Below are 246,110 nucleotides of genomic sequence, written 5' to 3' on the forward strand. Positions count from 1 at the left end.
GTGGCCTGGCAACAAACACCAAACCAAGGGAGGGAGCTCGAGGCATCCCTGGTTCGGAGCCACCCAAAGCGAGGATAACAGTCCTGCCCACTGGCTCTGACAAGCAAGGTTCCCCACCGCCTCCTAGCTTCCGGCTTCGGCCGCACGGGGGCGTAGTGCGCAGGCGCGTTCCCGCGGGCTGCCATGTGGCTCCGGGCCGCCAGGGGCCGCTGTGGTGCGAGCGGGAGCCGCCGGGGGAGCGCCGCGCAGCGCCGAACCTTCTTGACTACGGCCTCGCCGGTTTGGCGGGGTGAAAGGTTGCGAAGATGGCGACGGCCTTGAGCGAGGAGGAGCTGGACAATGAAGACTACTACTCGCTGCTGAACGTGCGCAGGGAGGTGAGGCCCGCGGCGCGGCGTCGGCGGGGCTGACGCCCGGCCCAGTGGTTCTGGAGGGTCGGACGGGCGGCTCTGGCCCCGCAGCCGCCCCGGGGCGGCCGCGGCCCGGTTCAGAGGCCGCGTGACCCCGCTGCCGTGTGCGCCCGCCAGCCGTCGAGCTGCCCGCACCGTCGCGACCCTCGCGTCCTGGCGCAGGTGCAGCGTCTGCCCGGCCCTCCGCGGCCCTTGCGTGGCGTGCACCGTGTCCCGGCCGAGCCCGAGCCCACGCACTCGCCGGAGTGGGGACAAGGGCCCCGGGGAAGCCGCTACATTGGGGTTCCCAGGTCCTCGCCACCCGGCCCCGCGACTCCCCTACACACACCTGCCTGAGACGAGGGGTTAGGGTCAGCGGCCTGAGCCAGCAAGCGGGCAGACTGAGTCCTGGGACACCAAGGTCAAAGCCACCTGGGAGCCTCCCTGGAACTCGGTCGAACCCTTACATCTCCGGTGCCGCTGGAGTTGGATCTGCCTCAGACACTAGCGTTTCGTGCCCTCCTTCGTCCCCGAGCCACCGCCCAGAAACTAGAAAGCGGGACCTCCCCAGCTTCGACTCAAGGGGCCGAGGGCGAGCAAGAAGTGCTAGGCCAGAGGCGCCACGGCGCTCAGACTGGGACTTCAGCGCCCAGGTCAAGTGTGTTCACGCTGTCACCTCGACAATAAAAAGTAACCCGAGAGGCCCGCAGTGTCTGTCACATGTACACGTCTCGTAGGTTCTCATTCGAAATGGCTGGTGGGCAGTTGAGATATGTCGGAGAAGGGTTTCCGAAAAGGCTTCCAAGGTCAGGTCATAGGGTCCGTTAGAAATGTCTATGCTGCTGGGTCCAGCCCTGCCAGACAGTCCTATCTTTCAAATTTTCAGAGTTCGGTAGTGATCAAAGTGACCGAACAGGACTATCCTCAGCAAAGCTGGTCTGCGTGCTAATAACCAGTGTCTTTTGTGCGCTGCCACCTGCTGAAAGAACTCTAAATGAGGTTGGTGCCTCACCAAATTGTCATAGCTATCCTCATAACAATCCATTATTTTATTCATTTATTTACTTTTTCGGGGGAGAGGGGGGATAGGGTTTCTCTGTAGCCCTGGCTGTCCTGGAACTTGATCTAGACCGGGCTGGCCTTGAACTCACAGGAATCCACCTGCCTCTGCCTCCCGAGTGCTGGGACCAAAGGTGTATGTGGCAACAATTCATTATGTCTGTTGGAGGGAACAGACAGACGTCATTCATCCCTGGGCATTCCAACTCCAGAAATCCAGTTCTTGAAACTGTGCTGCTGCCTCAGTTTACCAGTTCACATACTGCAAAGCTCTTTGTTCTGATACAGTGCTCTTGGACGCCCTGAGTATGCATTTCTCAGCTCTATCAACCACTGCTTACTGTAGAAACACTCCATGAAATGTCTGTGGGACTTTCAGGTTAAACTGCAGCGAGGCACCTGGATTTATAGCTGAACAACCCTCAGACTTTGAACAAATTGTTCCTTTAACTCTTAGTCACTTAGCAGTTGAATGAAGCTATAAATTTTACCCTGGGTTGTTATGTTTTGTTTTTACAGGGTCTCACTGTGTAGCCCTGGCTGGCCTAGAACTCATTGTGTAGAGCAGGCTGCCCTTGAATTCACAGAGATCACCTGCCTCTGCCTCCCAGGTGCTAGGATTAAAGGCTCAAGAGCCACGGTGCATGGCCATATCCAGGTTCTTGAGGAAGCAAAGTGGTAAAAGAAGGTAGTTTTTCTGGAATCCAGTTGTTTTTTGTTTGTTTGTTTTAAACCCCTCACACTCCTAACTGGACTGAGCGGTTAGTAGTTGAACAGCCGTTTACCTGTGTGCCAGATCTACTGAACCTAGGTAGCTGTAGGTGTTCAGAAGGACATTTGAACCCCCTGGGATTTTAGGGCCTTTCATTGCTATTAGACTGGGATAGGAGCCAAATAAACACTTCTTTTAAAGGAATGCTTTACCTCTGCCGGTGAGTGCGGCACTCCCTTCGTTTATAGATGAAGTCCTCCCCAAGCAAGCCTGCCTGGTGCTGTTTTTGTCAACAGTGTTGAGTGCCTGACTGTGGCTCAGGCTTCTACTGGGAAGAAGGCTTTAAAGATGAGGACACTGGTGTTTACTACCAGTTTTTGTTTGTTTTTTCAAACTCTAAGTTAAAATAACATGCTTTATCTGGAGAACAAAACAGAAGGAATATTAATTCTGTGTGTGTGTGTGTGTGTGTGTGTGTGTTAGAAGAGTGTCTAAGCGGCTGCTCTGTCTTCTGTCAGTTCTGACCCTAGTTAAGTGTACCGTAGGAGGGCACTCCTCTTCCCACCAGCACTTGGAAGCACCTTCAAAGGGCATCATAGAATGCTCAGTGTTCCATCCACTTCAGCCTTTCCTTAGAAGTCGCAAGTGGAGGCATCTCTGCAGAAGAGGACGTTCTGTCGGCGCTTAGAAGCACCGCGCCGGGGTGGAGTTCAGTTGGTAGAGTTTGTCTAACGTGCGTGGACCTGTGCTCTGTGCCAGGTACTTCGTTCACTGCACAGGCAGCATGGTGGTACTTGGGAGTAGAAGCAGAAAGTTTGGATGCTCAAAGTCATCCTCAGCTACACAGTAAGTTTGAGGCCAGCCTGGGCTACATGAGACCTTGTCTCAAAAAAGTGAAGTAAAAATTAGATGAATAGAGAATTAAACAACTAAAATAATGAAGAAATGCCAAAAAAATCTCCTAAGAATCTCCCTTCTCAGGTTTTAAACTGTACGCTGTGTCTCTGAATTTCTGATCCAGGAGGTAGCTGGCTAGCCAGGACCACCAGATCCTGCTGTAAACAAAACCCATGGCCCCAGTGAGGCCCCTTTCTTTAGTGTCGAGTGGTGCCCTTATCGGTGGTGATTTACCAGTCACTAAGCTCGCCAAAACTAGGTTGGCTTTGTGGTTTTGTGTTGTTAGATGCATGATCAGGACTAAAATTGAACTCATCTGCTGTCTGGGACGATTTTTCCAAACTATTTGGAGAATGAATTCCTTGACAGCAAATTAGCTTTGATTTATTGATCCTTAAGCTTTTTGTGGAAATTTTTTTTTAGATTTGTGTGGGTGTTATGCATGAGTGTATATCTATGTTCAGCACTTGCACTCCTGTGGATAGTTGAGCTACCGTGAGGTGCTGGGAACTGAACCTGGTCTTGTGCAGGAACAGTAAATGCACTTAACCATTGAGCTATTTCTGTGGCTGATTTTTATAGAATTCTTAACTGATATGGTTTAAATCTAGTTTTTTTCCTAAATAGTGTAGTCTGATTCTTTCCTTATCACTGTCTTATTATACTTTAAAGAATTTCATTTTAGCCAAGCAGTAAGATTATCATGAGTTCAAATCCAGCCAGGGCTACATACATAACAAGACCCTGTCTATCTAATACAAACCCTCACTGGTCTTAATCACTGTAGATCAGCCAACCTCTTTTTCAAGGCTGTCTGGAGGTTTTAGTCGGAGAGGGGGGTTGTTTTGGGTTGTTTTGTTTTGTTTGTAACGTTTATTTATTGTCTATGTGTGCTTTGGTGTTTGTGTGAAGGTCAGAGGACAACTTGCTGGAGTTGGTTCTCTCCTTCTGTCATATGGGTTTCTCCTCTTCATGAGGTAAGTAAAGAGTCTGGGGTTGACTCTTGAGTGTCTCGTGTACATTATGTTCAAAGTGTAACATTCATAGTAGTGATTGTGAGTAAGTACTTACATTGGGCACATAGGGTCAGGCCTGGCTGTCCACAACCAGAATTCTTTGTCAGCCTGTAAGCCAAGAGGCTGAGGACCAGGAGTGACAGCCGCCGCTCACCTGCAAGTGCTTGGCCTTGGAGATAACAGTGCTGTACCTGAGCCTTTGAAGCCAGAGGAACCTGGGAAGTGTGGCTTTTGGAGTGGCTACCCTGTGTTCCCCTGCTGTTTTTGTTGGGAGTTCTGTTGCTCTGCTTAACCTTTCTGCCATTTTATTTTTATTTTTAATTACATGTATTGGTTATTGTATGTATACATGTGTGTTGTGGAGTACATGTGGAGGTCTGAGGACAACTTCTGTGTGTCAGTTCTATCTTTTCATCAGGTGAGAACACAGGTCCTTAGACTTGACATCAAGTTCCTTTACCTGCTGAGCTATCTTACATGCCACTCTTGGGGGTTTTTTTTTTTTTTTTTTTTTTTTTTGTTTTCATTTTTTTAGTTTTTTGAGACAGAGTTTCCCTGTGTAGCTTTGGTGCCTGTCCTGGATCTTGCTCTGTAGACCAGGCTGGCCTCCAACTCACAGAGATCAGCCTGGCTCTGCCTCCTGAATGTTGGATTAAAGGTGTGCGCCACCACTGCCTGGCTGCCACTTTTTTTTTTTTTTTTTGGTCACAAAGATGTAGCTTAACAGGCTGGGCCTAGTGGCACATGCCTTTAACTCCAGCACTCCAGAGGCAGAAACATACTAGCCTGTCCTACATAGGACAGCCAAGGCTACAGAGTGAGACCCTGTCTCAAATAAATAGAGTAGCTAACAGATGATACTAACATGTATCAAACACTTTCTGTAAACTAGCACTGTGTGGTGCACATTGTGGTGTGGGTAGTTTGTGTAAGGTGCTTGACATAAATAGATATCCAGTTAGATTTCTCACCTTTTGATGGGGCGAGGGTCTGCTAATTGTGAAGACATACACATGGCATGGTGAAGCACACCTCTGATCTCAGCATTTGGAGGTCAGGAGTTCAAGGTCCATGTTGTCTCTATAGTGAGGTTGAGGAGACTCTGGGCCACGTGAGACCTTGTTTCAAAAGACCAAAAAAAAAAAAAAAAAAAAAAAAAAAAAAAAGTGTGCACATAGACAGCCTTAGTGTGCCTTATGCTAAGTTGTTCATCTGCTGTACCACCAAAAATCAGTGCTGGGGACGTGCTCCGTGGTAGAGGGAGTACCCGCCCTGTGTGCACTAGGACTGGGCTCTGTCTCCAATGCCACAGCAAGAGAGAGGTTGTGCCTGAGTGTATACCAGGCATTAGGTTCTGAGTGCCCAGAGCTTTCTGTACTGTTCAAGATGCTGAGTTTATTCTTTTTAAACAGCATTGCTGTCCTCCTGAATGGTGATTCCTGCAGAGTTGACTTGGGGTGGGTGGTTCTGCTGGAAGTTGAGCATGAGCACAAAATGTACCACAGAGAGCAAACTAGAAATTGGAGTCTGGGATAGAAATAGAGAGGGACCCAAAAGATGCTCTGAAGAGATGGGCAAGATGAGAGGAAGTGAGGAGCATGGGGGTGGCTAGGAGAGGCTGTGCCTGTGGAGTTGGGAGAGAACCATGGAGGATGCTTGGCCAGGTTCAATGTCATCTTGGTGTAATTAGCCAACAATACAAAGTTAAATTTACTTGGTTAAATGAACCATATGCCAGTTAACACCCTCCTGCTTTGAGCACTTTGGTAATAGGTTCTTGAAATGTTTTACTCTTGGTTTTGTATTATGCAGCTAAACACTTTCCTTTTCTCTCAGAGAGATTTTGAGAGAGAGAGAGAGAGATTTTGAGAGAGAGAGAGAGAGAGAGAGAGATTTTGAGAGAGAGAGAGAGAGATTTTGAGAGAGGGGGGGTTAGTTGTAAACTTGCTAATAAAACAATAGAAAATAAGATATGGACTTGTGGGCAGCATGCCTTGCTTAGCTGTGGAGTTTGGTGTTTACTTCGGTTAAGTGTCTGTTTTAATTTTACTTATTTATGCCTCTTCTGTTTAAATAAGGATTTAAAACAACAAACAGATTAATACATTGTACCCGTTTTGAAGAGGAGCAGGCGCACATTGCTAAAGGAGGCTGCCATTGGGAATGTTGCTGCTGTAAGGGCCATACTGATTCCGCTCTGAAAGGAGCAGCCACCTTAAGGCTCTTGAACTGTAGGGACTACTCCTGTGCATCAGGAGTGTAGTGTGTCTCCCCGGGAGTAGAAACCAGAGAATTCACCAAAGGAAATGCCAGGCTAAAACAGATGAACCGTGGGAGCGTGCCTGGGTGGCGGGGTGGAGCAGGAGTGAACCGGGCAGATAAATTCCTAGGGGAAATAGGATCTGAACCATCAGTTTTGCTGGAACCCAGGAGTTCCATGGAGATCTGCAGCATGTCTCAAAAGACCGTGCCCTGTTTGTAGCGGTGTCTCAAGAGTAACATGGAGTTATGACCAAGAGGAATAATGAAATCCAAGTTGGTTCACAGTAGAGAGGGTTTCCTTTGTCCTGGGAATGGCCTAAGGTGGTTTCTGCCCCTTGGTCCGTTTGCTCTGAGCAGAAGTCTGCTGGAGGACAGGATTCCCCTCTGTCCATGAACTTTAAAGGTCACATGTGTCCTGCCTTTAAAAACAATTTTTTTAATATCTTTTTTTTTTTTTTAAGATTTATTTATTATGTATACAGTGTGCCGCCTGCAGGCCATAAGAGGGCACCAGATCTCATTACAGATGGTTGGGAGCCACCATATGGTGCTGGGAATTGAACTCAGGACCTCTGGAAGAACAGCCAGTGCTCTTAACAGCTGAGCCATCTCTACAGCCCTAAAAACAATTTTTTTTAAGCCAACTTTTTCCACTTCTGGGCATTGAACCCAGTGTGTCTCTACCACTGAACTACCCCTAAGCCTTGTCCTCTTTTTAGTTTAGATAGAGTCTTAGCAAGCTGTCCAGCTGTGCTTAATCCTCCTGCCTCAGCTTCCAAAGTAGCTGGGACTTCAGGCTTGTGTTACTGGGCCCAGAGAATTTTATTTTTTATCTAGAATTTTGTCGTTACTGATGACCTGGTCATGTTTTGAGAGTTTGTGTTGCCGTCTTGAGGGTGTTGTGTCTCAGGAGTTCAGTGGGTTCCTCTAACTGTTAAGTAGGACCCAGAGCCACACAGTTTATTTGTCAGGCAGAGGTTTGTATGTCTGGTCAATCTGTTTAGCTACCTTGGTCATTTTCTCATTCAGGGTTTGACTGTTTCTCTCCCTAGCTCTTAAGTTTCCTGATCCAAGTCTTGATATGGCTGGAGGAGGCAGACTTCCAAAGACATGTGACATGTGGTTATGTCCACTAGACCCCTGGCCTTGGCCATGATGAGCTCAGACACAGAAAAATGTGTCTGATGGTGTAGCCCAGCACTTGGCAGGTTGATTTCCTCTGTGCACTTGTTGGTGATGTCTTGAAGTGGCTACAGATTGATCCTCAAAGGGTGTGCGGGCAAACTGGCTTTAATGAAGACAGTCTGCGGCATGGGGTCAAGTGTGATGTAAGGCATCCTCAGCTGGGGAGACGACTTGCTCTGTCTAAACCTCTTTCTTTCTTCATCCTTAAGGTCAGGCAGTTTTACAGTCTGCAAAGGCAAAGAAGTGTAGTGCCTATCCTACACTTCCTGTGGAGATGGGCATCTGGCTCTTCATAAGCCAGTCTGCCTGCCTTGTAGAGTTGGGTGTGGTGTCACACCTCAGAATTCCAGCACAGGGGAGTCAGAGTCAGCCTGAGCTGTGCAGAGAGGTGGCTAGGTGTGGTAGTGTATACCTGTCATCCCAATACTTGAGTCAGATTGAGGATTGCTGTGAGGGTAAGGCCAGATGGCATGCATGCACACGTGTGTGTGTGTGTGTGTGTGTGTGTGTGTGTGTGTGTGTGTGTAAAAAGAGGAAAGAACGCACGCCTTTAATCCCAGCAAGTCCCCACTATTGAGCCATCTCACTGGCCTCTGGAATTTTTAAAAGTGTTTTATAAGCCATGTTTTATGTGACATTTTACCTCTTTCACTGCAAGGAAACTGTGGTCAGTGACTGCTTCTGTCTGTCACCATGGTACACGCAGTAGGATACAGTCCAGAAGACGCCACTAGCCGTCTGAGCTTGTCAGAATATGCTTTGATGTTTGGGTGCTGATGCAGTTGCCATAGTGCATTTCCCCAACACATCCCTGTTGTTGAACGGTGCAGGACCAATCATAACAAATGTTTGCTAAAGAATGAGCAGATGGACAGATGTCCAGATGAACTGCATGCCCACTTCCTCCCCCCTCTTCCCGCTGTGCCCAGCATTCTGTCTTGCCATTCGTCCCCACCAGCACTTGCTTCCTAGTGGCTTGCGTCCTCTGGCCTTTTTCCTGGTGGTGCACCTCAGCCTCTCAAGGACCTGATGTGAGTTAAAGTCAGATTGTGTTCCATTTAGATCTCTTTTCCTTGCCTTCTGACCACCCTGACTTCTGTGCCCCTCACATTAGCAGTTCTCTCCTGTGCCTAGTTAAGTCCATATGTGTGGGGGTCTTTTTTTTTTTTTTCTTTGAAGATGTATTTTTTTTAAATATGTGGGGTTGGCTCCTCCTAGAACTGGAGTCACACGTGTTTGTGAGCTGCCGGGTGTGGGTGCTGCGACCAGCCCTGGTCCTCTGTAAGAGCGGTGCATGCAAGCTTTCAACTGCTGAACCAGCTCTTCGGCCCTTGCTCATGGGTCTTAAAAGTGAGAGCACATCTAGTTTGTTGTCTCCTGAGGGTAGGGACTGTGTGTGTTTCTTTTGTCTTGGGTGGTACCTAGAACCTAGCTGACAACAGTCATCCCCAGCAGTGTGCATCCGTTGGCCCCTGCTTGGAATTTTGTTTTCTTTTGCATGTGGATGTGGATGTGTTGTTGCCTGTGGTTGGTGTTGGTCCTTACGCCCTGAGCTTGCTGAGCTGGGTGTTTAGATAGCCACCTTGCCCTGGGAGTCCTGTCTCTGTCTCCTGAGGGCTGGGATTTCAAGCAGACTGCCACACCCTCCTACAGGCTTATGTAGCGTGAGAATCTGAGCTCTGATTCTCACACATGTGCAGCAAGGCCTGCATCCACTACGCCATCTCTAGTTCTTGAGATATGAGTTGCAGGTTCGGCCTTCTCAGCCTTCCTGATGCTTCGACCCTTTAGTACAGTTCCTCAGGTTGTGTTGACCCCCAGCCATAAATGCTGCTTCATAACTGTAATTTTGCTACAGTTATGAATCATACTGTAAATATCTGGAATGTAACCCCTATGAAAGGGCCAAGACCCACAGGTTGAGAACCACTGCTCTAGGGAACTGGGTGCCAGCAGGGATCTCTTCATCTTGGTTGTGGTAAACCTGTGCTCTCACGTATAGCACTTGTCTGAAGTCAGAGGGAAGGGCTGGCTCACACAATGATGCTCCGGCCCCAGGACAGCATCCTGCTGCAGGCCTGTGAAGGGTGCCTGGAGGAGGAGACACCGCTCTTCCCTACTGCGTTTGGCCTTTCCATCTGGCACATATTGATTGTCTCCCTCCCTGGTTCTTTATTGCGGTGAGAAAGGTGCCCGCTTGTCCTCTTTGCACCAGTACCAGTAGTAATGATGTCTGTAAAAAAACAAGTTGGCGCCATGTGGGGGCTTTTGCCCACTTTTTCTTGTCGGCACAGCTGCATTCCGCAGTGCACAGAGGCTAGTCCCTTGCCGTCCATCTTTTCCTACTCGACAGGCCCTTCACAGACCCGAGGCAGCAGGTCTGGGCTGTCTGGCTGTACGTAGGATGTTCCCTGTTGCCAGGTCAGGATGTTACTGGTTGTGGATAAGTCCCTCCCCTGAGAACCAGTCAGGGGAGTAGAATCTCACCAAGGCAGAAAGAGGCAGCTCTCTGAGTTCTAGCCAGGGCTAGTGGAAGGAAGGGAGGGAGGGAGGAAAAGAGAAGAGGAGGCTGTGTTGAGGTGGCACGTGGTGTCGGCATGTGGTGAGGTTGTGTATGAGAAGGGTCTGTGTAAAGGGTCAGGCTGTAGAGTATGTTTTACAGAAGGAGTAGAGAATGTGCCATGTCCAGCTACAGGGTTCTTCCCAGTCCTGACACAGTCAGGATCTGCTAGTGATGGTCAGATGTGGCCTCTTTCTTGATGTAGCAGCTCCTCTCTGGCATGGTGTTCATTAGCTCCAAGTCAGCTGCTTCTTCCCTTTAGGATTGTTTTCCAGTGTACAGGCTTTTACTAGCTGGTGTGTGCAGGTGTGTGTTTGGTTTTAGTTTTTTACTTTTTGCTCTTTCCCCGTCAGAGTCTCGTGGAGCATACAGGCAGTGATGTGTCTTCAGTTGTGGGGATTAGGTAAACTGTGCCTATTTAGTAGGGATACTGGTGTTTGATTTTGCTCTTTTGGGGGGGGCACCATCCAGCTCCTAAATTAATCACACACATAGGCTTATTCTTAATTTTAAATTGTCAGGGACAAGGACAGAATCTCTAGTTAGTGGAAAAATACTGACCCCCAATAAGACGGGGAACTAGATCATCTTACAGTCAGGTTGCCTAGCAACAGGACATTGAGTCAGAGCCCTTGACCCTCTCACCCTGTAAACATCCTATACAAACATCCTGTTAGCTTGCCCTACCTTATGCAGATGACAGCTTCTTGCTCCCCCCCACCAGGTGGAGCTATATAAACCTTTGTGGAAGAGAAATAAAGTGCACCTTGATCAGAATCCAGACTTGGTGTCTTTCCTTTGTATCTCCTGTCCCTACCCGTTGAAGCCCTGCAGGCGGGGCAATAAATGTCCAGCCTTAGCTTGGCTTATTTCTTATCAGATTTCCTTAACCTAAATTATCCTGTCTATCTTTTGCCTCTGGGCTTTTCCTTTTCTATTCCTGTATACCTTTCTTTGTTTCTTACTCCGTGGCTTGCTGGGTAGCTGGGTTGCTTATTCCTGGAGTCATCTTCCTCTCTGGCTCCTTCTTTCTCTCCTCCGAGATTTCTCCTAAAGTGTTGTATGATTGAAGAGTGACTGACCATGCTCAGCATGCTCTGTTCAGTCTTGGCAGGATTGAATCAAGAGCATAAGTATGGCCATCATAAGCACCTTGCACCAGATATTTTTGGCTCTTTGTCTGGCACTTATAGAACACACTTCCTGGTGCCTATTTGCTGTATGGAGACCATGTCACTAGTTCTAGGCCGTCATGAGTAGAGTGACATGTTACATACAGCATCAGATGTTCAAGTATCTCAGAGAGAGAGAGAGAGAGAGAGAGAGAGAGAGAGAGAGAGAGAGAGAGAGAAAGAAAGAAAGAAGTAAAGATGGAAAACCATCTTGGTGCTGCTGAGATGGCCCAGTGAGAAAAGCTCTTGGTACCAAGCCTGACAACCTAAGTTTGATCCCCCCGACACACACACACACACACACACACATTGTGAGAAGAGAGAACGAACTCCAAACAGTGGCTCTTGGCTCATGGGCGTGCTCCGTGGCATGTGATCCTGCATGCACAGATACAGAAGAGGAGAAGCCATTGAGGTTTGAGGCCAGCCTGGACTATACAGTGTGACTCGGTCTCAAAGTGTTGTTTTGTGTTGAAAGGGCATGTGCTGCATCTGTATTTGCTTGTGTTAATGGCTGATGTCCTCTGACCCTTACTATGGTATCTTTCTGTGTCATGATTTCCTCTTTCAGGTTTCCTTTTTCATCAGTGAAAATGCAAGTGGTTTCTGTGGGTTGGTTTTGTGTATCCTGTTACTGTACTAAATTTGTGTTCTAGTTGTAATGGGTTGTGTGTCTGTTTAATTGGGGGAATAGTCCATTTGTAGGGACATGTCATCCCAAAGTCAGGTGAGCTTTCTTTCTAATTGAGTGTCTGTATTCCTGTATTTTGCCTGGCTAGCACCTCCAATCCTTTGACCATGCCTTGGTCCAGATCATAGAGGTGTGGTGTGTGTATTTGGTGTCCTGTGTATGTCCCTCTCACAGGCACATGTGGAGGTCAGAGGATAACCCTTCAGACATCAAGTGCTGCGTCTCAGCTTATACAGCAAGCACCTTCACCACGGAGCTACCTCTGGGTTCTGTCCTTTCTCATTTAGTGTCTTTGTGCTGGATGCTGATGAGTGCCTCAGCCCACCCAGCTTTCTTTGGAGAAGGCTTTGGCATGGAGTATCACCTTACAGAATGTTTAAGTGTTCTTTCCTTTGAGTTTTTAAAAATGTTGAGAAGAAATTGTGTGGAAGAGTTAACCTGTGACGTCAGGGCTCTTCTTTGTTGTGTGGTTTTTGTTCATTTGTTTGAGGGATTCTGTTTGGTCTTTTGAGATAGGGTTTCACTTTGTAGCCCAGGCTGTCCCAAAATTCATAGAAGGCCTCCTGCCTGGCTGTTAAGAGGCCTTGGTTTCTAGCCAGTGATGGTAGCACATGCCTTTAATCCCAGCACTCAGAAGGCAGAGACAGGAAGGTCTCTGTGAGTTCAAGACCAGCCTGGTCTACAGCTTGATCCAGGACAGCCAGGAAACCCTGTCTCAAGAAACCAAAAAGGGGGAGGGGGGCGCGATTTTGATTCTGGTTCTAGCTCCTTTCTAATATCTAGTTGTGAGCCTGTTCCAATTTTCAGTTTGTGATTTCATTTAAAAATTTTTTTTTTCTTTATTTAGTTTTTGTGTTAGTCTATTTTCTGCTGCTGTAGGTTGGGGACTTTATAAAGAACAAAAAGTTGCTATAGCTCGATGTTTGGGAAGATGGAAAGGCATAACATTTGCTTTCTCTCGTCTCTGGTAAAGGCCTCATGGCGAATGGCATTGAAACATGTGGAGCATGTGAGGGTGATCGCAGGGAGCTAGAGCAGCCAGATCCTCATCTTTTCCAAGGCATGCCACAGTGACCTCATGACCTCCAACAGGCTAGTCTCTTAACATCAGATCTGGGGACCAAGCTTCTAACACATCAGCCTTTGGAGACACACTTACACCTTAGCCAACCCATGGCATTAAATGGTAAACTCAGATACTGATTGAACATGGTTTGCTGTTTGATTTCTTTGGGTAGCCCTGGCTGTCCTGGATCTCGCTCTAGACCAGGCTGGCCTAGAACTCAGAGATCCACCTGCCTCTGCCTCCTAAATACTGGGATTAAAGGCGTGCGCCACCACTGCCTGGCCTGTAATCTCATGCTGTGTGACAGGAATGATTCTTTGTGTAGTGTCCAGCTCTGAAGATCTGTGGGGAGCCTGGACAGCGGGCTCAGCAGTTAAGAATGCTTGCTGCTCTCTAGAGGTCCGGGTTTAGTTCCCAGCACCCATTGTGGCAACTCACTGCCACCCGTAGCTCTCTGCTGGCCTCTGGGCTCTGTACACCTCTGTCTCTGTCTCTCTGTCTCTCTCATACACACACACACACACACACACACACACACACACACACACACACACACACTATAGAAATCTTATAAAAGGATCTCTTGAGATTTAATTTGTGGCCTAGCATTCTTTTCGGATGACTGACTGGGCAATAAAACTTTTAGATTTTAAACTTGGGACATGTGGATTTTATTGTAGAAGTTTTGAGATAAATGTGTAGTTTAAGTGTCCTTCTTAATGAGATCTCATTACCTTCTGAATAGTGTCAGAAGCTGAATGGTAGTGGGAAAGGTTATCATTTATGAAATATCGAACCAATGACCTTAGCTATTCAGTTGTGATGAAAGGCCCAATCTAACCTTTATTGAATGTGATATTTATTAAAAATGAAACTTCTCATTTCCATCATTTAATCAATAGTACTCTAAGCCGTTTGTTAATATGATTAAAGGTGGCATTGCAGACTAGATTTCTGCCCCGCCCCCACCCCCCAGACCCTTGGCTTAATTTTAGTAAGCAGGAAGTGTCTTCTAACTTAGATCACTCAAACTCATTTAATCCTGTACTAGTAACTTTTATAAGACACAAAAAAGAACAATGAAAGTTTTCAGGAAGAAGGCCAGACCTAGTTCCGCACACCTAGAATCCCAGCACTGAGGGAGCTAACATAAGCCAATGCATATGAGGGTCATATTGAGGCCAGCCTCGGATGCACAGGAAGACCCTGATGTCATCTGCCTCGCAAGCCTGACAACCTGAGTCTGATCTCTAGAATGCATGTCAGGATTACCCTCTGACCCCTCCATGTGCACTGTGGTACCCACATACCATACATAGAAACACACTGTACACGATAATACCATTTTTCCCCCAAATAAATACAGGGCCCACAGTGATGCTCGGTAGAAGTAAAAAAATTTATAGGAAAAAGCTAATGTGTAACTGCTACTTAGGAAACAACAGCTCCTTTTAAATCAAAGCATCGAGCTATGTGAAGGGTGTATGTTTTATTTTCTATTGTCGGCTGTTGTAATTCAGTGCCAGGGTTTCGTGCAGGTGATGTTTAGTGCAGCAAGAAATGTGTTGCCTGACATTGTCAGCAGGGAAAAAGGCTGAGGCAGGAAGAAGGAGAGAAGGCTCGGCGATGGGACCACTGAGGTCTAAGCACAGTTGGTGGGTGTGGTGCAGGTCCACTTTGCCAGTGAGTGCCCCCTCTGACCATCCCAGTGCTGGCAGAGGGATCTGGAAGTGGAGCTGGCGTGTGCCCACCAGAGCTAAGGGACAGTCTTGTCCAGGTTTCACAGGGAGGAGATGGGTTCTGAAGAGCAACCCTTTGTAAGTTTGTGTTGTGTGTCGGGCACTGTGTGGAAGCCCTGAGCAGCGTCTCACTGCAGTTTTACACCAAACCTGAGAGGAAAAGCTAATGATCAGAAAGCTCCCTGCCCAGGATCCCAGGGCTTGGAAGCGGCATCTCCTGGGTCCAGACACAGGCCATTGGACTCCTAAGCCTGCCTTCTCAGCCACTGGAATGGAAGGTCAGCATAGAGCCGCCCAGTAAATTAGAGATAACCAGCCGGAGACGGAGGAGAGGCAGCAGTCGGCTAAGACCTGCTGGCTAGCACATTCTCAAGGCTGCCCCAGGGAGAAGGTAGAGTCTGGGACAGCAGGGCAGACGTCTGCCTGGTTCTTGGGGGCAGGCGGGTGTTCAGTCTTGAGATCCCTGACCCTCTGATGGAGCAGCTGGGAACCTTGGGCAGCTCCTGGTTCAGAGTGGCAGTGGTACAGCCGAGTCTGTCCAGCAGACAGCTGGCTCTGTGGCTAGCCTAAAGGACAAGCTGCGGGCTCCAGCCTTGCTGCTGCTCTTCTGAGTAACAGCTACATCCGGCTTTGGGGAGGTCAGCCCTGGGCCAGCCAGCCCTGAGCCCACTGCACACCTTCCCAGCACCTTGTCTCCTGGGAGTGCCTCAGGATCTGGTTTTCAGCACCTGTCTGGTGGTGCTGATGGGAAATGGGTAAAATCATACTAGAGATTATTACTAACACACAAATCAGTTTCACATCTTTGTGGGTAGGAGGAAAAAAAAAAAAGGGAAGGCTTAGTTCTGGAATGGAAAGTTTTTGATAGCTCATAGAGAAATGTCATGTGACTTTATTACTACCCCTGAGCTCACTGTGTCCTGTGACCTCTTCTTGAAGACCTGCATCCCAGTACCTGACGCTAGAGCATGGTCATCCTTGGTGACCCATTTCCACCTAGATGGCTGATCTCTCGGGTCCTTCTTGCATATTGTCGGTGACCCCACAGGATGGTTCCCTTGTCGAATGGGGGAGAGGTACTCCTTCAGTGTCACCTTTGATAGACCACATTGGTCTTGGATGCCGATTCTAGGTCTTCCCAGAGACAGACCAACAACCAGCTAAGCCAGACAGTGTTCCCAGAGCCCTGGAGGACCCTGAAGGGGCTTTTGGTGGCTGTTAGCCAAGGATAAAGTGTTTATGCTGGCCCCGTTCCTGCAGCCAAGCCCGTGTCTCCACAGATCTGTCAGGAAGGACCTTCTGTATACAGCATTTCCTCTATAACCTCCTGGTTGCTCCAAGCTAATAGAGCATTTTCCACATTCACATTTAGAGGCCAGGTTAGGAGTGTGTTACTTTTACAGCCTTGTCTTTGGCTTTCAAGAATTAGTCTTTGTTAAGCCCTCTCTGTCAAAGATGGATTCTGTGGACATCACTTGTGCCTGTGGCCCTAGCTCTCCTGCCTCCTGCTTGCTGTTTGGTGGGGGTGACTTAGTTGACTTGGGTTCAGGGGTAAGTGGGGGTCTGGTGTTTGAGCATGGTGAGCCAGGGTGAAGACAGCCATTCGAATTCCCTCAGATAGCAGTGTCCACAGCAAACCCAGTTGCTATCGGTGTACATAATTGATCACTTTATTAACTGTGGAAACGAAGCCTTATTGGAGAATAAAGCATAACTTGATTATGTCCTGTGCAGAGGGCAGATACAGTGGAATATGGCTGGCGGGTCCCCATTTCGAGGCTGATTGTGATAATGATAGTGTTTAAGTACCATTGATTGTCTTCTAATTGGATTTCTCTTTCTGTAGGCCTCTTCTGAAGAGCTGAAGGCTGCCTACCGGAGGCTGTGCATGCTTTACCATCCGGACAAGCACAGGGACCCGGAGCTCAAATCACAAGCAGAGCGGCTGTTTAACCTTGTTCACCAGGCTTATGAAGGTCGGTGGGGGTCTTGGCTTCGTGTGCGCAGACATTCGATTTGTAAGCGACTTGATTTGTAGAAGTAGAGAGATGGAGTCCTTAGAGGTATATAAAAGAGGTGCTTGGTTTGGTGCTTTGTACTGACAGAGCCCTCTGAAAGAGTCGTATTTTGCTTTGGAAATCAATATATGTCCAGTAAGAAGAAAATGAGAGTCCAAATGAAGAAATGGGCCAGGTCTGAACGGAGGGTTACTGAAGCTCCAGCTGGTCCCAGTGTCTTCTGGGGGTGGGGGTGCAGTGGGGTAGGGCTGATACTTACAAAGCCGCTTTCTTTGTTCCCTCTTTTGTGAGAAGCTACAAAGACTTTTTTTTACCCTTAGTGGTTGTATTGGTTTTGTATCAGTTGTTGAAAGGAAGGACTTACAGAAGCTGGTGTGAGAGCTTGGTGGGAGTGCAGTCGAGTCATTCAGGAGCTTGGATTTATGGCTTGCATGTAATAAATGAAAAAACATAGGATGTTTGTCTCTGGGAAGGTGGAAGGCTCTGGAAAGAGTGAAGGTGAGCTTCATGCTGCCAAGTTGGACATTTTAAAGTGATTGGAATGGTAAAATGTTTTGTCATGATTTAAAAAATAAAAGCAAAAAAAAAAAAAAAGCAAAAACGTTAAATCACTCTTAGATTTATAGATTAGGAAAAATCAGTTACTCATTCCAGATCCCTGTGATCTGCTCCTTAACTCGAGGCCAAAAGTTAGATGATGTCCCTTTCTATGAAATAACAGGCCTCTTCGCTGCAGACAGAATAGCAGGTGGCGTATTTTACCTTGAGTTTTCCCAAGAAGTTATATTTTAATGACCAGTACAAAGCGGCACATGATAGACAGGAGTCTGTGCTGTGTCACCCAGCGTGACTCACGGGCTGCATGGGTGCTGGTGGTCACCAAAGTCCATTGTGTCCTGTGGTTGGACTGCCTCCCTGTCAAAGTGCTACAGCAGCAGACCTGGCTGCACTCTGTTCAGCAAGTGCTGGCTTCTCTTATTAAATCAGTTTTGCTCAACAAGTTTGGCTCCGTGTTTTCCAGTGGTCAGCATTTCTTTCTTCTCCATTAGATTTGAATATGGATAGACTCATTTGCATTGCTTTTTAATTAGGCTTAAAAATATATGGGAACCTCAGAGGAGAAAGTATGCAAAAAAAAAAGATCCCCAACAGAACTCAGAGTGGAGCAGGGGCAACTCTCAGTCTCGTTCACAGTCTATTTTGGGCCTTGGAATAATTCTCTCCCTTGTTGAGGAATCTTCTCATTAGGTGATGTGGCCAACAGTATTGTTAATGATACTCATGTATTTTTAAACAGATTCAAAGCTGGGTGTTGTAGCTCACACCTGTGATCCCAGGACTCGGGAGATAGAGGCAGGAGAATTGGGATGAGCCTGGGTCATATAAAAAAAAAATTTACAGAGGTCTTGGGGTTGGTTAGTAGTGCTCAAGTAAGTCAGTGTACACTACAGAGCAGAGCTTTAGAGAAGGCTGTTCTTGGCGGGGAGGCATGGTTCTCTGCCCCTAGCATCCCCCCACATAGCAGATGGAAGCATTAGAACCAGAAGTTGATGGACACCCCTAGCTACATAGCAAACTCAAGGCCAGCCACATCTACAAGAAAACTAAAACCTAAAGCCAAATAAAAACCAGTCTTTTGGAGCTGCCAGAGCAGGCTGGACCCTGGAGAAGCTCAGGTTTTCCCGTCTGTGGCCTCTAAACGCCCTCCGGTGGAAGGAAAAGCCTTAGGAAGATGCAGCGAAAGAAAGCCAGTCTCCATGAAGACTGGCTAGGAAGGAAAGGCTGAGGAGGACGTACCTCATGGCCTTGACACTGGGTTGTCAGGACTGAAGGGGAGTTTGTGCTGAGTGAACATGTTTGATTTTTTTTTTCCTTGCAGTGCTTAGCGATCCCCAGACAAGGGCCATCTATGACATCTATGGGAAAAGAGGGCTGGAGATGGAAGGATGGGAGGTAAGAGAAGCAGAGTCACGTGAGGACGCACACACCGTGGCTGGCCTCCTGGGGCCTGGGATGGGCCTTCTAGCTGTAATGCACTGTGGCATCAGCACGTTCCGCTCTGCCCTGCCTGGGAGCAGAAGCGTGGCAAGCCGTTCACTTCTTTGTGCTTCCATGTTACCTGAAAAATGAAGTTGTGTAGAAAAATGAGCGTGAAAATTAATTGTAAGACCCCAAACTGCTACACAGTACGTAGGTGTTGTTACTCAGTGTTATTGGGAGACCGGTGTGCTAGTGCCATGGGATCCCATCAGACATTACTGAGAGATGTGCAGCGGATCCAGTCTCCTGCCTTCGTCCTGCGGAACTCCCCTGGAAGTTCTTGTAGCATTTGACCTCATGCTGTCTGTCCCTTCTGTCCCCAACATGAAGCCCATCAAAGGCTTGAGGTGTGGTGGGAAGAAAGCAGAACTGACCAGTGCCGGTGAGGGCTCGTGGACCACCTTCCACCTGTAGCCATGCTTTGATGGACACATCACGGTGAACTGTAGCCGCTGGGATTTGAAGCCTAGGAGGTCTTGTGTGAACATCCAGCAGCTGTCATCTGAAGCACCAGATTAGCAGCACTGGACCTGAGTCCCCCGTGAGGTAGCTGCCAGCTCTGAGGAAGCCCTGCCCTTTGAACTAGGCTGTGTTCACACTTGGTCCCATCCCCTCCACTCCATACTGTCATCGGGCCCTTGGCGCAGCAGGTTCTGCGTGTCCTGCCTGGCTCGCAGGGTGTCTGATTTAGGGCCTCTAGCTTACTGGAAATCTCAGTGTTTCATTGTCACTTTGCATTGCTTACCCAGATGGAAAAACAAGGTCAGTTGTGTGTCCAGACTGTTCTCAGACTTTGTATACCACTTAGATTAGTCACCAGAGTTGAGCGCTGCAGTCAGGGCCACTGGCTAGGTGACCCGCATCACAGACGGGGGTTTTGGTTTCTGGCGTTGTTTCAGCCCTCTTGGAGTGGTGGGATCCTCTGGCAAAATATTACATGATTACCTCTCACCAAAACAGGATATATCTCTCACTAGCATGAAGCAAAGCCAGGCTCAGCTGCAATTGTACAGGATGTAGCCAGTCACAAGTGGTGATTGGATAAACTTCATGTGCATAGTTTTAGGAAATATTTTAAGGAAATAAAATTCTCAGTAAGTCTGCAGGTAAACAGCCAGGTATGATGGCTCACAGGAGTAATCCCAGCTCTTGGTAGGCAGAAACAGGAATGGCATTAATTAGAGGCCAGCCTAGGATGTGTAGTGAGTTCCAAGCCAGCTTTGGCTCCATAGAGCAGCAGTTCTCAACCTGTAGGTCTTGATCCCTGTAACAAACTTCTATCTCCAAAAAATATTTACATTACAATGCATAACAGTAGCAAAATTACAGTTGTGAAGTAGCAACAAAAGTAATTTTGTGATCAGGAGTCACCACAGCATGAGGAACTGTATTAAAGAGTCGAAGGATTAGGAAGATTGAGAACCACTGCCCCAGAGGATCTTGAAAAAGCAAAACAGACAAACCAGAAATTAAAGCATCCTCAGGTGTTAACAGTGCCAGACATGCAGCAGGATGCCAGCTCCTTAATGCACATGGAATGTCTGAACTCTTCCTATGATCCTTCGAGGAATGGCTGCAGTCAGTCAGAGTGTTGCCATGGGCTCTTTCTCCACAGAGGTGGCTTTGGCCATGAAGGACACGGTATTCACTGTGCTCTTGTCATCATGTTACTAATGTTTACAGAATACCAGTCTTTGGTGGCTGACGGTTACTGTCACAGCCTGTTCCTTGAGTAAACATCTGGGTAGTTTGGTAAAGGATGAAGGTAATTGTGGATACAGAGTATATGACAGACCTTCAAAGCACCTGGGTCTCAGCTGTAATGCCACTTCCCTTTAATAGAGGATGTTAGGAATGAAATTGGGCCTTTTTCCCCCTAAGACAGGGTCCCACTATGATGCTCTAGAAGGCCTGGAACTTGCTGTGTAGACCAACAGAGCACCCCCAGCTTGTGATCCCAGTCCTGTGAGTGCCTGGAGCTGGCAGTGTTGATGCCAGTGCCCGTGTTGAAAATGAAGTTTCTCTTTTCTTTAGAATTGAGAAAGTCAAACTGAACTCTTAACAGTCTCCGCACTCACTCCTGGCTGTCAGGTAGAGTGGGAAGCTCACCATTCAGCGTGCCTGCAGACTGCGCTCACGGGCACAGCCTTGGCTGAGTCAGCTGCAGGCTGTGGCCTTGTGCAGAGACTGTCTGAGAAAGTCCGCCTCTGTGGGGAGCATTGATGCAGCCAGTGTCATGAGAGGGGATCCAGACTGCCGCAGAGCAGAGGCAAGTGTGAGAAAGAATGTCAGTGGGAAGCTCACAAAATCTGAAAAGTCTGCATCTGGCCAATAGAAGTGTGCGGTGCTGATCGCCTTGACGGATGATCCATGGCCACCTGAGATGCTGCCATTGAGGCTGGAGAGATGGCTAAGCCATTAAGAGCACTGTCTTCCAGAGGACCCAAGTTCAAATCCCAGCACTTACATGGTGGCTCACTAGTGTCTGTGACTCCAATTCCAGAGGACTTGATGCCCTCCTCTGACCTCCACAGGCTTCAGGCACACAAGTGGTATGGATATGCATTTATGCATAACACAAAATTTTAAAAGTTAAAAAGAATATTTTTTTTTAAAAAGATACTAATTATAAACCAGGGATAGTGGTGCATGGTAGCACTCTGTGGGAGGCAGAGGCAGGCAGATCTCTCTGAGTTTGAGGCCAACCTGGTCTACACAGTAAGATCCAGGACAGCCAGGGCTACAGAGAGACCTTGTTTCAGAATGTTCAAAAAAAAAAAAGTTGACTTAGGACCCTAGACTTTTCAGACCCATCAACACCCAGGACTCTAACGGTGGACATTCTTCCTGGAGGTGAGCTGCCCGTCCCCCACCTGACCCATCCTTCCCTGTAGTTGGGACTCTTTCTGTCCTGCCAGCCAGCTCCCAAGTAACCACACAGAGACTTCTTATTAATTATGAAAGCTCAGCCTTAGCTTAGGAGTGTTCCTTCCTGGCTCTTATAACCTAACCCCTATTTTATTAATCTATGTTTTACCGCGTGGCTTTTACCTCTCTACCATTTTGTATATCCGACTCACTCTGCGTGCTCTGGCTTCTCTGCCCTCCTTCCCAGCAACCTCTCCACCACAACAATTCTGCCTCACTATCAGCAGCTTAGCTTTTTATTAAACCAGTCCGAGTGACAAATCTTCACACTGTACAAAAAGATTATTCCACGACACTTCTCTTCATGAGGTCAGTCTTCCTGACTAGCCCAGGATGGGTGACTGGTGATTGGTCCAGAGGAACCAGGTTTCTGTGGGTCACAGGCTGTGCGGTGCGCTCTAGGGGTGCGGAGCAGGGGTTACCAGCACGTAGCTAACGTAGACTCCCACACCCAGGCTGCCCTCACCATGGACCACCCCAGCTTCCGTACTTGATTAGTGCCAGGTGAAGCCCTGAGGGCAGAGGCTTATGGCTGCCCAGTAAGTGTCATCGGCATTCTGGAAGGAAGGACCAGTAGCACGGATTTTAATCAGTCTTAATAGTAAACCAGGAGTCAATATCAGGGTGAAAGCTGAAAGATCAGAGAGGCAGAGCAGCAGCCCCTAGGAAAGACTCTTTCTTCCTTTTTTTTTTTTTTTTTGTTTGTGTTTGTTTTTTTTGTTTTTTCAAGACAGGGTTTCTCAGTGTAACAGTCCCGGCTGCCATGGAGCTCTCTGTGTAGACCAGGCTGGCCTCGAACTCACAGAGATCCGCCTGCCTCTGCCTCCCGAGTGCTGGGATTAAAGGCGTGTGCCACTACCTTGGGCTAAGACTTCTTACCTCCAGGAACCCTCAGACCAAAGTGGGCCAAGCTCCTCCATCCCGCCTTATCACTTCCTGTTTCTTCCTCCCAAGTGCTGAGATTAAAGGTATATGCCATTACTGCCTGGCCTCTAGTGGCTAGCTCTGCCCTCTGACCTCCAAGCCAGCTTTTATTTGTTAGAGCACAAACAGTCACCACAGGGACCTGCCGTGTTCATTTGGCAGTTGGCTCTGATTGTAATCAGCTGTGTGCAGAACTTGTATAAAGCGTGAGCAGAAGCAGAAGGACCCAGCAGCTCTCGATATTTTCACTGTAGCACATTACAGGCTGAACCTTAGCACCATGCTCCATCGTGCCCCAGGCTCTGCACTTCTCATGGCTCAGGATTGCACTTGGAAGTGGGGTCCTTAGAAGTCATGTGGTACAGTGTCCTCAGAGGTGAGGTACCTGATGTCCACAGTGGCCTTGCCCTTGCCATGAAGCTGCACCTCTGATGTCAACTGTATTGCCTTCCTGTCCTGTACACTAAGACTATGAAAGACCGTGCTAGAGTGCCCTGGTTTGTCACAGACTTGATCTCATGGTGTACCTATGACTTTCGTGTCATCTGCTGTTTGATCCTCCAGTGTTGTTGGCCCTCAGACTCTGCAGCATCACTGGCAGCTCAGTGGCATAAGAGGACAGGCCCATGATTCTTAGGCACCTACCTGTCCCTCACATGACTAGAGATCCCGAGTTTTTGTTTGTTAATAATTTACTTTTATTTTATGTACATTGATGTTTTGCCTGCATGTAGGTCTGTGTGAGGGTGTCAGATCTTAGAGTTACAGACAGTTGTTAGCTGCCATGTGGGTGCTGGGAATTGAACCCCAGTCCTCTGAAAAGAGTATTCAGTGCTCCTAACCGCTGAGTCATCTCTCTAGCCCCAGATCCCAAGTTTTATAACCCCATGGTGTACCTCATTGACTGTTGATTTCTCATTAGAAAATTTGGACTGTAGGGTTATCTTTGTGAGGTTCCTGCAGCCTGTGAGAGGTTACTAAAATAAAGGTCAGTTTTTGGAGAGCCCAGAGGCCAGCAGAGCCTTGCTTTCCTCGCAGGGTTAGAGGAACCTCTTTGCCCCAGGGGGTTGCCCAACTGGCCCCTGGCTATTGTGTGCATGTCAAACTAGAGTCCAGCTCTCTAGGTGTCCTGGGTCCTCATCTGTCTCTCTCAATTCTGCTCACAGGTGGTGGAAAGAAAGAGAACTCCAGCTGAGATCAGAGAAGAGTTTGAGAGGCTCCAGAGAGAGCGGGAGGAACGGAGACTGCAGCAGAGAACCAACCCCAAGGTAGGAAGCCAGGGTGAAAATAATCCAGTGTTTTTCAGAAGGCAGCATAAAATTGGGTGGGGCAGAACTTCGCTGTTACCTCTGAGCAGTGTTTTTCTGGAGGGTGAGACCTCCTGCTCAGCAGAACCCTGGCCAGAGACAAGCGTTCAAACCCTGTGCAGGGAAGAGTAGAGGATGCCTTGGGTTTGCACAGCCCTGGCTCATAGTTTTCCAAGACCTTCCCTCTTGCACTTCCTGAGCCCTTGGCAGTCAGGGTCAGTGAGAAAGGGCACCTAGCTAACGGCTTCAGCACTGAGGCAGTGGTCGGTCCCCTGTGCAGTTAGACTGTGGAGGGCACATCCAGATGGCACCATGGGGGCTCTGCCTTCATCGCCCCAGTAAGTCCTTGTACAGTATCTTTCCTGCTATTCGTTCTGAGTTGTGCCCTGGCCAGGAGGCAAAGGGGTATCTCCTGAAGTTTGAGGTGCCCGTTGTACTGAATGCCTTGGTCCTGTCCAGCAGTGACTGGGTGCGGTTTGCTGTTCAGGGTGGGTATGTCTAGATGGCCCTGCTACAGCCTGTCCCAGTCATGATAAGAAGCTGGTGGCCTTCCCATCCCCTTTTGAGGTGCCTGCCTCCTCTCGGCCGTGTGGGTGGAAGGAAGCCGTGCTGGTGGTGATCGAGGCACTGTTGTTTTCTTAAATCTTCGTAGTCGAACACTGTGAGCTGAGGCTGGGAAACAGAGTCCAGTGACCCTCGGATCACATTCCCTCTAGCATTTGCTTTTAAAGACATTCAGGTATGAAGAGGACTTTATCTCCAGTGTGAAATGGGAGGTTTTCCTGGAGATCCATCCCGTGGAGTTGTGTCTGGATCTCTTGGTCCCCAGTTCTCACTGCCTCTTACCCTCCTTCAGTTTGCCCTTTTCAGATAAAACCTTGTGTCTGTAACTTCCCACTGAGAAAGCTAAAACTTGGTGCTGGGGTCATGTGTCCCTGAGCCCCTTCATAATGAGCCAGAGTAGAAGAGGGGGCTGTGGCTAGCAGGCCTAGAGGTCACTCACATGGACTAGTGGCACTGCCTTCCGACGGCCGCTCTGCCCCCTCCTGGTGGGAGTCTCTGGCTTGTATAATCCACCACACTGGCTGGAGAGACGGAGTCTGGAGTAGAGTTGCTGTACTCCTGCCGGGTGAGCTGGTTTGGTTCTTGTCTGTGCCATGTGGATTGCAGCCCTGTCAGCTCCTGCTGCCTCTTCCACAAGCTGTGTGGGCCCCTGGTGCCTGCAGAGCTTGACTCTCTTCATGGGCTGAGGCGGCTATCTTCTTAACCCTGGTTGTGTAGATTGTTACATAGAGTATTCAATCACTTCCTAGTCCACTCGCTTCTCTCCATATACACAGGTTGATACAAGCTAGCATAGCATCCTTTCTTAGTTAGAAAGGCTCCATCGTCTTCACACACATAATGGCTTAGAAACATAATTCAGCTTTATCAGAAAATATTTGAATAGTGATTATATAGAGGGATATATATATACCCATATACTTTTAGATCCCAGAATGCTTTCCTAAGGGCATGAATACGTTGTTCACTTTTTTTTTTTTTCCCCTGTTTGACACAGAGTTTCTCTGTGTAGCCCTGGCTATCCTGGAACTCACTCTGTAGACCAGGCTGGCCTTGAACTCACAGAGATCTGCCTGGCACTGCCTCCCTAGTGCTGGGATTAAAGGCGTGTGCCACCACCACCTGGCCTGCTCACTTATTTTTTAAAGATTTTTCAGGAAATTGTTTAATAGGGCGAAAGCAATGACTCAGGAGTAAATGTGCTAGCTGCCAATCCTGACAACTTTAGTTTGATCCCCAGGGCCATGTGATAGAGGTGATTCACAAAAGCTGTCTTCTGACTCCCAAGAACACACGCACACTAAATACGGAGAAAGTTTAAGGTGAATGTTTAGGTTTCCGTCAGAGTGAGCCTTTGTGCCTCCGGTCTGCTCTGTGGAAGTGGTCTAGTCATAAAGCTGACCTTCCTCGGCTACAGGATAGGACAGGAGGGCACCCATCAGAACCCATGTGTTTGTTGTGCTCACTGGCAGAGGGCCAGAGAGGCTCCGCAGAAGTAGGCTGCAACTGAAAATGGACCGTGCTAGAGAAGGACAGAAGCCTGGTTGATCACCCCGTCTAGGAAGCCGTCAGATGAAGGACTGAGCTGTGGAGAAGCCGTGCTGCTCCTAGGCCACCTGTCTGATGCAGGGCGCTGTGTGCAGCATCATTGTCAGCAAGACTTGAATTCGAGGCTGCAGCAGGCTGAGAGTCTTCAGATGCTCCCCACAGAATTGTAACGTCTGTGTCCTGGTTCTCACATAAATGAAATGATTCTGTGGCTGCTCTCATCACCACAGGAGCTGTCCTGAGGCCAGTGCAGAAAAGACAAGGGTCCCATCACCCTCAGCTGCCTGCGCCGCCTGCTCTCTGTTGCCGTTACACAGACCGTGAAGACCAGGGTGCCTCAGAGAAACAGGGCTTGTTTAGGTCTGTGGTTTTAGAGGCGTGAGAGTCCACGGAGGACGGAGGTGTTGGCTGCAGGGCTTGGGCGTGGCTGGAGTAGGAAGCTAGGAGAGCAGACTGGAGTCTTGTGAGGCTTTAGATTCTTCCCACCAGGCCGCACCACCTCGTCCTCCTCCAAGAGTGCAGCCAGCTGGGGGCGAGTGTTCAGTTGCCCCAGCCGAGTGTTCAGTTGCCCCAGCCGGGTGTTCAGCTGCCCCAGCCGGGTGTTCAGTTGCCCCAGCCGGGTGTTCAGTTGCCCCAGCCGGGGCAGGCGTTTTCATTCAGACCTCCACATTGCCTTGGGGGAGACACTCAGTTAAAAAGAGTCATTGTTGAAATTCTCAGGCTCTGCCTCACAAAGGAATAAAAGGGGGGATTTTTTATCCCTAACCATTAATGAGAAAAAGGGGACCATTACACGTCTGTGAACTGTGTCTTCTTGTGGACAGTGGTGCCTGTGGGGGAAGGAAGCAGGGCCATGAGGCTGTGAAAGAAGACCTCTCCGGCTGCTGTGCTCATCTGTTCTCTGACTGGTTTGACTTAATAAACAGGAAACTAGGTGAAGTCCTGTAGACTAGTTGTCACCAGCAGAAAGGGGGGACCTAAGTGTCCTTACATACACACCCAAAGTCCTGGAGGTCTGAGTCGGGGATCTGTAGCTGCCCACCGCACAGCAGGTCAGTTTCCAGTAGCCCCCTCCTGCTGTGGGACAACCATGTCATGGTTCCTCCAGTGGCCCTCTTTAGACACTGATGGCAGAGTTCAGGGCTCTACAGCATGTCAGCAAGCTGCAGCCCATTAAACTGTGAGCCCAAGAGTAAGAACGACGCTTTCGTGTGGAGTTGTGTAAAACTCAGAGAAGAATATTCTGTAACACATGAAAGTCAGGTTACAAATGAGTGAAGGATTGCCAGAGCTCAGGCTGCATCATCTGTGTCAGGGTTTGGTTATAACCCAGAGCTGAGTGCTCAGTCCCACCAGTGAGTGCCTAGATTGACTCTCTGCTCTTTACAAAGAGTGTGACATCTTCGTTCTGGGAAAGCGTGAGACGCAGGTGGAAGCTTGGTAGTCAGAAGGACAGAATGCAAGGTTATGGCTTGCCTTGTAGAGACTGAAGGAGCTCCACAGATTCAAGGCCAGCCTACATTAATCCTGCCTTCCAGGTCAGTTAGGGCTGCATTCAAACAAACAAAATTACCAAAATTGGGGAAGAGGAGGTAGGCAGATCTCTGAGTTCGAAGACAGCCAGAGCTGTAGAGAACCAAGCCTGTGATCTAGAGTTGGTGGGGGAGGTTAAAGGGTAAATGCTTTTTTACTCTATGTGAGTGTGTGTTGGGGCATTTAATAGAGAGAACCTGCACACACTCGTCAGAAGCTTCAGCTAACCTCTGAGCCATGAGGTGTGTGCAGCGACCAATACTTTGCATTAGCTCTGTGTGTTGGAGTCTCTGTCAGCACTCAGGACATCTTTGGAAGGAAACATATGGTGTTGAAGGTGAATAATTCTTGTTAAACTGTAGGCCAGCTTTTGGGCACATAGGGAAGAAATCCTACTCTGGTGCTGTAGCAGGCCATCTGCAAATGGTTATTTCCCAAAGTGAGAGAAGAGCAGAAGGTGGCACTGGACCCTCCCGGAAATGAAGAAATGCCCTTGTCAACTCGGGGTGACCTGACCAGCCATTTTCAGGACAGTTAATTTCATCAAGCGAGTTGTTGCCGGAGCCCAGCATTCTCCTCGGCCCACTGTCACCATCCGGTTTAGCTGTTTTTCATAGATTTGGTCAACCAAAGGCTGTTGAGTCTAAAGTCACTGGCTCGTTGGAGTTTTCAGTTAGTGTGGCCTTGTTTAAAAAACAGTGGGGTGGCTGAAAAGTGATGACCAGACCATCGTTTCAGACCGGCAGTGGTCACTTGTCATCTGCTGGGGCAGTCACTTGCTTGTCCGTGTGGGGTTGGTGTCATTGCTTTGTTGGTTTATGACAGGTCTTGCTTGTAAGTGTGGGATGGTTTGGAACTTGTGATCCTCCTGTCCCAGCGTCCCTTGCTGAATATTTACTATTACAAAACTTTGAGATCCAGATATGGTGCTGGATTAAAGTTTTGTCCCCACCCTTGGCCTACACTTGTTTCTGTTGTAGAATTGTTGAGGAAGGAACCAGGGCTTGAATATCCAGGATCTGTCAGTGAGCTACATCCTCAGCCTGAAACACTTTGAATTATTCTCGTGATTTCTGAGGTTGACTAGACTCTGCTGCCTGGTTCTAGACTGACAACCTACCCTCAGGTATAGTCCGATGGCAGCTGGGTCTGAACATTCAGAAGTTTACTGGGCCAGGTATTGAAGAAAGCTTGCTTGGTTGGTTGATTGGGTTTGTTTGTTTTTGAGCAGGGGTTTTCCTAGGTAGCTCAGGTTGGCCTTGAACTCAGTATGTAACTCAGGCTAGTCTGGAATTTAGAACAATCCCCCTGCCTCAGCTTCCCAAGTGATAGTATTTCAGCATTCGAACCATGGACAGTAGCTTCTGCAAACAAGTAAGTTCCTCTTCAGCTGGGGTAGCTGGCAGAATGCCCTGGCCTGACAGCTTTTCCATGAATCTGTTAGCCAGCTTGGAATTCCTCCCAACAGATATGGCCCTGAGTAGTTGCTTTGATTTGCATAGCTGGTCTTCCCCAAATGGATGGTCCAGAGACCCAGATGAATCAGTTTCTCAGACTTGATCTTGAAGTCAGCACCATCACCCATGCCCTCCTTCCCACCCTCCCTCCTTTCTCTTCCTGGTTTTTAAATTGTCGTTATGGATATGTTACTCTGGAGAGGTGGGGTATATGTGTGTCACTCATGGTGGTGCCCACTTGTAATTCCACACTTGAACGGTAAGGCAAGAGAATTAGGAGTTCAAAGCCAGCCTCAGCCACGTCTATACCAAATTCAAAGCCATTATGGGTGACATGAAACTGTCTAAAAAAAAATTTTTTTTTCCATTTAAAATTTCTTCATATTATAGTCTGGAGGTGTTGCTTGTGCTCATTTTCTTTTTGCCTCCATTCAGAACAATCTTTGATATTTTTGTTTTGTTTTGTTTTTTAAGGCGGGGTTTCTCTGAGTAGCCCTGGCTGTCCTGGAACTCTCCCTGTGTACACCAGGCTGGCCTTGAACTCAGAGATCCACCTACCTCTGCCTCTGGAGTGCTGGGATTAAAGGTGTGTGCCACCACCACCCTGCTGTCTTTGATGATTTTAAACAAATTGTATTTATGATCTTTTGAATGTGTCATCAAGTATAGACACTAAACCTGGGGCCTCTCCATTCCACAGAATGGAGTGTGAGTTTAGTTGAAAATGCCAGTTCCACCTTCCAAAGTTGACCTGCCAGAAGGCCATCCGTAGATGTGGAGACATCTCTCAGACCATTGGAGAACATATTTGGTTCAGGTTTTCCCTCATGAGCAGATGCATCTGGGGATGTCTGTGGTATTGTATTCCCCCAAATATTGTGCACCCTAATAAACTTATCTGAGGTCAGAGACAGAACAGCCACAATATTAAACATAAAGGATAGGCAGTGGTAGCACACGCCTTTAATCCTATCATTCCAGAGGCAGAAATCCATGTATTCAAGGATACTTGAACACATGGTGACTCATCACGCCTTTAATCCCAGAAAGCGAGCCTTTAATCCCAGGGAGTGGTGGTAGAAAGCAGAAGGTGTATAAGGCGTGAGGATCAGAAACTAGAAGCATTTGGCTGGTTAAGCATTCAGGCTTTTGAGCAGCAGTTCAGCTGAGACCCATTCTGGATGAGGACTCAGAGGCCTCCAGTCTGAGGAGACAAGACCAGCTGAGGATCCGGCGAGGTGAGGTAGCTGTGGCTTGTTCTGATTCTCTGATCTTCCAATGTTCACCCCAATACCTGGCTCACAGGTTTGATTTTATTAATAAGACTCTCTAAGATTCTTGCTACAGATATCCCTTTGTTTTCAGTGACTACAATCCTTTTGGTGTTTCAAGGCTGGTGAGCTCTTTGGGCTGAGTGAGTGGTGTACACACACCATTGATCTCAAAGGCCAAAGTTGTTTGACCAGGAACTCTAGGCCAGCCTGAGCAAGACAGTGAGAGCCCCACCTCAACAGTAATAATGGTGGGGTTGGGACATGCACCTCGAATTTCAGTACTTGGAAAGAAGAAACAGGAGGCTCTATGTGAGTTTGAGACCTTCCTGGCTTACATGTGTAGCAAGACCCTATTTCAAAAGAAGAAAACATTTAAAAAAATAGAAATAATAATAAAAGTAATAAATGACAATCTAAAAAATTAGTCTGAGCCAGACTTGGCAGCTTGGGAGTGTAGTCCTCAGTGCTCAGGGACCAAAAGTTCAAGGCCAGTCTGAACAACTTACCTTACCTCGTCTTGAAAAATGTCTCAAAGTATTGAGGTATAGCTGAGGGGTGGAGAACTTGCCTTGAATGTACTAGAAAAGAAAGAAGGAAGAGAGAGGCCTTATAAGTACATCTTTCTGAGAAACTGAAAATGTGATGCTTAGTTTTTCTTCTTAATGAAACACAGTTTAATTATTACATCATTGTCTGAAGAACGTGTCATGTCAGGACATCAAGCATTACCAAACAGCAAAAGCCTGTATGTTTCTCAGGAACTGACAAAACACAGTTAGTGACTTTTATTTATTTTTGATGGCATATGAGGTAAGAAACTGTCAGAAAAATATCCCCCCCCCCCCCCCCGCAAAAAAAAAGACTGCTGCTTAGTGACATATAAGAATTATGTACAGTGGCGGTTGCAAGGTCATGGACAGAATTTTCTTGGAGCAGAGCCACAGGCAGTTACTTGCTGTTATCTGCTGCTCTCACAACACAGCAGAATGGAACACTGAGGACAGCAGCCATGTAGCCTAAACCACAGAAATACTATGTACTCCAGCCCTTCACTGGAAATGCCAGTCCTGATGACATCAGCAGCAGATGACAGATAGACTGTGGTAGATCCAACTACAGAGCAAGCCCACCCTCATTTCCCACCTGTCACAGTTAACCATCACTGTCCTATGATTGTGGCTGACAATAGCTTGACAACTTCCTACATCGTACAGGCTAACGCACTGGCCACCTGCCACCCAGAGGCACATCTGAGACCACCCACCACCATTGAGCCTGAAAGGAGTTAGCTGTACGGAGCAATTTTTGTCAGTAAGCACCACATAGGCCATCTGAGGCAAGAACATGCTGTTTCATTTCTTCTTGAAATAGATGGGAGGAGAGAACCTGAAGAGATGGCTGTGGGAGTCTGTCAGAGTCCAGCTCCGACCTGTCAAAGGATTCTTGAGGGGAGGAAAGGGGAATGAGGAAATACTAGGTAGAAAGATAGAAAGAGATGATAAGAAAAACAGATGCAGGATAGCTTTGGGAGGGCCTGGGTCAATACCAGCTGTGCCAAGCTTTATTCAAAAGGCCTTTTTATAATATGCCAAGAGGAGAGGCAAAAGACCTCTCCCTATTCAGATCAAAGCACAATGTATAGCCAAGTGTAGACCTTTTAAAACACTTGGTACCTACGCCCGTGGCCAAATCATCCCATTATGCAGCCCTGATGGATAAAGCAAGCTCAGATTCTCTGACCTTGAGTAAGGTTTCACTAGGAAGCCTCTATGGGTCACCACAGATGGCTGGGGTTAAGAGCACTGCTTCAAAATCATACTGGATTCCAGATCTCAGCACCCACATAACAAGCTGGGTATTCTGAACATGCCTATAACCCCAACTCCAAGGAGGACAGCAACGGGAGGGTCACTGAGCTTTACTGGCCTCCAACCCAGCCAAGAAAATGCCAGTCCTGGGCTTAGGGAAAGACCCTGCCTCAGAGGAGTAGGTGGAAAGAAATAGAGGCGGGCACCTGATGCCCTCTTCTGGCTTCTTCATGTGCAGAGACCAGGTGCATGCATATGCGTGGGCACACGGATGAATAAATAAATACCTTTTTAAAGCCAAGAGACAGTGTGGATAGGAGAAGAGCGAGGTCCTTGCTGGGCATTTCGCCGCCCCACGTGTTAGATGGGAGAGACCTTGTCCACGAATGCAGAGGTGAGGGTGACCGTCAGAGCCACTCTGCTGTCTTTTTCCTTGTAAATTCCAGCTTCATTTAGAGAGGATGTGGTGCCTGGTGTGAAAATCAGCGTGATTCGCCCCAGTCGGTTCTTTCCTCTGTCCTGTGGATTCCTCAGATGGAACTCAGGTAGTTGGGCTTGGCGGCCAGTACGCGTGACCCTGTAGGCCATTTTGCCAGCCCCCACTCTGGAATCTTGATTCAACGCAACTGTTACTGCTGGTGATACTTTGCGGGAAATCTTGGCTAATAGCTAAGCCAACAAAAACAAGGTGAAGGTGGTATGGCCCTAGACAGACTTCACATGGCATTACCCTCTGAGACTGCCTGGCTGCCTTTCCAGTAATAGGCCAGCCAGGGCTGCATAGCAAGCAAAGCCCTGTCTCAGAAAGAAAGAAAGAGAACAATCTGTCCAGAGTTGATTGTGGAAGCTGCTTTGGGGGCCTGTAGCAGCACATCCTGGCAGCTGTGTGGAGCAGACCTTCACCTTTTAGCCAAGAAGAGAGAGAGAGGAGTTAGGTCACATTAGGCCCCACTTTGAAAGCACAAAGCTAGGGACAGACACTTTTTTCAGGGGCTGGTGCCCACTGTGTTACCTTCTGGGCTCAAAGGATACTCCTGCCTTAGCCTCCCAGCGTCAGGCTGTCGTGCTCCAGCTCCAAACAATAGCTCTCTTCAGGCCCTACTGGCCTTTGTCTGGCTCCTCCATTAGGTACCCCTGTCTGTCATAAGTCTGTGCTTGCATATCTCCCCTTCTTGGGGACACTGAATTACTTTTTTTTTTTTTTTGTTGTTGTTGTTTTAAGATTTATTTATTTATTATGTATACAGTGTTCTGTCTGCACACACCCCTGCAGGCCAGAAGAGGGCACCAGATCTCACTACAGATGGTTGTGAGCCACCATGTGGTTGCTGGGAATTGAACTCAGGACCTGTGGAAGAACAAGCAGTGCTCTTAACCTCTGAGCCATCTCTCCAGCCCTGTTGTTTTGTTTTTGTTTTTTGAGACAGGGTTTCTCTGTGTAGTTTTGGAGCCTGTCCTGGATCTCACTCTGTAGACCAGGCTGGCCTCGGACTTGTGATCCTCTTGTCTCTGCCTCCTTCAGCAAATCCTACCGGCATGTGCCACCACAACCGGCTGAATTACTTCTTGATACATTGTTTAAGGAATAATATTCATCTGTCCACCATTGGTCATGTAGGGTGGTAGCATACCCATAATCGTAGCCCCTAGAAGTGGACGCAGGAGGATCAGGAGTTCAAGGTCATCCCTTGACTGCATAATGAGTTTGAACCAGACTAAGCTGCATGAAACTCTAAGCACCCTGCAGGAAGGGATTTGCACAACCGAGAGGAAAGACTGTTACCTCACTTCTTTGGTCACATTAGGCAAGCTTTCTTTTCTGTCAGATGGCTGTCTTCCTAAAGTGGCCTTTGAGAAAAAAGCATCGAACCCAGGGAAAGGGGAAGCTTATATAGCCCAAAAAAACTGCAGGACTGAGTAGGGCCGGGGGGTGGTTCCAGAGGAATTTTGATTTTATATATATATAGGAATTTGGCTGGCCGTTTCAGAATTATTTGGCAGAGTATCTTACTTCATTAGGGTGGAGGTCAAGGAACATGTCAAATTCCAGAAAGTGTGTCAAGACACAGTCAAACCCAACTTTTATAGAAAACCGGAATGAACTTATTTTGACCTTGTAACAAGATAGCTTTTAATCTTAAGATGGAGTCAGGCTGATCCATCGATGTACTCCTGTAATCCTAGCACCTGAGAAACAGAGTCAGGAGTGCTGCTTCAAATTCAATGCCAGTGTGGATGGTAAATTTTAGGTCAACCTGGGCCACAAAGTGAGTCTCTATTTTGAAAAATAATAAATGGGCTGAAGAGAAATTAATAAAAATGTGCATGGTTTTGTGTGTGTGTACATACATTCGGTTAAGATATGTAACCATGAGAAAAGTCTTAGAACTTTGAAAGAAAATGATACACGTTGTTTTTCTGTGGCGGATTTTATCAACGTGCTGCCTGATTTTATGTTAACTTGACAGGCGGGAGTCATCTGAGAGGAGGGAGCCCCAGTTAAGAAAACACCTCCATGAGATCGGGCTGTAGGCAGGCCTGATGAGTGACTAATGGGGGAGGATGAGACCCATTGCGGGCAGTGCCATCCCTGGGCTGCTGGTCCTGGGTTCTACAAGAGAGCAGGCTGAGCAAGCCATGGGGAGCAAGCCAGTAGTAAGCAGTGCCCCTCCGTGACCTCTGCATCAGCTCCTGCCTCCAGGCTCCCACCCTGTTTGAGTTCCTGTCCTGGCTTTCTTCAGTGATGGACTATGATATGGAAGTGTGAGCCAGACAAACCCTTTCCTCCCCACCTTGCTTTTGGTCATGGTGTTTCATCACAGCTCTAGTAACCCTGACTAAGATAGCAAAATTTTAGCTTAGTGAATCTCGTGAACATGCTGCCTTCTGTTGCTCAACGTAGTTTTCAAAGGCAGAACAGATTGTGAACATCCCATGTGTGCATCTCACGTACCTGCTTCCTGCTCTGGAGGGCACTCTTGGGTCTTGTGGAATGAAGAGGTGGTTTTGAAGTAAAGGTGCTTAGTCCATTTGGCTGGTGTCTAGGCGATGTAGCCAGGGTCCTGTGTGGTCCCTGCATGGTCATGTGCTTCTCTCTCCCGTGTCTTCTCTGGTGCATGCTCGCTCTGCAGGTGTGGACAGGCTGGCTCTTCCCATAGAGCTGGTGTTTTCTGGCTCTAACAGTCCCAGGCATGCCGAAGCTTTTTATTTGAACTATAACATCCATGCTTTGTGGGCTTCATGGAGCACTGTCCTTCCATGAAGTGAGATGCCTGAGCATTCTGCTTCAGTGTTTTCACTCCACAAAACACCAGCACTTGGTGCTGACTGCCTGTTTTTCTGCCCCAGGGAACCATCAGCGTTGGAGTCGACGCTACTGACCTTTTTGATCGCTATGATGAGGAATATGAAGATGTGTCCGGAAGTGGCTTTCCGCAGATTGAGATTAATAAAATGCACATATCCCAGTCCATTGAGGTAAAGCACAGACACCTCTCCAAGTACAGCCTGGGCCTGAGTTAATGAGGCACAGTGCCGGAGCAGCTGGATGGGAGTTGGGGGGGGGGGGATGATTTCTCCTCATCTTTATTTATGAAAGGTTGCAATTAGCCACTGAGGGGGGGGGGAGGATGAGAGAACATGCGAGCATGCTCCATTTGGCCTTGTCTGTTACTGCTTTGCCCCTACACACAATGTGGCTGAATGCTGGCACTCAACTCCCAAGGTCCCAGGTCTTGCCAATTAGGTGTGCTAATGGTGTAAGTATAGACGCCCAAGGTCATAGTGATTTTAGAAAGAAAGCCCTGGCTGGCAGACAGTTCTCAGTTCTAAGTACTTGACTATGGAAGACAGTAGCAGTTCTGGTCCTGAGCCAGGGATTCGAACACCACCCTCCCGTCCCTGGTGCAGTGGGGCAGGCTGTTCTATTTAGGACACCCCGGCGTCTTCATTTGTTACCAAGTGCATGAGCCTGCCCCATGGAGTTAATGCCGAGAAACTTGCTGTCCTTGACGAGCCCTTTAGGACAGCCAGATCCCTGGTGGCAGGCTGGGAGTAGAGAGCTAGAACAGCACATGGTGGGGTCTCCATGGAGCTCCTGCCACAGCACACTGGAGGAGCTTTGGGTTTTGGAGATTTTCTCCTTGAAACTTGAGGCCCAAGAGGTAACTCATGGGTAGAGCATCTGTCTGATCATCGCAGGCCATGGGCTTGATCTCCAGTACCATATACACACATAAATGCATGGCTGGGGATGATGGCACATGCCGGCACTCGGGAGTCAGAGGCAGGAACATCATCCCACAAGGAGGCTAGCCTCCTCTGTGTAGCCCCATAGCCAGAGCGACATAGTGAGACCCTCTCAGAAAAACTTCTGTAAAATAAGCTGCTTTCGTGGCCACATGCCATTGCTGTAATGGGAGAGGAGGCCGCCTGCCTCTGTGTCCCCATTGCCTCTGTTCACTTGCTACCAGTGGCTGTCTTCTCTTAGGCACCCTTGACAGCTACAGACACAGCCATCCTCTCCGGAAGTCTCTCCACCCAGAATGGCAATGGTGGTGGTTCTGTTAACTTCGCACTCCGACGAGTTACTTCTGCAAAGGGATGGGGAGAGGTAAGACCAGCTGGATTCTCGTGTCCGTCCATGGTCCCGTTATTGAATAGTCGTACGGCAAACTAACCTTCACTGCCTGAGGGGAATGCTGCTTGAAAGTCCCCCAGGTTAGTAATAAAGGAGGCAGCCAGACCACTTCCTGTCAGGGTCAGCAGTACAGAGCAGTGTGGAGTTGCTCTGCTGAACGGACCATGCAGCAGGCGGCACTACAGTGGGAGCAGCGTGGACTGCCAGTCTCCTTCCTCTCCTGACGGGGCCGAGGGAGATCAGGACGCAGGGCTGACGTTTTCTTTGGAGGAACCCCTGTCTACAGTCTGGGCTCCTGTGAATCTGGGCAGTGGTGATGCTGAGACGCTAGGAATCTGCCAGCTCTCTGTTGAGACCTGGGTTGCTGCTGTAGAAAGAATGCCAGTAATGCTTTCTGTGTTTGTTTTTCCAAACAGTTGGAGTTTGGAGCTGGAGACCTCCAGGGCCCTTTATTTGGTCTCAAGCTGTTCCGTAATCTCACACCAAGATGGTAAATATATGAGATAGCGCCTTTTTGGTGATCTTTGCTAACTTACATTAGAGCCTGTGAATTCTTGTGATTGTGGACATTTGAAGTGGCTTGTGCTGTGTGGGCACAGGAGGGCAAGTGCTGTGGGAAGCCTGCAAGCTGGACAGAGCTCTGCATTGGGAAGCAGGGCCCAGCCCCACCAGACTTGATTCTATACTGAGAAACTTTCCAACTTGAGGCCATTTGTGGATATGTTGGTGTCTCTCCCGAGCCTTGGTACTACCTGGTGATTGGGTGGACTTGGCCACACCAGAGTTTTACCGCCTCTGTAGCTGCAGTGAGGACACACCCTCCAGCTTTCGGTCCTGATTTCTTCCCCAGTTAGTAACACAGCATACCCTGCTTAAAGCAACTTAGATGAAACAGTTCCAGAGAATAGTCCATTGTAGTGGGGAGTCACAGCAGCTGGACCTTGAGGGAACTGGTCACATCACAAAGATAATCAGGACAGAGAGGCCAGGTGTGGTGGTGCACACCTTTAACCCCAGCATTTAGGAGGTAGAGGCAGATGGGTCTCTGTTTGAGACCAGCCTGGTTACATACTGAGTTCCAGGCCAGCCAGAGATAATCTGTCCTCATTGGTGCACAGCATCCAAATTAGCCATGTCTTTCTACTCCAGGGCCAATCAAAGCTCAGCCTAAAGTTGCTGTATAGAACCAGGTATGTGGTGGGGCAGAGGTAGGTGGAGGCCGGGAGATCAGAAGTTGAGGGTCATCCTCAGCTACTTGTGGAGAAGTTGAGATCCTTCTGGGATACAGAAGACTGTTGTCTCAGAACAAACAAAATTGCTGGTAAAGCCAGGCTTAGTGGTGTGTGCCTCTGATCCCACTACTCTGCAGGCTGGTGCAGAAGGATTACAAATCTGAGACTAGTGTGGACAATATAGTAAGACCCTGTCTCAAAACCAAAATAGGACAGGCAAGCATGGTTGTAAACACCTGTAATCATCATTTGAGGGGGTAGAAGCAGAAGGATCAGGAGTTCAAAGCCAGCCTGTACTGCATAGCACATCAGAGGCCAACCTCTGGCCTACATGAGACCCTGGCCCCCAAAGCAGACGGCCCTATGGAATGGTCTCCATCTCTCTGTCCAGTGTCTGCCTTGCTTATTTGCACTGTTTCCCTCCCTTTGGGACAGAACTTGGGATCTCATTCTTGTCCTCTTTCAGCTTCTCTGAGCTTTCTCTTGGAACTTGACTGACGACATTCTCCCTGCTGGCTCCCCTAGCTCATGTAGGTGAAGCAGGAAAATGTAGCCTTTCTCTACATGGCTGAGTTTCAGACAAACGAGAGACATTGGGCTGGGTCTTGTAGGAACTAAGGAACTGGCTCGTACTCGTTTGGCTGAGGGGAGCTGCTGGAAGGGAGTATAAAGTAATACTGATTAAAAGTTAGTGTGTTGCTGATTGTTTTTTGCTCTTTTAGGGGGCCCACCACCCAGCTCCCAAATAAAGACACAGAGGCTTTTTCTTACTTACAAATGCCCAGCCTTAGCTTGGCTTGTTTCTAGCCAACTTTCCTTAACTTTAAATTATCCCATCTGTCTTTTGTCTCTGGGCTTTTCCTTATCTATTCCTGTACACCTTTCTTTGTTTCTCCATTGCTGGTCGTGTGACTGGGTAGCTGGCCCCTGATGTCCTCTTCCTTCTCTACCTCCTTTTTTTCTTCCCAGATTTCTCCTTCTATATATTCTTTCTGCCTGCCAGCCCCGCCTGTCCTTTCTCCTGCCTTGCTATTGGCCATTCAGCTCTTTATTAGATCATCAGGTGTTTTACACAGGCACAGTAACACAGCGTCACAGAATTAAACAAATGCAACATAAACAAAAGTAACACACCTTAAAATAATATTCTACCACATATCTCTCTTTTTGTCTAAATAAAAAGAAAGGTTTTAACTTTAACATAGTATAACTACATACAACAAAAACAGTTATCAAGTAAGAATTAATTTCCAGGGCTGGAGAGATGGCTCAGAGGTTGAGAACAACCTCTGGCTATTCTTCCAGAGGTCCTGAGTTCAATTCCCAGCAACCACATGGTGACTCACAACCATCTACAATGAGATATGGCGCCCTCTTCTGGCTTGCAGGCTGAACACTCACTGTATACATGATAAATAAATAAAAATCTTTTAAAAAAATTAATTTCTAATGTTCAGAGAAAGCACTCCACTATCCATTCATCTTAGTAACTCCAAAGTTTTATACATAATTTACTTTCTATCATAACTAAGGAAAACTGCAACTATAACTATCTAGTCTTCAACTCCATCAAAGGCCCCAGAAGAATATAATATTATTAAGTGCATTGTGAAAAGTGCACTGCAAACAACTTGCAAAAACTCTAGAAATGACAGAGCCATCTGACTGCCTGGACAGTCACCCAGAGTTCCTCTGCCACGTTGTGGCATCCATCTTCAGCCTAAAGGCCTAGAGTATCTGGCAAACTTCTCAGTGAAGCAGGAAATTCAAAGGACCGTTCTGCCTTGTTTTGTCAAAGGTCAGCAGTCACTTTCCTGTATGTCCTGCAGAATATCTGGCAGACTCTTCTGTGAGGCAGGAATTTTGAAGGACTCTCCTGCCTTGTTTTGACAAAGTTCAACAGTCTTTACCTGTGTGTCCTGCGTGTCTAGTCTGCACAGCACATTGTCAGCAGTCAAAGACAAGAGCAGTTTCTTTGCCGATTGGATAATCTTGCCACAATGAAAGCAAACTCCATAAGGAGTTTCTTCAATGCCCATCATCTTCTCTGAAGTAAATTGGTGCTACCAGCCATATATGTGCCTCATTGTCACGAAAAGCCTGTGTTAACAAAACATTTTAAATGCCATATTCTGTAGGTCTTTGAAAGGTTTGAAGACCATCTATCTATTTATAATATATCTCTGTATGATCTGGAAAGCATACCTAACATACCTATAATTTTGATTGTTATAATTGACTAACGACTAACCTATGTTTTCTGATTATCCTATATAGTTTATAAGAATAGCTTTCAAAAACTAGAACTTCACCTTACATTTCCAATGAACTGCATAGGCACAATATCTCAAACAAAAATAGAAACATACATACAATATGTTGTAACAAAAATAACCTTACATTTTTATCAATATACAAAAATTCTTTAAACGAGAGTAGACAAATATACAGTGTAACAAAAATAACTTTAAATTTGTATCAATATTATATATTCCCCTAAAGGATAACAAACATCTATAACCCACCAAATAACCAAAAACCTCCCCACCCCCTTGGGAATGTGGACATCTCCAAACTGCTTCCTGCTCTCTGTGGACAAAGTATCTTTAAGATTCCAGAGAGGAAATTTTGAGATAATGACCAAGTCCTGGGAAGACCAACTGATAAATATCACCTGTCAAGTTTCAGGAGGTCTTGCCTAATCAAACCTGATCCATATTAACCTTGAAGGAATCCACAGCCTCTCATCTCCTGTGGGAAGAAAACTCCAAAGCATTTTTGATCTCCATTTGACAAATACATTTTTTTAAATCTTTTTAAAAGTTAAAGGATTCCTAATGTATATAGGCTGGTTTATTCTCTTTCAACCCCATGTCTCTTAGTAGCTGTTGTTTGCTTATTAACAATCAAAATTCAATATCAATACTATACAGGATCCAAACTCCCTCTGTGTTTCCCATCTCATGTGACTTTTTTCTTTTATATTACTTTTACTCTCTCTTTAAAGACTATTTTTAAACTAGTTCTTTCTACGACTGTCTATACCCATATTCTTTGTTAAGCCTACGCACATTGTAAAACACACTGGAACCTATTCAGGGGTTTTTCCTATCTGAACTTCTTTTAGTGCATATTTTTTAGCCTTTTTGGACTATGTAAGCAAACCTTTAAACTTATAACCTACACTTGGATCCTCTGCGTGCAGCTCTCAGCTGCCTCTGCCGACTTCTCAGGTCATGAAAGCCAGGCCCAAAGCTCATAGTTGTTCAGAGGTTCCTGACTGAACTGCATTCAACCTTCCTAGAGCTCTAGAATGCCTACCTAGGCTTGCGCAATGACAGGTGTTTTTACTTAGGTTTGTTTTTTGGTTTCTTTTTTTTTTTTTTTTTTTTTTTTTTTTGGTTTTTTTTTTTTTTTTTTGGTTTTTCGAGACAGGGTTTCTCTGCATAGCTTAGCGCCTTTCCTGGAACTCACTTGGTAGCCCAGGCTGGCCTCAAACTCACAGAGATCCGCCTGGCTCTGCCTCCCGAGTGCTGGGATTAAAGGCGTGCGCCACCACCGCCCGGCTTGGTTTTTGGTTTCTTGAGACAGGCTTTTTCTATGTGGTTTTCTTGCCTATCCTGGAGCTTGCTCTGTAGCCCAGGCTGGCCTTGAACTCACAAAGATCCACCTGGCTCTGCCTCCCAAGTGCTGGGATTACAGGCATGCACCACCAACAGCATAGTGGGTTTTTTTGTTTGTTTGTTTTGTTTTTTTTTTTTTTTTTTTTGTTTTGTTTTGTTTTTTTTTGTTCATACTTAATGTGCTTGCTGTTCAAGGGCTTGCCAGCAGGCAGAAACATTTAAAGGAGCCATATCCACCACCACCCTTTAAAAAAAAAAAAAAAAAAAAGGTTTCTCCAGCACTATAGAAATTGGAGCAACAAGTTGGTATGCCAAAATGTTAGATGTTTTTGCTCTTTGGTGGAGCACGCCACCCAGCTCCCGAACACACACAGAGGCTTATTCTTAATTCTAAACGTCTGGCCTTTGCTTGGCTTGTTTTTAGCCAGCTTTTCTTAACTTTAAATTATCCCATCTATCTTTTGCCTCTGGGCTTTTTCTTTTCTGTTCCTGTACACCTTTCTTTGTTTCTCTGTGGCTAGGTAGGCTGGCCCCTGATGTCCTCCTCTCCTTTTCTCACTCCTTCCTTTCTTCCCAGATTTCTCCTTCTGTATATTCTCTCTGCCTGCCAGCCCCGCCTATTTCTCTCTCCTGCCTCACCATTGGCTGTTCATCTCTTTATTAGACCATCAGGTGTTTTAGACAGGCGCAGTAACACAGCATGCAAATGTAACATGAACAAGAGTAACACACCTTAAAATAATATTCTACAACATCAGTGTGTTAGCTGGGCATGATGACACATGCCTTTAAGAATCTCTTGAGTTCAAGGCCAGCTTGGTCCTCAGACTGAGTTCCAGGACAGCCAGGGCTACACAGAGAAACCCTGTCTCGGTTTAAAAAAAAAAAAAAAAAAGTGTCATGGTTACCTTAATGGCGTTAAGTGTTATCTCCAGAGCTTAGAAAATTGAGAAAGAAATGACTAGACAACACAGTGAATGTTGGGCTGTCTACTGGGTACCAGTTATTTGCCATCCTCCTTCTGGTGGTACTGGTGAAGTGCTCTCTCTAACCAGAAGGTGGGGCTGCTCTTCCTTGGATGCTGACTTCAGAGCCCTTCTTGGAAAGCTGATTTTCAACAGCAGGATGAACATAGGATCTCTTGGCACTTTTTAAAAATTAATAAAGGCTAGAGAGATGGCCTGACATTTAGAAGCACTTGTTGCTCTTGTGGAGGACCTGGGCTTGATTCCTAACACCTACACATCAGCCCACAACCATCTGGAACCCCAGTTTCAGAGGATTGGACAGGCGCACACGTGGCACACATACCTGAATGTAGACAAAATATTCATACAAGAAAATAAAATGGTGTGTGTGTGTGTGTGTGTGTGTGTGTGTGTGTGTTTGTTTGTTTTCTGACCTGCCTGGTATGTGCTTGAAGTGGGCGGCTCTACTCTGGGTTTCGAGTTGATGTCACTTGGAGGCTGCCCATGTTCCAAGCCCATGCTGAAGAAACCGGAATGCTTGAAATAGGAGAAGCTGTCAGTGGCTGCAGATCAGCCAGGTGACTTCAGCATTCAGCAGGGTTTGAGGACACCGTCCTGAGGTACTGTATTTGAAAGTGTCACCAAGATTGCCTTCCGTTGGCTCAGCACACAGCACTTAGGCACTCCAGGAGAGTGGATGGCAGGGAGTGGGAGTCACCAGAGAGGATCCTAGACAGACAGACTGTCCTCTCGCCCCTTGCCCTGCTCCTTTCCTTGCTGAGAGCTGGCCCAGAGATTTTGGAGTGACTCAGCCTGGCAAGAGGACACAGTAGAGCCGCTCAGAGCCTGTGTCAGCTGGACCCTTTCTGTCTGTCCCCCAGCTTTGTGACGACAAACTGTGCTCTGCAGTTTTCATCCCGTGGAATCCGGCCTGGCCTTACCACTGTCCTAGCTCGGAACCTGGACAAGAACACCGTGGGCTACCTGCAGTGGCGGTGGGGCATCCAGTCAGCCATGAACACCAGCATCGTCCGGGACACTAAGACTTGCCACTTCACTGTGGCCTTGCAGGTGAGGAAAGGAGCTGCAGGCTCCTGGAGGTGCATCTCGAGGCAGCTGTCTCGTAACCTCCACCCTGCGGGGCAGCTCTGGGCACACCAGCAGTGACTTTGGCTCTAGTGTGGAAGGAGGATGTTCTCGAGCACCCAGGTGGCTGTGTTCCGGTCATCTGAAAGGAAAGTAACATTTTCAAGTCCTTATATCAGAATGGTGCTCTTGGGTACCGTGGCCAGGCAGAGAGAGAGAAGCTGGTGGGAAGCAGGTCTCTTGAGAGTGACTGTTCCTGAGCACCTTGTCCTAGTTCAGTGTTGCCAGAGGCTTCTGTTTCTCATGAGAGGCTAGTAAACTGCATTTTCATTAGAAACTTCAGTTTTTTTATAGTCATGTGCTTCATAATGTTCCTATTAATGGTGGATTTCATAGTAAGACATGTCACATTTCATAGTAAGACATGTCACCCTGTGGTTCTCTGGAACTGTATTTTGTATGGGAGTCACACAGTTGCAGATCACTATCGTCTCCCAGCATGCCATTACACAATCCAGGCTTCACCAGCTGCTGGTACATGTTCACACACTCGCCCTGATGAAGCTTCCTGCAGACATCTTCCAGAACGGTGAGGCTGACCCTGCACCCTCTCCCTCCTCAGCTGGGGATCCCCCACTCCTTTGCACTGATCAGCTATCAGCACAAGTTCCAGGATGATGACCAGACACGTGTGAAAGGATCGCTCAAGTAAGTCTCGGCTTTGCTCAGCAGAGACGAGCTAGATCTGCGGAGGGCCCTCGGGGTGGAGCTGTGATGGCCACTGTGCTGCTGTCACTCCTGGGATGCTGCCTGACTGCCCCTTGCTTTGTAGCCAGCCTTGAGAGGCTCTGCTGTTAAAGAACCTCCAAGATGTCCCAGAGCTGCTGATACCCACGGAAGCATCATGGCATCTGCTCCCGTGGATAATGGGCGGGGAAGGGGGAGGCATGGGGACTTGGCTCTCTTTTCAAGGAGCTCCCGTGTGTGGCCTAGTGGCCTGGAGGTTAACATGTGCCAGCAGCTGTGCTCTGCCCCCACAGGGCAGGCTTCTTTGGGACGATAGTGGAGTATGGAGCTGAGAGGAAGATCTCCCGACACAGTGTCTTGGGTGCTGCTGTGAGCATTGGCGTCCCACAGGGTGTGTCTCTCAAAGTCAAGTAAGTTGAGCCTGACTCTTGCTAACCAGGGGCTGAGGTTGAATTCCTGAGGGTGCCATTGCTTCTGAGCTGCAGGAGCAGAGGTCAAGGAGAACATAAACCTAGCTGTAAGGTGGTGAGGCCTAGGCTCTGCCCCACCTTCCCTGGGAATATATTGATCATTGGGTCCCTCACACCTCAGCAGCTCTGTCCCCACCCAGTGCCACCACAGGCATCCACAGCATCAGATTCCTTCTTGTCTAATAGCATGTCAACGTGCACTCTTTCTCTACACTGCCTAGGCATTCAGAAGTGCTGTCTGAGTGCTTGGGCTTTGGGTGTTTTATTTCAGATATGGTCTCATGTAGCCAAGGCTGTCCTGGGACTCAAACTTGAGATCCTCCTGTTTCAGTTACCTCGATATTGAGATCTCAGACATGGACACATCTGGCTTATAGGTTTGCTTACTTCTCTGTTGTATTGCTGCAGTTGGGCCTCTTCCTTCTCGGCAGAGGGCAGCTGTCCATCCTCTTCTGACGTGGAGTCGATAGCTTCTGCCTCTCCATCCCACCCTACGCTTCTCTGTGCTGGGATTCTTGGACAGCCCGCTGGAGCTCTGCTTTTATTCCTGGCTATCTCTGTCTGCCTTGCAAACAGAAGCAGCTCTGTGGGGCACAATCCTGTCTGTGCAGATTCTTCCGCAGCGGCCCAGTCTGGCCCTGCTTTTTAGTACCATCATCTACAGGTTTTGGTATTTGGATGAAGTCCTAGAACCTGTGCTCCATGACTCCCAAGGAATGGCTGTACTGTATTTCCAATGTCCTTGCCTTGAGGGCTCATCCTGGCCACTTCCTAAGTCTCTAGTTTATATGCAGTTGTCCGCTCTCTATCCATGGATATCACATGCGTGGATTTAAGCCACCCTGAATCAGAAATCATGGGGGAAAGTTGCACAGGCACAGACCGCGCAGTAAGGAGGCAGCTGTGTTATACAGCATCCATGTCAGACACGATAGGAAGCTGGTATTTAAGTCTGTGGGCGCGGCAGTCAGGTCTGTAGTCCTAGCATCAGGGAGGCCTGGGCCTAGATGACTCAGGAAAGTGTTTGCAAGGAAGTCTTGGTTTGACCCCAGAGCCCATGTGAAAAATCCAGTGTGGCAGCAGATGCTTGGTGCCAGGGCTGAGAAGTCAGTGACAGACCGATTCCTGGGATTTGTTGGTGGGCCCATCCTAGCCTGCTAGCCAACTCCCAGGCCAATAAAAGATCTTGTCTAAGGAAACAAAAGTGTGAACAACTCTATAAACTGAGGTGCAGTTTTTCTGTACTGACTGCCCTGTTCCAAATAAACACACGGAAGCTTATAGTAATTACAAAATGCTTGGCCGATGGCTCAGGCTTATTACTAACTAGCTCTTACAACTTAACCTATTTCTATTAATCCATGTACTACACTGGGGCCCTCTATCTCATTTTGTATGTCTGACTTATTCTCCATCTGGCTCGAAACTCCTCTGACTCCGTCCTTCCACGTGCCTTTATTCTCAGTTTGGCTCTCCCACCTAACTTTATCCTGTTCAGCTATTGGCCAGTCTGCTTATTTACTAAACCAATCATAGCAGCATATAGTCACACAGTGTACAGAAGGATTATTTCACAACACAGATCCTTCGGAATGACACTTGGTTGTTCTGACCTCCATGTGCACATGTATCCACCAAAAAGTTTGAGAACTAAATTCTCTAATATATCAGGTGTCCCCCTCTGGCCTCTGCAGGTGCTGTGTGCATATGATACAGTCACAATAATTTTTTAAAATCTAGTACTGGTGAGATTGCATAGCATTCTGCAGACACTACCATTTTGCACCTCTGAGCTGCGATCCCTGGACACCGGTGGTTATATGCACTCTAACCCTCTTTATCTGAATTGAGAGCACTAGTGAGACTGAGGCCCCATGCTCTGCTAGATTCTGTCTGAGCGTGTGATGGTGACTTACTTTGAATTAGCTTCTCAGGGACGGCATGTCACCTGTCACCCTGTGTTTTCTGTGACCGTACTAAGCTGCCCAAACTAAACTTTTTAAAGATTTGTTGCTTTTACTATTGTGTGGGGTTCTGTCCACATGAGTGTGAGTGTTGTGAGGGGCCTGAGGTATCACATCCCCTGGAGCAGCTGCAGGCCTCCAGATGTGGGTGCTGGGAAATGAACTCGTGTCCTCCATATGGTCTTAACTACTACGCTGCCTCTCTGGCTCCTTCAAACTAAATTTTTATACTGGTTGGATGTCCCTTACCCTTGACATAAATGTTAGAGTTCATATTTTCAAATATTTGTATATAAAGAGGAGTCTTGGGGTTGGACCCAAATCTAAATGAATTCGGTTTCTTTCACAAACACAGAGCTTCAGGAATTTTCTGTCTCACCTCTGTCAGCTTGGCCATTTTGTGTTGAAGGAGTGTGTCTCTGTCTCTAAGGGTGAAGCTTCTTAGCATTGGTGTGGTTTGTTCCTCTTACCCGCCTGTCCTCTGTGGTCACCCTATTGGCAAGGTACATCCTTTCCACCCTTCTTTTTTTTTTTTTTTTTTTTTTAAGACAGGGCCTTACTAGATAGTGCCAACCTCAAACTCAAAAAGATCTGAGTGCCTCTGCATCCCCACTGCTGGGCTTAAAGGAGTGCCTCACCATACCACACTTGAGTCCTTTCTACTAAGAAGATTTTACAACAATGAAGCCCTTTACAGTCTACTTCATCTTATACATTTGATGTTGTATTTTCACTATCTAGTTCAAGCTGTTTTCTAGTTTCACTAGGAGTGTGTTGCTTAATTGTGCACGGTGCTATCGCGTGCTTCTGCTTTTGCTTTTGCTTTTGCTTATGTGTGCATGCTTTTAATCCCATCCTTAGGAGGCAGAGGCAGGTACCTATCAAGTTCCAGCAGGCCAGCCACGAATACACAATAAGCCCAGAAGATGGAGGGAGGGAAGAAAGGAAAGATGACTGCTACTTGAGCCAAGTGTGTGTCATGCCTATAATCCCAGCTGAGGCAGGAGTATTTAAGGCTAGCCTGGGCTACATAGTGCCAGGCCAGCATGAGCTGAATAGGGAAACCTTGTCTTAAACAAATGCATTCATGCATACATATCTGAATGAGGTGGGTAGCTGAATGGGATGGCATGTGCTTAGCACACACAAGGCCCTGGGTTCTGCTGAAGTACCCAGGAGTACAATGGGAACATGCCAGTCCCTTGTGCTCATGCTCACCTGTCCTGCTGTTGGTCAGTACTTCAGAGTCTTTGTTGTAGTGAATCTTTCTCTGTTCCATTAGCTCACAAAAAATGACTCCAAGACATTAATTATAAATGCTTGGCCGATAGCTTAGGCTTGATACTAACTAGCTCTTACAACTTAACCCATATCTTTTACATGACTCAGTTACCTTTACTCTGTACTGCCCATGCTGCTGCTGCTTCATCTCCAGGCTTCCCTGCCTTCTTCCCAGTGCCCTCTCTGCCCAGAAATCCTGCCTAGTTATTGGCCTTTCAGCTTTTTATTAAACCAATCAGAGTGACACGTCTTTACAGTGTACAAAAAGATTATTCCACAACACTTTGTTTTAAAATAAACACTAATAATCTGAGGCCCAGCATGGTGGTACTGACTGAGGTAGACTAAAGCAGGAAGGTCACTTGAGTGTAGTAGTTCAAGGACAGTCTGAGCAACATAGTGAGACAAACCTCCTCCCTGTCCCTCATCTCAGAACATGAGTCAAGCCCTGTTACTGTATTTTTAAGATTTTTATGTCTTATGTGTGAATGTCTGTTTATATGTAGATATACATGCAGGTGCCCTTGGAGGTCAACAGAGGGCCTCAGGTCCCCAGAAACCGGAGTTCCAGGCAGCTGTGAGCTGCCCAGTGGGGGTTCTGGGAACTAAAGTGGGTCCTCTCCAGCCCCAGTCCTAGCTCTCACGTGTGGTCACTAATCAGGAACCCCTCGGCCTCTCAAGTCTCCGGGGTTGTTTAGAACACCTCTTTACCGAGACAGGCTGTCTCCAGGGCTGCTTTCCTCTCCTGGAGCAAAGCACAGCCATAGGGACATTGACTCCAGCTACGCGTTCACTCTCCCTTTGCCCTTGAGATCAGCTTCGGAGCTGGTGTGAAGTGGCTCCCGGTGGCTGAGACCCCACTCCTCCTCCGTGTCAGGAAGACCTGACACACCCTCTGTGTTTTGTTCTTGCTTCCCACAGGCTGAACAGGGCCAGTCAGACCTACTTCTTCCCTATTCACTTGACGGATCAGCTGCTCCCTAGTGCCGTGTTCTATGCCACTGTGGGGCCACTGGTGATCTACTTGGCGATGCACCGTTTAATCATCAAACCATACCTCAGGGCTCAGAAGGAGAAGTGAGTTTTGCACTAAGAACCTCTACCTTGGTCTCCTAAACTGGAAAGATGACTGGGTCTACCCTGCAAAAAGAAGACAAGTTAATGCTGGGAAAGTGCTAAGCATGGCGTCCAGGTCCTGACAGGTCCTAGTCACTGTTAGCCAGCTGCAGCAGCAGGGAACTTTATTCCTTCCCTTCTGGGACGGTCAGTCCCACCCCCCAGAAATGACTCAATTTGCTTTATAAAATCGGCTTCAAACAGGACCAGCACAAATACCGCCTCCCTCCCTCTCTTCCTTCGTAGACATCTCACCCTGCCACTGAACTCGAAGTGGAATGGGTCTGTTCTGTGATGCACACTAACTGTAGTCATGGAAACCACAGAACAGACCTAGCTTTGAAGTTTCTTGTAGAGAGCCCCTCAGCCAAAACTGAGTCCAAGCATCCCTCACACAGCCAAGGGATGGAGAGGCCCTTTGTTAGCCTCGGAGCTGCCTGTGACCTCTGTTATTACTGCAGTGTAGGGACCCAGTTCCCATGGATGTTTAAGTCCTGGAGCAAAGAATGTGCTCCATCTGACAGCTCTGTGTGGGCTGACCCTGAGTCCCTCCCTTGGCTGTGGGAGTGGGTATTTCTGCATCCTAAGTAGTCTGAGCTGTCTGCCTGAACTGCTGGAGTCTTCTCCCAAGGAAACAGCAGTTCAGGAAGTTCCATGTAGGAGGTGGATAGGGAAGGGAATCCCAAACTAAAGGAAGCTGTGCAGGCGGGCCTGGGGTTGTTTTTGGAAGTTACCATCTCAGACTGCATACTGGGCTCAGTCCAGCAGGGGGCGCAGTGCGTTCAGCGTAAGTCACTTGTACCGTTTCTCTCTGAAAGGGAACTGGAGAAGCAAAGGGAGAGCACAGCCAGTGACATCTTGCAGAAGAAGCAAGAGGCGGAAGCTGCTGTGAGTGCCCACTGCCGCGTGCAGGCAGAGCCCAGAGCAGCCTCCTCCCCACCCTTCTCTATCCCGTCTACTGAAACTGGGACTGTGGAGGAAACTCCTTTGCCGTCCAGTGCTGATCCCAGAGCCCAAGGGCTTCTCTTTCCAACAACCTCATTTACCTCACAGCCTTTCTGTGACCTGTGGGGCACATTCTGGAGCCTGGTCTGTGCCTTGAGATGAACACAGCCCTCCAAAGGCCTAACGAGGTTTAGTAATGCAGCAGGCATGTCTTCTCCCTCCCTGTCCTGCCTGTTAGGGAGCAGAATGCCACAGCTGAACAGCGGGGTGCCGTGGGGTTCTTGTGACCCGAGGAAAGGCTACAAAGGCACAGGGCTGAGAGACTCCGTGAGGCCACGCATGTTCCCAGGCAAACGTGTTCATTTAGGGGGCAGCACATGGCCCTCCCCACAAAGAACACAGGTCCTTCTTAGGGACTCCAGCTGCTCACTTGAAGTGTCTGTTTTAAGGCAAGATCCCACTATGGGTTAGAGATGATCTCATATTTGTTATGTAGCCCAGGTTAGCCTTGAAATTCATCACTATGTATCTCTGTTCTTAAATACTGACCATGTGTTCAGTAATTTCTCATCTATCACCTGCATGTGCAGAATCACTGAGAAGGGAGAAAGGTGCTGTCCCTTCCTCTGGGGTCATCATGTGGTGGTCTTCGAATCTTAGATGGTCTTTTAATAAAAACCCTAGAGCCAGATATCAGGGTGAATGTGAAAGATCAGAGAATCAGAACAGCCAACCACTAGTTCTTACCTCTACGACATCCTCAGCCTAAAGAGAATGAGTTCCTGTCTCCTCACCCTTATCTACCTTTCTCTGTCCAGACATCACTTCCTGGGATTAAAGGTGTGTGTGCTCCCCAAGCAAAGGCATGAGATCTCAAGTGCTGGGATTAAGGGTGTATGCCACCACTGCCTGACCTCTGTGTCTAATCTAGTGGCTGGCTCTGTCCTCTGATCCTCAGGCAAGTTTATTAGGGTACACAATACATCACCACAGTGTGGGGTGTGCCTTGTCAGGTGACTCTCCAACACTACCTCAAGTAGGGCTGAGGGCTTCAAACTTCGTGATGGGTGAGCTGAGCTCAAGGTGTGTGCTCCTTTCCCTGCAGTCCAAGAGCAGGCATATTGACATGGACACAAACTGGATGTTTGTCATTCTCTGACCAAAACAAGTCCAGGGTCCCCGACATGTTCGTCTTCTCTCCAAGGTTCGGCTGATGCAGGAATCTGTCCGAAGAATAATCGAAGCAGAGGAGTCCAGAATGGGTGAGGATGCGCACCTCTCTGGGCTGGGCTGGGTGCTGGGGTCTCCAGTCTCCAAAGCGAAGTGGCGGGACGAGCCATGTCAGCCCTTGCTGCTCTGTCTGCAGGGCTTATCATCGTGAACGCCTGGTATGGGAAGTTTGTCAATGACAAGAGCAGGAGGAACGAGAAGGTGAAGGTGATCGACGTGACTGTGCCGCTGCAGTGCCTGGTGAAGGACTCAAAACTCATCCTCACCGAGGCCTCCAAGGTACAGACGGGATCTACAACAGAAGGCAGGCTGGGCTCCAGCTCCATGTGCCCGGGACAGTCAGGCCTGCAGTGGACCCTGAAATCCACCTGGAAAGTGTCCACTGAGCTGCCAGACGCCACCCAGCAGCAGTGCCTCTCCTCCTGGCACTTGCATGTCATTTGTCTGCACGTTCCAGAAAGAGGGTGTGGACTCACCTGGACACGAGAAAGGGGGCTTGAGGGCCAGTCTAGCACTACCTGAGGAAACAAGTCTAAATTCTCCTTCCTTCGTCCAGCTCCAGAGTGTGTCTCCTCCTCCCTGCTGTGCCTGGGTGTTGGCAGAGGGAGCAGAGCGGGCCTTGAGGGCTGACCCTCTGTTTGTTGCAGGCCGGGCTGCCAGGCTTCTACGACCCGTGTGTTGGGGAGGAGAAGAGCCTCCGAGTGCTCTACCAGTTCCGAGGTGTGCTGCATCAGGTGATGGTGCCCGACAGTGAGGCCCTGAGGATACCAAAGCAGTGTAAGTAGCTGCCCCTTGGTGTCAGCTTCCCTCTCCAGGTTCATCAGTGACAGCTGAGTTTGTGAGGTGATTGTATTGTCCTTGTCACAGATGGAGTTAGAGCTCACCATTGGCCAGAAAGTCAAACTGGGCTACGTAGTGAGTGAGGCTCATCTCAAAAAAAAAGTCTAGCCGGCAGTGGTGGCACACGCCTTTAATCCCAGCACCTGAGAGGCAGAGGCAAGCAGATCTCTGTGAGTTCAAGGCCAGCCTGGTCTACAGAGCAAGTTCCAGAACAGTCAGAACTGTTTCACTGAGAAACCCTGTCTCGAAGAACAAAAAGTCTAGAGAGATGGCTCAGCAGTTCAGAGCACCTGGTATTCTTGCAGAGGACCCAGATTCAGTTCCCAGCATCCACACAGTGGCTCACAGCCATCTGTGACTCCAGTTATAGGGGACCTGATTCCCTCTTCTGACCATTGGGCACCAAGGCATGCATGTGGTGCACATCCATACATACAGGCTAAACACTCGTACACAGAAGTTGTAAACGGGGTGGAGGACCATTCTTGCCACAGCTATGAGAGGCTGTGTGGAAGTGACACCTTCTTCCTGGGTGCAGAAGCAGGTGCTTCAAGTTGAGTGTAGTGGGAGGCAGCAGGCAGGATAGGCGGACTCTGAGCTCCAGGCCAGCCAGGGCTACACAGAAAAACCCTGCTCCACACCTAGGAAACGCAGCAGCAGTGCACCTAGCCCGGCCTCGGTGCAGGAGGTGAGGAGGAAGCTCACTTGGCTTTGCGCTGTCCTGACATGTGCTTTTCTTCTAGCTCACAGGATTGATACCGACGGATAAACTACTTGAGAACCTGAGCAAAAAGGCTACAGAACTACTTTCCTGGGAGTCTACGAATTTGGAAGCAGGGAAAACCCAGACATGAGATGTTTTTAGTTTATTCCTCAAGAAGGTGGCACTGTATCAATTATGTGAAGGGACATGCAGACAGCCTAGCTTCGTGGGTACTGTGGGTAAGGACTGAGGAGCCCCACCCTGGCCAGACCACAGCACGGCCATATCTTTCCCCAAGGATCATGTTCCTGGAGGGCAGGGCCCAAGCTGGCTCTTCAGGTCACCCAGTCCTGGTCCTCACCATGGGTGGCCATGCACAGCAGCTCTCTGGAGGTATTTGGAACATTCTCTCCTCACACTTGAGACTGTCCTTCCTGAAGTCCACGCTGCACATGGGGAACATGGAAAGGAGGGAAGGTGTGTCACATGCTGCTCCGTAGACTTCCCACAAACCACCTTTCTCTTCTGGAACATTACAGAGTGGACTGGAGAGGACTGTGGGTTTATAAAACTTCTTTTTATCTGAGAACAACGGCTTTGGAAACTAGTCTCTTTCTTCCCACTTCAGAGCTACTCAAATCATTCCTCCAGGCCTTGGCTTGGGACAGAAGGGGAGACCCTAGGTCCCAGGGTGCACTGTCCAGGCACACTGCCCACACTGCTAAGAAAAGAGACCCTGCCACCGCCGCCGCCGATGGCCCCTTCACCCCACACCACGAGACAGACACCTGTCTTGCCTTGCCTACAACCACTCCTCTAGAAGACGGTGTTGGCAGGAGGGGGCTTTGCAAGTTTGCCAAATCCTGGTAAGGACCCAAGGCCGGCCCAGGTGCCTGCACCTCTAGTGAGTGCCCAGCAGGTGGCGCTGTTGCTCGCTGGGCCAGGCCCTCTCAGGGTCCCTTCTAAGGAGTCTCGGTTCCCAGACCGCTTCTGTCGCACACTTGCTGGATGTCACTGAGGGCTCTACCCCTCTGAGCAGGTGTGACACCAGCAGTGGCTCTGAACCTGGCCCCGCAGCAGGAACTGCTGAAGGCAGGCATGTCCTCGCCGTTCTCATAACCCGACAGTTGTAAGCGGTTCAGTTCTGTAGTATTTATCTCCTTTTTTAGAGGATGTTTCATTGCCCCACAGACTGGTGTGCGGTTTGCACCGTTGCATGAGCCAGACTCAGTGCTGTGGCTCCCTGGGCACTGCCGCCCTCTGTGTGACGCTGACTGGCAGCCCTGCCCAACAATAAACCTGACCTGAAAGCTGAGGCCGCTTTGGTGTGTGTGTGTTTAGGAAGGGACAGTAGAGGGCCGCAGTGCCCCAGGCCTTTTCCCACCCTGCTGCTTCAGTTAGACCACTGGCTGCAGCTTGAAGCTAGGGTTCCTTCCAGTCTGTGCTAAATGTTCACCCGAGATACAGAACCTCAAAATAAGGAGGCTAGATGGAAGGTTGCTTTTTTTTTTTTTTTTTGGTTTTTCGAGACAGGGTTTCTCTGTGTAGCTTTGCGCCTTACCTGGAGCTCACTTGGTAGCCCAGGCTGGCCTCGAACTCACAGAGATCCGCCTGGCTCTGCCTCCCGAGTGCTGGGATTAAAGGCGTGCGCCACCAATGCCCGGCTTGTGTTTGCTTTTTAATCACGGTCTGGCTGTGTGATCCAGGATGGCCTAGAACTCATGATTCTCCTGCCTCAGCCTCCTGAGTGCTGGAGTTACCTCTCAGGTAGATTTTTATTGTTTTCACTTTTTAACACATTCTTCATGTGTATGGGTATTTTGCCCGCATGTGTGCACCATATCTTTACATGGTGCCTTAAGAGATCAGAATAGGGCAGAAAAATCCTCTAGAACTGGAGTTAGAGATGGTGATAAGCCATCATTACATATGATGATATGGGTTCTGGGAACTGAACCTGGATCCTCTGAAAGAGCAGCAAGTACTCTTAACCATTAAGATGTTTCTGGGCCAGGCGGTGGTGGCACACACTTTTAATCCCAGCACTTGGGAGGCAGAGGCAGGCAGATCTCTGAGTTTGAGGCCAGCCTGGTCTACAGAGCGAGATCCAGGAGAGGCACCAAAACTACACAGAGAAACCCTGTCTCGAAAGACCAAAAAAAAGTGTTTCTGCAGCCCACACCCCATGTTTATTTAAGTCAGTTCTGTAGTAGCGATAGTCACACCCTGTCTGTCCTGTATCAGGGAAAGAGTGTAAGCAGTACACCTAAACCTAGAGTTCAGATAATTTATTCCATGTTTACACAAACCAGGCCAGAAAGAGTCACTCAGAAATACAGGCTAATGTGGGGGACCTCTGGGGAGGTGAGGAAGACCCCACAGGCTAAACATGTTCCTGGAGGTGGGCTGCAAGAACGGCCGCCTCTCCCTTGGAGTTATCTCTGGCAGGACTGTGACAACTCCTAACATTTGGCCCCACAGCCGCCATCCTCAGCCTAGCAGACCTGAGGCTGTGCCTCCCGTTCCCCAGCGCTGGCCCCTCCCCTGATGACTGCCTGTCATGGCATCCCGTCCCACCAGTCTCAAGGCACCTTGCAGCATCAGCAGTGAGTGGGAATGTGCACAGCACAGCTGGAAAACGCTTCCTGCCAGAGTGCTGCCACCATCCGCACATCCAGAGCCAGCCTGGGCTCAGTCCCGCTGTGCTGGCCGTCTGGCCCGTGGTCCCCGCTGTCCCTCTCTGTAGGCTCGCAGGCGGCTACACGTCCTCTGAAGCAGCAGCCTCTGGGCCCTCAGGCGCTTCCGGAGTCTCTTGTTTTCCTTCAGCGTGAGGAAGAGTTTTTTTTTCAAGGTATCCAAGTCCAAAAGGGCATAGCTGTGATCAGAGGGCTGTCCCAGAGGGGCTCTCAACCCTGGGGGGCTGGCGGGCAGTCCAGGAGCCTCCATTGCCTCTGGTCTCTCTGGCAAGACCTGAGGACAGAGGTCAGTGAGTGCCAAGGAAAAGCTATCCAGGTGGCCCTGTGTCCCCAGCAAGAAGGCATCTGAGCTGGGGTCACAAATGCCCCTTACCCTTCGGGTTGAGCCCCAGCCCTCTTTCCCTGGTGAAATCCTGGTGGTGCTTAACTGCCGTCTTGGTGGTCTTAGAGAAGCTCTGAAGTCCACCACCTATCCCTCTGCTCCTGTCCTGTGGGGTCCTCTGGGGGCACTTCTGAGACCAGCTTGTACCCCGGGTCTTACCTGTTTCACAGGGCCTTCAGTGTCTGGAGGCTGAAACTCTTCCAGTGTGCAGTCCCCAGCAGCCCCCACCTCAGGACAGACCTGGGAACAGCAGGCGGAGTCAAGATGGCTGAGCTGGCAGACACCGGATCCTCATACAGCTGCCACTGTCCATCCCTGAGTAATCCCTGCATGGGGGCTGCCAAGTCCTGTGCATCCGCAGTAAGAGTCCTGTCTCATTCTCCCACCTACTCCAGGACTCCAGCCTGTGACCCACTGAGGTCTGATGCCAGAGGACAGGGAAGCCCGAGGCCACAGCTTTCCTCTGAGGAAGAAAGCATTCTGAACTCAAACCTAACACTCTCTCTTCAGATGCTCTAACTCGAGTTCACCAAACTCAAGCTTGTGAGTGCACTGCCTGACTGGGAGCTGCCCTCCACAGCAACCCTGGGATGTGTGGAGAGCTGGTGCGCTCAGCATCTCCTCCCTCACCAGCCGCAAGACAGCTCTGGTTCAGGCAGGACACAGTGGGACCTAACAGTGGGCCACACAGGGGCCTGGGACACCCCAGTCCCTTTGCGCAGCCCGAAGTGGGGCACACCTAACAGTACCGACTGGATCCAGCTGTGCCCACTCCTGCTTTCACTAGATAGGTCCCAAATCCTGACCAGGTCCCCATGGCTCCAAGGACCTGAATCATTTGCATCACCCTGGAGACTGGCAACCATCCTCAGTGAACACTGGCCCTACAGCACCATGTAATCAGAAGGTTATGCAGATCTGAAGTCTCTGTTAGCTGCTGGCTGTGCCCACAGTGGCCATCTGCAGCTTCTTAATGCCACTTTAGCCTGGGGCCCTGAGGACTGTGAAGTGAAGCCCTGCACCTCCTAAACCCGCTCAGGTCTCTTCCAGCCTCTGTCCACTGTCACGATAAGCACGGCCTAGAATGCACTGAACGTACTTGAGGCTGAGATGGTGGCAGTCCTGCCTCTGCCTTCTGAGTGCGAGATTACAGGCGTGTACCACCACACCTGGCCTTTTGGTTTGTTCTGAGACAGGCTCTCATGTACCTCAGACTGGCCTCAAACCCCAAGCATGACTGACCTGATCTTCCTGCCTCCACCTCTGGAATGGCAGGATTGCACACATGCACAGCCCAGGTCTTGTTGGGGATCCCACTCTGGGCTTTGTGCATGCCAGACACCTCTGCCAAGGAACAAGAACCCCAGGCCCAGCACACGTGCTTGAGTGTTACAGGAGCTTTACGTCACTTCTTTTGGGGGGTGGGAGGGGTCTCACGTACCCCATGCCGGCCTCACCCTCCTGCCTCTGGCTCCACATTACAGTACCACCTTAGTTTACAGAGTGCGAGGGCTCGAACCCACGGCTGCTTCCATCCTGGGCCAGTACTCTCACCAACTGAGCGACCCCTTCAGCCCAGCTCCAGCTTCTTTTTAAGCTCCTCACTCAGCACATCCACACAGTCCCACTGGCTGCACCATACCTGCGTGGGCTTCCGGAACGCGAACACGGTGGGCACAGCGTTGTGTTTCAGGTTCTTGCGGTTCCCAAAGGCACTGAAGCACTCGGGTCTGAAGTGCTCGGAACAGATGACTGTGTGCTGCTTGGGTTTGAAGTTGGCCCGGCCGATGTTGAGCACCCACTCCTTCAGCAGCTCTGGGCGGCTGAATGGGAACCTACAGGCACAGCATTCGAATCATGGCACAGCTTTGTAAACTCAGTAATCCACTTCGTTAGTCATACCTAACATCCAGACACTCACCATGGCTGTTACCAGCATATATATATATATATATATATATATATATATATATAATATATATATATATATATATGAAGCCCAAGATCATGAACATGGTAAAAGAACCCATGAGAGCTATCCTTCCAAAGCACATGCCAGGAGCTCACTCCTTCCTGTCACTCACCACTTCCCAGGCCCTGGTTTCCTTCCAAAACATGGCATTGGACAGGACCGAGTCCCTGCCCTTCAGGAGCCTACATCCTAAACAGCAGCAAACCAAGCTGAGATGGGCTGTGAGGGCTGAAGCAGGAGGAAGCCCTGTGGTAGTTAGAGCCGGCCAAGGTAACATTTGAACAGACCCTGCAGCAAGTGGAAGACAAACCCTGTGGCCTTTACAGAGGATGGGTACGGGTGAGGGACCTGGAGGAAGGAGGACTGGCCACAGGACGCCGAGCTTTATCTAGACAGATGAGGTCTCTGTAGGTTCTGGATGAGGGAAGGAGAGGGGGCCTGTGTCCACCCAGGCTGCAGTGAGAACTAGGACTGAGCAGGAGAAAGTGCTGACTCTGCAATCCCAGCACTTGGAAGGCTGAGGCAGGAGGACAGCTTTGAGTTCAAGGGCAATCTGGTGTACCACAGTGAGACTTTGTGTCAAAACCAAAAACAACAAAAGGCCAGGTGTGATGGCAAACATCTTGAACTGCAGCATTCAGGAGGCAGAGAGAGGTGGATCCAAACCTCATCTACATAGCAAGTTCCAGGCCAGCCAAGGACTTGTCTTCCCCCCAACACCCCAAAAAAAGAGAAAAGAAAGAAAAAGTCAGGTATCAAGGTTTGCCTGTGGATCATGAAACAATGAAAAGAAAGGAGCTTCGTGTTTGCCGTAGAGAAGGGGAGGTTTGGGCGGAGAGAAGTTTAAAATGTTAGGTGTCAAGTTCAAGGTGCTTTTCAGATTACCGAGTACAGGAGTGGGAGATGGGCACACGTGCCTGGGGACATCCTGCAGAACCTGCCAGCCTGGGAGACTTCAGCACTCCGGATACGCTCTGGATGGCTCCATCTTGAACATGTCAGCGCATGTGTGGGAAGTGGGGAGGACTCGGCAAAGGAGAAGGACAGGGAGTCTGACAGAGGTCAAGATGTGCCCTAGGACATGGGGAAAAGACCAGTCCGGTCAGAAGCTACTGAGCAGTCAGGTAAGGCAAAGGCAGATGACATGACCGTACAAGGGAGAACTGGACATGGTAGTGCATGCCTAAGATTCCAGCAGGAGGGTCCAGTTCAAAGCCAGCCTGGGCTACACAAAAAAGTAGGAGCAACGCTGCCTGGGAGAAGGGACATGGGTGAGCAGGCAAGGCACAGAATGCACACTCGAAAAATGTCCTTAGGAAGCCAAGCAGTATGTGCAGTAACCACATGTCAATACACACATGAGGGTCAGCAAGATGGTTCAGCTGGAAAAGGCACTTGCTGCCAAGCCTTATGACCTGAATTCGATCCCCAGAATTTATATGGTGGGAAGATAAAACCAACTCCTGTAAGTTGTCCTGTGACCTCCACTCATGCACTGTGGCATCTGTGCCCACACACAAATAAATAAACAGTTAAAGACAAAAAGCAAGAGTGAATAGAGGTGACTATCCCAGGGTATATGGAAACATGACCAGAAGACACAGGTCCTTGGTAACTGCCCATGCAGCCACCAAGAGGTCCTTCATTTGCAGGACATGAATTCTGACCCGTGTTCAATGGACTACTATACAGAAAAGAACTCGATTGTGCGTGTGGGGCAAGGGTGACTCTGAAGACAGTGCCCCGAAGGAAGAAAAGCACACGCTGCGATTCCATGACTTAAGGCTAAAACCTGGCCACAGCTATCCCTGCGGGCGGGTGAGAAGAGACTGTAAGTGGAGAGTCTTCTGTGGACTGCCAAATGATGTGTGCATTTTTCTATGGTTGCTACTCTTGAGTAGAAGCACTGAAACAGCGTTCTGGGGCCCGAGGAGGGGGCGGGTGGGGAGGGGAACACCATGTGCGAGCAGGCTGCCAGGCCTGAAGGCACAGACATCACTGGAAGCCTTGACGGATGCTTCTTTGGAAAGGGCTACGCACTAGTGCTGGGAAAAGGAGTCCAGGAACTACAAGGCCTGGGTATCCACCACCTTCGCAAGATCAAAGTCCCTGCCACGCGGCCTGGCCATCCTGGAGGGCGCTCATTCCTCCAGACCATGTACCTCTGCCTGGGCCTCCCTCGAAGTGACGCAGGCAGCAAGGGGCCAGAGCAGGGACACGACCAGACGCCACCCACTCTCCGCCTGTTCACACTGGGCACCTAATGCTTCCAGGCGAGATGGGCTAGCCCAAGCCTGCACCAAGAGGGTCCGACGGGGCTCAGGCTTTGAGGCTGCGGGAGCACCGCTGACGCCCTGGACGTCCCCTCCCTGCAGTCCGGTCCACCTCGCCCGCACACCCTGGGCCTCCCGGAGCTCCCACACGGTGCACTGGGGCCTGTAAGAGCTCCCTAGTGTCGGGTCCCGGCCTCCCGTCCCTCACCGGTGGAAGGTGAGCTGCTTCCTGCGGCTGCTGTAGCGGTTGCAGCATTGCTTGGCCGCACACGACTTCGGCATCTCGGAGATGGGCCCGCTGCCCCTAACAAAGATGGCGGAATGCAGCCTCGGGGGGCGGAGCCTGAGGGGCGGGGTCTACAAGGTTCCCGGCGCTTGGACCTGGCTTGCTCCGCTCCGTGAAGAAGTTGGAGCCTAGGGATGCCGCCAAGAGTTTAAACCCAAAGAACCTTGGAAACCTAGAAAAGGTGTCAACCCCCACCTAGGCTAGTAGTTTAAAGCTCCCCGAGGGGTAGGCGGGGGGGGGGGGGGGGGTTGGGTTGGGTCAAAGGCAGGTACCGAGCCTGGCTAGCCTGAACTCCTGAGATTCCTCCATCAGCCTCCCAGCTAAGGCACCCACTTGACCACCAGTTGGCTCGGTGGACAGAGGATTCCTAGCACTGGGAACTCGCCTCGAACTCACCTCTGCCTGCCTCTGCTGGGATTAAAGGCCTGTCACCATGCCCGGGCCAAGGAAAGTCCCAACCCCAAACTTGCAGAGCTAAAGGCTGCGGCTTTGAGAGTACAGACCATTCAGGCAGGGGTGGGCACACCACCTGAGCAGAGCCAGTGCGACTGAGGAACAGGGGAGCCTTTCAAGTAAGTGCACACTGGGTCTAGGAGTTAACCAGACAAGCGGGCCACGGGTCATGATCCTTTTCATTGTGCCAAATGCCAAAACCGAATCAGCTTTGCCAGAGCCACTACCTGGGCTGGTGAATGGAGAAAGCCAGTGTCCTTCAGCACAGGACACCTTAGGAGACACCAACCTCAAAGTAGCAATATCTTTATTTACAAAATATACAGTTTCACAGAAACAGCTTGCTTTATACACATAAACTTTATAATTACACAGAACCATGTAAACGATGTTGTCTGGCCTGGCCAAAGCCGATGGGAGAGGTCTACTTTGGGGGTGACACCTTTCCCTCCCCACATCACCAGCCATCAACCAGGAGCCCCTAGAAGGGCCACGCCATTTGCATAAAGAAGCTGATTCCAGCTGCCCAGCTCAGTCCACCCCCAAGCCAAGGTGTCTGCCTTCCCACACCACGCACAGGGAAAGCGCCCCCTAAAAACACAAAGCAAGCAAACAGACTGAGATGTGAGGGTCGATGTATCCCAGAGGCATCGATCTCTGAGCACACATAACAATGGCCAGCTACACCGGTCCACAACAAAACCACTTATTTTTAAATGCACTTAAAAAAAAATAAAACTACTGGAACTTTGGTTATTGTTGGGGTGAAAACACTGGACAAGTACTGTCACGGGGCGGGTCTTTGGCAAATTCCTCTAACTTGTCCTAGGTATTTACTCCTCTCAGAGTCAGACAATAGCCTGGGGACAGGACTTTCTGGAACAGCTCCTTCTCTATGGCAAAGTTCTCCCTTGAGATCTGCGGGACCAACTGAGCTTCAGCAATGAGTATTTTTCTGTACTTTAATATGAGCAACAGGATTTTAAAAACAAACAAACAAACAAACAAAAAACTAAGACAGTTACTTAAACTGGACAAGTGTAAAGATACTGAGACCCCCCCTCCCCCCTCCAGGCTCTGATTAGCAGTCACAGTCTGAGCTCCTTTGGTCTTAAGATACTTCGGGAGAGCGCCTGATGACCCCGCACAGGTGCTACGCAGGAAAGAAATGGGACCCACTTGGACACTCCCTGCCTCAGGCCTAACAGAAAATAGTCCTTAGGAGATGGACCCACTGCTTTGTCAAACCCTCCCGAGAACATGCACTGGAGGGCTGAAGGAGGCCACTGCAGAGCCAGGGCCTCCCTCTTCAACACCAGTGTCCTGGGAGCTGAGGCAGCCCTCCACCAGGCTAGAGCTCTCATTCTCACCTTGGAAACTGCAGACTGCTGCAAGGTACAGCCTCACCTTGCCCCAGGAACCCAGCAGGCCAGCCTGTGTGGAGTGGCGGATTCTTTTGAACCATTATCTAAATGAACAGCACATAGGTCCTGAGGACAGCTTCATCTGTGGGCTGCTACTGGAGCAGCTCAAGAACAGAGAACCAAGGGCTTCCAGAGGAGAGCGCTGGGCACCCTGGGGCATGGACCAACGGCAGAGAAAGGGCATCTTAGGAAGACACTGGCCAATACTTCGGGCTGTATCGTGCGGAAAAAATGGTTTGCTTTTTTACATCGTGCAAAACAAGAAACTGAGTTATGAACACAGGACACCTCCACCCTCAACCCCCCGCTCTGTGGAGAAGTGGCTACACACTGTCCCTTCAAACAAACAGTGAAAAACCAAAGAATCACCGCTCACCCACCACCAAGGGCTCCTCTTGGGGACACCAGACCACTAAGAAAGCAGCTCCTTAGCCCAGTTAAGTACGAGGCAGGGGCAGTAAGATCACAAAGGGGCAGGCAACTTGGACGGCTGCTGTATAGACACTTGTGATAGAAGACCAACACTGGAGAATAAACACAGCCAGGGAAACAGAACCACTCCCGACACAGGAGACACGGGACTGACAGCCAGCAGCAGCTCCCAATGCCGGGAACTGGCTAACAATGACTCTGCCCGCACTCTCAGGGGAAGCAGACCTGGTGCTCAGTCTGCCTCCAACACAGAGAACACAGCCGGAGCAGCAGCTTTGACCACCATTTTATCTGCTCACTGGCTATGTACAGTTTTATCTGGACAGCTAGTCCTTTGCTTAGGCACCTGAGTGGCAGGGTCTGCCCGCACCAGAGCCAGGAGGTCTGTGCTCAACTAGGGAGGCCACAGAGCCCAGGCCCTTCCAGTCCCGCCTCTCCTTGCCAGCTCCAAATCAGTCCAGAAACAGCTTCCGGGAGCCCATTCGGGAACGATTGGAACGACGGATATCAAACTTGGAGTCCCGGCACTTTTGGCAGACAAACACTTCCGGAACATTGGACTTGCGGATCTTCGCACAGGACAGGTGAATCCAGGTGTGGCACTCATTACACTCTATCATAGGGCGACCAGCAAAGGGCTTCATGCAGAAACAGGTGACAAGATCCCAGGAATCATCATCTGGAAGGAAACAACAGTTCAGATGTGGGGACCTCCTGAGGCCTTCCTACCTGGAGCTGCACATAATGGTCTGAGTGTGGCCAAACTGTCACTCCAGCTTAACTTGTTCAGCCAGTGTTTCTCTCTGAAGGCAGTGACTGCATCCCCAATGATGCTGAGATCCATGTGGGGGGGCTACATCACTTCTGCACTCAGAGAGAAGTCTTGGGCTGTATTCAGGAGCTAACAACTCTTTTAAGAGCATCTACCTGAGCAGAGGTGGTGCATGTCTATAATCCCAGCACTCAGGAGGCAGAGGCGGGTGGATCTCTTGAGTTTGAGGCCAGCCTGATCTACAGAGTGAGTTCCAGGACAGTCAGAGCTACAGAGAAACCTGGTATTCAAAAAATCACCTATCTACCCTTCCACACCCTCTCCTTTGAAAGATCCTAAGCACCCTGAACCGACCCCCAGGGCCTAGTCCTCTGCTTGAACCACTCACCTGAGTCCACCATGATGTCCTCATCATTGCCGGTGCTGTCTTCATCTCGGAAGACCACTTGCTTTCCCTGCCGGACAATAGTCCGTTTTCCTTCAGTCTTTATTTCTTTAACCTGATCAGGGGACACAGTAGCACAAGAGCCACTGGAGGGAGTGTCAGAGTCCCAGCCTGAGCAGGGGTCAGCAGAGGCCTGGGGAATATCCTGGATGGTGGGACTTGTGGGGGTCTCCACATACGGATCTGCAGCCTCCAGCTTCAGCAAGCCCCCCCTGTACCCCTCCTTCCCAGGCATATCACTGTCCCTTCGCTTCCTCTTCTTCTTCTTCTTCAGCTTGTCAGTTTTCTTCCTGTCCAGCAGGAAGTTACTGGGCTTCGCTCGCTGCAGGAGGGAAGGCTGCAGGTGGCTGAAGCAGCGGTCCGATACTGGCAAGGGCACCGAGGACGTAATGTCAGAGAATCCAGTGTCCCAGCCGTCACTGTCGATGGTGCCAGCAGTGCTGTTGGCGGGGCTGGGGCTGCTCCTCAAGGGGAGCTCCTGAAACAGAGCAACAGGGGCATGGTGGTCATTTCACCAGGCTCCAGGGCTGGCTCCCCTCCCCCAGCAGGTCAGTCCTTCTGCACTGATCAAGTACAACTGGACCCGGGGCTCTAACCACCATCAAACTGGTGCAACCTCATGAGCATTAAAGTGCCAGGAGACCAGGAGGACACACCTTCCCTCACTGAGTGTTTCCTGCAGTCAGGACAAAGCTCACAGTTAAAAGGCTGAGGAGCAACTGGGAACTGGAGTGGCAGAGTGCTTTGCCTAGCATGCAAGGAGCCGGGAGTTGACTCCCACCTTCCAAGAGCCTACAAAAAGTGCTACCAACACCCACTCAGGGTTAGTCTTCCCTGAAGACTAACAAAGTACTCCTGCATTTATTCTCCCAACAGATTTCTTTTTTGGTTTTTCTGAGACAGGCTTTCTCTGTGTAGCCTTGGCTGTCCTAGAACTCCCTCTGTAGACCAGGCTGGCCTTGAACACAAGAGATCCATCTGCCTCTGCCTCCTGAGTGCTGGGATTAAAGGTGTGTGCTGCTATGTCTGGCTCCCAACAGGTATTTTTATAATTAAATGAATTTAAGTTAGTTTCAAATTTTTGACCTTCTTTAAAAACAAAACAAAAAACAGCTGGGCATAATGACACATGCCTTTAAGAGAGGCAAGCAGATCTCTAAGTTCAAGGCCAGCTTGGTCTACAGACTGAGTTCCAGGACAGCCAGGGCTACAAAGAAACTGTCTGGAAAAAAAAAAAAAAAGAAAAAAAACAAAACAAAAAAAAAACAAACAAACAAAAAACCCCGGAGACATCCCAAAATATTGCAAAATCTAAGTAGATAATTAGTGCCCCCAAATAGCAAACTAAATGCTGCAGTTCGTACCATTCAATTATTTGCCAAGACTGGCAGCATTCTATGTGGTACAAAGTATGCATTGTACAGCAGTAAGAATAAATCCATGCCATGATTTTATTTCCTCAATTACCAGATTCTGTTTGTAGCTTAGTATGATATACACAGGATCCCAGCAGTCTGAATCCCACAGAGGCTGACATTCCCACTCCCCCTCTGCCTTTCCTTGGCCAGGAAAAAAATCCTCCGTGTACACAGAATATGGGGCATGGGTAATAAACCCTCAAGACCCAGTTGTCTGGTATTCCCAGCAACTAGGCAAGATGTGAATCCTAGGGCAAGAGATTGTCCCCTCTGTGGCCTGGGTGTCCTCATCTTCAAGGCAGAGGGGAGAAAGAAAGGCACTTAGTTCACACTCTTCCTAAAGACAGTTGGCCTGGCCACTCAAGTACCGGCGCTTCTCAAAACAAGAACAAAAAAACACAGGCACACAACCAACTACAGCTTTTACAAATACTTCTTGGTTGTTGCCGTTATTACTTGAAACAGAGTCTCTTAAGTCAAGCTGGTCCGGAATTCACTATGTGGCCCAGGCTGGCCCCAAACTTTTAAACAAACCTCCCATGCCTCATCCTTCTCAGTGTGGGGAGTACTAGAGTGAACATAAATCAATGTTTTAAGTTTGTTAAATCGCTAGACAGTGATGGCACACGTCTTTAATCCCAGCACTCAAGAGGCAAAGGCAGGCGATCTCTGAGTTCTAGGCCAGCCTGGTCTACAGTGAGTTCCAGGACAGCCAGAGAACTGTTATACAGAGAAACCCTGTCTTGAAAAATTAAAAAATAAATAAATAAATAAAACAAACAAACAAAAAAACCCAGGTGTGGTAGCAAACACCTTTAGTCCCAGCATTTGGGAGCCAGAGGCCAGCCTGGTCTACAGAGCAAGTTCCAGCACAGCCAGGACAACAAAAAGAAACCCTGTCTTGAAAAATCAAGATAGATAGATAAATTAGTAAATAAATAAATAAATAAAATAAAATCTATTTGTTAAATCATTTCTAGACAAGCTTACTAAAGCTTTGGAATCACTTCCCTGTCTGAGCTCATTTAGGCCCCCAAAAAACTGATTGAAGCCAGGCTACCTCCCCAACCTGGCACCAAGCGCTTCCAGACCCACTACTGGTGAAGCACCTGTAGCAGGAAACCAAGGTGCTAGGGTCTGATGCTCCAAAATCTAGAGTAATTACCTCCTTCGGGTAGGGGATGTAGCCAGCATAGGCCAAGACGAAGGTGCAGAATTTGTTGAAGTCTTCAACAGTGCGGCGCCTCTTACAACTGGGGGAGTACTCCTGTTGAGGGGAACAAAGGGTATGTGAGGGAGACTCCAGGAGGGGAAGCTGACCAAAACAAAGCAAGCTGCAACTTTTATTGCCAACTCACACAACCCTGCAGAATTTACAGTCTAGAAACAAGATAAGGTGAGTTGGGGTCAAGAAACAACAAAGTGTTCTTAAGGTAGAAAGAGGAGTTTTAAGATTCTGTGCCAAGAACACTGGGAAACTAGCTAGAAGATAAAAAGCTTGTCTCTAGTCCACCTTTTGGCACCCGCCTTATCTGTTTGTCCCTGCAGGCCTATCAGGAGCTCCAATATCTACATTTTTGCTACAGATTTTCCACTTTGAAAACAAACTGCAGCTGTGGCTCTAAACAAAAATTAAGTGATTTCAAAAACCAGCTGCTTAATCTCTCCTTGCTCTCCAAACCTGACTCCCATGAGGCCAAGGCAGGGAGGGGGCATCCTCCTCTCCTGGTAGGGGCGGGATGGCGGACACCCAAGTGTCCCTTGCACTGAGTCGGAATGGAGAGCGTACTGCTCCGTTTAGGTGCGCACTTCAGACGAAAGCCCAATCAGCCTGCTCAGGGGCCATTCTCAACGGCCACAGAGCACCCACCACAAAAAGGGATTTCTCCCGAGAAGGCGGAGCATCGAAGGCTCCGGGAACATTCCCTGCGGTTGCTCGCGCAACTTGTCACCACCCCCCACCCGTGCTCAGGTGCTCGGCCACCTAGAAGCGGGGCCCGGGGCCGACCTCCGAAAGCCTCCCGCAAAGGGGCGCGCAACGCAGCACTTTTAAACACGGTTCCAACTTGCTCCGAAAGGCCGCTCGCTCCCGCCCCTCGGCCAGCCCCGCGGGCGACCGAGCGGGCCGCGCGCTCCCGGCACTCGGGCAGCCACAAGGCCGCGCAACCGGGCCCCAAACTCCGGGAGAACTTTAATTTCGCCCCGAGGGACATCGCAGTCCGGGAGGAGGGGGGGGGCGGTTAGGGCCGCGGACGCGAGTGCGGGGCGGTGCCGCGGAGGCCACGGACCCGCCCTCCCTCCCGGAGCAGATGGCGCGCGCCGCCCGCCCGCGCAGGCCCCGGAAGGTGCGGGGCCCACCCGTGGGGTGCGGGACGCCCGCGGGGCCGGGGTGGGTGTCCCGGCGCCGCGCAGGCCCCAACGCCTCCCGCCCGCAGCGGCGACACCGCGGACCCTCCGCGCCGCGCCCCGCCCCGCCGCGCACCCCGCACACCGACCCCGGCCCGGAGGCGCGGCGCGGGGGCCGCTCCCCGGAAGGGGGAGGGGCGGGCGGGCGCGGGAGACCGGCTCCCGAGTGCGGACCCCCCGGGGGCGGGAGCCGTGGGGGCGGGGCGCGGCCTGGCCGCCGGAGGGGGCGGCGGGACCGCGCGCGTAGCCGTTCCGAGGGGGCCGGGCCGCCCCGGGGAGGTGGGGGGGAAGACCCCGCGAGCCCGAGCCGGGGCGGCCGAGGGCCATGTCCTCGGGGCGGAGGGTGGGCGCGGCGCCCGGGGAGGACCGGCGGGGAGCACAAGCGCGGGCCCGAGCTGGGGGCGCCGGGCGAACGTGGGGGAGGGCGGCCGGGCTCGAGACGGCCTCCCGGGGTCCCGCTCGGCTCGGAGCGCAGCGAAGGCCGGGGAAGGGGCGGCGAGGCGAAGCTCGCACTCACCTCGGGGTGGAAAGCGGCGGCGCAGGAGTCGGAGTCCATGTTCCGGGTGGGGGGCGGCGGCGGTGGGAGTGCCGAGGCCGGAGTGCGAGAGCGGGCCCGCGGGGCGCTCAGGGCCAGGGGGCTCCGGCACCGCGGAGGGCGAGGGCGGACCCGTCCGGGGAGGGGTCGCCCGGGCTGGAGGTGACGGGGGTGTCGGGGTGTCGCGTCGCAGGCTCGCTGACCCCGGACCGGAGTCTCCAAGGCGAACTGAGTGGAGGATGCAGCTCCCACGACCGATGCTGTGGAGAGGCGGGAGAGACACTGAGGGGGGCGGCGGCGGCGACAGCGAGCGGGAACCCGACCGGCTCCCCGACCTGACGCCCAGTTCGGCTCGTGTCTCGGGAGGGAGGGCGGGAGCGCTGCGAGGGTCGTCGGGAACTGTAGTCCGGGATGGCTGGACTTCGTCAATGTGGGGGTGTGGCGCGCGCGGCGCGCGGCATTGTGGGAATCGTAGTCCCTAGAGCGGCGCTACGGTGCGTAGAGGCTGTCTCAGAACTCCAACTCCCAAGAGGCTCTGCGGCAGCGGCCGAGTGCGGGGCGGCGCTGACAGGACTCCCGAGGCCCCAGGAGCGGGGGAGGTGCGGGGGCTCCCACCTCCCGGCTGGTGGGGGAGGGGCGGCAGGCCGCGGGCTGCGCGGGGGCGGGGTCGAGCGGCGGCCTGGGTCTCGGAGGGCGGTGGCCCGAGCTCCGCTTTCTCCCGTGGGGCCTGGGCTTGGGCCTTTGTGGGGCGGGGGTGTCCCGGCGGCTCAGGCGGGATGGGGGCGGGCCGCTGACGTCTGCGGGGGCGGAGCGCACTTGTTTTCGTGGCCGCGGGCGTTCAGCTGGAGGTTCCGGGCGACCGCGGCGTCAGGCCTGGAGGGGTCACTTGTGGGCACCCGGTGCGAGCCGCTTAAGATGGACCCGAACTCCGGGCCGGCGCCGCGTCGCGCCGCCACGCGCGCGCCGGGTTTTTGTTTTCCTCCTCGCTGTCCTCAGGGCTGCGGCGACGGGAAAGGCTTCGCCTCCGGAGTTAGACGCTTTTCCTGGGATCCGAGAGGCGGCGGGGGCGGTGTAAACGCGTGAGTGCGTGGTGCCCACGGGGACTCCGGGGGCCGTGCTGCTGGGTGAGTGGGCAGGGCACGGAGACCGGGCAGGGTCTCCCGTGGGTGTGGAAGACGGACCCGGAACGCTGAGTGGAGTGCCTGGGCGACATCGCCGTAAGGCTGTTACTGTCAGTTTAACGTTAGTGGTCACTTAGAAGGGAAAACGTACACATGCAAAATACACGTTGTTCAGTCAAGTACTCGGTAGCTTTAAAAGCTGTCAAAAGAGCGACGGAAAATTTTAAATTCGAATGAGAAAGACGGGATTGAGAGCCTGTGAGCAGCTCTATCAGCGATGATTGCTGTTTCCGAGGTTAAGCCAATTTTTATGTAAACAGTGACTAAGAGAATAGGTTGAGCCAGGTGTGGTAACCCATTATCCCAGCAGGCAGGAGCCCGCGGGACTTGAGGCCAGCCTGGTCTACACAGTGAATTGCTGGCCAGTCAGGGCTGCGGACTGAGACTTTGTGAGTAAGGGAGGGAGGAGGGGGAAGGAAGGAAGGAAAGGAGTTACTACATAACTCAGGGAGGCCACCCTGAGCAGCATGAGACCCTAACAAAAACGGAGTTCATCTCAGAAACCAGCCTCGTTCTCTAAACCTAAATAAACTACCACAGTGACTCACTCAATAAAGGTAGTTTACTGTTGTTGTTTGGTGATTTCTGCGATATTGAAGCCCTCTTGAGGGCTCCCCAGAAGTGATACATTGAAGTAAGGCACAGAAGAAATTACTACAGTGAAAATGTGGCCTTAGCCTGTAGGACCTCATTAATAACTTCCTTCAGAGTGGTCAAAAGCAAGTAGATAAAGAATTAAGATGTTACATAATCTGTGTCCAGAGAAATGTCTGGAGATTGACTAGTTTTGTCCATGGTCAGACTCACCTGATGTGACTTAGTTTTTCCTGTACAGTGTCTGCAGTTCCACACTCGGGAGGCTGAGGCAGGATTGCTTAAAGTTCCAACCCCTCGTAGGTTACAGAGAGATCCTAAGGTTGACCTGAACAGTTTAGGGAAACCCTGTCTCGAGACAACCACCTGTAACTCCAATTCCAATAGGTCCTGTGTACTCTTTTGACCTCTCTGGACACCAGACATGAACATGATGCACAAATAGACGTGCAAGCAAAATACTCCTATACATACAATAACATAAAGGTTAAGAAAAAAATTAGTGAAGGCCAGTCGTGGTTGCTCATGGCTATAATCCCAGCATTAGGGAAGCTGAGCCGGGAGAATGGAGACAAGTCAGGAGTTCTGAGACAGCTTGGACTACATACATACTGAGGCTGTCTTAATACCCTCCCTCAAGGAAAACAAACAGGAAGTTGTCTATTCCATGGCAGTTCTAGCATGCAGAAAGCCCTGGATTATTCCCTAACATTGCTTAAAAATAAGTGGATAAATGATTCTCAGCCTGTCATAGTGGCTCACCCAAGTACTAGCACTGAGAAGTCTGAGGCAGGAGAATTTCCCTAGTTCCAGGGCAACCTGAATTACAGAGCAAAATGCTGTCTCAAAACCCTGGTCTCTAGCTCGGGATATAGGTCCTTGGTACTTTCCCAATATTCGTGAAATAAAATCCTATGTTCATGCCTAAAAACTGCTTAAATTTTTTCAAAGCCGTACATACATCCTAGGGGCTGGAAGAAGGGCTGAGTGGTCAAGAGTAAGGACCTGAGGCAGGAAGCTTACAACTCTGACGTCCACAACCATGAATATCTACATACATGTGTACACACACACACACACACACACACACACAAGACTAAACTCTTTAGGAGGCTGAAGAGATGGCTCCGTGATTAGGTGGGCTTCATGCTGTCCCCAGCACCCCATCAAGTGGCTCACAATTGTGCCTCCCCCTCTGGAGAAGTTCAGAGCCTCTGGCCTTCCCTGGTATTTGCATTCAATGTACTTAGCCACACACACCCAGGTACATACATGTAACTGAAGATATTTTAAATCTTTTAAATTTACTTTTATAGGTGTTTTCCTGCTTACATGGACATCTGCACCATATGCGTGCAGTGCCTTTGGAGGTCAGGAGAGGGTGCGGTTGCTGGGAACCTAACCCTGGTCCTCTGTCTGCCAAGCAAGGGCTCTCAGCTGCTGAGCTGCATCTCGGTTCCCTAAATTTTAAGTGTTCTGACCCAAACTGCCCCTGTGGCAGAGGCTAATTCTCTCTGGAAACAGTCTGCTTTCTGCCATGCCTGCCTGTTTTCAGGTAAACTGTACTACCACTCGTGGCTCCCATGGGCGAGAGGACCTAGAGCTCCTTGAGTAGCAATGTTAGTCATGTATCCAGATCCATGAGTCACCGTTCTTGTTTTCCACTGTGGGGCGCATGTCGGCTTGCTGAATGCTAATTCTCAGACAATTGTAAGTGCTCAGGAAAGGGGGGAAGAGACCCAACACTAGCCCAGGCTGTGACAAGTTCAAATACTAGGAATACCCGGGTTTCCCAGTCATTTGAGGATGTGGTTATTTTAATTTTGTTTCCAAGTATAGCCTCACCTACCTAGATCTCACTGCTCCAATACCTTCGCTTGGGGGAACACTCTCTGCTCCGTTTTACTGTGCGATTGGAGTGTGGGTGTAAATTTTACCAGAGGCTTGTTCTGCCCATAGTGGTTCTCTGATGGCACTGCACTTGCTCCAGCTAAAGTATATTTTTAGGAATCCTCCTGCCCATCCTGCTCAGGAGAGAAAGAGTGTGTGTAGATGTAGGTGTAGACTCATCAGATCACACTTTCTTTAGCTTGTAGTACCTGGGTTATAGGAGGAGAATGTCTGAATAATTTACAGTCAGTACTTTGCACACGGCCTCATCAGCTGGTGCACAGGCATAGAGAAATCAAGTCAGTTCCTTACGTTAGGCTGGTACTGGCAGACTACAGAGATAAGAAAAGTTGGAGAGGTGACCGGCACCTGTAATTCCAGCTCCGGGGACTCTGCCATTCTCTTCTGGCCTCCTCGAACCCACACCAGTATGCACATGTAGGAAAACAAAATTAACTTTATGTGTATTCACAAGAATTGTGTCTCTGTTTCTGTGCGCCACGTGTGCTTGGTGCTCCTGGATCCCCAGAAACTGGAGTAACGAAAGGTTGTGAGCTGCCGTGTGGGTGCTGGGAGACAAACCTGGTTTCTGAGAGAGGAGCCAGTGCTCTTAACCACTTAGCAGTCTCTCCAGCCCTTTAAAAAAAAAAAAAAAGAGCTGGGCGGTAGTGGCGCACACCTTTAATCCCAGCACTCAGGAGGCAGAGGCAAGTGGATCTCTGTGAGTTTGAGGCCAGCCTGGTCTACCTCCAAACCAAGCAGGACTGAATAAGGAGACCCTCTTTCTTTTCTTTCTTTCTTTTTCTTTTTTGGTTTTCAAGACAGAGTTTCTCTGTGTAGCCTCGATTGTCGTGGAACTCACTCTGTAAACCAGGCTGGCCTCAACTCACAGAGGTCCGCCTTCCTCTGCCTACTGAGTGCTGGGATTAAAGGCGTGTGCCACACCGCCCAGCTAAGACCCTTTTTCAAAAAATAAACATTTGAGACAAAAAAGATAACAGTTTTCACAATGACCCAGGTTACTTCTTGCCTATCTAAAATTAGAATTCAAACACCAAAATGGAGTGGTTTGTTTTTCTTTTAACCAGGGATTGCCAGGCAAGCAGGTTGCCCTGAACGGAGAGTTTGGAATATGTGAATGGGTGAGTGATTGGGGAGGGGTGAGGGGGGCACTTTTGCTATAGAACCCAACCTGCCTCAAACTCAGAATCTTCTTGATTTAGACTCCCGAATGCCAGTTACAGGCTGTGCCACCACAGCCTGTGCAAGTAGTTTTTAAGTTTGATTGTACTTTGTACTTCTTAGTGTAGGTGGGCTTGAGGGTCATGGTAGGGGTGGGGACAGAGGACTTGGAGGGTTGATTCTCTCCTTCCACAGTGTCTCTTCCAAGGATTAAACTCAGGTCATCAGGCTTGGGAACAAATATCTTTACACTGAGCTACCTCACAGGCCCAGTGTTTGGCTGGCTGGCTGGCTGGCTGGCTAGGTTCTTTGTTTTATTTTGTTTTGGTTTTCTTTAGATAGCACCGCTGTTAAATCACATCTCATCCACTACCTTATCACAGCCAAGTTACTTGGGCCGGTCGTTGTGACACAGGCCTTCAATCTCAGCATTTGAGAGGCAGAGGCAGGCAAGATCTCTATGAATTCAAAAGCCAGCCTGTTCTACATAGCAAGTTCTAGGTGGCCAGGGCCACATAGACCATGTCTTAAAAAAAATAAAAGAAAGAGAGAAAAAGAAAAAGGCAGCAGCAGTCTGGACAGACTGTTTTTATAATTTCCCCTAGTACTAGGAATTGAACCCAGGGCCCATGCATGCCAAACCGTTCCAACCACTGAACTATATATAGTCTCAACCCTGTATTTTTTAATTTTATTATCTTTTATTTTATTCTAGATGAACTAGAATTTTCATGATTTTAAAATGTCTAAACTCCTGCTTATGTGATAGTTAACACCTTTCTCTCCAAACAGGAGCCTGCAACACACCAGGTGCTGGATGACTAGGGGGTCTAAGTCACCTTAGTACAACCCAGCACTTCCTCAGATTCAATCTCACTGTGTGATGCCATTGTTGTGCTGCACAGAGTGAATGTCCCACCTTGCCATGTTGAACCTTTGAGACTCCCAAGAAGGAGGAGGAACGAGCTAGCATGCCTGGGTCAGTGAGCCATTCAGAATTGCATACACAGCTGATAGGTCTACATTTGGGCCTTCTAGTCTCACTGCATCCCTACACTGACTTGGATGGTCTCAAATGACTGCCTGTAGAGTTGAGGGTGTCATAATTTTTTTTATTTTAAAAATTTTAGATTTATTTAGTATTTGGTATGTATCACTTTTTTGTTTTGTTTGTTTGGTTTGGTTTTTCTGTGTAGCTTTGGAGCCTGTCCTGGAACTCATTCTGTAGCCCAGGCTGGCCTCGAACTCAGATATCCTCCTGGCTCTGCCTCCCGAGTGCTGGGATTAAAGGCATGCGCCACCACCGCCCGGCATGTATGACTGTTTTGCTTGCATGTATGTATTTATATGTACCGTGCGTTTGCCTATACCCTCAAAGGTCTGAAAAGGACATCAGATCCCCTAGGATTGGAGTTACAGGCAGTTGGGAACCATCATGTGGGTCCTCTGAAGAACCTGTGCTCTTATCTCCAGAGCCATCTCTCCAGCCCCTAAACTGTTAATAATTTTAAAAACAGATCTAAGCCAGGCAGTGGTGGAGCACCGTGAGGTCAGCTTGGTCTACAAAGCTAATTCCAGGACAGCCAGGCTTGTTACACAGAAAAGGCCTATCTCAAAAACAAAAACAAAAAAAAACAAAGCCAGGTGGTGGTGACGCCTTTAATCCCAACACTCGGGAGGCAGAGGCAGGTGAATCTCTGTGAGTTCAAGGCCAGCCTGGTCTACAGAGTGAGATCCAGGACAGGCACCAAAGCTACACAGAGAAACCCTGTCTCGAAAAACCAAAACAAAAAACAAAAAAACAGCAGACCTAAAAATCTTGAGAAGAATGTTAGCTTCAGCCAGTAGTAATGGCTGATGCCTATAATATCAACTACTTGACCATCAAAAATTGGAAGTATACAAGTTCTAGGCCAACCTGAGCAACTTAGTGACTTTCCTTCCTGCCAGAAAAGGAAAGGGCTGTGGGTGGAGCTCAGTTAGGATGCTGTCCAGCTAAATGTAAGGCCTGGAGGCCAGTGAAGACAAGTCACAAGGGTTTGTGTTGTTTTTGAGACAAGGTCTCACTATGTAGCCCAGGCTGGACTCAGAACTCAGGTGTGGGTGGAGAGCTGGCTGGGCAGTTAGGAGCATGCCTGTTCTTTCAAAGGACCCAGGTTCAGTTCCCAGCACCACCCACAGGGTGGCTCACAGCCATCTGTAACTCTGGTTCTAGGATCTCACATTCTCATCTGAGCACCTCAGGCACCAAGCAAGTCCATGGTGCACAGACAGACGTGGTGAAGGCAAAACATGTCAAATGAGTAAGTTTGATAAAAATGTAAACAAAAATGAAAAGGTCCTGTATAGTTAACACAATTGTACATATCTAATAACAATTTTTTTTTTAAGGTTTTTCGAGACAGGGTTTCTCTGTAGCTTTGGAGCCTGTCCTGGACTAGCTCTGTAGACCAGGATGGTCTTGAACTCACAGAGATCCACCTGCCTCTGCCTCCCGAGTGCTGGGATTACAGGCGTGCACCACCACTGCCCAGTTTAATAACAAAATTTTAAGAAATTACCATTTTAGGGCTGGAGAGATGGCTCAGAGGTTAAGAGCACTGCTTACTCTTCCAAAGGTCCTGAGTTCAATTCTCAGCAACGACATGGTGGCTCACAACCACCTGCAATGAGATCTGGTGCCCTCTTCTGGCCTGCAGGAATATGTGCAGGTAGAACACTGTATACATAATAAATAAATAAACCTTAAAAAAAAAAAAAGAAATGACCATTTTAATTATTATTATTATTATTAATTATTTATTTATTTTTGTTTTGGTTTTTCGAGACAGGGTTTCTCTTGTGTAGCTTTGCTCCGTTCCTGGAACTCACTTGGTAGTCCAGGCTGGCCTCGAACTCACAGAGATCCGCCTGCCTCTGCCTCCCGAGTGCTGGGATTAAAGGCGTGCGCCACCACCGCCCGGCTCTTTATACACTGTTAATGAAAGTATAATTATATTACTTCTCCCTTTCCCTTTCCTCCCTCCAGATCCTCCCATGTTCCCCTCTAACTCCCTCTGTGTCTCCCCCTTACTCTCAAATTGATAGTCTCTTCTTCCTTGGTTATTATTGGTGTGTGGGTGTGTGCACCTGCATACAAAAATATATGAATATAACCTGCTGAGTTTCCTTTTGTTGATTGTGTGTATATGGTTTCAGGATTGAACACTTTTTTTTTTTTAATGATTTATTTATTTATTAAGTATACAGTGTTCTGTCTGCATGTATCTCTGCAGGCCAGAAGAGGGCACCAGATCTCATTATAGATGGTTGTGAGCCACCGTGTGGTTGCTGGGAATTGAACTCAGGACCTTTGGAAGAGCAAGCAGTGCTCTTAACCTCTGAGCTACCTCTCCATCCCTGGGAAGAACTAATTCTTTTTTTTTTTTTTTTTTTTTTTTAATTTTTCTGAGTTTCCATGTGTAGCCTTGGCTGTCCTGGAACTCAAGCTCTGCAGATCAGGCTGATCTCAGACTCAGAGATCTGCCTGCCTCTGCCTCCAGAATGCTGGGATTAAAGGCATGTGCCACCATGGCACTGCTGGGAAGGACTAATTCTAAGCCACCATCAATTCCTGTATTGTCTAGGGGTAAGACCCCATGAAATTTCCCCTTTCCATATTAGCATGTCCACGGATGTTGCCATTGATCCAGGCCTGTTGATGTAGCTGTTCCTAGGAGACACTGTTTGACAGCTGACTTCCTGGTGTGCTGGCTCATAAAATCTTTCTGCCCCTTCTTCTAGGATGCTCCCCAGCTGTGATGTAGATGTACCATTGGGCTGGCTGATCTTTGTGTTGTGTCCAGTTGTGGTTTTCTGTGATACTCTCCATTTTCTGTAAAGGGAAACTTCTGACAGGGGTGATACTGCACTTACCCATAACAGACAGCGACTCAAGAACCAGGAGCAAGGCTTGTGGGCAAAGAAATTAGTAATGGGATGTAATTAATTTTTTTGTGACAAGGTCTCATTGTAACCTTACCTGTTGTGGAACTAGCTATATAGATTGTTGTGGAATAGAATATTTGTTTAACTAAATAAAGATGTGTTATATTCATTTGTTGCAGAATAATTGTTTAACTATGTAAATATGTGTTACTCTTTCACCTTGCCTGCCTAAGGCATCTGATTGGTCTAATAAAAAGCAGTGGTGTGGTGGTGCAAGCCTTTAATCCCAACACTCTGGAGGAAGAGGCAGGCAGATCTCTGAGTTCAAGGCCAGCTAATTCCAGGACGGCCAGGGCTACAGCAGAGAAACTCTGTCTTGATAAAAGAAGAAGAAGAAAAAAAAAAAAAAAGCTGAATGCCCAGTAGCTAGGCAGAAGAGGGACAGGTGGGACTGAAGGGCAGAGAGAAAAGGGGAGCCAGACAGGGGCCAGACAGACATGGAGGAAGCAGGAAAGAGGATGGACAGTACATAGATGTCTCGGGGCAGCATGTAGATGAATAAAAATGGGTTAATTTAAGTTTAAAAAAAAAAAAAGCTAGCTAGAGACAAGCCTAAGGTAAGGTGGAACATTCATAATTGATGATGGGTCTCCGTATCATGATTTTGGGGCTGGTGGTCCAGGATGGCCTGGACCAGATTGACCTGAAACTCACAGAGATCTACCTGCTTCTGCCTCCTGGGTGTTGGGATTAAAGGCCTGATGCAGGCCGGGTGGTGGTGGCACTCAGGAGGCAGAGCCAGGTGGATCTCTGTGAGTTTGAGGCCAGCCTGCACTACTGATCGAGATCTAGGACAAGCACCAAAACTACACAGAGAAACCCTGTCTCGAAAAAAGCAAACAAACAAGAAAAGGGCATGGCCTAGCTTAATTATTATTATCACTTATTTATTTTTGTTTGTGTGGTACCAAGAGTTAAACCTAGAGCCTCAAATACGCTAAGTGACTGCTCTGCCACTGAGCTATATCCCCTACCCAGGTCTTGTGTTTGCTTGCCTGCATTTCCTTTCTCTAACAAAAATAACCTACATCTTAAAGAATACAGAATGGGCCTGGTGACACATGTCTACAATCACAGCTCTGGGAAAGCCAAGGCAGATCACCAGTTCTAGGCCAACCTGGACTGCATAGTGAGTTCCAGCCTAGACTACACGTCTCAAAATCCCTAAAAACAGAACAGAGAAGGTGGCTCAGTAGGTAAAAGTGATTGTCCAGTAAGAATGGGGACCTAAGGTTAAATTATCAGAATCCACGTAAAAGCTGATTAGTAGAAGCCACTGTAACCACAGCCCGCTTACCTGGGGGTGAGAGGTGGAGGCAGGAGAATCCTGGCAGGTTTAGAGCCCACCTATCTGGTTTCTATGGTGAAAAAATAACAGACCCTGTCTTTAGCAAGGTGGGAGGCCAGCAGTGGTGGCACACACCTTCATTCCAGGCACTCAGGAGGCAGAGGTGGATCTCTGAGTTCTAAGCCAGCCAGATTACATCATGAGACCCTGACTCAAAGAAAAGGTAAAGTCAAGGGTCAGCACCTGAGGCCAGTGTCCTCTGATGTACACAAGCACTGTGGCACATGAATGAACACACATCCAACACACACAAAAGTTCAAAATGGAACTGAAATCTAGGGTTGCTAATATAGCTATATAATAAATTAAGCCCAAACCTGAGAAACTCCAAGAACAGAGAAGCCTCAGTTTGTATAATTAGATCCCACTATGTGTGATCTGACTGGACAGAACTAGCATGCACACTTGCACATCTTCCCATGTCAGTACAGGATCATTCTTCAAGGGTACATAAGCAGGCTAGCCCTTTGATATTAGGAGTGTGGGGAGCAGAGGAGGAGATCTCCGATGATAAAGTGCCTTCCTTGAGTGTCTGAGAGCCTGGGTTCCATCTCTGACAGAAAATCCACGCTCAGTCCTGAACTATAGCATGTGCCGACTCCAAGGGGTTGCAGTACTTCCCTCTGCCAGCATCCCACTTCCTGGCTCCTCAGACTGTCGGAAGGCCTGTGTTTGTAAGCTATTGGCTAGGCTCCTGGGCGCAGGAATGCTGCACTGCCTTTAATAGCTGTGTGAACAGTCCTTCTATGGGCAACAGGCGGTTGCCTGGGTACCTGCATGTTTTCGTCCTTAGAATCTGTTTACCATGCTGACCTTGAAATTTAGAGCAGATGCATTCTCGGAGGAAAAGGAGGTGAGGTTCCTGAGTGGAAGAGGAAGCCTGAAAGGTTTTAGAAATGGAATAAAACAAAATGTCCCCTGCCAAGGCTGTCAACCTAGCAGCTCAAGGATCACAAAGGACTGACTTCAGGGTGCTTGGCCTCCCCTAGGGCGCCATGGGCAGGGCCTGAGGCTGGAATGCTTTCAGAAAGGAGGTAGGGGACAGTTAGCTAGCAAACCCCTGATGTTTCTTTCACCACACTTCCCTGAAACCAAGCAAAGCAAACCTCCCATGTCTCCAAGTGTAGGCTCCCTTTCCCAGAGTGGCGTTTCCATCTATCCATCCTACCCCCATTGCATCACCATTCGAACTGCGACTGCCAAAGGCCTCCTTCGCCAGCTTTTTAAGGCACTCCCCTGACAGACCGTGAGCCATTGGGCCACCCGGAGGGCTGAGAGCCTGGGCGCTCCTAGCAGACCTGCTCCTACACCTTGTGGGTAGCCTGAAGGAGTCTGACTCGGAAAGTAAAACTACTTCTAAGCTGACTAAACTTGACTGCTGATGCGCTTTGAACTCCGGCATGAACACAGTGGAGCGCCTTCTTGGAATCTGGCCTGGTTTCTCTTAAACGCGCCAAAAAAAAAAAAAAAAAAAACAGGAAACCCTTAGACTTGTTCTGCTTTGGTGCTGGATTGTGCGAAATACTACTTTTGAAATCTGACGGGATTAAGGAGCTTCCCCTGGAGCCAAAGAAACTAAAACAGGGTCATCGTACCCAGATGTCCTGAGGTTCCCAGGGGCACAATACGGAATCTGGAACCAAAGGAGTGACTGCGGATTCGGGCGCCGAGCTCGACTCTCCAGGCCTCGCTCTGCAAACCACTGGGCTGGAGGGTGGTTAGCACACCTAGGAGGCCGCACTTGTCACCCGCTGTTCCCAGCTGAGCGTCAGCGGAGGTGGTTAGAAACCCCGGAAGGGCGGAGAGGGAGCTGGCGTAGGCCGGTGGGTGACTCAGCCTGCAGCCCTGGGGACAAATGGGTTAAGTGGGCGTGGCATGTGCCGCTCCGCCCCGACAGGCCCCGCCTACGGAGGCCGCGGCTGGCCTGCGTATTTATAGAGGCGGTGCCGGGAGCGCCGGGGCGTCCCTGTGCCCGCAGTCCCGCGTCATGGAGCGGCCGGCGCCTTTGGCGGTGCTGCCCTTCTCCGATCCCGCGCACGCCCTGAGCCTGTTGCGCGGCTTGAGTCAGCTGCGCGCCGAGCGCAAGTTTCTGGACGTGACCCTGGAGGCAGCGGGTGGCCGCGACTTCCCCGCGCACCGTGCCGTGTTAGCGGCCGCTAGTCCCTACTTCCGCGCCATGTTCGCGGGCCAGCTGCGCGAGAGCCGCGCCGAGCGCGTGCGCTTGCACGGGGTGCCGCCCGACATGCTGCAGCTGCTCCTGGACTTCAGCTACACCGGCCGAGTGGCCGTGAGCGGCGACAACGCCGAGCCGCTGCTGCGCGCCGCGGACCTGCTGCAGTTCCCCGCCGTGAAGGAGGCGTGCGGCGCCTTTCTGCAGCAGCAGCTCGACCTGGCCAACTGCCTGGACATGCAGGACTTTGCCGAGGCCTTCAGCTGCTCGGGGCTGGCTAGCGCGGCGCAGCGCTTCATCCTGCGCCACGTGGGCGAGCTGGGCGCCGAGCAGCTGGAGAGGCTGCCGCTGGCCCGCCTGCTGCGCTACCTGCGCGACGACGGGCTGTGCGTGCCCAAGGAGGAGGCGGCCTACCAGCTGGCGCTGCGCTGGGTCCGCGCGGACCCGCCGCGCCGCGCCGCGCACTGGCCGCAGCTGCTGGAGGCCGTGCGCCTTCCCTTCGTGCGCCGCTTCTACCTGCTGGCACACGTGGAGGCCGAGCCGCTGGTGGCGCGCTGCCCGCCTTGTCTGCGCCTGCTGCGCGAGGCCCGCGACTTCCAGGCGGCACGCTACGACCGGCACGACCGCGGGCCCTGCCCCCGTATGCGTCCGCGCCCGTCCACCGGCCTAGCCGAGATCCTGGTGCTGGTGGGAGGTTGCGACCAGGACTGCGACGAGTTGGTCACCGTCGACTGCTACAATCCGCAGACGGGCCAGTGGCGCTACCTGGCCGAGTTCCCCGACCACTTAGGTGGGGGCTACAGTATCGTGGCTCTGGGTAACGACATCTACGTGACGGGTGAGTGTGCTGGGGGGCTTTCCAAAAGACACACTCAAGACCTGGAATCCTGGGGCCAGACCTAGCCCTTAGCGGGGACTTCGTTAGTTTTTCCATTTGCTTTCAAGCCAGAAGAGCCCCCTGTGCGGGCAGAGACATAGCTGCTTTGTGGATCTCTGTGCCCTACGTGGTACAGCCTGCCTTCCTTAGCCAACTCCTTGCCCCGGAGGTGCCTCCCCCTTTTGGGTTGGAAGAGACCGGGCATTGACCTGGCACAATGGGTGCTTTCTTTTAATCCCCAAGGAATGCGGGGACAGGCTGCAGGCTGGCGCCTGGTGAGACATCTCTCCCTCCCCAAAGCAGGGGCATTTCTCCCTCCCTGCTAAGCCACAGGGGCCTCCTGACTCACTGGCTTTGTGACCAGTGACAAGGTTTCTTAGAGCCTGCACCTAGGCGGTGCACTGTGGATCACATGGTGTTTAGGCTGCACTAGTCTACGACTGTAAACATGGTCACATGTTGAGAGATTTTCTTCCAGTTACTTGGCTGAAACCCCAAAACACTGCCGAGTCACCGTAGGCGGGCCCCAGCCTGCCTCAGTGCAGGGCTTCTCCCACGTTTTTCACTAAGGATGAATCCTGGTCACACTGAGGCTGCCTCCTTCTTCAGGCCAACGGAATGGCCTCTGGAACTGCTATATAAAGACAGACCACTGGGGCCTCTGCCCCTTATCATTATCAGGCCGGCAGGCATGAGGCTGGGCCGTCACAGGGCTGTGTTCCACATTCCACACAAAGCCCACTCTGATCTTCCTGTGGGTCTCTGAGCAGATGGGACAAATCCTGTCTCAGGGACAGCCTCAGCTCTGGCCTCAGAATCAACCCTCTGCCAGCCCCCGCTGGAATCTAACCCTCTAACAGCCTGAGGCTGACTCTGTGTTGTTTAGGGCTCCGCCCTTGCCACCCTGCCCCCATCTCCTCTGAAGTCTGGCTGGTGACTCTGAGCAGAGAGGCCTTCCCAGACTCGCCAGACTCGCCCTTGGATAAGTGTCACAGCTGAACAGCTGACAGGGTGGAGGCAGGTGGCTCCGCCATTCCCTTCAGCTGCTGGTGGGGGGTTTTCCTGAGGAGTCAGGAAGCTGCTTCAGCTGCTTTACGACGTCCCTGTAAAAGGTGCCTCAGACTCTTCCCCCAAAAAGCTTTGGGCTGAGAGACAGACAGACTGTCTCTGCCCTGTTTAGGGCACCAGGCAGGAAAGCCAAGGGCACAGCCCCCAGGATTCCTGGAGTCTTGTGACACCATGAGGGTTTCATGATCTTAGACCTACTTGACACTATTACTTTTTTTTTTTAAAGACTTGTTGACACACAGAAAATCAGTGTCCTACACTGTGTAGCTTGCTAAGTGTTTCAAGTGAAACATTCCCCTGTGCCCGCCACTAAGGTCAACTAGAACCCCAGAGGTGTATGACAGGGTGGCCTGCTGTGTTAGGTCTCTTGGGTGACAGTGTGGGTTTCTTCTCATCTTGTTCTGGCACAATCTAGGTTTGAAAGTGTCCAGGAAGTCTGGAATTTGGTGGCCAAATCTCATGTTTAGTATCTATCTACTCAGAAGAGCTGCCCAGACCTGAGACTGGATGGTCTGAGTTAGTTGTGATGAATTTGGGTGAGAAAAAAAACTAAGGCTGTGTGTGTGGTGGTGTTTTTTTTTTTGGGGGGGGGTGTCTTTTTTTCTGGATTTTTGAGACAGGGTTTCTCTGTATAGCTTTGGTGCCTGTCCTGGAACTCGCTCTGTAGACCAGGCTGGTATCAAACTCACAGAGATCCACCTGCTTCTGCCTCCAGAGTGCTGGGATTAAGGGCGTGCGCCACCACTGCCTGGCTTTATTTTTTTTTTTATTATTTTATTTTTGGTTTTTCGAGACAGGGTTTCTCTGTCTATCCCTGGCCATCCTGGACCAGACTGGCCTGGACCTCAGAGATTTGCCTGCCTCTGCCTCCTGAGTGCTTGGATTGAAGGTGTACAGTGCCACCGCCCAGGTTTTGTTTTTTTGGTTTTTGTTGGGGGAGGGGGGGAGGGCAGGTGGTTTCGTTTTGTTTTGTTTTGTTTTTTCTTAGAGACAGGGTTTCTCTCTATGGTTTTGGTGCCTGTCCTGGATCTCGCTCTGTAGACCAGGCTGGCCTCAAACTCACAGAGAATCTGCCTGGCTCTGCCTCCCGAGTACTGAGGTTAAAGGCGTGCGCTGCTGCCGCCACCGCCACCGCCACCGCCACCATCCGGTTCACTGCCCAGTTTTGTTTTGTTTTTTAGTGTATGAGTGTTTTGCCTGAATGTAGTCTGCACCATGTTTATACCTGGTGCCAAGGCATCAGATGCCCTAGGATTGAAGTCATGGATGGCTGTGAGCTGCCACGTGGGTGCTGGGAATTGAACCCAGGTCCTCTGAAAGAGCAGCCAGTGCTGTCTACCCTTTTGTTTCTTGAGACGGGGTCTCATAGCCCAGAGCAACTCGAACCGCTGAGTGCTGGGATTACGGGTGTGTTGCTCTCTGGAGAGCAAGCCCAAGGTCCCTGCATGCTACGGTAAGCGCTCAGCCAGCTTAGCTGTGTCCCCAGTCTAGACTGTTGGGATCAGCATCCTTTGACCTTGATGGCAGCGATTAGTGGGCCTGTGCACTGCCTCAGTGACAGTGACAGCGTGACGAGGCCAGCAGAAGACAGATGTGTTTTGGGTGACGGGAGGGAGGCTAATTCCTCTGCAGGGAGAGGCCTATCCGGAAGCCCAAGGTCCAGGCGGGTGAGGCACTGCACGTGGGCTGACCATCTGTCCTCTGTGTGCCCTGACAGGCGGCTCTGATGGCTCCAGGCTGTATGACTGCGTGTGGAGATACAACTCAAGTGTGAACGAGTGGACAGAGGTGGCGCCCATGCTCAAGGCCCGAGAGTACCACAGTTCCTCTGTCCTGGACGGACTACTGTATGTGGTGGCAGCTGACAGCACAGAGCGCTATGACCATGCCACCGACTCCTGGGAGGCTCTACAGCCCATGACCTACCCCATGGACAACTGCTCTACCACTGCCTGCCGAGGCCGGCTCTACGCCATTGGCTCCCTGGCAGGCAAGGAAACCATGGTGATCCAATGCTATGACCCGGACACTGACCTGTGGTCACTGGTGGACTGTGGCCAGCTCCCACCCTGGTCCTTTGCACCCAAGACCGTGACTCTGAATGGACTCATGTACTTCGTCAGGTGAGCCCCTGGGTACACTGTTTGTGACTCAGCATCCCTGTACTGCTCATTTCATAGATGAGGAAAGCTACCTTAATTAATCAAGCTACCTCAACGGTAGTGGAGTCTTGGCAGTGCCTAGCTAGTCAGCCAGTGGGTTCCCGTGCATCTACCAGCCACATGTATAGCATGCATGTGTCTGAGTGAGACAGAGATAGATGTCTCAGCTCTACACTAGCCGCATCCACTGGTTTTGATGACCTGTGTGGTCATAGCCAAATTTTGTGCCTTGGCTGACTAGCTACTAAACATTTGGGCGGGTAAATGGATTCCCTGTTGTGTGTGTGTGTGTGTGTGTGTGTGTGTGTGTGTGTGTGTGTGTATGCATGTGCATGCATATTCCCTGCTCCCGCCTCCCCGGTCTGGAATCTGCTTGAAGCTCTGGGGCTGAGAGGAAATGAATGAATGAATGAGTGAATGAATGAATGACAGTCTCCTTTTGGTCCTGGACTTTGATCTGGGAGCCCAAAGGTGTGTGTGTGCCCTGGGCCTGCATTTTCTCTGGCTGAGCAGCACTGTGACCTTTGCCAGCCCTGCCCCCAAAATAGGAGGTCTCCGCTCTTCAGGGTGAGCTCTGAGGAGTCTAAAGGCCTAAAGGGAACCCAAGTGTTATTGTGTGTCATCTAAGTGGCTGAGGGGCCTGGTAATCTTTAAATGCCAGGACCTGAAGGTCTGCTTTGAGAACACCCTGGAACCTTCCTCAGCCTGGGTCCTGTTATAAAACTGCCTGGCCCGTCCCTAGTTCTCCCTGGTGCCTTCAAGAAGGGGGAGGGGCTGGCTATAAATACAGCTTTGAAGCGTGCCAGGTCCTTGCTTCAGCCCCTCTGTAGTGGCTGCTGGCCCAGCATCTTTGAGAACACCGTTCCTGTCCTAGGGCAGGATCCTGACACCTACTGGCTCTCCTGGACAGTGGTCAGTTTGGATTGCTCGCCCTCCAACTGGAAGTGGGAGGGGTTTGTCCAGCCTGTGGTTCCCTTCTGTGCCATCCACACAGGAGGCCACTTCAGCCCCACTTAAGGCCTGGATACCAGTGACCGGTTAAAGGAGCTGCTGCCCTGGGCCCCACTGTGCAAACGCTCCCCGGTTCTGGAAAAGGCAGAGGTATTGACTCTGCCTGGGAGGTAGCAGCCTTGAAGAGAGGAGGTAGGGAGCCCTGTCCAGCCCAGCCCCTTCCAGGTGTGGCTCTTTGGTCTCTGCTGGCAAAAAAGAAAGAAGGCCAAGAGTGCAGGGATAACCTGGTGAGTTCAAAGCCAGTCTGGAAGCCGGGCGGTGGTGGTGCACGCCTTTAATCCCAGCACTCGGGAGGCAGAGGCAGAAGGATCTCTGAATTCGAGGCCAGCCTACCAGTGCGAGATCCAGGAAAGGTGCAAAGCTACACAGAGAAACCCTGTCTCAAAAAACTTAAAAAAAAGCCAGTCTGGGCCACCAGACTTGTATGTCTCAAAAATGACATACAAGTCCCAGGAAGAGTCGGCAGCTTTGAGGACTTGCTAGCCCTTCACACCCGAGGTTCTGCTGCTTTGGTCTGACTGGCTATCTTTCCCTCCATTCCTTGCACAGGGACGACTCGGCCGAGGTGGATGTATACAACCCCACAAAGAATGAATGGGACAAGATCCCATCTATGAATCAGGTAAATTTGCGGGCGTGGCAGCGATTGTGCGTTCAGGCTGGTCCTGCTTTTGCAGGTGAACTGTCATTAAGGTAGAGTGTCTGGGAGACAGTCATGGTGGGTGGGGCCTGTAGTTAGTCCTCGCCATGTGTTCTCAGTTAATGGAAGCTCATCCATTTGAAACTTGCCAGGTCCAGATGGTAAGAAGGATCTCAAGATCAGGCTTGTGGTCACTGCACCCTTACCTAAGCCATTGAGCAGAAGGAGGTGAGGAATTGACAAGTTGTTATCTACAGAGAGTGAGCCAGTGCAGAGGCCCCAGAGCTGGTGTGTTTATGTGAACACCAGCCGCCATTGTGGCTACAGGGAGTAGGTTCAGACAGGCCCCTGGGAACTACCTACCCCAGCTACTTCCTGAGGAATTGACCTTGGGAATACATTTATTGGACACGTGCTGTGTGCCATGAACAGGGGCATTGCTGCTGGTGTTGTCTGGGCAGGATCTCCTATCTCTGCTTGCTGATGGTGTGATGGCTTGGAAGGCCAGGTTCAGTTCCCAGCTGTCACTGATAGTTGTCCCAGCATACTTTCTGCTATCTGTAAGATGGAAAGAACAGATGAGCCTGCCCTAATGAACCGATGCGGGATGCTGGGTGTGGCCCACACCTGGAGACCATGCTGACCACATAGGAAGCCCCATTTTCCTGTTGAGGAACAGGAAGGTTTTGGCTTAGCCCATTTATACTCCCTAGAAAGCTGGCTGAGGGTGGTTCTCAGTGCTGTGGTTACGATCTGCTGGGCTGCTCCCTGGAAGTTACTAGAGCAATCAGAGAGGGAGGTCTGCCTTGCCACAGTTGCCTGCCTCTCACTCCTCTGCCTTGACCTGCAGGTACATGTCGGGGGCAGCCTGGCTGTCCTGGGAGGCAAGCTCTATGTCTCTGGGGGATATGACAATACATTTGAACTCTCGGACGTGGTGGAGGCATATGACCCGGAGACCCGGGCATGGAGTGTGGTGGGGCGGCTTCCAGAGCCCACCTTCTGGCATGGCAGCGTGAGCATCTTCCGCCAGTTCATGCCACAGACACCAGCAGGGGGCCGTGGCTTTGAGCTGAACAGTGGCAGCAATGACATGGATGCAGGCCGCCACAGGCTGCCGCAGAACCCTGACGAGCTGCACTAGCCCAGGCCTGGCCCAAGGGAGGGCCTTGGTGCAAGGGGCCAGGCACCTACAGAGGAATGGGCCGCCAGGAAGAGCAGTGGCTCCTGGGTGCTGAGGGAGCACCTCGACGCGTCATGTGAAGGCTTCTGTACATTCGGAGCCGATGTCACAGCTTCTAGGGCCGAAGCTGGTGGTGACCTGTGTGGTCAAGAATCAGTGGCTTCTCCACTATCGCGTATCTCTGCCTTCCAGAAAGTTACCTCCAGCTTGTAGCATCCAACTCACCGTGCAGTGTGCCTCTCCTTGCAGCCCCCTCCTGGGCCTGCTTGATCCCAGAGCAGAGGGCAAGGGTCCCTGTTACAGAAAGTGGCCTGGCCTGGAACACTGGGGACCCAGGAAGACAAAGGCTACAAAAGAGAGCTTAAACTCCATCTAGTACCAAGGATCCCTGCAGCCAGTGCAAGTCCGAGGGGTGTCTGCTCACCTAGCTTCGCACGTCTGTTGAGGTCTCACCATACAGGGTAGGCTTTCAGGACTTGAGTACGGACTGAGCCACAGTGTGAGCTTGAAGGGGTCTGTTTTCATAGCACATGGTCTCACCTGGCCAGGAGGCCCTCCTTGGGGTTCTGTCCCAAGCCTGCAGAGGCAAGGCTGGAGGAGACCAAAGCTCACGAAGCTGGATTGCTGTGGCTCCTCGGGAATCTTCCCTGACACTTGGCTGAGTGGACAGATGCTGGGCCTGGGAGTAAAGACTCCTGCTTCTAAAGGAGACTGAGCGGGACGGCCCCAAGGCTTGGTTCTAGGTTTGAAATGCTTGCAGTTTGAACTCTAAAAGAAGTAGAGAGTTGGGAGAAGAGACAAGGGGCTTTGTCTGACTTGAAGATGTATAGGTCATCATTGTTAGAATTTTCCTGCCATTGTATAGAAAACTTCGGATTCCTAAGAGCTCAGGTCCAGGTGTATGAGTACCAGAACACCTGAGCCATAGCTCAGCGGAGCCCAGAATTTCTTCCTGACTTTGAGTGGTTTCGTGGGTTTGGGAGCTGGGACTGCTCAAGGTGCCCAGTGGCCTCTCTGCTGGAGTGTATCAGCATGCCTCTTTCTGGGGAAGAGGGCACTAGGACAGTTTTATTGGAGACAAAGCCAAGGTTCAGGGTGCTTTGGTGAACTTGGGTGGGTGAGGCTCTAGGAACAGAGCCTGCCCTATCACATACCTACAGTCCTCTTCTTGGCCAGGTGGCAGAGGAGGCTGCCTTAATTTCCAGGGTACCTACCTACTTCCTGTTCAGTGCCATGCACTGCAGAAGTCATCCTGTTTAGTTTGAGATCCATATTTCTAAAATGCTGTGCTGGGCACCCAGCCCTGGGAAAGACCAAGTGTATGGGGCAGTGCTGGCCCAGCCCAGGCCCACTGGTGTCCTAGGGCTCCCGTGGGGTGTGCAGCCAGAATTTGTTTTGTTTCCTGGTGCTGTCCAATTGTGCCTCTCCTCCCTCTTGGCCTAGTAAACTCTTCCACTGAGCCTTAAAGAGCTGCCACCCAGAGGTGTTGGTACTCTGGGGTGCCTTGGCATGGCAGGGTGAGGTCCTGTGTGTTTCAGGAACTAAGCTCAGTGCTGCGGAAAGTGTATTGTTCGGTCCACCTGTAGACTAGCTACTACTGTCAAGTCCTCTTAGGGACAGGCTAGGAGGCTTCCCAGAGGAGAGCTGCATCACTGCACTCTCCTGTGACCTGCAGTGGTTACTGCATTATAATGCACGCTTGCACAGGGCCCCTCTGCCCACCTGTGCTCCAGAGCTGCTCAGGTTTCCGCATCACTGCCCATATTGGGGTTTGTAAGACCGAGGACAGTGCAGAGCAGACACTCACTGTGATCCCTCCCTCAGCTTCTCCTTTGCCAAGGGCTCTAGACTCTACCCCCATCACTTGACACATGTCTACACTAACGGGGATTAAGGCTGGGTTACTTGGGTATGGGATTGTCCCTGTCACATGTATAAAGCTTTTGTATAAAGCTTTTCTATGTCAGGACAAAATTAAGTTATAAAAATTCTGTGCCTGGTTTTTGATGCTGATCTGTAGGAATTTCTTATATTTATGACTTCAGAGACTTATGTGATGAAGGTTGCCTTCCTTAGGTAACCAGCATTCAGTCACACCAGTGGCTGGGGCAGATTTGTATATTTATTTGTCTACTCTATAGGCTTCTATGTCCAGCATTCTAACGTTTTAGGATGCTCCCCCCCCCTTTTTGAAATAAAATGTTTCCTATATGCTGGGTGTCATGGCTTTCATTTTTTGTTTTTCCAGACAGGGTCACACTGTGTAGCTCTAGCTGTCCTGGAACTCACTTTGTAGACTAGGCTGGCTTTGAACTCACAGAGATCCACCTGCCTCTGCCTCCCAAGTGCTGGGATTAAAGGTGTGTGCTACCACTGCCCAGCTGGCCTTCATCTTCTTGCTGCTCTGTCTTCGGAGAATCTTTGTGCAGAGGCCAGTACTGGTGGTGGGAGGCAGACTTGGACAGCAGAGTGAATGCTAGTCAGCAGGTAAAGGAAGCCAGCATCACAGAGCCTTTCAGGTCCTTTCTCACCTCAGGTGAAATACACATTTGATAGAGTGCAATGGTAAGCTCCTACCCACACTAAGATGGACCTTGGACCAGGGAGGGGGTTTGGGGGGGGGGTGTGCCTTTAGAACACTGGTTCTCAGCCTGTGGGTCATGGTTCCCAAAGGCAAAGGCCATCAGAAACCAGATCGTTGTGTTACAATTCGTAACAGTAGCAAAATTACAGTTAAGAAGTAGCAGCAAAAATAATTTTGTAGTGGGGGGGGGTCACCACAACATGAGGGAACTGTATTAAAGGGTGGCAGCATTAGGAAGGTTGAGAACCACTGCTCTTGAGGGTTTTCAATTAGGCTGTGAGATCCCCCCTGAACCTTCCTCCATCTGGATCACTCTCCTCCCCCAGAACCTATCCAGACCCAGGGGAGACCGATGCCTGGGCTGGAAAAGCAGCAGGCTAGGATCCCTGAGGATAGACTAAGGATCTCACCCGTACTAAGTGCTTTACCGCTGAGCCACACACCCCCTGCGGCCTTTAATACCTTCAGAACATCTGAAGCCCGAGGCCTGTACTGGCAAACCTGGGGTGCATACAGCCACACATTGCCTCTCCCTCAGCTGCTGATGGCCAGGAAATGAAAGGCAGTCAGCTGTGTGATGAGTGAAGCCCATTTTCCTAGGCTCCCGACAAGCCAGGGGAATTCGGGTGTGTAAAGGCGGGAATATGGCATCTCATGGAGCAAGGGGATTAGGCGAAGCCCAGCTCCAGTTTCTGGGGCCGTGACCATCACTGACCCAGCCTGGGTGGTGGGGTGTTTCAGTGTGTCCGTATTTGACACTCCTATCAAGGTCTATGCCTCCTCCAACCAGGAAGTACTGGCGACAGCCTCATCCAACAGTGTGGCAAAGAGGACATCAAGTCACTCCCCTGCTAGGTCATGGAAAGGTCTTGTACTTCTTACTGGGGTACTTGGAGCGAAAGCTGTCTTTAGAGCAGCCCCCAGAAATTCGGCAGATGTTTCCTACCCAGTGAGCTTCTGTGGACTTGTCCGAGAAGCATGAGCATGTACTAGCCGGTGGGAGTCTCGGGCTCATGTGGATATAAAGGAGTTAAATTTAAAAATGGGTCTGCAGCACCCATGACCCACGACACCCTGCTCTGTAAAAGGTGAAACCCATGCCCCTTCCTATTCAAAGTCTGGACCAAGATAAGGCCCTTCCAAGGGGTGGGTCTCTCCGTGGGCATGAAACCAGTCAAGGCCAGCTTCTTAGCTGCCACTGGCCATGTTCAGCTTCACTGGACTGGCTTAACTGGCCAATAAAGCCACGACCATGGGCGCTGGCTTTGTTTGTTTTTGTTTTTCGAGACAGGGTTTCTGTGTAGTTTTGGTGCCTGTCCTGGAGCTAGCTCTGTAGACCAGGCTGGCCTCCCCTGTAATATGCTAAACTGGGACACTACCCATTGGCATGCATGAAGGAAAGGAGCTGTAACGGCAAGTGGGTGCGCCCTCCACGGGAACTTCACTGAGATTCCCAGCCTGGCGAAGCAGCTGCACTCAGGCAAGGACTGGATGGGTTCCATGAGGAATGGCTGCAAGTCCTTCAGTTTAGTTCAGGCCCAGAGTAGCAGAACATCGAGCAACAGACCGCTGAACAAGTGACTCCAAAATCACGTGTTTATCGGTAGCTGGGGCTAACGGGGCAGGGGTCTATGGGTCACAGTCCTCGGGAACAGCAGCTGTGATGATGAGTGAAGGTTCCAGGACACTGGGGCTGGCAAAGCTCTCCTCCGCACACAGTCTCTGGCTAGGGAGCTGGGAGGCAAGGCCACCCTGGGTCAGGGACTCCACAATGACCTCTGCAGAGCCCATCTCCAGGTCTGCAGGTGGCTGGAGCGCCACCACCACCATCTTCTCGTCCTCGATGACTAGGTTTCGGAGCTTGCGCTGCCGTGGGTTGTAGTTCTCCACCCTATCGTGGATCTCCATGTGCCTCCGCAGGTGAGCCTGAGGGAAAGGGGAGGCTCAGAGCTGGGGACAGGACGGGGGGAGCAGGAGCCCCAGGGCCTGGCCTACCTGCCGAGTGAACTTGTAGCCACATTCGGTGCACTCGAACTTCCTCACGCCCTTGTGCCGTCTGACGTGCACCCGCAACTGTTCCACGGCTGCAGGAGGAACGGGCCACTGGCGTTAGCAGGGAACATGGCAGGGACGGGACTGAGATGGAAGACAAGACACCCCAGGGCCTAAGGCACAGGAGGCAGCCCCGGGCAGGGTCTCCCCCACTCCAGGCTCTACAGCACCACACTGAGGCCACCATCGCCCTGGTCCAGGGCGCCCTGCCCCCACTTCCTCCACCGTCACAGCCATCCACTCTCCCCACATGGAAGACAGAACTCTGCTAGCTGGAAGGTTCTAAGGAGCACTGGGAAGCCACTGTTGCCCTTGAACTCCATAGACCCTCCAAGTCAGGAAGGCAGGCGATGGAGGCCAGGCCCTCTGTTCTCCCACAGCTTGCCCACTTACCTTTGAAGGTCTTGCCACAGATCTGGCAGAAGTGAGGCCTGCCCTCCTGGTGACGACTGGCCACATGCCTCAGAAGGGGCCCCTTCTCGGTGAAGCGCTGCTCACAGAATTCACAGCTGAAAGGCCTCTCACCCGTGTGGGTACGGTTGTGCTTGTCCAGACTGGCTGTGGGGACAAGGTGGATCTCAGTTGCTGGCCCGAGCCCTGGGGAGGGAGGGGACGGGCCTGGCTCACCTTGGGTGCGGAAGGTCTTGCCACAGAGGTGGCACTGGAAAGGCTTCTCGCCTGTGTGTGTGCGGAGGTGCATGTTGAGGTTGGCCTTCTGGGTGAAAGCATGGCTGCAGAACTCGCAGACATAAGGCCTTTCATTCCTGTTCGGATGGGGACACAAGGCGAGGCCATCACTGGGGGAAGCCATCCCCTTCCAGTCATCTGTTAGAGCTGGAACATGCTAAGCTGTAGGGCTTGGGTGGCTCCAGGCAAAGCACACCACGACCGTTCTCAGAAGCAAAGGAGAAATCTATAGGTCAGGAAGTCAGGAACCTAAGGGACAAAGACGTGCCTCGGCCTGAGCCCTCCCCGGCAGCCTAACAAAGCTGCCTGCCTCACCCGACCACGCAAGGGCCCTTCGGAAGGGAGGGGGGAGGGAGGGCTCCTACCTGTGCTTGGCCTTGATGTGCATCTGCAGCCCGTTGCGGCTCGAGGCGCGGTGCCCGCACTCCTCACACACAAACAGCTTTTCTCCACGATGCTTAAAAGCCTCGTGCAGCTGCAGCTCCGTCCTCGACAGGAAGCACTTGGCACAAGTGGGGCACTGCGGGCGGGTGAGACAGGCAGGGGGAGCAGTGCCGGGTGAGGACAGGGTGGGGCTCCCCAGGAGCCACAGGTGCCCCCCCCCCCCCCCCCCCGCCACTTACTGCATGGGGTTTAGGGGCTCCATGCAGCTTGATCATGTGGCTCTGCAAGTCCTTCTTCTGCATGAACTGCTGGGAGCAGGAGGAACACTGGAAAAACAGGCCCCGTCAGCCCAGCAGCCTGCGCCATCAGTGCCCTGTCACCAGTTCACGGCGGCGAAGGAGGGCCTGACCCAGGTGCAGGACAGTCCCTGATCTACTGAAACTGGCCTCCAAGAGGGGGCGCTGCTCAGCCATCCACACCATTCCCAGAGGATGCTGAGCAAGTAAGGCTAGAGATGGTGTCACTGGACGGGCGAGAAGGCAGGCTTCAAGGGCGAGCTGCCAGATCCCACCCCAGGCAGAGGGTCCACATCCCTATGCAGCCCACGACCCTGGGGACCAGCTGGCCGACCTTGTAGGGCATTTCCCCCGTGTGAGACACCATGTGCAGCCGCAGCTCCATCCTCCGGCGGAACGTCTCCTGGCACACGGAGCATGTGAAGACCTGGCAGTGTGAAGGGCAAGCAGGGCCAGCATCAGGAAGGGCCTCTGCCTGCGACGGCAGCCTCTGCAGGGGCTTCCACACGCTGCTGGGAAGTGTCTGCCTGGGGCAGGGGGTGCTGGGGTAGGAGAGGTCAACATGTAACCTGCCTGCCTTAACCACCCCAGAACACTGAGCACTACTGTACGCCAGACCCTTCTCAGCTCGACAGGCTCGAGACAGGGGCCCAGCTGCTAAGGACCAGTCTCTGGGAAGAGGAGGGCGGGGTTTAGCCAAACACTACCCACTTGGGGCACGGGACAGCAAGCGGCCCTTCCCAGCAGCCATCCCCGATAAACACTTTCCTTGCTCCAAAGCCCAAGATGGAGCTAGCCCAAAACATCCCTGTAGGGCTTATCCCGAGCCCTCTGAACAAGTGTCGGACTTGTACTGGATGTGGACATGATACCATCCAAGGCCCCTGCAGCTCTTATTTTATAATCCTGTAGTTTCCTGGGGGTCCTTCCCAGATGGCTTGAAGACACAGGCCCCGGGGCTCCTGCCCACAAATACTTGGACCAATCCCCAAGTACCTGTTCTGAGCGGTTCATGCAATTCCGGGCTTCGTGCTCCAACAGATTCTCCTTGCGAAAGTAACACTTGCCACATTTGGGGCACTCGAAGGGTTTCTCCCCAGTATGCTTCCTGCCAAGAAGGGAGGCCGCAGAGGTGTGGGGCTCAGAGGCTTTCCCATCTCTCTGGTACTCAGGACCCCTCCCACTCCTGCCACGGACCTATGCTGACCATGGTGCACAGGAGGAGGTGTCTGAAGCCAGCCAGGGCTCACCACAGAGGCTCAGCGACACCCAGGTTGGACATGCAGGGGCAAGGCCAGAAATTCCCTCCAGCGTAGAGATGCTCAGGAAGGGAAGAAACAGTAGCCATAGGTTCAAGTGGCCCCACGCTGGAGGGACCCAGCTGGGAGCAAGTAGTCAGCCCTACCTCTGGCAGCCTCGCTAAATGGCTGCTGTAGAGCTGACTGGCACAGCCTGGTTGGTAGCCTCCTCTCTGTGGGCTTCACTTTCAACCCCATGGCAGACAGGTGATATGGCTCAGTGGACAAAAGCACGTGGCTGTCGAGCCAGAGGACCCACGTGGTGAGAGAAAAACCACTCCCACAAGTTGTACTCTGACTTCTACACCCCTCCCCATGAGTAAATAAACACCTGACTCCGCTCACTTCCTCTCAGTGATATCACAAGTATGGCTGCAGCAGCTCCCAGGGTCCCACCAGCCACCACTGGTTCCCTGGCTCCCTACCTATCTCACCAGCAGGTTCCATTAAGTTCAGAAGCCTTTGAAGATAAGGCAGCCCTCATTACCTCTTGGCTCACAGGCCTCCAGAGCTTCCTATTCATACTGAGAGGGCCCGGGGGCCTAGGAGGACATGGCAGCCTGACTGAACTAGCCGGCCCCTTGACGGCCTTCCTCTAAAGTCCTTGCCTGCCCTCACCCCTCATACCAGTCAGGCTCACTCCAAGCCCAGGACATTATTGCTAGCTGTTCCCAGAAGGCTCTCCCCAGTGAACAGCTTCCTTACCTTCTAGCCTAGGTGGGTGGCAGAAGCTATAATGTAATCCTAGCTACTTGGTTTGGATTTTTTTCCCCCCAGTTCCCAGTTACTCCAAGCCAAGGCAGAAGGATCACCAGCTCGAGGCCAGCTGAAAAAGGGCTCGGGATGTGGCTCAATGGCAGAGGCCCTGGGGTTCAGTCCCTACCACTGAAGGCCACGGGGTAAGGGAAGCTCCCCACCTTCTTAATATGCCCCAGGTTAGTGGACACTGACCCTATGCAGTAGACCCCAAAACCAGTTCCTGGCCCTACTCTCCTCCTACCCCTCCCTGCTCTAGACACGGCCTCACACTCTGGAGCCCCAACTGGGGGGACTCACAGGAGGTACAAGATTGCAGGCCTGAGCCAACAACCCAGACTAAATGTAGAATATTAAGATGTGTTACCAGAGAAACTCTGTCTCGAAAAACCAAAAAAAAAAAAAAAAAAGTTACATTTGTTTAATGATGCAAAAATGTGCTGCATTCTTTTATGTTGCATTTGTTTAACCCTGTGAAGCTGTGTTACTTTGCCTGTGTAAAACACCTGAGGGTCTAATAAAGAGTTGAACAGCCAGTGGCAAGGCAGGAGACAGAACAGGCGGGGCTGGCAGGCAGGGAAAATAAGTAGGAGAAATTTGGGAGAAGAAGAAAAAGCAAGATCAAGGAGTGGGAGAAAAGAAGGGGCCAGCCACAAAGTAGGAAGGAAAGATATATAGAAATAAAGGGAAAAGCCCAGAGGCAAAAGGTGGACAGGATAAGTTAAGAAAGGCTGGCTAGAAACAAGCCAAGCTAAAGCTGGGCATTTATAAGAATAAGCCTGTGTGTGATTCATTTGGGAGCTGGGTGGCGGGTCCCCAAAGAGCAAAGAGTAAAAAAGAACAACACTAAAACTCACTACACAGACTCAAACCTGTAGCAATCCTCCTGCCTCTACTTTCCACGTGCTAGGATTACAGACAAATGCCGCCATGTGTAGATACAACCATCTCTTGACGTCACCCCTTTCCAGTTCTCAGGGATATCAGCAAACCACAGACCAAGGAAGGGATGGATGGAGCATGGGCACCACCTGTACAGCCTCAGCTACCTCAAAGCCAAAGCACAGGGACGGCAAACAGGTCCAAACCCTGCTCCAGGTGACAACCCCGCTCCAGGTGAGCACTAGCAGCTTCCCAGAAATATACTGACGACACAATGTGGCTCAACACAGCCTGACTTTTACAAAAACAAACTGTAACAGATTAGCAGAGTTGCAGGGCTACTGAGCCCTTGAGATGTGACTTGAGGCTGTGGCACTGAATTTTATTTTAAGTAATTTGAACTTAAAACAAGCCAGGTGTGGTGGTGCATGCCTTTGATCTCTGCACTCTGGAGGCCCAAGCAGGCAGATCTCTGTGTTCTTGGCCAGTCTGGTCTACATAGTGAGTTACAGGCCAGCCAGGGCTACATAGAGCGACCCTATTTAAAAAAACAAAACAAAAAACAGTCCTAAGGTATGGTGGGGTATGCCTTTAATACTAGTACTTAGGAGGCAGAGACAGGGAGATCTCTGAGTTCAAGGCAGTTTGGTCTACATAAGTTTGAGCTACATAGTAAGGTCTCTTTTTTTTTTAACTAAATAGGAAAAAACTTCACAGTTCTATGGTGGTCTCAATTAGACAAATGGTCTTTTATACTTCTTTTACTCCCAGAGCTAATATCCCCAGAAACACAGGCAGCCTCAGTCCTGAGGATTAGCGTCTTGTCAAAGCCTACACTGCCAGACTCCAGAAAGCCCCACAATCACACCTCAGCTCTAGCTCATGAAGGAGCCAGAGGTTTGTCTCATGTCTCCTGTGGACAGAAGCCTGTCCACGGTCAAAGTCCACAGGGGGTGGGTGGAATGTACTATTTAGGTGTCCACAAATTCACGATGCACAGGAAGACAGGGAGGAAGAAGATGCATGCCAACCAGGCACTATCTGGACCTAACATGGAGCCCCTAGCCCCCACAGAGCCCAGAGGAGGGGTGCTCAGGACCCCTCCCTCAGCACAGAAGGGCAGATGAGGAAGGAAAATAGGAACAGCGCGTTTACCTGTTGTGGACTTTTAGGTAGTATTTGCTGAGGAACTTTTTATGGCATGTGGGACATTCAACCGGCACTGCTGCACCCCTCCGGCCTTCTCTGGGCTCGGCTGCCGGGGAACCTGCACCCAGGGCTGGCTCGGCAGCACAGGGCTTTCGGACCACTTTGGACTTCCTCCTGGTCAGCACAGTCTCAGGCTCAGAAACGGAATCACCATCTCCGTCGTCCTCAACTTGAACCACCACTTCCCACTAGAGTAGAGGAGGCAGCAGAGGGGCAGGGTCACCAAAGCAGCTTGAGGGACCCAGCTTTAGATTCCAACACAAGCCCCGTCCCAGATGGTCCCCTTTCTTCCTGGGCCCAAGAAAGACCACATGTAAATCTTGGAGTCGGAGGAAAGGGTCTGTTAACTTGGGAGCTGGCCAGGTTTCACTGCCATAGGGAAACACGTGTGATCCTCATGCTCACTCCACCCCTAGGAAGCTGGCAACCATGGCTAAGGGTAGCTCCCAGAGAGGTCACCTGAGGCCACTGGCTTCCTATGTTTAACTCCAGAAGTGCCCATCTTTACCCTTAAGCTTGCCTCCCCAGTTCCTACACCCTGGTAGCAGTACCTCATTGCTCTCGCCCTGCAACGGGGCACCTCCAGCCTCGAAAGGCCTTGGAGGCTCTTTGCAGTCCTCAGACTCCTTGTCCTCTGAGGGACAAGGCTTCGGAGCCTGCTTGAGTTTCCCACAGAGGAAGGAGGGGCTGTTTTGAGCAGGGGGATTGAGCTGGGACTGCTGACTGTCTCTGGACTCCTGATCCCCAGGGGCCAGGCTCAGAGTCCTGAAAACTTCCTCCTCGTCCAAGTCTGTTGGCTCCTTGAGGTGGCTTTTCACATCCTGGGAGGCAGGTTGCCCCAGTCCCCTCTGGACACTTGGTGCCTGTCCCACTGGGGTTCTGGGCTGGAAGCTCTGACAGAGCTCCACGGCCTCCGGCACCCGCAACTCCTTGGCTGCCAAGAGCACCTGATCCCTGTTCCCTGAGGTGAGGGCCAGGTGACCAGTGTAGAAAAAGTCCAGCAGGAGGCCAAAAATCTCAGCAAAACCTGCAGGAAGGACAACGCTGCCTCCTGAGCCGTCCCCATAGATTCTCTGGAAGAAATGGCTGCAACAAGCCAGGACACTCCAGTGTGCCTTGAACACCAGGCCCCCCACGTCCAGAGTGGCGTCGCAATATTGGCCTTTCTCCCGCTGCTTGTTGAGCTCCTGCAGAACCCTCACGCTGTGCTGTACGAAGGAACCGTCCATAATCTGGAAAGGAAGGCAGACATAACAATCTGGCCAGCCCAACAGAGAAAGCCCTCAGACTGTAGCGAGTTGGACCCGTTAACAGCCACCTATGCCGGGATGAAGGCTTGGGTCAAGGTTAGAAGGTGCACGCGGAGCACAGCCAGAGTGGAGTGACAGCCTCTCAGGGGCGGGGAGCGGCATGGGTTGGCCAGGAGGGAGAGAGCCTCCGGAGACGGAAAGCATGGTGCAGGACAGGGCAGGACAGGGTCGGAGTAGGGTGCTAGTGAGAAAATATGAAAATGCAACTTTGGGGACAGACAAGAGTGAACGCGAGCCGATCCGCCGCGCACTCGAGGCACAGCCAGGAGGGCAGGCCGGCGGCTGCGCACAGGTGACCCAAGCCCACGCCGCGCTTGCAAGTCGCAAGCGGAAGGCGGCGGCCACACTCTCGTCGGCGCCTGGGGCGGCTCGCCGCTTCCCTCCCGCGCCCTCCTCACCCGGCCAGTCCTCTCGGCTCACACCGGCCTCACTGCTCCGGGAGAGTCCACTTCCACCGCCCACAAGACTAACTCCTGCCCGGCCCACTGCGCGGAGACGCCGCCGTCCCCACGCCGGATGTGACGTTGGGGCGCACTGGGCAGAGCCGGACGCCTTGGCAGCTTAGGACTCTTGTGTCCCCGCCCCGAAGGCGGAGCCTCGGGGGAAGACCAATGGGCCGCGCAGGGGGCGGGACCAGACCTGAATCCGACAGCGCTGGGTCTCATTACCGGAGTCGCCTAGCAACATCAAACGAGGCGCTAGCTCCAGCTAATTGATGAGCGGTCCCAAGCTCCCCCACGGATCGGAAGCGCAGCCAAGAAGCCATACGCACAATTCACGTCTTTATTAGGCTGGATTCTTCTGTGCACTTATAAATCGCAAGCCATGGCTGAGCTCTCCAAGACACCTCAGACCCTCAGCCCCGCTGGATCTACCACCTTCAGGACAAAAGAGGCTTCCGGTCTGCCCCTCCCCAACAGTCCCGGCGGATCAGGTAGAGCCGCTACGCCTCGTGTAGTCCAGAATGGAGGCCTGAAAGTGTTCTGTATTGTTGAGATCCGGTCGGCAGAGAATCACATAGCACTTGGGGAGGAAGTAACCGCTGAAGCCGCCACTCAGAGTGGTCAGCCCCGCCATCACATAGACCGCGGGCAAGTAGCTGCCCTGGTAAATACTGGTCATGGTGAAGAAGGCGATCCAGGATACGAAGTTGAGGAGCAGGCTGAACGTGACACATTTGGCTTCGTTATAGTTCTCTGGCAGTTCCTTACCCAGGTAGCTGCAGGCGAAGGTGCTGATGGAGAGGAGGATATTGTGGGTGAACGCCAGCAGGAAGCCCACAGAGTTGACCTCTGTGCACTCAAGAATCACCAGATGGGGGAAGAGCTGGTATTCCTTGGTGGGCAGTGGAGTCCACATTGCAAGCCACGTGAGACAGATGAGCAAGTGGACCGTGGAGCTCACAATGACAAACAGACTGGCACCGTGGTTTTGGGCCCAGGTGTGGTAGAATGTGGGTACCTTGGTGGAAAACTTGAAGATGATGACCAGTTGGAAGGAGCGGACTGTCAGGCAGGAGAGGAAGACGGCAAAACCGAGAGAAAAGAGGGGCTGGCGCAGTAAGCATGTGGGCACCGTGGGCTCCCCGAAGAAGCCGTAGAAGCTGCAACTCCCTGCAGCCAGGGAACCCAGCATGAGGAAGCACAGCCTGCCCCCAGCTGACCTCACAACAGGCGTGTGAAGATGCCTTGCAAACAGGCCAGTGGTCCCAAACAGCAGCAGCAGCAACAGTGTGTTAGCTGTTAACAGCGCCAGAGAGATGGGGTCCTGCCAAGCCAAGAACACCACGGTGCGTGAGAAGCAGGCGGTGCTGCCCTCGGGTGCCCATTCCTCTTTTCCACAAGGCTGGCAGATGTGAAGATCTGAAAGTAAAGGTAAGGTTTCTGAGAGCCAGGTAAGCAGAAGGAAGGGGAGGAGCGGGGGAGGGGGTCCAGGTCATCCAGGCCTGGGAGATGCTGGGAAAGCTGCGCCTTGGCAGGCAGGTTTTGGAGCCATAGTGAAAGGGGAGCCTAGACAGCCACAGGCGAAGCACATCCTCAAAAGGTCTGTGTTTTGTATGGCTCGGGACCCCAAAGGTGGTTGACAAACACGCAAAGCTTTTTGATTTTGTCAGAGCAGCTAGCCTCTCCCATCAGCATTTCCATTAACCAGATCCACCTTCTGAGCATCTGCTCCTAGAGTAGAGTCCTGACTCTCCTTCACCACAGAGATAGTCAAAGGAAGAGTGGTGTCCACGCTCTAAGCCGAGTCCAAAGCTCCCTACTGTGCTCTCTGCCCTCCACTTTGAGTCACTGAATGGAGCACATGGCTTCCTTCTGCTGCAGACAAGCCAGTACCTACCTTTAATCCAAACCATTCAGGTGAGGAATTCTTGGCACAAAGAAGGGGCTTCATATAAACAGAACAGCATAAAGGAGCTATATCTCTTTGGATAAAGAGGCTGTATTTAGGACCAGATTCATCTGTGGAAGCTGGGGTGGGGCAGTTCTCTAACAGAGGACACACCACAGTCTGAGTTCAGCCTAGTGGCAAGTGTTCTCCAACCTGTATCCGACTGGCAGGCCCAGGAACTAGAGCCCTGGTTCTAGGGCCGTTGGGTGCTGGGTCGATCACCCACTCACTGCTCACTCACCACTCTTGTTGAGAAAGGTCCCAGCCTCACAGGGCATGCACTCGAAGCAACAGTGGTGGGAGCCCACAACCACTCTGTGGTGCCCCTCAAGACAGTCGCTGGTACACACAGACGTAGGTGCCTGTAAGAAGCCACAGTGGTTTGCAGTCACATAGAGGAGCCCCAGTCAAGGGACAGCTCACATGTGGCTCAGAAAAGAGATCTCTGCGTTCGTTTCTGCCCCTGGGTTCATGCTCAGAGCAAGCCCTGGGAGCGTCTGTTTGATAACACAGAGCTCCTGTGTTATCAGTCCTGCAGCCCCTGGCAGGCCTGAGCAGAGCTAAGGTGGCCTAACATCTGGCACCTCCTTCCTGCTCTGGGTGGGCATCATTCCCCAGGCTCCTGGTAACATAAAGCAGTCACCTGGTGACTAACCATGTCCCCGTTACCTGATTGTTCTTCCCATGCCACTGGATTTTCGTCTTATTTATATCTAGCTGAACTGGAGACAACGAGGCAGAGCCAATGACCTGGAAGGTCCATTCAGGCCCATTCCAGTCCCAGGCGATGATGTTATAGTCACCTAGAGGATCCCCGCTGTCATCGAATGCCACAGTATCCTTATGTAGAAGGAAATTCACCTTGTAGATCTGCTGCAGAAGCTGGGACAGACAGATGTCATGAAGTGCCATAGACCACACAGACCCAGGCAGCCCAGGAAGCAAGCAGGGGCTCTCTTGTGTTTCTGTCCTGGGTGATCCCAACCCACCTATAAGGCCTGGTTCCTTCCTCAGCAATCTGTTCTCACTTTTTCTAGGACCCCCTTGACCCCTGACCAGCCTCCTGAGAGACCTCTAATAAAGGACTCTTTTTGCGGACATTTTTGGCCTTTGACATCTCTGGGGCATAGTGGGTGAATGAAGACAAGACTCAGAGAGGAGAACAATTTATCTAAGAGAAGACCCCAATTCACTGTCTCCTCAGATCGTCCATGTACCCACACTGCAAGGTTTGGATGTTCTCCTGGATGCAGACACCCTGGCTGGAATTGCTTACCTGCCAGGGGTAGACTGGGCCCCTGGCACAGGTCTCAGAGGTACATCCCAGGAGCTGATGGAGGCCATGGGCCACAGCATACACAGCCTGGTACACATTGTAGGCAGCACTCATTGAGAAGGCACCAAGCATGGGCATGCTCTGTGTTGTGAAAGCATGGCATTCTCGGCACAGCTGGTTAGTGCTGCACCAGGAGCCCTCTGGGCAAGACCTGGGGCCACCCTTTAGTGCCCTGACATAAGACTCTTCAAACTCCTTCAAGCCAGGAACAAGTCTCTGCCGGATGGCCACACCCAGCACTGTCCCAATGCCCTTGATCCCAGGCACATTGGTGATGTACGTGGAGATGGCCCAGTCTTCTGAAGCAATCCACACCTTGCCAGTCAGGTTGGCCAGCACCACAGACCTGAAGAACACTCCAGCCAGGTGCCGGTTAGAGAAAACCACGATCACAGTGGTCCTGGCTTGAGCCAAGTGGCGCATCATCTGCTGCATTCTCAGGTCATCCGCTTGGGCAGAAAAAGGCACTATGTCCTTGAAGGCGATGCAAATGCCCTGTGGGGTGGCCAGTTCCTCCAGCATCTGCATGCCCAGCTGCCCATAATCACCATAGCTGCCAATGAGTGAGATCCAGACCCATCCAAAACTCCGCAGCAGCAGCACCATGACCTCCACCTGGTTCTTATCGCTAGGGATGGTACGAAGAAAAGATGGGAACTGGCGCTTTTCACTGAGCATCATACTGCTGGCCTCGTAGCTGATCTGCGGGGAGGGGTTCCATTCAGTGCGGTCAGCACCACCAACCTTGACGGAAGCCTGCCCCTCCCCACAGTCCCCACCCAGAGTAGGCAGTATGAAAACAAAGTATGGCTCCTCTGGGGAGTTCCAGGAGGTGTGGGGATCGAGACCAAGTGAAAGGGCCATGTCATGTAAACACGGAACAAACCATGCTTTCTTGGCCTCAGGTCCTTGACATGAGTAGGGCAGGGCAGGAGACCTGAACACTCAAGCTGAGGGGCTCACTTCTGAACACTGTGGGGACCTCCTAAGGTTCCCCCTGAGAAATGACATGCTCAGACTCAAGTCTGCGGAGTATACCTCTGTTCAAGTGACAGTGCTGGAAAGCCTGGCCCAGGGCTGAGGGGATGATCTGTGTGAGGGATGGTGGGGCCCTGTAAAAGGTGAAAATTTAACCAGGTGTGGCTGCTAATCCCAGCGGTGAGGAGGGAGGATCTACTGCATAGACAGCAACACAATTATAGGGCCAACCTGGGCTACGAGAGACCCTGTCTCAAAACGTCAAAAGAAAAAAGATGAAAGAAAGGTTCGCCGGGCGGCGGTGGCGCACGCCTTTAATCCCAGCACTCAGGAGGCAGAGGCAGGCGGATCTCTGTGAGTTCGAGGCCAGCCTGGGCTACCAAGTGAGTTCCAGGAAAGGCGCAAAGCTACACAGAGAAACCTTGTCTCAAAAAACAAAAAACAAAACAAAACAAAAAAAAAAAAAGAAAGGTTCTGAAGGAAAGCTAGATTTTAATGGTGATGGTCTGAAAACCGTCAGTAAATAGCTAGGTGGGTCGTGTGGGCCATGGTGAGGCCACTGCTGGGGACGCCGGGCGAGGAGTACATGCTCAGAAGTCAGAATGCATGGTCTCTATGGCCTGGAACAGGAGGGAAGAGGAGACCAGGGAAATAGCAGCTGCCCCAGAGGCGGGAGGCAAAAGGACCCTCTTCAGAAAGCGAGAGAGAGGAGCTGAAAGTAAGGGGGGGTAAATGTGAGGGATGGTGCCATACAGGGAGTGGTCAGACATGTCACAAGGAAGCCGTGTGGGGTAAGGACTGAAAAGTGCGCTTTGGATTTGGAGCTCTAGAAGGTACTCTTGCTACAGCTGGATTAATTGAGGGCAGAATCCAAGGCTGAGGCACAAATGGAAGGATAAAACAAGCCAGACTAGAGAGCTCTAGGACGTTCAATGACTGGGGGCAGGAAGAGCCAGGTACATGAGGACAGCGGACCTGCATAGACAGACTGCTGAGCACAGCAGAGGCCAGGCGTAGGGCAGTACAGGACCACCACAGAACAGGGAAGAAAGGCATGCATGCCCCAGGGGACACAGTGTCTGGGGTGGGAAGTGAAGGCTGTGGGGTAGCAAAGGCAATGGGGCCTTGGGATGGAGAGAGGGCACAGAGAGTGAGCAGCTGGGTGGCTCCAAAGGAGGACGGGGAGCTGGGTGTGCTGGTGCATGCCCCTAATTCCAGCAGTCAGAGGCAGAGGCGGGCAGATCTCTGAGTTCAAGGCCAGCCTGGTCCACAGAGTGAGTTCCAGGACAGCCAGGGCTACACAGTGAGACCCCATGTCAAACCAACCAACCAAACAAAAATCAAAGGAAGGACAGGGTTTCCTCGTGATGGCCGAGGCAGGAAGGCTAGAAGCAGCTCCCATTGCCCTCCACCCCAGACTTACAGATGGGGATCCCCAAGGTTTGGCTTACCAGGGGCATCAGAAAGGGGCCCAGCAGGGCAGCAGTAGTGACAGCGTGGTCAGTGTTGTCAGGACCAATAAGTGCCACCACCTTGGAGGAATAGTTGTGAAGATCTCTCTGCATCTCTATGTGGTCAGTCCCGTGCTGGGCAAGCACCCTCAGTGTGGCATACACATTGGCAGACTCTGAGCACACATCATACAGCTCATATCCCAGGGAGATGTTGGGAAGCAAGGCTGTGGAATTATTTATCTCCTCAATGCTGAACCGCATGGCCTGGAAGAGGTGGTAGCCATGGCCATTGAAGCTGCCAGGTCTGTAGGGAAAAGAGCCCAGGGAGAACTGGAAAGGCTGAGCTGTGCCACTTCCTGCACCCTAGGCTTTGGGGACAGAAAGGAACACTGAGATTGCCTCTCCAAGCCAACACCAGCCTGAAACACCTCGGCTCAGGTTCTCAGAATTGAGACTATCACACATTGCAAACTGTCTTTCTTGTATGTACTTAGTTTTCTGCTCTCATAGGAGAATGATGGTTTAATAAGGAAAACAAAGACCTTTCCTTCTCGTCTGCTGCCGTCCTGTAGCACATAAGCATCAGATCAGCATCTCTGTAGATTGGACTCTATAGGAATGCTTGATTACCTAAATACCTGTTTGAGTTGCTGACTTTAGTTTTCTAATAAATTGTTCAATGATTTTTGGCTTGGCTTTAGGATAGAATTTCCAATAACCTCAGAAATGGCCCGAAGCATACTTTTGCTATTTATACTATATATTTGAAGTAGTGTTCTCAACAATCAACATACCAATTCTAAAAAAAAAAAAAATTCTGTGTCCAGAAGTGCCAAATACTCAGCTGAGATTTATTTTTATTTGTTTATTTTTATTTTATGTCCATTGGTGTCTTGCCTGCACATATGTCTCTGTGAGGGTGTCAGGTCCCCTGGAACTGGAGTTGTGAGCCACCATGTGGGGGCAGGGAATTGAACTCAGAATCTCTGGAAGAGCAGTGAGTGTTCTTAACCACTGAGCCATCTTTCCAGCCCCCCAGCTGAGATTTCTTTATGTAAAAGTAAACAAGTACATTCATCTCATTACTTTTAGTCTGTCTGTCTTCTATCTTTCTTTCCTCCTTCCTTTTTTTTTTTCCAAGGTAGGGTTTCTCTGTGTAGCCCTAGCAGTCCTGGAACTCACTCTGTAGACCAGGCTGGCCTCAGAGACCTGCCTGCCTCTGCCTCCTGAGTGCTGGGATTAAAGGCATGGGCTCCCATGCCCAAATGTATACTTATTTTGTATACCTAAAGTCATATTAAAAATTCTCAGGAGGAGCTGGAGAGATGGCTCACAGTTAATCATTGGCTGCTTTCCCAGAGGTCCAGCACTCACATGGCAGCTCACAACTATCTGTAACCCCAATTCCAGAGGATCTGATGCCCTCTTTTGGCCTCTGTGGGCACCAGGCATGTACATGGTACCCAGATGTATTTGTAGGTAAAATACCCACAAATATAAAAAAGTAGTTGGATAATGGTGGTTCACACCTTTAATCCTAGCACTAGGGAGGCAGAGGCACAAGGTTCTCTGAGTTCAAGGCCAGCCTGGTCTACAGAGTGAGTTCCAGGACAGCCAGGGCTACACAGAGAGACCTTGTCTCAAAAAAACAAATAAATGAATAAATAAACAAATGAGCCGGGCGGTGATGACGTACACTTGTAATCCCAGCTCTCGGGAGGCAGAGGCAGGCGAATCTCTGTGAGTTCGAGGCCAGCCTGGGCTACAGGGCGAGTTCCAGGACAGCCACGGTGGATACCTAGAGAAACCCTGTCTCAAGAAACTAAAAAAAAGAAAAAGAAGAGAAAGTGTATATATGTATATATAATAAAGTATTTATCTATAAAAAAAAAAAAAAAAGCTAGGCGGCGGTAGCTTACGCCTTTAATCCCAGCACTTGGGAGGCAGAGGTGGGTGGATCTCTGTGAGTTCAAGGCCAGCCTGGTCTCCAAAGCGAGTTCCAGGAAAGGCGCAAAGCTACACAGAGAAACCCTGTCTCGAAAAACCAAAAAAAAAGATAAAATAAATCTTTAAAAACATTTTCCAGGTTAAAAAATGGCATAAATGCAAAAAATTAAGAGCCCTGCCCTAAAGAAACAGGGTTAACACATAAGCACACACATCCACTCAAGTACACACTCAAGCACACACAAGCAGGCACACAGGGAGATTCACATTAAGGAACTGGCTCACATGACTGTGGGAGTTACTCAGTTCAGAACTAGTAGAGCTAGCCAGTAGACTAGACGGCTGAATCTGAGGGCAGATGGGGACTGTAGTCCTGAGTCTGAGGGCAGATGGGGACTGTAGTCCTGAGTCTGAGGGCAGATGGGGACTGTAGTCCTGAGTCTGAGGGCAGGGTCTCTTTGCTCTCCAGGACCTCAGTCTTCTCTCTGGGGCCTTAAGTGGATTGTATGAGGCCCACTTACTGTTGATGGACAACCTGTTTTATTCAGTCTATTAATTTAAATGTTAATCACATCAAAAACATACTTTTACAGTAACATCTAGACTGATGTTTGAGCCAACAACTCTAGGCACTGTCCCTTGGACAAACTGAATGTACTATTACATTACACCTGCCTCACAGGGCTCAAGCTCAGCTGAGAGTTCTCTGCTTTGGCAGCTACTCTCAACAGGGACATGACGCTGAGGTCAACCCTGCTGCATGTCCCACTCTCTAGCTTTCTGCCTTCTAGAAGATTCCCCCATTCCTTCCAGTTCAGTACCTCTCGAACACAGAGTCCTTCAGTTTTACGAAGCCAGTTTTCTTTTCTTTTTAAAGATTTATTTATTTATTATGTACACAGAAGAGGGCACCAGATCTCATTACAGATGGTTGTGAGCCACCATGTGGGTGCTGGGAATTGAACTCAGGTCCTCTGGAAGAGCAGCCAGTGCTCTTAACCTCTGAGCCATCTATCTCTCTCCAGCCCATGAAGCCAGCTTTCTTGTGTCCTTCTCAAAACCTGTCTTCCAAGCCCAAGTTTCCTCTCCCCAGCTCCTATTTGCAGCTCTTTGGCCTAGTCCTCACAGGCCAGGGCTTCCAGAACCTTACTTCCTGGCCAACAGTTAGGTAGTCCTCATGTGCAGAATATATCACAGCCTGTTATGAGAGCACTCTGGACCTCCCTCCCAACACAGTACTTGAGCATAAACTGTGAGCAGCCATCTTTAAAAGGAAACCCATGGGGAATCCCACTTGCCAGCTGCAGAAACGCCAGGAAACTTGAATGGAGTTACAACCCACTCTAACAGCAAAAGCAAAAGAACATATTGCAGTATAAATAATAATACACAGAACAAAATTAAACATTGCAATATAAATAAATAGTAGCATCCTAGAAACTGATGGACTTGTTAGCTACCAGCTTGAATTTAGTCCTTAGAGATTAGTGAGGGAGGACTAGGGACAAAGGTAAGTAGAGGAGCCCTTGTGTCCCTCTGAGTGAGAGTCAGTCTCTCTCTCTTGTTTCTCACTCTCTCCCTTCCCCCCACCTCTCTCTCTGACAGGGTTTCTAGCCTAGGCTGGCCTCAAACTCACTATGTAGCTGAGGATGACCTTGAACTTCTGATCCTTTGACCTCCACCTCCCCAGTACAGGGATTATAGGTAATACATGCACCAGCCACCAAATCTAGCTGGTGTGGTGCTGGAGATTAAACCCAGGGCCTCATGCACTCTAGGCAAGCTCCAAACTGATCAAACTATATCCCAACCACTAAGTGACAACCCTGCTGGCTCTTACCTGTCACAGCGTGTCACCTGGGGTCTGTGTCTCACCTGCAGACAGTCCGCATGGAGAGCGAACAGGCCTGCAAGGAGGTAATCCCCTGGGAGGCTGAAGCCAGGAGAGGACTCTGTCTTGTAGCAGCTGAAGGCCCAACAATAAACAATGGGGAGCTGCAGGCTGACCAGGGAAGCTGCCCAGGAAAACATGCTGGCCAGATGCCACTTTGCCCAGCATGGCTGAGCACACTTCTGACAAGGCTGGCTGCTTAAATACAGTGAGTGACAATGCTCAGATGCTCCCTAACTTCAGGGCCCTGGGAGGGGTGGGACTGGAGTCCCGCTGTAGAAAGGCGGTTGGCTTTCCGGCTGTGGTCTCTCTCAGGAACTGGGCAGGGCCAGGACATGGATGCAAACCAGGTGGCCCCCTGAGACCTCTCCCCTGGACGGTTGTGGTTTCTGCCCTTGCCCTGGTGTTCTTGGCTTCACCGGGCTGGGGAAGGGAGCCCTGACATTTTTCAGGGAGGAGAGGGAAGACCCGGACACTGAAGATCAGGTGTACTATCAGGGAGCTGATGGCTTTCTTGTTTTTTGTTTGTTTGTTTGTTTGTTTTTGAGGTGGTCTCTTGCTCTGCTGTCCAGGCTGGCTGTGAAGTCCTGGGCTGAAGCCATCCCCTACCGATGTCACAGGAGGAACTTACAAACTGCTGGTTGTACCAGTGCCTCCAGAGACTTACAGAACTTGGTAAACCCCATTAAGTAAGCCTGAGACTAGGCTTTAAGTGGACACCTGCCGGCCCTAGTATTCAGACATTCAAAGTGTTTAACCTTGTTATCCAGGATTGCTCCCCTCAGCCAGAAGTCAAATGTATGCAAACCTAGCCTATACAAATGGACCGAATTTGTTTTAAATGCCAATCCTGGATTTTTTTTTTTTTTTTCTGCATGAAGAAAAAGAAATCCCAGGTGGATTTCCTGAGAGGTGGCCTTGTGGTTAAATACAGGGCCTTTGGCTCCCCCTCTTCACCAGGAGGGCGAGGGTGAGGTTTTGCATAATGTAAATGGGGCCCTGGGTGGGATTGCAAAGCTTTTCTTGCAGCCTGAGCCTAGACCGGGAGGGCTGAAGTTCTTAATGTGCTGCAGAGGCCGGCCGGGAGAGGGCGTCAGCAGCGCTTCACGCCTTACCCTGGGGGCGGAGCGACGTGATCTCGCGAGATTGGCACGTCGGAGGCGTTCCGGGCCAAGCATGGCGGACTCAGAGGTGCTGCTCAGGCGGGTTCCGAGCCGCTCCTCTTGGCAGCGGGTTCGCAAGGCCCGGCCCCACCTCCTCCTCAGTCGTCGGGGCCGTCGCCGGTTTGGGGTCCTGACCCGGGGAGAGCTGCGGCGCCTGCGACGGCGGCTGCTGCGGGCCCACGCCTTGGGCGGGGACTGGAAGGTGGGTGTCACCGCGGGCTCGCACGTGGCCGGAAAGTGCAAGGTCCGGACCCGCAGCCGGCCCGCGCCGGGCAGTGTGCCCACGCCCCGCAGCCAGCCCGCGCCCCGCAGCCAGCCCGTGCCCCGCAGCCAGCCCGCATCCCGCAACCAGCCCGCGCCCCGCAACCAGCCTGCGCCCCGCAGCCAGTCCGCGCCCCGCAGCCAGCCCGCGCCCCGCAACCAGCCCGCGCGCCATGTCCAAACCCTGTCATCGAACGTCACCCAACCCACGCGGGACTTAGGCTCGGGCCGTGTGTTGTTGCTGCTGCCAGCCGGGGAGGTGAGTCGCCCGCGGGGAGCTTCTGGTCCCCGCCCCTTTTGTCCTCCGGATGCAGATCGTATGCAAGTCCATCCTCCTCCTCGAGAATCTGTAGGCCTGTTGGCTGTGCTATACTAGCAAATTAATGGGTCGGATTTATTGGGCACGTAGCTGCCAGAGTTCGAGGTGTTTCAAACTATTTAGCACTCCCAGGTCTCACGGGAGCGACGGTTGCCATCTCTTTCTTGTGTTTATGGGCTGAAAAACAAGGTAGGTAACTTGCACGAAGTTAGTTTAGTAGCAAGGCAGATCCAAGAGTTAAGCCCAGGCGGTCTGACGTGGACCCTGGTTAGGGAGATCGCCCCTCTTATGCCGGGAAGGAGTGAAGCCTCAGAAATCGGAGACGAGCATGCTGTCTGTGCGCCTTTGTAAGCACAGGGTGGTAGAGTTTGTGAGTATGTTGGGAGCTGCAATGGGGTTATGATGTTTAGGGTTAAGTTAAAAGCCTGACAGTTGGTCACTTAGTACAGTGTAGCTTTGTTTTGGCTTTTTTATGTGTCTTGCCTGCATTTCGGTACGCCATGTGTGTGCAGTGCCTGCAGAGACCATAAGAGGGCGCCGGACCCTCTGAACCGAGTTAAAGGAGGTTGTGAGCCACTATATGGGTGTTGGCGACCAAACATGGGTTCTCTGGTAAAGCCGCCAGTGCTTTTTTCTTTTTTTCATTTTTCTTTATTAAATTTTCTACTCACTCCACATACCACCCACAGATCCCCCTCCTAACTCCTCCCACCCCCTAGCCCTCTCTCCCAAGCCACCCCACTTCCCTACATCCCCCCAAATCGAGGTCTCCCATGGGGAGTCAGCTGAGCCCTGCACACTGAGCCTAGGCAGGTCCAAGCCCCTTCCCACGGCACCAAGGCTGTGCAAAGCATCACACCACAGGCACCGGATTCCCAAAAGCCTGCCCATGCACCAGTGACGGATCCCGATCCCCCTGCCTGGGTGCCCCCCAAACAGTTCAAACCAAACAACCGTCTTCTGTATCCATAGGGCCCAGTCCAGTCCCTTGGGGGCTCCACAGCCACCCGTTCACAGTTCATTCAATTAAGCCACCTTTGCAGCCCCAGAGCTCTGTAGTTTGATACATACACATGGATGTTTCTCGCCAGTCACTCTGAATGTGGGGGTGGTTGGCTTTCCATGAGATGATCAGCCTGGTCTACCTAGTCAGTTCTAGGACAGTCTTGGCTCCATCATGAGGCCCTGTCTCAAGAAAAAAAATCATTTTGAGAAGTGAACAGCAAGTTAAGATTTTCCAGTTTTTCTGTCTTTGGTAACAGTATCCATAATGTTTTGTTCTGTTTTTCTTGCCCCTGCCAGGGCTTTACTTTTAGTGGGATCTGCCGGGTGACTTGCATCTATGGCCAGGTGGAAATATACGGCCATATCGTCAAACAGGGCCAGCCTGCCCGAGATGTCTTCTCTGCCTATACCAACTCTTACCTGACCATCGGCGGGCTTCGGTACTCAGAACCTGAGAAGAGTGAGAAGGAGATGCGAAGAGAGCTGCGGGCCCTGCTCAGGCCTCACATGAAGCTGGGTAATTGGCTTCAGCCTCCTGCATCAGGGCGGGGAGTTTCAAGTGCTTGTTATGTTCTGGTCTCCGTACTCTGTGGAATCCTCACAGAGGTCTTGAGTATTAAAATGCCATTATTTCCACCATTTTACAACAGACGTTTTCTGCGACCATGAAGCTAGTAGGCGGCAGTCTTGGGTTGTGGTGTCTCCACCCAGACGTGGAAAAATGAGCTCTACTGTGTGCTCCTCTCCACAAGTCTGCAGTTGAGATGACAACCCTCAGGATCTAAATGGTTACTTTTTCTGAGGTGGTTCTTCTTCTCTTTGCAGAGGACAGAAACTGGGTAGTCCAGTATTTCCCTCCCCTGGGCTCCATTCTGCTGCTGGAGCAGCTGAGGACCCCCGCTGTGGACTTCATGAGCTCCTATAAGTGCGCATCTTATGTCTTCCTGCAGGAGGTAAAGCCAGCACTCACTTACGTGCGCCGATCCTTTGCACCAGCGCAGTCAGCTGAATGACTGTGTAGGGAGCGCTTTCAGAATGATCGACCTCTCTGTCTTGGGAGTAGGGTAGGTGTTACGGGGTATCACCTCAGTGTTTTATCAGTTAGGAGATAGTCTCTATAGAAAGGTGTTACGGGGTACCACCTCGGGGTTTCGTCAGTTAGGAGAGTCTCTATAGAAAGGTGTTACGGGGTACCGGGGTTTCATCAGTTAGGAGAGTCTCTATAGAAAGGTGTATGTGTCGTGGGTAAAGGCACCTGCTGAACAAGCTTGATGGTTAGGGTTCCATCCCAGGTACTCCTGGTAGAAGGAGAGAACACTCCTGGGTTTTGTCCTCTGACCCCCACTTATGTGGTGTGGCGTGCGTTCACACAGGCACCTACAGAAAGGTGGTCATGAGCATTTTCCCTCTTCTCCCTCAGTTTCATTGTCCAGCAGAAGCCACCTCTTTGTCAGCTGTGGTAGGACGAGCCTGTAATCCCAGCACTTGGGAGGTGTAGTCAGGAAGATAAGGAGTTCAAATTCATCTCCAGCTAGATAGTGATGTGGAGGCCACCCTGAGCTACATGGCACCCTAGCGCCAAAAGAAAAAGAAAAAAGACATACAGTTGGAGATGTCAGGTAGGCAGTAGTCTGTGAGTCTGCAGTTTGGAGAAAATGGTAGGGCTGTTAATTTGGGAGCCTGCAACAGAAGGTATCTGAGAACAAAAATGAGGTAGAGAAAGAGAGAGCATGAGCTCGCTGATGAGCTGAGAGGAGAGGGGCCTGAGGTCTGGGCCATGTCACTCCAGAGGGGGTTAAAACCAGATTCACAGAGGTGCCGAGGAATGACCAGCGTTGGAGGCATTGCCAGTCTAATTAAGGTGGTCTGAGAAAGACACAGGTGCAGGACGAGGATCTGGACCAGACTGGTTTCAGTGCTCTGCTGAGGAACAGCCTCATGTTGAGGTCAGGAGATGGGAAGAAAGAAACTGCAGGATTAAGTGGGAAGGAAGGAAGGAAGGAAGGAAGGAAGGAAGAAGAAGGAAGGAAGGAAGGAAGGAAGGAAGGAAAGTTAAGTTAGTTACAGGGAGCTGTAGTGAAGAGATTATTGTTGTTGTTAGGGGAATTATGAGACTGCTTTAACAGTGGGTGGGGATGAAGGAGAAGGGCTGGAGTGACAACACTGGAGAGGGGAAGCTCAGCTTAACCGACCCTTGATGGGGTCCATGGTGAACGTGTTTGCCTATGACACAGCTTAAGGCTGTGTGACCTTGGGAGGACCAAGCAATTCTATGTGTATGTGCTGGTATGCATTGCATGCATGTGCAGGTGCATGCAGAAGCCAGAGGACACCTTGAGCTTTGCTACTTGGGAGCTGTCTGTCCTTTGAGACAGTCTCTGGTTGGCCTGAAGCTTGCCAAGGAGGCTGGATGGCTGTCACAGCATCCGTGTGCACATTCCAGCTGATGGGTCACTACACACGCATACATATATACACACATACATATATATACGCGCTCACACACACATACACACACACACACACACACACACACACACACACACAGCTCCACGCCTGAGTCTGTACCCAGGGCCTTGAGTTTACTGGCTCAGTTGTTTCCCCAGCACTTTACAGGCATTTGTTTTGTTTTGTTTAAATGTTTTTAAGTTTTGTGTGTGTGAGTGTTGGCCTGCATGTGTGCTTGTGTACCGAGTGTGTGCCTGGTGCCTGAGGAGGTGGTGAACGATCCTCCCTATGGGTGCTGAGAATCAAACCCCAATCCTTTGCAAGAACAGCAAGGGCTCTTTTTAGGTGTTTGAGAAGGGTTTCTCTAACTGAGCACAGTTGTCAACTCGACATAGACACACGTAGGCCACTGAGCCACACCTTCCCTGTTCATACCAACATCACAGTGTGTACTGTTCCAAGTCGGTCTGTTTTGTTTGGTTGGCTTTTTAAAGATAAGATTTCTCTGTGTAACATCCTTGGCTGTTCTGGAATTTGCTTTGTGAACCAGGCTGGCCTCGATCTCTGTCTATGTTGGACAGCTTGGACTAGAGAGGGACCCTGTCTCAAAACAAACTCCACTTAGCCTGGCAGTTCATTTGCATAATTGCCGCAAGACAGGAGCCAGCAAAGAATTCTTCTCATAGTTGCATAACGCTGGGAGAGGGAACCAAGACACCCCTGCTGTGGAGCTGCTGTGAGAAGGGAGATGCTGTGAAGGTGGTTGGGGCATGGATGTGCTTTTGTGTTGTTATTTCAGTATTTAATTGTGTGAGTCTGTGCACATGGTGCCAAGTTTCTGTGGAGACCAGAGGTGAGTTTACAGTCCGGGACCTGAAGTTAGAGGAAGTTGTGAGCCACGTATGTGGGCGCTAGGAACAGAACATCAGCCTTCCGAAAGATCCCATCTCTGGGCCATTTCTCCAGACCCTATCCCCAATTTTTTTTTTTTTTTGAGGCACAGTATTACTGTATAGCCCAGACAGGCCTCAGCCTTGTATTCCTCTTGCCTCTGGTGTCCTGGGATTACTGACAAATGCTACTGTGGTGTCTCATGTAGTTACTTTGTTTATTTTATTGATTGTTATTTTGGTTTTTTGGTTTTTTTTTTTGAAACAGTGTTTCTCTGTGTAACAGTCCTGACTGTCTTGCAACTTGCTCTATAGATCAGGCTAGCCTCGAACTCATAAATCCAACTGCCTCTGCCTCTGGAGTACTGGGAATAAAGCCGTATGCCAATATGATTACATTTTTATTTATTTGTGTGTGTGGAGGGGTGCCTAATGTGTATGTGGAGGTCAGAACTTGATGTGGAATGTCCTCCTCAATCCATCTCTACTTACTCACATTGTCCATGGTCTTTTGCTGAACCTGGGGCCCACCAGTTGCAGCTAGTCTAGCTAACCAGCTTTTCCCAGGGTTCCTCTGTCTCTGCCTCCCAAGTACTGGAATTTCAGGCAGCCCTCATACCTTCCTAGTTTTTACATGGGTACTGGGGATTTAAACTCTGGTCCTAAAAACCGGAGTTTTATTCACTAAGCCACCTCCCTAGCCCTTCATGTGATTGCATTCTGAAGAGTTTTTTATTGTCATTTATATGTCTATGTATGCCACATATTTTTAGGAGCTGGGAGATGGCGTCAGATTTCCTGGAGCCAGAATGATTGTGATTGTGAGCTGTCTGACACTGGTCTGACACATAACTCTACAGCGTCTCTTCGCTCTGCAAGAGCACGTTAACTAGCTCTCAAACCACAGAGATCGCCGCTCTCTTCAGCTCTGGGATTACATTTTAACCTCTGCAGAGGCGGGAATGCCCTCTGTGATTGCTGGTGGATGAGGATGTGTTTGTGGTTCCTCCGTCCATCCTCTTTTGTATGGTGACCCTTATCCTCCTCCCCACGGCAGCTAGCACATCCCTTTGTAGCTTCTTAGTGCTTCTTTGAGTGACAGATGAGCATAGCTGTCCTTTTCACTCTTCATTTGCATTTGCATCTGTCCTGGGTTGTCCCATATCCCCCCCCCCATCCCGTCCCGTCCCGTGTCGCCCCCCCTCCCCTTGGAGCTGAGGACCAAACCAGGGCCTTGCGCTTGCTAGGCAAGCGCTTTACCACTGAGCTAAATCCCCATCCCCAGTCCTGGGTTTTGTTTTGTGTTTAGAGATGGCCTTGACTTCAGATCACCAACCTCTCCCTACATTTTAATTAATGCCTTTCTTTCTCCAGATGTGTGGCAGCCTGAGAGTGGGTGTACACTGTGAAAACAGACATGTACTTCAGAAAGAATAGACAGGACTTGCTGATGGGCTGAGTTCTGGGGTACTGAGAGAAAGGAACCAATTTTTGTCTTGTTTTGTTTTACAGCTCACAACTACACATTGCTTATTATTTTATAAACAAATGCGTGTGTGTGTGTGTGTGTGTGTGTGTGTGTTGTGTGTGTGTGGTTTTTTGAGACGAGGTTTCTTTGTGTAGTCCTCGCTGCCCTGAAATTAGCTCTGTAGACCAGGCTGGCCTTGAACTCATATAGAGACCCACCTGCCTCTGCCTCCTAGGTGCTGGGATGAAAGTGTGCCACCACTGCCCAGCTGCAAATATATATCTTTAAGAAAACTTTCCTTAGAGTTTAAATTGTTACATTTCAGAATACTCCTGTGCGGATTAATTCTGAGTATATAACTTTGAAGACGATTGGTATCAGAAGACAGAGGAAGAAGAAAGGCATCTGCCTGAATGAGAGCGGCCTTTGTGCCCTAGAAGAGCTAGTCAGCGCGTCCTGTGGTGAGCATCACCTTTTCTCAATTCCATATTCTCCAGAGCCTCAGGCACTGTGTAACTTCAGTCCTGAGGACTGGCTGACACTGGGGCTCACTATTTGTTTTACCTGCAAAAGTAGATGGCTGCCCTGTCATCCTGTTGTGTGGCGCTTGTGACACTGGAAAGTCAACGTTCAGTAGAATACTGATTAACCAGTTATTGAATAGGTAAGCATGCTTGTGTTTTCATCTGGTCACATCTGGGCACGAAGTGAGATGCCAGGGGAGAAACTGGGTTTTTGTTGGACCTCCTGAGGCATGGTGTCACTCTCTAGACTAGTCTGGCCTTGGACTCCTGGTGATTCTCCTGCCTCAGCCTCCCCAGTGCTGTGATTACAGATATAAGCCAACATGCCCAGCTTGATGGAGAGACTAGCGGTGGGATTGTGTTCAGTGCTGTGTGCTGTCAGCTGGGCAGTGGCACTCTTCACTGACACTGACCTGTGACCCCCAAGAGGGGGTGCTTGGTCTTGGGATCTATACTGGTCCAGTGTCATCCCCAAACCCAGGCCTGGGCTGTTGTTTTGGTGGTAACCTTGCCTGTTGTGATGGGATGGGGCCTTGCTTTTGGATTGTGACAGCTACAAGGCTATACAAGGTGACGATGCCCACATGTCACACAGAGTCACAGCTACAGAGGACAGCCGCCTGAGATTGACCTTTCTCTTTAATGATTTCCAGCCTTCCTGGAGTTGACTATCTGGAATGTGACCTGGGGCAGACGGAGTTCACTCCTCCTGGCTGCATTGCCTTACTTAACATTACAGAAGCACTGCTGGGTATGTGTTACAGCTGTCAAGTGAGCGTAGCCACAGAGTTCTGCATCAGATGTCAAATAGGCAAAGATCTGCCTCTAGCTTCCACAACAAACTTGATTGAATGTGTTTTTATTTTAGGAAATGAACTATTTTATGTAAATTTTGTTAATGATTTATTTTTATTTTTTGTGCATTGGTGTTTTGCCTGCATGTATGTCATTTTGGGTTTTTGTTTGTTGTTTTTGTTTTTCGAGACAGGGTTTCTCTGTGTAGCTTTGTGCTTTTCCTGGAACTCACTCTGTAGCCCAGGCTGGCCTGGAACTCACAGAGATCCGCCTGCCCCTGCCTCCCAAGTGCTGGGATTAAAGGCATGCGCCGCCACCGCCACCGCCACCGACACCGCCACCCGGTGCCTGGCATATACCTCTGAGTGAGGGTGTCAGATCTCCTAGAACTGGAGTTACAGACAGTTGTGAGCTGCCGTGTGGGTGCTGGCAGTTGAACCCGGGCCCTCTGGAAGAGCAGCCAGTGCTCCTAACCTGTGAGCCGTCTTTAGCTCCTGTTTTGTATAAATTTCCCAATATGTCTCGCCCTAATAACGTCTGGGTGACCTGAACCGTGACCCAGTACTGTTGAACAGTCCACAGATGATATTTTTCCTGCATTCACCTGTAAATCCTTTTCCTGTTTCAAAGTGCAGATAGAATTTTTTTAGAATTATACACAAAATAAATGTGGTCGTCTTAGCCACTTCTGGTTGTATAATGCAGGGATGTTAAATCTGTTTATGGGGTTGTAGTTCTTGTTGCTATATCAGATTTTTGTTGTTGTTGTTGTTGTTGTTTTTTCGAGACAGGGTTTCTTTGTGTAGCTTTGCACCTTTCCTGGAACTCACTTGGTAGACCAGGCTGGCCTCAAACTCACAGAGATCCGCCTGCCTGTGCCTCCAGTGCTGGGATTAAAGGTGTGCACCACCACCGCCCGGCTCAGATTTTTTTATTATCGCCTAGTGAAGTGCTTCTCTTTACAGATCAACTCCACGACCAGCTCTTAGTTACTGTCTGGTCTAGTTCTGTCCCTGGGAATGTCCCTAGTTAGTCTTTCTTTTTTCCTAGTTAATCTTGTAAGCCAGTCACTCAGTACTGCATCTGGTTTGATTAGAATCTAGGTTATAGAATGTGTCAACTTAATCTCAGACCAAAGCTTGATGGGTAAAGGTGTAGAAATAACCGTCTTATTATTAAATAAGAAACACAGAGCCAATGCAGAGATGAAAGCCCAAGAGGTCAGAGCTGCAGCTATCCTCTTCAGCCAAGAGACATGACCGCCTCGTCACTGCCTTCTGTACAGACCTCCAGGTCTTCTATGGTTGGTATTGAGATTAAAGGCGTGTGTCTCCATGCTGGCTGTATCCTTGAACACACAGGGATCTACTAGCTCTGCCTACCAAGTGCTGGGATTAAAGGCGTACACCACCACCGCCCAGCTTTTGCTATGGCTCTAATAGCTCTGACCCCCGGGCAACTTTATTTATTAACATAAAAATCACATTTTAGTACAAATAAAATATCACCATATAAAGGCCCTGCCACACCAGCCTGAAGGTGGCTCTGCTCATGTGCGTCTGCCTGTGACCCCAGCACTCCCATGGCAATTTGGAAGGCAGAGGATAATCAGCTTGAACATTTCATATGCACATACAGGGAGAAAAATAACCTTAGTTTTCTTTGCGTAGCTAAGATGATTCCATTAAGTATTTGCATCCCATGTTTTTATCCACCTTGTTGAGGTAGGGTCCCTTATTTTTCTGTTGTGTTACTGCATATATCAAACTAGCTGGCCTGCAAGCTTTTAAGTGACCTCACCTAGCCACCTTTTATTGGTGAAATTATTAAGGCCACTCCACGTAGTTAAAAGGGAGGTTTATTAGTGGCGTAACTTACAAATGAAGGGATAGGTAGGTCGCAGGGTCTGGGGAAGGTGTGTCACAGTCCAGCGGTGTTCTCTGGAGAACTCTGCTCGGTCAACCTCCACCATCCAGGGTCCAGGAATAGAGAGGACAGCACCTCGGGATCTCGGGTCTTCAGGGCCCTCTCTTGGACCCGCCTTGTAGACGTGATAGTTACCAAAGCCTCAGTGGGGGTTGGAACTTCAGACCAAAGCTGGGATGGCTACCCACTACAACCTTTATTCTTGAGAATGCTAGGATGCCAGATGTGTGTCCCCACATTCTGGGCTCTGGGGACCGAGGTTTGATTTCAGGCTTGCATGACCAGCACCTTTACCCACTGAGCTCTCCATCCCACTGTGGGAGTTGTGTATTTTGGCTGCTGTGAACAGCACTGCTATGACAACAGTGGACAAGTACACAGTCGAGACCCTGCTCTCCGTTAAGTTGTGTGCCCAGATGTGCAGTTGCTAGGTCCTGTGATAGTCCTGTGTTCACTTTCTGAGAAGCCACCAGGTGTTTTCACAGTGGCTGTGCCATCTTTTAAGTTGCCACCGTCAGCGTTCAGGCTATTGATTTTCTTTGTTCTTGCCAGGGGTGGTGGTTTTGATTACAGACCACCAGGCAGGTGTGAAGCAGTGTTTTGTCCTTCTGTGACTATTAATACTGGGTGTCGTCTTCAGTGTTTACATTTTCAACGCTTATTGGCCACTTATATATCTGGAAAGAATGCCTGTTTAAGTCCTGGAGTTTTTAGTATTTTTTTGTTGTTTTGTTTTGTTTTGTTTTTGTATTTCAAAATATTTCTGTGTAGCCTTGGCTGTCCTGGAACTCACAGAAATCCACCTGTCTCTGTCTCCCAAGTGCTGGAATTACAGAAGTGTGCCACCATGCCCAGCCCGCTGTTTGGTTTTTAAACTTATTTTGTTTAAAATAAGTTTACACTCACTTTGTTTTGAGGAGTTGGGTGCAAGTGTCTACACACACACACACACACACACACACACACACACACACACACACAATACACACACACACACACACACACAGAAATCCAGTGACAACTTGTAGGGTCAGTCCTTTGTAAGGAGTCTTTCCTGTCCTGTCAGTCAGCTCCCAAATAATGATACGAACTTTTTTTTTTTTTTTTTTTTAAATCAAGACAGGGTTTCTCTGTGTGGTTTTGGAGCCTGTCCAGAATCTCGCTCTATAGACCAGGCTGGCCTCGAACTCCCAGAGGTCCACCTGCCTTTGCCTCCCTAGTGCTGGCATTAAAGGTGTGCACCACCAACACTCATCCTAAGATTTATTTTCAATTATGTGTATTCGGGGGAGGGTGGTTTGTGCACATGAGTGCAAATGTCCTTGGAGCCAGAAGAGGGCATCTGATTCTCCTGAAGCTGGAGTGAGAGGTGACTGTCAGCCTCCTGACACCAAACCCAGGTCCTCTGCCAGAGTGGTGTGTGCTCCTGCCCCTGGGCCATCTCACCAACCCTTGCTCTGGTTCTTTATTTCTTTTTGTCTTTTCTTTCCTTTGGGGGCATTAGGGCTCTTACTGTGTAGCTCTGGCTAGCCTGGAACTCACAGAGGTCCAGCTGCCTTGCCTCCCAAATACTGGGATTAAACGTATAAAGTACCACTTAGCCAGGGATTATTAAAGGTCATTAATTGAATTTTTGAAAGACTGTAAGCCCTAGAAGGTGGGGAGGTTCATGATTGTATCCCAGATACCTGGAACAAATGCAGCCATGTCAGAACATGATTGGTGCTGACTTACATATATGAAAGTGGGGTTGTCCTTGTATTAAATGGACTTCCAAAAACAAAATTGGGATGTTCTTGGTGGTTTGAGATTTCCTAAGATCTTTGTCAGGGTTGGCAATAACACAAAATCTTGGCCACTGTTTGTGGCCATGGCATGGTTGCTTTTGCTTGGCAGTGATGTAGATGGAACCCCTGTAGCAGCAGGTCTCAGACTGTAGGTCATGACTCCCATGGGGGTCACATACTGGATATTGATATTACGATTCATAACAGTAGCAAAATTACAGTTATGAAGTAGCAACAAAATCATGTTCTAGTTGGGGCTCACTACACCAGCATGAACTGTTTTACAGGGTCGCAGCATAGGGAGGTTGAGAACCACTGGTTAGAGCCTTCTGTGTTGGGCCAGTGCTTGGTCCCTGACCCCGTGTGTTATTCCCTAGGACCACCTTACACCCACCCGAGGAGGCCACAGAGGATGGTGTACTACGGGAAGACGAATTGTCATAATGACTATGAGAATTACATCGAAATAATAAAATACGTGTTCCGAGATTACAAGAGAGAGTCCCCACTTATCATCAACACAATGGGCTGGGTGAAAGGTGAGCCATGCACATGTGTTGCAGTGTAAGCTACCGTGAGTGCTGTGCAGGTGCACATTTACGGGGTGGTGCCCTGTGATATTTCCATACATGTGTCTGAGGACAGCCTTGAACTCGGAACCCTCCTCCCACGTCCGCCACAGTATAAAGGTTATAGGTATTTGTCCTTACTGTTCCTTTTATGTGTTGCTGGGCTTAAACCCAGGGCTTCCTGCATACCGAGGGAACACTCTACCAAGTGAGCCACAGCTCCGTTTCTGAGCTTTTGGGTTGTTGGTTATTTTTTAATCGATTGATTTTTTGTTTGTTTGAGACAGGGTTTCTCTGTGTAGCTTTGTGCCTTTCCTGGAACTCGCTTTGGACACCAGGCTGGCCTTGAACTCACAGAGATTCGCCTGCCTCTGCCTCCTGAGTGCTGGGATTAAAGGCGTGCGCCACCACCGCCCGGCAATCGATTGATTTTTGTGTGACTGTTTTGTCCAAACACTGTGTGCTGTGTGCCCTTGGAAGCCAGAAAAGGGCATCAGGTCTTGTCAGTTGTGTACACACTGCCTGGCCATGTCTCTCTATCTTGATTTGTTTGTTTTGTTTTGTTGGGGTTTTTTGTTTTGTTTGTTTTGTTTTGTTTTTTTCTGAGACAAGGTTTCTCTCTGTAACATCCCTGGCTGTCCTGGAACTCGCTCTTTAGCCCAGGCTGTCCTCAAACTCACGGAGATCTGCCTGCCTCTGCTTCCCAGATGCTGAGATTAGAGGCTTGTGCCACACCTGGCCCATGTCTTTAGCCCTTGCTACACACATTGTGCTTACAGTCTCTCTCCCACCGCAGACGACGGACTGCTGCTGCTGGTCGACCTGATCCGACTGTTGTCTCCCAACTATGTTGTTCAGTTGTCTACTGCCCGGGGACGCCTGATGCCCGCTCTGACCTCAGAATATGTGGAGCTCACAGATGGCCTGTATACAAAAAGCAAGATCAGAAGGAGACATCGAGGTTTTGAAATTGAAGAATTTGAAGACAGTTTGGAATTTACTGATGAAGAGAAAGACTCCAGTCCAGTTCCGGTCTTCACTGGACATAAGCTGATGTCTGTTCACTCAGAATTTTTATGTGATAAAAATGAAAAAAACAGGTAAGTACAGTGTCACTGGAGTAAAGCTTCCTGCAGTGAGCCAGGCATTGTCTGCTCACTTGTTTAGAAAACCGGTCATGGTGGCTCTTGCCCTTCATTATTGAACCTGGGAGGCAGGGCCAGGAATCATGAGTTCAAGGCCAGCTTGTTGTGAAGCCCTGTTGCTGTTCGAATCCTAGATGGTCTTTTAATGAAAAACTCAGAGCCAGATATCAGGGTGAAAGCTGAAAGATCAGAGAAACAGGACAGCCAGCCACTAGTTCTTACCTCTAGGAAACCCTCAACCTAAAGAGAATGAGTTCTCGCCGGGCGGTGGTGGTGCACGCCTTTAATCCCAGCACTCGGGAGGCAGAGGCAGGCGGATCTCTGTGAGTTCGAGGCCAGCCTGGTCTCCAAAGCGAGTTCCAGGAAAGGTGCAAAGCTACACAGAGAAACCCTGTCTTGAAAAACCAAAAAAAAAAAAAAAAAAAAAAAAAAGAGAATGAGTTCTCGTTTCCTGATGCCTTATATACCTTTCTCTGCCCAGACATCACTTCCTGGGATTAAAGGCGTGTGTGTGTGTGTGTGTGTGTGTGTGTGTGTGTGTGTGTGTGTGTGTGTGTTTGCGTGTTTGCGTGCGCGCGCGTGCCACCACTGCCTGCCTCTGTTTCCAGTGTGGCCTTGAACTCACAGAGATCCAGACGGATCTCTGCCTCCCTGAGTGATAGGATTAAGGGTGTGTGCCACCACTGCCTGACCTCAATGTCTAATCTAGTGGCTGGCTCTGTCCTCTGATCCTCAGGTAAGTTTATTAGGGTACACAATATATCACCACACCCTGTAAACAAAAAGGAGAGATAATACTCTTAAGATTTTTTTCCAGTTACCACTGCTATATGTTTAAAGGAGAATGATTCCTTGTAGGGGCATGGAGATGGGGCTTCCCACGCTAGTGACCAAGGGCTCAGTGCTGAGGGGTTGTTGGGCTTTCTGTTGTTTGGAGGACTGTGTCAAGGCAGGGTTTTAGGAGGGGAGAGAGCAGGGGAAGGGTTGACCATCAGACCAGGGTCTTGAACGTGCTAGCAGCTCTAACACTGAACCACATCTCCAGCACGAGGGTTGAGGCATCTGAAAGAACAAGGTCTAGTGTGCTGCCTATGTCACTGAGATGCTGTTCCCTTCTACCCCCAAGTGGGTTTGCTGTGTTCTCCACTCAACTTGCTCTGCTCTACCTTTCAGGGCCAAATACAACAAAATCTTCCGAGATCTGGCAGTGTTGGGTTACCTTAGCCAGCTGATGCCTCCTGTGCCAGGACCACTTAGTCCTCTGCACAGCCTCACACCCTATCAGGTAATCAGAGTGGTGGGAGAAACTGTCTGTTTACTGATACTTGAGGCCTCCTGTGTCCCGGGCGCTCTGCCTCCTCCTGTATATTGCTTCCCTAATTCTCAAAACGGCCCTGTGGTTTGGGTTCTGATATTATCCCCATTTTTCAGATGGGAAAACTAAGGAACAGTGAGGCTGGGTTACCTGGGAGAAGATGGAGAGCTGGCATTGGGTCCTTGGCTGGCAAGCTTAGTGTCTGGTATGGATTGTAGTTTCATGCCAGCTCTACGTTGCCTGATCTGTTGGCTGTCTCTCGTTTGCACTGTTACCTGCATGAGGGTAGTGCCTGATGTCTCAGGATGCTGTAGGGCTCCGTGAGCCTTCCTGGCGGTACCTGGTACATAGAGTAGCCTCCAGGGGACCTTGTTATTCCTGTTGGGTTCCAACACCAAAGTGTTTGGAACTTTGAGTCCAGGCTGCTGGGGATTGCTTTGGGGAATGCTCTATGATTGGGATCTAGGGTGGAGATGGTGAACACTGACCGCAGCAGGGCTTGTTTGGTGAGGGTGTTTGAGCCCAGAGCCTCTCCCGTGCTGTGTGCTGTGTGCTGTACGGAGACTTCTGTCCCGCCAGTCAGTTCCCAGAGAATCACACAGAGACTTAATCACTGTAAATGCTCGTGCCGATAGCTTAGATTGTCTCCAGCTCTTACAGCTTAACTTAACCCATTTCTATTCATCTATGTGCTGCCCCAAGGCTCATTTACCTCATCTGTGAACTTCCCATGTTGCTTCTGCTTCTGGCTCAAAATTCCTCAGATTCCACCTTCCTCCTTCCTGTCATTCTCTCTGCCCCGAAAATCCTGCCTAGTCATCAGCCAATCAGCTTTTATTTAGTTATTTGTTATGTATAATGTTCTGCCTATATACCAGAAGACGGCACTAGATCAAATGACAGATGGCTAGGAGCCACCATGTGGTTGCTGGGAATTGAACTCAGGTCCTCTGGAAGAGCGGCCAGTGCTCTTAACTTCCGAGCCATCTCTCCAGCCCCTCAGCTTTTTATTAACAATGAGAGCAACACGTCTTCACAGTGTCCAGAAGGATCATTCCACAGGACTAGGCTGACAGCAATCAGCCGAAGCTTCACCTGCATGTGCACACGTACTGTCTTAGGTACTTTTCTATTGCTATGACAGAACACCATGACAAGGCAGCTAATAGAAGAAAGGTTCATAGGACTGACTGCTGGGGAGGGTAGAGTCCAGGATGGCAGATCACAGGCATTGGTGGGAGGAGCGTCCCAGAACTCACTCACATCTGGATTCCCAGTAAGAGGCAAAGGCAAGCTGGGACCTGCAAGTCTTTGATTCCTTAAAGCCCACCCCACTGTGACACGCCTCTCCAAGGCCACACCTCCTAATCCTTCCCAAACAGTTCTACTAACTGGCGACCAAGCATTCAAACTTATGACCCTATGGGGGCCATTCTCATTCAAACACACACACACACACACACACACACACACACACACACACACACACACACACGGCAGCATTTTGGTTTTTAAACCGCACACCTCTGCACAGCAGAGCCGGAGCTCCCTGGGCTTTGACAGGAGAGAGCTGCGCTGGTGAAGACAGCTGCTCCTGGTGGTGACATAAGGAAAGTCCCCTGGTGTGTGTTGTGTGGAATGGCAGGTACTCGCGGCCTGAGCCCTGTCCTGCCATTCTAGAAGGCACCTTAGGAAACACTCAGGAGCATGGCTAAACATGAGGGTGATGGGTTTGGGTTTTTTTTTTGTTGTTGTTTTGTTTTGTTTTCTTTTGTTTTTACAAGACAGGATATCTCTGTGTAGCTTTGGTGCCTGTCCTGGATCTCGCTCTGTAGACCAGGCTGGCCTCAAACTCAGAGATCAGCCTGGCTCTGCCTCCCGAATGCTGGCATTAAAAGCGTGCACCACCACTGCCTGGTGCAGTGAGTTTGTTTTAAAAAAGAAAGAAAGCAAATTTCTAGTCAGCAAAACCCAGCTGGTAAATACTCCAAACAGCCAGAGGAAAAACTGGGCTGCGACTGGAATGGTGGCTCTGCCTGTCATTCTCCCGGTGGCTGCCAACACCTACGGGGAGATCCCTTCAGCTGCAACCTTAGTGTACTGTAATCTGTCGGCTTTTGTGACCCTCCACTTTACATATCCATATCTCCATGATTTCCTCGGCTGACGCCTGAACAGCTTTCCCCTAGTCAGTCAGTCTACCGAGAAATGTCCTGGAATACCACAGATGGACACTATTGCCAGGGCTTTTCCTCCCCTGCTGTGGTTTTGTTTGGAGTTGAGGAGAGAAGGGAATGAAGATCGTGTGGATGGAAGTTCAGAAAGGAGGGAACTACGTAACCCCGGCTGCCTTGAACTTCCGGTCCTCCTGCCTCTGCCTGCCATATGCCGTGAGAATAGGCATGTGCCAGCACACCAGTCTTCTGTGGAGCTAGGGATCAAACCCAGGGCTTCTGCATTTTCTGTCAGGACTCCGTCAACCAAGCCATCCCCTAGTTTGTGCTTTCACAACCCAGATTTTGGCTGGGTGTGATGGCACACGCCTGTGATCCCAGCACTGGCAAAGCAGAGACGAGATGGTCCCTGGGACTTGCTGGCCAGTCACTCTAGCCAGATCAGCGAGCGTCAGGTTTGCTGAGAACCCCTTTTTCTCAGAAAATACATTAAAGGGTAAAGTCTGGTGTGGTGGCATATTGGGTCTCTGCTTTGAGGCAGCCTAGGAACAAAACACCTGAAAAATAAAACAGTGTGGGGAGTGGTGGATGGGAAGATGCCTCACCTTACCTCCTGGCCTCCATATGTGAGTGCTCAAAAATACACTCAAGTGAGCACACGTGAACACACACAGAGAACACAGTTAAAGCGTCTCTAAGTCAGCCGTGTGGTCTGTGCCGTTAGCTCGGTGCTTAGGAGACTGAGGCAGTGGACTGCACGTTTGAGGTCCACTTGGTCTGCACAGAGTCCGTGTCTCGGGAGGAAGCCTCTCAGTAGAAGTGACTCAGGGAGATGAGCAGTTGCGGTTGATTCTCCAGGTCCCCTTCAGTGCAGTTGCCGTCCGGATCACTCATGCCGATGTGGCCCCTGCCCACATACTGTACGCGGTGAATGCCAGCTGGGTTGGCCTTTGCAAGATCCTGGATGATATGAAAGGATACACTCGGGGGCCCATCCTGCTTGCCCAGAACCCCATATGTGACTGTTTGGGCTTTGGTGAGTTGAGAATAAATGATGCCTTACCCTGTCCACTTCACTGCAGACCGCTGGTCTTGACCGGGTACCTGTACCTTGTCTTTGGGGAATTGATGTCTTTCTCTGTGCTTCTCCGTGTTACATTCCTTACCTTCATCACAACTATCCAAGGTCTTCTGTTGGCCTGTTTGGTCCCTCACAGCTGAACAGGGGGATGTCCAAAGAATTAAAAAATTACACTTTCTTAAGATTTTTTTATTTTTAGCTGGGCATGGTCCTTACTCCAGGAGAAACAGGCAGGTGGTTCTCTGTGACTTTCATTTTAATTATGTGGGCATGTGCATGAGGGCACACGCTCCTGGAGACCAGAGGTCTTGGGGTTGGATCCCTGGAGTTGGAGTTACAGCTGCCTGAAGTTGGTGCTAGGAACTGAACTTGGGTCCTGTGGAAGAGCAGCAAGCACTCTTACCCTGCTGAGCCATCTTGATACCCCTCAGTTACTGCTGCTCTTCGTATTCTGAGAGCAAAGCACTAGAAATTAAAACACCTTAATTTATTTCGTGTATGTGTTTGCCTGCATGTCTGTCTGCATCCTGTGCCTAGTGTTCTTAGAGGCCAGAGTAGGGCTTCAGATCCCATGGGAGCAGAGTTGTGAGCTACCATATGGGTTCTGGAAATGGCACCCAGTTCCTTTGCAAGAGCATCAGTTGGTCTTAACTGTTGAGCTGTCTCTTCAGCCCCAAAATAAAACTCTTAATGTCAAGATGAACCTCACTTTCTGTTGGTTGAAATGTGCACTGTCTGCAGAATGGCTGATGTTGCTCTGTATCTTCAAGGCATCTGCAGAGGCATTGACATGGACCAGCGGCTGTACCACATCCTCACCCCTTTGCCTCCAGAAGAGTTGAAAACTGTGAACTGTCTGCTGATTGGTGCCATTACTGTTCCACATTGTATTTTCAAGAACCAGGTGAGCCCACACAGGACAGTCCTGCGGGAAACCTGGGCAAGTGGAAATGAGCGGGTTGGGTGCATTAAGGCAACAGTTCCTTTATCTGGGAGACATACACTTTATTATGTGGTTTGAATTACATAAGATGGGATATTGGATGCCTCAAAAGGTTCAAGTCAGGATCTCAGTGTAGAGCCAGTAAAAAAAAAAAAAAGGAAAAGAAAAAGGCCTGGAGAGATGCTGCTCTTCCAGAGTTCTGGAGTTCAATTCTCTGCAACCCCATGGTGGCTCACAACCATCTCTAGTGGAATCTGATGACCTCTTTGGGCATAATGTTGTACATACAGATAGAGCACTCATATACATAAAATAAATAAATCTTTTTTTTTTTTTTTTTTAAATAAGGTGTCAGATGGTGGTGACACACACTTTTTTAATCCCACCACTCGGGAGACAGAGGCAGGCAGATCTCTGTGAGTTCAAGGCCAGCCTTGTCTGCAGACAAGAGATCCAGGACAGGTTCCAAAGCTACACAGGGAAACCCTGTCTCAGTAGGGGGGAAAAAGGCCTTTGAGGAACATCCTAAGTGTCTCAGGCTCCAGAGCCTGCTGCCCAGCTGTGTTCCTACTGGCGTCCAGTTGGGATAACCCGTCTGCTCCTTGAGGCTGTCTAGACAGGACCTATCTGTTTGTGTTTCCATTCTAGCCTGGGCTCGAAGGGACAATTCCTTACACCACCACGGATTATAACTTTAAACTTCCTGGAGCCTCGGAAAAAATTGGAGAAAGAGAGTATGCAAATGGATTTCTTGGGTACAGAGCCTATAAAAAAGGAAAATAAAGCCTTGCTACGGACAGAGACTTTCCTTCCTGGGATCCTTGTCCTCAAGCCCTGAGGCAGCAGACTGAGTGGGGCTTTGTGGCTGTGAGCAGCAAACTCATGTCCAGTGTTGATGAGACTGGAAAATGTGCTGCATACGACATAGCTTTTCTCTTCCTCTAAGACAGGGTCTCCTGTCTGTCATCCAAGTGTGGCATTACAGGCCTGTGTCACCACACCCGGCGTTCAGGCTTTTCTCCTAAGTTGTTTGATCTCAAACTTGGCCTGGACTTCTTCACAACTGGCCGTCCTGGGTGAGTGGAGCATTTCCTTCAGAGCTGCGGAGCGGCAAGGGAGGCTGTGCTCGTGGTCAGACAGGAAGTGCTCGGCCCTCTCTCTCACTTCGCGGCCCAAGGACCCGACTGTCGGACTCAAGATAAAATTTGGGAAACCAGGGTCACAAAAATGTGCGGCATCTGGGCAGTGGTGGCGCACGCTTTTGATCCCAGCCCTCGGGCGGGAGGCAGAGTCAGCTGGATCTCTGTGAGTTCGAGGCTAGTCTGGTCTACAGAGCAAGATCCAGGACAGGCACCAAAACTGCACAGAGAAACCCTGTCTCACACCACCCCACCCCACCCCCAAAAAAAGTGCCGCTAGCCAGGGCAGCAGGCTGACCCCGCAGTTGTCAGGGCAGCAGGCTGACCCCGCAGTTCTCAGGGCAGCAGGCTGACCCCACAGTTGTCAGGTGCGGTGCATAGCCGCCAAGGTCCTGGGCAGGCGGTGTGGACGGAGAGACTTTGAGCCACGCGGACCTCACCAGCGAGGGGAGAAGACTCCAATGCCTGATCCTTTGATGCCATTGAATCTCCAATCATGTTGTCAAGTGTTAGAGGATTATATTTGGTCTGTTAGTTTCTGGGTCATTCTAATCATGAGACTTTATGTTGAAGAAGTTGCTCTGACATCCAGAAAGCCTCCAGAAGGTTCCTTAAGTCTGGGAATGCTCTGACTGACTCCTGTTGAGGCTGGACACACTGCCATGGGGCCACCAGCCTATGAACAGACACATTTGTGCCTGGCTTGGACAAACCTTTGCTACCAGCGCTTTCTTCTAGGAACCAGGAGGCCACTGCAGGTACCATTTTTTCCTAGTGGATTTTGTAATTAGAAGTGACTGGGTCAGGTCACTTTTGTGGTTGAAAAACAGGCCACTGAGCAACTTCTCAAGTTGGCATGACCGACATGTCAGGACTCCACCTTCCAGTAGGATCATGTTCAAAGACCATTCGAGGCTGTGGAAGGTTTAATGTTTATGTTCATGTACACCATTGATTATCTACACCTTGTCTGTAACCATAGCACGCTGAGTGTTCCTGGTCTTGTCTGCTTGGCCCCATCTTTGGGACACTGCTGGGTGCCCTCGGCATTTGAAAAACCCATTAGGAGACAGAACTGCAGCAGCCAGCCACTTAACTCGCTGTCCCTTATTTATTTCTAACTTTAGCTTGTGTCTTTCTGTGTGGTGGGGAGGGGGCTCTTACCATGTTGCCCAAGCAGGTCTCTGGCTCCGTTGCTCTTCCTCTTCCGAATGCTGAGGTCACAGGTGCAGTGACCTAGCACCACCCCTCTTCCTGTGTTCCCCGGGTCTTCCTGTCTTCACAAGAATAAAGATCCTGAAATGCAGGTCTCCCTTTTGCATTTTTCATAAAGGTGTGCTTTTAGGTGACCTTCACTTATCAGTAGATACCCAGTGTGAGCAGTAGAGGGAGCTGTGGGCATTGGGCAGGGGGCTGGGAGGAGCAGTCATCTGGAACAGGATTACTGGAGAGAGGTCTTGCTGTGAAGCCCTGGCTTAGGTAAGACCTGCACCAAAGTGTCTTGTCCATGTGATTTTGGTGTCAGGGCATTTGGGGCAAGGAAGACATTGGACTCGATGCCATCTTTTTGGGGGGTTTGTTTTTGTTCTGAGACAGGATCTTGGCAATGAACAGTCTAAACTCAGACGCACGCACGATCCTCCTGCCTTAATTTCAAGGGCTGGGATTGCAGGTGTGTTTGGTGTAACAGACACTTGTCTTCAGTGACTCTTCTGGTGTGGCCTGTCTGAAAGGCGAGCATCAAGGTTTTGTCCCTCCTGAAGGCTGGGAATGGTGTGAACATAAATGTCAGGACACAATTCTCTGTCAGGCTTCCCTTCAGTCCAGTCCTGTTGCCGTGTGTCTTTGTGAAAGTGCACTGATAAGAAGCTACATCTTCAAAAGCCCCAGCGTACTGCTTTTAAAATTGTCTATGCCCGTGTAGAAAACAGCCCTTCAGTGCCCACTGCGTAGGTGGCACTGAATCTTGTGAACATCACATCTGACTCTTGAGTTTAAAAATAATTCCCCACTGTGTGTGATTTCTGCCATCTCCTTTTGCTATGAACTTGATCATTAAAATTTTTGAGAACATCATTTTATGTACTTTCAGTGTGTAAGAGATTTTATTCCAGGTGATTATTTCCTTATTTAACTTTATTTGATTCTTGTTTTTTGTGACAGGATTTCTCTGTAGCCCTGGTAATTATTCAATTTTATTTGTTTGTTTGTTTATTTTTTGATATTTTCAAGACAGGGTTTCTCTGTGTAGCTCTGGCTGGCCTCAGACTTAGAGATCCTCCAGCCTTTGTCTCTGCCTCCCGAGCACTGAGATTAAAGCGTGCTCTACCACCACATGGCTCCAGGTAATTATTTAAATGCTTAAGAAAAACCATCTGGTTCACGACCATCCATAACTCCAGTTCCAAGACATCTGATACCCTCATCTGGCCTCCATGGGCACCAGGCATGGACATGGTACACATACATACATGCAGACAAATGCTCGTATGCCTAAAATAAAATAAATAAATCTAAAACAATTTTTAAGAAAGAAAAAAAGAAAAGAAAACCCATCAGAGCTGGATGGTGGCGGCAGCGGCAGCGCACGTCTTTAATCCCAGCACTTGGGAGCCAAGTGGATCTGTGTGAGTTCGAGGCCAGCCTGGTCTACAGAGTGAGATCCAGGACAGGCTTAAGAATTACACAGAGAAACCCTGTCTCGGAAAAACCATGGGAATGAAAATAGCTTTGGAAAGGAGGCTTAATGAATTCAAGGGTTGCAGGAACCCTATCAGACACCAAATTGCTTCCCCGACTGAGGCTGTATAAGGTAGAAAAGGGTGCTGTGTCCCTTTGGGGGTTACCCAGAAGGGGGTTATGCACCAAGGAGAGTTCAGGAGTTTGGCTGGATTATTTGGTCTCATTGAGTAACCCTGGCTAGCCTGAGATTGGCTGTGTAGACCAGGCTGGCCTTGAACCCCTTCCTGCCTCTGCCTCTCCAGTACTGGAATTAAAGGTGTGCACCCAGGTTCTAGAGACATGGCTCAGTAGTTAAGAGCATTGCTGGTCTTGCAGAGGACCAGGTTTGATTCCTAGCACAATTCTGATGCCCTCTACTGAACTCTGCAGGCACAAGCATAGTGGACATGCATACAAACACACGTGCAAACACATCACTTTTTAAATCTTAAAAAAAAAAAAATAAAAACAATGTGTACCTCTACATCGGGCTGGCATTCACAATTTTTTAAATGCAAACAGTGAACCCTAAACTGGTATCTGCAAGAGATGCCACAGCCCAGCTCAGGACAACTCTGGTTTTCCCTGTCCTGGCGTGGCCCAGCAAAGAGAACCAGATTTGCTGACAAGTCCAGCCTCAACAGTGGCTAAAATAAGGGGGCCATCTGTACTGAGGGGGGAAACCCATGTGACCTGCAGGGCCTTTTTGGAAAAGCCTTGCGTAGTTTAATACCACGAGACTTTGCCAGGAAAGAGCAGCGGGAGGGAGGGCGGGCAAGGCTGCAAGCAAAGAGGAGATGCACCCAGGCACCCGCAGGGTGAGCTTGCACTGCACATGCCAGAGCTGAGTAAGCAAAGCCTTAGCAATCAGCAGAGAGAGCTGAAATGGACAGACCAGGGCCTAATCTGGGAAGCCTGGGGTTACCATGGTTTCCGGCCCGATGTCATTAGCACAGCCAACAGTCACTGGCTGGAGTTCTTCTGATACTTTTGAACTTGCTTAGATTCCGGGGTGACCAGCTCTGGCGAGTAATAAAGAGACACCTAACTCCCAGCCTGTCTCCCCAAGCAGCCCTACAAGGTATCTGCTGCTGGCCAGGGGGTCCTAGAGGAGCTTCTCCCTGCTTTCCAGGAAAGGAAGAGGGGTGGCACCATGCAGACTCTGGAGTCCACATATTAAAATACTTAAAATACACTGTGCCCAGGAGAGCGGGGTTGGAAGGAAGCAGATTGGCAAGGACAAGAGCTCTGAGGTTTTTCTGTGCAGACAGATTCATCTGGAGAAGTTAAGATTGGTGTTCGGGGAAGGAGGGGTCCTTGAGTGTTGCGATTGCAGCTAAGCAGTGAGGTCATGTGGCAGGGGGGTCCTGGAAGCAGGGACTCCGTCCCGGCAAAGCCTAGACTGCCACCCCACCGCCAGCTCTGCCTTCATTCAAACATCAGTGAGTTTCTTCGTCTACAAAGAAGGGTTGGGGAAGGAGAGAAGCAGGTCCTGGAGAGGTCGCCAAGACCCTTCCAGAACTGCCCTGCAGGCTGGAAAATGTCTGCAGTCATCTGTGACTTGGTGGATCAAGAGCTTAGAAATCAGGTGGTGTAGCCAGGCAGAGGTGGTGCACGGCTTTAACCCCAGCACTTGGAAGGCAGAGGCAGGCAGATCTCTGTGAGTTCGAGTCCAGCCTGGTCTACAGAGCGAGTTCCAGAACAGCCAGGGCTTAGGGCTAGATAAACCCTGTCTTCAAAAAAAAAAAAAAGAAAGAAAGAAAGAAAAGCTTGGAAATCAAAGACCTCTGAACCTAGAATTTTAGCCATGAACTCTGATTTGGAAGGTTGAATAGGAAAAATGTCTAATGGGCTGGCTAGAGACCTTAGTTTGTAAATAGGCTTGCCATGCAAGCCTGGTGACCTGCGTTCAATCCCCAGCAGCCACATAAAAGTGGAAGAGAACTGACCCCAGAATTGTCCTGTGACCTCCATACATGTCATGTTGCACACAAACACAATAACATTTTAAAAAATGTTGAGGGTGCCTTACACCTCCCTACAGACAGTCGAATTGTGTACATTAGAGTTAGATTTCCATTGCTGGGTCAGTCTGGGCTGCCAGACTCCTGTACCGCTCAATCGTTCTCTCCTTTTTTGGTGGTGCTGACTAAACCTCGCACACACCCACAGGCAAGTGCTTTATCACAGAGCTATGCCGCTCTGCCAACTGCTACTTTTTCCTTGCTTCATGATGTTTACACACTTTGATTTTTATTTCATTTATGGTGTGAGTATAGATGCACTTGCACCACGGCTTACAGGTCAGAAGACAATCTCGGGAGTCCATACTCCTGCTCCACCAGGGGTTTCAGGTGAAACCAGGTCATCTCTCCTGCACAGCAAATGCTGACCCACCTGACCCACCTCTGTAGCCCCTTCACCTTGAAACCTGCCTTCCATGATGGACATCTGGGTCACTCTTGTGAGTGATGCCTTTGTGGATGCCCCCAGTCTCTGTCTGCACCTGTGAAAGTAACCACATGGAATGTGACTAGAAAAAGGGACTTGCTGGGTGGACGAGAGCATAATCCTGGATGCTACTTGCTCTGTATTCAGTGTTTGGGCCTTTGTCCGCTTTCTAGGTCTGGTCACATGAGTGCGTTCACAACATACGAGCACATGGGGTGGGAGGCTGGGCAGGCTTCCTCTAGGTGATCCCTGGGTGTCTCTCTTCATCCACTCTTGTTACTGACACACTGTGGCTCTTGACAGGGGCGTGTGGAGCTACCACAGGATCTGACCTCATGCTTCTAGAACTGAGGGTAGAGGAGCAAACCATGCATAACTAACCTTCTACTAGTTTTTCCATGTCCAAAGACCCTTTATACAGGAAGCTTTAAGACAGCCTTGCTAGGTAGCCCATGCTAGACTCAGAACTTGCTTCAGTTCTACTCTTTCTGAGCGCTGTGATTAACAGGTGTGACCTGACTTCCTCCGTTATGGAGGCAGCTTTAGCAGCCTGGACAGTGCAGACAAAGACCCTTAGGAGCAGCTCCTAAGCTGTGGGAGCAGCAAGTGACTGACTTTGTGAGCAACACTTTTATTGTCCAGGAGAGTAACAGTGACTGTCACCCAGAGTGTCTGTGGCAAAGGTTTTAGTCCCTGTCAGAGAATTTTAGTAACTCCAGGGTTTTTTGTTTGTTTGTTTTTGTTGTTATTGTTGTTGAAACAGGGTGTCATGTAATCTAGACTGGACGTGAATTCACTATGTAGTTAAAGCCAGCCTTGAACTCCTGATCTTCTAGTCACATCTCCCAAATTGTGAGCCATCTGATGTGGGTGCTGAGAACAGAACGTAGGTCCTCTGGTGCTCAGCAGGTGCTCTTAACTGCTGAGACATCTCTTCACCCCCCCCTCCTTTTTTTTTTTGAGATGGTGTGGTAACAATGGCTGTCCTGGAACTCAGTATGTAGCCCAGGCTGCCCTCAAACTCATGGAGATCCGCCTGCCTCTGCCTCCTGTGTGCTGGCATTAAAGACTTTGGCCACCACACTCAGAAAAATATTACTGTATTTTAAAAGTTATCCACAGGGGCTGGCCAGATGGCTCAGCAGGCAAGGGGGATGGCCACCAGACATGATGGCCTGGTTCCGTCTCTGAGACCTGTGTAGTAGGAGATAACTGGCTCTTGAAGGTTGTCTGCTGGCCTGGGACACAGGTATGCTGGTGTGCACCCTCTTCTGGTAGCCTACACTGGCACATGACCACTCAGGATAAGAAAGAGTAAAGGCCTTTAGGGGGGCAAGGGGCCCTTTTCTGGCCTCCGTCTTCCCCCTCCATGATCTCCTTGAGGTTCCTAGTACAGTGACCAACCTGCTTGGCAACTGAAAGTCCTACGTGTGAGACTCAGGTTAGGGAGGACTGGAAGAGCCGGCCATCCTGGCTCAGCTGCAGGGTATTTTGCCGTCTCAGGGCCTCTGGCCATGCTGCTCTCAGTCTGCATGGCCAGAGAGGTCCTTCTGCAGCATCCCAGTCTCCTAGAGAGAGGACAAGGCTGAAATAACGTACATGTATACCCTTACCCCCTTTCTTTCTTTTTTTCTTTATTCTTTTTTTTTTTTTTTTTTTTTTTTTTTTTTTGGTTTTTCGAGACAGGGTTTCTCTGCATAGTTTTGGTACCTTTCCTGGATCTCGCTCTGTAGACCAGGCTGGCCTCGAACTCACAGAGATCTGCTTGCTTTTGCCTCCCACGTGCTAGGATTAAAGGCATGCACCACACCACCCCACCACCACCACCACCACCACACAACCACCACCACCCACCACCACCACCACCACCCGGCTTACCCCCTTTCTCAAAGCTAAACGAGCATGGGAGAGCATCCTACCTGGGAGGCATTCCTGGACAGACACCCGCTGCAGTGTCAGGGCAGACCAAACTACAATCCGCCTCCTCGGCCAACAGGAAGCCATGGCCTGGGTTAGAGACAGCCTGGTTTGTGCTGGCCATGTCCACCAGACAGAGACGGTCATTTCCAACCAACAGGGCCAGTGTTCCAACAATGGGTTTAGATGTTTTGAAATTCCAGCTGTCCTGAGAATCCGACCTCTCTTTGTGGTCAGAGACTGGCCTAGAAGCCTTTGTTCCCTGGACAGACAGAGCCTCCAGAGGGCTCAGCCTTTTCAGTCTGTCTGGCCAGGTTTGAAAGTCTGTGTGGCCAGCAGCCGGAATTCACTGGAATGTGGCCATTCTGTTGCTGCCATAGGCTTCTGGAAACCTAGGCTTCTCGCCACCCAGCTGAGAAGCTTCGGGCAGTCAGCAGGCTGGACAACTGGGGCAGAGGGCAGCTGCTGGGGCTCAGCTCCCCTAAGAGGAGCTGTCAGCTCTGTCCTACCGAGTATCGGGGTCCCCTTTGGAAGTTAGGGAGTCTGCCACCTCACCTACATAGGTGAGGCAGAGCCCACTGGTCCAGGCGTAGAGGGGTTTGGAAGTCAGTCTCTGTCTAAGGACAGTTAACTGTGAATTGACTCGTGTTCAAGTCAGTGAGAACATCCCTGTCACCTACAGCTCTGGGCCCAGCTGGGCATGGCCTCTGCATCCAGAGGAGAAAGAAGCCAGGAGCTGACTCGGGTGGGAGTGGGCCTCCAAGTCCAGAAGGAGCATATCCCCTAAAGCAGGAAGGACCCTCCCACAGGTCAACAGTGGCTGGTGGGAGGAGCCTGAAGGTCAGGTCCTGAGATCTGAGTGGCCACCTCTGGGCATGTGACCACGCCCCCAGGTAGGAAAGAACAGGATTTTAGTCAGAAGTGACAAGTTCAGGTTTGCAGTCTGTCTGTGCTGTGTTTGTTGGCTTGTGTCTATAAATCCTCCATGTCACCCAGACACTGAATGTGAAAGTCAATCTTGTGAATTAGCTCGCTCCCCAGAGCCACGCTGAGAGGCAATACTGTAAATCCCCTCTACAAGTGAGAAAGCTAAGGCCCAGAGAGGTTGAGCCACCAGCCTAAGATGACACAGCCAACAGGAATTTCAGTCCAGATACCCTGGCTTGTTCTGGAAGAGGGAGGCAAGGATGAGGCTGGGGTTCGTAGCCTCGCAGTGGGGGCTTGAGCCTGGGCCAGAGCAGGGACTGAACACTGAGACATTCTGGAAGCATGGCGTGGGCAGCTGGTGTGTGGCCAGCCAGCCCCAGGCTGCACTTGTCCCCAGGCTAGGGTGGGTGACAATGGTCAAGCCAGCTATGGGACTCGTGTGGGAAGCCCTGGGACCTCCTGGCTCTGAGAGGCCTGTTTTCTGCACTGTCCCCATACTGTGGAGGGTCCGGGGACGGCTCCACTCCGAGACCCATAGTTGTTAAGTGGTTGTAATCTCACAGAGGATGTTTGAAGCTTGAGGTGTTCTCGAGTCCAAGGCAGGATGTGTATCCAGAAAAGAGCCTGACTGGGGTCAGAGCACTGAGAGGTGAGGGGCAGGGGGTCTGGCTGCTTCCAGGACAGATCCCTGAAGGCATATAGAGGAAGAATAAGACTGTAGTATCCACTACATGACCCCAGCCTCCTAGCTGGCCTGGGCAAGTCTTTGTGCCCTCTGAGTCTCAGTTTTCCTTTCCATAAAAAGGGGGCAACGGTGACAACAATTACACAACCTTTAAGCAAAGTGAAAGAAATGCCCAGGCTCTCTGTCTGGGGCCTGACCCAAAGAGGGGCCTAGCAAATGCTAGTGTCTGGCATGTGCCAGTCAGGGAGTCAGAGGAGAGGACATACAGGGTCCCCGGCGTCAGCAGGGATAAAAGAGGGAACAAGTGAGGGCATGCTGTAGGAACGCGTGGAAAAGCGGTCATGAGGCTGTGGTCAGGCACCCTCAGTGCTCTCTCCCAGGTCAGGAGCAGCCATCGCACCGTAGTCCCAGGACCAGGGCAAGCGCTGTGTGGACAGACCAGGATGGAGGTGGAGGGTGCTCTCATCCCCTCGTGGAGTCCACCAGCGTCAGCAGGCCAAGTCCTCCAGCACAGACAGTCTCACTGCTCTGATCTAGACCTCTCAGGATCAGAGAGGGGGAAACTGAGGCTTGAGGGACTGGTGACCATCCTTGGCACTTGCTCCCCCTGGTCCAACTAACAGTGCATGGTGCCTGTCAGAGGCTGAAGGGGTTGGGGAGGGACTGGGGCCTGGCTGAGGCTGTAGAGATGGGCTAGCTGGAGAACTAGTGGTTACCCACAAACAGGCCGAGGCCCCAGCCGTGCATCTGACCTTCAGAATTAATACTGAGGGGAGGGATATGTGCCGCCCACGCAGGCTCTGCCATTTACTCCTCCTGCAGGAACCAATGCAGAGCATGCTGCCTGCTGCCAGGGGATTGGCCTCTGCCCCACCCAGGCCCTTGCCAGGGGTCATCAGAGAACACTGGTCCCTTGACACGTGCTTCCAGAAGGTGGGGCAATTCTCCTGTTTACCTGGAGCAGAAGTCTGCCTGGAGGTTATGGGGCCAAGCCCAAGCAGGAGCGCCAGAGGGCTGGGAAGCAGCCAGCAGCCATCCTTGCCAGGTTATATAACAGCACCCTGATGCAACTTAATTTTAAACAGGCTCTGCGGCAGACCTGAGAGGGACCACCTCGCACGCGAGCTGGGCGGCTGGCATGCAGCCGGCTCTACTCAGCTGTCCTGGCATGCAGATGGGCCTCAGACGCCAGGAGGTGAGGAAAGAAACGTTGGTCACCTAACCCTGGGCATCCTAAGGGACCACAGAGGGTCATAGTGAGCCTACCCGGTGAGAGAGAGGCATGAAGCCCTGTGGTGAGAGGAAAAAACCCAGTCCTGGGGCTGCAAAGATGGCTTGCAGAGGACCTGGGCTCAACTCCCAGCACTCACATGGTTAGTCACAACTATCTGCACTCCACTTCCAGGTGGATCTGATGCCTTCTTCTGTCTTCCATTGATGTCAGTCACTCATACGGTGCTCAGACATTCATGCAGGCAAAACACTCAAAATATACATAATTTTTTTGTTTTGTTTTTCGAAACAGGATTTCTCTGTGTAGATTTGCACCTTTCCTGGAACTTGCTTTGTAGACCAGGCTGGCCTCGAACTCACAGAGATCCTCCTGCCTCTGCCTCCCGAGTGCTGGGATTAAAGGCGTGCTCCACCACCGCCCAGCCATAAATCATTTTTAATTTTTTTTTTTTTTTTGTTTTTTGTTTTTCGAGACAGGGTTTCTCTGCATAGCTTTGCGCCTTTCCTGGAGCTCACTTGGTAGCCCAGGCTGGCCTTGAACTCACAGAGATCCGCCTGGCTCTGCCTCCCGAGTGCTGGGATTAAAGGCGTGCACCACCACCGCCCGGCCATAAATCTTTTTTTAAAAAACTCCCCACGTTGTCATCTCTTTGGGGTCATCACTGTCCCTCTGCCAAAGGCCATGCATGGCCCTCTGAGTGAGGTGTCTCTTCTGCCACCAATGCAGTGGCAGAGGCAGGTAATGGCTCTCTCAACCCATTTTTAAAAGTGTGTGTGTGTGTGTGTGTGTGTGTGGTGTGTGTGTGTGCGCGCGTGTGCGTGCGTGCACGCGCGCCCCCACACAGCCCTGAGGAGGCCAAAAGAGTGTATTGGATACCCTGGAGCTGGAGTTACAAGCAGTTGTGAAACGTGGGACATGGGTGCCGGGAAATGAACTCCAGTCCTCTGCAAGAGAAATAATCACTCTTAACTCCTCGCCCCTTTGAACCCATTCTGCAGATGTACAATCTGAGACTCCGAGACCCACCAGCTACACGGGGCAGGACTCAGAGCCAAGTCCCACCCAGAGAGATGTGCCTTCAGTGGCCCAGCACTTAGGGTCAGGGGTCATCCAGAATGAAGAAAGGAAGAGGTATGCTAAGTGCTGCCAAGGACCCCTGTGGTCTTATTCACAACAGGCAAGTCCAGAGCCCAGGGGACAGCTGAGCTGCCACGTCCATGGGGGCATTGGCCAGCTCTGGCCACCTGCACCTCTTCCTCTTTTGAGCCTTGCTCAGCGAGGAGACCTTTCAGTGCTCCGCTGTCCAGGCCCTCAGAAGGCCCTTCTGCCTGTAAGGAAGCAGCCGTGCTTGGCCCAGGACTCACTGTCTCCTGGTCGGAGGCCATTGCCCGGCACTGGAGTCTCCAAACTCCCTGGACTTTTCTCTGTCCTGTCTCTGGCTCCTGGGCCAGCAGTTTCTCGTTGGAACTCAGAAAGATCCAGAAATCTGGACAAGGGGCAAGCCTCTGGGGTCCAAGGCTTCCAGCCCCAGGAGGCCCAAGTGGAAGGGTACTAGTTGCTTGGTCTCCACTCCACGTGGAAACAGAGGTACCTAGAGCCCTGGATTTGAGGTAAGCCTGGGGCTGAAAGAATGGGCTTCCATTTCAGGGCCACCTGACTTGCTCTGGTCCCTGCTCTGTACCCTGTGATGACCAAGAGGGCTCTGTGGGTGGGTAAGGTTGGATATGAGAGCCACCCCCAGCTCAGAAGAGTGTGGCCCAACTGTGAGAATATGGTCCTGGGGCTCTGCCAGGGCTCTCCCTCTCCTTAGCACTATGTGGCTCTTGGGCAAGTTACCTACCAGAGACATCAGCGACTCCATCTCTGTCCTGGAAGTGAGGAGGGATTAAAGGAGAAACAGGTGAATGGCGCATGGTACTAGGCCCTGGGAGTGTCTGTCGATGACCTTTGCCCTGGAAAAGACCCAGGGGTCAGCAGCTTCTGACCGTAGCTGTTTCACGGTCAGATTGGCTAAAGCTGTGTACTGGGGGCTGTTTCTTTAGGTGTGGGGAGCCAGTCCTGATCCACTAGGGGGCCTCCTGCTGTCCTGTGTGGAGAAGTGAGGCAGGGAAGTGGAATGGGTGTGAACACAGGTCATCCAGAGGTAGGAGAAAATCAGGAGAGCCACTGGCCTCGAGGGCAGTGAGATTGCATGCATAGGGAGTTAGACCCCAGGGAGCCTGCAGCATGGACAGCTGCCCCCAGCTGGTGCACCAGCAGTCCAGGAGACCGTGACTTCTCAGGTGGGTACCCACCAGCTGGATCAGGGCCCTGTGTTTAGTCTGTAGAGGGGTGGGGAGAAAGCTTCTCCCTGTTTAGTGGGCCTGCTCTAGGGCTGGCTACTCTGAAATCAGAGGCAGGTGTGGCTCCTCCCCAGTCCAGCTCTGTTCTGCAGCTCTGGCCTCTACTGGAGTGGGCACTGGACAGTCTCATTCCTGAACGCTTAGACCCACATTGTACTGAACACAAGCCAAGACACCCCCAGCATCCCATAGCTTCTTGTCCAGTCCATGTAGATGCCTGCAATAAAGGCTCAGGGGCCTATGCTTGTCCACTGCAGCCCTGTGAGGCTAGAAGTCGGGAAGGAGGCAGGCATGTGCTTCAGATTATTCCAGCTGCCTGTTGACACCTTAGCCCTCAGCTGTGGGGGGGGGGTGCAGTCTGCCTGGATGGCCATTTCTACCATTCCCGGCCCCCTACAGCCAGAGGTTACCCTTCTACCACCCTTAGGAAAGCAGCTAGTCCCCTCTGCCTGTGCCCCTCTGTTGCAGACATCTGATCTGGTTGAGCTGGCTCTGCCACACCCAGGCCAGAGCTCCCACAGACCTGGCAGGCTGCAGAGGTACAGCAGAGTCAGTCAGAGAATGGCTGGGAGCCCAGTGCAGGGTGCCTTTACCACACTGGAGTCTGAATTTCTTTCTTTCCTTCCCCTTCCTCCTTCTGTAGTGCTCAGGATTAAACCCAAAGCCTCGTGCAGGCTAGCACACTAACCACTGAGCTCTAGCCTCAGCCTTTCTTGTTTATTTTTTATTTTTGCATGTGTGTGGGGGTGTCTCACATAGCCTTGAACTTGCTGTGTAGCTGACGATGACCTGATCATCCTGATCCTCCCAAGGCTGCGACTGAAGGTCTGAGCCACCGCACCCAGCTTAGACAGTCATGGAAATCAAGCTTCTGGTTTTCTACCCACTAGGCAATCATTCTCTGCCAGCTGAACTGTACATCTAACCTCCTTTTGGTATTTTTTATTTTGAAGCTGGGCCTCCCTTAATTGCCCAGGCTGGCCTGAACTTGGGGTTCTCCTCCTCTGTTTCCTGAACAGCTGGAGTTACAGACCTGTGCCTCCAGGCCCTCCTCAAGTCCGGGTTTTGACCAGCCACCTTCCTTGTCTGTCACCTAGGCCCCAGTTGGCTTTCAAAATGGACAGTCCTGCGTTCGAATCCAAGTTCTACTTATTTTAATTTGTTTAAACATATTTTATGTGTATGGCTCCTTTGTCTGCAAGAATATCTGTGGATGACATGAGTGCCTGTTGCCTACAGAGGCCAGAAAAGGGAGGGTCTCAGCTCCCCTGGGAATGGAATTACAGATGGTTGTGAGCCACCACATGGGGGCTGAGAATGTAACCCAGGTCCTCTGCAGCAGCAAGATGTCTCCCAGACATCTCTCCAGCTGCCCAAGCTTGTGCTTATAACTCCGCTTCTCTTTTGTGGGTGGCATGGAGACAGTGCCTCCTTCTTAGGAGAGCCTCTGTGGGGCCACCTTAAACTCGTAGTTGGGTTTTTGTTTTGCTTTACTTTGTTTTGTTTGCTTTTTGAGAAGTCTTAACATTTGCATATTTTTACAAATTTCCTGTGTATGGGTGTTTTGCCCAAAGGTATTGTACCCCTAATCTTTTAATTTTTATGTACAAAGAGTGGCATGATTTCTTTCTTTTTTTCTTTTTTTTGGGGGGGGGTTTCGAGACAGCGTTTCTCTGTGTAACAGAGTCCTGGCTGTCCTGGAACTTGCTTTATAGACCAGGCTAGCCTTGAACTCACAGAGATCCTCCTGCCTCTGCCTCCCCAGTGCTGGGATTAAAGGTGTGCACCACCACCGCCCAGCTGCATGATTTCTTTTACTGGGTAGTTGATCTTGAATGACCCAGTCAAGGAAGGTGGCCTAGTCGGCTGGAGAGATGGCTGAGGGGTTAAGAGCACTGCTTTCCCAGGGGACCCAGGTTCGATTCCCAGAACCTACATGGCAGCTCACACCACCGTAACTCCAGTTCCGGAGATTCGTGACCTCTTTTGACCTCTGATAGCATCAGGCACAAGAGGTACAAAGACAATCATGCAGGTTAAACACCAGGACACAGAAAACAAAACAAGAAAGATAACTTAATACAACTGATGAAGCCTATGTCCTTGTCTTCTGATGGAGAAATACTTCGGGGAATTTTCAGCCTATATTTTTGGATAAGGCCTTGGCAGTTTCAGAAGACATGGTGAGGGAGAGATCCCAGGGCTGAATTTTTGGGGGTGACTCCAGCAGATCTACGAGGGATCCATCTTGCCTTCAGACCCAAAATGAGGGAAAGGACTGGTTGGGCTCCTGCTGTTGTTTTAAAATTATTTTTATGCCTGGTGGTGGTAGTGCACGTCTTTAATCCCAGCACTGGGGAGGCAGAGGCAGGAGGATCTCTGTAAGTTTGAGTCTCAAAAAAAAAAAAAAAAAAAAGGAAGAAAGAAAGAATATTTATTTCTATTAATTTTAATCGTGTGCATGTCTGCATGCTTGTGCGTGCGTTTCAGTGCAGGTGCCTCCGAAGACCAGAGGTGTGAGATCCCCTAGAGCTGGAATTATAGACAGTTGTGAACTGCCTGACATGGATGCTGGGATTCAAACTCAGGTCCTCTGAGAGAGCAGCAAGAGCTCTTAGCTGCTGAGCCATCTGTCCAGCTTCAGATTTTTGTTGTTAGTAGTCTTTTGAGGCAGGGTCTTGCCATACAGCCCCAGCTGGCAAGGGCCTCCAGGTTCTCCTGCCCCAGCCTCCCGACTTCTATGATTTCAGACTTGAGTCTCCCTGCCCAGCTTTGTTGTTGCTGAGACAAGGCCTGGCCTCAAACTCTCTGTCTTCCAACCTGTGTTGTTGGTTCTTCATTCCTCAGTGGTTCTTGTCACACACACACACACACACACACACACACACACACACACACACACACCTCCCCTGAGTGAGACAGAAGCCAGGCCACACACATGCGGCCAGGCCCTGCCCCTGCTTCCATGGCTCTGTCCCCCAGCCCCACTTTCCCTTGTCCCTTCTCAGGTCTGTCCTGTGGCCTGTGCTACAGGAACAGCAAGGCTCCCTGATGATGCCGGGGGTCCTGGGTCCAGGCTCAACCACCCAGGGCTCATCCACTGCTGTGGGTCACAGGCTGAGGAAGGAGATGATGATTGGGCAGCCTGGTGAAGCGTGGAGAGAAACTCAGAAGGAGGCCAGCCAGCATAGCTGGCCCAGATGAGGGCCTGTGCCCTCTGACTCCCTGCAAACCCCTTAGCCCAACAGAGGTGGGAGATCCATCTGAGCTTCCAGGGAGAGCCTGGAGCATGTTCTCAGGTACCACGGGCATTCATTCCCACAGGTGCCTTCATCCCTCATTGAGAATCTGTGAGCTAGCTGGGGCTGTTCCGGGTCATAGGTCATGGTGGAAACCTGGAATTGCTCCTGGGGCAGCACATTTTTCTCCTCTGAAAACTTATCTTAGCAAAGAGACAGGAAACAATTGCACTTCTTTCCAGGCCTCTGCATCCCCAGACGGACAGCCCATCTCCTTGGCGGGGGCTCTGAGGGGGCTGGGAAGGCAAAATGTGTAAAATGTCTGTAGGAGGGGAAGAAAGGCGCTTTGTGTGGGGCAGGGGCCCTGGCCATTGGTCAGATGTAAGGTCCCCAGCCACTCCCAGAATGCTCCTTTCCCTCCCTGGGGAGGGCCATGATTGCCAGCCCAAAGCCGGCCCCACTGGTCTCTGCAGCCCCTCTGAGGTCCCTGGAGCCACCCAGCCTCTGAAGGTGTGGGCCAGGCAGGGGGCACCCCAGGTCTCAACATGTTTCTCTACTGGAGGAAGCGGGGTACCTATGAGTTGGAGACCCTGCCCGGTGACCTGGCCCAGCTGGAGCTGGGGGCCGTGGAGCGTTTCTCTTGGAGCTCGGCTCTGGACATCATCGAGGACTTGGGGGGTAGGTGCAGCCATTTCCCCAGAGGACTTGGAGGCGGTGTGGGCACCTGGTCCTGCTGGCCAAAGCCTGCAGCCTGCTTCCTATGCATGTTGCTAAAGACCACTTGCTAGTGGCAGTGTGGGGTCCCTAGCCCCTCTGCAGAGGTACTGCAGGGGGATGGGTCGGGCTCAAACATGGTAGTCAAAGGGTAATGAGCCCGTCAAGGTGCACCCATCCCTTCAGGTGGCCAGCTGGGCATGCTTGCCCCTCACTAATCTTAGAGCCTCAGCTGAAGGCCGGTGGCAGCAGCACCCACCTGTACTATGCAGGCCGAGTTTCTGGCTCTCCCTCTCCAAGATGAGTCATGGGGCTGAGCTTGGGGTGTGGTTATTCCCCATATTGTCCTCCACTTTATAGATGTGCAGACAGAACCATGGTGAGGTTGTGGCCCTCAAGAGGCATGACAAAGTATTGGAGTGCGATGCTCTGAGGCCTTGGCATAGTTGGGGACAGTGGTATCTCTGGTGTTATCATGAGAGGCTGAGGGCAATCCCTGGAGTGACTCAGTGGAACGAACACCTCCCACAGTGACAAGCGGATAGGGCCCAATTTGGGAAGGCTGTGATTGCTGTAATTGCTGGTCTTAGTTCGGCAACGTTGATCTGCTCTGCACTGGTTCTGTGGGTCTGATCCATGATGTGCTCTGGTGAGTTACTGGAAAACAGTCCTGGTCCACAGTGGCCAAGCTAAAAGCTGAGGACCAGCTCACAGAATGCCTGGGTCCCAGCTTCGGTTTGCTTATTTCCAACCTCACCCTCTGGCCACTCCAGGCCTCAAGCAGAGAGATGGGGAGTCTCACCAGGGACAGAAATTCCCCAGCTTGGCTGGAGTCTTTTTCTGAGCCTGTCCTGTGGCCAGAGGCCTGGAGAGTGCTGTTTAGGCCTTGGGTCGGCTATGAGAAGTTGGAGGAGCCCTTGGAGCGCATGGGGAGATGAGAAGGAAGAATGTGTGCTTTGGAGCTTGAAAAGTGTGGTGGACAGTCCCCCAGCTGTGGTGCTCTTGAGACGTGGGTAGCTGCTGGGGGAGACGGACTTCTTGCCCACTTTGGCCCCAAAGTTCTGGGCTCCATTGGAAGTGTGTACAAGTGTGTTGAGGAGGAGGAGGAGGCCTTGAACACGGATCCGTGAGGAGCGTGGAAAAGTGGCAGAGGAGAAAGGGAGCTGGTGGAGAGAGGGGAGAGATGTGTGGCCCCTTCCCTCAGCCAGAGAAATCTGCGGGCAGAGGGTGGGGTGGACCCAGCTGCAGGAGGCCCAGATGCCTCACTCCACTGCCTGTCAGGTTCCTGCTGCTCGAGGAGGTTCTCCATGGTCCCCAGGCTCAGCTACAAGCCAGGGAGACTCAGCAGGAGTTGACTGAGCTCCGCAGCACAGAGGTGACCACTGCAATGTGCAGAGCCCTGTTCTCTCCAGGGTTCTCCTGTCTAAGGTGTCGTATTGCCTCTGGGGTTCCATAATGACCAGCTGCCTCCTGCTTTGGGGTCCCTTGGTTACACAGACCCCTAGCTTAATATTCACTGGGTGGGCTTTAAGCCCTAGTCCTGAATCTTCATGCCTACTGTCTGGGGCAGGGCTATTCTTTTGTGGCCTTTATTCTGGTGAGGCTCTGTGAGGTCATGCATGGCAGCACTCAGACATACCCTGAGCCAAGCCCTCCCACCCACTTGCTCCCAGGTCCAGCTCTCTGCAGGGTGGGCAGAAGTCCTGGTGAGGCACTAATAGCACGTGAGCAGATCCCAGGAGGAGCTGAGGCAGCTGGGTGGGGGAGCCAGGGCACACAGCTGTCTGTGTGGGCTGTCCTTTGCTGCTAGCCGGGCCCTGGCCTGGACCCATGTGGGTGGGTGTTGGGCCCCAGAACCAGCCCAGCCTGGTGGAGGGTGGGGCCCCTGCATGGATCATGATTGTCCAGAATCAGAACTTTCTGTTCCTCTCTCAGTTCCTCTATGGAGCCTTAGGAGGAAGCCTGCAGCCAGCAGATGGACGGATGCGCAGGGACCCACGGCAGCCTCCGGCAGAGGAAGTGGCCCACTGGCCACAAGCTCCTGTGCTGGAATGCCGTGGACAGTTTCTCTGACCACAGGAAGGAATTCTAGATGTGTCTTCCCACCTTTGACTAAGTCTGGGGAGTGTGTTGGGGGGCAGGGTGATGTTTCAACTTTGTAGCACCATAGATGATGCCAGCGATGAATCTGGGCTGTAGGCAGGAGCTGCATTAGGACCCATGGCCTATGCTTATTCCTCCACGGGATCCCCATTTAACTACCACACATCCCAGATTCCCATAGCACAGTGGTTCTCAACCCTCTGAGGGGTTCAAATGACCCTTTCACAGGGGTCAGATATCAGATATCCTGCATATTAGATATTTACATTATGATAACAGTAGCAAAGTTATAGTTATGAAGTAGCAACAAAATAATTTTATGGTTGGAGGTCACCACAACACGAGGAACTGTATTAAAGGGTCACAGCATTAGGAAGGTCGGGAACCACTGTCATAGCGCTTTGAGAAGGGGGCTCAAACCTTTTCTTTCTTTTTTCTGGCAGGGTTTCATGTCGGGCGATTGGCTTCTGACTTAGGCTCCTGTTGCTGTGATAAACACCATGGTCAAAAGCAACTTGGGGAGGAAAGGGTTCATTTGACTTACAGTGCATCATCAGGGGAAGCTGAGGCAGGAACCTGGCTGGAGACAGGAACTGAGGCGGAGGCCATGGGGCAATGCTTCTGGCTTGCTCTCCCTAGCTCGCTAACTTTCTCACATACCCTAGGACCACCTGTCCAGGGGCGGCACCGCCCACAGTGGGCTGGGCCCTCCCCCATCAATCATTAATTAAGGCAACACCCTACAGACTTGCCTACAGATCAGTCTGATGGAGGCAGTTCCTCAACTAAGATACCCTCTTTCCAGATACATCTAAGTCTGCGTCAACGTGATAAAAACCAACCAGCACGGCCCCAAACTCCTTATGTAGCTGAGGATGACGTTGATGTCCTCCCTCTGCCTTTAGACTCCTGGGATAGGCATGCACTGCCACATCTCTCATGCGATGCTGGGGATCGAACCCAGGACTTCCTGCATGCTGGGTGAGCGACCTGTCAACTGAGCTCATCCCAGCCCTGGTCCATTTCTTCCTTTGACTTTATGGGGTGTTCTGACTGGGGTCTCTGAGAGGGAGTGGCAGATATCAGGACAGTAGTCGCCGCCCGGGGCACAGCCCTCTGGCTTCCAGCCTATTTTGAGACAAATTTTGCCTTCTCCAGCCACCTCAGTGTGTATGTGTGGGGGTTGGGGGTACTGCACCCATCAAAGACTGGGACAGTTGCTCAAGCATAGACAGGCTGGGCTAGCGTGGGAGGGGCATTCAAGGCCACAGCTGTTTCCTGGGAGGGACAGCCTTTTGGTGGTCCAGCCTGGGGCAAAGGTAGTGGGCAGGGAGGCTCATCTGTGTGCCTGGATGAGGCCCTGCCGGAGAATTTGAGAACAGGTGCACATGTGTCAGCCTGAGGTGCGTGTGTGTCAGCCTGAGGTGCGTGTGTGTCAGCCTGAGGTGCGTGTGTGTAGCTGGGTGGTGTGGTGTGAGGTGGGTGTGTCAGCCTGAGGTGGGTGGTGGTGGTGTGTGTCAGCCTGAGGGGGTGTGTGAGTGTGTGTGCAGCCTGAGGTGCGGTGTGTCAGCCTGAGGTTGCGTGTGCCTGAGGTGGGTGTGTCCCTGAGGTGCGTGTGTGTCAGCCTGAGGTGCGCGTGTGTGTCAGCCTGAGGTGCGTGTGTGTCAGCCTGAGGGGTGGGCGAGGTGGTGTGTGTCAGCCTGAGGTGCGTGTGTGTCAGCCTGAGGTGAGTGTGTGTGTCAGCCTGAGGTGCGTGTGTGTCAGCCTGAGGTGCGTGTGTGTCAGCCTGAGGTGCGTGTGTGTCAGCCTGAGGTGCACGAGTGTGTCAGCCTGAGGTGCGCGTGTGTCAGCCTGAGGTGCGTGTGTGTCAGCCTGAGGTGCGCGGTGTGTCAGCCTGAGGTGCGCGTGTGTCAGCCTGAGGTGGGTGTGTCAGCCTGAGGTGGGTGTGTGTGTCAGCCTGAGGTGCGCGTGTGTCAGCCTGAGGTGCGTGTGTGTCAGCCTGAGGTGAGTGTGTGTGTCAGCCTGAGGTGCGCGTGTGTCAGCCTGAGGTGCGTGTGTGTCAGCTGAGGGGGTGCAGCGAGTGGGTGTGTCAGCCTGAGGTGCGCGGTGGTGTGTCAGCCTGAGGTGGTGTGTGCTGGGTGGCGTGTGTCAGCCTGAGGTGGGTGTGTGTCAGCCTGAGGTGCGCGTGTTGTGTCAGCCTGAGGTGCGCGTGTGTCAGCCTGAGGTGCGCGTGTGTGTCAGCCTGAGGTGTGTGTGTGTCAGCCTGAGGTGGGTGTGTCAGCCTGAGGTGCGCGTGTGTGTCAGCCTGAGGTGCGTGTGTGTCAGCCTGAGGTGCGTGTGTGTGTCAGCCTGAGGTGCGGTGTGTCAGCCTGAGTGGGTGTGTCAGCCTGAGGTGGGTGTGTGTCAGCCTGAGGTGGTGTGTGTCAGCCTGAGTGGTGTCAGCTGAGTGGTGTGTCAGCCTGAGGTGCGGTGTGTGTCAGCCTGAGGTGGGTATGTGTCAGCCTGAGGTGAGTGTGTGTGTGTCAGCCTGAGGTGTGTGTGTGTGTGTCAGCCTGAGGTGAGTGTGTGTCAGCCTGAGGTGTGTGTGTGTCAGCCTGAGGTGCGTGGTGTGTCAGCCTGAGGTGAGTGTGTGTGTCAGCCTGAGGTGTGGTGTGTGTCAGCCTGAGTGCGTGTGTGTGTCAGCCTGAGGTGCGTGTGTGTGTCAGCCTGAGGTGAGTGTGTGTGTCAGCCTGAGGTGTGTCAGCCTGAGTGTGTCAGCTGAGGAGTGTGTGTCAGCTGAGGTGCGTGTGTGTAGCCGAGGTGGTGTGTTCAGTGGTTTGTGTGTGCAGCTGAGGGAGTGGGGTGCGAGGTGTGTGGCAGCCTGAGGTGGGGGGAGTGGTGGTGGGTGCGTGAGGGAGGTGTGTGTCAGCCTGAGGGAGGTGGGCGGGGGGGTGGGGGGGGGTCAGCCTGAGGTGCGCGTGGAGGAGGTGCGCGTGTGTCAGCCTGAGGCCCACAGGAAAAGAAAGAAGGTGCTCACTTAATGCTGGACGGATTGTTTATTTTTGTTTAACAGCTAATGTGCCAGGCACTATGGTGACCCTGTAGGTTGATGGTTAGGGACACAAGCCTGGAGTTCTATAGATATGTACTGCCTGCCTTTGTAACCTTGGGGAAGTTTGCTTGTCTGGAGTGACTCAGTTTCCTCATATATAAACAGAGACAATGGTCACATTCCTCTCTCAAGTGTTTAAAACCAATTCTACCCATAGAACTTTTGTAGACCATGCTGCCCTTGAAATTGGAGACCGCCCACCTCCGCCTCCCAAGTGCTGATGTTAAAGGCATGCTCCACCATGCTTGACTTCATTTTATTTTCTTAATGTTTTTGAATGATTATTACTGGTTATTTTATTTTTATTTTCAACTTAATTTTTTAAATTATTTTTTAATTTATGTATCTGGGTGATTGGCCTTCCTGTATGTCTGTGTGCTGCTTGTACGGCTGGTATCTGCAGAGGTCAGAAGAGGGCGCCAGAGTGCCCGGAACTGGAGCCACAGAGCCGGTTGGGAGTCACCGTGTGGGAGCTAGGAATGGACTCAGGTCCTCTGGATAGCAGCCAGTGCTCTCAACCACTGAGCCGGCTCGCTCTCTCCATCCCCTTCCTTAACTTCTTGTGTGTATGGTATATGCACATGACTGTGTGTATATACGCATATGAAGGTAGGAGGCAGAGGTTGATATAGGGTATCTTCTTCAGTCAGTATTATTATTATTATTATTCGATACAAGAGCTCTCTATTATGTAGATCTGACTGTTCTGGAACTTCCTACATAGGCCCAGCTGGCCTCAAACTCTCAGAGTCATCCTGCCTCTGTATCCTGAGTGCTGGGATTAAAGGTCTGTGCCTGACTCACTAATTTTTTGAGACAGGGTCTCTCACTGAACTTAGAACTGACTGGTTATGCTAGACTGTCTGGCCTGCAAACTGCAGGGATCCAGTGGCCTCCACCTTCCCAGTGCTGGGGTTACAGATGTGGGCTGGCTTTCACGTGGGTGCTGGGGATCCGAACTCAGGTCCTCACGCTTGTGTTGGTGCTGCCACTGCTTGGGCCTCTCCGCAGATCTTTAACTGGTTTGGTTTTCTGGTTTTTTGAGAAAGGGTTTCTCTGTCATTTTGAGACTACATTCTCTGTATTTTTGGCTGTCCTGGAACTCATTTTGTAGACCAGGCTGGCCTTGAACTTACAGAGATCCGCCTGCTTCTGCCTCCCAAGTGCTGGATTAAAGGCGTGCGCCACCATTACCTGACTTTTTTTTTTTTTAAAGACAGGGTTTCTCTGTGTAGACTTTGGCTGTCCTGGAACTCGCTCTGTAGACCAGGCTGGCCTGGAGCTCACAGAGATCTGCCTGTTTCTGCCTCCTGAGTGCCATGATTAAAGACATGTGCTACTACTGCCCAGCTAACTTTTTTTTTTTTTTCTAGAAAGATATTGTTTTAGCTAGGCATAGTGGAGTTTCAGAATAGCTGGAGCTAGGACCCCGTCTCAAAAAACCAAAGCCAAACCTAAGCAAACAAACATCATTGAACTATTTTACCTTCTTCCCCCAACCCCACCCTAAGTCTTCAAGATCTGGGTTATGGGACTGGAGAGGTGGATCATGGTAAAGAGCACTTGCTGCTCTTGCAGAAAATCTGAGTTCAGTTCCCAGTACCCAAGCTGGCAGGCTCACACCCTCTTCTGGCCTCCTCAGGTACCTGCACATGTGTGCATAAACATACACGAACATATCCATCCATACAAAATAAACTATTTCTGAAGAGATCTGGTTTGGGTTTCATATACACAGCACACCTGAGTGTTGAACTGCCTCCCTTATGAGGGCTCCTTCACTGTGGCTGCCATCTGGGGCTAGCATGTGCCACATAGGTTTGACTGGTGAAACGAAGTCTTCAAGGGAGCAGACAGACTTCCCTTCAGGTGCTGGACATGTGAGGGCTGTTCTGGAAGCTAGGGAGGCTAGGGAGGAAATAATAGGTTGCTCCACAGGCGCAGCCTAGGACAGGGGGTCAAGCAGGGAGGTCCACCTGGGTCAGATGTGTTGCAACAGGGCAGAAAACAGCATTCCTGAGCCAAGAAGGAACGGCAGGACGTTGGTGGCCAGTGCTGGAGAGGGAACACTGCAAAGGACCTGAATAGCCCAGGGAGGGGCTGGAGTGAACCATAGGGTGGAGCAAGGCCGCTGGATGGTGGCAGTTTGAGCCGCTCTGAGACAGACACAACTTGAGAACTGGAACCTTCTGGAATATGGATCTAGAGCTGCCCGGCTTCTCTGGTTTGTCAAGAGGAGCCAACAATTTGGATTTTTATGTAAAATCTACTGACTTTTCAGAGTTGGCAACCAACTGAGATTCTTTTGAAACACCATGCTCAGCCAAACAAAACACGTCTGCCTTCTGCCCGGTTCTGGTAGAGAACGTGCTGGGGGGTGGGGTGGAGGAGCCAAAGCTGGGCGTCCTGTGACTAACGCGGGGGGTGAGGTGCAAGTGGGCTTATTTCCTGGCTGAGGGACCCTGGCTTTCCTGAGGCCAGGAGGAGGCTAGCAGGAGCCAGAGGAGCAGAAGGCGAACTGGGTATTTCAGACAATCTCTAGCCTGGGGGTGGGGGGGAGAGGAAGGGCAAACCCAGACCTCCAGGTCTGCCCGGGGCCAGGCTAGGGTACAGGAGCAGACGAGGGAAGGGACCCTGGGTAAAGCCAAGGGCCGGTGGTAGAGGCTGGGCCCAGCTGCAGCCTCCTGTCTTCACTGCCCCAGGCTCTTTCCACTGACTAGTTTCTTTTGAAAGTCCCCTTCTTGCTTCCCAACAATCTTGAGGCTTCCTGTCTCTTAGACTGACTCTCCATGCCCTCAGGACCCAGTTCAGACACTCAGGAGAGCAAATCTGGCTGAGCTAGGCTAGGTAGCATCTCTGTCCAATCAGCATGTCCGGGAGATAGCGGCCCAGAAGGACGTGCCCCCTCGTGCAGCAGCCTCCCAGGCCCACCCTTTCTGCCTGGGTTGCAGGGATAAGAGAGCTCCTGGGAGGGAGGTCATGCTCACCCTGGGGCGGGGTTGGGGGGGGGGATTGTCTGCTCTGCCTGCTCCCTCAGCCCAAGCACCATTTTGGGCCCTGAGACAACTGGAGCCCAGGGGGCACAGGCCAGGAGATCATAGCACCCAGAAGCTTGGGGGGAAAGCACTCCAGAGACACATCTAGAAGTACTTCCTCAGGCTGTGGCCACCGCAGGCCATCTGGGCTCATGGTGGCTTGTCCTGGAACAGGTGTAGCAGAACCTAAAGGACTCTAAAGCATATGGTTTCTGGTGGCAGAGGAATAACCTCAAGTATGCCGAGTAAGGAGCCAGATAAACAGGATATGGAGGTGCACATCTGTAATCCTAGCACCTAGGATGGGGAGGCAGGAAAACCAGAAATTCAAGGTTATCTTCAGCCATTTCATGAGTTCAAGGCTGGGCTATATGAAATCCCAGGGAGAGAGGAAGGTGGAGAGAATGAATAATGAGTCAGAACTCTGAGGTCTTGGGGCCAAAGGGTGCTAGAACCTGACTGATATTCCCAGAGACTGAGATCTTCCAGGAGCAAACTTCTTGGGTGGGGTGCATGGGAAACCCCCACAAGGCTGCTGTAGTTGTGGTGGGCCAGAGTCCTGACATCCATTCACTTGAGTCAGCTACCTCCTGGAAGGCAGGGCTGCTGGGGCCAACAGGACTGGTGATCCAGGTAGCCTAGTCAGGGTCTTCTAAAGGCCGGTCCCACCTGTGCGTCAGGACAAGCAGCCTGGCCTGCCTGATGACTACAGAGGCAGAGATTCTGAGGTCAGTGCCTCCGGCCAGTGTGGCTGGACCAGAGAATGTGAGACCGGAGGCCTCGTGTGCAGGAATGGTCTCAATGTCTCAGTGGAGAACAGCTGCCCAACAGAGAAGACTGAGGGATGCTGCACGTTTTCCTCACAGCCCAGACACCCCAGGACACCAGCAGTACTCTGAGCTCAGATCTCCTGCACTACAGCTCTTTGCCTGGGAGCCCTCTCTAAGCTTACTACATTGGGGTTTTGTTGCTCTCCAGAAGTCCCCCTCCTGCCAGGCCCACTGTGAGCTCCCCAAAGCTCATCAGGGTCATCACTGGGTCCCTTATACCCAGCCCAGGGCCTGACACATATTTGCTGAATGTACAGTGCAGGAAACTCAAGACCCTTCTATTCAGCTAACAGAAACTGGGTTCTCAGAGACAGGGTCCATATCGAGCACCCTGCTCTCCAATTTTGAAGGGTTCTTCCCCTGTCCAAGCTCCTTCTTTTATGCCTAGGTCTTGGCAGCACACAGCCTGCAGGCACCAGAGGATGAGGTCTGCAGGCAGACACCAGAACATTGAGTCCTTAGTGGAGTCTGAGGCTTTTTTAAAAATATTTTTATTTTGTGTCTGTCTGCGTGTATATGCAGCATGTGTATGCCTTGTGCCCTAAGAGGTCAAAAGAGGCCACCACATTCCCTGGAACTGGAGTTCTAGATGGTTGGGATCCCTGCCATGTGGGTGCTAGGAACTGAACCTGGGTCTTCTGCAAGAGCAGTCAGTGATCTTAACCACTGGGCCACCTCTCCAGCCCCAAATATTAATTTTATTTACTGTATGTGTGTGCAGCATGGGCTCTTAGACATATACCAACACATGCATGCAGAGAAGCCAGAGGACAGTTGGATTTTTCCTTCCACCTTGGGTTTGAGGTCAGGATGTCGGACTTGGGCAGCCAAAGCCTTTATCCTGAGCCATTTTATGGACCTCTTACACACAGGTTTAAAATTCTGTCTGGTGTAGGAGTGGGGGCAGTCCCCACACTTAAATCCCAGAACTCCCCAGGTAGAGGCAGGTGGATCTCTGTGAGTTTGAGCTTAGCCAGGACTACACAGTGAGTCCCTGACTCAAAAACAACAAAACAAACCAACAATAAAAAGCTGTCCACCTAGTAATAATCCCACATCCATAAACGATTAGGGAAACTTCCCAACGCGTATTAGCCAGGGCAGTGGTGCTCCTGAGGAAACCCAGCGCATGGGGCCTGCCGGGCTGGGGGTCGCCCAGTGCTGGGATGCCTGGCCTGGATGCTGGTAATTTTGCAAAAGTTAAGTTTTGTGCGTTTGCTAAGCTAAAACCACAGCAGCAGCCATTCAAGGAGGTCACCCGCCTCTGGTCCGCCCACCTCCACCGCGTCCTTAAACCCTGGAACCGCCGCGGGTGGCAGCCATTCCGAACGAGTGGGGGCGCGGCATGGAGCAGAGGGGGTGCGTGCGTGTCGCCGACCCGCGTGTCTGGGTGCAGGAGGCGCCTTCTCCTTGGAGGCACTTCCGGCCTGAGCAGCAGCCGCCGCGGTGCGGGCCACGGTGCAGGAGGCCGAGAGCAATCAGGGCACACTACCCGCGCGTGGCCATCCTTGGAGGGGCCGGAGGGGCGGGGAGCTGGGCAGGGTGGGACCCCACCTGGGACACACCCCGTCTCACGGGGAGGCGCCGTCGGGGGCCGCCGGCTCCCGGCCCCCCGCGGGCCGCCTCGCGCTCCTCCCACCGCCCACCTGCCCCGCCCCGCCTCGCGCGCCTGGCGGCCGCGGCGCTCGGTCCTCCGCTCCCGCGCTCGGTTCTCGGCTCCCGCGCTCCGCTCCTGGCGGCTCGGCGCCATGGGTGAGTGCGACCCGGCGGACGTCTGCTCCCGCCCTGCAGGCCAGCTGGCCGTCCGGGTGGCCCGGAGGGCGCCGCGCGGGGGGGGGGCCCGGCCTGCCCCGGGGAGGGCCTTGCTGGAGCCGGGTGGACGCCGGCCTCTGCGCCCGGGGTTGGCTGCAGCTGCCCTGCCCTCGCCCCTGCCCCCTCGCTGCGGCGCCCAAACCTCCGGGAAGAAAGGGCATCAGCTTGGAGGGGGCCAAACTCACGGTCAGAGATGCACAGCAGGAAACAGAGGTCGCCCCAGGCCTCGGGAAGGGAATGTCTAGCTTTCAAGGGTCTGAGTGGGAGAACAGGGCTAGGAAGGGCATCCTGGACCCTTGAAGCCCCCCTCCTTCCACCCAGCGGCCCTGCCTCGGATTGCTTAGAAAGTCTGGGGCCCGAGGAGGTTACTAAGCTACCCCCTTCCAGTAGTGGGACCGAGGAGGGAGTAGCTGATTTCCAAAGACTACCCCCTGGAATCTGGACAATTTCCCCGGGGAACTGCACAGAGAAGGGCTCTGCAAACAGATTCCCTTGCAGATAAGTTGGCATTTAAAAGAGAAAAGGACACTGACTTCCTTTGAACGCAGGATTGAACAGTCCGCCCGACCAGTCTCCTGTCCTGGAGGCCACAAGGGCCCAGGGGAGTGTGGGTGCCCCCTCCCCCCATGAACTGATGCCCTCTGCTTCTCCACAGAAGACCAGAGCCCAGCAGAGAAGGGACTGCGCTGCCAGAACCCAGCCTGCATGGACAAGGGCCGGGCTGCCAAGGTAGGGGACTGGGCAGCGTAGAGGACAAGTTCTCACCACCCGGGACATCATGGAGTCCTTGCCAGAGCATAGCAACTTGGGGTGGCTGGTTTAGGAGGCAAGAGGGTGTTCATGGCTCAGGAACAGTGGAGTGGGGGGACTTCTGTCGAAGCGAGGAACAGCCCTATGGGGTACCTGCCTGAGAAGATGGGAGCCCCAGCTCCAGGTCACGGATGAGGAAGCAATGGCTTCGGAAGGGAAGTGGTCCCCGTGGTTTGGTGGCACCTGGCCACTCTGCAGACCTGGGCATGGTTCCGGGATACCGTGTGGCTTGAGCACAGCTCTGGCTGTAGAGTTAACAGAGGGAAGGAGAAGAGGGCAGCTGGCCTGAGATTTGAGAGGAACTGGGGTAGACTGAAGAGAAGGGAGAGAGCTACAAGACTGTCTCTTGGGTACTTCTGCCTGTGCCGCACTGGGCTCTGTGCCACCTTACCCATGGCTGAGGCAGCTCAGCAGGGAAGGTATTGTCACCTGGCTTCCCAGATGAAGATACCGAGGGTCAGAGAGGTCGTGTGACTTGGACGAGGCCCCACAGTTCATAAGAGGCAGCTCCCTCCCCGCACACATTTGTGTGACAATAGCCGTGGAGTGCTGTATCAGCTTGTTCCTCCCTCCTGGCTTAGTCCTGGCCTCATTCCCCCCTACAGGTTAGGGAGGGAGCCAGGCTCAGAGAGGTGAAGGGGTTGACTGTGGACAATGGCCAGCAAGTGGTAGACTGGGGATCTGAACCTAGGAGTCAGGTGTGTAAAGCCAGAGCCCACATTCCTAACTGCCTCGCAGCTTGGCCCTGCCAGCTGTGGGAGATTTAAAATGCCACCCCCCATTCATCCGGCACAGGAGGCCCATGGTCATAAGGAACATGAGGACTGTTCTGGGGGTGGGAAGAGGAGGGGGCGGCCTCCAGTTGCCGTGGTCACCAGGCAAGGGGGCGGCAGTGATGTCAGATACAATCTGCTGGCACGGGTGGTGCCTGGCATTGGGCTTTGGTGTTGGCTGGCTGCCGCTCCCCCAGATTGGCGATCAAGCTGGCCTCTGCTCCCTCGATACATCTGCTGGGAGCCTGAAGCATTTGTCTGACCTGAAGGGGTGAAAAAGAACAAGACACGCTGTCCCACCCCTCCCGGGGCCCCAAATGGCATGAGAAGAGGCCTGGTCTCGGCACCCGGCCCTCTGTGGCCTTCAGACCTACCCTGGTCTGCTGGGGACTCAGCTCGGCTTCTCTGTAGCTGTGGGATCATCTCCGGCGAGGGGGAGGATATCCTGAGGGAGGTGGAGATCTGGGTGGTGACAGGAAGAAAGCAGGAGTGGACCAGAGATGAGCTAGGCAGGAATGCTGAGGCAGAGAGGAGAGGGACGAAGATCATCGCGGATACCTTGAGTTACCGCTGTGGTGATGTGCCAGGTGCCACAGGGAAACGCAGGCTCAGAGAGGCAAAGGAACCTGCCCCCATCACAGTGTGCCTGAGACTCTGAGGACAAGGTGTCTCTTAATCTTCAGCTGCCTCAGGAGCTGCTAGCAGGATAGGCCATCTGCACACAGGGCTGCGCCTGATTCTGCCGGGGGCTCCCTTGGGTGCTGGGACTTCTGAGATCGGCCTCACCTCTGCCTTCTGTCTCTTTGCAGTTGTGTGACCCCGAGCAGGTCACTGCACCTCACTCAGTTGACCTGAGGATTAAAAGAAGCCCCTTGTGTAGACGTCTTAGCACAGTGCCCAGCATGCCACGGTGTTTGGGAATGCTGGATGCAATCATGGACGTCATCTATAGTGTGTGGGGAATAATCAAGCCTCTCCCCCAGGTTCTGGGTGTGCCTTCTGTCTCTCCCCGAGAGTGAGACTTCACAGGGCTCCACACCAGACTCTGCCGCCCAGCAAATGCACACTGCACACTGGGAGGAAGAGGATGGGAGTGACCAAGGAGGGGAGTGTCATGGGTGTCCTTAGCCCTCCCACAAAATAGCCGCGGGGCAGTGACTGACCCATGCTCTTTGCTGGGCCTCCTTGTTTGTGGCAAGCATTCTGGTCACTCTCTGCTCCACACCTAGGGTCCTAAGGGGACGTGGCGAAGGGCTGATACTGGACCACAGGCCACCCTACGAAGGATTTGGGAATATGACCTCAAACCAGGGAGCCAATCCTAGCAGCTGTGTTTGCCCAGAATACTGTGCTAGCCTCAGTCCACGCCTCGTGCCAGCAGCCCCCCCTGGGTGGTAGAGGCAACTCCATTTCCATGGAGTGACCGACACGTTGTGCCGATGATGTGCCAAGGCCGGGCCTGAGCCTCAGTTGGGACTTGGGGCTCTCAGGGTCCCATTTCCAAGCAGCTCCCAGGGAGAGGTGATGCTCTCTGCTTTGCCCTGGATAGGGAGGCAGGATTTGATTCCATATAGAGACGTTCTCGGCATCTGGAGCTGCTCCTCCACTGTCCAGTCATGAACCCCCATCCTTGAGCGCATCCTTCGAGCAGACGGGGATCCGTAGGTGTGATGGAGTGGGTATGGATGTGGTAACCCCAGAGTTCTCTCGGTGTTGTGCAGCGGGGAGAGGAGGAGTCTAGGGTCGTGTCCAGATGAAGGCCAGTGTACTCGGGGTCCAGGGCCTGATGACTCTGAGCCAGGTGACAATGAGCCTGTTTTCTGGGCAGTGCTTTGGGAGTAAGAGGCAGGACACTGGGTGTCCTTGGGAGTGGCCAGGTTTGGGGGTCTCTGGAGGTGATGGTCCCTTTAGAGGCTGGTCAGCTATGAGCAGACCATGGTCCCGCCTGCTGCTGAAGAAAGGCAGGATCAGAGAAGCAGTGTGGATCGCCTAGGCTGTGGCTAAATCATTTTGGGGAAGCAATTGAAAACTTGGGGCACCTGCCCAGCAAGTAAGGTAAGAGGAGAGGAGCTGCCTGATGGGGTCCAGCTTCACAGAGCCAGTGCTGGGAGTCAGAACCCCAGCTCTGCCCTTCTGGGGTAAGGGAAGAAAGGTCGGGTTGTTTGACGCTCTGTGGCTCCCTACCCGCCAAGTCCTGAGTGCAGTTCCAGGCTGCTGAGAGGAGAGTTACAGATCACCCAGACCAGGCACAGGCCAATTGAAAAGGGGTCCAGCCAGGCATGATAATATGTATATGCCTGTAATTATACTCAAGAGGTTGAGGCAGGAGGATTATTGAGTTTGAGGCTGGCCTAGGATGGATACATAGTAAGACCTTTTATTTTTTTCAAAAAAAAGCAGGGCTGGAGAGATGGCTCAGCAGTTAAGAGCACTGGCTGCTCTTTCAGAGGTCCTGGGTTCAGTTCCCAGCACCCACATGGCAGCTCACAACTGTCTGTAACTCCTGTTCCAAGTGATCTGACGCCCTCTTCTGACCTCTGTAGGCACCAATTTCAGTTTCAGGCAATTTCCCCACAGGCTCAGGCTGCGGGGGCTTCAGCCCTGTGCCCCTGCTTGCTCCTCCAGCAGGACAGTCCTGTCACAGTACCTGTGCTCCCTTGGGCCTGTCTTGAAGCCGAGGTGAATGAGCAGGGGCTTTGAATGATCTATAGATTGGTGGAGTGCCAGCCCATCACATACAGTGAGGCCCACTATTCACTCCCTGTAGCCAAGATCCTAGCTTATTCCCCAGAGCCACCACTTGGCCTCCTGAGACCTTCTGGTCCATGAGCAGGACTTTCCCTGGACCCCTTTGCCTCAGCCCAGTGGATGGATCGTAGGTGGTGGCACCCTACCCCTGGAGTCCATGCCAGTATCTGCTGTTCCCCTTGCTCTGTGCACCTCTGGGTTTGACGTGTGGTAGCTCAAGCCTGGGCTGTAAGGAGGCGATGGTGCCCCTGTGTGAGACTCAGAGTTAGGACTGCCAGGTGGTCCCAAGTTAGGGGCCTGCAGTTCCTGGGTCCCCGTTGGTGCCACCTCGACGTACTTAGGGATGGAATGTGCTCAAACTACTCCTGTGGCCATGAGGAGTCTGTGGTTGTGGTGTGGAGGTGGTTGGCTAGTGAGGCGAGGGATTCAGGGGAGGACTGTGCAGGGCCTGGGCCTGTGGGGCACTTAGGAGGCTCTTCCAACCCTGTCCCATCTGGGAGGCCCGATTGGTCTCAAATGGAGAGGTCCCTGGAGGCCAGCAGGGGGCGCAAGAGCTGTGCCTCAGGCTGCCTGGGGAAGGGGAGAGCCTGATGAACCGTGAAAGGCCCTGGACAGTCTTGGTGGAAGACAGGGAGATAGAAGCCCTAGTCCCTACACATGCCTCAGTGACCTTCTTGGGTGACCTTCCTCTTGGGTGGGTATTTGCTGTTCCTGGGCCCCACATCAAGGTTCGGTGCCCACCGGGATACACCAGCTATCCTGAAATGGCACATTCTCGTGATGGCCAGTGCTGCCTTCACACAGTTGAGGAGATTGCTGCCAGTGGGGGAGAGCAGGGGTAGGTGAGGCACAAAACGTCTTCAGATTCCTTCCCCATGATCCTTCTGAGTGGCACTGGTGAAGCCTGGAATCCAGGTGCTGCCTCGGGGGTTCAGATTCACAGGCTGCAGCCCCCTCAGGGGTTCAGATTCACAGGCTGCAGCCCAGCCAGGCCCCTCAAGGGGAAGGGGCCTGTGCTTAGGGTCCTGTAGACAGGCTCCTGCTTCTGTGTCATCTGTCTTAGGTCGGGCTCTGCCTCCAAGCAGGCCTGGAGACCCACAGGACAAAAGGGTGAGGCCCAGGCTCCGGGAAAGGAGGAGGCCCGTGAACCGCCTGCAGTAGGAGCTGCCTGGCAGAGCCGCCCCGCCCTGGCTGGCCTGCCCACGCACGCAGTCTCCACCCTTGGATATCTGAGGTGGCGGGTAGAGCCCTGGGCTGTCTCTCAGGGGAGCCTAGCCCTGCTGGAGAAGCCTAGGGCAAGTGTGCCTTTCAGACAAGAAGTCCAGCTGCTATCAGGGCCGTCTGCTGGGTGCTGAGCCCTGAGCTGGCTCTGGATCCTGCCCCAGATCTGTACTGGACCCAGAACTCTTACTCCAGGCCGACCCTGTGTGGACCGTGGATGAGCACAGAATCCTCTGACTTTCTGGGATTGGGGAAAATGTCCTAGGGAAGAAAGAGCCTGATTGGGGGTGCCTCAGAGACTGTCATTCATCAGCCTCTGCATCTGCTTTCTGGTTATCAGTTTCAACAAAGCAGCCCAGACTCACACCCTGGAGCCAGTCTGGGTTAGAAAGGGGCCCCCCTCCCCAGGGAGTCAAGGGCCTCAGGTCTGCCCCTTAGCTCCTCGCTGTCCGTTACGTGGGAGCGGCTTGGACTTGTCCCTCACCCCCACTGTCACTAATGACCCTATATTCTGGCCCTGGGGCAGCAGGTCCTGGTCCCCAAGCAGCGGCCTTCACCCCTGCTAGAATAGTCAAGACATAACATGACCAGAGCCCAGTCACTCGGAAGTCCTTTTTAGGTGAAATGTCCTGGCTCTAGTGATCTTTACTTGCTGGGACTTCCTTACCCCCTACCAGTGGGGTTCCCTCCAAGCTGTCTTTAAGGTCTCCTCTTTTCTCAAGAAGGTAGTCTTCAAGACCTTGTTGCCCAGATCACCACTTAGCCTGTGCCCATGCCCCAGCCCCACCCTGAGACTGAGCCATGGCATTGTTTTCACACACAGACGTGCATTTGCCCGCTTGTGTGCTGGCAACCTGCAGCCTCTCCAGGCCTTAGCGTCTTCCTGTTAAGCTGGGGACCATCATTGTCGCCTTCTCAGCCTCTCTGAGTGGGGTTTGTTGCTCAAACTCCTGGGACAGGAAGTCGGGAGGACTTGCTGGAAGGTGGTAGCTGCCTGACTATGGGACAGAGGCGGGGTGGGGGGCAAGACCACCAGAATTTGAATGGAAGCTCACCTCTCTGAGGCCAGCCGGCCCAAGGTGACACACAGACTCCAGGAAGAGGGAGGAACCCTCTAGTCAGTCAGGGGAGAAGACTCTGCTGACCTTTGGCTGCAGGCAGGATCATCTCCCTGAGAAGCCTGTCCCAAGTTAGCTGAAGACTCTTCATTCATTGCTCCTGCCTGTGGCTGTGCCAGGACCATCCTGAAGGCTGAGGACACACAGCCAGATACCAAGGCCACTGGCCTCTGGCTGGCACGAGAGAATGATGGAGAACAAGGAAGCAAAATAATGTCGTAGGATAAGAAAGAATTAATTTGACATTAGGGATACAGAAAAGGAGCCTGAGGGGTTATTTTGAGAGCCCTTTAGGGAGGTAGGGTTGGGGCCCAGAGCCAACCATCTGAAGGTTGAGCGCATACAGTCTGGACAGAGCATGGAGGTGAGGGCTCTGAGCTTGGGGAGCCATAGGACCATCAGCCAGAAGGCCAGAGGACAAAGGACCACATGAGACCACCCAGGAGATGAAGAGGGCACCAGTCTACAAGATGACAAGTTTTAGTTTTCAAGGGAGTTACTCGTATTGTAGATGGTGAGTGTCTTTGGGATAAAGGCCACCCTTAAAGTCTAAGCTTAATTACTGCCTTAAAAACCATCTCAGAAGTCACGGCTCCCTCCCTTTCTCCATGATGCCAGATGCAGGGGTTATCTAGGGGTTAGGTGTACCAATGACAGTATATGCTCCTTACAGGGTACCAAGGAATGTGTACAGAGGCCATTCCACAACCTGAGTCCGAGGTCTGTGTTTAGGCCAGGCATGGTAGCTCACTCCTATAATCCCAACACTTAAGAAGGTTGAGGTAAGGGGCTGGAGAGATGGTTCAGCAGTTAGGAGCACTGACTGCTCTTCCAGAGGACCTGGGTTCAATTCCCAGCACTCACATGGCAGCATACAGTTGCCTGTAACTCCAGTTCCAGGGGATCTGACACCTTCACACCAGTGCACATAAAATAAAGTTTTTTTTTAAAAAAAAAGAGGTTGAGGTAGGAGGATTGCCTCAAATTCAAGGCTAGCCTTGGCTACAGAGTGAGACCCTATCTCTAAACAACACTCTGTTAACAAACCAGGGCTTGGATGTAGTAGAGGCTTGCCTGGCATTCAGTCCCCAGAACTGTGGAACCAGGTGTGGTTCCCTAGAGCGGCAGAACTTATAGAATGGATCTCTTTTTATTAGAATCACAGGCTGTAGTCCAGCTAATCCAACAATGGCTGCCTATGAATGGAAAATCTGAGAAACCAGAAATGGCTTAGTCCGCAAGACTGGATCCTCAGCTGGTCTCCAGCATAGTGTCTAGTGCCAGGACAGGAATGACCTTGCTAGCAAGAACTTCCTTCTTCCGTGTCCTTGTAAGGGCTTCCAGCAGAAGGTGTGGCCCAGATTAAAGGTGTGCCTTCCTGCCTCAAAGGTCTCCGCTGGAAGTGGATTCACCCGCCTCAGACCAAGCAAAAATAATCTCACGGGTGTGCCCTCCATGTCTGAGTTGTAGTTCATTCCACGTGTCAAGTTGACCACCAAGAATAGTTCTCACATGGTAATCACAGCTTTCTGAAGGTACAGAAAGTCCAAGGTCATTCTCAACTACATAGGGAGTTCTGTCACTGCACTTGTCTCTTAATGTCTGCTTTATCCGCTAGGTGATGGAAGGGGATAATAGTGGCTGCCCCACCCCCACGCCCCGCCCCTCAGCTGGGAGGTTTGGAGCACACCTTTAATCCCAGCAACCAGGCAGAGGCAGAAAAATCTCTGAGTTTAAGGCCAGCCTGGTCTACAAAGCGAGTTCCAGGACATCCAGGACTGTTAGACAGATAAACCCTGTCTCGAAAAACCAAAATCAACCAACCAATCAAAAAAAAAAAAAAAAAAAAAAAAAAAAAAAGGCTGCCTGCCCCCTTCCTGGGGATGGGTGAGTGTAGAAACCCTGGATAACCAGAGTGGAACAACTCCACCCCACAGGGGGCGGGCGGCTTGTCATGTTGTGTTGAGCGCCCTCTGGCGGCAGTGACCTCCCGCGAAAGCCTGCCTGGCTGAGGGGTTTCCCTGGCTCAACTTCCGGGGGACAACTGGGGGCTGCCCAGGTCCTCTAGTCTTCCCACTAGCTCTCCGCGCACCTCCCGCTTCTCTCCCAGGTCATGTGTTCCACTGGAGCCCCTACCTCTGCCACTGGAGCAGAGATTCCCCCAAGCTCTCGCTTGGTGTGTGTGTGTGTTGGGGGGAGGGGTCCCTAGGGCCTGGCATGGGACTCAACACAGGATGCAACAGGATGCTGGAGTCCCAGCAAAGAGAGTTGTCCCAGGACGACAAGCAGCGTCCTAGGATTCTAAGGGAGTCGGCCCTTAAACCAGCCGCAGCCCTCTTGTGCTGAGTCTAGAGCCCCTGGGGTGGAGAAGATCTGGGCTAAGTTCCCGAGGCAGGGTCTCCAAGCTGCTCTTGAGGCCGAGTGGCCCGTGCTGGGAGTGGCAGGGGGTCCACCGCGGGGTGTCACCGATCCAGCCCCCCCCCCCCCCGGGCGCGGCTGCACAATGGCAGGAAGCGGGGCTCCGCGCTTTGTCCTAAGCGCAGTGCAGACCGCCGCTTCCTCCAGCCACCATGGGGACAGGACCCGGCGTCTCCGGGCGCCGAGCGGCAGCCAGGCCCGGCTCCGAGCTGTCCTCCCCGGACTCCCAGTCCTCCTGGGTCGGGGGTCACGCCCGCAGCAGCGAGAGCCAGGTAGGGGGCGTGGGTGGGTCAGAGCCTAGTGGAGACACTTAACTGGGTCCTCCCTGTCCCCCGCTCCAGAGGGCCAGGGTGGCTGGACCTCTGAACCGCACACAGCTGCGAGCGGAGGTGAGGCTTGTTGGGGGGGGGGTCCCCACCTTGGAGTTAAGAAGCTGGTGGGCAGAGATGCCCCTCAACCCCTGGGCCTTTTGTGTTGGCCGCCTCCGGACACACCTGTGGGGCCCAAGCCGCCCCTCCCCCCTTCCTTCCTCTGCCCCACACCCTGTGCCACGCAGGCCCCGCTTCTCCGGCCTTGAGTCTCAGCCCTGGTGTGCGCGGAGAGCCGGTTTTCCAGTGCTCTGTGCCCTGGCCTAGGAGTGGGGTGGCCGGGCGGGGATGGCTGTACTGTGTATGTGTGTGGCACTGTGTCCAGAGGAACTTCCCCACCGACATGCTGGCCTTCTCCCGCCGAGTGGGGTGCCGCTGCCTAGAGAGGTGGGTTCGGTGGACAGTAAGGACGTGAGGGAGTCCATGAAGATCAGAGTCTAGCGTTGGGAAGGAGTCTGCCCTCGTGCTGAGGAGACCCTGTTGCTTGCTGAAGGAGAGGGGAAGGCCACCCAAGAGGGCTTTGCCAGGCCCAACCTCAACCTCTGATCTGGGCCTGCGATTTTCTCTGGCGGTTGCAGAACAGCCTTCTTACTTTTATATGGGAACTCTGGCTCAGTCCCTGCAACTGACCCTGTGGATCCCCTGAGCCCATACCATCTAGGCCGGGGGCAGGATGGAGGCATGGTAAGCAGGCTGGTGAAAGATTCAGGACTGGAATGTGGGTCCCTTGAGGAGAAGGCATTAAATGAACACTTGTGTCCCCCCACCCTATCCCCCCTTCTCTTTTGAGATGGTCCTACTGTGTAGCTCTGGTTGTCCTGGAACTCACTATGTTTATCAGGCTGGTTTTGAACTCCGAGATCTCCCGGACTCTGCCTCTGGAGTACTGGCCATAAAGGCATGAGCCACCTCGCCCTACCCGAATCTGCTATCTTTATATTAATTATAAACACACTCCTGAACACACAACTTAAGCTCAGTTCCTACTGTCATGCTGAGGCCAGAACTGGGCTTGGCTGGCGTATAGCCACACCTGCCATTGACCTTCTGAAGCTATCCTAGTCAGCAGGGGGCCGAAGCCAGGAGCCCAGGCCAGGCTGGTGGACTGGAGGACACCAGGAAAAGGGATTGAAGGGGCACTTGAAGCCAGGTTCTCTGCATTCCCTGGGATTCAGGGCTCTAGGTAGGTACATGTTTTCCTGCCTTCATTAGCAGTGGATTAAAACAGGAACTGGAAATATTTTTAAGCTCTGACTACCCACTGCCAGGAATCTGGGTCATCATAATGTCCATTGCTTCGAGCACAGGACCCAGTTCCTGTCATCTCCCCTGGAGCAAGTGGGCCACCTGCTGACATCTGTTTAATATGTCCCATCCTTTTCTGTCTGGAGGAACAGAGAGACAAGAGCCCAAACAGCAGGCATCTAACTGGGATTGCTTTCTCCGGGAACCACCCTCCCTCAAGGCTGTCCGCCTTCCCCCGTTCATCTCGCCATTGTCTGATACCTGGCAGGAACGTGAGTGACCTGAGGTCTGGTGACACACCCTGGCTCGGCTGGTGTGTAACTTTGGCAATCTCCTTCACTTTTTTGATCTCCCACTCCTCACGTGTGAAATGAGGATGAGAGGAAACGACCCAGAAACGGGCATAGGAGCTCTGACTCCCCACCTCTCCCTCCCTGACGTTCCCTGCTTCAGTCACTTGCTCCGCTGTCTTGGCCATCTTCCTCCCATCTGTCATCTTGGACACCTCTGTTCAGGCTCTCTCAGCCAAACACTCCCCAGCACCCAATTAATAGACTGAGTACTGAGTACTGAGCTGGCAAGATGGCTCAGTGGAGAAGGGCACTCGCCACAAAGCTGACACCCGGAGTGTGTCTAGGCCTGGAGATAGGGCTTCGAGTCAGGTGGAATAAAGTACCACTCCTTGTGGAGCAGGGTTGTGAGGGTGGCGACAAGGTCAAGGGAGACCATGGAGGAAAGATCTGTGGGCATTTAGCATTGCAGGCCAGGCTCCAGCTGGTGTCAGGGCTCGGGTGGGGACTTTCTATTCTTACTCAGAGTGAGGTAGAGTCCCTGGAGGGTTCTGAGTGGATAGGGTGTGAGTCCTCCTGGAACAGGGTCCCCTCTGACCCCCCATGGATGACTGACCCTGACGGGAGGCAGTTAGCAGTCTAGTGATGTCATCTACCTGAGAAGCCCTCAGGGCAGTGTTTAAGCTGCAGAGATTGGCTGTGCTGTTAAAAGCACTGGCCAAAGCCTTTAATCCCAGCACTCGGGGAGGCAGAGGCAGGCGGATCTCTGTGAGTTCAAGGCCAGCCTGGTCTACAGAGTGAGTTCCAGGACAGGCACTGAAACTACAGAGAGAAACCCTGTCTCAAAAAACCAAAAAAAACAAAAAAAAAAAAAAAAAAAAAAAAAAGAAAAAGAAAAAGAAAAAGCATTGGCCACCCTTCTAAAGGATACATGTTGGATTCCCAGCACTCATATAGCCCCTACCTGTAACTCCATATCCAAGGGATCTGGCACTCTCTTCTGGCCTCTGTGGACACTGCATGCTTATGGTACATGTATATTCATGCATGCATGCAAAACACTCATGTATGATACAAGCAAACCCATAAAAACAAAAAGGAAAATAAACAGAGATGAAGTTTGGCCGGGCAGTAGTGGCTCATACCTTTAATCTCAGCACTCTGGAGGCAGAGGCAGGCAGATTTCTGTGAGTTTGTGGCCAGCCTGGTCTACAGAGCGAGATCCAGGACAGCCAGGGCTATACAGAGTAACCCTGTCTCAAAAAAAACAAAACCAGAGACCAAGTTCCAGATTATCCTGACCTACACAGGAAGTTGGAGGCCAGCTTGGGGTACTTGAGACCCTCTTAAACCTTCCTTACTGCCCAGGAAAAAGAAAAGGGGAATTTCTACACCCACTCCAGCCATGGCAGGAATGACTGATTCAGGCACAAACCATCAGTGTTTGTGGAAGCCCTTGAGGTGACTGGAGACGATTACAGATCAAGTGTTAGCCCCTGACTCTTCGTGAACTACCTGGGGGGGGGGGTTAGAGGGATGGCTCAGCGGTTAAGAGCACTTACTGTTCCTCTGGTGACCCAGTTCAGTACCCAGCCCCCACGCCAACCTGAAACTCAACTACACACCCCCCCCACACCCCTCATACACACTCACTCTTCTAGCCTCCATGGGTGTACACACGCTCAAACATGCACACACACACACACACACACACACACACACACACACACACACACACACACAAACTATGAGGAGAAAAGGTGTTTAGGGAGATTCCCCAAGTGAGCTCTATATCCAGTGCATTGAATCAGTGATGTCCTGTCCTGGTCAAACATTCAGACACCTCCAAAAAGTCAATGTTGTGAATAAAAAAAGAAGAAAAGGTAAACTCCTGTGTGAGCTAGATTTCATCTCGGGTACAGGGTAGGAGGGCTTGTGAAGGCCGTGAGGTAGTCAGGAGAGGAAGTGTGAGCGTGGAACACGAGTTTGAATCTGTCAAGGTTTGGACATGTGTGGGGTTTTGAGGAAACTCTTGCTGGCACAAGTTCCAGCTGTTTGGAGGGCTGGGGCAGGAGGTGGGTAGTGCAGGAAATAACCCATCTCTAAATAAATGAATAACCAAACAAACAAACAAATAAATAGATGAGGGGAGCTGGTGCACCAGAAGGCCCAGTAAGTAAGAGTGAGAAAGCTTGATGACCTGTGCCATTCCTGAAAGCCACAGTGGGAATAGAGAATTTACTCCTTTTTATTTAGTTAGGGTTTTTGAGACAGAGTTTCTCTGTGTAACACTACCACCCAGCAAGAATTTATTCTAAAAGGTTCTTTTCTGGTCCATGCGTGTCTCTCTCTCTCTCTCTCTCTCTCTCACACACACACACACACACACACAGAGTAATAATAATAATAAAAAAGCTGGATGGTGTTGGCACACGTCTTTAATCCCAGCACTCGGGAGGCAGAGCCAGGCGGATCTCTGTGAGTTCGAGACCAGCCTGGGCTACCAAGTGAGTTCCAGGACAGCCAGGGCTCCACAGAGAGACCCTGTCTTGGGGGAAAAGCAGCAGCTAGAACTGGCGGACTGGCGGTACAGGCCTGTCGTCGTCGTCGTCGTCGTCCTAGGTGCTCGAGGGCCAGCGTCAGGAGGACCACAGGTTCAAGGCGACAGAGTGAGAATCTGAAGACAGCAGAGGAGTGACTGGCAGTTGCGCACTTCTGGGGCCCTTGTTAGCTCAGGGCTGTGTGGGATTTCTGCACCAACCAGACGTGACAGAGAGAGGAGGCAGATGTGATGTGGCGTATCGTCTCAGAATCCAGAAGGCTGAACTATTCTTATAACTCTCTGTAGGCTTGAAGTATTTAAAGATGAAAACTGGGAGAAAGCCAGGTATGGTGGCTCATGCCTGTAATATTAGCACTAGGGAGGCTGAGGCAGGAGGATTGCTTTGAGCTTGAGGCCTGCCTGAATTATAGAATGAGGCCGAGGCAGGGAGAGCAGAGAGTTGAATGGAATGTGAAGACAGACTGGTGCAGCTTTTCCTGAAAGGGAAAGGGAGCAGCTGCCGGAGGGTCCAGGGAGCCCAGGACTCTGTTTATGAGGTAGAGGGGTAGCATGCCCTGTGCTGATGGAGGGAAACCTGACCCTGCAGGAAATGGGAGAGTCTGGGGTGAAAGTGTGTGGGCAGATCTGGAGGAAGAGCTGGCTGCAGATTGGATCAGGGCCAATCATAGGAAGTCCCAGCCGCCCTGGGTGTGTGGCGGACATGGAGGTGGGAGGCTGTGGGCTTCTTGCTAGCTTCTGGTTTTTATTTTTATTTTTTTATGGAAAAGCAGGAATCGAAATTGGACTATGTTAGGGCCAGGCCATTGGAGGCTAGGCCCTTGGCAGTTAGAAGGAAATAAAGCTGACAGCTCTCCAGGAAGGGGGAGGAACAGATAAACATAGATAAATATGATAAATGCAGACATAGTCTCCAGGCAGGGGCTCTGTGCGCGCCCGCGGGGTGTGTGTGTGTGTGTGTGTGTGTGTGTGTGTGTGTGTGTGTGTGCGCGCGCGCGTGCGCACGCGCTGCTTTGGACTCCTCAGTAGCTCCGTGTGTGTCTGTAGCGATCCAGGTGGGGTCTACTGTTCAAGGCTCAGGCAGGCCATAGACCTGACAGCAGAGGGCCCAGGCAGCCAGCCTTGAGGCTTATCACAGTTCAAGGTGTTCCAGTACCGACTGAAGAACAGTCTCAAGCTTCCTTTGGGGGGCTCTTCTTTTGGGGGCCCCTTCCTGCCAGAAAGGCCCTGGTAGCCCCACCCCACTGTTGATCCTTTGAGGTCTCAAGCGCAGGACTTGTTTTCTTCTCATTCCTTGGAAACAGGCAGTGGGTCCGCGGGGAAGGGTGTCCAGATGAATTGCTAAGGGAAGCAGAGGGCTCCTGGTGGAGAAGGTGGTGGATGACTGCAGCAGTGGTCTGAGTGCTTGGTGTGTCAGTCTGTCTGTCTGGAGCCCATCCTGACCGCACCCTTCACCCACAGGTGTGCCATCATGCCGACTGCCAGCAGCTGCACCGCCAGGGGCCCCTCAACCTGTGTGAGGCCTGTGACAGCAAGTTCCACAGCACTGTGCATTATGATGGGCACGTCCGCTTTGACCTGCCGCCACAAGGTAGGCCCCGAGGACCTGGCCTGGCCCCGAGGACTCTGGGCAGCTCAGAGTTGCCTGTCTTGTTGGAAGCAGTGCTTGGGTAGCTATTGGAACCCTGGTAGGGCCTTGTGAAGAACGTAAGAGTGAAATGCAAATCTACAGATACACCCTCTCACACCTCCCACAGCTGTCCCGGCCACTGGCCAGGGCCAGCACAGGAGCACAGAATCTTCCCGATTCTGCCTGACCTTGGGGCCAGCAACTTCTGGGTGAACTCTCCATACCAGGCCGCTGGCCTGGGAGAGCAGGTTGGTGGCCACTGTGGTTGGAAGGAACTTGGGGGAGGGAATTAGAAATCCATCCTGATGAATAGGGACTGGCTTTGGAAGGCACCTAGACCAACTGTCACCTTTCCCAGATGGTAAGAAAGACAAAGGGACTCTCCACTCCCCCAGGGCTCCTGGGACTTCAGGTGTGGTCATGGTAGAGGGGGAGGGGAAGCCTAAAAGGAAGAGTTATGGACTTGGTCCCTGTCTGAGACGGCCCCTGTACCCTCATGCTATAGAAAGGTAACTGAGGCTATGGGTGTTTGTACTTGGGGTGGGGCATCACCAGTGTGTCATGCCAGGGCCTATGGTCCTTTTGGGTCTGGGGCATGGATAATAACGACAGATCCCATTCTTGGCAGACTGCAGGTCTGAGCCCCTGGGAGCTCCAAGCTCTGTACCTTTGGAAGAGGCCGTATTTAAGGGCTAAGGACAGACCAGAGAGGGAGTAGGGTCATACATAACCCCTGCTCCCTTTCTCCAAAGGCTCTGTTCTGGCCCGGAATGTTTCCACCCGATCCTGTCCCCCACGCACCAGCCCTGCTGCAGACCTGGAGGAAGAGGAGGAGAGCTGTGTGGATGGAAGAGGGTAGGTGTGGTCCATGGACAGAGTAGCCACCATAGGAACGAGGCCAGGCACCACACACTTCAGAGTCCTCCAGAGGGCTGAGCGTTGACCCCCTGCATCCCTGCCTTCCTTCATTTGTAGGGAAACTGCCTGATGTGTGTGACTCTCTTGCTGGCCACCAGAGGGCAGGCAATCCCACACAGGCAGCCGGGTACAATGCATCCAAGTTACTTCCAATTGATGAAGGGTGGAGCCTACCAAGACTCCCACTTACTTCCCACACTGGGGAGGACCCGCCAGCACCTCAACATCTGCTCCCTACAGGGACCGGAAGAGCACTGGCCTAAAGATCTCCAAGAAGAAAGCAAGAAGGAGACACACGGATGTAAGGAGCCAGGAGGCCTGACCGCCAGGGCTCCCAGAAAACCCCCTTCTCTTCACGGCCTTTTCTTTCCCTGGGTCTGGTCTCCCTACTGTGAACTCCAGGCCAGGCATGGGGTCTGGATGAGCATGCCCCTCCCTCCCTCCCCCCCCCCCCCCCCCCCCCCCTCCCTCCCTCCCTCCTCCCTCCCTCCCTCCCCTATAGCTCAGAGCTGCCCGCCTGGCCCAAGTATGTTGGGGGGTAGGCACTTCTTGGGCAGGTGAAATGCTGGGATCCTCTCCAGGAGTAGGGCTGGGAGGTCCCTGGCTGTCACCTCCCTGTTGGGATTTTCATCTGGACCACGGGGTGTGTAGGGTAAGCAATGGGGTGGCCCTGGAGATGCTAACAGATGCGTGTACTCTCAGGACCCAAGCAAGGAGTGTTTCACCTTGAAATTTGACCTCAACGTGGACATTGAAACAGAAATTGTGCCAGCCATGAAGAAGAAGTCACTGGGGTAGGCCTGAGGAGGAAGTGGGGGTAGGACATAGATACAGTTCCTTTGTCAGGGCGCACAGTTTCTACATTGCGTGCATGTGTGTCTGTCTGTCTGTCTGTCTGTGTCTGTGTGTGTCTGTGCACTCCCACGCATCTGTGCACCCTTCCTGTGGGCAGGCCTGTGTGGGTGTGACGCCTGCCCGAGGCTGACCTGTGCACCCTGATCCTGACTGTACAGCTGTGCCCCAGAGGGACCTGGAACCCTGGGGCAGGTGTCTGTGTACCCATGTCGGATGATGCTCTGCATGCTGCTTTTCTTGTTTTTATTGGGGAGGTGGCCGGAACTGTGTCTGTGGATGGGCTGGGGAGTCACATGAGTGTTCCCCTAAAACACATATTTCTTCCTGCGGGGCAGGGAGGTGTTGCTGCCTGTGTTTGAAAGGAAGGGGATTGCGCTGGGTAAAGTGGACATCTACCTGGACCAGTCCAACACACCCCTGTCCCTCACATTTGAGGCCTACAGGTTTGGAGGACATTACCTGAGGGTCAAAGGTGAGCAGAGCAGCAGGTTCTGCCGACCACCTAGCTGGGCGGGGTGGCTGGGGCTCCTTGGAGCCTCCTGGCTATGGAGTCCTTCCTGGGCTCAGGTTCCCATTGGCCATGCTCCTGAACAAGCTCATTAGCATACAGGTGTCTTTGCTGGGTGCTAGTGCTGGAGGGTGGGGCTCCCAGGGAGGGTAGTTAAGCCTGGACTTGAATCCTCAGGGGAGAGAGAGCTCGGGCCCCTCTGTCTCCCGTACCTGGGCACTGAGGACCTCTTGTGCTCACACATAGCCAAGCCGGGAGACGAGGGCAAAGTGGAACAGGGGGTGAAGGACTCCAAGTCCCTCAGTCTGCCAATCCTGAGGCCCACTGGGGCTGGGCCCCCTGTATCGGAGCGAGTGGACCCCCAGAGCCGCCGAGAGCATAGTCTGGACATCTTGGTGAGTAGGAGGGCCTGTCGGGATGGAGGTAGGGCAGGGCACCTCCTGAGGAAGAGTCATCTGGGATTCTCCACTGCATGGCTCTTAGGGCTTAGTTCCCGCTTCTGCAAGGTGTGGTTGGCTGTGAGGACAGGGTCTCTCTCTGTATGGAACTAATATAGACAGTAGGTTTTGTCTCTGTTCAAGTGTCCAAGGGAGTCAGAGTACATGGAGTGTGTTGATCTGTGGGGCAGGAAGAATGATGTTTTCCAACAGTACATTTATGTTGGAAAGTCAGAATATGTTACCTACTGGGTATGAGTATTTCATGGGTCTTATCCCTTTTCTGTGGTATTTGTTCATTTGTTTGTTTATTTTTGAGACTGTCCTGGAATTCATTATATAGAGGAGGCTGGCCTCAAAGTCACAGAGATCACACAGGCTCTGCCTCCCAAGAGCTGAGATTAAAGGCGTGGGCCCTCACACCTGACTCTTTTTTTCTTTTTCATGTCTTTCTTTTTTTTTTTTAGCATTTAAATTTTAAAACATGTTTGTTTTATGTGTGAGTACCACATACATTCAGTGCCCTGGGAGGCTCTAACAGATATCAGATCCCCTGGAACTGGAGTTCTTTTTTTTTTTTTTTTTAAAGATTTATTTATTTATTATGTATACAGTGTTCTGTTTGTATGTATGTACACCAGAAGAGGGCACCAGATCTCATTACAGATGGTTGTGAGCCACCATGTGGTTGCCGGGAATCGAACTCAGGACCTCTGGAAGAGCAGTCAGTGCTCTTAACCTCTGAGCCATCTCTCCAGCCCAGGAACTGGAGTTCTTACAGACAGTTGTGAGACACCATGTGGGTGATGGGAACCAAACCCAGGTCCTCTGCAAGAGCAGCTGATTCTTTGTTCTTACTCTGCTGAGCTACCTCTCCAGCCCCAATGGGACTTTTTGAAGCTGTGCTTGTGGGTGTTTCTGAGAGTGTGTGTGTGTGTGTGTGTGTGTGTGTGTGTGTGTAACTCTGAGTTTCTTCCTATCTGTTTCCTGCTTATGGCTGGGTGGCCTGGGACAGTAGCTGAGGTCTGGACATCTGGGTCTCAGGGGAGGTGGTACCCTGGGTCAAGGATGCAGGGAAACTTCTGCCTGTTGACCTGTGTTCTGGAACCTGGGTGGGAGCTGCACTTGACCATTGCTCCCTGGCCAGGCCCCTGGCCGCCGTCGCAAGAACATGTCTGAGTTCCTGGGGGAGACGAGCATCCCCGGGCAGGAGCCCTCCACGCCTTCCAGCTGTTCTCTGCCTGCCGGCAGCAGCAGCAGCAGCGGCAGCAGCGGCGGGACCAATGAGAGCTGGAAGAACCGGGCAGCCAGTCGCTTTAGCGGTTTCTTCAGCTCCAGCCCCAGCACCAGCGCCTTTGGTCGGGTACGTGGTGCCGTGGGCTCGGGGAAGAGCAGCCAGCTGACCCTGACCTTGACTCTGGCTCTGGGTCTTCTTCCAGGAAGTGGACAAGATGGAACAGCTGGAGGGCAAGCTACATGCTTACAGCCTCTTCGGGCTACCCCGGATGCCACGGAGGCTGCGCTTTGACCATGACTCCTGGGAGGAGGAGGAAGAGGATGAGGATGAGGATGAAGACAATGCAAGCTTGAGGCTGGAGGACAGCTGGAGGGAGCTCATTGATGGGCATGAGGTAGGTGTAGCTAGAGAAAGTGGGTTGCTTGTAAAGATTTATTGTGTATACAAGTGTTCTACCTGCATATATGCAGGCAGGCCAGAAGAGGGCACTAGATCTCACTACAGATGATTGTGAGCCACCCTGTGGTTGCTGGGAATTGAACTCAGGACCTCTGGAACAGCAGCCACTGCTGAGCCATCTCTCCAGCCCGTACCTTGGAGATCTTGACAGTCACAATCCACATAATGGGGAGGGTGGCCTCCCCTCCAGATCTCTGTGTTCCTGTCAAGAAAATGAGGAAGCTGGGTGCTGCCCACCCTCCCGGGCTGCCCACCCCCCCGGGCTGCCCCCCCCCCCCCCCCCCCCCCCCCCCCCCACACCCAAGGCTCCTGGCTAACCTGTCCTGCCTCTCCCTGTAGAAGCTGTCCCGGCGGCAGTGCCACCAACAGGAGGCAGTGTGGGAACTCCTGCACACAGAGGTCTCCTACATCCGGAGGCTGCGTGTGATCACCAACGTGAGTGTGGACCCGGGTCCCTGCTTCTTTCCCACCTGCAGAGGCCAACTGAGTGTGCCCTCAGCTAAGCTGGGCCTCTGCCTGACAGTAGTGGAAGGCAGGCTGCAGGCTGCCTCTGGGGCACGGAGTCCTGCGGGTGCCTGGGAGGGGTGTCAGGCGTGCTGGCCGGGTGAGGCTGACTTAGCCTAGGTAAGGGCCCAGCTGATTCAGGCTGCTTCTCAACACAAGCTGTACTCAGGTTCTCAGGAGGACACCCTGGCTGGGACACAGTGGGCAGGCACTTAGGGGATTCAGCTGGGGAGGGGAGCGCCTGCCTTGGCCTTCCTGGAGGGGGCTTGAACCAGGGCAGAGGTGACCCAGAGCATTCCAGGTATGCTGAGAAACCATTCTCCCCAGCTCTCCCCCAGTTCGACCATGGGTGGGTTGGCGCTTCCGAACGTGGAGGGTCCAAACACCCTCTGGCTGCTTCAGGACCTTATGGGGAAGGAGTAACTTAAGAGTCTGGGCAGGACCTCAGGGTCGGGACACCCCCCACCCCACCCCTGCTGCAGTGTCCCCTCCCCCTACAGCTGTTCCTGTGCTGTCTTCTCAACCTGCAAGAGTCGGGGCTCCTGTGTGAGGTGCGACCTGGCCTGGGGCGGTGTCGGGGGGAGGGGGGGTGCTGGGGCAGGGGCGGGGCCAGCCGGGAGGAGTGGGCGGGGCCAGCGGGGAGGGGGCGGGGCCAGCCGGGAGGAGGGGGCGGGGCCATCCGGGAGGAGGGGGCGGGCCGGGGCGGCGCTGACCCTCGCCTGTGTGCGCCCAGGTGGAGGCCGACCGCTTGTTCGGCAACATCCCTGAGATCGCGCGGCTGCACCGGGGGCTGTGGAGCAGCGTGATGGTGCCGGTGCTGGAGAAGGCGCGGCGCACACGGGCGCTGCTGCAGCCTGGGGACTTTCTCAAAGGCTTCAAGATGGTATGGGCGGAGACACCGAACCCCCCCAGGGCTAGATCCTGCTTGCCCATACATCCCCTCTAGTTCCCACTAACCCTCTGGCCAAGAGAGGAAGTAGTTCGCGTTGGTGACCTGGGTTTGAGTCCTCACCACCCGGCTATGGGTGGTGACTTTGAGGCTTGGTATCCTCACCTGGAAATGCTCTCCCGCTGGGTTGGTGTGGGAAGTCCCTGAGGCCCCTGGAGTCCTGAGGTAACAGGTGCTGTGTGTGGTTCTGCTCCGGGCCAGTTCGGCTCACTCTTCAAGCCATACATCCGGTACTGCATGGAGGAGGAGGGCTGCATGGAGTACATGCGTGGCCTGCTGCGTGACAACGACCTATTCCGCACCTACGTCACGGTGAGGGCCCAGAGCTCAGGGGCGGGACCTGGGGCCCGAGGGGTGGGCGGGGCCCGAGAGGTGGGCGGGGCTCGAGGGGCGAGGTTAACCAGAGCCCCGCCCCCACCCCACAGTGGGCTGAGAAGCACCAGCAGTGCCAGCGGCTGAAGCTGAGTGACATGCTGGCCAAGCCCCATCAGCGGCTCACCAAATACCCGCTGCTGCTCAAGTCAGTGCTGAGGAAGACTGACGAGCCCCGCGCCAAGGAAGCAGTGATCACCATGGTAACCTGAATTGTGAGCATACTGCCCTCCCAGGCTCTGTCTCTCCCGGATCCTGGCCCTAAACTCCATCATGGCTTGTCTTCAGATCAGCTCTGTGGAACGCTTCATCCACCACGTGAACACGTGCATGCGGCAGCGCCAGGAGCGCCTGCGGCTGGCGGGGGTGGTGAGCCGGATCGACGCCTACGAAGTCGTGGAAGGCAGCAATGACGAGGTGGATAAGGTGGGCGCTGAGTTTCTAGTGTCCTTCTGGAAGCTCCCGACTGTAAGAGGGGTGTGTGTGTATGATGCATATCTCCCTTGGGGGGGCTCTCAGATTTGGCCCTGACCTCTGACATCTGCACCCCACCTAAAGCTCTTGAAGGAATTTTTACATCTGGACCTGACAGCACCCATGCCTGGCGCCTCCCCTGAAGAGACTCGGCAGCTGCTGCTGGAAGGGAGCCTGAGGATGAAGGAAGGGAGAGACAGCAAGGTGACCTAGCACCACCCCACACCAGACACCATCCTTCCTGGGGCTCTCCCCTGGGCCTGAGTCAGTGGTTCAGAGCTGCCTAGTTAGTTATATGGTAACAGTCCTAGTTTGCTTTTGATTGATGTGATAAAATGGTCAAAAGCAATTTGGGTAGGAAAGAGTGTCTCTGGCTTACACTTCCATGTCACAGGCCATCATTGAGGGAAGTTGGTGCGGGAACCCAGAGGCCGGAAATGAAACCTAGACCATGGTGGGACACTGCTTTATAGCCTGCTCAGTTTGCTTTTCTTACACAACCCAGGACCACCTGCCCAGAGATGGCACCACCCACAGTGGGCTGGGCCCTCCCACATCCATCATTAATCAAGAAAATGCCCCACAGATTTGTCTACTGGCTAATTTGATAGAAGTGTTTTTCTCAGCTGAGGGTCCCTCTTCCTAGATGACCCTAGCTTGTGTCAAGTTGACAAACTGACCAAGGTGGTGGCGGCGGAGGCGGCCCACACCTCTAATCTCAGCACTCTAGAGGCAGAGACAGGTGGGTCTCGGTTAGTTCGAGGCCAGCATGGACTACATAGTGAGTTCCAGGACAGCCAGGGCTACACAGAGAAACCCTGTCTCGAAAAACAACAGACAAGGACAAATGTTTCCTGTCACCTCAGGATCCTATTCATGACCCTACAACCCTGGCTTCCCCTCCACAGATGGACGTGTACTGCTTCCTGTTCACTGATCTACTCTTGGTGACCAAGGCCGTGAAGAAGGCAGAGAGAACCAAGGTCATCAGGCCACCGCTGCTGGTGGATAAGATTGTGTGCCGGGAGCTTCGGGACCCTGGTGAGGAATTCTGGCCCCCTGTTCTTGGTCAAGGGGCTGCCATGGGCAGGGGTTGTGATACTAACCTGGCCCTTCCATGACCAGGCTCCTTCGTCCTCATCTACCTGAATGAATTCCACAGTGCTGTGGGGGCCTACACATTCCAGGCCAGCAGCCAGGCCTTATGCCGAAGCTGGGTGGACACTATTTACAACGCCCAGGTGAGACCCGAGTGACGGAGGGGTGCAGGGAAATGGGGTCTGTTCTCAGGGCTCACTCCGTGTCTGTGCCCACTCAACCTGCAGAACCAGCTACAGCAGCTGCGTGCACAGCTGTGTGCACAGGAGCATCCAGGCAGCCAGCACCTGCAGAGCCTGGAAGAGGAGGAAGATGAGCGTGAAGAGGAGGGTGAGGAGAGCAGTACCTCAGCTGCCAGCTCCCCCACCATCCTGCGAAAGAGCAGCAACAGCCTCGGCTCTCAGCACTGGTATGTTTACCCAAGACTACCTGCTAAGCTGGGGCCTCGTGCTTATAATCCCAGCACTTGAGAGCTGAGGCAGGAGGATTACCTCAAGCCATGCCAGCCTGGGCAGCAAAGTGAGACCTTGTCTCTAGAAAGGAAGGAAGGAAGGAAGGAAGGAAGGAAGGAAGGAAAAGGAAGGAAGGAAGGAAGGAAGGAAGGAAAGACAGACAGGTAGACACAATCTACCCACCAAGCTAAGGTACATGGCTATAATACCAGAGGTGAGGCTGGAGGATTGCCAAACATTTGAAGCCAGCCTGGTCTTTGTAGCAAGCTCTAGGCCTGCACAGCAGAGCAGGTCACACACACACAATAAAAACATTCAGCAGGGTCCATCAGGACAGGTTGCCCCAGCCAGCCCAGGACGCTGATAGGGACTCTCCTCTGAATAGTGTCATGTTGTGAACCCAGTGGGAGTGTCAGGGGACAGCTGTCTCCTGCCAGAGGCCAGGCATGGAGGACAGTTTGCCACATGACCCTTTACCTGTAGCTGTCTGCAGCCTGTGCACAGCTGTGTCGGGTCAGGAGAGGTGCTGATGTCAGGGACCACATCTGAGCTTCGAGCCCCAAGTTCCCTAGGCTGCTTTAGGGATTTTGGGCACGTTCTGGCCGACTGACTCTCTCCTTCTGGCCCCTCCAGTGCCTCAGAGGGCTCCACCGAGACCCTGGCCATGGTGGTGGTAGAGCCTGGGGAGACACTGTCTTCTCCAGAGTTTGACCGAGGCCCCTTCAGCTCCCAGTCGGACGAGACCTCTCTCAGCACCACCGCCTCATCGGTGACTCCCACGAGCGAGCTGCTGCCCCTGGGCCCAGTGGACGGCCGCTCCTGCTCCATGGACTCTGCCTATGGCACTCTGTCTCCCACTTCTCTGCAAGACTTTGTGGCCCCGGCCCCTGTGGTGGAGCTTGTACCCCAGCCCCTGGAGTCAGCGCAGACCCCCTCGCCCCCGTCCTCACCCCGCCTCCGCCGCCGCCGCATCCCTGTCCAGCTGCTCCCTCGCCTGCCCCGCCTGCTCAAGTCCAAATCCGAGGCCAGCCTCCTACAGCTGCTGTCGGCAACTGCCACCCGGGGAGTGCCCCCAGCCCTAGCCGCAGCCTGTCAGAACTGTGCCTGATCACTGTGGCCCCTGGGGTGAGGACTCGGAGCTCCCTTCAGGAAGGTGGACCTGGCTGGAATTGCCCGGGGGCCTGTGGCCCTAGCCGCGGCTCTGAATTGTCAGAACCTGAGAACAGAGCCAGCCACTCCACTAGGGGACCTACAGGTTCTGCCAGAAGGAAAGACGTCTCTTCTGGGGCTGCTCCCAGGGTGCAGCCTGAGCCACCGCCACCAGGGATCTCCGCTCAGCATAGGAAGCTGACCCTGGCCCAGCTCTATCGGATCAGGACCACCCTGCTGCTGAACTCCACTCTCACTGCCTCGTGAGTGGCCCGGCTGGGGGGGGGGCAGATGACTCAGTGTGATGGTGTGGGAAGTACTGAGTCTTGGGAGTGGGTAGTGACAATACCCATGCAAGCATCAGCATTGGGGATGGAGTGTGAAGAGGAGCTTTAGACCTGTCCCAGTGCCAGGCGGGGTATCTGTAGAGGCATCAGTGAACGGGGCCAGGACCATGGTGGAGAGGAGGGTTAGCTAAAGCCACTTTGTGACTGGACAACCGAGGATGGATTTCTCCCCGCCCCTTGCAGAGAGGTCTGAGCGGAAGGAGACCCCAAGGGTGACGCTGACTAAGGGACAGCAGAGTGTGCCGCCTGGGGGATGTGGCACCGGAGTCACTGCTGCCTCGTGTGCGTGTGCCAGAGTGCCAGGCAGAATGGCTACCCATCACTCCGTGGTCAGTTTGCACTTTGCCGGACTGGATGGAATGGAGAAGAGCTCCATAGAGTTCCGGGCCCTGGCTGCCATGCCCCGCCCTCCCCAGGCAGCCCCTTTTCCTCTGCTCTTGACGTGGCTGGCCCTGATCCTCCGGGCTAGGTTCCCCGACTGCCCTCCCCGCCACCCTCATTTGGACTCATGCTGGCCTCTGAGGCTCGGGCTGGGCTCTGTCACGCTGCGTATTTATTGAGTCTGGATCTTTTATAAAGACTTGTATATACTGTTCTGGAAAGAGTCCTGTGCTTCTGGGACCCCATCTGTTCCCTGCTCGTGTGCATTGAGCAGGCTGGGTGTGTGTGTGTGTGTCTCCAGCTGTAGTGGGGCCCCTGTGGAAGAAGAAAGATACTGTGGGCCAACAGCCCAAGACCAAACTTGCCTCCTGCCACAGCCCGGAGGCCACAGTGAATTGGAACCTCTAGGAAATGCTTCTTGATCCTGCCCTCTCTGAATCTTTGGATTCCTTAGAACTCAGGGCTCTGTCCATCCCAGAACCCCTGACAACTGTTCCGGGAGATATAGGTCTCCTACCTGTTTCCCCAACCCATCCCAAGCACTCGAGGCCCAGAGAAAGGACACTTGCCCTGGACCCCCCTCTAAGCATTGGCTCTCAGGGCTGAAGCTAGGCCCAGGGTGCCTTCAGGATGCAGCCTTGTCCCTTAGGGGCTTAGTCAAAGCCTGTGTCGGCTCCCAGTGTGCACCACACCGGGGAAGGTCTCTGGCTGGTAGAGAGTCACGCCCCCTCAGCTGCCGAAGAGTGGCAGACCCCTCCCTGGCCATCCCCCGAGGCGGGCTTTTCTGGATGGCGCGGGCGTGCAGGCTCTGGGCTAGGAGCTCAGCGGCTGGGCTGGTGGGGAAGCCCCGGGCTGCGCGACCAGAGTAGCACTCAAACCACTCAAACGGCCCAGGTGGTGCAGACCGCCATGGAGCCACTGCCCCTGGGACGCATGGCGGAGGTGAGAGGGGTCGAGGGAGGCCAGGAAATAACCTGGAATCTGACCTGCAGCCCGGGAGCCAAGCCTCTTCTGGAGGGTCACAGGGAGCGGCATCTCAACTCCGACCTCCTTGAGGGCTGAGTTGCCTCCACCCGCGACCTAGTTAGAGGCTCGGGCGTGCCCTTCCGCTAAGAGGAAGCACACACTCCGAGGAAAGGGGTCTGGGGGCCTCCACCTCGCGGAAGCCCTGGTTGGGGGCAGGGTGGTTCAGTCTCGATGGGTGTTGGGGAAATGGGCGAAGGGCTGTCAAGGGGCCATTCTCTGCTGTTGATACGCTGGGTCTGTAGAGGGAGAAGGAAATTGGTCCCCCTTCCATGGCCCACCCCATTCTGCCCAGGAGTCTGAGAAGTGAGCTACTCAGAAAGCAATTCTGCTGGGCTCTGGAATGGAGGAAGAGCCTGGGAGGCAGAGGTGGCCTCCTGGGGCAGCCACACGGGGGTCAGCAGCACGTGTTCCTCAGGCTCTCTTGCTGCTGCTGCTGCTGCTGCTGCTGTTGCCTCCGCCGCTGCCCGCTGGCCAGGGCCAGGGCATCACTCCTGGCAGGTGTGACTGTGCCAGTGACCCACAGAAGAGGTTTTGTTGCAGGGGCTGCCCAAAAGGTAGGTGCTGGAAGGGTGAGGGGGGGCGAGCAGAGGGAGGAGAGCAGGGTCAGGGTGGGGGAGGCTGAGACAGGCTGGGGTCCGGGGAGGCTGGGGGGGTGGACCACAGCTGGAAGGGACAGGCGGGGAGCAGGTTTGACCCTGACACCTGCCTGGGTTCCGCAGGACACTACATGAAGGCCTCCTGCACAGAGCCCTGTGGCGACTCCACCTGCCTTCCCTGCCCTCAGGGCACTTTCTTAACCTGGGGAAACCACTTTAGGACTGACTGTACCCGCTGCCAAACCTGTGATGAAGAGGGTAAGGGACTGCCTAGGGCTCAGGGGACTCTGGTGGACAGGCCATGGTCAGGGTCATTCAGAGCTGGCTGGGGCCCAGTCTTTGGGCGTGGACTCCTGTGTTCAGTCCACTGCGGAGGATCCACTGTGTATTCTGCTCCAGTATATCCTTCTGCTCTCCCCTGAGGCCTTCCTGTTTCCACATGCCTTGGCCTCTGGTCAACTCTGAGCTGCCCACGTCTGCCTGTGGGACTAGCTAGTACCTCCTTCTCTGGGAGGTTGTCCCCGCTTCTTCATGGAGCCCAGTAGCCTTGACACATCCGTGTTCCCACATTCCTGCACCACCACCCCCCCCCCCCCGCAGCTTTCCAAGTGACCCTGAAGAACTGTTCAGCAGTGTCGGACACCCAGTGTGGCTGCCAGTCAGGCCGGCTTCTTGTCTGCTCCACCGAGCCATGTAGGGAAAGTTCACCTTTTTCTTGCCACCCATGCTCAGATTGTACGGCTCCACCAACCCCTGGTGAGTACCCCATCCTAGGCTGTCTACCCCTAAGCCTCTTTCTTTCGGCTCCCTCCTCTCCTGCCCTGACACAAACCATCTCTTGTTCTGCAGGGCTCTGCCAGCCTACTGCTACGGCCATGGCAATAGCTGCACGTTCTGCCTCACATAAGGGGCCGCACTGGGCCAGGAGGGAGGCTGGGAGCAGGGTGGGGACTTTGGGGGCAGATGTAGGTGGGGGCAGCTTGGCTCTGTCATGGAAGGGGCATTTGAGACAACAGGATGGTAAAGCATTATGCAGATACATAAAGGGGCATATCTTCACTTCCTGCCAGAATGTCCCTTAGCCCTTCCAACCCCCCTATTTAGGATGGATTTCTCATTTATTTGCTTACACTGACTGCCAGAGCTTTGAAACTTAGGCTGAGACTAGATTTGCTGCTAGTCCTTGGCTAGCTGAGAGATCTCGGGTTTTCCCTCTGAACATGGGGGTGCTGTGATGTTCTTCCGAGAGCTGTAATAAGGGGAAAGGCGCCTTATCTGCTCATCCACCTGAGTCTCTGCTATCTCATAGACCCTAATTTAGGCACTAGGACTATCCAGGAACTAAAGATGAAAAGTCCTGTTCTTGCGGAGTCTGGCTAGAAGCTCAGTAGTGATGGTTGATATTAGTGACCCAAGTGACATTTCAGCTACACTTGGGGAATGTTTGGGGGCAGGATGAGGCTCCCAGGATGGAAGTGCCCACCTCCTGCCAGATGGGGAAGGTCTCAGGCACTCCTGGGTAGCCTTCAGCCCGTCCCCCTCCCTTTACAGGGGTTTCAGCAGAATCCATCCTGACACCTACAGGACAGCCTGCTGTGGCTGGAAGTGGAGTAGGTGATAATGCTGGGAATTCTGGTGGGAAGGCTGGCTGGGACGGCCAGTGGGGCAGGAGGTGGCTGCTAGCCGGCACTCACCAGTTACTGTTCTTTCAGTATTTTGGGTCCAGGTGCTTCTGGGGGCCTCATTCCTGCTCGGGGCCACCCTGATCTGTGCGTATTGCCGATGCCAGCCTTGCAGGCCTGTGGTTCCTGGTAAGTCCATACATGCATTGCACGCATGCATTACCAGAGGCCTGGGGTAAAGATAGGTACTCCAGAGCCCCTGGAACTCTGATGCAGAAGGGGAAACTGAGGGAAGGAGTATGAGGTGCAAAAGGACTCGAGGCCCTGAACTAACGCCCAAGCCTATGGGCCTTGCCTGCTGCTGACTGGGCCTCTCTGTCTCTGTCAGCAGACGCAGCTGGGATGGAGACCCTGACCTCACCACAGGTAACTACCTCAGTGCTGGGAAGCTTCTGGAACTAGGAGAGTGACAGCCTACAGCATGGTTGTAACAGATCAACGTGCTAAGAGCTGAGTTATCAGTGAACAAGACCAGCCACAGCACCTGCTCTCAAGTGACTGTCTACTGGTGTCACACAAGTCCCCCAGGCCAGACACTGAAGGGTTGAACACCTCCAAAGGACGGGGCGGGGGACAGACTTCAGGCATACACAGTAGACCTGCTGCTGGGCCACGGGAGTGTCTGTGTGTGAGTGCACACACACACATGCACAGAATCTAGGGAGGCGATTCTGCTTCCTGAGCCAGGAAATGCCCACTCTGGCCCGAAACTAGCAAAGTCCTTTCTAGATACACATGGCTGACCTGGTCCCTCCCACCTTCCAGACTACCCATCTTTCAGCCTCAGACAGCGCCCACAGCCTCCTGGCACCCCAAGACAGTACTGGGAAAGTCTGTACCACTGTCCAGTTGGTAGGCAACAGCTGGATTCCTGGTTTATCCCAGACTCAGGAGATGGCCTACAGCCAGGCTCCCCAGCCCTGGAATCAGCTGCCAAACAGAACTCTTGGTAAGTGATCCAAGTGGCTGAGGCCTGACCCCATCTTCCCAAGTCCAAGGTGGGACATTGTTATTGCACAGCCGACTTCCTGTCCTCACGGGGTGATTTCTGTCCTGCCCAAAGAAGTCCATTAAGCCCCGTGGCGGAAAGCATCCTCACATCCCTGATCCCACTTCAGGCCTTCCTCTGGCACCTCCGCTCTCGCCAGCGCCCCCTGCAGGCTCGCCGGCTGCTATGCTCCAGCCTGGGCCGCAGCTCTATGATGTGATGGACGCGGTCCCAGCAAGACGGTGGAAGGAGTTCGTGCGCACGCTGGGGCTACGGGAGGCGGAAATTGAGGCCGTGGAGGTGGAGATCTGCCGCTTCCGAGACCAGCAGTACGAGATGCTCAAGCGCTGGCGCCAGCAGCAGCCTGCAGGCCTGGCTGCCATTTATGCGGCCCTGGAGCGCATGGGGTTGGAAGGCTGTGCCGAGGACCTGCGCAGCCGCCTAGAGCATGGTGGCCCGTGATGTGAGGCCCACCAGCCACTTTGTCACTCTCGGGACCCTTGCAGGAGCCTTAAGTATCGTTACTTATGCGTGTAGACATTTTATGTCACTTACTGACCCCCTAGCACCGTTCCGGTCCTGCGTAGCAGCGCCGGGTGCTTCGCCCCTGCTTACCTGCCCCACGGAGCTCCAGCTAAGGGAAGCGTCGTGGAGAAATACCAGGAGGGGCCGAGTGATTGGTTGCACAGCTGTTTATCAGCCCGAGTTTGGACTTGGTATTAAATATTTTAAGTAGCTTCTTGGTGTTTCAGTGGGGGCTAGGGATGTCAAGTGGCGCTCTGGTTCCCTTTGTTTCCCCGGGAGCTGAGTGGGCTAGGGGTCCTGAGCCCTTAGGAACTGCGGCGCACAGTGGAAACCAGTGGCCTTAGCTCCCACGCCAACCCCTCGCGCATCCGCTTTGACCCAGTGGCCCCAGAAGGAGAAAGTAAGACAGCGGCGAGTGAGAGTGAATGAGAGCCACAGTTGGCGGATAGAGGTTTAATGGGGGAAGGAAGGGGGTGGGGGATGGGGTCAGGAATAGCTGCAGGTACAGGTGCAGGGTCCCTGGCCCTCCACTTACACACCACTGGGACAATGTAAGAGTCGGGGGAGCACGAAGCTCCTGGCTGGGGACTGGGAGGGCTTAATTGGGCTGGGGTGGGAGTTAAGGTGGGGCCCCTCGGGAGCGGCAGCTCCGCCCCAACAGGCAAGTTTCATCGTTTCTGGTAAACAAATGACTGAGAGGAAACCCTCGCCGGGGGATGAGAAATGCAGCCTAGCCCTGGCTAGCGCAGATCTGGGTCGTGGAGGGAGGAAAACCCCTTCCCCGAGCTCGGGGTCTGTCTCCACCCAGCATACGCTGGCAATGTGGGTTCCGGGCTGCGGGGGAGAGGGCTGCAGCCGGGCGTGCGCCCCGCAGGAAAAGTCACCACCCACGGGGCTGGGGAGAGCTCAGCACAAGGTAGACGAACATGCAAATATATGTAAGTGAGCATGCAAATAAGCATATTTTTTTCTCTTTTCTTTTTCTTTTTCTTTGTGTCAGCGGCTTGGGCACGTTTTCCAGGCGACAGCGGCAGCACGCAAGCACTCCAGCAGCAGGGCGGGGATGTGGGGCCAGGGAGGGGAACAGGGAGGGTTCCGGCACCGAAGGGAAGGGCGGCAAGGCTCCCAGCCCTTCCGCACCAACCTGGCAGGATGGGGCGGGGGCTGGGGGGCCGCTCCCCATCTCTCAGAACTTGTGAGGCTACACGCAAGAGGCCGAGACTCCTATTACTTAGGGATCTCCCCCTTCTTCAAGATGACCTGTCGCTGCCAGGGTGCGAGCTTGGCCTCGTCGTAGCCCAGTGTCCGCAGCTTCTCGGACTGTTCTTTCGCCCTCTGCATTTCTTCCTGCTTTTGTCTCTCCTCCTCTTTTCTGTTTATGGGTGGCAAAACTCAGTGATGCCTGGGGACGGACCCTGGGGCAGGCCAGACACCAGGACGGCAGCGGGAGAGGGAGCTAAGGGGCCTTCTCTGCTTAGGTCCCGGGGTTTTCAGGGAGGAGTTACAGGGAAACTCAGAAGACAGGGTAAGCGGAGGCTAAAGCTGGATTATTTTTGTGGAGGAGTGTTACTGGAAAGAGGTGCTGGGTCATTAGGTGGCCCTGTGTGAGGATTGAATGTTACCGAGTTCAAGGGATCAATGACAGGAGGCCTGTCATTGGAGACAGGACTTGAGTTGTTAGGGAGCTGTCCATCTAAATTACCAGGGAATAGGGTGGAGATGTTGGGGATCTCATTACTGGGGAACAGGCCAGCAAGCTAGCTAGGGACAGGTTTTCAGAGCACAAGGCTAGGGACTGGGGGTTCAGCTCCCCAGTAGGAGTGCTTGCCTAGAGCACTGAGCTTTGGTCCCCAACTCTGAAAATGCATAAGGGTAGATTGCTCTGTTGACCACTTACCCTGCCTGCTGTGAGCAACTGAAAAGTTCAAATTGCCATGCACATGGTCCTTTGAAAACTAATTTTTTTAAGGGAAAGAAAAACATTCTTTCCCTTAAAAGAATTGAAAGAAAAAATTGATATTTTGGGGGGGGGTCTTGATGTATTGCAGGCTAGCCTCAAACTTGCTATGTTGACAAGACCACTTTGAACTTCTGATCCTCCTGCATGCTGGAATTCAGGCCTGTGCCATCTCTCCAGGGGTTGGTTGTTGTTTTGTTTTGTTTTCAGTTTCATTTAATTGAATATATATGAGTATTTTGATTTAATTGAATATATATGAGTATCTGCCTGCATTTATGTCTGTGCACCACATGTGTGCCTGGTGCCCAAGGAGGCTAACAGAGGCCATTGGATCCTCTAGAACTGGAGTTATAGATGGTTTTGAGCTGTGTTGTGGTTGCTGGGAGTTGAACCTGGGTCCTCTGGAAGAGCAACAAGTGTTTTAACTACTGAGCCATCTCTCCAGTCCCATGACTCCAGATTTATGTGTAATACTGGAGATTGAACCTACCAGCTGAGCTATGTATGCCTAGCTCTCATTAATAACTCTCACATTGAAATGCTGAAATAATGCTTTTCATGCATTAAGTATTAAGATTAGGCTTACCTATCTCTTTAAAAATGTCTCAATGTGGCCACCACAGAATTTAAAGCACACATGTGGTGCACATTATGCCTGGCATAATATAGTATATATTTATAATAATAATATATATAATAATAATATATAATAATAATATAATAATATATCTGGCAGCACCAGGATGGATTCCTGGTACAGAAATGAAGTTGAGGGGAACATGAATGATCAAGTTATTGATCCTGGAGTTATAATAACTGTTCTTGGGGCTGGAGAAATGGCTTATCAATTAAGATCGTGTACTACTCTTCCAGAGGACCCAAATTGGATTCCCAGCACCCACATTGGGTGGCCCATAACCACCTGTAACTCCAGCTCCAGAGGATCCGACACCTCTGGTCTCCATAGGCACATGCCCTACTCACACACAGACATGCAGACATACACATAATTAAAACAGAAAAACCAGGATAGAAAGGGTAGGCTTTTGTTTGTCTTTTTTTTTAAGATAAGGTCACCTGTAGATCAGGTTGACCATGAACTGGCTCTGAAGCCAAGGATAACCTTGCCTATACCTCCCAAGTGGGATGATAGTATGTTGCTAACACAGTTGGTGAAAAGCTAGGTTAATAATAGGAGATGGGGGTCTAGGTAACAATGTGATCAGAGCATGAGAGCTAGACTTGGAAGTGCAGGTGCTAAGTAATTAAGGGTCTGGTGTCATTATTGGGAGCTGAAAGGTTATGATATGAGGACTGAAGTAATGGGCTGGATGAAGGAGCGAACGAGCCTCTGTGACTGGGTGTAAGAAGTGGTAGATTGGGGCCGGTACTGTACTCACCGCTTCTGCTTCCTGGAATGAGAAAAAGACAGTATTAGATGACATCACAGCCCCAGAGATAGTCAAGACGCATGCCAAGGAGCTCCTCCAGACACTCACTTCTCCTCTTCCCGCTTCTTCCGAAGAATGTCTCGTCTCCAGGCAGGCAGGCTGGCCAGCCAGGCCTCCTCCTCTTCCTCCTACAACACAACCACACAGCTTCAGGACCAGCTTGACTTGAGGTTTACAGGCCAGGGGCATGCACTTCCAACCCAGGGGGCATGGAGAATTCAGGGACGGCAGAATATAGATGTGTTTATAAGAAAAGACCTTTTTGGTGGCCTCCTACAGTGCAATCAGATAATGGTGCTTGGTGATGGCCTGCTCAAAAGGGCCTCTGCTCCCCAGTGACCCGACCTCAAGGCAGAGCCAGATAGATCAGAGGAGGTGAAAGGGCAGAAGCAGGAAAGTAGCTGGGTCCTGATTTCCCATGGAGCAGGTGGCTAGATGGCCTCAAGCCTGCTTTCCAGAATCTCTAGGCAGATACAGACTTGTACCACACCCTGGGTCAGCTCAGAAAGATCCAGGCTGCTCTCAATTTCCTATGGAGGGCCAGCTGGCCCATGCTTGCTCTTTTCCTAGTGGGACAGGGAACGTTCCACTATGTGAGGCTACAATGACATGGGGAGAGGTGTACCAACATAGCCCGTAACAGAGTGCTTTATTCCTTGGATGTTACAGAAGAGAAAGGGTCTGTACACATCACACACCACACAGAACACTGCACGGGTGGCCAGGCAGGTAGCTGTGAACTAGAACTACACTGCCCTCGGGGGACCCAGAGTTCCTTAACTTCTGCTGCCTGGCTTCATAGAGAGCAACACCTGAAGCGCTGTGACTAACCAATCTCACAAACGCCTCGCTTTCTCCCTCCTAGGGGACCTCAAAAGCCCCAAAGAAGCAGGCTTTTTGAGACTTTGGTTCTTTCTGTCTGATTCTGGCCTCCAGATGTCAGACAGGCATCCAGGCACAAAACTAAACTCTAAGTTTGCTGTCAGATGTCAAAGAGTTCTGCCTCCTTCTCCTTCCAAAAAGAGAAGCTCCGGTCAATATAGCGGCAAATGTCCTCGTTGCTGAATTCGCCCATCTCGGACACCAGCTCCAAGGGCTCTTCAGCTGGGGGTTCTGAACTAGGCAGGTCTGAGGTTGGGGGAGGTGCAGCGGGAGGAGGCTGCGGCACAGGGGCTGGGGCCTCTGAGTGCCCCTGGGGCAGGTCCTCTGTTTGAGCAGGAGCAGATTCTTCAGAGGGCTCCTCCTCTCTCTCCTTGTCTTCCTCTTCCTCTCTCTCCTCCTTGTCTTCCTCTTCTTCTCTCTCCTTGTCTTCCTTTTCCTCTCTCTCCTCTTCTCTCTTCTCTTTGTCTTCCTCCTCCTCTTTCTCCTCCTCCTTTCTCTTCTCCTCTTCCAGTTTTTCCTCCTCTTCCCCTTCCTCTTTTTCCTCCCCCTCCTCCTCTTCCTCCTGGTCTTGTTCCTTCTCCTCTCCTTCTTCCTTCTCTTGGGCCTCTTCTGGAGTCGGCTCAGACTCAGGACTGTCTCCGAAGAACTGGCGCCTGAGATCCTCAAAGCCATCGTCCCAGCCACGCGTTCCAGCCTCCACCTCCTCCAGCACTACTCGGTGGAACTGGCGGATAAGCTCCCACGGGTGGCTGCCCAGACGGTCGAACATCTCGTAGCACAGCAGGTGCCGGAATTTCCTTTCCTCCCGGCTCAGGCCCATCTCCAGCAGCTGAAAGTAGCCTAACATGAAGAGATCCAGGGTGAGACTGTCGTAGCTCCGCGGAGTGCCGCTGTCGAGTGGTGGCAGGAAGTGCTCGGGCCAGTACAGACCATGTGTCAGCTTCGAGCCGGGTGCCTGGCACGCTGGCACCTGCCTTAGCAGACTCCTCCAGTGGCCCAGCAGTTTGCCCACCACCTGTCGCTGCTTGAGCAGCTGCAGCAGCCGCTCTTCAGGGCCGTGGTCCGAGTCCTCACCAGCTGGTTGCTGCTGGGCAGTGGCATCTGCTTCTGGGAGGGGACCAGCGCCGGAGGCCACTACCCGGGGCAGCAGTCTGCGCAGGCGTGCCTGGGCATGACGCCCAGGTCCTTGGAAGGTCCACTTGCGCCAGTGCTCCAGGAAGAGGTAGACGATGCGCTCCTTGCGCATGTCGATGTAGTCCTGGACACCAGGCAGCTTGGTGGAGAGTGGAGGCCTGCTAGCTAGCTGTTCAGGCTCCAGAAAAGCTTCCTCCCGGTGCCATGGCTCCGGTGGGTCCAGGGTGTTAAGGGGTTCCTCTGCAGTCCACAGGCCATTAGCGACAGGGGCTCTCGGCTCACTGGAACCGATCGCCACATAGTCCTCCTCGAGGATGGGCTCCCGGTCTAGGGTGCTAGTGGGCTGAGGGAGCTTGCGGCGCAGGCTCTGAGTGGGCGCTGCGCCTTGAGTGCGCAGTTCGTAAGCGGCACGGAGGTGCTGCACCGAGACGCCACATTCGAGGATCTCCCGGCCACGGCCTCCCGGCACCAACTGAGCGAATGAGAGCGGCCCAAACAGAGTGGCCCAGGCCTCGAGGGTGCGTCCGGCAGCGGCGCCAGCGGTTGGCCAGTGTCTGCGGCCAGCAGCTCTGCCAGTTGTGAGGGCCGGCCGCCCAGCGTGGCCAGCAGCGTGGCCATACTCTTGAGCAGCGTGGAGATCTTGCTGCACCAGGCAGGCAGGTTGGCTGCGCGGCCGTGCATGCGCCGTGGATCTACTGTGAAGCGTGGCGCCGACAGAGCGGCCGAGATCGGCAGCAGCTGCTCCAGCTCCAGCTCCAGCTGCTCCAGGCGCGCCTCCAGTTTCTTTGCCTTGTGCAGCACTTGCAGGTTCTCGATTTGCTGTTCGATACGGAGGATGTCGGCCTCCGTCATGAGCTCGCCAAAGGGGCCCAGGATGGCGTTGTGCTCGCGGGAGTACCTCCAGCCTTCAGGGGGGTAGCAGCAGGAGCTAGCAGCAGTCAGCTAAGGCGGGGAAGACAAGAGAGGGGAGGGGGCGCGTCTCCCTCTGGCCCAGCTCCCGCAGCAGAGCTGGCGGCCTTTTGCAAGTCCTGGGTGGTGTAATGGCTCCGCAGGGTCGCGTTTGCAGAGACCGGCAGTCTGGCTGGCGGGGAGATTGCATTGCAGCAAGCTTCAGCTCCCGACTCAGAGCAGTGTTCACTTTGGTTGCTGGTAGAGGGCACTGGCTGGGGCTGCGGTGCCGCCTGAGGCAGGGAAGGCAGACTTGCAGACCGGGTCTCCACGCCTGACTTGGTCGCTCATTACACCACCCAAAGAATATGCGAAAGGCGTTGAAGCTGAGAAGCACAGAGGCCCTCCCCTACCCGATCCACAGCCTGCTATTTCCCAGCCACCCCCTTCCAGATCACAGACCCTTTCTCAGACTTCCTGCGGTCCAAGTCCTGCTTGTCTCAGTGGTCAATGTTTCACATGTCTAGATGAAAGGCCACCTCACTTCTCCCCCCCCTCAGACTCTAGTCTTTTTTTTTTTTTTTTTTTTTTTTTTTTTTTGATTTTCGAGACAGGATTTCTCTGTGTAGTTTTGCGCCTTTCCTGGAGCTCACTTGGTAGCCCAGGCTGGCCTCGAACTCACAGAGATCCGCCTGGCTCTGCCTCCCGAGTGCTGGGATTAAAGGCGTGCGCCACCAACGTCCGGCCAGACTCTAGTCTTAAAGAAGCTAAAGTGACAGTCTCCTACCCCATAAAACGTATGGGACCCAGCTCCACCTCTGGGGCCAAGTCCATCTAGAACCAGTACAGCTCACCTCCCACACAGCATGATGGCCCCACTTCTTCCAATTACCTGCCCTCAGGCTTCCCATGCTCGGGGCCTAGTCTCTTCCTGGCAGATAGCTGAATCTTTGTATCCTGACTGGCACCAGCTGCTACATACACCAAATACCCAAAACACACCCACTCTGACTTCCAGACCAGCCCATTCTGCCCACTGTCCTCCACATCCCACTCTTAATCAGCTCTTGTGTGCCTCCCCCGCCCATCACCTTGGGCTACTACACCCCCTCCAGCCCCCAGCTGGCAAACAGTTGAGTGGCACCTCAGTCCCCTGGGCTCCTGACCACTCAGTGTATTATAAAGCTTAGTTGTTTATTACTGCAGGTTCTCACACTCACACCATTATCTGTTAGGACACTAAGTTGCTTGTTGACACTCACACACACCTCCACAGCCACCTTGGTATATTCACTGGTGGTGAGCCCTCAGAAGATACAATAGTGGGTGCCATACATGGATGGCACTCAGGGAACATTGGCTGGATGAATAAATGGTGACCATCAGTTAGTGATGACCAAATCATCTTACAGATATGGGGATTGAGGCTGAAACAAGTCTCCGTAGCTGCAGTTGGAGAGTACCAGGATAGAGTTCAGGTCGGTCTGGATGCAAAGCAAGCCTCTCTCGGCCACTCAGTATGGTCCACCAAGGAGCTTGTTAGAAATGCAGAATCTCAACCCTTGTCCCCAAAGCAGAATAAGCTCTTTAATAAGGTCCCAAGTGACTTGAAGGTACATTAGAGTTTGGTAAACATTGACAGCTCCCTTCAAGGCACAGCTAACCGTGGCGAGATTGAGACAGGTATGTGTAGGGTATCCTCTACTCCTGCTTCTCGCCAAGGGTCAAAACAGGTGGAGAGGCGGCACAGGCTAGAGGCTTAGTGCAGACCCCAGGGCTTCCCGGAAGCCCCACCCACCTTCCTCCTCTGCTCCTCCTCCTCCTGCATCTTCTGCTGCAGCTTTCGGACCATCACCTGGCGCTTCCACTCTGGGATGGGCCGGCCCTGCTCATCGAGGGTGGGGATGAGGGCCTCCACATCCAGCTGCACTCCTGGGGCCGGGGTGGCAGGTGGCGCCGGCACTATGCTGCCGTTGAGCAATGGCTGAGGCCCAGAGGCTGGTGGGGTGGGGCTCCGGGGCCGAGATGGCGCAGGTGACACCGAGGGCTGTGGTGATGGCTGCGGTGGCGGTGACGGTGACTCAGGCTGCCGGGAGAAGCAGTAGGGCTGAGCACCGGGCAGGCACTGGGAGCCGGGGCGGGGCGCCCGTCCAGCGCCTACCTGGGAGGCTGGCTGCCCACTGCCTGAGAACACCGTGGTCAGGCCCTTGCTCTGTGGTGTCGGCTTCAGACTCTTGCCTGCCTTTATCTCAGCCAGCAGCTCTGAGTTGTCACCCGTTGGGGACATCATGTTGAAAGATTTGGTGCCTGCCCACAGGAGAAGAGGTACTTAGTTGGGGGTAGGGAGCATTCCCATTTCCCTCCTGCCCGCCCAAACCCCCTTTCCAAGCCAGATGGGTAGGGCCCACCTTTGGGCCAGAGGTGGCTCTCCAGATCCTGGGACACCTCAGATAGCTTTCAGGACACCCAAAGGTGGGCCATCAGCACCCAGTCCATAGTGACCCCACCAGGTCTTACTCACTGGGCATACGGCCCCCACCTGGAGGCCCCTGGGAATTCATGGTGGCTCTTGGGCCAGCTCTGGGGACTTGAGCGGATCTCTGCCCACCATCGACTGCCCAGCTCCAAAGCACTACCTGGCTAGCCACCCAACCTTTGTCCCAGGCTCCTGACTCAGCCCCACTAGGGCGGAGTCTCCCTATGGCCCTCTCCCTTCATCAGCAAAGTCCAGTGACCCTTGGACTGAGTCGACTGGAGCCTCCATGGCCATAAGACGCAGGACCCTGGAGTGCCACCCAGCCGGACCCTCCCTGGCCCCACACCCACAGGCAGACAGCAGACACACTGACTACAAGCAGAGCATACATTTATGGCAAAGCACTGTGTGGCCCTGGGGGACCTTGGAAGGAGGAGCTTACTGAGGACACGGGAGAGGGTATGAAGGAAGAGGGGCCAGGCCGACAGCATGCAAATCCCTACACTGGGTTTGCATTGCCAGCAGGGCTGGCGGAGGTGAATGAGTACTTGGGGGGAGCTGTCTTTGGTGCCCCAGATGGGGGCAGGACAAAGTGACACTAAAAGGCCTTGGGAGCCGGGGCTGGTGATCCAGAACACATCCCAAAGAGAAGGAAAGCATGCCGCTGGCTCATTTACTTAGGCAAAACCGCAAGCCAGGCTCCGGAAGCCGTGGTGCCATGGGTGTGGGGGGTAACAGGGCCTCTCACCTGCCGGCCCCTAGCAAGCCCTTTCCTCAGTCCCAGGCCCTTTCCGCCGCCTCCCCCGCCCCACGCCTCAGCCTCAGCCACCAGCCCCGCAGCTACTCACTCTTCCTGTGTCTCAGGACTCTCACTTCTAGGAACCGAGAGGAGAGAATTGACAGAGAAGTTAGAGGGAGGAAGGGGGGCTGGGGTGACATGGGGACAGCAAGAGGGCAGGGAGGGCAGGAGCGGGGAGGGGAGGAGCTCTCCTGCCCTTGTGACCCTAGCTCAGGCCACTCTGGGGCCCCACAAGGGTGGTCCATCCAGTCCTCTCAGGGAGACCATCTTGGCATTGGAGCCGGCTGGGGCAGCCAGTCTATTATTTTCCTTTTGTCCCTAGTACAGGCTGCAGAGGAAGGAGAGTTGACTATCAAGCTGGGGACGGACTGACGGCTTTCCGGGCCTCAACCAGGTGTGGGCATGCTACCACAGGCTCCAGAGGAGCTGCTCCCCTGTTCTAGTCAGAGACATGAAGCTTGGGCTGGGACTAGGGAGCATAGTTTCTGCACTGAGCCCTGCCTCACTAGGACAGGAGAACCAGAACCTTCCAGAATCCCTGGAACAGTGTCCAGCAATCCTGGCCTCCAGCTTAACTTCTAAGCAAGGGTGACAAGCCCAGTGGTGGAGTGTATGCCTGGCACTCTTGAGGGGGACACTGGGTTGTCCTCCACGATCACCATCACACCAACCCCGAGGAAAGGAAAAACGATGGGTTGCTGGGTCATTCTCTTGGTCCCCCTCGCCAGACACAGCTGATCAGTGAGAGTCCTGTCATAGTCCCAAGAAAGGCTCGGGGCTGTGCTTAGCTTGAAGGAGCAAGAGTTAGAGGTTGGGGAGTCCCGGGACTGAAGATACAGGGTACAGGAAGAAAAGAGCCAGTAGGCTGCTCAGAAACACCAGCCACCAGACCCGGGAGGCTCTCCCTAGCCCAAAAGTAGAAAGCCCAGAGAGGGCAGGGGCCTCGCCAAAAGCCACACTCAGCCCAGCCCTGCCGTGGGACAGAAGCAACTCAAAACTCGCCCCCCCCCCATCATCAAAGGGCAAGGTCTGGAAAGAAGAACCGGGAAGGAGGAAGAAGGACCAGGCAAATCACAGCTGGGGAGGGGGCGGTCTTTAGGTTTCCCTCCCCTTTACAGCTGGCGCCGCCCCCACCCCTCATCCCGCCCCTACTCACTGCCAGCAGACGACGATGAACGACGCTGCCCGCTGCCTGCGCCCGCGCCCTCGATGGGCAGAGGTGGGGCAGGTGGCGGCGAACTCAGGGCCTCGGGCAGTGGCGGCGGCGGCGGCGGCGGCGGCAGCTCCCTGGACGTCTTGGGGTCTGCCGAGCAGCCGTTATGCACGTGGTTCCCGGGGAGCAGCGCCGCCTGCGGGGGTGCAGAGGGGCCAGCGAGTGAGGAGCGTGCGACAGGGCCCGGGCCCGGATGGCCCGCGGATGCGGGCTGGTGAGCACGCACCTCCTCGCTGTGGGCCATGCCCGGGCGTGAGGCCAGCGGCTCCGCCGGGCAGTGGCCCAGCTGGCGGTAGTAGTCCCCCGTGCTGGGCTGTTTGCTGTACGAGCGCTGCTTGCGGTCGGAGTCCTGCCTGCGCAGTCCGATGTTGTGCCTGCGCAGCCCCGAGTCCTGCCTGCGCAGCCCCGTGTCCTGCCTGCGCAGCCCCGAGTCCTGCCTGCGCAGCCCCGTGTCCTGTCTGAGCAGCCCCGAGTCCTGCCTGAGCAGCCCCGAATCCTGCCTGCGTAGCCCCGAGTCCTGCCTTCGCAGCCCCGAGTGGCCGTCGCCGGAGCTCGGCTGCGGGAAGACAGTGGCGGATGATGCACTTAGCCCGGATGCCCCTCGCGCCTCCCTTCCCACCCTTTGCCTGGGGGGCTCGCGGCCTGCGGCCGTCGAGTGGCGCGGCTGGCCGCGTCCCTTGCCCCCCCCCCAGTTCTCTCTGCAGGATGGGGCGAGGGGCGTGGGGACCTTGGTGAAAGGGCGAAGGCTCGGCCGGCTGACAGGGAGGGGTCTGGGTTAGGGCCAAGGGCACAGGGGCTCCCACTGAGGCCAGAAGGGGCGGACCCAAGGGCGGGGTGACCCAGGCTGGACGCCAGGGGGAGCCTGAGCTAGGGCAGCTCCCACTTAGCCCGCCCCGAGGGCTCGGCTGCTCCTACTAGCCGCTCCACCAACCGCACGTGAGCGCTCAAGGCTCCTCGAACCCTCTCCGGCGGGGGTCTCGGCCTGGAGGGGGCCCTGTCTAGAGCTGGTATCCTGGAACGCTTCTGCTTACTCAGGGGACCCACAGTCCAGGGCTGCTCCTACCTGCGACTGTTCCGGTGGCCCCCGCTGTGCACCTGGCAGCGGGGGCGGCACGGACCCGACACCTGCGATACCTGATCCTTCCTCTCAGGTTACAGCCCGGCCTGCACTCAGCCCGCCTATGAGCTCAGTCGGCCTGACATCACCCAGGGTCCGCCAATCCCAGGCTTAACCCCCCAGCAGGCGGGGATGTCACGGAGCCCCAGTGCTCTACACCCCGCCAGGGGCGGCTCCGCCCTCTGCCCCTCTCTCCCCACTAGCGGTCCCGAGTACCCTACCTTCATCCTCCTCGCTCCCAGTCCTTAGCCAGGACCGCAAGAGGGCCTGACCTCGGTCAGTGACACTGCTCAGTTTTGCCCGCCCCCCCCCAGCCCAGGTCGCGCCCCGGACCTTCCCCTCCCGCATCTGGAACCCATCGCTCTCCATGTAAACGACACCACACCCGCGCCCGGGACTCAAGTTTCAAGGGTGGCCGGGTGGGCTCGGGTAACAAAGCCACTTCTCACTCGGTTGCTCCCTGTTAAGGCCTGCACTGTGCGAGAGAGAAGAGGTGGCGTGGCCAAAGACCAAATGACCAGGTCGGGGCTGTCCCCTGACCCAGTCCCAAGTTTATAAGTCTCTGCGGTGTCCTCAGACCCTCCCCACTCCACTGGACCAGGTTCACATAACAGGAAACACGACACGCCGGATTTGCTTTCTGGGTCAGTCAGCCCCTTCGGCACCCACTGCAGCCACCGAGGCGCACACCCCTCAACCCAGTTTTATCCGACAGTTTAGGCACCCACGCCTGAGGGGGCAAGGGACGTAAGTGGCACACAAAGGGCCCTTTGTGGAGCCTGTTAGGCCTGCAGTTCTGCACGAACGCATCGCAGAGGGGCTCGGGCATGGCATAATGCTGGCACTCAGGCCCGGGGTGGGGAGCGGGCATGGTTTGGGGCAAGGCGCCTATGCTGCGCCAGGCTGAGAAAGTGGGCTGGCCTCAACCCCCTACAATCTCCGCCCAGCCTTATTTCATCTCCAGATGAAAAGAGGGCCTTCTGGGAAGAGCTCGGTGCACCGGAAGGGAGCTGAAAGAGGGGTGTCCGTCCCTGTGAAGGTTGTGTCCCTCCCATGCCGCCTCCGCCCCATGGCCTTGCGACCTGGCTCACCTGTGCAAACTGATCACTCTGCTCCACCCTGGGGTGGCGAGCCTTGTGCTGAGGAGAGAATGGCAAGGTCTGGGCTCTGGCAAGACTTTATGGGTCTGCCACCCTACACCTGGCCGGCCACCTGTGGTCTCAGATTGTCCCCTCACCTCTCCCTCGGACCAGCCTTGCTCCGGGCCTCCCGGCCACTCTATCTGCCCCTCCCCTGCTCCCCAGCTTTAGCCCAAAGTCCAAATGCCCTGGAGGTTCTAGCCCCTCACATTCACACCCCTTTGGAGGGTTCCCCTCTTCTCCCATGCATGCCCCTCCTCCGCCCACCCAGAGGTTATGGAGCAAGCCTTTTCACCCTGGTGGGAGGAGGCGCCAGCTTCAGCCTCTACTCCCCTAGCTAGCCAGCCAGGAGGTAGCAGAACTTTCTAGTGTTTGCTCGACTTTCCTCACCCACCTTCTGGTCCTCACCGTCAAGTCAGACTCCCAGAATGACCCAACTGGAAGACACCTCAAGGGTTGGGTTTTTTGTTTGTTTGTTTTCTTTTTTGTTTTCTCGTTTGTTTGTCTGTCTTATGAAACAGGGGTTCCCTTGTAGCCCTGGCATGGCTGTCCTGCCTGTTCTAGCTGTCCTAAAACTCAGACATCGGCCTGCCTCTGCCTCCACAGTGCTGGAATTAAAGGCTTGTGCCACCACCACCCGGCTCAAGTGTCTTCTCTACCTCAGCTGCACACTATAGGTGTGCACACTATCTGCATGCTTTCTCTGCTAACTCCACACAGCCCTGACACTCTGGGCAAGACGTGGCCCACGTAGCTCCTCACTAGGTCTGTGTTCCTCTAGCCTCAGCTCCTCAATAGAATGGTGGCTTGGTTGCCCCCCCCCCCAAGCCCCATCCACAATGTTCAGCCCTGAGCTCTCATGGACCTGGCTAGGACTCTCAGTTCTTGAACTTGCCCTGGACCCAGAAAGTCTCATTTGTGACCACAAGTCAACCAGGCCAGCTGCTAGCCAACAGGGCCTGCCCTCTACCTACCTCCTTCTTCAATGATTCCACTTCCACGTGGCGAAGCTTGTTCTTAGTCTGCATGTAGATATTAGCTGCTTGTGGCCCCACAGGAGGCTTGGGGGCTGGGTAGCCTGGTGGAGGTGGGGGCACCTGGGTGCCTGGGGGTGGCGGTGGAGGGAAGCTAGGCGGCGGCGGCAGGGCTGTGGGCTTCCCTGTCTTGCCCCGAGGCAAGCTCTTCTCTGGGTTCAGCATGTCCATGTAGCTCTGTAAGTCTGCAGCTCTTGCATTGGGGAGCCCTGGGGTGGGGTGGGAGGGCAAGCAGGATGTATAAGTTTGCAAAAGGTTCCCCAGATCCAAGGTATCCCAACACTGTTAAAAGCTTATCCAGTGGCTAACAGGGGTCACTGCTTGGTATGGCTCGCTATGGCCACCACAGTGGGCAGGAAGGTGATGATATTCTCAGGTTTCAAGAGGTCACTTTAGGGAGTTTTGGGTTCCCCGGTCCTGTGGAGTAGGACCACCTGGCAGAGGCCAGGCAGGACAGGAGTCTGCATGGGCTACACCCAGCCAGCTCTGCAGGTCACCACCTGGTGGTGGGAAGCAGACACTGCAGGTAGATGGCTTCCGTTCAGGGTGTGGTCAGTGTGTACACATAGGCTTGCTTCTGAGGGCTTTTGTTATATGTGTATTTAACCCTGTCCCTCTGTGCTCCGTGCATCTGTGTTGGGCTGGGAGACCTTGTGTGTCGTAGGGAAATGGAGAGTTTCTGTTTGTGTAACACAGGTGTATGGATGTATATTATCTGGGTAAGTTTGTATGTGTGCTTGTGCATTCTTATCTGTATACTAGCACGTCTGTTCATATGTGCACCTTTGAGGCTGTAGCCTAGAACAGAAAGCAATGAATCATGTGTGGGGCACATGCGGACTTTGTGGCGGGGAGTGTATTGGGATGTACATGCTTGACTGTCTGCCTCCCCATGTGAAGGCGGCGAATGATACAAGCAGAGTGGCCCTGGGTTTGGGCTTGTCTCCTCTTCCTCCCGGCCTGCTCACCTCGAGTAGAGTGCTGACCCTTGATGCTGGAATGGCTGGAAGAGCAGGAGTCATAGTTGGAGAGGGTGCTGGTGGGAGAGCCCAGGTCAAAGTTCAGTGGCTGGACCGACATGGTGGTGTTAGGCGAGGACATGCCCGAGTCAGGCTGCTTTGCCTCCAGGTCAGTGGACGGATCTCGGGACAGGACTCGGTGTTCCACGCTCTGAGGAGAAAGGGGGAAGCTGGGGGATAACCTCCACAGTCTCCAGAACAGGGGTCCCACCACAAGTCCTCCCTGAGCAACCCGCCAAGTCACTTCCTTCCTTCCTTCTCTGCGTGAGAGGGTCTGCATCTTCTCCAAATAAGCATCAAGAGCAGACCCTCCCAGCAGCGCCTCAGGCCGCAGAGAAACTCCCACCAGGCTCACCCCTTCTCAGGAAGGCGGGACCTGGGGAGGAGGTCCTCGGCTGCACCCCCGTGGGATGCAGCCCTGCACCAGCCTCTCTGCTCTCCTCAGTGGGCAGGAGGCGTGGGCTCCCATGCATCTGTGGGCAGAGGGCCCCGGGGGCTGCTACTGCAGGAAGAAGGAGACTCACCCTCCACTGCCTGGCTGCAACCCCATCTTAACTTGTTGACATGCCAGTTCCCTGCCCCAGGCCAGTCTACCTCCCGATGGGGGGAGGGGCTGGGCCCTAGATGGGCTGGCCCAGCTGAGGCTGCCGGCCCCCTCATCCTCCCCCCCACCAGCTGGGCCCCTGAGTGCTGGTCTGGCCCTCTCTGCTGGGGGCAGTTAGGGTGAGGGGCCGACTTACATTGCCCATATTCTGTCCCTGCTACCGGCAAGCCTGCTCCTCTGTTGCCTCCTGCCCAAAGCTGCTCCTCTCTGCCCCTCGCCCCTCCCTGCCTGAGAAGTGTCACAGGCCCCCTGGGAGAGGGAAGCAGGCTGGCACCAGGTAACGGCTCAGCCGCCACCCTCACTGGCCCTGTAATTAGTGTTTGCCTTTTCTGGGCCAGCTACCTCGGTGGCTTGGATCTGTCATTGCTGCTGCGGGCCTGCCTGGGTGAGGGGACCAGATCCTGCTGCCTACCTCATTCACTCCAAGGGCCCAGGCCCCGTTCCCTGCCCTGTGAAGGAAAGGAGAGCCCCAGAAGAGGACTTGGGGCAGACAACCTAAAGGTACTCTTCTCTTGACTAACACTAGTGGGCAGCGTAGCGACCAGCCCTGACCTCTGTAGACCGCAGAAGGCAGGGTGGGACACTGGCTCACAGGCTTTGCAGCCTGGAGTCGTAGCTTTAATTCCCGCCCCCACGCACTAGCTATGGGATTATGACCGTATCATATACCAATAGTCTCTCCACCCGAGCCTCCTCATCTGTGAAGTGGGAATAATGGCATTTGCTCCGTCGGGGGAGGGGCAAAGGTGTTGGAAGTTGGTGACAGGCATAGTGCCCAGTACATGTCTTAAGTGTGAAGTGCCAATAACACGGTAAAGGTGAGTTGGGGTCACACCTGTAAAGCACAGGGCAGAGAATCTACCAGAGTCAGACCTCAGCCCTGGTGCTTATGAGCAGCTGCAGCCTGGCCAGCTCACCGGTGTTACAGGGTGCCCCACACTTGCAGCCTGATAACAGGCACTCAGCGGGAAGGAACTCACTCCTGGCACAGAGACCTCGGTGTCCACTGCTGCTTGTGTGCTCCAGTGATGCCATACCCACAACCTTCCAGCCATGATTGGCACTTAGGCTCTGCTGTACTGTTCAGATCTCAACCAGGGTCACCCCACATGCTAGCAGACAGAGCAGGGCCATCTGCCTTCTCTCCTCCAGGCTTTATCCGGAAGCCTTACTCATGTCTGCCCCAGGCCCTGGAGCTAGCATCCCTCTGAGGGGGTTGTGAGACCTATGCTCTTCCTACAGCCCCAAAGTAGGCATTGTAGCAGCTGGGGCAGGGCCCTGGACTTAGAGACGCCCACACCTGAGCCTGAATCCCACTGGATCATCTCGTGGCTTGGTAAGCATATAATAAAATAATTTACAAGAGTCACATTGTTTTTTGGTTATGAATTAACTACAAAGTGAGTAACTAGTCAAGACGGGTGGCTCCTGCCAGGTGCTATGGTACATGGCTATAATCCTAGCTACTTAGGAGGCTGCAGCAGGAGGGTCACAAAAAGGCAAATGGAAGCGACCCGAAGTGCAGCTAATGCTAGACCACTTACCTAGCACCCCCAAGCCTTAGGTTCAACCCTCATCACCAAAGGAGGGAAAAAAAGAGGCAGCTCATTGTTGTGGGAATTTGCTCCACCAACGACCTTGGGGTATCTGGCCCAATAGAGGCGTGGTTTTTTCTGGGTATGTGACTGCTTAAAACTGAAGAGGGGGCATGTGCTTGCTCTCTCTTGGGGTGGTCGGAGACCGGAGGGGTGGTTCCATTGACCCCCGGGCAGAATGGAGGACCATGGCGGCTATTCACTTTGTTCTGTATCCAAGAGTGCATTTTTTCCCCATTTTATATCTTAATAAATCTTTGATATCCTTTAACAGGCTCTCATAAATTTGCTTAACATCTCATAGCCAAGCCAGGTCACTGGACTCCATCAAGGGCATTAGACCTTTGGGTTTCTGGAGACTCAGTTTACCCACTTGTGAAATAGGACCACTACCACACCCTACAAGAGAGGGTCTGTAAGATTTAAATCAACTAATACATGTAGGTGGATGAAAAATGAACTTGGCTGTGCCCAGTGGTCTGTCTCTGCCTGTCCTTATACCCTATGACAGTGGTTTTGAATTTCAACTAGTGCCAAGCAGTGAGCAAGGACAGTTTTTCCTTGTACCACCTCAAGCAAGAAGCGTCATATCCTTGAACCTCAGCTTCCTTCTTGGTAAAGGGGTAAGACACTTGGGGTTAGGTGATGAGAGTAACTCCACACCACTACTCTGGGTCATACCAGGGTGTGCACCGTACGCAGGTAGCGGGAGCAGTGGGTGTGGCCATTGAAATCAGACAGGTCGGCAGCTGTGTACCCGTCATGGTCCCGGACATCCAGCCCCGCGCCATTCACCACGAGGATCTGGCAGCACTGCAAGGGGAGAGCAGGGAAGGGGACCCAGTTGAGAGCTGGGTCCCTCTACCTCCTGCACTCCAGAGGGGTTGCGAAGAGAGCGCGCGGCCGCCAGAGGGCGCCCGCGGCCCAGCACCCGGCCCCGCCCCGACCACGCCTTCCACCCACTTTCGACCCCGCCCCTCTCGGGCCGCCCTGACCTCGAGTTCCCCGTTCTCAGCAGCGTCATGTAGCGGGGTCCCGCCCCACAGGTCCTGCGAGATCTCTGCGCCGTGCAGCAGAAGCCAGCTGAGCACTTTGGTGTGGCCGCGACTGGCAGCAAAGTGCATGGCCGTGGCGCCGTCGTGGTCCTGCTCTGACAAGCTCAAGTCTGCAAAGCTCACCTGGTGGGGGGCGGGGCAGAGGGCGGGGCTTGCGCTAGGCCCCTCCTGACCTCGCCCACTCCCAGCGCTGTTCCGCTCTGTCCCCAGCTCACCAGCCACACCAAGACTGAGTTGTGACCCATCTGCGCCGCGGCGTGCAGAGGGGTCATGCCGTCTTGTGCGCGCACGTGCGGATCTGCGTTGCACTCCTGCACAAGGTACTTCGTCATCTCCAGGTGGCCCTCCTGGCACGCCAGGTACAGGGGTGTGGCACCGTTGTTGGTTTGGGCATTCAATCCCCTGCGAAGAGGCAACACCCACCGTGTGCTCTGGATACCCACCACACTGTCACCAAAGCCTCCTTCCCTAGGCTGGCTCTCCAGAATGCTGAACGAGTGGCCTGGAGAGGCTGTGTCGCACGTTGTCCTTCAGAGTCCCTCTCCACTTTGCGCCTCCTCTTGCCTACACAACTTTTCTATATCGTGCCTAAGCCTACTGCTTTTTTTTTGGACAAGGTCTCGCTACATAGCCTTGGCTGTCCATCACTATGTAGCCCAGGCTGGCCTCTAACTCAGAGATCTACTTGCTTCTGACTTTTGAGTGTTGGGACTAAAGGCATGCACCACCATGCCCAGCTAAGATGATTTTAAGTTATATTCATTATTTATCTTATATTTATCTTTATTATTATTTATCAAATATTTATTGGTTTTCTTTTTTCCTTTTATGAAAATGACTCTTTTCTCGTACATTATATTTACTTATGTGTGTGTGTGCGTGCGCGCGCGCGCGTGCGTGGCAGGCATGGCCACAAGGCAGTCAGAGGACAGCTTTTGGGAGTCAGCTGGCTTTCATTCAACCATGTTGCTCCTGGGGATGGCACTTAGGTCATCGGGCTTAGTCACAAACACAGCAAACATCTGTACCCTTGATCCATCTCACAAGCCTTACACCCACCTTTTAGGCAGTGTCTATAAGGACGTGGTTGCCTGATTTCTCCTACCTTTTCAGCCCCACACTTGTTGTCTGAATTCTGTACCTTTCTTGGGTGCCTCCCCATTTGGAATGGACACTCTTTCCTCCTTACCACCCAGGACACATCCTTCCTTCCTGTCCTTTCTCCCTGTACCCTCTGGAGCCCCCTTCCTGCCTTGGGTCAGTTTCTGTGGTGGCCTGGCTTATTTAGTTAGCTGTAGCTGCTGCTGGCCGGGGCCTCCCCCAGGAAACTGGCTTCCTAGAAGGCAGGACTGGAGCTTTCCAGATAAAATGCAGTGGTGCCCAGTTAAACCCAAACTTCAGATGGACATCAGTATCTAGCATCTGCAAGTACTGCATCCGGGGTTTCACTGTGAATGGTGTTCTAATTATGTTTATGTACCTGTGTGTGGGTTTGTGTATATGAATACAGGTGCCTGCAGAAGCCAGGGGTGTAAGATTTCCACATGGCTGGGATTGCAGATGGTTTTAGAACTCAAACTTGGGTGCTCTGCAAGAGCAGCAGGCACCATAGAGCTATTTCTCCAGCCCCTTGAGTTTTGGCGTTAATCTGGCAGCCTTACATTCACTATATACTGGGCACTTACCTGGGAGTATGATACTACCAGGTAAGTCTTTCTTCCTTTTTAATTAATTAACTAATTTTTAGGTTTTTTTTTTTTTTTTTTTTTTTTTTTTTTTTTTGGTTTTAGGGTTTCTCTTGTAGCTTTAAAACTATGTGTGTTTTTTTTTTTTTTTTTTTTTTTTTTTAAAGCAGGGTTTCTCTGTGTATCCCTGGCTGTCCTGGAACTTGCTCTGTAGACCAGATCGGCCTCAGACTCAGAGATCCGCCTGTCTCTGCCTTCTGAGTGCTGGGGTTAAAGGAGAGCACCCGCATGCCTAGATCTTTTTAATGTTTTAAAATATTTATTTATTTTATGTATATGAATGTTTTGCCTATATTTATGTGTGTAAACCACAGAGGTCAAAACAGGGCACCAGATTTTCTGACACTGGAGTTACAGATGGTTGTGACCCTCCATATGAGTGCAAAGAATAAAATTTGGGTCCTCTGCAAGGTCAGCCGGTGCTCTTAACCACTGAGCCATCTCTCCAGTCCAGGCAAGTGTTTGTTAAGCCCTGTTGTTATCCCTACTTTGCAGAAGGTTAATGGGGCTAGGGCATTCTTGCCACACGTCACGCAGCTGGTAAAAGCGACGGGATCACAAATCTATCCGTGGGATGCAGTGCCTGTGGGATGTGACCCACAGGAGACACGTGGATAGTGGTGCAAGGTGGAAAGAACAGGTGGGACCCGTGTCCCAGTGCTTTCCCTTATGGTCTAGCTTTTGATTATTACCACCCCTGTCCCTGCTTCCTGAGCCCGGCAGTTTCCTAACTGGGTAACAGGGATCCAGCCTCACAGGTCAGAGGGATGCAATTAAAGGGCTTGGCCACTAGGCTGATAATGGGTGTCGGCTGCCCAGGGTGCAGCTACCAGGAATGGACACTAGGTGGAGCCACAAGCTACTCCAGAACCATCACCTGTCCATTCAAGTCCAAAAACTCAAGCTGGGCGGGGGTGGGGGTGGGGGCTGGGGAATTCATCCTGTTCCTCTCCAGTCTTTCATATTCCCACTCAAATTATTCTTCCCAGCTAAACATCCCCAATATCAGTCAGACCCATCAAGCCCCTCACTCATTCGTCCAGTGGCCTGCATGTCCCTCCTCCAGATAGATCTGTCCATGCACCAACCACCTCTGTCACTGCAACATAATCTAGGTCCCTGCTCCTACCCAGACAAGCATATCTTCCCCTCCTTAGGCACAGCCCTCGCAGCAGCCTGACCCTGGAGCCTCTCTGCTCAAGTTGTATGCATCCCTCGCTTAGTTCCCATTCCCCGTCTCTCCCGATTCCTTGTGTGGACCTCCTTCCCCCGGTCCGACACAAAGCTGACACTTGTTGGATCTGGCCCTTTAGATGGTGGTACACCTGGTTGTCCTTCAGAATGTCACTCACGTCCAGAGCAAAGCAAGGGCTGGGGTGTGGCTCAGTATTACAATGCCTGTGTAATGAATGCTCTGGGTTAGAGCCTCAGCAACACACACACACACACACATACACATCACACACGTACACACGCGCGCACACACACACACACACGCACACACACACAAGTATCCTGGCACACTCCTATCATCCCAACACTTGGAAGGCTGACACAGGAGGATCACTGAGAATCTGGACTATATTGTAAGACCCCGTATCTAAAAACCTAAAATAAAATGAAATGGGAGAAAATTAAAAAGTATGTCCTGCCTACACAGAACAAAGCAGGCAAAAGCCCCACACCTCTTCTTAGAACCCTGCTGGCTCATGGCCCCAGCCTTCAATCCCAGTGCCAACGTCGCCCCCACACACTGGTGTGTTGGGAACAGCCTGCTAAATATTTCATGACCGACACTCAGCAGCTTGAATTATTCACCCAGTAACCAAGGCACCGTGAGTTCTGGGGTCCTGGGGATTAGAGGCCGGAGGGGGCGACCCCAGGGCCTGCTGAGTTCTCAGGGTGGGGCGAGGCAGTTTACCCAACAAAGAAAGCCAGAGTCATTGTGCTTCGCCTTTCCAGCGTCTCCCGGTTGGCGGGAGCCACCACCCCGGGGTATCCAGCCACCTAGAAGGAACTGGGCAGCAGAGGGCAGTGGTGCCCACCCCCCACCAGCCACCAGCTGCCACTCCCAGCAGAGCCTTGCCACACAGTAAAGGGCCCCATTATTACTAGCATGTCAGCCTCTGCCCTCAGGACTCCTCCTGAGGAGTGAGAGGCCCAGGGCCTGGGCTAAGTCTGCTGATGGCCATGAGAAGGGGGAAGCCTGCTGTCTTCTTGCTTGGCATGGTGGTAAGAGGAAGTCCAGGCTGCCTCAAACTCACTGGATAAGCACAAGGAACAAAAGAAACTCCTGGGGCTGGCTGGACCAACGGACAATTAACAATAACAAGAAGAATGGGGTAGGTGTGGTGGCTCACGCCTTTAACCTCAACCCTTGGGAGGCAGAGGCAGGCGGGTCTCTGTGAGTTTGAGGTTAGCCTGGTCTACAGAGGAAGTTCCAGGACAGCCAGAGCTACATAGACCCTGTCTTAATTTAAAAAGGGTGATGGCCGACTGGTAACAGCTACTTTTAACTGAATGGTTCCTCACTCCAAGTGCACTGACTGGCCAGTTTCACACCCTCTCCCATCCAGTCCTTGCTGTGGTCCTAGGAGTGAATGTTAGCACTGTTCTCCTTTCTCAGATGAGGGAACTGAGGCAGAGAGGGCTAAGATAATTTGATATAAAATAGACAAAGCTGTGAGGTGAACCTGAGTCCGACACAGAGACGGGGAGAGAGCACCGTGTCCACTGTCTGTCTGTCAGACCCCTCTCCTCTGAACACAGACCTCTACCCTTCTCTCAGGAACCCTCTGCCAGTGGGCTGAGGCATGCAGGGGCCTGAACACATGACAAGGGCTGAGCAGGACCAGGTGTAAATCCCACCCCCTCAAGTCGGGTCCCAGTGTCCCTTCATGTCTGAATTCTCAAACCTGGGGTTGGGATGTCTCTTCTGTCCTGGGAGGATGAACCAGGACCAGGGTCCTGCCAAGCATGCGTCAGGCTAGATGTCATGTCTTCTGTGTGTGTGTCGGGGACCCTGACCAAAGGAGTCAAAAGGATCTCAGGAGGCCTCCCGACGACTCTTGCCTGGCTCTTCTCCAGCCTACAGTTTCTGTATATCCCCAGTCTCTGCTCAGCCCTTCACTCCAGTCACTCCAGAGTCCCAGCACAGGGTCCTCTGCCCTCCCCAGCCTCAGTTTCCTGTATGGTAAGTAGGCTGCCCAGCCCTTCCACAGGCTTCTGTGAGTCAACATTAAAGCAGCTTGTGAAGTGGAAAGTGTCAGGAGTGAACTCCACATGTTCCCAGCCCACCCTCGTGTCAGTCATGATGGTAAAGGACAACCTCTCCCCTCTGTCTCTCTGAGACAGGGTTTCATGCAGTCCAGGCTGACCTAGAACTCACTATCTAGCCAAGGATGGCTCTTGAACTTCTGATTCTCCTGCCCCTACCTTCTGAGTTCTGGGATCACAGGCCTGCACCACCACTCAGGTTATAAGATGCTGGGGTTGGAACCCAGGGCTTCATGCATGCTAAGCATGGACTCTACCACTGAGCCTCAACGAACCATACCCTTGTTTTTTGTTTAAACATTTATTATTGTTATTTTATGTGTATGTGGGAGGCTCTGAATATTGGTTTGTGCACCACATGCATGCAGGTACCCACAGAGGGCAGAAGAGGGTGTCAGATACCCTGAAACTCAAATTATGGGTGGTTGTGAGCCAACATATGGGTGCTGGGAACTGAACGTAGGTCCTCTGCAAGAGCCAGCCTGTACTCCTAACCACTGAGCCACCTCTCCAGCCCTGCTACTCTCCTTCTGGACCCTGAACTCTGGATTTGAAAAACCCCATTCCAAGATCCCCTGCTGGTGTGGGGTGCCCTAGCAATGATATAGATCATAAGTAGTTTGTAGTCTTTGTCCTGGAGGGAAAATGTGCTATAAACAAACAGTGATTGTACAGAAGACGCTCTGTTGTAAAAAGCGATGCAGTCCGTTTCTGAGGGGTTCTTAGAATCTGTTCACGTCTATACCAGCTTACAGCTAACGCTGCCACAAAGAACAAGGAGTGATCTGTGTTCACGGTGTCAGGCTAGTATGGTCAGAGGGTAACAGTCCTTACTGTCCTGCTGCCAATAACATCTGCCCTAAGGGAGTTTGGGAAGGGGCCACATACACAAGGTCCCTGTCAATCACCTTTCCTGACTATGCTTGGCCTGGGGGTAGCGGTTAGCTGCGTTTAGAACCACCTAGGACACACCTCCGGGTGAGTTTGTAAGGACAGCTCCTGAGAGGAAGACCCACCCGGTGTGTGGGAAGTGATCCCACCGGTTGGGGTCTTGGACTGTTTGAAATGGGAAGAAAGGAAGGAGCTAGCTTCCCACCCACTCGACTCTTTCTGCTTCCTGGCTGTGGACACAATGTCACCTCAGGTTCACACTGACTGCCCCCTGCCCCGCCCGATAATGAGCTGTATGTCCTCTTACAGTATGAGTCAAAGCAGATCCTTCTGGAAGTGACTTTTGTCCAGTATTTTCTCACAGCAGCGGGAACAGTGCACACACTGTGACATTTCCAGCACGCGCTTGCGTCTCTCCCAACCTCTGCTTGGCTCTCAACTCATTTACTGTGCCCAGCCATGGCCACGCCCTCACAGCGAGCTTTGTGAAGATGACTACTCCATCAGAGAGGCCTCTCCTGGCCCCCTCGACTTAAAGGACCCCCATGACTTCCTACCAGACAGCCCCATTTTACTACATAGCATTTGTCACTTGTGTTCTCTCGTTCTTTTGTTTAGTTCATTCTGTGCACACACATGTGTATGGCAGAGCAGCTACATGCTGCCCCCTGGGACAGACAGCCTGCAGACCAGTACACCTGGAGTAGGAAGAGTGTTCATCTAAATTGGGGGGGGTGTGTGCTCTCAACCTATCCCCTTCTTCATCTGCTGTTTCTCCCAAGCTGGAGAACCATACCCCCTGGTGAGCTGGGCAGAGTTCAGACCTATTTGTTGAGTGACTAAGTGTATAAGTGAGAAGAGGCAGCCGGGCCAGGAGCTCTGTGCCCACCATGGCCTCAGCCTCTTGGTAGATTGGGTCCGTTTGCCAAATGGGCACAGGAAGATGCAAAAAGGGAGTTCCATCTAAGGTCACAGACCTGCCATCAGACATAGATGGATTCCAAACCCCTCATCAATCAACAAACAAAGGTCCACCGCCTGGCAGACACCGGGCACAAAGCAAGGAAGATAAAGCCCTGTAGCTTCATTAGTCATGGGGCCCAAGAGTACGAAAACACACAGAGACATGCAGAAGGCTATGTCCACAGATGATAAGGGCCCAGGAGTCTGAGAGGAAGAGCCCAGAGGCCTCCCCTTCTCCAGTCTCAAAGCTCAAAGTCAGGGTTGAGCCCAGGGCTCCCCTGCAGCAGTCTAGGCCCCAGAACAACCTAAGGCAGACCTGGCAAAGGCATTTGGGATGGGGACTCTTGAACTCATGAAACCAGTTAAGAGCACCCCCACCCCACCCCAACCCCAGCGGCGGTGGTGGCGCACACCTTTAATTTCAGCACTTGAGAGGCAGATGTCTGTGAGTTCAAGGCCAGCCTGGTCTACAAAGTGAGTTCCAGGACGTGTTACACAGAGAAACCCTGTCTCAAGAAAACAAACAAAAAGCTTAGAAGCAAAGAGGTCTGCGAGCTCGTTAATCCTTTTCAGTTGCCCCCGATGGGGTGCAGACACCATAGTTACTGCGAGATATTTGTTTCTGTCTGGGACTGTCAGCTCACCTGTCTCCAGGACTCCCAGATTAGGGGTCCCTTTTTTGCGGGTACTTAGAGGAAAGCCCCCCTCTCCCTGCCCAGAGTGCGAGGGAGGTGTTCTGCAGCAAGTTCTGTTTTTGGAAAGATTCAGTCCAGTGAGCTGGGGTAGACAGAGAAGAGGAACGAGTACTGTGTGTTCTGTGACCTCAAGTCCTTTGCAGTGCCCCGAGGCAGAGACCTGCATCAGCAGGGCCCTTCCCAAAGCTGCCCAGCCCTCCAGCTCTCCTGCGCCTTGTCGGCACCATGGCCCATGGTTACCCACAGCCTCCCTGGGCAGGATCGAGTTTCCCACGGATGGCACTCTTCCTCCCTCACCAACGCACCAGAGAGAGCTGAGCCCTTGTGAATAATTCACAGGGCTTCACAGAGGGCCTGGGAGGCTCAGGAGAGCATGGAGCCACAGCTTCAGAGCGAGGCTCTGGGGTCCTCTGACTGGACCCTGTGGCCCCAGAGAATTCTGCTCACGAGGCCAGAGGTTACATGGGCACACCAACCCCTGGCCCCAATTTCTAGTCTCCCCTCCTGCCTGAGCTCAGCCTGGCATCCATTCAAAGGTGACTTCTTGTCAACCTGCACACAAACCATGGCAGGGATCAGAGGCCAGGTCCTCTGTCTAACTCCCTGAGATTCACGGTGAATCCTGGTGGTCTGTCAGCTCCTCAAGTGAGGTCATTTAGCACAGAGTCAGCACCAGGTTCCGATCTTACTCAGCACCTGGGAGGGTCAGGGTCTGCAAGGGCTGGAACTCACAAGCATGCTGCATGGCAGAGCTGGAGTCTTCCTCCATGGAAATCTCAGGCTTGTCATTCGGGGGGCTTTTCTCTAAGGTGGGTTAAGGGGCTAGCAGTTCTCATTGGAGCCTGCAGAGCAGGCCTGGAAGCCTGTGTGTTTATAGTGCTGCCAGCATCCTGGACCTCTAGGTACACCGTGTCTGAAGGAGAGGCTGGTGAGAGCAAGCAAGCATCCATATTACATACATAACCTGTCATCTTAGGAACTCAGTGTCCTGTGCTCAGAGTGAGGGAGTGGGAGACATCAGAACCACAGCCTTGGGGCTGAGGACATGCCATCGGTGTGGCCAGGCATGAGTCTGAAGGGTCTAACGGGAGTCTGGGCCATCGCTTCCTAGGGCTGCTGATGGTGGCAGGTCAGACCCCACACTCAAAGGTCTCTGAGGCCCCTGACTTGGATATGACCTCAGCCCTGATTGCTGAGTCAAAGTCTTCACACCTCAGTGGCCACCAAATGGCCATGCAGAGAAGCCACCCAGCAAAGTTCCTGCTGGCTCACCCACACGGTGACAGGGAAACCCTTGCCAGAAGCCAAACAGGCTCAGCCTGCCTGTCCAGAGCCAAGGAGACAACTGGCGCCTGGCCTTCTTGGTCTGAGAGCCATCTTGTGTCCACACCAGTGTCTGCCCTATACCTTGTGCCAGCCTGCTGCCTGGCAGAGAGTGGCCATGAGGCAACCTCAGAAATGGATCAGTGCTGGGTCCAACTCTGTCACCTTGCAGATGTCTTCCTCCTGAGGTGGGCCACACATACTTAGAACCTGATCAGAACCCTCACCCCCAGGTCCTACACCTTTAGGAAGAACCAACCCATGTCCTTTTCCTGAGGCCCCCGTCCTCACCTGACTCTCATGTGTCACTGGTCTGCTGAGTCTTCTCCCCACATGTCCCCACTGTGTCCCAGGATCTCCCAGCCACTTGGACTGGAGTCCTGGGAAGGTTCAGAAGTCCCTCCACCAGTGACAGGAATGGGCTGAGAGGCTGCAGAACTGGAAAATTCTCTAGAGGTAGCCTGCTCACGGCTCTGGGGCCAGGGGGGATCATGGGACTAAAGGGCAGCTCTCCTCTTAGCTGTTTGATGGTTGACGTGACCCTTCCTCTCCCTGCCTAGCTCAGGTCTGGGAGGTGCTCCTGACTCATCCATCACTCCATACAGAGCAGTCTTGGAAAGGAGTGTAGACCGGGGCTTGAGAAGGCCACCTACTGCAGCCAAGCAAGCACCCAGGAGGAGGGCGAGTGACCTTGGCCTGAAGGTCTAGTGTACCAAATCCAACTCTAAGCTGCCAAGGAGCTAGGGTGGGAAGCACCTGCTTGCAGAGCCTGAAACAGAGGCTGTGGCCCCAGTGGGCTGCGTAGAAGGGAGAAGTTTCACTCTGGCCGGACCTGTCGTAGGCCTGGGCACCTGAACCCCGGACGGTCACTGAAGCAGTCACTGATGGCTGTCTCCAGGTATTTCCCATAGCCTTGCCACTGTGCCCAGAGACCTCCTTAAGAGAAAAGTCCTAGAGTCCCGTATGGTAGGTAGTACAGGCCTGTAATCCCAGCCCTTGGGAGGTAGTCAGCAGAAAGACCAGGAATCCTTAGACCGGGCATGGCAGTCATTCAGGAGGCAGAGGCCAGTAGGCAGATCTCTGTGAGTTTGAGGCCAGCCTGGTCTGCATAGTACATTCCAAGTCAACCAAAGACCCATCTCAATGGGCAGTGGCGCACACCTTTAATCCCAGCACTTGGGAGGCAGAGCCAAGTGGATCTCTGTGAGTTTGATGCTAGCCTGGTGTACAGAGCGAGATCCAGGACAGGCACCAAAACTACACAGAGAAACTCTGTCTCAAAAAACCAAAAAATAAAATAAAATAAAATAAATAAAAATAAAATAAAAATAAATAAATAAAAGAAAGAAATGGAATAAAAAAATATGGATCAGGAATCCAAGTCCCAAATCCTTTACTTAGCAAGTTTGAGACCAGCCTGAGCTACATAAGAGCCTGTTTCAAAAACAAAGAAAGAGGTCCTGACCTGGTCCGTCAGGTGGACTTCTTGAATGTGCAAGGTCCCAGATTCAATTCCCAGCACAAAAACAAAACAATGCAAAGGAAGTTTCTTACTCAGGGTAATGCCTGACCAGAAGCTTCATCGAGGGAAGGTCTCCTTTGGCGGCGGCGTAGTGAATAGGCAGGGCACCTGTGTCTGTGCTGATGGCAGAGTCCGCACCACCGTGATGCAGCAGCCAATCCACCACCTCTGGGTGGCCAAAGCGGGCAGCCAGATGCAGGACTGTGGCACCAGAATTATCTTTTTCCTGTGGGCAAGAGAGCTAGTTAAAACGCTGTAGTCTGAACCTGTCCTTGCCAGACGCTCAGTCCACTGCCAGCCTCCTTGGGGGGGTGAAAGTGCATGTGCTTACCCTTCCCTGAGGGGATGGCTGTGCCTAGTTTAGCATGCTTTGGAGGTGAAATAGATCCTAGGAATTTGAATCTGCTTCTTTCCTTAGGTGGCTGGCTTTGACCCTCGGGTCATAGGCAGCGACACCATGTAGGACTCTTGGAGGCCTTCAGGGCATGATGGAGAGTTGCCAGTACACAAGAGACTCCCAAAACATGGCACCCTATGTCACAGCAGGAGTCATGCACAGCCCTGACACCTGGGAAACACGTGAGCGAATGTCTACATTGCGGGGCTGAGGGAGGCGGGAGAGATGGTGGCTGAGTCTCTCCCAGGCTGGCATTAGGATTCCCCCTGCCTCCAACCCTTGTTCCTCCTCTTCCTCGTTCCCAAGTGTCCCTTGGGAGGGACAGAGCCTTCCATCTTGGTACACCTCCAACAACCCAACCCCCACACAAGAAGCTGCCTTCCTGTGGACTCCCCTGCACACAGCTTCAGGAACAAGCTGTGTCCTTGCCCTGTGGAGGAGGAGGTTACTGGGCACTGGTGGGCAGGGCCTGGGACAGCCAGTCAATAGTGTAGGTGTGTACTGGTGGCAGGCTCTTTGAGAGGCTGGGTTTTTAGGTAAGACCCCTGCAGACACCCTCTGGGCCCAGAAAAGCTCCTCACATGTACCTATCGTGTCTCTCTTTGGAGGAGGGGCTGAGGGACATGGGGAAGGAGAGGCCCACTGAGACTCCAGATGTCCCGACTGAGGCTGCTGCATTAGAGAGTAGGTGCTGTTCTGGAAGTTGACGACATGTCAACATCCAGCACACAGACACCAGAGAAAGGGCAGAGCAGCTGTGAGAGGTAACTGGGAAGTGAACTGTCTCCTCTCCTGCAGGGAGAGGGTACCACAGAGACCCATGTGGCCAAGACACAGAGACCCTGAGGTAGGCGAATCTCAAGAGGAAGATCTCAGAGCCTCCTGAAAGAAGAAAAGGATACAAGAGACCGGCATGTCATCAGTCAGGCTGTGGAGGTGGGGAGGATCATGGGACAGAAAGCAAATGGCCCATAAGGGACTAAGGGTAATACCAGAGTTCCCTCCTGCATATTGTAGGTGTGTACAGGCTTGTTTAGTCTGTCCCCCTGAGGTCAGCCATGAGCTGCCTAGAGGTGACCTAAGTAGGATCACCATGATGAAAGTCTGGAACCTCAGCTCTGGAGAAGTCCTTCCCTCTCCACTGGTCTCAGAAATATGGGCCCGAGGCTCTAGGACATCTCAGTAGCTCAGGGCTTCTGGATAATGATGGCAATATGAAGTCAATGGCCTGTGTTCAAGGTACCACCAGCTGGGTAGACCCTGGAGCCTTGTGTGCTGGGGCCACAGCCTAAGTTGTTTATCTCTGGGCCGGACAGGACCAGAGATCGAGGTCATCCCCCCACCTCTGCCCCAGCTTCCTGGGGGTATAAGACAAGAGATGTGATAAGCTGGCACACGGCTGCTTGTTCCTTCCACCTCCTCTGAGTGATAAGAGAGGCTTCCGGCCAGTGCTGGACATGGAATCAGGGAGGCAGGCACCTCCCAGGAGAGGGAGGCATGGACCAAGTGGCTGTGGGCCACATGACCAGGAACTCCTGATAACAAGGCCAGGAGATAAGAGAAGGAAAGAATCTCCCAGAAAGATGGGAAGGTGGGGCTTGCCCTTGGAGGACAGGACGTGGGAGCTGTATGAATTTTGCTAGGCCCCTGCAGACCAGATTGGAGTTGGCGCTCACCAACTCCATCATCACCCTTTGATGCTCAGTTAACCCAGTGGTCTGTGGGGTTTTTGTTGTTTGGTTGACTGGTTTTGGTTTTTGAGACAGGGTCTCACTCTGTAGCCCAGGCTGACTTCAACTCACAGCAATCCCCCTGCCTCAGTTTCCCAAGTGGCATGATTACAGATGTGAGCCACTCAGTGCTCTCTTTCAGCTGTAGATCAGATGTGCTCCCACCTCAGTTGGCTGCTCAGGCAACCAGAGTATCATCCCGATTCCTTCCCTCAGCCTAGGAGACCCTGTAGGCCCGGCCTGGCGGCCTCCAAGCCCCGCCCTTCTCCATCACTCTGCTTTCCTTAGCCTACCTCCAGCACAAGAATGTGGACACCTCGGGGCATTTCACTTCTTGTTCTCGGTACCGAGGACTCTCTGATCCACTCACCCCCAGGCACACAGATTCAGATTGGGCTGAGAGGTGACTTAAGAGTCGGAAGGCCCAAAGTTGCCCATGTCCTTGGAGACCTCCCCCACCACAGGTCCCCTTCCTTAGTCCCTGACTTAGTGGTATCTGCATCTTGGCCCGGGGTGAGTTGTGAGACCTTGTGCACTCTCCCTCCAGACCTGAGTGAGCCTGGAGGACACCGGCTTCTAACTTGACAGCCAAGGCTCATCCCTAAGGCCCCCACCCCCACTCCTGCCTTCCCCCAAGCCTGTGCCACGCCCTCAAGGATCTGTGCTCTGCTTGCCCTAGGAGATACCAGCCCCAACTGAGTCCACTTCCCCTCGGGTCTCCCTGATATCAAGCAGCCAGGGATCTACCCAAGTCCTCAATCTCAGGAACCCACCTTATCTAAAGGCGTCTGGAGGAGAGGCCTGCGGAACTCAGCCTAGCCAAGACCGAGCCACAGGAGGACTGGAGTCCTCTTAGGGCCCAAACCCTCTCTTGGGGTGCACTCACCTGCACTCTGCAGCCGCCCTGTGTGAGCAGCCACTTCAGGCAGGAGAGGTAGCCAGTGGCGGCGGCGTCGTGGGCTGGTGTGGCGCCGTTGTGCGCGCGGGCCACGGCCGGGAGGCCAGCCTCCTCCACCAGGTAGCGGAGACAGTGAAGTTTGCCAGATCGGGCCGCATGGTGCACTGGCAGGGCGTTCAGCGGGTCGCGCAGAGAAGGCCCCAGCAGCCCGGCGGCACGCAGGTCCTTCAGCACGTCCAGGTCGCCCTGCCGTGCCGCTTGCAGCGCCTGCTCCAGAGCCATGGTGCCGCCCTCGGCGCGGCGACCCGGCGCTCAGTGGGTTCCCCGGGGCCTCATGCAGGTGGCTTCAGGCTTCAGGGGTAGCCCTGCGGCCCAGCCGTTGGAGGAGTGTGAACCCCGGAGGGAGGCAGAGCGGCTGCCCACCGGCTCCGGCTCTGCGAGCCCTGGGACTCAACTCCGTCTCTGCAGCGCTCTGGGGCGGGGACCCCGAGAGTGCCCCGCTTAAGCCTGGGACCCGCCCCCGCCACGCCTCCTCTCTGCCCCGCCTCCCCGGCTCTGAGCCGTCCCCTAGTCCCCAGCCGGTGACAAGGGTTGGTGCGCGCAGAAGTTCCCCTTCTGATTTGCTGCACATAGAAACTGAGTAGGAGTTCAGTGCCACCCAGACACAGACCCGTTGACTCAGGTGCCCAGTGACCACTATGTGTTGTTTCGGGTGCTGGGGACACAAGCCAGCAACTGATGGCAGTTACAAGGAGCTACAGATGTCACTAGAGCCTGGCAAGTGGGAGAAAGGAAATAGTTTGTCATGGGCATCAAGAAGGTGCCTGGTGCTGGATCTGGTAAGAAGGGACGTTCAAAGCCAGAACTGGACGCCACTGCCCAGAAACTTAAAAAGCCCCATCAAATGCAGAAAGTGCCCAGTGCTCAGGATGCCAAGGTCCCTCTTGAGTTTAGACCCAAGAAGAAGAAGGGAGACAGGAGAAGGCAGAAAGGGAAAGGAAGGAGGGAGCCAGCAAAATGAACGGGTAAAGGGCTTGCTGACAAAGCTCACAACCCGAGTTCGATCCCAGGGACCCACATGGTGGAAGCACAGAACTATCTCCCACAGCTGTCTTTAGACCCCACATGCACACTGTAGCAATGGCCCCCAAATAAATAAATACAATGATTGAAAAAGCAAAACAACCCCCAAGCCCGCAGGATCTATTTAAGTGAAAGGAAAGAATTTCGAGGCCAGCCTGGTTTACAGAGCGAGATCCAGGACAGGCACCAAAACTACACAGAGAAACCTGTCTCGAAAAACCAAAAGGAAAAAAGAAAAAAAAAGAAAGAAAGAAAAAAAAAAGAGTGTTTTAGAACAGGATGCTGACGATTCTGATCACCCACACTGACTGGGAGGGGGATGGGAGAGTGGACCATGGACTTGAAGGCCTGGGGCTACCAAACCAAGAGACCAGAAATGAAGGATGTAAGGGCTGGTGGGTAGATGCTCCAGTGCCTTTATCCAAAGAGACGGTATCACCACGTGAACAAGGACACTGAGAAGTGCTTGAGGGATCAGGCAGGTAAGCACAAACCACCCTACGGGCCATGGCTGGAAACTGGTTGCCGGAACTGGAGGAGGCAAGGTCTGCTGGACCGGAGCGAGCGAAGGCTCCAGGAGGGGATATGCAAGCTGTGGGAGCGCAGCTATCATATCGGGCAACCTTGAAACAGCTTGCGCTCTTCCTCTTCTTCCCCCACGCACAGCGGAGGTCTGTCGGAACCCAGCCCCATTCCCGGCCGATGTTTCAATCGGTGCCTAACTCCTACCAGCCAGGGAGGTGCTGGAAATGTAGAAGTTGTTTCCAGAAAGCGGAATCCTGGAGTTAATCTCTTGGGCAGTCTCAGATACCATTTCCGTTTTCACCACACGGTGGCACCATGCACAGTGCGCTCAAACTTCGGGGCACGCTCAAGTGAATTTCCAACCACTTCTGCTCACATCCGCCTAGCTAGTGAGGCATCATCCCACCATAGGACCTGCTGTTACTTTCCAGATTCCTTACAGTGTCATAGCTATGCCTGAAGCTATATCCAGACAGGCAGGGGCCCCCAAAGTGGCAGGAGTATCCAAACTAAGATGGCTGGACTCGGCTTTCACTCCCCTGCAGTCCTTCCCCCCTGTGAGGTCGCTGCCTTGACCTGGACACCACTGCTTCTGAGTCATTCCCAAACTCAGTAGAACTCAGCCAGTGACTAAACGACGTGTTAGTACACACCCTTGCCGACCAACACTCAGACTGGGAGCCAGGGCTTTTCAGCTGTGCCTGTCTGTCTGTCTGTCCTATCTGGGCTCTTCCACTCCACTGAATCCTCTCCAGCAGTTTTTGTTTGTTTGTTTCTTTCTTTCTTTCTTTTTAGATTTATCTATTTATTCATTATGTATAGTGTTCTGCCTGCATATATGCCTGCAGGCCAGAAGAGGGCACCAGATCTCATTTCAGATGGTTGTGAGCCACTATGTGGTTGCTGGGAACTGAACTCAGGACCTCTGGAAGGGCAGCCAGTGCTCTTAACCTCTGAGCCATCTCTCCAGCCCTTCCCCACCAGTTTTAAAGAGCCCCATCAGTGATGTCCCGAGTACAGAACCCTTACCACTAACCAGGCATGGTATGACACTCTTCACTAAAATTGTTAATTTTTTTTTTTTCCTGAGATGGTTTCTTTGTGTAGTTTTGGTGCCTGTCCTGGATCTCGCACTGTAGACCAGGCTGGCCTCAAACTCATGGAGATCAGCCTGGCTCTGCCTTCTGAGTACTGGGATTAAAGGTGTGCACCACCACCGAGCAGCTTAAAATTGTTAATCCTTAGAGGAGGGTTTTTTGTTGTTGTTTTGTTTTGTTTCGGAGGCTGTTTTGTTTTGTTTTGTTTTTTTGTTTTTGTTTTTTGAGACAGGGTTTCTCTGTGTAGCTTTGCGCCTTTTCCTGGAACTCACTCTGTAGTCCAGGCTGGCCTTGAACTCACAGAGATCCGCCTGGCTCTGCCTCCCGAGTACTGGGATTAAAGGTGTGCGCCACCACCGCCAGCATTGGAGGCTGGTTTTGAACTTGCTGTTCATTCCAGGCTGGCCTTGAACTCCTGAATCTCATTTCCTCTTTTTGATGCTAGGATTACAGGTTTGAGCCACCACAAGTGGTTCAGAAAGGGTTCAACTCTCATTTTATAGATGTGGAAACAGAGGCATGAGGAGTCTGTATTTATTCGTGTGTGTGTGTGTGTGTGTGTGTGTGTGTGTGTGTGTGTGTTAGTCCCAATGTGTGTGGAATGTATGTGGGGGTCAAAGGATAACCTGCAGGAAGTGGTTCTCTCCTCTCACCATGTGCATCCTGGGATCAAACTCAGGTCATCAGGTAGTGGCCATTGCCCTTACCCATTGAGGCATTTCACAGTCTTTGTTTTTTTAAAGCCTGGGGTGACACAGATGGGAAGCGGCCTGCATCTCAGGATGGATTCCCTCTTCCCACAGCTCCCCTCTGGCTGCCTTAGGGGCTCCATCCTCTGAAGGCCCCCTCTCATCCCTCTGCTGGGTGAAAACCAACCCTCAGGCTTCTCTCCCAGCCAAAGACCAGCACATTCTCAATACCCCACACAGGACCAGGGAGAGAGTGTGTCTCCATGGCACTGTAGGTGGTCCCAGAGAACCTGAGCATCACTCTCTGAACACCCCAGGTTCTGCTTCTAAAGGACCCCATCTTCCAAATCTTTTTCTTCTCGGAGTCTTTTGGTTGAAGGGAGGGGTGCATCGCCTGGTTAAACTCCTTTACAGTGGGGGTGGGAGGGACTCTTAAAGTTGAGGTCAGCGATATAACAAAGGGAATTTGCTTCCCTGTCGTCGGGTCTTCAAATGGTCGTCTCCAGCCCTGGAAAGGGATGTTCCCGCCCTTCACCCTAGGGGCGAGTGTCTCTCTCCAGGAACGTGGTCAGTGTAGGGTGAGTTTGGGGACACTGAGCCAATGAACCAGCAGGGGAAGAAGGGACTCCATACTGTCCTTTTTATCTTTTTTATTTTTTTATATATATATATTTTTGAGGTTTATCTTATTTATTATGTATACAGTGTTCTGTCTGTCTGTATGCCTGCCTGCCAGAAGAGGGCATCAGATCTCCTTATGGCTGTGAACCACCACGTGGTTCCTGGAAATTGAACTCAGGACCTCTGGAAGAGCAGCCAGTGCTCTTAAGCTCTGAGTCATCTCTCCAGCCATATATATGAGACACAGTTTCTATGTGTTTCCCTGGCTGTGGTTGACCTGGAACTCACTGTGTAGACCAGGCTAGCCTCAGACTCAGAGATCTGCCTACCTCTGCCTTCAAGTGCTGGGACTAAAGGTGTGCGCCACCACTGCCCTGCCACAAAGTCCTTTTTTAAAAAGAGTTTTTAACTTTTTTCAGCTGTGTGTGTGTGTGTGTGTGTGTGTGTGTGTGTGTCCATGTGTAGGTTTGTGCATATGACTGCTATGCCTGAGAAGTCCAGAAGAGGGCATTGGATGCCCCCAGAACTGGAGTTACAGATAGTTGTGAACCATCTGGGTGCTGGGAACCAAACTTGGGTCCTCTACGAGAGCAATGCTTTTTTTAACCACTGAGCCCTACAAAGTCCTAAAGTCCCTTTTAAGCTCTCTCTCTCTCTCTCTCTCTCTCTCTCTCTCTCTCTCTCTCTCTCTCTCTCTCTGTCTCTCGTTTTTGAGACAGGGTTTCTCTGTGTAGCCTTGGCTGTCTTGGAACTTGCTCTGTATACCAGGCTGTTCTTGAACTCACAGAGATCCATCTGCCACCACCACCCGGCCCGTTTCAAGCTCTTAAAGAATAATTAATGACTGAATGTGGTGGTACACATCTTTAGTCCCAGTACTCGGAAGGCAGAAGCAGGCTGATCTTTGTGAGTTCGAAGTCAGTCCGGTCTACATAGTGAGGGGCTAGCTCATAGGCATGCTAGACTGGCCTGTGGGAGAGAACCAGAGAATCAGACATCCCAAGGTCCGCTGGGACAAATCCTCATAATTAGGACTGTTGGGTTGATGGACGTGAAGAAATAATGGTGTGAGCTTGCACAGAGTAACCCCTTGGTGGTGGTCGTGGATCCTTGTATGCCGTAGATAGAAATGGGAGGGCTGAGCTTTCCTGCCCAGGCTGCCCTGGGTCCCCTTCCTGGTGCACTATCGTTTTCGAATGCCTGCTGTGGGAGGCTTCCAGGGATTCGGAGCTAGAGAAAGGGATGGGGCTCAAAGGCAGGAAGGAGGGGTCCTTCCAGTACCCTGGACAGAGCCTACCCTGGCTCTGTCCCGCGAGCGCCTCCAACTGGCTCTCGTTGTGCGGCCTTCGCTTTCGGTGCCTGAGACTTCCCCAAAGCTGCAACAGGGTCGGAAGAGCCGGCCGTTGCCCCGCCAGCCGACCCAGGGAGGGGAGCCCGCAGCAGATGGGCGGGGGACGCCTGCCAGTTTGCCGCAGCAACGGCCACGCGTTGTGGAGGCGTGTCTGGGCCCGCTGGGGCCGAGTGGAGCAGCCGGGCCACACACCCCGGACCGCCCCCCTCGCCTGTCATGTGACCTCCGCTGTCCCACAGGTGGAATCCGGAGCCCAGAGCCTGTGGAATTGAAAATGAACTCCGAAGATCCTGGGTTGCCTCTTCTTGGGGAGTGGAGCTCAGGTTTCCTTTTTACAACCTAGGGCCAGGGAACCAGGTGATTTTTCAGTCAGTGGGTTTAGCGCTAGGTGTCCAGCGACCTCAGTCCTGGGTCTGGCAGCCAGGCCAGAGAAAGAGTGGACCTTGCTTGGACTGGTTTGCACGTCCAGCTCGGAGCTGTTGGTGGAGCGAATCTCTCCTTTTAACCCTTGTTGGACCTCCCTGAGGTTCGGGCTCCGTAGCTCTGCAGCCGCTAGAGCCCTTGCGGCCCGGGGAGGAGCACGGAGCCCGGTGGGCGTGAATGAAGCCACAGAGTGCTGGAGAGGAGTCAAGGTCTGGCCCCACCCACCCTTCCTGTCCAGGGGTCAGCGCCCACACGTCGCGCGACCCCACCACAGATGGGACTCTAAGGCCAGAATGGCATCTCTGGGGGACGACACTGACTCGTCCTCTCCAGCCCCACCCTGTGCAGGGACGAAGGCGGGAGGTGGGAGTGGCGGCTGGCGGGACTCCGGGGGCGGAGTCCTCCTTAAAGCCCTGCCGCTGGCTGGGCGCGCTCTTCTTTGGCGCGCGAGCTTGGGCTAGGCTTTGAACTTGGTTCCTGGCTTCGTTCTTTGCTCTGCCTTGCTACAGGGACAAGGATCCTCCACCCCGAGGTACGGAACCCTGTGAGCTCTTCGCTTTCCCTCGGAGCATGAGACTGCCTGGCAGAGTAGGGGACGCGGCGGAGCTGCGCAAGGTAGTTGCTGGGGATAGGGACTCGTGGTGTGTCGGGGTGGGCGATGGCGATCCTCCTAACTACGGCCTCTGCGCCCATTCTCTTTTCGACAGAGCTTGAAGCCGCTGCTGGAGAAGCGCCGGCGCGCACGGATCAATCAGAGCCTGAGCCAGCTAAAGGGGCTGGTATTGCCGTTGCTGGGTGCGGAGGTGTGTGTCTGGGAGCTCGGAAAACAGAGGTGGAGAGTCCTGGGGCACCCAGTGAGGCGGGTGGGCCAGCATGGTCCTGGGGCTCCATGGGGATCCGAAGACCTCCTGGTGGGATCTGAGAGGTGGAGTGGATCGCGCGACTGGCGAGCACCTGGGTGCAAGAGCGAGGTGCCCAGCTGCCCGGTTTGTTATGGGGTGTCTCTCTTGTCTGGTCTGGCGCAGACTTCTCGCTGTTCGAAGCTGGAGAAGGCGGACATCCTGGAAATGACCGTGCGCTTCCTGCAGGAGCAGCCTGCGTCCCCTTACTCCACTGCAGTGTCGGGTGAGTGACCAAGCTCCCCGCTCCTCATGTGTCTGGCAGTTTGCACGGTGCTCAGCACCTGTGCCTCACGTTCCCCTCTGTCCACAGGGCCCTTGGATAGCTACCTCGAGGGTTACCGAGCCTGTCTGGCGCGCCTGGCCCGCGTGCTGTCCGCCTGCAGCATCCTGGAGCCGGCCGTGAGCGCGTGCCTGCTGGAGCACCTGCGGCAGAGGACTGTCGGTGGTGGCCCGCCCTCACAGACGCCAACACCCGCCCCTGCTCCAGCTCCCTCTCCACAGGTGCCTCCTCCCGGCAGCCCTGGCCTATGGCGGCCCTGGTAGAGTCCTGGATGTTCCAGGTCAGGGGCCTGGATGGAGTAGCTGACCAAGGAAGTTCTCAGTGGTGACTGCATCTCCCTCACTTTGAGAACAGTCTAGCACCAGCACCCTAGCAAGAATCCGATGCTTGTGACCTATCTGCGTGATGAAGACCTCAAGGGCTCAGCTGGAGGGAAAGAGTTTCTGGACAGGAGAGAAAGAACAAATAAATGTCTGCAGGGCGGGGAAGAAGCCCAGGCTTGGACTCAATGGTTCTGGCGCTGGGCCAGGCAAAGCTGCCTCATCAGAGACACACCTGCCCTAGTGTGGGCAGTAGACCAAGCTCTGGCCTTAGAGCTCGCCGGGCCACCTGCTCTGATGGGTCGCTGCATTCCCAGCCACACCTGGATATACTTCCAGCTCAGTTGGGCTTGTGAATCTCCCCACAAACAGAACAATGACCTGGGGGACTTTGACCACTTTGGTGGCTCTGCAGAGCACTGAGCAGGGAAATGGAACACCTAGGGCTTGGCAGTCACCTCCTGCATCCTAGGCTTCCCCCCTCCCAGTGATCTCTACTGCAGGTGGTGAGGACTTGCTAATTTAACGCCCCCCCCCAAGCATTTAAGGAAGCTGGTGGCTTTGGAGGAGCGGAACCCAGCACAGACTGCAGAGCTCCAGCCTCGGAATGGCAGGGACCCAGGAGGCAGCAGCAGGTGAAGGAACATGAACCACCTTGCCTGCTTTGTTTGTTAAACCACTCCCTGAACCCGGGCAGCTGGGCTACTAGAAGCAACCTGTTCAGAAGTTATTTCTCCCAAGTGGAAGCGGGGAGCCTATGAAGACTCAGGGAAGAGGCTTCAGATCCCAGGGGTGGGTGCTCCAGAGAAAGTAGAGAATTTGAACCATGGTCATTCCAAGCCATGGGGATTTGCTGAGCCTGCTTCTCCCTCTGCCTGTGCTGGGGACAAGGACACTAAAGCCAAGAAGACGGACTGACCAGGGAAGGGGCAGTCACTGATCTGCCTTGAGCATCTCTGGTAAATCTGGGCACTGATTTGAGTGGCAGGAGATGAGGAAGTCGAGAAGCATTCTTAAAAAAAAAAAAAAAAGAAAATCAACGTGAAGACAGCAGGGCTCCCAGCAAGGCGGTGCTGGGCCTGCCTGCCTAGACTGTAATTCTGGAAAGCAGGCTGGACAGAGTACACCTGTGTGTCTGTGAGGCACCGGGCACACAATGGTGCTCAATAAACACGATGGATTAAAGGGTTTGATGTGACCGACTCACACCGTGATGAACTTTGGACAGCTGGCTTTTGCTCTGATCACCACTCCATGTTCCTATCACAGTGGTTCTCAATCTTCCTAATGCTGTGACCTTTAATACAGTTCCCCATGTGTGGTGACCCCCCAACAATAAAATTATTTTCATTCCCACTTCTACTGTTATGAACTGTTATGTTAATATCTGTGTTTTCTGATGGTCTTAGGTGGCCCCTGTCAAAGGGTCATTCAACCCCCAAAGGGGTCGTGACCCACAGGTTGAGGACTGCTGTCCTAGGTTCACCCAGACGCTTGTCCCACCAGGGCTCATGTGCAGCCTGTTTTCTTGTTCTTAGTGTAGCAGGTAGAGGCAGAGGAAAAGGCAACCCTGGTCCGAGCTCATCAGATAGGCTCTGAGCTTCTCCTTGGATCTAAAGGAACGAGGAGTTTCTGTCTCCACACATAAGAACTCTCAAAACTGGTTTGTTTATACAGTGAGTCCCACTCCATCTTTCCCCGTGGAGTGAGGCTCTGTCTCAAAAATCCAAAACCAAGGGCAGCAGCAGGAAACAAAACAAAACAAAATCCCTAAAAAAACTCAAATCGAGCAGACACAGTGGTACACACCTATAATCCAACGCTGCGATGAAATGAGAGTATCGAGTTCAAGGTTAGCCAGGGCTGCACAGCATGACCCACCTCAAAAAAGAAAACAAAACGCTCTCAACATGGATGCTTTATTTTATTGAGATTCACAGTTATCCGCCTGCCTCTACTTCCTGAGTGCTAGGATTAAAGGTGTGCATGCGCAGCAGCAGCAGCAGCAGCAGCAGCAGCAGCAGCAGCCGCCGCCACCACCACCCCAGTTTAAATTTATTTTTGTTGATTTACTCATTTTATGTGTGTGGGTGTTTTGCTTGCCCCACATGGGTGCCTGGTGTCTGAGGAAGTCAGAAGAAGGCTTCAGATCCCCTGGAACTGGATACAAGTGGTTGTGAACCACCATGTGGGTGCTGGGAATCAAACTCCAGCCTCTGCAAGAGCAACAAGTGCTCTTAGCTGCTGAGCCTTCTCTCCAGACCCCCATTTTTATTTTTTGAAAGATGATCTCACTATGCAGTCCTGGCCTGTAACTCACAGAGATCCACCTGCCTCTGCCTCTCTAGAGTGCTGGGATTAAAGGTGTGCGCCACCCCTCCTGGTCCTCCACACAGGGTTGAACTCCATGGGAACTGATGCACCAGAGGCCTCCTTTTAACCATAACCTTTTAACCTCTACTTCCTGCTTCCGAGTGTCCATCTTGCTTTCTAGTTCCATGACGTGTATTGATCTGGCCTCAAGTTATTAGGCAAGCAGCTATGGAGTGGTGTGTGTGTACGGATAACTGGTGACTCATAGGGTCAGGTGCTCTGGAGAACCCGGGCCCTGGCATGCCTAGGTGGGTGAGGTCCTCAGCCTGAGGCAAGAAGTCAGTTTCTCAGTGGAATGTGCTGGAAGACCTGGAAGGTTTAGGCTGGTGTTCCCAGCTGGGCTGGGGAAACAGGATACTCCCCTCCTCCTCCTCTCCTCCTCCTCCTCCTCCTCCTCCTCCTCCTCCTCCTCCAGAAGATGCTGTGACTCCTCTTCCTGGCAGCTCCTTCACTGTACCCAGAGACCCATCTGTGGTGGTCTGAGGTGAGCAGGGCAGTGGTTCTTTCAGGTAAAGAGGTTGCTTCAGAGAGGCACTTGTGTGTGAGTGTGAGCATGCACACGCACATGTGGAGGCTGAGGGTCACTCCTCAGGTGCCTTTACCTTTTGGTTGAGATAAGGTCTCTCATTGGAACTTTTCCAAATGGGTTAGACTAGCCAGCTGCCAGGAATCCACACTCTCTTCCATCTGGCTGTGATTATAAGTGCCTGCTATGGATCACAGCCAAGCTGACATTTCATGACCCTAAACAAGTCCATAACTGACCAGGAGCCTTTCAGAAGCCTGTTCTGAGGTGGCTGCAGGTTGAATCTGACTGGACATCTCACCAGCAGGAGAAAAGGCCCCTAATGTCTCTCGTAAGTCCAGCGGCAGAGATGAGTATGACTCCAGGGTGCTGAGCTGCCTGGGACCCCACTTTTGCTGAGATGCACACTTCTGAGGAGACCCAGGCTTTGCACAGAGCCTCACTTACCCCTCTGGCACCAGGTAGTGAGAAGAGGTGGTGTCTGCCTTCCGTATGCATGAGGGCGAAGGGCGTTTGCTGTGGATGAAGCCTCTCCTGCAGTATTTGAGTTGCTCTGCCCGCCTGTGAATTGATGCCGCACCAGGGAGATGCCACTGGTTCGCTTGGGATGAGCAGAATGAACAGAATTTGCAGGAACACCCGGAAGAATCTGTGGCCCTTAGAATCCCGCTAAGCCCTCTCTGTGCTGGGGGGTAAATGGGCTTGCAACGGAGGCTGAGGTCAGACCCAGTACCCAGGCAGCCCTAGAGAGCCAGGTTTGACCACTTGTCCTCAAGCCAAATCCACATAATAATTAATAATAACCACCACCACAACAGTAATTACATTAAAATAGACAAATAGTGTGCATGCCTTTAATCCCAGAACTCGGGAGGCAGAGCCAGGTGGATCTCTGTGAGTTCGAGGCCAGCCTGGTCTACAGAGTGAGTTCCAGGATAGCCAGGACTACACAGAGAAACCCTGTCTCAGAGAGAGAGAGAGGGAGAGAGAGAGAGAGGAGCAGTATGGACACACTGGGAGAAGCAAAGCAAACCAGTGACTTCCGGTAGTCCATCTTCCAGGTCATAACAAGAGGGGAGACAAGAGGTGTGTGAACTGCCAGGCAGTGGTGGCGCATGCCTTTAATCCCAGCACTTGGGAGGCAGAGCCAGGTGGATCTCTGTGAGTTCAAGGCCAGCCTGGGCTACAGAGTGAGATCCAGGACAAGGACCTAGGAGTGGGTCCACCCGATCATAGTCTCAGCTTCTGTCTCTCCAGTGGTGGTCTGGTGTCAGAACTGTGTGGAATCATCCGGCTGGCACCAGGCTTCAGCCCTTTCTGCCTTCCAGGCTCAGCATGAGATGCTTGGGGAAATTCTAATTCACTGGGTCCATTGTTCAAGAGCTGGAGAGCCAAGGGGTGTGTGTTCACAATTTCTGCCCTGGGAGGTAAAGTGTCAGGCAGGCTGGTTGGGGGTGGCCTTATTCTCCTCTTCAGGGCTCTGGAAGTTTTGCCCAAGCACACACTTACAACTTCGAGGCCACCCTGCTTCCGATTATTTTTAACCTTTTGCATATTTACTTTTCAGAGCATGTCAGATGGTTTGAACTGTTGCAGAGAACAGCTGGCCCGGCCTATGGCCTTCTTTCCCCAAGCCTTAATTCTGATGTGGGCAGCCGACACATGTGGCATTCTCTGCCCGCACATCTCTGGGCTGTGCCCGCCCCTCTGAGAGCTGCCTGGGCATGTGATAGCTGGGAGCAGGCAGCCACCTGCCGAAGCTTCCCAGTGAGGAACTAGTTTCACTCGGGGTTTTCAGAGCCCGGGCAAAGCCTCGAGCATTGAAAGCAGCTCCAATAAAGCATGAATAATAATTTTAGGAGCGTGAGAAAGGTGCGGGGACACACCCACGCACAGGGCGGCTTGTTGTGGAACATCCACTAGGGGGCAGCAAGGAGCAGAGGCCTGTGGATCGTCACGGGACCTGGCGGCACAGGAGTGAGGAGGGTGAAGGGAGAAGACAAGCTGACGTGTGCCTGCTGATGTTTCTGCTGTAGGCGGTTTGCCCAGAACTCTATTAATTTCTATTCTATGCGCACTGGTGTTTTGCCTGCATGTACGTCTGTGTGAAGGTGTCAGATCCTCTGGAACTGGAGTTACAGACTGTTGTGAGCTGCCATGTGGGTGCTGGGAACTGGACCTGGGTCCCCTGGAAGAACAGTCACTGAGTCATCTCCAATTCCCTTCTTGGGGAGTCTTAAGATAGTTTTTTTTTTTTTCATTAGTTAAAGTTGTCCTGGTCTCCATACACATACTATGGCGCGCGCGCGCGCGCACGCACGCACGCACGCACGCACCCTCAGAGTCCAGAGGATGCTGGAGTTAAGGGTGGTGGTGGTGGGTTATGAGCTGGCCAACATGGATGCTAGGAACTGTTCTTAACTGGTGAGCATCTCTCCAGCCCCACTACTTGCATTTTGAGTGGATATTTTTTCCGTGCATAATCAGGTAGCTTCCCGCATTGATTATCTGGTAAAGACTAGCTCCTAAAACCTGATGTTGATGACTCTTCCCTGCTGTTGTTCCTCTATACAGTATCACCACAGGACAGGAGGAGGCTCCTGAGCCACTGTGCGCTCGTGAAAGAATGGGAAAAGCAAATAATGTTTAATATCATGGTGAAACCACTTCTCACAGACCGAGAAAGAGTCTTGGTACTTCTAGGATCCAAAGAGAAAACTTGGAACTGCTTAAGTGTGGACAATACAAAGCCGTAATAAACACAGAATCCATCAGCTGAGAGATGGCTCAGCAGTTAAGAGCACTTGTTGCCCTTACAGAGGACCCAGTTTGGTTCCCCTCACTCCCATTACTTGGCTCACAACAGCCTGTAACTCCAGCTCCATGGGCTCTGGTGCCTTATTGTGGCCTGCATGCACACAGGCATGTGCGCACGCAGACAGACAGACAGACAGACAGACACACACTCTAACACACTTATAAAAGTAATTTAAAAATAAGTAGTTAGCTGGGGGGTAGTGCACACCTTTAATCCCAGCACTTGGGAGGCAGAGATGCAAGCAGATCTCTGGGAGTTCGGGGCCAGCCTGGTCTACAAAGAGAGTTCTATGACAGCCAGAGCTTACACAGAGAAACCCTGTCTCAAAAAACCGAAATAAATAAATAGATATTCAGAAATATGCAACCTAAATCTAGGCATAGTGACTTACTCCTGTAAGCCTAGCACTTGGGAGGCCTGGTCAGGAAGATTGTTGTGAGTTCAAGGTCAGTCTGGATTACATATTGAGTTCTGGGCCAGCTTGGGCTACAGGACGAGACCCAGACTCAAAAACAAAACAAATATAATCACCACACTCATAAGCCAAAAGACAGCAGACAAGGAAAAGGAGAAGAGAGCAGAGGGAACAAACAGGAAAACAGGAACAGCAATGATAGTTAAACCCAAGCATATTGGAGTCTCATCAGGTGTACAAGGCCTGTCTGCGGCAGTTACAAGGCACACATTGTCAAACAGGGTGGAGCTGCAAGACACTATTATTGTATGTAGACCCACAAGAAATGCACCCCCTTTCTTTCTTTCTTTTGGGGGTCCTTTCCTCAATTTTTTCTTTTAAGATTTTATTTTATTTGTGTGTGTGTGTGTGTGTGTGTGTGTGTGTGAGAGAGAGAGAGAGAGAGAGAGAGAGAGAGAGAGAGTACGTGTGCATGTGTGTGTGTTCAAGTACAGACGCCAGGAGAGGCCAGAAGGTTTGTTAGAGAGCTTAGAGCTGGAGTTACAGGCATCTGAGAGCTGCCAAACATGGGATCTGAACCCTGGTCCTCATGATCGAGTATCTATCATATGCTCTTACCCTCTGCCAGACATGGGATCTGAATCCTGGTCCTCATGATCTATCATATGCTCTTACCCTCTGGGCCATCTCTCTATATCTCCAGTTTCTATTTATTTATTCATTTATTTTTATGGAGACTGCACTCTGTTATTATTTATTTAATTTATAGACAGGGTCTCACCATGCAGTTCAGTCTGGCCTTCCACATGTGATTTCTCTCTCTTCATCTCAGAGTGCTGGGATCACAGGCATGTGCCACCAAGCTCAGCCAAGGAATCCACTTTAAATGTGGAAACACGTTGAAGTACAGCTCAGGAGAAAATACACCAGAGAACAGTCACCAAAACAAGTTCAAAGTCAGGTACAGGACCTCATGAGTATCTTTCCAGCACTTGGGAAGCTGAGGCAGGAGAATATAGAGTCTAAGGAAACCTGGGCTACATAGTGAGACCTTGTCTCAAAACAAAACAGAACATAAAACTAGAGTAGCCACACTAAAAAAAATATTTTGGCTGGGCATGGTGGCACATGCCTTTAATGCCAGAACTTGGGAGACAGAGGCAGGCTGATCTCTATAAGTTCGAAATGAGCCTGGTCTACAGAATGAGTTCCAAAACAGCCAGAGCTGTTACACAGAGAAACCCTGTGTAACAACAACAGCAACAAACAAACAAACAAATAATAAATTGTTATTTATTTGAGACAGGATCTCATTGTGTAGCCCAGACTGGCTTGGAACTCAGAGATTCCCTTGCCTCTGCCTTCTGAGTGCTGGGATTAAAGGCTTACATCACCATGCCTGGTGGTTTTAATTGTGTGTGTGTGTGTGTGTGTGTGTGTGTGTGTGTGTGTGAGAGAGAGAGAGAGAGAGAGAGAGAGAGAGAGAGGGAGGGAGAGTGGGCATGTAAGTGCAGATGCCCCACAAGAGTCAGAAGAGGACATCAGAGCCCCTAGAGCTGGAGTTCCAGGTAGGTGTGAGCTGCCCCAGGCGGCCTGGGAACTAATACAAGTCCTCCAAAAAGGAGCTGTTAGCTGCTGAGATGTGTCCCCATCCCCTAGAGTAACCACATTTGTTAGATTAAACAAAAACCAGCCAACCAACCAACCAGCCACCGAAAAAAAAAAAAAAAAAACCAACTGCAGAATGCTATAGATAGGTCACCAGGAGTGATAACATTACTAAGAGGAGAAATAAAAATTATAAATGTGGGCGGCTGGAGAGATGGCTCAGAGGTTAAGAGCACTGACTGCTCCTCCAGAGGTCCTGAGTTCAAGTCCCAGCAATCACATGGTGGCTCACAACCATCTGTAAACGAGATCTGGCACCCTCTTCTGTATACATAATAAATAAATAAATAAATAAATAAATAAATAAATAAATAAATAAATAAATAAATAAATAAATACATTAATAAATAAATAAATCTTTAAAAAAATTATAAATGTGTAGGTGCTGAGTAGGTACTCAGTAGGTATTGAGTAGGTGCTCAGTAGGTATTGAGTAGGTGCTCACTAGGTACTGAGTATTGCTCAGTAGGTACTGAGTAAGTACTTAGTAGGTGCTCAGTAGATGCTTAGTACTTGGGCTTCAAAATGCAAGGTGCAAAAACACAACTGGGGACCGAGGCTGTAGCTGTGGTAGGGCATGTGCCCAGCATGTGCCCAGCAGGTGGCCAGCACGTGGCCAGCATGTGCCCAGCAGGTGCTCAGCCTCAGGTCTCAAGTACCTCACCCCTGCTCAGCCTCAGGTCTCAAAAGTCTTTATGCCACAGCATAAATCCCCAGTACTCCTTTTGCCCAGTACAGAAAATATTTAACTGAAAAAAAAAGTTAAATGCATAATTATAGTTGAAGATGTAAACTTTCTAAGTGATTGATAAACACACACAGAAAATCAGTAGAAGACTGGAAGATTATCAATAAACTTAAACCAATTGGTCCTTTGCAGCCATCAGCAAAATAAACATCATCTCAAGAGGTCATAGAATGGTTGTCAAGGAGACCATCTGCTGGATGTAAGACAAGGCTCTGTAAATCTAAAGGAAATGAAATCCTACAGAGTCCTTCAGCCACAACAGAATTCAGTTAAAAATCAACAACAGAGGGAGATGTGGGCAGCCAGAGAGGACATGGATGCTGGGGCATAAAGACTTCTGAGACCCGAGGCTGAGCAGGGGTGAGGTACTTGAGGGGCTGCGTGTCTCAGGTGAGAAGGGCAGTAGGCTGGTACTGCAGGAGCTGGGCTGTGGAGACAAGCAGCATTTTCCTCGCAGACTTGTACATGGATAGGTTAAGCAGGCAAAAGGAGCAGATCTGGGAGCCGGAGAGGCGGCTGGTGCAGAGCAATGGCTGCTCTTCCAGAGGCACCAGTCCCCTTCTCAGCACCACATGGTGGCTCACAGCCATCTGCAACTCAGGTTCCAGGAGCCTCAACGTCCTCTTTTTTTCTTTTTTAAAGATTTATTTATTTATTATGTATACAGCATTCTGTCTGCATGTATGCCTGCAGGCCGGAAGAGGGCGCCAGATCTCATTACAGATGGTTGTGAGCCACCATGTGGTTGCTGGGACTTGAACTCAGGACCTCTGAAAGAACAGCCAGGGATCTTAACTGCTGCCCTTCAACATCCTCTTTTGACCTCTTCTGGCACACGCATATTTTATGTACATGCACACAGGCAAAACACTCATACACATAAAGCAAAATAAATCTTTAAAAAATCTGAAGCCTAAGCCAGGTGTGGTGGCACATGCCTTTAATCCCAGTACTTGGGAGGCAGAGGAAGGTGGATCTTTGAGTTTGAGGCCAGCCTGGTTTACAGAGTGAGTTCTAGGGCAGCCAGGGCTACACAGAGAGACCCTGTCTCAATCCTTGCTCCCCAACTCCCACAAAAACAAACAAACAAACAAAAAACCTAAAACCAAAACCAACCACCACCACCCCCAAGCCTGAGAAGTAATCTTGAGATTACCAGATGGGATGGAGCTGGTGTATGGGTGTTGATATATAACCTGGTTGGCCTTAAATTTAAGATATTCCTGCCTCAGCATCCTGAGTTTGAGGATTATAGACATCACCAGACCCAGCTATGACCTAACAACTCTACTCCAAGATATACACTCAAGAGAAGAGAAATGTATTCACACAAAGCCTTGACGTGAGTGGTCACAGCAGCTTTATTATAAAGCCAAAGGTTGGAAAAAATGATCACCAGGTAGTGATAGATAAGTCAACATATCTGGGTGAAAGGCATTTATCAGTCCTTTGGAAAGTTATGTATCAGTCCTCTGGGAAAGAGACTTCACCAAAGACACACATGTTCCCTGTCTGATGGAAAGGCTGGTGGGGAGCAGGTACCACTTACTCCAGTGCTGTTCCAAGGAAACGAAGATTGTGGAGAGCATGTAGAAGTGATACTAGCCATCTGCAGCTAGTGACCCACCAGAAAAGCCAACAGAAGGGTGGGGTATGGTGGTACATGCCCTTGGTCCCAGTGCTTGGGATACAGAGGCAGGCAGATTTCTCTGAGCTTAGGGTCAGCTCGGATCTATATATTGAGTCCCAGGTCAACCAGGGTTACATAGCCAGATCCTGACTTAGGAGAGAAGGGAGGGAGGGAGAAAAGAAGAAAAGAAAACCCACCAGAGTCAACAGGAAGGCTCTTAAGGACCATTAAGAGGTAAGCAGCCAGGCTGGAGAGATGGCTCAGCAGTTAAGAGCACTGGCTGCTCTTCCAGAGGTCCTGAGTTCAATTCCCAGCAACCATGTGGTAGCTCACAACCATCTATAATAAGACCTGGTGCCCTCTTCTGGCCTGCAGGCGTACATGCAGGCAGAACACACTGTACATGATAAATAAATAAATCAAAAAGAGAGGCGGGGTGGGGGTGGGGGTGCTAAGTGTGAGGTTTCCTCATGGCTGGACCCAGCAGGACTGCATAAGAGGTTGACTGGACCCTGGGCCTGGGTACCAGGTGACTGTAACTAGCAAGGGGGAGGTCCTTTGCTCCACCCCTTGGCATTGTTATAAACAGCCCTTTGGAATAAAGTTCTGGGCCGGTGGATAAGGATCCAGGCCCACCCGAGGCTATCCCGTGTTTTCTCTCTGTTTTCCCTCCCCTCTCTATTTCTAACTAAGTCTCTTGTCTCTCATTCCTCAAGAGTTCCTGGAGTAAATAATGGTGGGGGCTGGTCCCCCGCGGTAAGCAGCCCGGCTAGTTGGCTGATCTGCAACAGTTCTCTAGGACAGCCACAGTCAATTAGAACTTGAATCCAGGCAGCCTGGGCTTGTAGCTCAGTTGGGAGTACTTGTCTAGATGCATGAGGCCCTGGTTTCATCTCCAGCACCGGATAGGCCGGCAGTGGTGGTGCAAACCCGTTATCCCAGCACTCAAAAGTGGAGGCAGGAGGCCAAAAGCTCTAGGTCTTCCTTGGCTAAATAGTTTAAGGGCCAGCCTTAAAGAGACATGCAACAGCTAAAGTGAGCAAATCTCCAAGGTCTCCACAAATTAAATTAGCCCAGTGTACACAGTGTACACAGGCCCAGGGGACCAGAGAGATGAAAGAAGGGACATCTCAGTCCTCATAATGATCCATTCTTACCCTGGAGGGACCAGCACATCTCAGTCCTCATAACGATCCATTCTTACCCTGGAGGGACCAGCAGCGTGGAGCAAAGGCATTACGCCAGTGTGCAGGAAGGAAGGTGTGGAACTCAGCCACAGAAGTGAGCTTCCTTGTTTAGATCTGTGTTTGGTCAACAGTGTTGGAATGAAATCTTCACAGCCTGGTGGCAGCCACATCACCTCTGCTGAATCCCAGAGTAACTGAACTTAGTTTCACTTGGCCGACCTCCAGCTTTACCCTACTGGGAGCCTGATGGCTCAGCCACAGCCACGCCTCCCTGTCAGCCTCCTACAGAAAGGAGAGGTAGGAAGCAGATCCCTGCTCAGTCACAGCTCAGGTCCCTCCTTTCTCCTGTCTTCCAGCTGCAGTTGTTTGACCCTGTCCCGGGACCCTTCAGAGACGTCTTCTAATACTTTTATCTGACCCAGATATCACTCAGCTTGGGGGAGGGGGGGTTATAACCTGGTAGATCCATAATAACTTGAGAAACCAGCAAGTCAAAAATGTATTAAAGGGGCTGGAGAGATGGCCTAGTGGTTAAGAGCACTGGTTGTTTGTAGCAGGAATCTTAAAAGTTCTTATTAATAAAATCAAACCCGAGGCAAGTTATTGGGGTCCATGCTGGTAGATCAGAGAGACAGAGCAGGCCACAGCTATCTCACCTCACCGGATCCTCAGCTGGTCTTGTCTCCTCAGACTGGAGGCCTCTCAGTCCTCATCCGGAATGGGTCTCAGCTGAATTGCTGCTCAAAAGCCTGAAGCTTAACCAGCCACATGCTTAACCAGCCAAATGCTTAACCAGCCAAAACCTTCTAATTTCTCGTTCTCACGCCTTATATATCTTTCTACTTTCTACCACCACTCCCTGGGATTAAAGGCTGGCTTTCTGGGATTAAAGGCGTGTCACCATGCTTGGCTGTTTCCAATGTGGCCTTGAACTCACAGAGATCCAGAGGGATTTCTATCTCTGGAATGCTAGGATTAAAGGTGTGAGTGCCACCATTTTCTAGCCTTTGTATCTAGTGGCTGTCTGTTCTCTGACCCCAGATAAATTTATTAGAATACACAATATTTTGGGGGACACAATACCCCCACATCTCCTCTCTTTTTGTCTAAAATTAAAAAAGCTTATAACTAATACAAGAAAAACTATCTTCAATAAGTATATACAATATACATTCAAGATTACATTAACAATGTCTAGTCCATTAACATCTGACAGATCCAGACAAAAAAAACTCCATTATATATATTAACAATGTCCGGTCCAGTAACATCTGATAAACTCAGACCAAAAAATTTTCATTACTTATCTTATTTAAAACAAGTAGTTCCTTTTTAAAAGTAGATTCCACAGTTGTTCTTCCAGAGGACCAGGGTTCAGTTCCCAGCACCCAAATGGCAGCTCACAACTGTTTGTAACTCCAGTTCCAGGGAACCGACACCTTTACACAGGCAAAACACCAATGCACAATAAAAAATTTTTTTAAAAAATGTATTAAATATTCATACTATGAATTTGAACTTAGCCAAGACCACATTAAATGTTCTAAGAACAAACAAACAAACAAACAAACAAACAAACCCCCAACATAGCCCAAAACTGAACAAAATTATGGGGCACAAGCATTTTTAAAAAACAGATTTATTTTAGCTGGCTGTGTGGTGGTGCATGTCTTTAATCCCAGCACTTGGGAGGCAGAGGCAGGGAAATCTGTGTGAGTTCAAGGCCAGCCTGGTATACACAGTGAGTTTCAAGACAGCCACAGCTATATAGAGAGACCCCATCTCAAAAATAATAAATAAACAAACAAACAAATCCCATCCCACATGTGGTGATATACTGTGGATCAAATAAAGCTTGCCTGAGGATCAGAGGACAGAGTCAGCTACTAGATTAAACATAGAGGCCAGGCAGTGGTGGCACACACCTTTAATCCCAGCACTTGGGGGTCACATGCCTTTAGTCCCAGCACTTGAGATCTCATGCCTTTGCTACCAGTATTTGGGAAGCACACATGCCATTAATCCCAGCACTAGGAAGGAAGTAATATGGAGGGGTGGAGAAAGACATATAAGGCATGAGGAGACAGGAACTAGAGGCCTTTTTGGCTGAAGACTCGGAGGTTTTCAGTCAGAGGATTCATGGAGATAGAAGTTTCTCTAGTAGCTTGTTCCTTTGTCTCTCTGTTCTTTCAGCATTTACCCCAACATCTGGCTCCAGGATTTTACTATGGCCATTTAGATTTTGAGCAACATCATCCCCCAAAAAACCCAGGTCCTCTGCAAAAACAAGTGAGCCATCTTTCCAGTCCTGCAGTCACTCCACCTTATATTTTGAGACAGGGTCTCTCTCCAGCCTGGGGCTCACTATGCCAGCTGGAGTGGCTGGTCAGTGATCTACCCGCCCGTCTCCATCCTCAGCGCTATCCACAAACACACATCTGACATGGTGCTGATGATCGAAACTCATGCTTACACAGCAAGCGCTTCACCCACTCCATCTCCCCCAGAGCCTATTACCCTCATTTCACTGAAGCACAGAGAGGTTAAGGCACTTACCTGAGGCCACACAGGTAGGAGGTACCTGGAGATGGATTCATGCTGTACGGCTCTGGATTTTTTTCTGTCTTGTCTTTTGCTGGGTATGGAGCCCAGGACCTCTCCGAATGCTGGGTAAGTGCCCTGTCACCAGTGACATCCTGTCCCTCTCTTCATCTTCTCACTTCCTTATCACGGGAAGTAACGTCTTTGTGGTTTCTATTTCAGAGGAGGGAACAGACTCCTCAGGCTCTGGGGTTCCCTGTGCTGCTTTTCTTTTTCCTCGGTTTACCCTTCCCTTCCTAGGTCTCTCTTTTTGTGGGTGCAGGCCAGAAGTCAGCCTCATTCCCCAGGTAGGATCTGGCCTCAGTGTGCTGCCAGATGTGCAGAAATTTACTCTGCCTCTAGGTGGCGCTACAAGGCCACAAACCTAGAGCCCCACGGCTTTGAGATTCTAAACCAAGGATGTCAAGGAAAACGGACCTTGAAGCTGTCTCCTCTGTCAATTTTCAGGCACCAGAAATGGCAATAACTCCAGATTTAAAGTCTGGTTTCTATTTTATTTTACTTTATGCTTATGAATGTTTTGTTTGCATAAATGTAGGTGTAACAAATGCATGCAAACCCCTACAGAGGCCAGAAGAGGGCGTCAGGTCCCCTGGAACTGGAGTTACAGATGGCTGTGAGCGGCCATGTGGGTTCTGGGCACTGAACTCAGGTTCTCTGGAAGGGCAGCCAGTGCTCTTAACTGCTGACTCAAATCTCCAGTCCTAAGAAGTGATGTTTAAAGACTTCTTTCAGGAAATGAATATGTTCCCATTCCAGACTCAAGGCTGTTTCTCCTCATGTAATACCTCCTTATTCTTCTCCTCTTGGCAACAAGTCTTATTTTGAAGAGTCCTTTACTAATCTTAAGTTTCTCAGGGTGGTTTGTGCTTGGGGCACAGGATGTGACTCTAAAGATTAAGTTAGGCGCTGGGTGACATGAGGTTGGGGTCCTCCCTCCCAGCAGCGTGTATGGGGAAGCCCTCCAATGGTTACATAGATTTCCTGCTGGAGGCATACTCAGGGTCTTGCCCAGTAAGTACTGTGGACAGGAGGCACAATCTCAAAGTGCCATTTCCTCTAAGTAGAAAGGGCACAGCAGGGGTCTTTCTGGGGCCCAGCTCCCTTTGAGTCACTCACACTCTCCGAGTTCAGACTCAGGTGGTTGCTGGCACAAAGTCTTGCACTCACCTTGTGAAGCCAACAGTGTGGCCTCCGTGTTCTGCAGTTAGGCCTCTGCCTTGAGGGTGAGCTGTTGAACTGCACAGCTAGGCTAAAGATCGTGCTCTGGAGGTGAAAGTGACGCTGGCCAGCACATTGTCTCAGCCTCAAGACACTCAGCAGGTTCAAGAGAATGATCCGAGGACGAGAATAAACAGACCTCATAGAAGCTGCACAGACCCTAATCTGGCACGCCCAGGAAGCTCTTTGTGGTGTTTACACAAACAGTTGAACATCTGAGAGTGTGTGAGTGCTCGGAGGATTGCTTTCTGAAGTTCCTCAGTGCCGGAACTCTCATCTCAAATGCAAACACCAGCGCTTGAGCACGGGGGTGTGGGGGGGGGGGGGGCTTCAAACAGGTGTGGGAAATGGCGTTTCAATAAATGTTTCTTCCCATGTGTCTCCATTCCCTCCTCTTTCTCCACCTCATCCCAACACATAACTGCTCTGAGATGAGAGAAAAAAACCAAACCTACAAACTGAAGACTACAACTTACACTGAATAAGACAGATAAGCGTGTGGCAGGAAGGCCAGGGCCCCTCTCCTGCCTGCCTCCTCTGACACGCAGGACATGGCAGGTCCTGGGGGCCTGCAGCTTCCTTCTCCCTTCTGAAGCTCAGCTTGAATCAGGCAGCATCAGTAGGGTCTTCTTCCTGGCCTAGGCTCTTTGAATCACGTCCTTTATCAGCACATCCCTGCAGCTCCAGACTTCAGTGCAGCCAGGTTTACCAGCTGGCTCGCACAGCCCCGTGGTTTCTCTGTACCGGGTCTCTTTCCAAGCACCTAAAAATGTCTATCCAATTACTCCTTAGCACAACCCTATGGACAGGTAGGTCCTCTGGGCTCTCCACACACTAAGGGAACTGAGGTGCAGCTGGCTGAGAGCTCTCTTAAGGTTACACACACCTATGTGGGGCTCATTTTCTCTTAGTTCTGTCCCTGGTGCAATCTTGGTCCCAGAAGGTCTTTGGGCTCTCCAACTGTTTGGCTCCCCAGGGGGCCTTAATGAGACTTTCACGCACAGGCTGACTGGGTGCTCCTTTAGGCTCTCAGAGGTCCTGTACTCTAGGCAAAGATGGAAACAAGCTGAATGGAAGGATCTGCACACATTCCTGGAATCCCTTCTTGGGTCCTGGAGCTTGGCTGCCACTCAGGTCAGGAGTGGATCAGATGGACAGGCCACATGGTCACACTGACTATTCCCAGGACACATGCTCATTTGGTGTTTCTGTGGCAGAAACATTGTGAGTTCAAACTTCTGCAAGGACCATAGCATCTACTGGTTACAAGTATAGGTGACTCTAGTTTATGCCAAGTTGACAAAGTTTAACCAGCATGCTATCTCCATACCCACCCTGGCATCCTTTCTTATTTCTTTGGTGCATTCAAAGTGGGTTTAAGCTGCAAGAACAGTATTCCAGAGTGTGGCTGTGCTAGAATCCATATCTGCTCACAATACTTTTGTGTGCCAGCAATGTCAATTGGTGGTAGTAGGCTTGTCTTACACACTCTTGACACTGGGTTTGAGCCCTATCAGCACATTCCAGCACCCCCCCCCACACACAAAATCATGCTTAATGTAGTTAAGTATGTGTTAATTGTCAACTTGATGGGATTCAGAATTGACCTGAGACACACACCTCTGAGTTGTGGGCACTCCAGCAGGGCAGCCCAGATAGTCCAAGGGAAAAAAAAATAGATATTGCTTGACTGTTTTTGCGTCTTCCTGAGAGAGGAGGGTATGTTTCTGCTGCTGCCACCTTCCAGTGACATCAGGCTCTGGCTTCCTCAACCTTCCAATGTGGACCGAAGACTGGCAGCTTTGGGTTGGGACTGCTGAGGCACCCAGTTTCACGGACGGAGCAGCTCCCGGGCTCTCTGCTCCTCTAGCATGCAGACAGCCATTGGTGGGCCATCCAGGCAACCCCATTATGAGATTGGACCCAACAAGTCTCTTTACACACTATTGAATGTATGGGTGTCTTTTGGGCATGTCAGTAAACCCACTAAGTGAGTGGGGTGCATAAGGAGCCCAGGACAGGGAACTGGATCCCCTGGAACTGGAGTCAGAGATGGTTGTGAGCCACCCCATGGAGCTCGGAACCTTGGAAAGAGCAGCAAATGCTGGTTGCAGCTGAGCTCTTTCTCCAGGCCCAATAATGTGGTGTGGGCCTGGGTCTCAGCATTTGGAAAACTGACACAGGAGGATGGAGAGTTTGATGCTGGCCTGGATTACATATTGATACTGTTTCAATGTTTAAAAAACATAAAAATGTAGCCGGGCGGTGGTGGCACACGCTTTTAATCCCAGCACTCAGAGGCAGAGCCAGGCAAATCTCTGTGAGTTCGAGGCCAGCCTGGGCTACAGAGTGAGTTCTAGGACAGGCTCCAAAACTACACAGAGAAACCCTGTCTCAAAAAACAAACAAAACAAAAAACATAAAAATGTATAGTAGTATCTTTTTTCTTGGCACCGACAGCCCACAAATAATGACATGTAGACTTATTATTAATTATAAAAGCTCGACCTTAGCTTAGGCTGGTTCCTAACTAGTTCTTATAACTTAAATTAATCCATATTTTTTTTTAGTCTACATTCTTCCACAAGGCACGTTACCTCATCTCTGTACTGCCATTCTGCTTCCTCAGAGTCTGGCTGGGACTCCTCCTTTCTTCTTCCCAGAGTTCTCTCTGCCCAGAATTCCCACCTATACTCTCCTCCTAGCTATTGGCCATTGAGCTTTTTATTGTTATAAAATTGTACCAATCACAGCAATACATCTTCACACAGTGTACAAATATCCCACAACAAAAATGGAATGAAACACCTTTCCCGATATAGTCATATGGATCTGGAATTTGGTGGGGACAGGCTAGGCTGGCTGGAGGTATGTGCCATGTAGAGGAGAGTTAAATCGTGAGACAGGGAGGAAGCAGAAGGCTGTTTTGGGGCGGAAGGGTGGAGAGGGAGCAGAAGATAGCAGAGCAGAAGGAGGAATTTGGCCATGGGGGGGGGATGAATACAGGTGTGGGGTTTGAGGGAGAGCCTGGAAGAGACAGAAGCACTCCCAGAGCAAAGAGATCAGGGCTTGGCTCTGCTGAGTCAGGAAGGTGGCTTTTCACAAGGAATTTCAGGGCTTATCGAATGGGAAGGAATTGAGGAAGTGTTTTGGTGAAGAGAAAATCTATGAGTGATCCCAGTGGAGACTGGGAGGAGAGGAGGGCAGGACCGAGTTTACAAGCAGCATTTCTGAGAAGTTCTGCTGGCACCGAGGGATAGGACGGGTCCAGGAGTTTGAGAAGAAAATGGAAAACCATCTCAAGAGGAAAGTGAGGCCGCAAAGACCAGAGCACACCCATCAGCACTGGAGCAGCAACGGAGGGCGTTTTAGCCCAAAGATGGATCCCTACAGCTGTCCTCGCCCCACAGACACGTCCACAGACCACAGTGATGGAGACCGTTCCTCAACTGAGCATCCCTCTTCCCAGGTGACGCTAGTTTATGCCAAGTTGACAAAGTTTAACCAGCATGCTATCTCCATACCCACCCTGGCATCCTTTCTTATTTCTTTGGTGCATTCAAAGTGGGTTTAAGCTGCAAGAACAGTATTCCAGAGCTTGGCTGTGCTAGAATCCATATCTGCTCACAATACTTTTGTGTGCCGGCAATGTGACAATTTTTTGAAAAGTTTATAGACAGTTCTAATTATATATATATATATATATGTGTGTGTGTGTGTGTGTGTGTGTGTGTTGTGTGTGTGTGTGTATATTCCTTGGATCTATATTCCATGAGCTTTGAAAAACTTAAAACCCTATGTGATGGTTACTACTGGTTGTCAACTACATCTGGAATTAACTAAAACTCAAATATGGAAGGCACACCTGTAAGGAATTTTGCCTCATTTGCAGTGGGAAGATCCACTTCTTCTTTTTTTTTTTTTTGGTTTTTTCGAGACAGGGTTTCTCTGTGTAGCTTTGCGCCTTTCCTGGGACTCACTTGGCGAGTGCTGGGATTAAAGGCATGTGCCACCACTGCCCGGCTAGGGAAGATCCACTTCTAATCTGGATCTTTGAGGTAGGAAGACATGCCTTCAATTCAGATCTTTTGAGATGGGAAGACCTACCTCTGATCCAGACCATGCCTTCTGCTGGTAGCTTATAAATATGGACACTGAAGGAGGAAGCTTTTGCTTTGTCTGCTTGCTCTTGCCTCACTATCAAGTCCATTCCTTCACTGGCATTAGAGCCTACTTCTTTGGGATTCGGGTATATACTGAAGGTCAGTTGAGACATTCCAACCTCATAGAGTGAATAACTACTGAATTCTTGGACTTTAGGTTCATGGGCAGCCATTGTTGGATTAGTAGGACTACAGCCTGTAAATCATTCTAGTAAATCCCCTTTCTATATACAGAGA

At 52.1% G+C, this 246,110-nt stretch overlaps 13 protein-coding genes and 2 long non-coding RNA genes across 29 annotated transcripts; 9 read left to right on the forward strand and 6 right to left on the reverse strand.

Annotated features, from left to right (window-relative positions):
• Positions 1-269: 269 nt before the first annotated feature.
• Dnajc11 (DnaJ heat shock protein family (Hsp40) member C11) lies at positions 270-54,308 on the forward strand. The gene is made up of 16 exons (XM_028883101.2): positions 270-377; positions 16,595-16,724; positions 18,646-18,719; positions 23,825-23,926; positions 35,498-35,626; positions 36,639-36,761; positions 37,205-37,278; positions 43,493-43,682; positions 44,320-44,405; positions 44,738-44,854; positions 49,081-49,236; positions 50,094-50,163; positions 51,425-51,482; positions 51,587-51,729; positions 52,098-52,227; positions 53,034-54,308. Exons 1-16 carry the CDS (start codon positions 306-308, stop codon positions 53,057-53,059), a joined length of 1,680 nt encoding a protein of 559 aa, XP_028738934.1. The 5' UTR covers positions 270-305; the 3' UTR covers positions 53,060-54,308.
• A 958-nt stretch (positions 54,309-55,266) lies between these two features.
• Thap3 (THAP domain containing 3) lies at positions 55,267-60,658 on the reverse strand. Of its 2 annotated transcripts, XR_003736016.2 has the most exons (5): positions 60,525-60,658; positions 57,714-57,906; positions 56,231-56,311; positions 55,623-55,963; positions 55,267-55,584 (listed from the first exon to the last, which is right to left on the reverse strand). XR_003736016.2 is itself a non-coding variant. In XM_028883100.2 (4 exons), exons 1-4 carry the CDS (start codon positions 60,596-60,598, stop codon positions 55,685-55,687), a joined length of 627 nt encoding a protein of 208 aa, XP_028738933.1. In that variant the 5' UTR covers positions 60,599-60,658; the 3' UTR covers positions 55,267-55,684. The 2 variants fall into 2 exon arrangements, 1 of the variants encoding a protein (XP_028738933.1); XM_028883100.2 differs by having other exon boundaries at positions 55,267-55,963.
• A 687-nt stretch (positions 60,659-61,345) lies between these two features.
• On the reverse strand, positions 61,346-68,874 carry Phf13 (PHD finger protein 13). The gene is made up of 4 exons (XM_028883099.2): positions 68,470-68,874; positions 66,712-66,813; positions 64,072-64,606; positions 61,346-63,590 (listed from the first exon to the last, which is right to left on the reverse strand). The coding sequence occupies exons 1-4, from the start codon at positions 68,506-68,508 to the stop codon at positions 63,364-63,366; spliced, it is 903 nt and encodes a 300-aa protein (XP_028738932.1). The 5' UTR covers positions 68,509-68,874; the 3' UTR covers positions 61,346-63,363.
• Positions 68,875-68,898: 24 nt separating this feature from the next.
• LOC119087505 lies at positions 68,899-75,766 on the forward strand. The gene is made up of 2 exons (XM_037203357.1): positions 68,899-69,566; positions 75,550-75,766. Exons 1-2 carry the CDS (start codon positions 68,899-68,901, stop codon positions 75,635-75,637), a joined length of 756 nt encoding a protein of 251 aa, XP_037059252.1. The 3' UTR covers positions 75,638-75,766.
• A 2,413-nt stretch (positions 75,767-78,179) lies between these two features.
• On the forward strand, positions 78,180-89,991 carry Klhl21 (kelch like family member 21). Its single transcript, XM_028883098.2, has 4 exons — positions 78,180-81,677; positions 84,502-84,907; positions 86,507-86,579; positions 87,448-89,991. Exons 1-4 carry the CDS (start codon positions 80,657-80,659, stop codon positions 87,739-87,741), a joined length of 1,794 nt encoding a protein of 597 aa, XP_028738931.1. The 5' UTR covers positions 78,180-80,656; the 3' UTR covers positions 87,742-89,991.
• A 1,951-nt stretch (positions 89,992-91,942) lies between these two features.
• On the reverse strand, positions 91,943-99,762 carry Zbtb48 (zinc finger and BTB domain containing 48). Of its 3 annotated transcripts, none has more exons than XM_037203222.1 (11): positions 99,659-99,762; positions 98,480-99,160; positions 97,875-98,116; positions 94,780-94,891; positions 94,118-94,210; positions 93,727-93,813; positions 93,469-93,623; positions 93,044-93,180; positions 92,810-92,974; positions 92,360-92,448; positions 91,943-92,290 (listed from the first exon to the last, which is right to left on the reverse strand). In XM_037203222.1, exons 2-11 carry the CDS (start codon positions 99,155-99,157, stop codon positions 91,994-91,996), a joined length of 2,055 nt encoding a protein of 684 aa, XP_037059117.1. In that variant the 5' UTR covers positions 99,158-99,160; positions 99,659-99,762; the 3' UTR covers positions 91,943-91,993. The 3 variants fall into 3 exon arrangements, with proteins under 3 accessions (XP_037059117.1, XP_028738930.1, XP_037059118.1); XM_028883097.2 differs by having other exon boundaries at positions 99,637-99,762; XM_037203223.1 differs by having other exon boundaries at positions 92,160-92,290; positions 92,360-92,500; positions 99,637-99,762.
• A 245-nt stretch (positions 99,763-100,007) lies between these two features.
• Positions 100,008-110,193, reverse strand: Tas1r1 (taste 1 receptor member 1). Its single transcript, XM_028883095.2, has 6 exons — positions 109,185-110,193; positions 105,395-105,701; positions 102,906-103,667; positions 102,299-102,511; positions 101,871-101,991; positions 100,008-101,100 (listed from the first exon to the last, which is right to left on the reverse strand). Exons 1-6 carry the CDS (start codon positions 109,373-109,375, stop codon positions 100,169-100,171), a joined length of 2,526 nt encoding a protein of 841 aa, XP_028738928.1. The 5' UTR covers positions 109,376-110,193; the 3' UTR covers positions 100,008-100,168.
• Nol9 (nucleolar protein 9) lies at positions 110,150-132,273 on the forward strand. Of its 2 annotated transcripts, none has more exons than XM_028883093.2 (12): positions 110,150-110,918; positions 112,281-112,500; positions 112,809-112,936; positions 117,115-117,250; positions 117,363-117,453; positions 117,967-118,064; positions 122,199-122,360; positions 123,187-123,490; positions 124,709-124,820; positions 127,883-128,060; positions 128,876-129,009; positions 129,697-132,273. In XM_028883093.2, the coding sequence occupies exons 1-12, from the start codon at positions 110,298-110,300 to the stop codon at positions 129,829-129,831; spliced, it is 2,319 nt and encodes a 772-aa protein (XP_028738926.1). In that variant the 5' UTR covers positions 110,150-110,297; the 3' UTR covers positions 129,832-132,273. The 2 variants fall into 2 exon arrangements, with proteins under 2 accessions (XP_028738926.1, XP_028738927.1); XM_028883094.2 differs by having other exon boundaries at positions 110,151-110,918; positions 117,366-117,453.
• Positions 112,944-114,588, forward strand: LOC119087487. The gene is made up of 2 exons (XR_005090966.1): positions 112,944-113,163; positions 113,214-114,588. It is a non-coding gene; the product is annotated as an uncharacterized LOC119087487 (long non-coding RNA).
• Positions 132,274-139,229: 6,956 nt separating the features above from the next.
• LOC114702645 lies at positions 139,230-143,754 on the forward strand. The gene is made up of 3 exons (XM_028883132.2): positions 139,230-139,375; positions 139,974-140,083; positions 141,121-143,754. Exons 1-3 carry the CDS (start codon positions 139,230-139,232, stop codon positions 141,675-141,677), a joined length of 813 nt encoding a protein of 270 aa, XP_028738965.1. The 3' UTR covers positions 141,678-143,754.
• A 13,397-nt stretch (positions 143,755-157,151) lies between these two features.
• Plekhg5 (pleckstrin homology and RhoGEF domain containing G5) lies at positions 157,152-182,823 on the forward strand. Its single transcript, XM_028883092.2, is given in 23 exon segments — positions 157,152-157,228; positions 157,944-158,017; positions 172,301-172,430; positions 173,222-173,324; positions 173,628-173,688; positions 174,090-174,181; positions 174,578-174,714; positions 174,997-175,145; positions 176,335-176,550; positions 176,627-176,818; positions 177,223-177,318; positions 177,888-177,938; positions 178,121-178,270; positions 178,538-178,648; positions 178,762-178,911; positions 178,997-179,134; positions 179,267-179,386; positions 180,091-180,223; positions 180,308-180,423; positions 180,508-180,689; positions 181,366-181,802; positions 181,805-182,144; positions 182,412-182,823. Coding segments are annotated over 23 exon segments (3,192 nt in total). The 5' UTR covers positions 157,152-157,224; the 3' UTR covers positions 182,422-182,823.
• LOC119087488 lies at positions 176,943-183,678 on the reverse strand. The gene is made up of 4 exons (XR_005090967.1): positions 183,596-183,678; positions 178,442-179,174; positions 177,202-177,792; positions 176,943-177,085 (listed from the first exon to the last, which is right to left on the reverse strand). It is a non-coding gene; the product is annotated as an uncharacterized LOC119087488 (long non-coding RNA).
• Tnfrsf25 (TNF receptor superfamily member 25) lies at positions 182,929-187,638 on the forward strand. 5 transcript variants are annotated; one of them, XM_037203228.1, is made up of 9 exons: positions 182,929-183,551; positions 184,051-184,189; positions 184,355-184,489; positions 184,832-184,987; positions 185,783-185,845; positions 185,944-186,042; positions 186,242-186,279; positions 186,679-186,862; positions 187,032-187,638. In XM_037203228.1, the coding sequence occupies exons 1-9, from the start codon at positions 183,519-183,521 to the stop codon at positions 187,361-187,363; spliced, it is 1,179 nt and encodes a 392-aa protein (XP_037059123.1). In that variant the 5' UTR covers positions 182,929-183,518; the 3' UTR covers positions 187,364-187,638. The 5 variants fall into 5 exon arrangements, with proteins under 5 accessions (XP_037059123.1, XP_028738923.1, XP_037059122.1 ...); XM_028883090.2 differs by lacking the exon at positions 182,929-183,551 and having other exon boundaries at positions 183,958-184,189; XM_037203227.1 differs by lacking the exon at positions 182,929-183,551 and having other exon boundaries at positions 183,958-184,189; positions 187,062-187,638.
• A 204-nt stretch (positions 187,639-187,842) lies between these two features.
• Espn (espin) lies at positions 187,843-219,716 on the reverse strand. Of its 5 annotated transcripts, XM_028883088.2 has the most exons (16): positions 219,221-219,716; positions 216,240-216,433; positions 206,008-206,194; positions 205,733-205,915; positions 205,419-205,550; positions 202,488-202,689; positions 201,460-201,728; positions 200,438-200,485; positions 198,456-198,785; positions 198,173-198,365; positions 197,066-197,092; positions 195,903-196,048; positions 195,540-195,827; positions 190,886-190,965; positions 190,787-190,798; positions 187,843-188,798 (listed from the first exon to the last, which is right to left on the reverse strand). In XM_028883088.2, exons 1-16 carry the CDS (start codon positions 219,512-219,514, stop codon positions 188,654-188,656), a joined length of 2,730 nt encoding a protein of 909 aa, XP_028738921.1. In that variant the 5' UTR covers positions 219,515-219,716; the 3' UTR covers positions 187,843-188,653. The 5 variants fall into 5 exon arrangements, with proteins under 5 accessions (XP_028738921.1, XP_037059119.1, XP_037059121.1 ...); XM_037203224.1 differs by having other exon boundaries at positions 195,540-196,048; XM_037203226.1 differs by lacking the exon at positions 198,456-198,785 and having other exon boundaries at positions 195,540-196,048.
• Positions 219,717-224,784: 5,068 nt separating this feature from the next.
• Hes2 (hes family bHLH transcription factor 2) lies at positions 224,785-227,542 on the forward strand. 3 transcript variants are annotated; one of them, XM_037203232.1, is made up of 4 exons: positions 224,785-224,955; positions 225,531-225,636; positions 225,729-226,146; positions 226,234-227,542. In XM_037203232.1, the coding sequence occupies exons 2-4, from the start codon at positions 225,592-225,594 to the stop codon at positions 226,464-226,466; spliced, it is 696 nt and encodes a 231-aa protein (XP_037059127.1). In that variant the 5' UTR covers positions 224,785-224,955; positions 225,531-225,591; the 3' UTR covers positions 226,467-227,542. The 3 variants fall into 3 exon arrangements, with proteins under 3 accessions (XP_037059127.1, XP_037059125.1, XP_028738895.1); XM_028883062.2 differs by lacking the exon at positions 224,785-224,955 and having other exon boundaries at positions 224,983-225,636; positions 225,729-225,824; positions 226,047-226,146; XM_037203230.1 differs by lacking the exon at positions 224,785-224,955 and having other exon boundaries at positions 224,977-225,636.
• The last annotated feature ends 18,568 nt before the right edge of the window (positions 227,543-246,110 follow it).

Source organism: Peromyscus leucopus, chromosome 2, assembly GCF_004664715.2.
Source record: "Peromyscus leucopus breed LL Stock chromosome 2, UCI_PerLeu_2.1, whole genome shotgun sequence".
Lineage (NCBI taxonomy): Eukaryota > Metazoa > Chordata > Mammalia > Rodentia > Cricetidae > Peromyscus > Peromyscus leucopus.

Excerpts from the sequence above, each read along its gene's own strand:
- Dnajc11 (XM_028883101.2), top strand. The coding sequence starts at position 306 with ATGGCGACGGCCTTGAGCGAGGAGGAGCTGGACAATGAAGACTACTAC. Across the intron at positions 16,725-18,645 it reads TGTTCACCAGGCTTATGAAG|TGCTTAGCGATCCCCAGACA; the intron begins GTCGGTGGGGGT and ends TTTTCCTTGCAG. Across the intron at positions 44,406-44,737 it reads CGTGTGAAAGGATCGCTCAA|GGCAGGCTTCTTTGGGACGA; the intron begins GTAAGTCTCGGC and ends CTGCCCCCACAG.
- Thap3 (XM_028883100.2), bottom strand. The coding sequence starts at position 60,598 with ATGCCGAAGTCGTGTGCGGCCAAGCAATGCTGCAACCGCTACAGCAGC. Across the intron at positions 57,907-60,524 it reads AAGCAGCTCACCTTCCACCG|GTTCCCATTCAGCCGCCCAG; the intron begins GTGAGGGACGGG and ends CTGTGCCTGTAG. Across the intron at positions 56,312-57,713 it reads CGTTCCGGAAGCCCACGCAG|GTCTGTCCTGAGGTGGGGGC; the intron begins GTATGGTGCAGC and ends TGCTGTTCCCAG.
- Phf13 (XM_028883099.2), bottom strand. The coding sequence starts at position 68,508 with ATGGACTCCGACTCCTGCGCCGCCGCTTTCCACCCCGAG. Across the intron at positions 64,607-66,711 it reads ACATCCCCTACCCGAAGGAG|GAGCTCCCCTTGAGGAGCAG; the intron begins GTAATTACTCTA and ends GCTCTGTTTCAG. Across the intron at positions 63,591-64,071 it reads GGACATCATGGTGGACTCAG|ATGATGATTCCTGGGATCTT; the intron begins GTGAGTGGTTCA and ends GTTTCCTTCCAG.
- LOC119087505 (XM_037203357.1), top strand. The coding sequence starts at position 68,899 with ATGGCTGGACTTCGTCAATGTGGGGGTGTGGCGCGCGCGGCGCGCGGC. Across the intron at positions 69,567-75,549 it reads GGCGGGGGCGGTGTAAACGC|GATCTCACATTCTCATCTGA; the intron begins GTGAGTGCGTGG and ends CTCTGGTTCTAG.
- Klhl21 (XM_028883098.2), top strand. The coding sequence starts at position 80,657 with ATGGAGCGGCCGGCGCCTTTGGCGGTGCTGCCCTTCTCCGATCCCGCG. Across the intron at positions 81,678-84,501 it reads TAACGACATCTACGTGACGG|GCGGCTCTGATGGCTCCAGG; the intron begins GTGAGTGTGCTG and ends GTGCCCTGACAG. Across the intron at positions 86,580-87,447 it reads AGATCCCATCTATGAATCAG|GTACATGTCGGGGGCAGCCT; the intron begins GTAAATTTGCGG and ends CTTGACCTGCAG.
- Zbtb48 (XM_037203222.1), bottom strand. The coding sequence starts at position 99,157 with ATGGACGGTTCCTTCGTACAGCACAGCGTGAGGGTTCTGCAGGAGCTC. Across the intron at positions 98,117-98,479 it reads TGCAGGGCGAGAGCAATGAG|TGGGAAGTGGTGGTTCAAGT; the intron begins GTACTGCTACCA and ends CCTCTACTCTAG. Across the intron at positions 92,291-92,359 it reads GCTACAAGTTCACTCGGCAG|GCTCACCTGCGGAGGCACAT; the intron begins GTAGGCCAGGCC and ends CCTTTCCCTCAG.
- Tas1r1 (XM_028883095.2), bottom strand. The coding sequence starts at position 109,375 with ATGTTTTCCTGGGCAGCTTCCCTGGTCAGCCTGCAGCTCCCCATTGTT. Across the intron at positions 105,702-109,184 it reads CAGGTGACACGCTGTGACAG|ACCTGGCAGCTTCAATGGCC; the intron begins GTAAGAGCCAGC and ends TTTTCCCTACAG. Across the intron at positions 103,668-105,394 it reads GCCCCTTTCTGATGCCCCTG|ATCAGCTACGAGGCCAGCAG; the intron begins GTAAGCCAAACC and ends CCCTCCCCGCAG.
- Nol9 (XM_028883093.2), top strand. The coding sequence starts at position 110,298 with ATGTGCTGCAGAGGCCGGCCGGGAGAGGGCGTCAGCAGCGCTTCACGC. Across the intron at positions 117,251-117,362 it reads GCTAGTCAGCGCGTCCTGTG|TAGATGGCTGCCCTGTCATC; the intron begins GTGAGCATCACC and ends TACCTGCAAAAG. Across the intron at positions 118,065-122,198 it reads CATTACAGAAGCACTGCTGG|GACCACCTTACACCCACCCG; the intron begins GTATGTGTTACA and ends GTTATTCCCTAG.
- LOC114702645 (XM_028883132.2), top strand. The coding sequence starts at position 139,230 with ATGAGGCTGTGGTCAGGCACCCTCAGTGCTCTCTCCCAGGTCAGGAGC. Across the intron at positions 139,376-139,973 it reads CCCTCGTGGAGTCCACCAGC|GCTCTGCGGCAGACCTGAGA; the intron begins GTCAGCAGGCCA and ends AATTTTAAACAG. Across the intron at positions 140,084-141,120 it reads TGGGCCTCAGACGCCAGGAG|ATGTACAATCTGAGACTCCG; the intron begins GTGAGGAAAGAA and ends CCCATTCTGCAG.
- Tnfrsf25 (XM_028883090.2), top strand. The coding sequence starts at position 183,976 with ATGGAGGAAGAGCCTGGGAGGCAGAGGTGGCCTCCTGGGGCAGCCACA. Across the intron at positions 184,988-185,782 it reads TACGGCTCCACCAACCCCTG|GGGTTTCAGCAGAATCCATC; the intron begins GTGAGTACCCCA and ends CTCCCTTTACAG. Across the intron at positions 186,280-186,678 it reads AGACCCTGACCTCACCACAG|ACTACCCATCTTTCAGCCTC; the intron begins GTAACTACCTCA and ends CCCACCTTCCAG.
- Espn (XM_037203224.1), bottom strand. The coding sequence starts at position 219,514 with ATGGCTCTGGAGCAGGCGCTGCAAGCGGCACGGCAGGGCGACCTGGAC. Across the intron at positions 206,195-216,239 it reads CTGGTCAGGCATTACCCTGA|GGGATTGAATGCCCAAACCA; the intron begins GTAAGAAACTTC and ends GCCTCTTCGCAG. Across the intron at positions 201,729-202,487 it reads GGGTCAGCACTCTACTCGAG|GGCTCCCCAATGCAAGAGCT; the intron begins GTGAGCAGGCCG and ends ACCCCACCCCAG.
- Hes2 (XM_037203232.1), top strand. The coding sequence starts at position 225,592 with ATGAGACTGCCTGGCAGAGTAGGGGACGCGGCGGAGCTGCGCAAG. Across the intron at positions 225,637-225,728 it reads ACGCGGCGGAGCTGCGCAAG|AGCTTGAAGCCGCTGCTGGA; the intron begins GTAGTTGCTGGG and ends TCTTTTCGACAG. Across the intron at positions 226,147-226,233 it reads TTACTCCACTGCAGTGTCGG|GGCCCTTGGATAGCTACCTC; the intron begins GTGAGTGACCAA and ends CTCTGTCCACAG.